Source organism: Saccopteryx bilineata, chromosome 3, assembly GCF_036850765.1.
Source record: "Saccopteryx bilineata isolate mSacBil1 chromosome 3, mSacBil1_pri_phased_curated, whole genome shotgun sequence".
NCBI lineage: Eukaryota > Metazoa > Chordata > Mammalia > Chiroptera > Emballonuridae > Saccopteryx > Saccopteryx bilineata.
Window position 1 is genome coordinate 7,658,389 of NC_089492.1, and position 288,358 is coordinate 7,946,746.

At 46.5% G+C, this 288,358-nt stretch overlaps 3 protein-coding genes across 4 annotated transcripts; 2 read left to right on the top strand and 1 right to left on the bottom strand.

Annotated features, from left to right (window-relative positions):
- Nucleotides 1-494: 494 nt before the first annotated feature.
- On the top strand, nt 495-23,501 carry HHLA1 (HHLA1 neighbor of OC90). Its single transcript, XM_066265106.1, has 16 exons — nt 495-573; nt 2,112-2,171; nt 5,475-5,531; nt 6,624-6,704; nt 7,217-7,300; nt 7,394-7,477; nt 8,433-8,516; nt 10,098-10,154; nt 10,259-10,345; nt 11,270-11,515; nt 13,305-13,553; nt 16,154-16,222; nt 16,561-16,635; nt 18,652-18,808; nt 21,602-21,684; nt 23,458-23,501. The coding sequence occupies exons 1-16, from the start codon at nt 495-497 to the stop codon at nt 23,499-23,501; spliced, it is 1,596 nt and encodes a 531-aa protein (XP_066121203.1).
- An 11,173-nt stretch (nt 23,502-34,674) lies between these two features.
- Nucleotides 34,675-59,196, top strand: OC90 (otoconin 90). The gene is made up of 14 exons (XM_066266385.1): nt 34,675-34,726; nt 37,744-37,809; nt 39,454-39,510; nt 41,770-41,944; nt 45,569-45,681; nt 46,342-46,470; nt 48,049-48,090; nt 49,000-49,050; nt 51,088-51,135; nt 52,703-52,756; nt 54,315-54,431; nt 55,401-55,572; nt 56,349-56,455; nt 58,898-59,196. Exons 1-14 carry the CDS (start codon nt 34,681-34,683, stop codon nt 59,194-59,196), a joined length of 1,476 nt encoding a protein of 491 aa, XP_066122482.1. The 5' UTR covers nt 34,675-34,680.
- A 2,884-nt stretch (nt 59,197-62,080) lies between these two features.
- EFR3A (EFR3 homolog A) lies at nt 62,081-141,604 on the bottom strand. Of its 2 annotated transcripts, none has more exons than XM_066265644.1 (23): nt 141,395-141,604; nt 111,738-111,814; nt 109,203-109,330; nt 107,843-107,993; nt 106,420-106,541; nt 102,422-102,571; nt 101,715-101,852; nt 99,771-99,849; nt 97,884-98,019; nt 96,236-96,403; nt 90,210-90,324; nt 89,215-89,266; nt 86,950-87,122; nt 86,413-86,488; nt 85,524-85,685; nt 84,775-84,906; nt 82,737-82,804; nt 81,557-81,684; nt 76,575-76,666; nt 71,615-71,663; nt 70,414-70,517; nt 69,871-69,920; nt 62,081-64,727 (listed from the first exon to the last, which is right to left on the bottom strand). In XM_066265644.1, exons 1-23 carry the CDS (start codon nt 141,402-141,404, stop codon nt 64,622-64,624), a joined length of 2,466 nt encoding a protein of 821 aa, XP_066121741.1. In that variant the 5' UTR covers nt 141,405-141,604; the 3' UTR covers nt 62,081-64,621. The 2 variants fall into 2 exon arrangements, with proteins under 2 accessions (XP_066121741.1, XP_066121742.1); XM_066265645.1 differs by lacking the exon at nt 62,081-64,727 and adding an exon at nt 68,408-68,681.
- Between the last annotated feature and the right edge of the window lie 146,754 nt (nt 141,605-288,358).

Here is a 288,358-nt window from a genome sequence, read left to right on the forward strand (position 1 = left end):
GATCTCCTGCCCTGATGCAGGGCCGCACGAGTGATTCCGGCACGGGCTGCAAATAAAAGTGAGTGTGTCGTTTCTTGACCGAACATGAAGAGTTGGTGCTTAGTCCTCCAGCTCTCTCCCTTCCACTGCACAATAAGTCGACGACTAAGGAGGCCACAAGGACCAGACGGAGAACTACTAAACAGTGGAGCCTCCATTAGCCAAAAGCCCTGAGTGACTATGTGGAGCAGAATTTCCGGCCCGTGTGCAGTGACTACAAACGACAGACAAGAATTCAGCTTTTCTTGTTGGGTTAAGCCAATGAGATTGTTTTTAATTTGTCACCTCCACATAACCTAACCTATCCCAACTATACAGAGCCTTTTCAGAACGTATTTCTCATGACTGCCCATACAGTGGTCTCGAGGATATTCCGAATCAATGTGGAGAGTAGTCCAACCTGTTTCCTCCACCTGCTTGCCTGCTTGTTTCCAGGTGGGCCGGACTTCACCGCCATGCCAGGCTTCCTGGCACACGGTGCTCCGGTGAGGCTGTGCGTGGCCCTGGCCTGTGTCCTGTCCCTGTGGAACGCCGGTAGGTCTGGTAGGCGGTCGACTAGCGTCTGTTCCGTATACTGAGTTTGGTTATACACGGTGCTTTGGAGACTGGTGGCAGCCAGCATTTCAGGCCGGAATGCAAAATGAGTTTGACCAAAGTGGCAACAATAAAGTCCCCACTTCTGCTTTGGTCCCTCGACTTTTTGCAATTGAATGCCACTTATGCAACAGAATTAGCTTTGCCTCCACTGTTACCACCTTGGTCCAAGCATCATCTCCTCTTTCCTGGACCTCTGACTCCGCCCCCTGCTTCTCCTCTGGTCCCATGGCCCATTCTCCACTCACCAGCCTGACCCATCTTTTCCTAAATCTCACTATGTCGCCTTTCAGGTTCTCATTTCTACACCCCCCCCCCCCACTATCTAATGACTTTCTCCTTCTTGGATAGTTTCCCAAGTCCTTTATATGATCAACACAACCCTGCCCACCTCACCAGGGCCACCGTCCACGTTCTCCTCCTCATTCTCTGTGTTTAATCCCTGTTGGTCTCTTTCACTTCTTTAAAGTCATGCTCATGCCCACCACAGACCCTGGGCACATGCTGGCTATACGCTGAGTCACCCCTCTGCCAGTTAACCTGCGTGGATACTAGTCAGCCTTCAGATCTCAGCGAGAGTCACCTGCCGGAGAAGGCTCTCAGGTCACCAGGGTTAGAGCAGGCTCCCGATGATACACCCTCAAAGTGCCCTTCAACATCTCTGACACTCTTCTTTTTTTTTTTATTTTTTATTTTTTTATTTTTTTTTTCTTTCTTTCATTTTTCTGAAGCTGGAAACAGGGAGAGACAGTCAGACAGACTCCCGCATGCGCCCGACCGGGATCCACCCGGCACGCCCACCAGGGGTGACGCTCTGCCCACCAGGGGGCGATGCTCTGCCCACCCTGGGCGTCGCCATGTTGCGACCAGAGCCACTCTAGCGCCTGAGGCAGAGGCCACAGAGCCATCCCCAGCGCCCGGGCCATCTTTGCTCCAATGGAGCCTTGGCTGCGGGAGGGGAAGAGAGAGACAGAGAGGAAAGCGCGGCGGAGGGGTGGAGAAGCAAATGGGCGCTTCTCCTGTGTGCCCTGGCCGGGAATCGAACCCGGGTCCTCCGCACGCTAGGCCGACGCTCTACCGCTGAGCCAACCGGCCAGGGCTCTGACACTCTTCTTAATAGTGTCCTAAGTCCTCATTTTTTGATGCCTGCCTTTCCAGCTAGAATACATGCTCCAGAAGAATGGAGTCTGTATCCATTTATTACAATACTAGCTTGGCAGCTAACACACACCAGGCCTGCTCACGTTCAGGTGCTGAATAACATTATCAATCATTAGTATGGTTACAGTTGGTCAATAAATGTTTGATGACTAAACCACAGAGTGAATGAACTCACTATGTGTGGGATTTTAAGCAAGTTGCTTCACCATTCCAGATCATAATTGTCTCATTTTTAACATGAGTATTTGGGATAATTCTCTCTGAGGTCATGTCTGGGTTATCATTTTTCTGATGAAAGCTTTTTTTTTTTTTTTTAGTGTCTGCTATTAAAGGAGAAGCCAAAGAGGAAAAGAACATGATCTTCCCACCTACAACAGGTCAACGGGCAGGTGCTCCACCCTGGCTCACTCTGCTTTGGGCAAATCTCTTGGCTTCCCTGAGCCTCACTTTCTCTATCTGTAAAATGGGGATAGTGGCTGGATCTCACGCTCTAACGGTCCTAGCGACGGTCTCTTTTCTGAGTTGCTCATTGCTCCATGGTTCACAGAACTCCTGGAATCTCATGAGCTTATTAAATCCACAAAGATTGTGACATTCTATTAGCAATAGAAGGTTTCATAATGGGAGCTATTGTTACATGCTGTCATCACCTTTGTAATAATTTCACCGTCTCTGCCTTTCTTTTCTTCCCCTTTCTCGCTGGTCTGGAATTGGCTGGGCAGCAGGATGGTGAACGCATTCCAACACAAAGGACACTCAGGAGTCAGAGGCTGGGTTTCTGTTCCTAGCGTTTTACTAAACACACAAGATAAAGTTTTTTGTATGCTTTTGCATCTAGGAAGGGAGGTGAGGGTTATTCTTTATTTTAAAATTTTCATTGACCTTTAATTAGTACATCCCTGTGGTTCAAAATACAAATGGTACAAAATGTATAAAGTTAAAAGGTCCCACCAGCCTACTACTTCTCTGTCCCTGAGGACGCCCGTTACACCGTTTCTGGTGTTTAAGCAGAGTAATTTTCTTTCTTTTTTTTTTTTTGTATTTTTCTGAAGCTGGAAACGGGGAGAGACAGTCAGACAGACTCTCGCATGCGCCCGACCGGGATCCACCCGGCACGCCCACCAGGGGCGACGCTCTGCCCACCAGGGGGCGATGCTCTGCCCTTCCCGGGTGTCGCTCTGCCGTGACCAGAGCCACTCTAGCGCCTGGGGCAGAGGCCAAGGAGCCATCCCCAGCGCCCGGGCCATCTTTGCTCCAATGGAGCCTTGGCTGCGGGAGGGGAAGAGAGAGACAGAGAGGAAAGGGGGGGGTGGAGAAGCAAATGGATGCTTCTCCTATGTGCCCTGGCCGGGAATCGAACCCAGGTCCCCCGCACGCCAGGCCGATGCTCTACCGCTGAGCCACCCGGCCAGGGCTAAGCAGAGTAATTTTCAATAAATATTTCCCCTCTTCGAGCCTCCAATTTTCTCTTCTTCAAATGAGAACAACAATTCTGCTCTGTAACCAAAGGAGAAAAGATGATAAAAATACTAAGCACGAGGCGTAAGTGTGGAAATAACGTCTATTTTAACGTTACTACAATGGTGGCCTTTTTTTTTTTTAATCTAAAAAGGGGACAATAGTTTCATATAATCTGTCTGAAAATTTACTCAAAAAAATGTTCTGCATAGCATCCTCTTGAGAAATGCCTGCTTTAGTGGTATTTAATTTATACTTGAAATACTTACTGTTATCAAAATCCACCCACGGGTTTATAATTATCCAAAGGACATGGTAGATTTTTTTCTTTTTCAGAAAAGGAGTATATTTAAGAAAAGTTCTCATTTAGGAAGATGGTACCAGGCCCATCATTCTGGCCTGAGTGGGGAAGTGACCCTGCAAGGCCAGCGGCCTGTAGCACCCCTGGAGCCTGGGGACCCCGAACCAGATCACCCTAGCCTCTCGCCTGTGTGGAGGGCTCTGCTTCCCAGCCAGGCCGCAAGCAAGGGTGGCCGGTCCCTCCCGAAGCTCGCGGTGCGGCTGCTCAGGCAGAGCGTCGCTCAGAGCACAGGTGCTTTGACAGCTCTCAGCTGGCTTGATAATGAATGAGAGTCTCAGACTTGCTTTTGTTGTAGCATAACCAGCATTCCCTGCCCCTTCCGTAGCCATATCGTGGGGACGAGAATGCATTGCCCGCCCCCTCCATGTCTAACCCCAAAGCTTCACTGTTTGACCCAAAAGCCTGATAATTGGTGAAAGGCCAAATTGACTGCACCTGATTTTGAACAGGGTACTTGAATTTTAAATGAACCATCTCCGTGTCCATTCACAGATGGGTGGATAAAGAAAGTGTGGTATTTACATACCACAGAATATTATTCAGCCCTTAAAAAGAGGACAATCCTGTTGTATGCAACAACAAGGGTGGACCTGGGGGACATTACACTGAGTGACACGAGCACAAAAGGACACATACTGCAAGAGAGCACTTCTCTGAGCAATCTAAAATAGTCAAGCTCACAGACACAGAAGGGAGATAGGTGACTGCCAGGGGCTGGGGGAGGGGGACAGGGCCACTGGCCAGATGTGGGCATTGGGCACATCCCTTCCCTTTTCTGGGCCTCTGCTCCCTCACCCTTCAAAGAGAGTGTCAGACAAGGTGACTTGTACGGATGTTATAAATTGTGTGAGCCTGTGCTTCCACGATACTGTTTCATCCACGGAAACTTGTATTTCAGTGTCTGGACATAAAGAAGTTAAGAAGGTAAAAGCTGAGGCTTTCCTTGGTGCAACAGGTAAGTAAGCCATCCTCAAATCCTGGATGTAACCCTGTGACTTGGGATCACGTGGTTCAGCCTCTCTGGGCCTTGGTTTTCCCATCTATAGAATGGGCATAACGCACTTTCTCCACTGGAATGCAACATATGAAATAATTATTACAACTATAATTAGTGACAAATGCTGTATGATTAATTGACATCTTATCCAAAACATTCCACATCCCCCCAGACCAGGTTGGGTGCCCTGATAGAGGTGCCGACAGCTCCCCCATTGCTCCCTGCTTGACGCTCCTCGCATGCCTTGCGCGTGACTCTCTCTCCTCCCACCCGAGCCACAGACAGTCAGCAGCGCGGAGGTGGAGACCTGGTCATTTCCCCTGGCCTGCTTACGCCCAACGCCTGGCACACCGCCGGGCCCGCAGCGAGTATTTGTCGAATGAGTAAGGAATGACTGAATGCCTTTGGCATTGCAGCCTTTCCTCTGACATTTTCTTCTCTGATACCACAAACTTTGCCGAGTGGGCTGGTGGCCCGGTGTTTTGGAAGGGCCACTGCTCTGCAGCTCCAGGAAGCGGGTTCTGTCCCCTTTGCTTCCAGGCTTCCGTTGTGCAAACCTAAGCAGGGTTCTTTCCCTCGCCGAGCCTCGGTTTCCTGACTGGGTGAAGGGCGGGATAGGTCTGTCCCTCTGCCTTGGAACCGCCTTGCCTATTCATTACAGTGTGCATGTCAAGGCTACACACAGCCCAAGGAGACTAGAATCTCAGGCAGGGACTTGGAATCTGCCTTTTCACATTGTCCCCAGTGATTGTCATGGTCACACTCCTGAGGACCGGGGCCGTAGAAGCCACCCAGGCTTCCCCAGTGACGTGGGCTGGGGTTGCAGTCTCTCAGTTCTCCCCTGGAAGCCTTTTCCCTTCCCAGTGTCTGGCTTTAGAGGTGAAGAGAGGAAGGAAGGGGGGGACTTTCTGGACACTTCGGGTGAGTCCTCTCCCCACCCCCTAGGGCTCCATGGGTACCCCGTGCTGCTAAGAAAATACCCCCACTTCTCCAGACCCCACTCCACCCCCACAGGGAGATAAGGACATCTGTCCAATCCTCACATTGCTTTAGCCACAGAGTTACCAGAACATTAAGCATAAGCCGTTGTAGCCAAATCTTCAGGGAAGAACTGGAGAAGGCAGGTTTCAACCCTCCACCCGGCTACACACTACCAATATCCAGGTGGTGATTGATTGCTATTGATCAATTGATTTTGGTCCTCATTCCTGGGCCACATCCCAGACCTATTAAATCTGAGTCTCTGAGGATGGAGCCCAAGCATTGGAATGGTGGTAAGAAAGTAATACATATCTCTCCACTGACTCCAATGCCTAGCAAGTCTGAGCTCCTCTGTGAAACACGGTGTTTATTTCCAAATCCAGTGCGTTGAGAACGCGGGCCATTTACTTGGGAATCTTAGTATAATACATAAGCAGTTCCTACCAATGTCTACTCCCCAATGCAGAGATCAAGTGTTCCCCCAAATACTCATCTTTCCCCATGTGTAAGACACACAATTTTTGGAAAAATTTCTGGTCTGAAAACTCGGTGCGTCTTAGACAGTGGTTGTAGTTTTTTACTTGCATTTCCCACATTTTCCACACTTGTTTTTACACTTATTGTTGAAGGCAGTGACTCGTCATCAGACACAGATGAGGACAAGCTAATGGATGGGAGTTTTGACAGTGATGAGGAGTTGTATGAATTTTATGATAAATAAAACTTGAGCTTAATAACGTTATGTAATACCTTTTTTCTTGCAAATTTCGGGCCCCCAAATTAAGGTGCGTCTTACACAGGGGAGCGTCTTATACATGCGGAAGTACAGTGTTCTTGTGCTATTCTCAGACTTCACCTCTGTACTCAAACTTGTCACGGTGTTTGCTGTTGGCTGTCCCCTGCTGGGGACATCAACTGCCTTTGATCTTCACAATCCTTGTGCCCAGCATGGGAGGGGGGGGTGTCTGTAAAGGTCCAAAGAGGAGGCACGTGTGCCCGGATGTTGGAAACAAGGACGTGTTTTTCCTCCAGAGATGCCCGTGAGCTCGGTCGATCTGTCGGCGCTCAACCTGACAGAGGTGGTGAACGGGATGCTGAGCAGAGCTTTGAAAGGTAACCTTCTCTGACAAGCACTGTCCAGGCCCATCCTGGGCTGGGACCCCCTTCGCTCTGGCTGCCCTGGGACGTGGGCGGGACAGGTCACGCCTCCGTGTCCCAGCTTCTCTGCGTTCAGAGTGGAGAAGGAGGTGTCCCTCCTAGATCACGTGGAGAGTGGAAACTCCCCATGAGGTAGGTTTGCCAGCCCCTTGAGAGCAAGCTGTGCCCCCAGTACGCACGGGCGCAGGCATGCCTGATCATAACTATCTGGAGAGGGGGCTGCCGCAGCTCCGGGATGGGTCAGAAAACACGGCCAAGTGACTCGCACGGTCGCATTTTTTTTTGTTTGCTTCAATTTGCTTGTATTGTTTTTGATATTTATTATTATGATGTTTATTTTGTTAGTGTTTTTAGTACGTGTTCGTTGTATCATTGGTTCCTATCACCTGCTTACGTACCTGCTGTCATTTACTTGGTATTGTTGGTCAGCACGTGTGTCTGTTTCTTTATGTCGATGTCGCTGGCAGACAGCAAGAAATTCTTCTCCCTGCTGAGCATCACTTCCTACAGTTCCTTCGCCTTCCACAAGTTCTCGGTGGCCATTTACAACAGTAAGTGCCTGTGGGTGGCGACCACGGTGAGCGGTGGGCCGGCAGGGACCGGCTGAGTGTCAGGACTGCTGTGCGGACTCTTTCTCTTCACAGTTTCTAACCTGAAGACGGTGGACGCCGCCAAGTTCCCCACGCGGTACTGCTACTGTTTAAACAATCGGACCAATGACCTCTCAGGTGGGCGGGGCCTACCCCTGGAGCTGGCCACTCTCGTGATTTTGCTTGTGCTCTTATAGACAAGTTTAAATTAATGTCGTATTCTTAGAGCAAGACAGGCACATGCAGTGATGTCTATTACACATAAATATGTGCATATTTTTTGTCCCAGAAAATTCCTTCCTTGGTTTTTCCCCTAGAGAAATAGTTATAGCTGCATAGAGGAGCAAGAACAAGACGTTCAGGCAGCATTATTTTAATAACAAAACCTGAGAATGAGCCGGATGTCCATCTTTTGGAAAACGGTTCAATAGTCGACAGTACAAACAAATCTCATAGACAATACAAATGAGTGGGCATGGCCAGAATTGGACTGCATATGTAATTAAAAAATGAATGTTGCAAACTAATATGCAGAATACAATGTCATTGATTTTAAAAATGCATACATATATGGACACCAGATGGGTGGTTACCTCTGAGAAGAAGGTGGGAATGTGTGTTCTGGAGTAGAAAAGTATTATTTATTTAAGGGGATTTTCAATAACAATAAGGGAACAGGTAAGCCAGGGCAGAGAGTTTTGATAAATGAGCTCAGAATTGTGGGGGAAAACAGAAGGGGTATTGCAGATCATGTAGAAGTTTATAAAATAACAAGGGGAAAACAAATCAGAAAAACCATTATTCAACGACATAACCTGGCATAGCTCTTTGGGGTTGATCAGGAAGGATTTGAGGGGAGAGGGCAATGGAGGAGAAAAGGAATTATAATGGTGCGTCCAAAAGTTTTCTACTTTTTAAAACTGATTAGTGGTCTTTCTCTATATAATTGTTAATATTCCTCAAATCACTGAGCTGAATCAAACTTGTAAAATCTACTTGGAAATACCCAAACGCGATATATTTTGCCCCTCAACTCTCTGAACTTTAAACCAAGTCTCAGAAATTTAAGCCGCCTCCTCCATCGGTCTTGCAGATTTCACTGCCCTGCTGGTGGACATCATTGGAAATTCTAGCAGCTACCTCACAGAGATTTTTAAGTCAACCTCCATCCTCTCAGGTGTGTACTTATCTTGAAAATGCTTGGCAAATTTGAGATTTGGCATCCATTATGGAGTATGATCAAACCTAGTGGAACACCCAATCCCTGCCATAGTCCAGGCTGCCAGCAATATTAGTGTAAGTTTTATTTAGACAATCAGCATGTCCAATTTCAACTGCCAGTATCCACAGTTTCCATCTTCCCATCATAACTATTCCTGGTGTAGCGGGAAGAATCTGAGGCTCAGAGTTGGGGGAAATCTGGGCAGACTCAAGAAAACAGCTTCTGTTGGACAGCTATGCTCCCATTTTAAAGATGAGAAAATGAAGGTTCAGAGAGGTGGAATATTCTGCCCAAGGTTGTTGTTCAGAATTCAGATTCATGGAGCCTAAGCCCATGTCTGAGGTGCAGCTGAGAAAGAATGCCTCCTGTATGGAGTGACTTCATATAACCTCCAGGCAGTCCACTTTGCAAAGCACAGATCTGTGTAACAGCCCACCGCTTGCTCTCATCAGAAGGATGGTTTGCTCCACTATGGAGAAACTCCTGTAGGGATCTAGGGAGAAAAAAAGATAATGGTAGATGTAATTAGATACCAGGGAGTCTTCTAAGGGCTTACTGTGTATTTCCTCATTAGAGCTTTGCTACACCTTTCCTGGTAGCTATTATCTTTATCCCCAAATTATCCCCACTTTACTAGTGGGAAAACTGTGGCTCAGAGAGGTCGAAGAACCTGCCCAAGATCATTCTGTAGAGACAGAATTCTAACCCAGGCCACCTGAGTCTGAAGTTCATGCTCTTGATCACTATGCTAATTCATATAATAATAGTAGCACATTAGCAACAACAATAATCATTATAAGGACTCTTTACTGAGCTTTTCTACCTGCCAGGCACCGTACTTAGAGCTTCACGCACATCTCACTGGATCATCATAGCCTTCCTACCGGGGACATGTGACCACACCTCCAACAGTCCCTCAAGGGACAAGTATACTTTGGAATTCAAAAATGTTCAGGATTTTGAAGGTCTAATCGGGTGTCTACACCATTTATGATATGATCATCCACGACCTCCGGCAGCTTCTAGGGCAGCCTGCTGTCATCAACGATCCTCAGAGTCATTTAGCAGAAGGCTGACCCTTTGCACTATGTGACATAGATATAGGCTACAATACAGCCTTGTAATCTGTCAAGTCAGGTTTTGGATCAAAAGAGTTTTAGTACCGAAACAACACAAAACCTTCTATCTCACAGAGATTTGGGAATTTAGAAATTGCAAATGAGGGACTTGGGGTTAGAATTGTTGCCATTTTAAAGGTGGGTAAACTGAGTCCTAGAGAGGTCAAGCAGTTCACTCTTGTTCACGTAACTAGTAAGTGGCAGAGCTGATGTTGTACCCGGGGAAGATGACCCCAGAGGCTGTGCCCTTAGCTATCACATTATACTCCACCCCTCACCCCAAAACCCCCAGAAAATTAAGGCTGCCTTAGAAGTGAAGAGTTAGCCTTATTTTCCTACATCACCCTGAGCTAGGGATTTCGTTTTGACTGAAGACTTCGTAGCCCCAGGCCAAGTCTCGTGTGCCATTGTCTTACAGTGAGCCAGACGAATGAATCCAACTGCATCTTCATCTGTGTGATGACGGGAAAGTCAGGTGAGCCCCCAGCCAGTCTTTGACAAGCTCTTGGAGCTGAGAAGTAAACACGGCCACCGGCAGATGAGCCCAAGGTTGAACCCAGTTTGGTGGGATTTTTGCAGAGAGGAACCTTTCTGACTTCTGGGAGATGGCGGAGAAGTCCCCGGTTGTCAATTACACATTTACCAGCAGCCTGTCTGGTGTTTGGGGTGAGTGGAGACCTCCCGAACTCCTGCTCTGCAGGCTCCAGACCAGGGTCCCTCCTAGCGAGCTGAGGACTGAGTGCTGCCCGCAGCTATTTTACTCAGCTGCACTGGGCTAAAATAGGAGGGCTTTGCTGTTAAAATGTTATTCTATTTATTTATTTTTTTGCAAAAGATTTGGCAACCTTGAATCCTCCCCCCTCACCCGTAGCCACAAGCAACTTGCGTTGAACAGCTGCTGCCCTCATCCTCCTGCAGTTAGGAGGGACTCCTTTCCCCTGTTTTCCATAGTCCGCTCTGCTCCCTATTGCCTTACACTTTTTTCCTGACAGCTCTGCATTTTGTTCCCTGTGCTTCTTCACATGGTTTTTTCAGAGGTTGATATTTTATCTTATTATTTTGCTTTATTTTATTTTATTTTATTTTATTTTATTTTATTTTAGTGAGAGAGACAGAGAGGTACAGATAGGGACAGACAGACAGACAGGAAAGGAGAGAGATGAGAAGCATCAATTCTTCATTACTGTTCCTTAGTTGTTTATTGATTGTTTTCTCATATGTGCCTTGACCGGGGGGCTACAACAGACTGAATGACCCCTTGCTCAAGCCAGCAACCTTGGGCTCAAGCCAGCAACCATGAGGTCATATCTATGATCCCACACTCAAGGCAGCGATCCCTGTGCTCAAGCTGCTGAGCCAGCGCTCAAGTTGGCTACCTCAGGATTTCAAACCTGAGTCCTCTGCATCCCAGCCCAACACTCTATCCACTGCACCACCGCCTGGTCAGGCTGATATTTTAGATTAATCTGTCATTCAGTGAGAAACCCGCTTTTTGGTGACATATGGTACAGCTCAGAGTAAGGTCTGAATCCCTGCACTCTAAATATTTGCTGTGGGATGCATGACCTGCCACTGACCATCTCCCTGCATGTGCAGCCACCAGGGGCACGGCTGTGACATCGACGTTCACCCCCACAAGCCAGCCCACGCTCCCGCGGAAGAGCCCTCCACGCACAGCCCAGAGCACGCGTGGGTCCGCTCTGAGAAGCCCTCCCTGCACCGAGACCACTTGTCCTTCAGAGGGAGAGCAGAGTGTGAACACAGACAGGCGCCCTGAACGTCTCACCAAGGCCACGGCCACGCCAGGCAACCTCTCTCCCACCTTCCCGGGCGTGGGTAAGATGCTTCCTCACCCTGTCCTCTCCTGCCCCGTGTCGCCCTCCTGTTCCCTCTCTGCTGACATGAATAAGTGACGTCCTTCCCTTTTTCCTCTCCTCACCAACCCTTTCCTTCTCCCTCAGCCTCCCTCTGTAAGACATCAATGTGAGCCAGTCCGGGCTCCATATGGACAAGCCTAGGCGAGTGGCATGGACATAGGTTCGAACATTTGTTTATGGAATTCTTCAGTTTTGAAATCGTTTCAGACTCCGTTCCCTCATACCCATCCCCCGGCATCCTCTAATGAGACTATCTTACAAACTTGAAATATATTGTAGCAAAAAGGTACTTTTATTTCAGTAAAGCATTTAGCAACAGTCTCTCCTGAAATTCACACTAAACGGTGAAACGCTCTGGACATTGTGTGACAGGGTTGGGTTCAACTGTAGCTGGCTGGACGATGATGCCACCACTGATGGGACACCAGGAGGTCCCTCCTTCCCCATCACCTTTGTGGACGTGATCAGTGATATTGTCACAGAAGATGCAGAAGGCGGGCTTGTCCTGTTTGGAAATAAGATACAACTGAGATAACTCTTTCCATAAAGAGTCAGTCCTGTCTCAGTGAGTTCCAGCAATGGACCAGTCATCGGAATGCATTCATTCATTCATTCATTCATTCATTGTAGTTAATATCAGATGCCATGCTCACTGTTCACAACACAGCTCTGTCAATGTTCCCTGTCCTTCCTGAACTCACAGACCAGGGAAAGAAACACAGGCAAGTAAACTGATAGTTATGACCCAGGCGACAAAGAGTTATTGTCCTGGGGAGCCCAGGAAGGGGGCTTCCTGCAGCGATAAGAGTTGATAAGAGTCAGGCAGCAGGGAAACAAGGGTGGGGATGGAACCAACCTCATGAACTAGGAATGTCCTTAGTACAATAGCGGCATCGTGACACACACAATATTAGAGAGCTTCCCAGTGCAATGAGCTGGGATTGCTAGTGGAGAGAGAAATGATAAAACACCTAGCTAGAGTCTTAACAGAGGTGCTGGTTTTATGTAAAACAAAACAAAACAAAACAAACTACAGAACTTAAATGAAAGCAATAGAAGCTTATTTAAATAAATGAAGCAATATACCATGTTCTGGGTAAGAATCTAAAGATCTTCAAGATGGCAATGGTTCTCAGCGTAACTTAGAGGTTTAAAATCCTCCAAGGGGATTTGTTTTGTAAAACTTGAAAAAAAAAGAATTTTAATTGCTATCATGGGAGTGAACAAGTGAGACTCTCGAGCGGTTCTTTATAAGACCAACGGGGGAAGATTTGTCTTAATAACAACCTCATGCTACTGTGGGGTATTATTATAGCTAGTGTCTTCTTTCAATGGTAAAATGAGAGTTCAGTAACTTGCCCCAGAGTGTGCAGAACAGAGGCAGGAGGAGCAGGAGGACCCTCCAGGTCCCCTCACCTCAAACCCCGAAACCATTCCTTTACACCAGCCACATGATTAGAAAGACTGTCGAGAGAGCCCACTGTCCCCAAAACACACACACACCCAGCTGATTGCTTGGGTGCCTCAAGGATTTGGAGATTTTTTTAAATTGGTAGTTAGGAAAATAATGTTTAGTTTGGTTTATTTATTCTCATTCTTGGTAGTATTCAAGTCTCTAGACTATCTGTATTATATATGCACATATCTAAATATGTTTACCTTGTAATTATATTTCAGTGTCTTATCAATTTTATATCTGAATCAAAGTGGTCAGGCATATAACCGCCCTGTCACTGTCACTTGTGCAGCTACCAGAAGACTGGCTGGAACTCCACGTGTGACGGCCGACAGGCAGGCCTGGGCTTCCATACTGCCCGTGCCCCAGGCTCAGACCACTGGGGAGTACACAGCTGCAGAACCCCCCTGGGAGACACTTCCCTCCACAGCAGCATCAACATCCCCCGAGGAGGAGGCCCAGAAGACAGGAGCCGCAGGGAGCCCTTCGGAGCCTCCTGCGAGGACACCTGGGGGCCCGTCCCAGACCAGCCCGACCTCAGGTAAGACAGGGCATTCTCTCCTGGTGGCCCATCCCAGACCAGCCCGACCGGTAAGACAGGGCATTCTCTCCCAAGCCCCCTCTTTTAAAGTAAATTCACTATTGTCTATTTTTAAAACCTTTTCTGAAATTTTGATATATAATACACATGCAGCAAAGTAATAAATGGTTAGCAACACAATTAACAATCACAAAGCAAACTCTTCTTTTCTTTAGCCCTTTTCTTCCCACCTTTGCATGAATGAATGAATGAATGAATGAATGAATGAATGAATATAAACTCCCTCCTCACAGGAACCCCTCACCTCCTCTCCCCTTTACGGACCCTCTAGCCAATTTTTTCTCCTTTCCCCCTTTTCGCTGCCCTTTAAACACATGACCACAAGAAGCCGACGTTGTGCACTCCAGACAATTCAACTGCCTTTTTGGCATAGTATTGATATATGTTAATATTATTATATTAATTACATGTGCATCATGTATACATGGTCTACTATAGCACATACATGAACCACAGATGTAAGTATACCGAAGAGTATTGATATGTCAGCATGTAGCACGCGGAAGGCCAGAGCTCCCAAAGGCACTTGAAAAACTGTCAAGTGTGATTCCAACTCCAGAATGTGTATGTGTGTGTGTGTGTGCACGTGTATGTGTGTGTGTGTGTATGTGATATAAATACATAGAAAATAGAAAACAGAACAAAATAAGACAGAAGAAATTCACAACGTGCTAACCTTGACTATATCTGGGAAGTAGATGAGATTTTTTTTCTTCACTCCGATGTTGTGAATTTTCCACGTTTTCTAATCCTATGATTAGAACCCCCCAAAAAGTTTATTTCTTTTAAAGATCACTTCCTCTGATACCTGGGGCCAGAGGCCCTCTTTCCATGATCGCCAGCCAATGGATGGTAACAGTTAGCATTGCTGGGCTGTTAGTGTCCGTGAACTTGACCTTCCTCTCCTGTGGACCATGTGCTCAAGGGCCTGTGTCTTCATCTTCAGTCCCCCTAGAACACAGTAGGCTTTCCTTAAATGTTTGTTGAACTACCTGAATTTCTGAAGAAACTGAGGGGAAGGAGTGGATGAATTTTGATGGGCATGAACACAAATTGACTTTAGGCTCATGATGGCAATTATGCAAACAGACCTGGAAAAGCAATTTTAATAGCCTTAGTTGGTGAATGATGTAATCGATGGGTGGGAGAATACTGTAAAAGCTAACATGCTTTGTTGAGCCGCTAGACAATGGTAGTCAGCCCAGCCCTGAGGCTATGAGCTCCGGGCCGTATGTCAGACGCTCAGGGTTGACATTCTGCCTCTACCTACCGCGTCAGAGCGGCTGTGAGGATTAAATTAGGCGATGTCTGTAAGGTGCTCAGCTCAGCATGTAGGCAGCATCACAGAAGTACTCAGAGGCAGCTACCAATCTGTCCCCCTGCACCCTGGACAGGGGCGCTGCAGCCTGCTTCAGGTGACACACCTTGGAAAGGATGGAGACGAGCAGGACTCCTGCCAAAGCAGAGCGTGTGTCTGCCTCCGCCCTGGGTCCCTTTCAGCTCTGCTCCTCCGCGATTCTATAGTCACTTAGTGAAACTGTAAATAACCACCTCAGACAAGGAAGCTCCGTGTTTGGGGCGTTGTGAAGGCTGCTCAGTTTCTAGAAACACACCCAGACAGCAAGCAGCTAGTGACCCCCTCTGTGCTCAGGGGCTTGTAGTCTGTGCCTGAAAGGGACCAAAAGAGATGCTTCACCCCACACTCTGGGACCCTGCTTGCCTCTCCCCTCCTCCTACCCCCCATGTTACCCCCTAGATCTCAGCCATGGCCAGCTGTCCCCCACTCACCTCCCTGGGTCTTTGCTCACGCTCTTTCTTCTGCCTGGAACGCCTGGGCTCCTCACTGATCCATGTGTTTCTCCTGTCTCAGAGATGACGTCACCTGCCCGCAGCCCCCGCCCCAGCTGAATTGGGTGCCCACCTCCCTTGCTCACCTTACACGTCAGCCTCACGGCCCCCCCACACAATGAAATGGCCTGTTTAGTCATTCTCTCCCTTATTCCCTATAAGGAGGCTGCTTCGCTGGTTTGGCCAAAGGCCAGAGTCTTGACAGCAAGGATCATGCCCCAAAGTGGTCCTTACACCAGGACCTGATGGTCAAAAGAACTGTTGAGACAAGGCCAGGCTCTATCATGACAAGGACAGGCCTTGGTACAGACAGGAGTGACTGTCTGTACCAAGACTCAGATGAATGAAAAGCATATCGTTTCCTCTTTGCCAGGAGCACCCATGCTCGGACACTGCCTGAGCAACCCCCTCGCACCCCCAGGCAGTGACCAGTGTGAGTGGGTTTCCAGTGTCACCTACACATTGTGTCACGGTGACCGCTGGGACTTGCCGTTTCTTCCTTGCACTGGGAGCGCCTCCACTGTGGGTCCCACTCCATTCCCATTTCTGCACCCTCACTGTCCTGTCCTGCCTGGGACCTGGCTTGATAACCCACAGTTGGACGTGTTGGGCAGGACTGCTGGCCCGGGGCCGCCGCTCCCAACCAGGCATCCTGAGAATTGCAGGCTCCCCTGTGTCTCACCCCATCCCAGGAACGGCCACCCCGGGCACGCAGACCTCAAGTCCAACCAAGGCACCGGCCCCCAGATATCCACAGACAGGTAAGGACATGCGCTGGAAAGAGAACCCCAACACCACAGGCGAGACACACAGCTCAGCGACAGGGGCGCAGGGTGGAAGAGGGTGCCAGGAGGCAGGCTAAGCCGGTTTCCGCACTTGATAGATTCTAGCAGGAAAAAGACAGGAGAACGAAGCCTTGCTGTGCTGCTCAGCTGCCCCGCGATCTTGGATAAGTCACTTCCTCTCTCTTGGCCACGATTTTGCTGCAGATTTTAAGAATGCTTTATCTTTAAGGGGCCATGATTCGCTGGTTGTGGATATAACTCCAGACCGTTTCATTTGGATTTTTTTTTTTTGAGGCCATGCTTGCTCCTTGCAGGTGACCTTCTGTGGCCGTTCACCCCTGGAGAAGAGCCGGCCCTGGCCCCCAGGCCCCACCAAGTTCAAGTTTCAAGTAAGTACCAGCTCCCTGTCACTCCTGGTGCTTTTGTTTGTTTTGAATGAGGTTGTGCAGCGTAATTAAACGGGGTTTGTTGGATCAATTTGGAGTCAGACTGCTGGGACTCAAATCCTAGGTCCGCCATTTGCCACCGAGGTGGGCCCCAGCACTCGGCTTCCAGAATTCAGCATTTCTGGCGGAAGAGCGAGTATAATAACAATCATTATGGGCAGTAAGCACGTCCTTTTCCCCACAGTGTTCTGTATGAAGCGAGCTAATGAGTGTGGAAGTGATTTGGAGCTGGAGAGCTCCGTATAATTTAATTCAGTCAGCTTGTATTGAGTGAGTGCCTACGGAGAGCGTGCTGAGCGGGCTTTGCAGACGGAACTTGCTCTTCTAAGGAGCGTGGTGTTAGCGGCAGGAGGAGGGGGAGGACTGAGCGCCTCTAAAGCTCCGCCCCCATTGTCCGGGTGCAGTCCACTTGTTGTCTGGTTTAAAGGACACCCTGCCACTCCGGCCCCCGCGCACTTAATTCTTATGATGTTCTTGAGGACATCCTCCCCCTAGGCACAGCTCTGGGTTGGCCGCGGCTCCGGGCTTCCAGGTGCCGCGGTGGTTCGTGCCGCGGTGGTTCGTGCCGCGGTGGTTCGAGCCGCAGGTCCCCCGCTTCTGCAGGTCTCACTGTCCTCTTTTCTGTTGAGCCGGTTTCCAGAAGGGAGACATTGATAGGAGCAGGCCCCTCCCCTCCCCAGATGCCTTTCTATCCTGGTTTCTTGAATGTCCCCAGAGCATCCAGTCGTGTGTCAACAGGGCATTATTAAATTGCTGGAGCCTGCACAGGCTCCTTCTTCACGGCGCCCCCGACGGGCCTCCGCCGCCTCTCCGCCGGCAGTGAATGGTGAATGGGCCTTTCAGACCCAGGGCAGGCTCCTGCTCCTGTAGGAGAGCACAGCCCTTTCTGCCCCCCGGGGACTCAAAGGCAACCCGCTGCCAGCAGCTGTGTGGAGGCGGGCGGTTGTCAGACTGACTCTGAGAAAACAAGTCGGCTGTATCTGTGCCTCTGTGGTTATGTGACACTGAGTGGGCTCTGGCTCTGGCTCCTGTGAACGAGTGAGGTCGCCATGCCTGTCCTCACAGCCCGCCCAGCTCCCGTCGATGCGGCCGGTGGCCTCGTCCATGGAGTCGGTCCAGCTCGTACTTGGTCTTCCTCTTCTCCTGCTGCCTTTGATCTTTCCCAGCATTAATGTCTTTTCCAAGGAACCCTGGCTCCTCTATTGTCCCGATTCTGTCAGTCGCTATCTTTGTTTGAATCTATACTCATGTTTACTTATCTATCTATCTATCTATCTATCTATCTATCATTATCTATCTCTACCTATCATCTATTATCTATTATATATCTCTCATCTACCCACCCGTCCAATGAGAAATGTAAGTACAAAATAGCAGGGTTCTGGCATCTTCCAGTAAACGATCCTCCCTATTCACAAACAAAATATGCCACACAGTTTTTGACACTCATCATTCCACTCAGTAAATTACACTGCTCACAAAAATTAGGGGATATTTTGTCGCTTCATATTCATTTTGAAATATCCCCTAATTTTTGTGAGCAGTACATATGTATTGAGTTCCAACTATGCACCAGGCACTGTGTTATGCCTGTTTTTTACTTTTTTTCTGCCATGGGTTCTGCAGGGTGGGTCATATTATCTTCATGAACCAATTTTGGTGAGTCCTACATAGTCAACAGTGACTCAGCATTTAGCACAAATCTATCTAACTCCAGAGCCTGTTTACTGTATAATATAACCATTGCCGACTCCCGCCAGGACCTGGGTCCCACCTTTCCTCCCACCTGTCTCTCACACCTGTCACTGCAGCTTTCTGGGGCGATGGCCATGTTCACTGTCTGTCTCAGAGCCACCTGAGGTCAGGGGCAGGACATGATCACCGAGCACAGTGTCTAACAAAGGGAGGCTATTTGTTAAATTTTTATGGATTTGAACAGTCCCGGGTTATATCTTCCAGGGTGTCCTCAGTGGCTCCTGAGAGATGGGGCCATGACAGCAGCTCCCCTCCCCCTGGCCGTCCAGAAGGTCAACCCTTGCCTGATGGAGCTGTGCCAGTTTTTCCAGCAATGCCTCTGCATGAGCCGGAGAAGAGACCCCAGGACAGAGGCCAGGGGGTAAGCTGGGCCCGAGGCTGCTTTCCTGGAGTTTCCTATTCTGCGCGGCTGCTCGGTGGGCCGCGGGAGGCCAGGCATTCACTAGCCCACAGACAGGTGACAGGGGGACCTCAAGGAATGGACTCTCCAATGAACTCTTTACTAGACTGTGACCTTCTTGAGAGCCAGGATTGACCCTCACTGGTGCTGAGTCCCAGAACCAAGCACAGAGCCTGACATAACGAGTGCGGTGGAGTCGAGTTGAGTCAAGTCAAACAGACTCGAGTCCAGTTGCACGGAACTGTGTCGTGTCTGGTGGAATGGTCACAGAGGACTTAGAGGGGCCCTCAAACCCAAATGTCCTCAGCCCTGTGGCACTTGCTAGAACTAGACAATAACCAGAGGATGTGTCCACCTAAATTACAGTTCCTTCATAAACCCCCAGCAGTCATTAGCAGGCCAAATGAGAAGGTATAAAGAAAATTAGAAGGCAGACCTCACCTTCCTTACATTAAGAAGGTCTGGGCGTGGACGCTTTCCTGCCCTGGAATGTTGACATTCTATTCCAGGGGTCCCCAAACTTTTTACACAGGGGGCCAGTTCACTGTCCCTCAGACCGTTGGAGGGCCGGACTATAAAAAAAACTATGAACAAAATCCTATGCACACTGCACATATCTTATTTTAAAGTAAAAAAACAAAACGGGAACAAATATAATATTTAAAATAAAGAACAAGTAAATTTAAATCAACAAACTGACCAATATTTCAATGGGAACTATGCTCCTCTCACTGACCACCAATGAAAGAGGTGCCCTTCCAGAAGTGTGGAGGGGGCCGGATAAATGGCCACAGGGGGCCGCATGTGGCCTGCGGGCCGTAGTTTGGGGACTCCTGTTCTATTCTGTCTTCTGGAATGTATCCATGGCTGTAAACCCGGAACCAAACAACATAGGTAAATAGTTCTGTTCCACGGTCCGAGGCCAGTCTCTCAGATTTCCCATGTTATTTTCAAAGTCAGTCACTGTATCCTTCAGCTTTTCCCGTCTCCATCACGCACTGGCTGCGAGCCTCAAGTTCACGTTTTCAGCCTTTTTCCATCACCCCTTTCTAGCCCTGGTCTCAGATCCCTTAATGAGTGCGGCTGTTTGCTCCACCCAAAGAGGGCAATGAACGAGATCCACAGACCCGAGGGTGTTAGCAAGCAAGGTGGAGGCATTGCACCCATGCAGAAGGGTGGCAGCATTCTTGCCGGTATAGCCAGATTATCACGAGAATGTGTGGAAATGAAGTGATGTTTTTGCTGCTCCTGCACAGTGCCTGGGAAGTTGACCCCAGTGGCTGCCAATTGGTGAAGAAGATACACTCCGGGTGGTCACTGCCTTGCTCCCTTTTCCACTGTCATAGCCAAGTCTGAACCCCACCTCTAGCATCCTTGATATGTTGTAGCGGTAGCAACCGAATTCTAGTAGCCATGTCAGCTCTTGACCAAGCTTGGCATGTCAAGGTTGTTGACCAAGATTTTGAGATGTCACCTTGAGAGTATGAGGTCACGCGCCCACAGCAAGAGTAGCCCTGGTGGTCTTCGCCATCCCACTCGCCTCCCAGAGCCCTATGCATGCCCGTCATCTGCCCTGCAGTGTGGTGGGGTGGGGGGAACTGACTGAGACATCTCCCATTTCCCAGAATGCCTTGCCAGCCTGCCTCCTGTAAGTTCATTGGGAAGATCCTGGGAGGAGATCGGAAGACAGGAGAGGGGAGAAGTCAAGAATTTTCTCCTTGTTTATTTCTACTTTAAACAACATTTCCCTGTTGGTTTTTGCTAACCACTTAATAAATTAGAGTTCTTCTAATCCCTTTATAACTAATTTTCAGTATTAAATTCCCTCTCCGGGACCATCTGGGCTCTGTTTTATTCCTGGCTGGGTCCTAACTCATATATCAGTCTTACCGCCTCGAAGAATGGCAGTGTGTTCCGGCTTGGAGTGGGCTCCCTGGGTTCAAATCCAACCCTAACACATGAAAGCTGTGTGTCCTTGGGCAAACCTGCTTATCTCTGGGCCTGTTCCTCAGTTTTCAGTTGAGGGTGATAGGACCTGGGAAGTCCTTACAGCTAACTTTCTTGAGTAGCTAGCTGCTCTCCAGAGTGTGCTAGAATCACAGAGTGCTGGAGATGGAAGGGAGATGAGAGAAGGTTGAGCCCACTCTCCACAGACATCAGGTGAGGATCGAAAGGGAAGTGAATTCCCAGAGTCGCACAGTGAGCGGGTCACACAGCCTGCCCTGAGCACCCTTCTTCCCAAGCGTGTGATCAGCGCTCTCTTCCCGCGGCCCTCTGAAGCAATCGTGCAGACGCCAGCCGAGAGCAGGGTATTATTCTGCAAAGTATTTGTTGCATTGTTAACTCTAATAGCACTGTTGTCTCACTCCATCTCACACACACAGAATAAATACATGGACGTCATCATTAACTGAGAACCCAGTACAAGCCTGGCACTGTTCAGGAGCTTTGCACGTGTTAGCTCATTTAATCCTCACAGTTGTAGGTTCTTTACTGCCTTTTGTTTATAGATGAGTAAGGCCCAGGGAATTAAGTAATCAGCTTGATGCTAGGACTTAAAAAATAAATCTTTCTGACTCCAAGGTCTAAGTTTTTTCTTAGTGTTTCTGTACCTCTGCTCCCACCCCCTATAAAGATAGAGAGGGGGTTCCTTGCTGTGAAGCATTGTTCATTATAACTTTTTTAAAAATTCTGGTTGTCTTCGAACAGCCACGAAAGACAGCGATTGCTCTCAACTCTGATTTGACTTTGCAGGTACTGTCTTGAATACTATTCCTGGTTTCTGAAGCATGCGACGTACGTCTGTCAGAAAGTGAAAAGGGTGTCCCACTCACACAGTAAGTGTGCAGCTTGGCTGTGTTGTCACCTGGCAGTGACTGCCTCTGTGAAAGGGCTCTAGGACTCTGAGCGGTTGTCCTGCCTTAGCAGGGGCCCAGTAACTCATCTAGTCACCCCTAATTCCAGACAACAAGAGTCACCACGAATTCTAGACTGATTCCCCTTCACTTAACAGTTTGGTGTTTGCAGTAAGGTATTAAAAAAGCAAGAGGCAGCCAGACTAAGCACTGTTGCTTTCTGTTGATTGATTGATTAATTTTAGAGAGAGGAAGGAAGAGAGAGAGAAGCATTCATTTGTTGTTCCACTTGATTGTGCATTCATTGGTCGCTCCTCGTATGCGCCCTGACTGGGGATTGAACCTACAGCCTTGGTGTTTTGGGACAACGCTCTAACCAACAGTGCCACACCATTACTTTCTGTGTGTGAGTTTATCCTTCCTCAGTCCCGTGTAAGGTAAAAATACAAATAAAGTGAAACCACACAGAAGACAAGCCTGGCAGAAACACTCAAATTTCCGACCGAAGCCGATGTACACAAATAATTCAGGCAAAAGGAGGCTCGTGAGTTGCCGGATGTGAGGGGCAGGGCGCCTCTCTCCTCCTCCTGGGGGCATCAGAGCCACGTTCACTCTCAGAAATGCTGGACAGCAGTCTTCCCCGCTCCTTGGACAGATGCAGCTGATCTAGTCCACCTGGCCTTAGAACCAACGTCCGGCCATTTCTTTGTGCCATATACCTGGGCTCCCTGGTCAGGGGACTTTGGTTTTCTAAAGCTCATGGGACGACGTTGAAGTCTGTGGAAAATACCTTCTTAATGTAGCCCAAACAGAAGCCAGTGCCCACGTGGCGCGATCTTGGCAATGTCTTACATTAAAACAAAGAAAACACAAGTGTAGGCGCCCAGACCTTCCTCGTGGCTCCTAAGGAACATAAATGAATGCCATGACGACACTTCCTAGAAACTCTTCTTATCCCCCCTCCTCCTCTCACTTCCTACAAGCTGCCCTCCCAGAGCCTTTATCTGAGCTTTCTTTACAAACTCACCTCTCTGTAACTCTCCTCACATCAGGGTTTCTGGGTTCTCTCTTTGCTAACAGATGCCTCCTCCCTGCACACTCCCCCCCCCACCCCCGTTCCTTTGCCTCATACATTCTTCCTTCTGAAGGCCATTCCCTTATTTTTCCTGCAGCTCCGTCTCCCCACCCCTCCTGTCTGCTCTTTCCATCAGCACCTTTCCCTCATCGGCACAACAGCCGAGTCCGGGAGTCGGGCGGGGCTCTCAGGAGCCAGAGAACCCTCTCTGCCTGGTGCCGGCAGAAAGACCGGGAAATCTTGCCAATGACTTATTATTGGATAGCTCTGCTTTTGTTCTTGTCACATTAAAATTCATTAAAAACCTCACATGAGCAACACATTATGTTTGCAGAACAACAGAATAGTGAGTTTCGATGTGTCGTTTAGACTAGAGTAGTTAGTTTAGATTAGTGTCATGCAAACGGGGTGATGAGGTGGGTATGGCCAGGTGTTAGAAGAACATCCCGGAACAGGGAGTGGAAACACGGGGCTGCTTTCGGCTTGACTCTGCTGCTAACCAGCAAGGGGGTCTTGCACAAGTTCTTTCTAATTGTGCGGATGGGAGGCGCCGAGTCTGGGTGGCCCCGCCCAGAGCACGGCCGCACACTGGCCCTCTGGAGGGGCCTGGGGCTGTCAGGGTTCCGGTCTGTGGCGTTTCCCTCTCAGTACTTGAGTTCTCTCTTCCTCATTTCTTTCAGCCTTAAAACAAAGATGCCTTGAGAATATTTGCAAGTCTGTGTGAGGCCTTGAAAAATCAACGGGGACCTCACAACCAATTGGATGACATCTCTTTGCCCCGGCCCTTGGCCCAAGTTGGCTGCATTTGCAGAATTCACCCAGGCTTCCCCTAGACGATCATCGGTTCATTGGAAGCGGCTCTGTTTGGAAGTGTCATTTCTTTCTCTCCTGAGTCGGTGGAAGCTATTGAGGGCGGAGAGCCACATGTTAGAAACCCCACAGCTGCCGCGGTCATGCCCACTCTCCTGCCTGCCCCAAGTCACGAAACCTGGCATCTGTGCTCAAGCAACTCCCGCCATGGTCACGGCCATTCTGAGACGGGAGACACGGCCGAAGGGGGCAGGCTCACATAAACGAGCCAGTCTGGCCCTGGATTGACACAACACCTGAAGGGACTTGAACTTGAGACTTTAGGAAGACAAGAGAAGGCTAAGTGAGGAGAACGGAGCCTGTCCTCTGGAGAGAGTCCGTGTGACTTCTCTGCACAGTTAATTCAACTGGGTTTGGTACAACTAACCAGACCTGCAGGGCTATGGGGTCCAGATAATCGTCCCGGCCCTAGAGTTGGAGGTGCTGAAAACCTTCCCGTTGGACAGAAAGCTGCTTTTGTGGGTATCTCGTCTGGATTCCTTGTCTGTGTTTGGGGGGTCCCCCGAAGCATCCTCAGCTTCAATGATGCACTGATGGGGCTCACAGAACTCAAGAAACGTTGCTATATTCGCATGTACCATTGATTCCGGCAAAGGACACAGATTAAGCTCCACTAAGGTGAAAGGCACAGAGGGCAGGCTAGCCTCGCCCCCAGGCACCAGCTTCTGGTTTTCCTCTCCACGTGGAGTCCCACGGACAGCACTTGCTCTTCCAGCAGTGCTGTGACCACATGGACGGAGTATCCTCAACCAGAAGACTTATCTGAGTCATAGTGTCCAGGGTTTTTATTGGGGGCCAGCCATGTAGGCATGATGGGGCCCCACGGCTGACCTTGGTTATTCAACCTCCAGCTGCTACAGAGGTTAGACAGACACCGCATGGCCCAAGCCCCTACTACCAACCCCACTGTCACTGTCAGCTGAGCCGATCTGGCCCGGCCCAAAGCCCCAGGGATCCAGACACTCTTGTCAGGTGGGTAGCCTAAGGGTTAGAGGTTATCTCCCAGGAGTGGCTCAGGGCCAGAACTCTCTGTGGAAGATGCAGGGCTTGGGTGCCTGACAGCCGTCCCCAGCCCATGAAGGAGACGGTGCAGTTACACGTGTAACATCATTAAACAGGATTCTTCTTGGAGATGGAGGCCACAGGTGCACTGCTGTCCATTCCATTCATGCCACAAAGACAGACTCAGTTGGCAGGAGAAAGAGGGCGGTGGGGGGGACGGGGAAGACGGAGGGTGGAGATGGAGGGGGAGAAAGGGGAAGGGGAGGGAGACGAGGGTAGGGGGGAAGACAGAGGGTGGAGATGGAGGGGGAGAAGGGGGAAGGGGAGGGAGACGAGGGTAGGGGGGAAGACAGAGGGTGGAGATGGAGGGGGAGAAGGGGGAAGGGGAGGGAGACGAGGGTAGGGGGGGAAGACGGAGGGTGGAGATGGAGGGGGAGAAGGGGGAAGGGGAGGGAGACGAGGGTAGGGGGGAAGACGGAGGGTGGAGATGGAGAGGGAGAAGGGGAAGGGGAGGGAGACGAGGGTAGGGGGGAAGACGGAGGGTGGATGGAGGGGGAGAAGGGGAAGGGGAGGGAGACGAGGGTAGGGGGGGAAGACGGAGGGTGGAGATGGAGGGGGAGAAGGGGGAAGGGGAGGGAGACGAGGGTAGGGGGGAAGACAGAGGGTGGAGATGGAGGGGGAGAAGGGGAAAGGGGAGGGAGACGAGGGTAGGGGGGAAGACGGAGGGTGGAGATGGAGAGGGAGAAGGGGAAGGGGAGGGAGGCGAGGGTAGGGGGGAAGACGGAGGGTGGAGATGGAGAGGGAGAAGGGGAAGGGGAGGGAGACGAGGGTAGGGGGGAAGACGGAGGGTGGATGGAGGGGGAGAAGGGGAAGGGGAGGGAGAGGAGGGTAGGGGGGGAAGACGGAGGGTGGAGATGGAGAGGGAGAAGGGGAAGGGGAGGGAGACGAGGGTAGGGGGGAAGACGGAGGGTGGAGATGGAGGGGAAGAAAGGGGAAGGGGAGGGAGACGAGGGTAGGGGGGAAGACGGAGGGTGGAGATGGAGGGGAGAAAGGGGAAGGGGAGGGAGACGAGGGTAGGGGGGAAGACGGAGGGTGGATGGAGGGGGAGAAGGGGAAGGAGAGGGAGACGAAGGTAGGGAGGGAAGACGGAGGGTGGAGATGGAGGGGGAGAAGGGGAAGGGGAGGGAGACGAGGGTAGGGGGGGAAGACGGAGGGTGGAGATGGAGGGGGAGAAGGGGGAAGGGGAGGGAGACGAGGGTAGGGGGGAAGACGGAGGGTGGATGGAGGGGGAGAAGGGGAAGGGGAGGGAGACGAGGGTAGGGGGGGAAGACGGAGGGTGGAGATGGAGGGGGAGAAGGGGGAAGGGGAGGGAGACGAGGGTAGGGGGGAAGACAGAGGGTGGAGATGGAGGGGGAGAAGGGGGAAGGGGAGGGAGACGAGGGTAGGGGGGAAGACGGAGGGTGGAGATGGAGGGGGAGAAGGGGGAAGGGGAGGGAGACGAGGGTAGGGGGGAAGACGGAGGGTGGAGATGGAGAGGGAGAAGGGGAAGGGGAGGGAGACGAGGGTAGGGGGGAAGACGGAGGGTGGATGGAGGGGGAGAAGGGGAAGGGGAGGGAGAGGAGGGTAGGGGGGGAAGACGGAGGGTGGAGATGGAGAGGGAGAAGGGGAAGGGGAGGGAGACGAGGGTAGGGGGGAAGACGGAGGGTGGAGATGGAGGGGAAGAAAGGGGAAGGGGAGGGAGACGAGGGTAGGGGGGAAGACGGAGGGTGGAGATGGAGGGGAAGAAAGGGGAAGGGGAGGGAGACGAGGGTAGGGGGGAAGACGGAGGGTGGAGATGGAGGGGAGAAAGGGGAAGGGGATGGAGACGAGGGTAGGGGGGAAGACGGAGGGTGGATGGAGGGGGAGAAGGGGAAGGAGAGGGAGACGAAGGTAGGGAGGGAAGACGGAGGGTGGAGATGGAGGGGGAGAAGGGGAAGGGGAGGGAGACGAGGGTAGGGGGGAAAACGGAGGGTGGATGGAGGGGGAGAAGGGGAAGGGGAGGGAGACGAGGGTAGGGGGGAAGACGGAGGGTGGATGGAGGGGGAGAAGGGGAAGGGGAGGGAGACGAGGGTAGGGGGGAAGACGGAGGGTGGATGGAGGGGGAGAAGGGGAAGGAGAGGGAGACGAAGGTAGGGAGGGAAGACGGAGGGTGGAGATGGAGGGGGAGAAGGGGAAGGGGAGGGAGATGAGGGTAGGGGGGAAGACAGAGGGTGGATGGAGGGGGAGAAGGGGAAGGGGAGGGAGACGAGGGTAGGGGGGAAGACAGAGGGTGGAGATGGAGGGGGAGAAGGGGGAAGGGGAGGGAGACGAGGGTAGGGGGGAAGACAGAGGGTGGAGATGGAGGGGGAGAAGGGGGAAGGGGAGGGAGACGAGGGTAGGGGGGGAAGACGGAGGGTGGAGATGGAGAGGGAGAAGGGGAAGGGGAGGGAGACGAGGGTAGGTGGGAAGACAGAGGGTGGAGATGGAGGGGGAGAAGGGGGAAGGGGAGGGAGACGAGGGTAGGGGGGGAAGACGGAGGGTGGAGATGGAGAGGGAGAAGGGGAAGGGGAGGGAGACGAGGGTAGGGGGGAAGACAGAGGGTGGAGATGGAGGGGGAGAAGGGGGAAGGGGAGGGAGACGAGGGTAGGAGGGAAGACGGAGGGTGGAGATGGAGGGGGAGAAGGGGGAAGGGGAGGGAGACGAGGGTAGGAGGGAAGACGGAGGGTGGAGATGGAGGGGGAGAAGGGGGAAGGGGAGGGAGACGAGGGTAGGGGGGAAGACGGAGGGTGGAGATGGAGAGGGAGAAGGGGAAGGGGAGGGAGACGAGGGTAGGGGGGGAAGACGGAGGGTGGAGATGGAGGGGAAGAAAGGGGAAGGGGAGGGAGACGAGGGTAGGGGGGAAGACGGAGGGTGGAGATGGAGGGGAAGAAAGGGGAAGGGGAGGGAGACGAGGGTAGGGGGGAAGACGGAGGGTGGATGGAGGGGGAGAAGGGGAAGGGGAGGGAGACGAGGGTAGGGGGGAAGACAGAGGGTGGATGGAGGGGGAGAAGGGGAAGGGGAGGGAGACGAGGGTAGGGGGGGAAGACAGAGGGTGGATGGAGGGGGAGAAGGGGAAGGAGAGGGAGACGAAGGTAGGGAGGGAAGACGGAGGGTGGAGATGGAGGGGGAGAAAGGGGAAGGGGAGGGAGACGAGGGTAGGGGGGAAGACAGAGGGTGGATGGAGGGGGAGAAGGGGAAGGGGAGGGAGACGAGGGTAGGGGGGGAAGACGGAGGGTGGATGGAGGGGGAGAAGGGGAAGGAGAGGGAGACGAAGGTAGGGAGGGAAGACGGAGGGTGGAGATGGAGGGGGAGAAAGGGGAAGGGGAGGGAGATGAGGGTAGGGGTGGGAGCGGAGGAAGAGATAGTTTGTGTTTCTCAGTCCCTGTGTGAGGGCCTGTGTGTCTGTGTGGGCACATAGCTACGTCCACCTATTTCCGAATAGGCGCTCTTGTGTCGTGGGTTTGTGCGAGCAAGAATTCAGGTGCCATCATGACGCACTATGTCATTTTAACCTCTCCTGCAGCAACGGCCCCTGTTCTCTGTGTCTGAGTCCCTGGAACACCTTCCCTCCTGCCCCGTTCCCCAGCAGAGAAGAGAAAGGCCACAGCTCCTGGGGTCTTGGGGGCCAGTCATTCTCAATCAGGGGTTATCCGTGCCCCAGGGGATGTTTGGCATTTTCTAGCAACATTTTTGTTTGACACAACTTGGGGACAGAGGCTGCTGCCATTATCTAATGGGTAAAGGTCCAGGATGCCACCAAACATCCTACAGTGCACAGGACGCCCCCACGACAAAGATGTATTTGGCCCAATGTGTCTGCAGTGGTAAGGCTGAGATTCTCTGTGGTCCATTTCAGGGATAAAACAACCTCCACAAAGCCTGTGAAGTGTCCAGAACAACATAACTGTGCAGGGTGTTGTGATGCTTTAGCACTGAGCAGGAGGAATGCTTCGAAGATGCTGGAAGGATGAATTTCGGTCATGGGGCCATATATCTCGGTTGGCTTAATAGTTTTAGAGATGATGCGTCTTCTGAGCTCGCGAGGAATGACAGGGGCAGCGTAGCTTCATTCCCCAACACACACGGATACTGAACAACAATTCATGATCTATGAACGCAAGCTTCAATGCTCAAGGACAGCTGATTATTCAAAAAAGCCCTTTGGTGAACTCTGCGAAGACTCAGCTCTCTCCCGATTCCATCCCTGGATGAGACATGGTGCTCCAGGAGGTCGACAGGCCGAATGACTCACCGGGTTCGCAGCCAGGCTGACCCGGAAGCCAAGAATGGTCCCATCATGTGTGCACGGGGGACAGTGCCTCCACCTCAGTGACAACGCTTGTCCTGTCTGTGAAATGCAGCTCACGTTCCAGCCTGCCGCTGTGGGGATGGTGAGGACAGAGTCTGTGCAAGCATTTGTGGTGTGTGAGAGGCACTCCATACACGGTGCTTCTCCTTGTTAAAACCCGAAGGGACCCAATTCTCAAGAGGGCCGCAGAGAGGAGACGGGGAACTAAGATGTAATGCGCCCCTCTCCTGCCCCACACTGCACCTGGTTCATCTCATTCTCGCCGTCCTAGTGGGGTTGTCCCCATGCACCTGGCTCACCTCATTCTCCCCGTCCTAGTGGGATTGTCCCCATGCACCTGGCTCACCTCATTCTCACCATCCTAGTGGGGTTTTCCCCATGCACCTGGTTCACCTCATTCTCACCATCCTAGTGGGGTTGTCCCCATGCACCCGGCTCACCTCATTCTCACCGTCCTAGTGGGGTTGTCCACATGCACCCGGCTCACCTCATTCTCACCATCCTTGTGGGGTTGTCCCCATGCACCCGGCTCACCTCATTCTCACCATCCTAGTGGGGTTGTCCCCATGCAACTGGCTCACCTCATTCTCGCCATCCTAGTGGGGTTGTCCCCATGCACCTGGCTCACCTCATTCTCGCCATCCTAGTGGGGTTGTCCCCATGCACCTGGCTCGCCTCATTCTCGCCATCCTAGTGGGGTTGTCCCCATGCACCTGGCTCGCCTCATTCTCCCCATCCTAGTGGGGTTGTCCCCATGCACCTGGCTACCCTCATTCTCCCCGTCCTAGTGGGGTTGTCCCCATGCACCTGGCTCGCCTCATTCTCACCATCCTAGTGGGGTTGTCCCCATGCACCTGGCTCGCCTCATTCTCGCCATCCTAGTGGGGTTGTCCCCATGGCCTCATTCTCCCCATGCACCTGGCTACCCTCATTCTCCCCGTCCTAGTGGGGTTGTCCCCATGCACCTGGCTCGCCTCATTCTCCCCATCCTAGTGGGGTTGTCCCCATGCACCTGGCTCGCCTCATTCTCGCCATCCTAGTGGGGTTGTCCCCATGGCCTCATTCTCCCCATCCTAGTGGGGTTGTCCCCATGCACCTGGCTCGCCTCATTCTCACCGTCCTAGTGGGGTTGTCCCCATGCACCTGGCTCACCTCATTCTCACCGTCCTAGTGGGGTTGTCCCCATGCACCTGGCTCACCTCATTCTCACCGTCCTAGTGGGGTTGTCCCCATGCACCTGGCTCACCTCATTCTCGCCATCCTAGTGGGGTTGTCCCCATGGAATGGATTCGGGAGCCGAGACTGAGCAGTGGTGCTCAGCCCTCAGGTAATGAGCACCCAGGCCTGGCACCGGAACTAGGCTGCCCAGTGAGAAGGGCCCATCTCTCCCTACCCCACAGCGTGGGCCGAAAATCCCTGAAGGACAGGGGCATCGAATTCCAGGCCCGAGGCCAGGAGCCTATAAGAATTGTCCCAGAGATCTTCTTGCTGAACGAGTAACTGGACCAGACAAAGCCAGCCCCTCTTCCTTGCAGGACAACCCATGTGACTTTCATCCATCTTTCATCCCCCCGACCCCCACCCCCACCCCACCTCCGAGTTCCCCTGACGACCCTGAGACATAATCCCTGGCCTTTGAGGTACAGTCGGGGGTGTGAGACAGGGGAGCCTTTGTTCTCTAATTAGAGCTTGGGTCTCCCTGAGGCTCAGGATGGGGCCCCGCACTATGGAGGCTGCACCTGCTCGGAGCCTCAGCTCTATGAAGCCTCCTCCCCCTCCGAGGCAGCCCACCTGCCACAGGTTGTCCTCTGGGTGATGGGGGGGGGTCTTCCTCAGGGTATAAAGGACTCGGTCCCCATCTCATTCAGAGCACAGATCGTTCATCAGCTGCTCTCCAGTGGGACCTGCACGGTAGGCACCCCCTTCTCCTGATGGGGTGGGGAGCCAGGGGAGGAGGGAGGGAGGAGGGAGGGGGCTAGGATGGCGGAAGAAGGAGAGAATCGGCAGAGAAGGAAGGCGGGGAGAGGAACGGAAGGATGGAGCAATGGATAGAGAAAGATGGGGGCAGAGGGGGGATGCTCTCCAGGGGTGTCTGAGACTTGGCTGCCACTCCAGGATGTAGCTAGACACCCTGGGCCTTGTCCGAGGGGCTGCAGTGCCCGAGAAACAACACCTGGGGAAATTCCCTGAAGAAAAAATCCACCAGTGAGGATCTTGCACACCTGTGTGCACCAGTGACTCTCCCAGGGCACCTGGTTTGGAAATCTCACAATCATTCATTATGGCCGCCTCCCTGAGCACTTCCTGCCCACCAGGCACGGTGCCCATGTTTACAGGGGTGACCCACTGAGACCTCCATGTGCCCTGGTGAAGATCCACCATGTGGGCATGTTATTGCCCATGAAGCGAGTTCCAGGCACCTGCAGTGCCTGGCTCGGGGCACTCAAGCAAAAGGCAGAGCCTGAGTCCCCCACCCACCCAGGTCGGCCCAGCTGGAGAGGCCTTGCTCTCAGACAGTCCCTGCACTGCGTGGATCAATCGATCCTCAGCAGATAGCTTAGTGAACCAGGACCCCAGTGTACGCAGACCAAGATGAGGTCTGGGGACCTCTCAGTCCCACAAGACAGCGCTGTTCCGACCCCAGGGCCGCTGACAGCCCTGTGGCTTCCTTGGGCAGGTGAGGAAGAGGCAGTCCTTCCTCCAGAGGACACAGCCCCGCACCCACGGGCACTGGACCTGACCAACAGGAGGTGCTGGATGTCAGCAGCAGCCCTGGCCACCTCAACCCCAGACCCTAATGCGCATGTCCCCGATCAGGGCCTCCCGCCCCATTGCTCAGGGCTGCACCCTGATTCCCCTTTTCTGAGCTCAGATTATCAACTGCACCCCAGCAGGTGGCTGGCCACTCTGAGGGGCCTCCCACACAAGTCTCTCCAACCATGGTGATGGTCACCTGGTGAATAATGGCAGGGCTGCTATATTTTGGATGTGACGGTCACCATGGCAGTTTAGGGTAATATGCACGGACCGGCTGACCTCTGTGAGTCCTGCGTCTGGGGCATCGTGGTGCCCCCTGCAGTGGTGTCTCTTGGCGAAGGCGGCCCTGGCCAGTTTCTGCCCCATCTGAGCCTCTCAGTTCCCCACCTAGAAAGTGAGGCGTGTGATAGTCAGAGTTCTGGAGTCTTCTTCCACACCGGCGCATGGAGACTGCTTGGTGTAGCACCTGGCGGAGGACAACCCATCAATGAAAGGGAGTCTAAATAAATAAGGGTCTGAGCTTACTTTGTCTCTAATTGCGGTAAATACACAGAGCATAAAATTGGCCAGTTCAACCATCTTTCAGTGTGCAGGTCAGCAGATTAAGAGCACACACTGTTGTGCGACTGCCATGACCCATCTCCAGAACAGTGTCCTCTTCCAAAGCCGAAACACTGTCCCCACTAAACACTCACTCCCCACTCTCCCTTCCTGTGACTTATTTTTAAGAAAACAAATTAGAGCTGAGTCAAGGTTATGGCTGTAATAAGGTCACTTTTGCTCATTTGCATTCTAGTGCATAGGTGCTAGAAAATCCAATAAATGTATTTGCAATTCCAATGAACATCACCCCTGGCCTGTCTTCTCTGGGTAGCAGGACAACCCAGGAAATGTCCCCTCCAATGAGTGTCACATGAGAAAAAACCAGCATCCACTGCGCTATACTGACCACCCTCCTCATATCAAGAAACAGGGGCTTTGACTCAAACAGCGAATTGGGGTCTTTCTTGTAACAGTAATAGCTATTATGATTGAGCCTTTCCTGAGAGCCCGACCGTGGTTGTAATTCCTCATGTTTATGAGCCATTTCTCTCTCTGTGTTGTAAATGCCCTGCTTAGATGAACTCATCCAGTCCCCACAACACCCTAACAGATCAGAACCAGGATATCAGGGAATGCGTGAGCTGAGTGAGAATCCCAGAGAACTCACCCCTACCCTTTTGTAGTCATTCAACAAACACTTATCTTACAGCCGCCAGAGGCTATGCTAGGCCCTGGGGTAGGTTTATGGAGTCGTGATCCCATAGCCTACAAACGTCTTCTTCTCCGAAACACCTCCCTCAATACCAAGCCCTGTCCACGAGGCAGAGTAACCCCCCACAGCCCCGGGGCCACACTCAGGGCCACCAGGACATAGGGCAATACCGAGCCCTGTCCACGAGGCAGAGTGGCCCTCCACAGCCCCGGGTCCACATGCAGGGTCGCCAGGACATAGGGCAATACCGAGCCCTGTCCACGAGGCAGAGTGGCCCTCCACAGCCCCGGGTCCACATGAGGGCCACCAGGACATAGGGCAATACCAAGCCCTGTCCACGAGGCAGAGTGGCCCCCCACAGCCCCGGGTCCACACTCAGGGCCACCAGGACATAGGGCAATACCGAGCCCTGTCCACGAGGCAGAGTGGCCCCCCACAGCCCCGGGTTCACACTCAGGGCCGCCAGGACATAGGGCAATACCGAGCCCTGTCCACGAGGCAGAGTGGCCCCCCACAGCCCCGGGTCCACACGCAGGGCCACCAGGACATAGGGCAGCCTTTGTCTCCACGTTGCTGCAACCTGCAAAGGGCAAGCTTGGGAGTTGAGCACTGGTTGCATTTCAGCCCCTGCTTGCAGGCTTGGTGCAACCCTTTTGCGCAGTCCTGAGTGCGCCTCCGGGGTAACGTGATCACACTGTGTTATCATTCACACCTTGTCCTAAAACCATGCTCAAAGCAGCATAGTCACAGCCAACCATCCAGCTAACGTTCTGTAAGGAGTACCATTCCCAGGGAACTAAAACCATTTCAAAATCCTTCTGGTCTTCAAGATAGTTTTTCCTTCCCTGTGAAATACTTGATCGACCTGCTGGAGGGCAGGACATGCCCAGTGGAGTCAACTCTTCCCTGATCTCAGCTACGATTGGTTCTGTGGTCCCTGCTCACTGTGCCTCTTCCCCCTACCCTCGCCGTCCCCCTGAGGCACATCTCTCTAACTCCTGGGATGGGATGGCGTCAAAGTGTTCAGATTGCTCAAAAGCCAAGGAAAGGAAGCCAGATGGAGCATGATTTGCTAGCCGGCAGTGCCACCATGCCCTGGCCAAATTTATTCCCACAAATTTGGTACGATGATTCCAAGTCATCCTGCTGAGTCACTATTCGAAATGCTGCTGCTTCATCATACATGGTTATTTAAAATCCCATTAGCCAAAGTCAAAGAAGAGCACTTGCTGAACTGTCTTTCTTCCCCATTAGTCTGTGAACCAGTCACAGGGGAGGGGCGTGTTTTCCTCACCTTGCATTCCTGGGTCCCCGCAATGTGCCTGACACACAGAAAATGACCGTGGAACGAATAAATGAGCCGACGAACGAACGAATGAATAAAAAAGACACATCCACAGGGAGCACCCAGTTAAGTTTCCACTTTGCAGATGGATGGCCTGAGTCTCTTGGATGGTGTCATGTTAGGGGCAAAGCTGGGACCAGAAAGCCTTGCAGGCTTTCTCCGCTGACCTCACTGCCTCGTGCGAAAGGGCTCCGCCTGTGTGTTCTCATGTCGGGGGGTCTCTGAGAGAGTGCCCGTCACATTCCGCTGCCTTCTCTCCCAGGAGGCTGTTCCTGTTGATGCCCCGGTCGCATCCTCTGCCTTCCGCCATGGTCGCGCTTCTCCTCCTAGGTTTGCTGATGGCCCCAGCTGTGGGTGAGTATGGGCATCTTACACCCTATTTCTGGCTTAGGATGTAAGGACTTAACCGGAACACTGGCACGTGCTGTGAAATTTCATCTGATTTGCTCATGACTGTTTTACCCCCTTGCCGATCGAGGGATGGAATGCAAACGTAAATGATAGGCCGTAGGTTTAAGTCGACCGATATGTTTGAGCACGCTGTATAACGCATGAAGGGCGGAGTGGGGGGGGGGGGGGAGAACCAGGGAGACCGGAGGCCAGGTGGCCGGGGAGCACTCTTCTCTCCGCCTGGTAGCATCCTCCCCCCTCCTCATCGTGGCTCTCGGGTCGCTGTCCCTCAGTCTGCGTGTGTCCTTGGAGTGGCTCTCCTGACCCGCAGCGGCTCCTTTCCCCCCTTTGTGGGTGTAGCCCGTGTGAAGGGTGAACACCTGCACCCCCACATTCTAAACTTGGGTCCCACGCCACCAAAGCCTGGTCATGGAAGCAGACCGCCCGGCAGCCGGGGATGATAATCTCAAGCTCCCTCGGAGTCTCGGTTTCAGAGCCGGGTCCTTGCGCTGTGCGGCTTTCTTTCTCGTTTGCACGTTTGTGCCGCTCTCAAACGCCCCAGCTCACCTCTTTCCCACGGCAGTGGGCGGGGCACTGTTGTGGTCGCTGTCACTCTTCACCTAGGCATTGTTCTCTTTCCCTTCCCATATTCCGGTAAACACTGGACCAACCCACTGGTCCCCCCACCCCCCACCTCAAGGCTCCCTCCCAAACCCAATAGTGAGAGTGAGGAACAATGGATCCACAAATATTACTGATGATTTATCTTGACTATGACCCAAGTGAGTGGACAGGACAAGAGATTCATTTGTTGTCCAGAAGCCTGTAAGTCAGAATGACAGTATAACCTCTCTGCTTAGGACACCAAGTCTCCCACCAGGTCCTGACCCTTCCGAGTACCACCCCACACCTTCCTTCCAGGGCTGAGTGGAACAACTCCTTCTAGAAGTTGCTGGGCTTCTACTAATTAATTACCTCTTCCATAGATCTTTTTTTTTTTTTTCTTATTAAAAGATTTTTGTTAAGACTTGGGACCCCCATTGTGAGTGCAACGGGTTTTGTATGTCAGCCCCTCAGGCTTTACCAAGACTTCAACTCAACCTGGTCAAATTCCAGCTCTGTTCTTGACTTGCTTCATTTTTGGTGACAACACTGTGAAATAATTGACCGTCTTTCAGGGCCTTGCCATGGCCGCCCCAGCGCTTTGGGTGTGTGCGCCCGAGGAAGGGCCTCTCCGTGGGGCGTTCTCCGCCCTTGCAGCAGGGCGGGGTGCAGCCTTCGGGCTTGTCCCCTCCGCACAGCCGGGCAGGTGCTGGCCTCCCTCTCCTCTGCACCGGAAGTGGCCCCTGACTTTGAAGGCAGTGGTCGGCCGGTGGGATGGTCGTCGGGTCCGTGTTAGGAGAAGGAGCCAGCCCTGGGCCTTCCACCCACACCGCATGCTCCCCGTGTCCGGGAGCTGTGCCCGGGCGCTCACGTCACCAGCCCACATCCCACAGCGATGCTGGTTCTGACTTCCCGTCGTCCCCTGAGTGTCCGTCTCCTTCCAGAACCTCTGGGGAGGGGGCAGGTTGTGAGCGTTCCTGACTGACCTTCTGGGTACAATATTTAATACTGTGCCATCCCACTTCCAATCCCTAACAGACCTTAACTCCTGCTATCTAGAGATGGCATCCCCTAAGTTTGCTTCACATTTACTAGACTAAGATTCTGTGATTCTCGTGGGCTCCGCTCCTGGGCCCTCTGATGGCGTAGTTCAACCACTGCCTAGGCATCCGTTCACCAAACGGACAGCGACTGAACTTCACTGTGCGCCGTGCTTACCCTCAGTGAGCACCAAGTTTAGTGGGGGAAGCAGTTACAGACACAGGTCACTGCCACCCGAGGCGTCAGCACAGCGAGAGAAGGGAGCCTGGCACCGGCATCGGCGTCGGGAGCACGGGCAGGCGGTCCTCGTGCAGCCCTGGCCGGGGCCCCGGTGGAGCTCGTGAACTCTGAGTGGAGCTTCAATTGTCCGCGAGAGTCAGCAGCACAGGGGTGAGCAGACCACGGGTCTGCACCCCAGGCCTAGGGCACAGCCCGGCCAAGGCAGGGCGACAAGAGGCAGCTTTGGCGTCTAGAAAACAAACGTAAGCTTTTCAGCATGGCAGGAGGTACGGTTCAAGGTAGGAGAGGGTGGCGCCGGCTAGGCCGGGCCAGACCCAGGGAAGCCCGGGGGCGGGGCAGGAGATGCGGCGGCTTCATTGCCAGTCTGCGTTCCATTGTCTCTGAAACGCCGGTGACAACAATACGTGCCTCCCAGCGTCTGGTGGCAGGTGAGGTAAGGAGATGCAGCACAACGAAGCCAGAGGCTGTCACCTCCCGCTGCTAACGGCCGCTGACCGAGTCGGAGTCGGTTTTCTCCTGGTGAAGGCTCTCCTTGTGTGTCCTCTGACCTTCCATCTCCCCCACCCCCGCTGGGCTGTTGAGTGCACCAATCCAGTCCTCCGAGGCAAACCGTGTGAAGTCCAGGGGGGCTTTCTGGGTTGCTAATGAAACTGTGTGGGTGTCGACACCCTGAGAGTAGGGAGGTGTGGGGGGACCAGCACCCCTATTAGCACGTATCAGTGATAGGGTCGTCTCCTAGCTGCACAGGGAGCACCAGCGGCGGGATTAGCTAGGAGCAGGCAACTCTGTACAATGGCTTCTGCGGTATTCTTAGCTGTCGCTGGTACTCTGTTCGTGTCTGAGGCACCAAACATGCCCTCGCAACTGCGTGGGTTCCGGGGTGAGGTTTCAGACGGAGCTGAAGTCCCCAGTCTCCCCCTTGCCGGGAAAGACGGCACTATTTTCTCCAAGGGCCACCACAGGGACCTCGCACATAGCAGGTGCTAGAAAGACACGCAGAGGGCTGACTGTGCGAGCCTCCCAGCTGCCACCCCCCAGCCTCAGCCCACCAGCAGGTGTGGCCGTGTTTGCACCAACCCTGCTTTCTGCCTTATCAGGGAGCCACCCTCTGGACACCCCCCACCGTCCGCAGGAGCTGCCCCCAGGCCTCTCAAAGCATCTCAGTGAGTATTCTTTGAATTTTCCTTAGGAGGCCTAGCTGGGTAGAAAGTTGTGGGGATATTGGCAGAGAGCATGCCCCCTTCTGAGTATACCCTGGAGCCACTTACTGATGTGCCATTCGATAACCTCTCTCTCTACAGTCCGCCCCGATGTCTGAGCCCCCTTTGGTCACTCCTTTGAGACAAAGTGCTAAAAATTCTTGTCAAAAGAGAAACGTAAGCAGGACAGGGCAACCTGGAGGAGGAAGTGACTCGCCTGCCCCCGAGGGTTATAGGGTGACTGTATTTTGGCCAGATGGCACACCAAGCTTCCTAAGGCACAGCAACAATGGACGGAGGATGTGTTACAGTTAGGATCCCTAACACTCCCTGGGGACGGGGATGTGTTCCTGGTGGTGGATTATGACGATTTCTCAGGTAGGTTTTTATACAGATATAGCCAAGGAACGTAATGCACAGGGAACTAGCTGAATGTTAGGCCCAACTTAAAGTTCATTTTCAACCTTTCAGGGAGGTGAGCTGAGTCAACCCAATTCTCTGTGCATGAGCCCCTGCAATCAAAGTAATCAGTCCCACCCAGACCCAAATGGCAGGTGGCCTCTCCCCAAATGGCGTAATTCCCATGGGAAGTGCAATGCCCACCAGGTCTTGAGTAGACCTTGAAACTCACAGGCCACGCTTGGCCCGTGGAAGGATGTAGGCCAGGACACAGTGTGGCAGCAGGCCATGACAGCCACCCCACTTCAGTGACAGCAGCCCTGGCAACAACAACACAGAGACCAGGAGCCCCAGGTCACAGCTCAGGTGCTGGGAATGGGCTCAGGTGGAGCAGCTCTGGGACCCTCCCTAGCCCTGAAGTTTCCTTCTGCATAGAAATCATTATCTTTTTATTTCATTCATTCATTCATTCATTCATTTATTTTAATTTTTGTATTTTTCTGAAGTGAGAAGTGGGGAGGCAGAGAGACAGACTCCTGCATGCGCCTGACCGGGATCCACCCGGCATGCCCACCAGGGGGCGATGCTCTGCCCATCTGGAACGTTGTTCCGTTGCATCTGGAGCCATTCTAGCACCTGAGGCAGAAGCCATGGAGCCGTCCTCAGTACCCGGGCCAACTTTACTCCAATGGAGCCTTGGCTGCAGGAGGGGAAGAGAGATAGAAAGAAAGAAGAGGGGGAAGGGTAGAGAAGCAGATAGGCACTTCTCCTGTGTGTTCTGGCTGGGAATCAAACCCAGGACTTCCACATGGCGGGCTGACGCTCTACCTCTGAGCCAACCGGCCAGGGCAGAATCATTATCTTTAGTCACAACTTCATAGCTATCAGTTTTAGGATGCCCAGAAATGACACACCCAATTGCAAGTCCTCCCACCTGGTATTTATAGTTCATCTATAGTTCCTGCCCGTCCAGGCACCCCTTACCATCTAGGGGTGCTTTTCTATCATTGACTAACGTTGCCTAGTAACACAGATTCTGTTTCATCTCATTAGGTCTCCATGGCAACCTGCAGCTACTAGAAAGTTAGCCCAAAGTCAAGTCTATCCTTAGAGAAAGAGAAAGGGTTTTCCTTACTCTGCACCCAGAGGCTGGACCAGGAAGGGGAGGAACAACGGCTCTGTGACTTGTTTTCTCTTCCTTCCACTTAGACATCACATTCTTCAATGGGATGTTTAAAAATGCGGAAAGTGCGACCGACATTTTTGGTAAGTTGAATCTGAAATTGCTTTTATCTCCCTGGTGTCAGAGCATGACATGTGGGCAGGGGCAGAGAGGGGAGGAATGCAAGGAAATGACCTTGCTCTCTGCCCTCTGGGCTCTCACGGCCTCCCCAGCAAGCTCCAAACACTGAGATCCAGAACCAGGATGCTCTGGTCCAGGCTCTGACCGGAGAAGTGGCACCTTTTGTTGCAGGGTGCCTCACTGAGTCCCGGGGTGACTTTGAGACTTGTTAGGAGGTTCTCGTATACCCTTGACCGAAGAACGGTCCTCTCCTCTAGCGGGGAAGGTCGTCCTCTTCAACCGAGCGCGCAGTTTCGGGAGGGACGCACATGGAGCGGTGAGGGAGGAAGGGGACACCCGCCTAGCCAGCCAGATCAGCCCAACCAACCCTGGCGATCAATGGGGTGACAGATGTCACAGCCAGATTGCCCTCACATCCCCAGGGTGACTTTGTACGTCAGTCCTGACCACACCCTGGCCAGGAAGAAAATGGTGGCCCCATTTTATGGCTGAGGAAACTGAGTCTGAGGAAGTGAGTGCCTTTCCCAAAGCCACACAGCTAGAAAGGAGGAGCTCTTCTGGGAGTCCTGAGCTTAGTCCTCCTACACCGAAGCAATTTTATTTCCTCTCCCCAACTAGTAACTATACCAAAGGCCTAAGAAGCTCAAAGGGTGTCAAGTATTCCACCTACCCATAATGTATCTATCAAGCAAGGATCAATCACTATAATGGTTCTGATCACTGGTTACTAAAATTACTCAAAAATTAGGTTAGACTATGATGGACGTGAGCCGGCAGAGTCTAAACCGCTGTTGGGTTGGACAGTGCTGGGAAGGAGACTGCCCCTGATTGTATACATGACCGAGAGCAGGTGCCCTGTGAGTTTTTGAATGAAAATGCGTGTTCACACATGCGTGTAAACACACACATACACATAATCTTAGCGTGGCTTTTTCCAACAGCATAGAATCACTTCTTCCTGTTTCTGATTAGGACGTGTGGAAATAAAACATGGGGGGGGGCGTTTCAGTGTGGTAGGAAGGAGCTAGAACAGTCATGGGTGGGACTGGTCCACGCAGGCAGCTCCAGATCCGCTCCCAAGCCCCTCCTGGCGGCTCTGTGCCCTTCAATCAGTGTGGTGGGGCCACCCTACGTAGCCCTTCATGGCCCTCCGGTCAGAAAGACAGAGCGTGAAGAAGGGGCGGGTGTGATGTTTAGAGCCAAAACACTGGATTCTGTTTTCTTGCCAATTTTGTTTCCAAGAGTGTTTTTGTTTAGGGCCAGTCATCATCACTGGTGGATGCGTTGGGCACAGCTCTGACGTTCAGTTTCTTTACCTGTGAAATGGAGCTGACAGAATAGCACCTGCCTTGTGGGATTAACCTGAGGTGTATGGGCTAAGAGACCAAGTGACTGCTTTCTCAAGTGTGTTGCCCTACTGTGCCATTTCAGGCACAGTTTCCAGAACATCGTAGGTGGCCCCAACTTATTACTGTCCGTACCCCTTCTCTTCCTGCTCTGCCTTGTAGTCCTCTAGTGCCAGTATCCTATCATGTGGGAGCCATTCAGCAAACTCCCAGTGACTTCAGTAGGGGAGATACTGAGCTATCTCACAGACGCCATCCGACGGAACCAGTATCGGTGCGGCCGCTCCACGCAGGTCTCTGAGACCCAGCAGGCTCTGTCCGTCTCTCTTGCCCCATGGCTACGCTGGGCATGTTGATCTGTCAGCTTCAGGCTTGGGTCCTCATGGTTGCAAGGTGGCTGCTACAGTTCCAGCCAGCCTATCCTCACCCACATTCAAGATCTTCTTACATTCCTTTATTCTTTAAAAGAATTAGGGAAAAAAAAATTTTCCCCCAAAACCTCTAAAAGACTTTCCCTTAAGTTGTTTTGGCCAGACCTGGGTTCCATGCTCAGTTCTAGGCCCTCAGGGATGCATGGGATGACCATGACCCGTTGAGAGTGATCACGGGACATCCCCAGGGACTTAGGGAGGAGGCTCACCTCCCTTGAGTACTGTTTGGTTTTGTTGGTAAGGAAGAAGGGATCATGGCTGTTAGGTGGGCAACCAGCAGGGACCCCAGCTTATATACCCACTTCACTTTGGTGGTCTGGGGACTCAGTAGGTGCTCAGCAGGTTCATGAGGCATCATCAGCTCTGGCTGTAGAGGGTCCCGGGAACGGGGCTCCCTCCTGGATGTGGGGTCCTAGCGCCCGCCCTGCACCCCACCCTCCCGCAGACTGCCTGGGCTCCCACTTCACCTGGCTGCAGGCCGTCTTCACCAACTTCCCCGCGCTGCTCCAGTTCGTCAGCGGCCTGAGGTGTGTGGCTGGCCTCTGCCCCCGAGACCTGGAAGACTACGGCTGTGCCTGCAGGTTTGAGCTGGAAGGGCTGCCCGTGGACGAGGCAGACAGGTGAGCGGATGCCAGGGCAGCCTGTGGCCGTCTGGCTGGTCCCCAGCAGAGCACAGAACCAGAATCTTCCTGGCCTGGGGCCCCAGGCGGGGTCTCCGGTCTATGACTGCCCCTCGGAGTGACTCCTTCCCTCATCTTTAAATCATAGTTCATCTGGGACCTGCGAACGTCCTAAGAAGTTATCAGGATCCTATGTTAAGTTCGATATGCAAAACGTTATTTTACTTTCTCAAAGTGTGGGTCCACCTGGATGCTTATAAAGTGCAGATTCCAGAGACCTGCCCCAGAGCGGTTGACTCAGAGCTCCTCTAGGCAAACCGGGAGTCTGGGTTTTAAGTGAGCTCCCAGTAGACTCTAGAGCATTGGTGGTCAACCTGGTCCCTACCGCCCACTAGGGGGCGCTCCAGCTTTCATGATGGGCAGTAGCGGAGCAACCAAAGTATAAATAAAAAGATAGATTTAACTATAGTAAGTTGTTTTATAAAGATTTATTCTGCCAAACTTAGCGAAAATCCGACATAAAGTACTTGGTAAGTAATTATTATTATATGCTTTAACTTGCTGTAACTCTGCTTTATAAATTTTATAAAGTAAAGTTACTTTCCTACTTTATAAATCACCATTACTGTGGAACCAGTGGGCAGTTAGAAAATTTTACTACTAACAGAGATACAAAAGTGGGCGGTAGGTATAAAAAGGTTGACCACCCCTGCTCTAGAGCATGATAGAACTTGAGAATTATTTTAAATTCAGGGCAGTCCTGGACACCAGGGGTAAAGCAACTATGAAGGTTTCTGTCCAATTTTCAACAAAACAGGTACCAAAATCCAATAATATGTGAATACTGTGCTTAACATAAACAGACTGCTAGCCATGCCTCAGAGAGGTAAAGTGTCCAGAGGGGAATACCAAGGAAATACAAGTGCCCAAGAGAGATGTCCTCTCTCCCTCCATTCCCAGGAAGTGAAGTAAGACCAGACACCGACTCTTCCCCATCAGACTGGCAAACACAAAAGGCTTAGGAGCACCAAGAATTAGCAAGAATAGGCCAGACAGACACTGGTTGCCGGAGGGTGAATTAGGAAAATTGGGTGGACTTGCCCACGAGCCAGTGATTCCAGTCTTCTGTTCCCACGGGCTCCGTGACCTGAGGCCAGCCATTCAACTTCCTTGTGCCCCAATTTCTTCATCTATAAAATGGAGATAATAATAGTGCCTACCTTATAGAACTATTATTTAGGATTAAATGGCCAAATACAAGTTAAGGAGGTAGGGACTTTGCCTGGCTTATTAAGTATTTGAGAGTATTATTTTATTGATTAAGCAAGAGTAACAGTTGCAGTAGGGCTAGAGCCAGAGTAGGAATAGTAACTCATGACAGTAGTGTTAGTAGCAGCAGCAGCAGTGACAGTTACTGTAAGGCTGTAGTGGTGGTGATGATAGTGGTGGTGGTGATGATGGTGGTGATGGTGATGATGGTGGTGATGATGATGATGGTGGTGATGTTGTTGTTGTTGGTGGTGGTGATGGTGATGATGGTGATGATGGTGGTGATGGTGGTGATGGTGATGGTGGTGGTGATGGTTGTGGTGTGGTGGTGATGGTGATGGCGGTGGTGATGATGGTGGTGATGGTGGTGACAGTGATAGTGATGGTGGTGATGATGATGGTGGTAGTGGTGGTAATGGTGATGATGGTGGTAGTGATGATGGTGGTGATGGTGGTGATAATGGTGGTGGTGACAGTGATGGTGGTGATGAAGATGATGGTGGTGAAGGCAGTGATGATGATGGTGGTAGTGGTGGTAATGGTGATGATGGTGATAGTGTGATGGTGATGATGGTGGTGATGATGGTGGTGATGATGGTGGTGATGATGGTGATGGTGATGGTGGTGGTGATGGTTGTGGTGTGGTGGTGATGGTGATGGTGGTGGTGATGGTGGTGGTGGTGATGATGGTGGTGGTGATGATGGTGGTGGTGGTGATGGTGGTGGTGATGATGGTGGTGGTGGTGATGACAATGGTAACAGTGCTGCTAGTAACAGTGGTCATAGTATCTGAAGTAGTATTAATAGTAACAGTGGTGGTAATAGTAGTCATAGCACAACAGCACCAGTACTAGTAGCAGTAGTGGGAGTACTAGTAAAGCTGTAGTAGTAGCAACAGCCACTGTAACCATAGTAACAGCCACAGCAGCAGTAGAATGTAAACAAGACATTGAGCCTAGGTCTCAACTCTGCTCCAAGAACCATGTCCCACCCCACTGGGACCCACATCCAGTGTGAGGGCATGTGTACCCTCATCTACACAGACTCACAGAAGTGGAAAGGGCTCCCCTTTTGACCTCATGAGGCAGCCTGTTGTCTCCCCTGGCATTTCTCCTCTAGGACGCCCTCTGTGAATGCCTTCCCCCTAGCACCAGGGCAACCTCTGGGCTCCCTGGACAGCTGGGCTTACCTTCCTTGTGCCTACCCCATGGGAGACCACAAGAACACAGCCTGCTCCTCCCCCCACATCCTCTAAGGAGGACCCCAGCACAGACCACAGCCCCTGGCCCCTGGAGCTCAATAAATAACTGATTGACTAGGTGGTCAACTTTCAGTTGCTTTTCAGAGATGAAAAATAAATGAATTAATTGGAACATGATATGTCTTTGATTGGCAAGGATTTAGATGGCTTTGGAATTAAAACACAGATCTGTCTCATTTCCAAATCTCTAAGAGAAGGTATAAGTCACCTCGGGACCAAAGGGGCAGTTTTCCATTTCTGAGACTATGAGCAAAGCGACCCCTGGAGCTAGGAGCAGCTCGTTGACATGCAGAAAGGGAGAGGCGGTTCTGTACGGGGCGTGGTGCCAGGGCCACTTCTGGAAACATTTTCCTTTCAGGTCCTCCCTTACCACTTCCTTTAATTATTAAAACACTTTGTAAACCTAGAAGTCAAAGAAATTAAGCTGTAATTCATCACTGTCACCAATGATCAAAGCACTGATGGTGAGAAACGGGCAGAATTGGAGGTCACACTCAATTTCAATTATGTTACACAGTTCAGTTGGCAAGGATGGGGATTTCCAAACTCCTGGAGGACAGGTTATTGCCATCTTGAACTTGCACACCAGATTGCAAAAATAATTGCTATCATTTATTGAGCGCCTACTACATGGCAGGGTTTAAATGGGTGACCTTTTCAGCCCCCCAAATTCCTATGAGCTATGTTGTGTGAGAAACTTAGTAACATACCCAATCTCATCAGCTGCCTGTGTATTCTTTCTTCTTTCCATTGGTCCCCACTGACCTCCTGTGTGCCAGTGCCACCGGACCGTGTTTAGTGTCATCCATGCTCTGTGATCAACCTTAACCCACAGAGCCCCGTGTGTCTCAGTCCCACATATGTGAAGGTTCATAATAACAGCACCTGCTGCACAGGCAATATAAATTAAGTATTGTATGAGAGAGAGAGAGAGAGAGAGAGAGAGAGAGAGAGTGTGTGTGTGTCTGAGTGTACTGAGTCCTTGAAACAGACCACTGCCTGGAACCATCGGAGACACGGGGTGATGGCAGGCTACCTGCCTCCCTTCGTACTTGAACCCACACTCTCCCTCTGACCTTCCCTTCCCCCCACAGCTGCTGCTTCCAGCACCGCAGGTGCTACGAGGAGGCTGCTGAGATGGACTGTCTCCAGGATCCCACCAAGGTTAGCACAGATGTCAACTGCGTCAGCAAGAAGATCACATGTGGTAAGCATCTCTAGGTACCCCGGGGTACTGAGAGGAGAGCTGACTGGTCTACCCTAGTCTGGACTAGGCTGAGGGCTCCCAGTGCTCACGTTCATCATCATCACCACTGACATCTTCGTCGTCTATACGTAGAGCCCCATGCAGCTGGTTCTGTGGCATCTATACCTCGCCCAGTAGTTGTGCATAGAAGGGGGAGGCGCATGGAGCGTTGGCAGTGCCACTTTGGAGCCGCTCTTCATAAGCGCCTGCCGGGTGCCGCGCGCTTTCTACACAGCAACACTGAGCTTCTAAAGAACCCTGTTAGATGGGGAGGGGAGGGTCATCATTCTCAGTTTTCAGACAAGGAGAGGAAGGCTCAGAGAGAGTGAATAACTTGTTCAAAGCCACAGAGCTGCTAAGTGGCAGGGCCAGGGTTGGAATCCAGGTGAGAGAGACTCCTCGGGCCAGCTGACACGGACTGGCCCGGGCCAGGAGCCCCAGGAAGGCGTGAGGGAGGCCTGGGTGTAAACCGCCAGCAGAGACCCACAGTGAACACCCAGAGCACTCACGGGCAGCCTGGGTTTGGGCGGGGCAGGTCCCGAGTGCAGCTCTGGAGTGCGCGTTACCCCTCGGGATTCCAAGTGACAGCTTCAGGCGGCTCTGCCCTCACTCTGTGCACAGAGTCCAGGGACCCTTGCGAGCACCTGCTGTGTACCTGCGACAAGGCGGCCATAGAGTGCTTGGCGCAGTCCACGATCAACTCCTCCCTGAACCTGCTGGACACGGCCTTCTGCCTGGCTCAGCCTTCGGGTAGGACGAGCCTGGCCCTGCCCCCTCGGTGGGGTTGATGGTTGGGGGCCGGAGCTGGGGTGGGAGCCTGGTGTAAGACCCTGGTGCGGGTCCCTGGTGTAAGACCCTGGTGCAGGTCCCTGGTGTAAGACCCTGGTGCGGGTCCCTGGTGTAAGACCCTGTCCCTGGTGTAAGACCCTGTCCCTTGTGTAAGACCCTGGTGCGGGTCCCTGGTGTAAGACCCTGGTGCGGGTCCTTGGTGTAAGACCCTGGTGCGGGTCCCTGGTGTAAGACCCTGGTGCGGGTCCCTTGTATAAGACCCTGGTGCGGGTCCCTGGTGTAAGACCCTGGTGCGGGTCCCTGGTGTAAGACCCTGGTGCGGGTCCCTGGTGTAAGACCCTGTCCCTGGTGTAAGACCCTGTCCCTGGTGTAAGACCCTGGTGTAAGACCCTGGTGCGGGTCCCTGGTGTAAGACCCTGGTGCGGGTCCCTGGTGTAAGACCCTGGTGCGGGTCCCTGGTGTAAGACCCTGTCCCTGGTGTAAGACCCTGGTGCGGGTCCCTGGTGTAAGACCCTGGTGCGGGTCCCTGGTGTAAGACCCTGTCCCTGGTGTAAGACCCTGGTGCGGGTCCCTGGTGTAAGACCCTGTCCCTGGTGTAAGACCCTGGTGCGGGTCCCTGGTGTAAGACCCTGTCCCTGGTGTAAGACCCTGGTGCGGGTCCCTGGTGTAAGACCCTGTCCCTGGTGTAAGACCCTGGTGCGGGTCCCTGGTGTAAGACCCTGGTGCGGGTCCCTGGTGTAAGACCCTGGTGCGGGTCCCTGGTGTAAGACCCTGGTGCGGGTCCCTGGTGTAAGACCCTGGTGCGGGTCCCTGGTGTAAGACCCTGGTGCGGGTCCCTGGTGTAAGACCCTGGTGCGGGTCCCTGGTGTAAGACCCTGTCCCTGGTGTAAGACCCTGGTGTAAGACCCTGGTGCGGGTCCCTGGTGTAAGACCCTGGTGCGGGTCCCTGGTGTAAGACCCTGGTGCGGGTCCCTGGTGTAAGACCCTGTCCCTGGTGTAAGACCCTGGTGCGGGTCCCTGGTGTAAGACCCTGTCCCTGGTGTAAGACCCTGGTGCGGGTCCCTGGTGTAAGACCCTGTCCCTGGTGTAAGACCCTGGTGCGGGTCCCTGGTGTAAGACCCTGTCCCTGGTGTAAGACCCTGGTGCGGGTCCCTGGTGTAACACCCTGTCCCTGGTGTAAGACCCTGGTGCGGGTCCCTGGTGTAAGACCCTGTCCCTGGTGTAAGACCCTGGTGCGGGTCCCTGGTGTAAGACCCTGGTGCGGGTCCCTGGTGTAAGACCCTGGTGCGGGTCCCTGGTGTAAGACCCTGGTGCGGGTCCCTGGTGTAAGACCCTGGTGCGGGTCCCTGGTGTAAGACCCTGGTGCGGGTCCCTGGTGTAAGACCCTGGTGCGGGTCCCTGGTGTAAGACCCTGTCCCTGGTGTAAGACCCTGTCCCTGGTGTAAGACCCTGGTGCGGGTCCCTTGTTTCTGCAGATGCCATGTCCTGCACCTTCTCACATTCCACACCCCCACTGCTCTAAACGGGTTTTCTTTGCAGAGACGACCAGCAAGAGGGAGCTGACAACCCTTCCTCCCAGAGGTAAGGCCTGTGGGGAAGCTGCTCTGACTCAGACTGGAAGGGCCAGACCTCTGATGGGAGCTGGTGGAGACACATGCGATTCACACCTGTTACTCCTTGTTCCCCAGGGCGCCCACGACCTCTCAGTCCCACCAGCACACGCCCCTGGGAGTGGGAAGTTCCAGGTGCACATCCGCCCAGCATCCCTCATTTCCTGAGGGGGGGGGGTTCTTCCTCCGAAATAGTCCTGCAGTGTTTGGTCAAGAGGGAGCTGACGTGGGTGCGCGTGGTGGATTTCTGGGTGTGTGCGCGTGATATCAGTGTGCGCGTGTGCGTGTGGGTGTGATATCAGTGTGCGCGTGTGCGTGTGGGTGTGATATCAGTGTGCGCGTGTGCGTGTGGGTGTGATATCAGTGTGCGCGTGTGCGTGTGGGTGTGATATCAGTGTGCGCGTGTGCGTGTGGGTGTGATATCAGTGTGCGCATGTGCGTGTGGGTGTGCGTTGCATCTGCAGGTGTCCTCGGAGTCCAGCGTTCTTATTTCTCCGCCATCCGGCCCCCCCTTAGAACAGAGGTCTTCTCGAGTCAGGGAACCACACTCCACGGCCACAGTCCTCTGGGGTCTGCAGCCCCTTCCCGGGCACGGCCTGCGTCCGACAGTGTCACCTTCTCCACCGGAACCGGAGCCAGCTGGAGCCCCTTCCTGAGCTGGGGCCTGGCTGGGCAGCCCCGTGTTCCGGGGGGTGTACGGAAGCAGGGACTCCGACACCAGGAGGAACAATCCTTCCCCGACAGCTCCTCGCACACCCCCCCTCTTCCCTCCGTCCCGCAGTCCCCAAAACCTGGCCTTCTTGGTTGAGAAACCTTGGAACTTGGTGTGGACACTGTATCCGTCACTCACTGCTGTTGGGGGAACTTTTTCTCTTTCCAGTGGAACCAGTGGAGCCCACAGACCCCAGCCTGGTGGCCCTCTCAGGAGAAGGTGAGCTCAGAATCAGGCGTGTGCCCCAGATGCCCTCATTTTGATTGTAGCGTCGGACTCCATGCTGGAATTACCTCCCCTCCAGGGCCCCCTGTCCGGGCCTGCAAGGGGTCAGTTCAAGCACATTCCGGAACCACCCCTCGTTCCTCCTGGCCCCAACCTCTACTTGCTCATTTTTCTCCCACACACCGACTCCCACCTCAGTGGGAGTGTCAGGTAAAATGTGGAACGCCCACCCTCGACCATCTGAAGTTGAACTTAGGATGAACAAGAGATACTTTTGAGTATTAGTAGATCCCATTCAAATTCTGGGACATACTTATGCTAAGAAAGTACGTGTTATACATCTGAAATCCAAATTCAGCTGGGCGTCTTCTGTACTTCTCACAAAAGTTAGAAGATATTTTATCATTTCGTGTTCATTGCAAAATATCCCCTAAGTTTTGTGAGCAGTATATTTTTATTTGTTAAATCTGGCAACCCTACACCCCAAGGAGATCACCGGGCACAGCCATCTCCCTAGAGGGTTGTCTATTTCTCTCCACTGCTGCTGCTGCTGCTACAGGGAAGACAGAAGTGGCGGCTCGTGGCGTGGCTCGACCCCAGTCATGTCCATGTCCACGTCCAAGGGCATCTATCTCACCCTCCGTAGCTCCCGGGCTGCCTGTGCCGTGGGGTCCAGGCGTAGAGGAGAGAGTCAACAGCATTCACGCCACACCGAAGCAACACCCTGTGCCCTCCACTCCTGGAGACTCCATTCTAAATTAAGGATATGCCACGAACTTCATGGTCCCACCCGGCAATCCCAAAATAATCCCCAATTGGTAACATTTTTCCACTGTCTTCAGCCTGAACCATCATCGCCCTCTTGTCCATGAACTGAGGAGACGGGCAAAAAAAACCAGGTTCCTCAAGGAGGTTAGGGTCTAACTGGAGGAAGAGCGTGATACACACACCCTTGCCCCTGACACACACCCCCTCACACCTTGACACTGTGCACAAGTGCCTGAATGCAGCAGCAAAACTCAACCGCAGTTGCAGGTGGGACAGTGTGTGTTGCCACCGTCCTGTGACGCAGCGATCAGGTGTTGGAGTCGGGCATGTTGGGATACAGTCCTGGCTCTCCCACGTCCCTACTGTGTGACTTTGGGAGAGTGGTTTAAGCTCTCCAAGCTTCAGCGTCTTTATTTGCATAAAGCCGGAGTCTGCAAACTTTCTGTAAAGAGCCAGACAGTAAATATTTTAGACCTAGGATCATGGTCACAATGACGCAACTCTGCCGTGATAGCAGGGAAGCAGCTGGAGACAATCTGTAACTGGATGGTGATGGCTGTGTATCAATAAAACTTTATTTACAGACACCAAAGCCAAGGGCCAGACCATAGTTTGCCAACCCCTGGAAAGGGATGATTACACCTGCCTTTTAGGGTGACGGAGGACTAAATGAGAGTGATCCTGGGAAGGTTCTGGGCCAGCATCTTCTTCCAGAAATTCTGGTGCAACTGCAAAACACGGCACATCCCATCAAATCACACGCAGGACACCGGATGACTTGCTTAAAATATGCCATCTCATTTAGTGCTCACACAACCTTTTGAAGTCAGTGCAATAACCTTCATGTTGAGATGGGAACTTGAGATGGAGGAAGAAGTTGTCTGAGACACGGAGCTGAGTGGTAGAGCTGGGGTTTGAGGCCTCCGGTGGGCCCTTCCTTCTAGAATAATCTCCCTCTTAAGCTGCCTTCCCCCCAGGACCTGATCCAATCAGGGTAAATACTGGCTCTTTCTCTCATTTGCTGGCTTCTTGGCCTGAACCCAGCAGTGACCCAAATCGGGCCCCTCGTCCCCTGAATCGGAACTGAACCGAGCACTGATGTGCAGACATACATACTCCCTGACCAGACAACCACGGGCCTTCTCTCCTCAGTCCCTCAACTCCCGACCCCGTTTTGTTTACAGGGGATGCTGGCCTGGCTGAGGTGCTGGGCTGGACTGATAATTGATCATTTATTGATCACTGGGTGGCTTCTCTTCACAGTGTCTGCTGACACCGGAGCTGACCGACTGACCACTCTCTCCAGGACAAGTAAGCAAAGGGGACTCAGAGGACAGAGTGGAATCCAGCTGGGAAATGTCATCAAAGGAAATATTTGTTTAGTTTAGTGACCTCTTTTTGATGGGGCCCAGAGGAAATACTACGTTTTGCAGATAATGAAGGAAACTGAGGCTCTTGGGGACTGAAAGTTCCAGGTCATTTAGCAAGTGATTTGTTGGACTGGCTTCTACCCCAGACTTGGGGCCCTGAGTTTTGTTTTCCTTCCATTATACAAGAGCGACTCACAGAGGAGAGCCCCTTCCCTAGAAATGTGTAAGCCGAGGAGTCCTCAGAGGAAGTAACCTAACCATTTACTCTGCTTGAGGTGATTAATACCCACGGCAACTTCATTAATATGTATAATCACTGATAGTAACTTCTTACTCATTACTAAAAATGGCTCAAGGGCCGCGGCCGTGCCCCTGTGGAGGACCTCCCCGCGCCGGCATGTTTCCGGGCCCTCCACGCAGCCGCGACCATCTCTCGCTCTTTCCGAGCCCTCCACGCAGCCGTGACCATCTCTCGCTCTTTCCGAGCCCTCCACGCAGCCGTGACCATCTCTCGCTCTTTGGGTTTCCGCCAGCAGTGAGGCCGTGCCTAGCATCGTGCTTCACAGGGTCAGCAGGTGGCCTGGGTTTGCATTCTGCCACCTCCTAGCCCCTGTGACCTTGAACAAGTGACCTCACTTTTCCACATGTCACCTTCCCCTTCACGGAATGAGGGTGAGCATTTTATTAAGTCAGGTGTTGTTTCTGAGTTAATCTGAGCCAAGCCTTTAGTGTTGTGTCTGGCCTGTAGCAAGCCTCTGTCCATCCAGGTGGCTGTAACAAGCTCCACAGACCGGGTGGCTTGTAAACAGCAGAATGCATTTCTCGCAGTCACGGAGGCTGGAAGTCCGAGACCAAGGCACCAGCAGACACAGTCTCTGGTTGGAAGGACCCTCTTCCTGACTCACGGAGAGCTGTCTTCCTGCCATGTCCTCACACGGTGGAAGGGACCAGGGAGCTCTCCGGGACCCCTTTATAAGGGCACTCATCCCATTCATGAGGGCCCCACCCTCATGACCTAACCACCTCCCACCAGCACATTAGGGGCTGGGATTCCAGCACGTGGACCTGGAGGAGCACAACCTTCAGTGTGGAGCATAGTATGGGACTAATTACTGTTTAAAAAACAACACACTCATTTCACAGAGAAACGGGAGGCTCTGTAGCCTTCCTGGGCCACGTGGCAAGCAAAGGGACTCCCACAGTTCTTCTGCCACATTCTGTCTGTCCAAAAAGCACATAATGTCAACAGACTCACCTGCAGCTGAGTTTTCCAGCAACTGTGTGTACGTGTGTGTGCGTGTGTGTGTGCGTGTGTGTGCATGTGTATGTGTGTTGGTGCAGTGGGGAACCTGTGCCTTTTTGTTTTTTGGCTCAGTAGTGACCTCGTCATCACCAGCTCCCCCGGGGAGGCGACAGGGACAGACAGAGACCAGGTGGGAGCCACCTCTGGAGAAGTTGGTGGGGCAGGCAGGGCTGACACTCACCCTGTGTCTCTCTTTTGGGGGCAGAGCCTCTGCAAGACCAGGAAGGCACCAAAGCCGTGAGGACCACGACCCCTCCAGGTGAGCACACTCGGCTTCTCCCACCTGTGAATGTGTCGGTGCCCCCTCTACATTGATCAAACCAGGGTGTTCCAAAGACACTTTGGTGAAAAGACACCACACTCAGAATGGAAGAAATCTGGAAGCCCCCGAAGAACAGAGAAATGGAATTCAAGATTGAGCCACTCGTAGAAAGAAATGGAGGCTTTGTGACTAAGGAGATGCCTTGAAAAAAAATGCAGAAGGCTCTATTTTACTTTCTATGTACGTCACCTGCAATCTCACATTCTGAAGAGAGCCGCTTTTAATATTTGAAGATACTTTCTTCCAGTCTCCCCCGAGCATATCCGTGAAGACTCCCAAGCTTTCCCCAGCGCTCGGAGCCGATCTGGGAGTCATGCTTCCTCCGTGTGGACCAGACCGGGCTGGAGGTGTGGCCTGTGGGCTGGACACCTGGCAGCCTCCAGCTAAGAAGGCCGGTGGGGCCGATGACAGAGGAGAGCACAGGGCACCCAGACAGTGCCAGGGAGCCCGGGTGAGGGAGGCAGGGCCGGGCCCCAGCCACCCTGCTGGCCACGGTGGGGACCCTGAGGTCCATTCTCAGCGTGACGAGGGGCTGATGCAGTGTTTTGAACAGTTTTGCTTGCCCACATTGTTGTGGATCATGAGTTGGCTTAATTTCCCCATCAGCCCAGCCTCTTCACCTGTTAACACGATCACCTGGATTGTTGTGAAGCGTGTTAAAGCAGTGAGTGGCCCCGTCTGCTTTTCTCCATTCCCCCACCGTGGTTGAAGTACAGAGCACTGCAGACGACGGTGGGTGTGGTGGTCGTCAGGGCTAGCGGCAGGGGTGTGGTTGTGTTTATTATTTTTTTTGATGGGGAGGTAGTTTCATTTTTAATTTTATGGGCTCTCTCCCCCCTTTTTATGCTGATCCAATTGCATTGGTTAAAAACAGCTAACCAGTTCTTTACGAATAGGCTCTCTGGCCAAGTCTCTCTTTCTGCAGATGCTGTCAATGGACAAGCATGATGGTTTGAGCCAAAATGGAAACACAAAACAAACATCACAGCCCTCACGAATAACACGGTGACTTTAGTTATCCAGTGTAAACTCCTCCCTTCCAGAAAAAGCTTGTGACCATTCATTATGTACGGCTTGTTTGAAAACTTCTAGAAAACTTAGGTTTTAGTAAAATATTTTTTTGTTATTCTAAAATAAAAGAAAAACAGCCCACTCTGATGGGGCTTTCTCGGCAGGTGCATGACAGCAAACACACAGTGAACACGACACAGAGAGAGGCCTGAGCAGCGATGGTCCTCTTCCAGAAGATGCCTTGCAGAGGGTCTGGCCCAGGCTCCTGCCAGTTTCCAGGTTGTCATAGAAAGCTGGGCAGCCAGGTAGCACTCCTGGATGCCCGAGACTCTGCTCTGATGTCTGCAGACCCAGTCTGCGGACACTGTCCTCGTGCCTGGGGTTCTGAAAGACCCACCTGCCTTTGGCCTGGACCTTGTGCGCATCTGCAAATCTCTTCTCAGGCCACTTCCTGAATCTGGACTGTCAAGTTGTGTCTTTTCAGGGTCTGCAGAGATTGTGGCCACAGCTAGAGGCGTGACCGTTGTCCCCGTCGGCATCAAATCCCAGGGGTTGGCTGTGTCGGCCATCAAAAGTGGTCCTGAGGAGACCACTGGGAAAGGTGAGCTGAAACTGCCAGGTGGAGGGGAGTCTGCTCGCCCCCCAAGCCCTCCCGCTAGGGGACTCACACACCGCTGTATCTCACTGTGACTTTGCCACCTCGGTGTGCCTGGAAGGCGCCATCCCTTGCCCATGTTAGAGGGGAGGGACTTGCCTGCAGGCTCGGGGCTGCGGGGAGGCTGGGTCCTGGAAAGGAGCCTCCGCTCAGTGCCTGGAACGAAAGGGCCCGGCACTGTCCACACCTGATTTCTTGAAAAGAATGAAACGCGTGGGTCTTAGCCATCCTCCCCTCGGCTCTCCTCCCTCGGGGCGCCTTACCGAAGGGCCTGCGCGTGCGCGGAGCCACACGCAGAGGACTGCGGTGCTGTCTGGGCACTTCCACGGTGTGGTGTGCGGAGCAGAGCTGTGGACGCAGCTGCACCCGAGGGAGGCGGGGCCAGAGATTCACCGCAAGAACTCCAGCTTCCTAGTTATTCCCCATGGGATCCACGAAGATGGGGTTTGCACAGGAGAGGTGGAGGGGAATAGGGTGGGAATGGAGAGAGAGTAAGAGAGTAAGAGAGAGAGAGGCATAGAGGCAGGCAGAGACAGAGGCAGAAAATCCAGGCTCTGAGGGACTAGCCCCACCAGGTGTGCTAACCTGAGGGAGCTGGACAGCCCAGAGGACAGCAGAGTCCCCAGGATGCTGGGTCCCACCAGTCAGTAATAAAATGTGGCCCGAAGACCGTCTTAGGTCCTGATGTGTCCCTGTGCCAAGGGGCAGGAGCCTGGGTGGAGCAGGAGCCCGTGAGAAAGGCTTCTCTCTGAAAGACCAGGCCCCCCAGACAGGCCACAAGTCCCCCAGAGGAATGGTGACAGGAGGCAAGGACACAGGTTCCCGGTGCGATCTACGGCCGTGGGCCACCCTGCCCTTCCCCTGTGGACGCCGTCCTGAGACTCCTGGCTCTCCTGAGTCCCCGTCTCTCATCAGCTTGTGACAGGCTCACCTTCCTGCACCTGGGGAGTGGGGACGCCACCCAGGCGATGCCGCAGCTGGGAGAGATGCTCTTCTGTCTGACCTCCCGGTGCCCGGCAGAGTTTGAATCTTACGGCTGTTACTGTGGACAAGAAGGACGAGGCGAACCGAGGGACGCCCTGGACAGGTAGGGACTCCGCCGCCCGCAGTGAGAGGTGGCAACGCCCCTCGACCGTGGCCACCCCGAGACTGCAGCGAGAGCGCCCACTAGCAGCACCGCACACGGGAGGCTCCGAGCCATCCCAGGCCCATCGTCGGGGTGAGCCCCAGGCTCAGGCTGGTCGGAGGTCACGCACTGAGCGGCGGAACCACACAGACCCCGGTCGTTTGTTTGGGAGTCTAGAGTTCGACCCCAAATACTTCCAGCCGCCCCGGAAGCCCTGAGCAAGCACACGCGGTGTGTGTGTGTGAGAGCCAGCCTTACACACACGGAGGGAAGGCACTGGCTTCTCACCACGAGCGCTAGAGGGCGCACCTGGGGCAGCGGGGAGCGCGGGCACGGAGGGCTTGTCCGAGGGCGCACCTGGGCAGCAGGGAGCGCGGACACCGAGGGCTTGTCCGAGGGCGCACCTGGGGCGGCGGGGAGCGCGGGCACCGAGGGCTTGTCCGAGGGCGCACCTGGGGCGGCGGGGAGCGCGGGCACGGAGGGCTTGTCCGAGGGCGCACCTGGGCAGCAGGGAGCGCGGACACCGAGGGCTTGTCCGAGGGCGCACCTGGGGCGGCGGGGAGCGCGGGCACCGAGGGCTTGTCCGAGGGCGCACCTGGGCAGCGGGGAGCGCGGGCACGGAGGGCTTGTCCGAGGGCGCACCTGGGCAGCAGGGAGTGCGGACACCGAGGGCTTCTCCGAGGGCGCACCTGGGGCGGCGGGGAGCGCGGGCACGGAGGGCTTCTCCTTGGTCGCAGGTGCTGCTTGTCTCATCACTGCTGCCTGCGGCAGGTGAGGCGGCTGGGCTGCCCGCTCGAGAAGCTGCCGCGGTCCCCGGTGCTGTGCGCGGACGGGGCGCCCAAGTGTAAGTACTGAGGCCCTGCAGGGGGGGGTCTAAAGCCGGTGTGGACTGAGTGCGCACAGGCGCGGTTCTGAGCCCTTGCTGTGTGTTAGAGGAGTTCAACCTCACAGCCCTCAAGGACACTGCACGAGGGGTCTCCCCAGGTTACAGGGGTGGGGGCTGAGGTCCAAGGTCACACAGGTGGAAGTCAGCGCTGGAGCTGGGATAGGGACCTTGAGACCACACTGCCAGGCAAGGCAGCTCTTTTCCTGAGGAGAACCCTGTTCCCCAGTGAGGTCTTCCGAGGGTCCCCAGGAAGGAGGGCAGTGGCTCTGGCTGACGGGACAGGTGGGCCTGCAGCTCTGTTCTTTATCCTGGAAGCTGGAGGCTCTTCTGTGGCCATTCAGGGCCTCAGGCGGGGACGCTGGAAACTGCCACACCACTCCAAGCATCATCACTCTTTTTTTTGCAAGAGAGATAGAGACAGAGAGAGGGACAGATAGGGACAGACCGAAGTGAGAGAGATGAGAAGCATCAATTCTTCGTTGCAGCACCTTAGTTGTTCATTGATTGATTTCTCATAAGTGCCTTGACGGGGGGGGGGGTGGGGGTGGGGTGGCTACAGCAGACCGAGTGACCCCTTGCTCAAGCCAGCGACCTTTGGGCTCAAGCTGGTGAGCACAGCACATGGAGGCTTGCTTTAGTAGTAGCACTGGCTTCATCTACACTCTCTGGCTTCACTTCCCCTTCCGGGGATGCTTTCCCAGCTGCTTTGCAGTTTAAAGGAAATGCTCTTCGTAGCATTTCTCAGGAGTCTGGCGAGGGTGGGTCCTCATCTGCGGCCCTCAGTCCCCCCCCTCATCCTTCCTCTGCCACTGCATGCGCCTCCATGCCGCTCTGCCTTGTGGGGTCACGTGGGCTTCATTTCCCGAAGCTCGTGCTTACCTGTCACTGATCATTCCGTCACTCACGCATTCCCTCAATTTTCACTTATCCAACAAACTTCCCTCAGAACTAGGAAAACAGTGAGCATGCCTGATCCCTGCCTCAAAGCCCTCAGAGCCTGGAGGGAGGAGACAAGCCAGTGACTTTTCTAGTCTCATGTCCTAAGTGCCCACAGGCGGGACAGGTGTCTGGGAATGTGGGTGAGGGGGTTTGAGTCTGCAGACTATGGCGTGAGGATGGGGGAATTGGGGAGAAGTCAGATGAGGAAGTGAGGTGAGATCTGAACAGGTTTCCAATAAACCAGAAAAGGGAAAACTAGAAAAATCATAGCATTTGGGGGCGTAGGGTCAGCATACGGTTCTGCATTGCTAGCAGGCAATGCGAGGCTGGGGGGACTGTGGAAGTGCAAACTGAGGCGGGGGGGGGGGGGAGGTACCAGGTCATGAGCCCAAGACTGCCACACTGACATTCAGTTGGTCGGTGTGATGATGATTGATCTGGTGGATGAATACTTCATGGCAGGATCAGATGCACAAAATGCAGCAGACCAGATACATCTTTGAAAACTACAGATGACAAGGATAATATATGCAGGATGCACATCTACATCTAAGCACCTTGGAACCCATTACTCTATGAGTCACACAGATGCGTGCCCACACCCACTGCATGCAGCTAAAACTTTGAAGGAATATTGGGAAGCTTTCTTCTATTAATGCAGATCCATCCCTACACCCACTGCATGCAGCTAAAACTTTGAAGGACTATTGCAGCATGGCCACATCTAGCAAATCAAAATACAAATAGCAAAAGACCCTGGCCAGTTGGCTCAATGGCAGAGTGTCAGCCTGGCATATGGATGTCCTGGGTTTGAGTCCCAGTCAGGGCACACAGCACCCATCTGCTTCTCCCTCCCCTTCCCCTCTCACTTCTCTCTCTTTCTCCTCCCCTCCTGCAGCCATAGCTCAATTAGAGTGAATTGGCCCCAGGTGCTGAGGATGGCGACATGGCCTCTGCCTCAGGTGCTAGAATGGCTCTGGTTGCAACAGAGCAAGGGCCCCAGATGGGCAGAGCATTGCCCCCTGGTGGGCATGCTGGGTGGATCCTGGTCCGGGGCATGCAGGAGTCTGATTCTGCCTCCCCTCCTCTCACTAAAAAAAAAAAAGAAAAAAAAAAAAAGAAAAAAAAAAGAAAAAAATTCTGTGATAGAAACGTCAGGTGGGATAAGTCAGGTGGGATAAGCATGCAGGAAGGGTGCTCCATTTACCCCGGGGCTCGGGGGAGCTCTCTGGAGCAGGAGCAGGGGGTGCCCAGGGGACTCATGACCAGGTCGGAGTTCGCCAGGAGAAGGCTGAGAATATTTCCAGGAGCAGAATGTGGGTATGCTGGACGCCGAGAGGTTCACGATGTGGGGGGTGGGGAGGCTAGGGGTGAAGGGGCTGTCAGGCCCCCATGGAGGGCTTCAGTTGCCATGGTGCCACGTCTCATGGCTGCTCCCCTGTTGTCACCCTCCACCCGAAGGTATGGGGCAGAGCCTGTGCGCAAAGCTGCTGTGTGCCTGTGACCAGACCGCAGCCGAGTGCGTGGCCTCGGCCTCCTTTAACCAGAGCCTCAAGGCGTCAAGCAGACAAGAGTGCCCGGGCAGCCAGCCGCCCTGCGAGGACGGCCTGCAGGGGGCGCCCTCAGCCTCCTCCCTCAGCTCCAGCTCCGAGGAGAGCAGCGAGGAGGCCGGGCCCGACACTGCACACCAGAGGAGAGCCAGATCTCCCGGGAAGTCACTTGGTCCCGCGGGGGCCAGGCCACAACGTGGCCCCGGATAGAGCCCCGGAGAAAACGACGAGCACACCATTGTTCCGTTTCTCCCATTACCCTTAACGTCTTTGGGTCTCAGTCTCCTTGTTGGTCCTCTTTTGAGCGGAGGCTGAAAGGGATAGAGGCCCGAGGCCCTTGCACACAGGTGCTGTGACATCTGTCAGCTGCACGTGCATGTGCATTTGGAGAAGGCAGACCAGGTGTGGTTCTTCCCGTAGTGCACGATGAGGCCCAATAAATATTCCAGTCGGTTTGTCTTTTTTAGTTTTATGTGTTTTTGAGAAATGTGGTAGATGCTGGCGCATGAATAGATAGCTAAGGTGAGATTAGATAGAGACAATGAAGTTAAAAAAGTCTTTACTCCCTCATCACGGGAAGCTTTCTTCTATTAAAAAAAATACACACACACACACAAACACACACACACACACACACACATACACACACACACACACACACATGGCCCTGGCCAGTTGGCTCAGCAGTAGAGCGTTGGCTGGGCGTGTAGAAGTACTGGGTTTGATTCCCGGCCAGGACACACAGGAGAAGCGCCCATCTGCTTCTCCACCCTTCCCCTTCTCCTTTCTCTCTCTCTCTCTCTCTTTCTTCCCCTCCTGCAGCCAAGGCTCCATTGGAGCAAAGCTGGCCTGGGTGCTGAGGATGGTTCCATGGCCTGTACCTCAGGTGCTAGAATGACTCCAGTTGCAACAGAACAATGACCCGGATGGACAGAGCATCACCCCCTGGTGGGCATGCCGGGTGGATCCCGGTCGGGCGCATGCGGGAGTTTCTCTGTCTCCCTGCTTCTCACTTCAGAAAAAATAGAAAAAAATAAAATGAGGGAGTTTAAGTAGTTGGTCTTTGGAGATCACCTATAAGTCACCAATAACCCACCAAAGATGATGCCAAGGACTGAGACAAGAACTTTTTCCAGATGTGCCCTAAATATGCACTTGCCATTCTAGTTATTAGGAGAGGGACCACAGTCACCTTGGAGATCTGCTGCTCATCCTGTCTTGGGTCCCGGAATTGTTTTAAAATTAGGATTTATCCCAGTGCCTGGAAAGTCAGGAAATGCAAATGCCCACTCTGACACCTGTAAATTAATACTATGGTAATTGTAAAAAACTGAAGCCAAATCCACCCACCCTCTACTTGAGATCTGTGTACCAGGCAAAAGGTGTCGTGTCACCAGAGGTCCTAAAATCTCCCATCTTTAAAAATCCCTGTCTTGACTCAGTGAGCAAGATGGGGGAAATCTGAAATGATAAAAATCTGATGCTTCTAGATTTAGTCTGTCCTCACTGCAGATTCACTGGTGCCAGGCTGGGCAGCTCTGCCTGCTCCATGACGTCTAGTCCCCGCCTCTTAGTCTAGGCACAGCTGACGCCCAGCGCCCCACAGGCTTGGGTCCACCACCCTCGTGGGGGCGGGGCCTGCACTTCCCCACTTCTGGCCCCTGACACGGGGTGTCTTTGAGAATGAGGCCGGGGCCCTGGGACACCACTCCGTACTCCCACACACACTCCAGAAACACTGGCAGTTCATGCCAATAGGGTCTTGACCATGAATAGAAGCCGAAGGACACATGCTTCCCTGACTTCTGTCACTCGAGTGGATGGCTCTGAGGTCACCTCAGGAGACGCCTTATACCAGAGAGTAGGCTGGATCTCGGGCCACCCAGTGATGGCCAATCATAAATGGATCCTCTTAAAGCACTTTTCCTCCTTCCACTTCGGTGGCTCCCTGAGGTCCCCACACCCCAGAGCAATCCCTGCCTGTGAGCCCTGGGCTCGGCTCTGCTTTAGGAGAACCGGGACCCAGACAGTGGCGCCCGCACAGGCTGCCTCCCAGTGGCAGGGAAGGGCACACAGGGCAGAGCTAAGACCCAGGGTTTGGTGCTCCAGCTTTTTCGTGCATTTGAACTTGGTACTTGAGATCCATAATTTATCAAATGAGACTAGGTAACAGGACCCAACAAGTTGAATTGGAAAGAAGGCAGGTGGGATAGCAACCTCTGCAGACTGCTCATATTACACCTAAAGAAACAGGTTCAGAAACGTGGAGTGACAGGTCCCAGTCTGTCAATGTGAGGACTGGGAAGAAACACATTTATGTGGGCGTGGCCCAGTGACCCTCACCTAAGTGATTCACAGATAACCTGAGGGCGGAAGTTTCCTCATCATGTCACTGGTGAGGACTTCAGAGCTCAGTGTAGTCACTGCCTGAGGCCATTTGGACAGGCACTGCCCTGCTGCTCACTGCTTTGCTGTGCTGCCTCCAGGAGTCCCAGAGGCCAGCAGGCTACAGTGGTACAAACTCACAGGGCGGCAGAGGGTCCAGAGTAGCCATTATTTTAGAGGGCGGGGTTCACCCAGAGGTCATCAGGCTACAGAGTGGTACAAACTCACAGGGCGGCAGAGGGTCCAGAGTAGCCATTACTTTAGAGGGGGTGGGGTTCACCCAGAGGCCAGCAGGCTACAGTGGTACAAACTCACAGGGCGGCAGAGGGTCCAGAGTAGCCATTATTTTAGAGGGGGTGGGGTTCACCCAGAGGCCATCAGGCTACAGTGGTACAAACTCACAGGGCGGCAGAGGGTCCAGAGTAGCCATTACTTTAGGGGGTGGGGTTCAAACAGGCACAGGACAGGAAGACAGATGCAGAGCTGTGGCTGGGCTTCCACACTGCACACGGGCACCTCCCCGAGCCACGCAGCCTGTGACCAGCAGTCCGGGGTCCGACACTGCCAGGGGATGTGAGAAGGAATCCAGGAATCCATCCGACAACCTGCTTTTCACTAAAAAGTTTCGTTTTTAACTACAGCAAAATAGTGAATATATTTATCTAATAACTGTAATAACAGCTATTATAAAAATATACTTATGCACAAGTGTTTTGATTTTGTTTTATTGTTTACATATGAATTGCACAGTGAATTTTTACATTTCAAAAAAAAACCTTACTTCATTACATTTATTACATATATTGCCATGAATGAGACAAATGAGATCCATTTTCAGACTGGAAGAAGAGAAATATTTTGAGGAGAGAAAGTTAATTGCTGGTAAAGTGTTGTGTTATTCTAGAAAATGTTAAATTCAGAGTATTAAGGAAGTGTGTGTGTGTGTGTGTGTGTGTGTGTGTGTTTTCAGGCTAATTCTAATGACAACCAAACTCTGAGCAAAGACAACACAAGTATAACAGGTACACGGAAACATTAACATCCGATATCAAGGAAAAAAAAAAGAAAGAATGTTATAAGCAACTGTATACAGCAAAAAGAAAGTGATTAACAGTTTATTAAAATTTTCAAATATCTACAAAAATATAGCAATACAGTGAACTTCAACTCCACCACTTTCTGTCTTAAACCTGGCTGCGTTGCAGGGTCTCAGGGAGGGATCCCAAGGACGACCGCTTCTTGGGGATCACTGTTAACAAGACCAATACCCCAGGGCATCCAGAGGTCTCCCGTGATTTATAATCAGCGGTGTGCAGAGAGAGATGATGCCAGGAGCTGCAACGCTGTCCTTCCCACGCGGCGCGTGCGCTGCCAATCAGAGGGCAGAGGTGTGCCCTCCTCGCACGCTCCGACACATTTCTTCACACGAAAGCACACAGTGTTCGTCTATAAAGTGACGTCCACGTGGATGATGATTGCTTTGCATGTCCCCTGCTTTGATTTTATAAGTATGTCAAATTAATCATCTTTAAAAATACAGGAAAAAAAGGAAAATTAAGAAAACAAACATGAAATTTGGCCTTTAAGTGGTGAAACATTTCCGCTGACCAAGAGGCAGATACAGTAGCAGCTGCACCGGGGCCCCAGGGCCCGCAGTGGCGCCCGCAGCGTCACTCGTCACTCGGGCCACAGGTCGTCCTCGCCGGCACTGACCGAGCGTCCACAGCGTTTGAGTGCCATTTTATGGGTTTAAAAGACTAGAATCTTTTGCAAGATGTTTTGAGACGCTGTACTTTGGTTTAAATATTCCAAAAATTTTGAGTATGCTTCTTCCTGTTCTCTGTTTCTACTACAGGTGCCCCGATGACCAGCAACGCAGGTGCGGCAGGCCCTTTTCCCCTGCAGTTTGCCAAACAGAACAAACGCCAGGAACTGAACTGCTCTTTGAGCTACAATTTCTGATATGTGTATTTTTTTTAAGTAAAAAGAAATAAAATCTGAAAAGAGAGAACTATAAGACTATTTTATAAGAATGTTCTAAGAGAATGTTTTAAAACTGGCGAAGAAAATTGTTCATTTTGCTGTGTGTATTGGAACTCACAAAAACGTACACGAGTCTTAAGGAAAGGTACAGTCTTCAGAAGACACTATGGGTCTGTTAGCGCATGCGAACAGTCAGCGCATGTACTCTGGCGCTTCAATCAACAGAGGCTACACTGACAACCCTTAGCACACTTGACTGCTAAAACCATAAGCACCCTTTTCAAATGTAATATAACAAACCCTACACAGAAATGCATAAAGCCACAGTTCAAATCCTATCAATTAAGTCCATTTCGATAATTTTCTGACTATGAGGATTTAAAACAATGCACAATATAAAAATGTAAATGGATGCGTTCTTAGTAAAAATCAAAGTGTACTCTTCACAGGTGAACTAGCGTCTGTTTTAAATGTCTTTTTTTATACTAAATATATAGCTCATTTAATTGATGGAGCAAAAGCAAAATACTAACTACTATAATTTCAAAGCACAGCCTGTAAACTAATACATCTTATGATGTAAAAATATTGCACAGTTTGGTATCCTGAGAGTAAGCTCTAAGCCTCTCAAGCAGAATGATCAAACTCTCGGCAGAAAATACAGTATCACAAGAACCACACTTCAAATATGGCGATTTTAGGGTCCCATTCTAGGAATACTATTCAGTAACTGTCACTACCATAAACAAGGTGAGGAGTGCCTACCACACACTGTCATGGTATGTGGATCAAGGGATGCCTGTCACAGCAGCTACAACACAGCGACAAAGAGCCCTGGGACACTCGGCGGCATCAGGATGAGAACCGATTTCTATGCTTTTGCTTTTGCATACAACCAAGAACAAAGGACCCACCATTCATCTTCCAACCCTCGGAAGGCTTGTTTCTTTTAAAATTATCTGTTTGTGAAAAGTTTGAAATATACTGTTTAACAATGAAATAATGTTGGGACCAATACATGTTCAACTTTAAAAGCCAACAGGGACCTCAAAAAAAAAAGTTAACATGGCATAAATCTATCTTCAAAAATACTCTAAATCAGATAGTTTCAACATTTCTAATACAGTGTGCCAAGTATTTGGTCAAAGGTAAGTTCCGTTGGTATTTCCAAGAATTATGTTATGTGCATTAAGTAAACCCTGAACACAAACAGCCTGGCGTTAACTTTTAGGCTTTAAAATCCTACACTGAGGTCTTCCTGAGCCACTCAGTACACACACAGATCTGGAAACTTCATCTCATAGACTGGGACAGACTGGTACTGGGCATGCCCAGAAGTAATGGTCAGTGTTCCCGACGGACTGGGAGGAGGGCTGGAAAAGAAGAAGGGGCATGGTCAGCGGGGGAACTCAGAAGCACTTCGTTGCACAACCATCCCAACCCCTGGGCCTCCACTGTGGGACCGCTGAGACACAGCTGCCGGCCAGCTGTGAGGCCTCGGAGAACGGGCCGGGTGGGACCGGGCTGTTCCCGAGTCAGACCCGGACACTTCCCTTTGACTACATACGCATAACTTCTATAATGGGGTCAAATATACGCATTCTTGTAAACTTGCTGTTTCACTAGCAAGTATCTTTCAAATACATATGTACTCTTTTTTGATGATAGCGTAGTATTTCATTATATGGATATGTATATTCATAATTGATTTAATCCAGTGGATAAATGCAGGCTAACCTCCATTGTTCATTGTTATAAATACTGCACACAGGTCTCTTCTTTTTTTTTTTTTTTTTCATTTTTCTGAAGCTGGAAACGGGGAGAGACAGTCAGACAGACTCCCGCATGCGCCCGACCGGGATCCACCCGGCACGCCCACCATGGGGCGACGCTCTGCCTACCAGGGGGCGATGCTCTGCCCATCCTGGGCGTCGCCATATTGCGACCAGAGCCACTCTAGCGCCTGAGGCAGAGGCCACAGAGCCATCCCCAGCGCCCGGGCCATCTCTGCTCCAATGGAGCCTTAGCTGCGGGAGGGGAAGAGAGAGACAGAGAGGAAAGCGCAGCAGAGGGGTGGAGAAGCAAATGGGCGCTTCTCCTGTGTGCCCTGGCCGGGAATCGAACCCGGGTCCTCCGCACGCTAGGCCGACGCTCTACCGCTGAGCCAACCGGCCAGGGCCAGGTCTCTTCTTATACATACATTTATCCTGACTGACTGCCTCCTTGGTTTATAGTCACACAAAGAGAATTTCTGGATCAAAGTGTATTCACAACTTCAACTTTGGTCATACTGCCAGAATACCAGTAACTCACACTTACAACATTTGAGTGTAATTAGTCTTTTATACCATTATAAACCTTGGGTATAATCAATCATTTTGTCTTTAAATCTTTGCCAATCTGAAAAGCAGAAAGGAATTCACTCCTATTTTTATTTTTTATTTTGGGCTACCACTAATGCCACATATCCCTGTAGATTTAGTATCCATTTTATGTTCCTTTTAAAATGAATGAGCTATTTGAGTCTACAGCCTCTATTTCTACTCAGCTGTTTTTTCCTTACCAATGTGGGAAACAAATTTTGTCATATGATACAAATGCCTTTCCACAATCCATTATTTAATCTCAAGCTTTTTTTTTTTTTTTTTGGCCAAATGCTTCAAAACCTGACAAAAATTCAGTATCTTTCTTATGATTTCTAGTTGTGTGTATTATGCAATGAAAAACTTTCTCCAGACCAAGATTACAAAACTAATTCCTGTCAATATTCCAGTATTTCATGTATTTTCTAAACAGAGTTAAAATAAAATGTTCTATTCTGGTGAAAGAAGTGGAGAATCCCCCCCCCTCTCCTTTGCTGGCCAGTAGTGACCAGCAGTTATCCAAAGAGTCAATGGACACCTGTTCTTCCCCCCCAGATCTGCCGTCTCCTCTGCTCCGCTCACCTGTACAGAGTCCACCCTGCTGCAGAGCCAGACGTCCATCACCATCCCTCCCAGGCACGGCAGAGGCGCCCACCCTCCCCTGCGCAGCAGTCTCCTGACTGCTCTGTCCTGAATGCTTCCACACTGCCCTCAGCGTCAGCTGTTCAGATAGACAGAGACAGAGACTGCAACTCTACCGTACTCTGTGGAGAACCGGTGCCTTTAAGGTGCTAACTCCCTGCCCAGTAATGAGGGAGGACTTTCCGTTTGTGTAAGTGTTCTCATGCCTACTGCTCAGTTTCATCGCTATTTCTTGTCTTGAACTCTTGTCAGTTCTTAGAGTCTGTTAGTATTTTACAGGTACGAATGTAATTCATTGTAATGAATTATATACAGTAATGAATTGTCACCATGTCCAAGTAGTAACTTCATATAATTATCTAACTGTAAACTGTTCTCAATTAAGTTATTCAGTTGGTTTCTTATATTTCCCTAACATATTATCCTACTTTTGGCAAAAACTGTTCAGTATTTATAATGTCTCTTTATGTTTTGTTTTGTTTTTTAGAGACAGAGAGTGAGTCAGAGAGAGGGATAGACAGGGACAGACAGGAACGGAGAGAGATGAGAAGCATCAATCATTAGTTTTTCATTGCACGTTGCAATACCTTAGTTGTTCATTGATTGCTCTTATATGTGCCTTGACCATGGGGTTACAGCAGACCGAGTGACCCCCTGTTCAAGCCAGCAACCTTGGGTTCAAGCTGGTGAGCTTTTGCTCAAACCAGACGAGCCCGTGCTCAAGCTGTCGACCTCGGGGTCTCGAACCTGGGTCCTCGGCTTCCCAGTCCGACGCTCTATCCACTGCGCCACCGCCTGGTCAGGCTTTATGTTTTTATTGAGAGATAATTTTCAGAGTGAAATGAAGATGTTATTAAGTATACTGTTAGACAACTCTCTAAGCCCATGGGGACCACCCTAATAAAGAGACTGAACATTCTCCTTGTGTCTCTCCTCCTCCGTGCCCACGCCCACATCCAGCAGACTGAACATTCTCCTTGTGTCTCTCCTCCTCCGTGCCCACGCCCACATCCAGCAGGTAGATTCTGGCCTCTGTCCTGGAAATGAGTGTGACTTGTTTCCGAATCCATTCGAACGGTCTATACAGCCCACAGGACTGGTCCACACAAGCTGTACTCTTTTATGCCTGATTTCTTTTGCTCAATGTTTTCTTTTCTAGATTTATGCAAAAAAATGTATTTCTTTTTATTGCTGAGTATTTCACTGAGTAAAACTACCACTCCTGTTTATTGTCTTTCTGTTCTCCTGCTGATGAACATTTAGTAATTACGGAAAACTGTGAAGACATGTCTTTTTTAAATAAAAGTTTCGATTTCTGTGGGTGGATACTGAGCAGGGGACTAGAGGATCAAGAGCAGGTGCACAGTGCACCCTCTCAGGACATGCTGCGTCCGCGAGTGTCCGCACCTCCCACGCCCACCAGCAAGGCGGGCAGTTCTTCTGTAGCATCCACTACACTTGAGGTCTGTGCGGTGAGCTCTTCTCTTTCAGATACTACCTCATCCAGTTCCTGACGAGAACTTGGTTCTTTCTCACAGTCTCTACTTCTCTCCTAAAGTATGTGCTTCTCTTCCTTTACATTCTCTGGGGCGTGCGTGTGTATGCACCGAGCACGTGTGGAGGTCCCGGTCTACCCACCCCGGGTCCTATGTGGGGCTGCGTGCTCCTGTGGCATCTTCCTGCTGCCTGCCTTTCTTACCACCTGGTACTGCACGCAGGCCACGGCCAAGGAAAGAACAGTGGAGGCTGCAGTATCAGATGGTTCTGTGTCTTCTCTCGAGAACACAAACTCTCCCCTCTGGGTGTGAGCAAGGCACAGCGACAAGAGCAAGTCCAGCACCAGGAGCCCTGGAGGCACGCTGCGAGCTCTGTTTCCTTCCCCATAACAAGTCAGCCACCAGGACTGCTGCTTCCTCACCAGGGGACCTCGGACAAGCCACCTAGCTTCTACGTGCCTCTGTTTTTACACTTGTGAGGGAAAAATAACACGACCTATTTTTAGGTCTGCTGTAAATATTAAATGAAATAATGCACTTAGCAGAGTGCCCAGAACACCATAAATGTTTTAATAAATGTTAACAATCAGTAAGTATTCAATAGATACTATTGGTAGTTTCAGTACCAACAACACAGAATTGGTCGCAACAAGCACTCTGGGATACAGAGCTTCCGCAGTTCTGACAGTGCCGTTAGCGGTAGCACGGTGGCCTCCAGCAATGAGCATTTTACGAACATGGCTGCGAATCTGAACTTTGGTTTCCCACTCACTAGCTGGATGAACTCCAGTGAGTTACTTTACTTCTCTAGCCTCAGTGTCTTTTCCTGGAAAATGAGAAAAACAGCATCTGCCTCACTGTGCAGGCTGCGGGGGGGCTAGCAGGAAGGAGGACGCACGGCGTGCGCACAGGTGAGGTGCACGGCACTCTCACGGACAGAGCACGCCTGGCAGACTCTCACGGACAGAGCACGCCTGGCAGACTCTCACGGACAGAGCACGCACGGCACTCTCACGGACAGAGCACGCACGGCACTCTCACGGACAGAGCACGCACGGCACTCTCACTGACAGAGCAGGCAGCACAGGAAGGGCCACGCCAGCAATCTCCTCTGAACAAAAGCCTCTCGCACACTGCACGGTGCAGGCCATTCTCTGCTCTGTAATTCTGTAAATGAGTGCCTCTTAACTGACGGGGTTGGCCGGAATGGCGGGAAAGGCCCAGAATAAGGTGGGATACTGAGGAGAACACACCCTACGCACAGAGGAGGAAGAAAGGCTGAGATGAAAAGTAGACTAGAACATGCACCTGCCTGTCCCACGGGGACCTGGGGCTGAAGCGGAGCAGGCTCTGGGCATCGAGTAAAGGTTACAGGATGGTGCTGCGCTGGGGAGACAGGAGGTGCAGGCGCGGCTCCCCCGGGCTCCTCTACAGCCCCGCAGCCCACAGAGGCGCCCCACGGGCAGGGCGCAGGGGACCGGGCGGAAGCGCTTCCCCCTCAGCGGGCCACGTGCGCCGGGACTTCACCAGCACCACACTCAGAGCCGAGTTGCTCGCTCCTGTACGCTCCAGAGCACAGAGCAACTCAGAGGGGGCTCCCGTGGGTCTGATTCAGAAAAGCTTGCTGAAAGTTTAATTTTCATGGAGTGAAATGTATATATTATGTGTACTGTTTACCCTGGGAGAACTAGAGGTTGAACCATAAAACTGTACTGTTTGCAGGTCAAAATGGTTAAATAGGAGGAATGACCTGGCTCAACATACCATCCGCATGCGAGTCTTCCAAAGTCCCCAGAGACCCTCACAGGGGCGTTCTAACGGGCGGCAGGGAAAGAAATGGCAGTAGACTGTCCAGTGGAGAGAACGGCTACTAAGACAAAGGACCTATAGGGTCTCAGGTTTACCCTAAATGAAACACATAATCACTTAAACAGCATCAGCCACACACTTAGAGGGGCAACAGTTTGTATGTGGTGTCCCATTGCTACTGTAGTAACAAGTAACAAAACCCTTACCGTATGGTGAGTTCCAGGATCTGGGCAAGTCTATCATGAAGCAAATTTGCCTATAAAAGTGAAAGAAATGTTAATGAACCTACTATTTTCCAAACAGTCACAGGGAACACTGTAAGTGCAATTCGGGAGACGAAGCAGAACCGTGGCCATTGAGCTGGCCGAGCAGGATGCGCTGATGTTTGGTTCAGTGTGTCTCATCTACTACAGAGTTTCTCTTTCATCCCTTTCCTGGTCTCGCTGGCAAAAACCAAGCAACAGACACTCAAAATAAAATATGCAGAACAACATCACTAAGAGCCATTGCAAAAAAAAAAAAGGTACCACTGCAATGCCTCTCATCCACACGTAGTTTGGGATCTCTCCTTACGTTACACAAGGAAATTACTCAGGCTCCAGCGCCACCCTGCCTTCAAGTTTTCCGGCCTATCCGATACACTATGTTGTGTTCTGCTCATCTACCTGAGCACGGAATCTACCAACCAATTACCAGGGAAGTTTCCCCCCAAACCACCCCACCCCTGCCCTTCAGCATTACCCACTCACTTTGGATTCACACTGCGCTGCTATTTCTTCAAAAGGAGCTTTCTGGAACTTCTCTATCACCAGGCGCCTCTTCTCCTTCTCCTGTTCCTCCATTCCGTTGGTGTCTGTGGACGTGTTTGTAAAGACCCATTAAAAAAAATACAGAATTTCATAGAAGCTTGCTAGCGACCTAAGAGTAAATGGTCTCAAAACCAAACAAAAAGCATAATTTATCAGACTACTTTTATTTGAAAAAAAGCAAAGGTACAACATTTTTTTTAATCTAAGGGTTAAAACTACACAAGACCTCTTTTTCATTGTCTACTTCTGTCTCTCTACCAAAAAAGTGGAGCCGGCTAGCTTCCCGAAGGTCAAGACACTTCCTGAAGAGGGCCCTCTCTTTCGTCATCACCACGCACTCACACAGATAAGGCGCTTCATTGAAAGTCCGCGCAACTTAATGTCAAATGGCATACAGGTGGGGTCATTTTGAACCATACTATTTTATATTTTAGCTTTTTCCATTTACCATAATCTGAAAAGTGACTTTTTTTTTTTAAGATGGTATGTGCTCTGGCCAAAGTCTGTGATACAATAAAATAATAATAATTGTCACAAATAATTCTCCTTTTATAAACAGACTTTTCTAGAGTTATGCAAGCATATCACAATGTATTTTAATGCCGCCTGTACTTGGTGGCCGGTATGCAGGCTGCACGAATTTACGGGAAACAAAGTATTTCCTTCCATAGAAGGTGTGGGATGAAAACTGAGACACTCGGGAAGAACAGACTGAGTGAGTGTGAACAGGACACAGGAGTATAATGAGAAGCTGGTTTGTAACGGGCGGCAAGAGAGAGGAGCTGGTAGGGTGTCTGTGGTCATGACAATGTCACCTTGATCCTTGCTACTTTATCAATGAAAACACCGAGGCAGAGAAATTAACCAATTCTTCTGACATCACACAGCTAGAAATGCTGGAGCCAAATTTCATATCCAGGTTAGCAGTCTTCACTTACTTTGTATAAAATATTACTCTGATTTGTTAAACTGTAAAAGCCTAAAATGTAGCCAAATAAATCAATTATTTATATAGACATCAACTAAATAAATATATATATTTTGCCACGCTGCTTCTGTTTATTCTGGTGTATAAACATGCACTAAGGTAAAGATAAGCTATCAAAATATTAGGAAAGTTAATAAATACAAAAAATCTCACCAATTGCTTTCTTTAATGCTTCAAAGGTGATTTCTTCAGTATTACTAACCTAGAGGAAAGTGATTTTCAGTAAAATAGTTAAGAAAGGTCAATATAAATAATACTTCCACCTAGTTACAAGTCATAGAAGAACGTTTATAAATTTTTTTCTTCTTTACATTGGCTCGATTTGTGATTATACTCCACAATGTCATATAATCTGTATTTTTTCACTGGATGTGACAATAGCCTGCTAGAGTGGTGGTCCCTAAACATGTTGCAGACTAATGCTGGGCCAGCAGAGGGTGCCTCCTCTCGCAGCCCACCAGGGCTGAATCTGGGCTGAGTCCACACCCATCTCCCGGAGTGTGCTGTGCAGCGGACTGGAGCCCCGCGGGCGGGCTGCTTCCAAAGGGAGCAGGGCTTGCAGATACTCAAGGCGGAGATTGTGCATAAATACAGTTTCAGCCACGTAACAGAGGAAAACTAAGCACTCGATAGCCTCTGTAATTTTGGCACCACATAGTTTACAAGTCAAAATGAAATAATCTAAAATTTGAAATGGTTTTAAAAAAAAGAATGAGTGTCATCCACAGCTTCAAGTATACATTCTAGCTGTTCACAGGTGAACCACCAGGTCTATTTATTCTCCAGAAATATCCTCTAGCTTGGGGTTTTCAAATCTGTTGCTTTGAGATATGTAACAGGTATGAAATCCACTGCTTTGTGATTTTAAAAAGTCCATAATATTTTGTGGTGCCAGCATTTTCAGGAGGAATGACATATCCAGCTACTACATTGTCTCTGAGTAAAAGTTAAGAATGGTAGAGAGTACTTGCCTGGGGCTCTGGTCCTCCCTAATCTTAGCTCATGAGCGTCTCTGCTAAGTCTAAGCGGCCGGGCTAGCGGAGGAAAGGGCTGCCGCTCTGCACCTTAGCTCCTCGGTGACAGAGGCTTTGGCTGGAAATCAAGCCGCAACAACAGTTCCACTGCCTCAGCTTTTCTACCGAGGGGTCACATTTCTAGTTGCAGTCAGATTACACTGGGGAATCTTCAGTTGCTTTGTTCTAGATGTTCGGAGCAGATATATAAGATTAGGCTCTGTCTGGTTAATCTCCTGTACTTAGAAGCAAACTAGTACTCAATGAAAGAACAAAAACTGTAGTTCATACAGCTGTTTAGGAGCGTACACAGCTTTTATAAACAGTTGTTTATAAACAACACAGCACAGGAGAGAGAACGCTGGAGATTTTCCCTCATCACCTGCTCAGCTGTGTAAGTGGAAAGCTACCGTATTTGACCGAGTAGCACTTCTTCCCTATTTGTTCTCATTCTCCTTAATTCAGGTAACTATGATTCAGTCTCAGCATCAAAACCAGGGCATTCTGTCCCTGTCCTTTTTTTTAGCCTCCATTCTATAAATTGCTCTAAGTCATTTGGTCCTACCCACTCTGTCTTCAAAATAAGGTACTCCTGCCCGTCCCTCTTCCCCGTCCCCAGCCTGGCTGCGCTGGGTCCTCATGTCCACAAGGACAGGCCCCTACAAGGCTCTCCGAGCTGGCCTTGTTCCCTCCGGGCTCTTCTCATATTCGTTCTATGGAAACACAGCTCTGAAAAGACACTAGTGGAACCAGTGCCGCCCACTTCCTCCCAAGCTACACACACAGCCCTACGGCTGGCAAGACAGCGTCTATAATACGTCTTCAATCTTGTTTCCTATGATTCCCTTTTGTGAGTCCTATTTTTTTAAAAAACAACAGCTTTATAATAGTATTTAATGATTCATACTTTTCGTACAATATAGCTGTTATACACAGGCCACCTACTTCATTTGTTGCTCAGCTAAGCTAGAATCTGCTCCCACGCTATAGCTGGCTGTGTTGGAGTTACGGGAAACGGTGGAAAGGCCCCATCCCAGAGGGGTTCCAACATCCCTCTCCTCTTCTGCCTTGTCTGTGATTCTAACTCTAACCAAGACTGGACCGCATCCTTGGGCGTGCAGAAAACCTGCTCTTCGTCCTCATCCAGTCAGACCACTGCCAGCTGCGGCCACCTTACAGCGCCTAGCAACACGTTCTGCCTCACATCGACTTGACATTAGAATTGTTGTTTGTTAGCACCCATGCAGGTATCTTCTGTTATATTAGGGGAAAAGGCAAGAGTATATATGTATAAAAAGACCTGTTATTTGCTCTAGAATATACACAATCCTTTTAGCCAACCATTGCTTAATTTCGTACAAAGAAAAATGAATATATATAACCTCCCATCCATTCTCCCAAATAATGAAGTGCTGAGCGTTACACCCTCTAGAGAGAAGAACTGAGTGCTGATTTCAAATGTCAGTCATCTCCATTACGCAGAGCATTCGTGCCCACAATGCCCAGCACAAGGGACTGCAGGCCATGCCTGCAGAGCTTGGTTCTGTTACTGAAGGAGGTGATTTTGCTCAATAGGTAGAGATGCCGCTATTATATTTTGGCCATTTATCTTCTTGAATTAAATAAATATATATTATATATAAAAAGATTTTTAGAATCACTAACTGATTCACGGTAAGCTAAAGTTTGAATCACAAATGTCGAAACTGATGCCTCAGTGGACCAGGTAGGTCAACAGACTATAGCAACAATTTGAGTCATATTGTCATATCAACAGAAAACACAAGTTTGCCATGATTTCCATCTAAACAATCTTCTGACTTTGTTTTTAAGTTATAAACTCTAAAAGCAGATCTCAGATATATCTGAAGACTAACTAGGATTATGTATAAAATATTTCAAATAATTTTGATCAAATATAAGAATAATGTTTTTAAAATGAGCAATTTTCTTACCTACCTCACTGTTAGCTAATGTACCCATTCTGGTAAATACCTAACTGATGCAAATTTCTGCTGTCCACACCATGAAATTAATTAGTTCTATCCTAGAAGGTAATTTCTTTTGTCTTCAGGTGTTTGAAAGATCACTCCTAATGTGCAAAATCAGACCCATCATGGTAGCTGCGTTTGCAATTGCACTGTGTACACGGAAATCTCAGTGCCTGTTCACTTTTCAAATGTGCAGCGTGAGGCATGTTTGACTTTGGACTTAAAGCAAAGCGGAAGGATCTTTAAACAAGTCAACAAATGTATTAATGGGCTTTTAATGTGAAGTTCATGTTCAAGAATCTTTCTCCTACATTGTCTTTATGCAAATGTCTTTTCAGTTCATTGTACCATGGACTGTTTGCAACAGTTTGAAGTGCTCTATGTGCAAAGTTAGAAGAAATAAAAATGCCTAGCCAGTCAAAATATATTGTACTCTTAACAAAATAAAGTGCATAAACTAGTGAGATGGATTTCTTCCCTCAAAATGTAACAGCACCAACCAAAATCAAAATTGTTCAAAGACAGAGCCAGCGAGACATCCCCCTTACCAGCAAGGGGCGTGGAAATTAACACGGCTTAGCAAAAGTAAGTTTGGGGAGATCATTTCTCTCGAGCCTTAAATTGGCAAGAAACTTCCAACCAATCTCAGTGCCCTAAGTTCCAAAATAAATACTAACTGCCTCTCGATGCTCTGATCATTTCTTAGTAAAACTGATTAATTCTCCATAATGGGAAGTGAACAGCACAGAAGGGAATGTCAGTCGCCTGCCCCGACCACCACATCATTTTAATTCCAGAAGACACTAACTGGCCGGGTCGGGAGGGGAAGGAGAGAGGAGGCTGAGAAAGCAGGAATTCAGACAACTTCCTTCTCCTTTTCTTAGGCGGATACTCTTTTAATTATTTATATTGTAACAAACGAGAAAGAATGAAATACCTAGGAAGGCAAAAAATGAATAAAGCACAAGGCGGAGGCTGACGTGACATGCTGGGTTCCGGCCTCTTACTCGCCTAGCACACAGCTCTCTGGTGGTCTGTGGGAGCACGTCCCAGAGAGTGCTGGCCCGCCGCCTTCCCGAGCTCGGGAGGGGGCACTCGTGTGCGCCACTGAAACAGAGCAGAGCAGGAAACCTTTGGGGTCTCAAACAGGTCGCCATCCTTACTTATAGAGTACACAGGTCACTGACACAGCTTTAACTACGTTACGTGCACTGTGTTTACTATGTAAAATGATAAAAGATTTCCCTCACAGATGAAGTTTTGAAACTTTCTAAAAGTCGTGAACATCTGCCTTCACGTGAAGTATCTAATTCCATTTATTCTCGTAATTTATGTTCCATAAACCTTTAAAAATAAGATCTAGCCCTGGCCAGTTGGCTCAGCGGTAAAGCATCGGCCCAGTGTGTGGAAGTCCTGGGTTCGTTTTCCAGCCAGAGCACACAGGAAAAGTGCCCATCTGCTTCTCCACCCTTCCCCCTCTTCTTCCTCTCTGTCTCTCTCTTCCCCTCCCGCAGCCAAAGCTCCTATTAGAGCAAAGTTGGCCCTGGGCGCTAAGGATGGCTCCATGGCCTCCGCCTCAGGCGCTAGAATGGCTCCGGTAGCAACAGAGCAATGTCCCAGATGGGCAGAGCATCACCCCCTGGTGGGCATGCCGGGTGGATCCTGGTCGGGTGCATGCAGGAGTCTGTCTGACTGCCTCCCCGCTTCTAATTTTGGAAAAATACAAAAAAAAAAAAAAAAAAGGATCTAGATCTAGATCTAGAAGCCTCCTAATTCAATAGCAGGCCTTATGTGACATTTCTTACTTAACAAGAAAAGTCTTCTTGGTTCAGTTTTACAGTTCCTTTTCTTATATTAAATTCAAGTGTGAAAGCTAATGATATCATAACACGTTATGCTTATGTATCTGTAGGTACCCAAATGAGTCTAGTAGAATAAATCAAAAGCAAGTTCAAGGCTAAACAGGATAGTTTCTACTAACAATAGGAACTGTTAACTTGGGACTAATTTAGAGTCGCGCTGGCCTCTGTCAAGTCACGGAGGGCAAGTCATCCTGTCATACGAATGCCTGTTTCAGACACGCCACACCATGAGCTCGCAGTGACTCACCACGTCGTCTGAAGGCGCACTGCTGGGTAAGATGTCCACTTGAATGGACACGGTGTCCACAATACTTTTTCTTCTAGAAAGACGATCTTCATCTAAAATAAAAAATTTCCCCCATTAGAGCCAGTTAGAAATCGTATGTCATTTATAAACTACATATTTCAGGTTTCAAAAATTTCAGGAAATTAAGACAGCCTGTCTTTTCTGCTCGTTCTAAGCACACAGAGCCCCGAGTTCTTGGGCACACACTGCGTGACACAGGCACTTCACTAGCTGCCAGCACAGTCTCTCTGACCCCCTTTGTGCACACAGGGGCTCCATTCCACTGAAGGGCTACAGACGAGGAACCAGGGAAGGTGAGGGTCAAGAAACCGGTTTCCCGGACTGACTGCTCCTCTCCTCCGAGGCAGTAATTAACACGATCAATCACATCTGTAGTTCACCTGTTTCTGGGCATGCAGGGCACTGCGGTTCATGGCTAGAAGGGACATGTGGCTAGTTCTCGCTAGCAGAGTCTGAACACCGTTTCCGAGCGTGGCTGCTCCATCAGCCCGGACCCCAGGTCTGAACGACATCACGATCTGCTCAGATAGTTTGAGCACCAAGTACTCTTCATGGTTCTAAACCACCAAGAACCTGCGACTGATCATTGTCACAGCATAACTTAGGTGCTTTCTTACCCATGGCACTCTGACACTTAAGGCCAGGTAACTGCTGTAGGGGGCTGTCTGTGTATTGCAGTGTGGTTAACGCATCCCTTAGCTTCTACCCATTAGATGCTGGTAGGCTGTCCCAGTGGTGCTAACCAAAAATGTCCCTACAATTGGTAAGTGTCTCCTGGAATGGGCAAAAACACCCTTGGCTGAGAACCACCAGCCCAGTCCATTCCGACCAGTGACAGACCTTCTGACAGCTTTCCCTGTGCACCACCATCATGTTATAAGCTTCTTAAAGCGCTGACCCTATCACTCCGCCAAGCAATTCTACCCACTGCTTGACGAATTCAAAAGGCATTCTGGGCTCTTTGGTCAGATCTTTCCTACAGTAACTTCCACTGCTAATTTGTCTAGTGTTCAAGGCAAATGTCTTTTTACCCCTCTCTGAGCATGCTTTAGGGTCTGTATCCGCCTTCCACACTTCCAGAAACCCCTACTGGAAACATATCACCTGCCCCACTATAAAGATTGTATCTTTCGCCTGACCAGGCGGTGGCGCAGTGGATAGAGTATTGGACTGGGATGCAGAAGGATCCAGGTTCGAGACCCCAGGATAGCCAGCTTGAGCATGGGCTCATCTGGCTTGAGCAGAGAAGCTCACTATCATGGACCCAAGGTCACTGGCTCGAGCGAGGGGTTACTCAGTCTGCTGAAGGCCCGCGGTCATGGCACATATGGGAAAGCAATCAATGAACAACTACGGTGTCGCGGCGGGGAACTGATGATTGATGCTTCTCATCTCTCTCCGTTCCTGTCTGTCTGCCCCTATCTATCCCTCTATCTGACTCTCTCTCTGTCCCTGTAAAAAAAAATAAATAAAAAAAAAATAAATTAAAAAAAAAGAAGATTGTATCTTTCAAGGCCTAACTTCTTAAGAATCTGAAATATAATTATTTCTACTTATCCTTCTTTCTTCTAGAGACAAAATGTACTATCAGTTATGGCTGATCTTCCCTCCAGTCATGGCCACCTTTAATCACCGGCTGGGCATTGTCCCATAGACATGGAAGTTCATATCCCATCATCCCAAACATCCCAGAAATTCAGTGCCAGCTGCACTCTGCGTCTGTCACAGAGGAGTCCCCGGTGCGGATCTAGGAGGGTCGGGGGCCCGAGACTGACACACCCTCCACTGACCAACCACTGCTACAGACTGCCTCCCTCCAGTGCCCAGGCCACTGTGCACTGCGCTCCGTTTCCCCCACGACCACGCTTTCAGAGAGATCACACAGGAAGGCGTTAAGGGGAACGCTACAGAGCAGTACGTGGTCATCGCTGCGGACGCGATTTTCCCTCCAAGCAGGCCACCTCCCGAGGTCTGACCAGAACTCAAAATGAGTAGCAAATGGCCTGCTCCACGAAGGACACCACAGAAGAATGTCAGGGTTCATACCCCAGGCTGACAGGCGGCAGAAGAGAGTCAAACTGAAGCCGAAGAGGAAGAAGAGGAGGGACAGGGCAGGAAAGGGAGCAGAGCGGCCCAATCACTAAGGACAGAAGGGAAGTACAGAGGGAGACGTGGAAAGAGTCAAGGTTTTAAAAGGGAAGAAAATGAACTTGAGCGGGAAATCCTAACACCATATTCTCAGCATTCTCAGCACGTTTCTTCTTCTGACCTACGGAATCACCTGCTCACGGGCAGCTGCAGATAAGCCATAGTCCAGCCAGAACCAGGATCCTGCAGGTCTACACAATGTAAGGTTCCCCAGCTCGGGCTGATGGCAGGATGCCCGTCCTCTGCCTGTCTGCGTCTGTTCCCGAGCTGCGGTGCCACGCCTACTGAAACGTAGTTCTGGGAGCACCCTGTCACCACATACCCCCTGGGGAGACACTCTTCCCTTCTCGGGTGGGGCCAGGTGAGTCCCAGAAACCTCTTAGATGTCCCTTCCACTTTCCACCCGCCTCCCTCCTCCTTCCTACGGCTGTTGACATCAGTAATCCTCAGTTCTCCTGATGTTAACGGGACCCTGCATGTCGGAAGCAGTTCTTAGAGCTATGCCCAACGCCCTCAGTGACAGTCTGCTGCCCCCTGGCGTGTCTGTGAGTACTGCATATGACTGCACTCGATGGCTCAGGAGTAGAGAAAACAGTCTGAGTACAAATGTGCACAGAACCGTCAGTAACTCGCAACAGAATGTTCTACGGCTGTTTAGAAATAAGATATAGGAACTGACTTAACTGTACACACTAAAACACAAATGGAATTAGGGCTCCACAAAGGACACCATAGAAGAATATCAGGGTTAGATTAAATCATTCAGATTGGATTAAAAAGCTCACTGGAGTGAAATAAGAGTTTCACAAGTAACTTACCGACACAAAGTTCAAAATGTCCCAGTTCAATGCTGAGACTACTCAAACAGGTATACTTTTTTGTCTTATAGAGAAACACAAAGTTCCATCTAGAACTACTGCATATTTACAGAATAAAAGCAAACTAAAAATCATGGGATAAAAAGTAATAAGCAAATTATTTCATTCCAGCCTCACTATCCTCATTTGTAAACAGTGAGTGAACTATTTTCAAGGTGGAATGGGAAGATGAACACAGAAGGCACATCACAGTGCCTGGCACAGCTGGTGCAGAATGAATGGCAGCTGCTATCTTGATGGTGAAGTGCTGACATCTGGGCAGTCTCCCAGTCAACGGTCAAGAGGCAGTGAGACAGGGAATACATTTTTTCCAGGGATGGAAGGAAACGGAAACGAGCAAATCACGTGTTAGCAAGGCCCCAGGCCTGCAGCTGTCGGCTGCTCTCTGTCTGAGTCTGCCTCTCCTTTGCTGTTAGTTCCTTTTGTTCACTAGCTTCCATGTGTGAGTGAAATCATGTGGTACTTGCCTCAGGGCGGAGAACACACAACACAGTGTACAGATGACGTGTTGTGGAGCTCCGCACCTACCTGACACCTGTAAAATTTTGTTAGCAGTGTCACCCCAATAAATGCAACAGCAAGGGAAAAAAGCAGCACAATGTTCACTAAGAACAGTTAAGAGCAGGATCAGGGTGGAAGGAAGGAGCAGTGGAAGGAAGCTACAGCTACGGGAAGGGGCAGAGCGAGCGCGAGCTGACCCGTGCGCGTGTACCGCAGCACACAGGCGCTGGCTCCACTTTTTAGAAGGCACGTTTTACGGAGCTATTTCCTAGAGGATGGGGGAGGGGGGCACACTGATCTGGGATTTACCTTTGTGCTTGCGCCTGGGCTTATGAGATTTTTTACCTGAAGGAAAGAGAGCTAAATCCAAATGATAAGAAGGAAATATTTTAAGTCTTTTAAATTATAATGCTCTACTAATGTTTTATTCTTAACAGTTTCTTATTTCCCCCAGGAATTCATAAAGACTAGAATCTTTTATGGTATAGAATTTAAAATAAAATGCAAAATAATTCATTAACATCTCAGACTATTATGACAACCATCATTGTAATAAATGTATATACTTTGGGCCCACATTGTAAAAAAATAGGTCTACAAAGATTGTGCTGCTTTAGTGACTGTTCCATAAAACTGCCTAATTGAAGTCAAGTGGTTCTCTTACCAACAGAGGCATCAGCACGGGAGAACCAGCTCCACCGACTTTAACATTTATACAGCCGCCCAATGAAATGAGGGGGGGCAGAAATTGTTTGATTTTAGTTTCTAAATTCAAGACTGAATGCGAGACACCATGCAGTTCTGCCCCGAAACACAAGTGATTACTGCAGTCAAGGAAAAGAGCAGAAGGAAATACACACTGCAGAGGAAAAGACATTAACTAAAGAGTCGCAAGATTTCTTTGCAAAGCAAATAATCTGTACTCTTTCAAGTAGGAAAAGCTGCCTAATTCATTAAGCTCAATACACAAATAATTAAACAACTTTCACCCATTTCCGTAAGTTAAAGACTATTGGTTAATGAGGAAAGATCTCACTTTCTTTCTTTGTTCTAAGTATATTATTATTATTATTATTATTTAGTATAACAATAATAATCGAGGACTCAATTTATTCATAAAAATTACATACAGGAGTAGGCAAAAGTAGGTTAATAGTAATAAATAGTACAATTAATAAATAAATAATACAAAATAAACTTTCGTGTACTCACAACTGTAAACCTGCTTTTGCCAACTCCTGTGTATTTATCTTTAGAGATTCACTAAGTTTCCAAGAGGAAAATATACAAATATGTAAGAGGAAAGCCCCGTAAGCATTTGGGAAAGCTGCGGCCTATCAAGCACACGAGGAGTTCCCATTGCTCAGGGCATGGAGCGAGCCCTCCGTCCCTCACCTGTGACCTGCGGAACGTACGGCACTGCCAGTCTCTCCACGCTGTAGCCGCTGCCGCCCAGGGATTCCGCAATCTTGTTCGTCAAAAAGTACAAATTTTTGTCATGCTTCTCTAAAGATTTTGGAAGCCTGTCAGGTTGATTAAGCAGAAGTCATCCAGTGTTGTTTAAATTACTGAGCAAAACATAAATTAACATGCAAGCATTCTAGGTTCAAGCCTAAGTGTTAGAAATATAAACTGTAATTAGTAACAGCATATGATAGAGGACTAGTCTGAGTCCCTGTATGAGCCATCCTGGGTGATCCTAGCCCAGACAGGACACTCCCATGGTGAGAGCAGCATTCACACATCAACAAGGAGGAGGACCAAATTCAGCTCAGCTTTCATGCTACTGTATTTCTCCATGGATAAGATGCACTTTTCCCCCCGAAAAATTTGGGGTCTAAAAACTGGGTATGTCTTATACAGTGGTTGTAGATTTTTTTACTTGTATGTCCTGTTTTTCGCGCTTGTCTTTTTTTCAAATTTCAGGCCTCAAAATTAAGGTGCACCTTGTACATGGGAGCGTCTTATACATGGGGAAATACGGTAATTAAAAACCTCCTGGGACAAGAATAAAAAGGCAGCTTGCTGAGAGTTAGTGACAGAAAGCACCCACCCACCACAGCAAGTGCAGGTGGCTGTCAAACTGCTCGATCCCTTCTTATGCTGATGATTTCAATATTAAACCACTTCTGGTGTCCAAGAGGGTGAAGAATACATTGTTCATTTATTATTTTTTTGTTTAGATAGCAAGGAAGAATGCAGGGAATAAATTACTTTCCATAATACATTCTTTACCCCACAATATTATGAAGACTGTTATCTACTATATTACTGGAAGACTTGAACAGGATATTATACTCCCCTACAGGAGTGTCCATTTATATCAGAACATGCTATATTTAAAAGTTATATCTTCATATTAAAAAAATATTTTTAGTAAAGAGTGATCTATGTGTGCATGAATCTATATTTATCACGTGTAAGAACTTCTATAGTAAGAAAAAGAAGTTAAATTAATTAATTGACAGAAACACAAAATGATTACAAAACACCAGAAAATTATTCTAACAATAATCATCATTGATTGGTTTCTCAAGTCAGTGCCTCTTCCTTAAAACATAAAGAATTAACATACATGCACTTATCTCTGAAAATATGCTCTGGCAGAAAGTAAGGGGCTTCCATAGTTCGAATTTCAATAACCTGAAAGACCAACAAAACAAAACAAGTATCAGAAACCTCACTTCTCAGGACCTGCCTATGAAAATGTGGGGGGGAGGGGAAGAGCAAACACTAAACATTTATAAGAAATACTATCCCCTTATTTTGGAATTTAAAGTATTGATATATTTACAGCCCAAATGCAGAGTTCATTTTTTTAAAACATTATTTTCAAAATTCATCAAGTAACAAAATGACAAAGCAATACATGTAGCAAAAAACAATGACACATTATATCTGATTAAACCTACTACAGAGGCTAAGAACACTTATTTTCTCGGATGCTCCTGCTTTGGCAATCCCTCCACAAAGGACAGGCCCTTGCCTCGCCCCCCACCCCCCACCCCCATGCTGCCCTGGCAGCCCATGCGTGAGGTCTCAGTGCACGTGTGAAGTCTGCTCCTCCACTCAACTGTAAGCAACTAAAAGGGGACACTCTGCTTTCTTAACACTGCTGTCTGCAATGGCAGGCATCACATATTCATTCAAACACTTGTTTAGTGAATGAGTGAGTTTTATTTCTTAGAATGTACTGAAATCTGACGTTTTAGCAAGGACTGAGAAATGTGCTTCCAATTCCATAAAATGTTGTTAAATTATACAAGTAGGCCCTGGTACGGTAGCCAGTTGGCTACAGCATCATCCAATATGCCAGGTTATAGTAGGTTCAATCTCCCATCAGGGCACATATAAAAATCAACCAATAAATACATAAACCAATGGAATAATAAATAAATGTCTCTCTCTATCTCTTTCTCCCCTATCCTCTCTCTCTAAAATCAATCAACCAAAATATTTTTAAAAACCATGGAAGTGGCCCTGGCTGGTTGGCTCAGTGGTAAAGCGTCGGCCTGGTGTGCAGAAGTCCAGGGTTCGATTCCCGGCCAGGGCACACAGGAGAGGCACCCATCTGCTTCTCTACCCCTCCCCCTCTCCTTCCTATCTGTCTCTCTCTTCCCTTCCCGCAGCGAGGCTCCATTGGAGCAAAGATGGCCCGGGCACTGGGGATGGCTCCTTGGCCTCTGCCCCAGGCACTAGAGTGGCTCTGGTCGCAACAGAGTGACACCCCGGAGGGGCAGAGCATTGCCCCCTGGTGGGCAGAGCGTCACCCCCTGGTGGGCGTGCTGGGTGGATCCCGGTCGGGCGCATGCGGGAGTCTGTCTGACTGTCTATCCCCGTTTCCAGCTTCAGAAAAATACAAAAACCATGCAAGTGATTAATGAGTTACTGCTAAAAAAATCTAATATAGCTAAATGACACAGAACAATTCTCTGAGCAGCATATTCTTTATTCAACTTTTGAGATCTGGCTCAAGTAGATTGGTTTAAAACAATACCAGTAACAAAAACAACAAAAAAAAATAGTGTAATTTAAGACAATTTAGATCAGGGGTCCCCAAACTTTTTACACAGGGGGCCAGTTCACTGTCCCTCAGACCGTTGGAGGGCCAGACTATAAAAAAATCTATGAACAAATCCCTATGCACACTGCATATATCTTATTTTAAAGTAAAAAAACAAAATGGGAACAAATACAATATGTAAAATAAAGAACAAGTAAATTTAAATCAACAAACTGACCAGTATTTCAATGGGAACTATGAGCCTGCTTTTGGCTAATAAGATGGTCAATGAGCTCCTCTCACTGACCACCAGTGAAAGAGGTGCCCCTTTTGGAAGTGCGGTGGGGGCCAGATAAATGGCCTCAGGGGACCGCATGTGGCCCGCGGGCCGTAGTTTGGGGACCCCTGATTTAGATACTAAGGTTTAAAATTGTTTAAAGGAAAAAATTCCCTAAGAAACTGCACCAAGTATTCTAGAAGGAAACCAAGTAGCAACCACTCCATAGAAAATCCTAGTAAAACTACAGGCACCCAAGAAAAGATGCTCCCAGCTGTGGTTCAGTTTAGTCACCACACACTTTCGAGTGGGAGAACTCTGCTAAACACCTGCCTTGGTCACGTGCTGGCAGAAGGCGGGGACAGCGATCATCTGACTGACGAAGTTGAGGTACGCGGCGACCAGCGCCATGATGCCGCAGCGGTGGAACATGGGCAGGCTGTCCTCGTTGCAGACGGCGCTGTCCTGCAGCAAGACAAGCACAGGCCTTAGCCGGGCCGCGCTGAAAAGCGCGGGAGTTCCGAATGCTAACACAAATGTCACCTTAGGGGAAGTTATTTTTTAAAAATTCTGAAAGGAGAATAAATGCCCATTTTCAGGAGAGTGAAATCTCTCCACTTAAATAGGCTTTCCTAAGAAAAAAAAGTACATTTCTATAACTATTTATCTCTCTTTGATAGACATATATCACATATATCATATATACATATTCTCATTGCATACTGCTGTCTTATTACATAAGGCTTAAACCCCAAACAAATAACTATATATGGGTATTATGTAATCACTATTGTCCCCTCTAAACTCCAAGTATGAGCACAGAACTCATGCTGTCTTTCATCACAGTATTTTCCTGGGGCCCTGAACAATACTAAGCACACCATCAAATGCTCGTTTGACATTCACTAAAAAAATAAAATAAAAAAATAAAAAGACAATCGTCATTGTCTTGAGTATTTTAGATTTTAAACAAGACACCCCCTTTTTAAAATGTATGCCTTGGATAAAGGCAACTATGCTTTCAAGTTGGTGTCTATTTCATACAAAAACGTTTTCTTCGATGAAAGGCTATAAAAGCATACCTGCAAAGCAATGGCTAAGCGAATGAGATCAATAACCACTTCTTCATTGGCCAATTCAATGGTTATAAGAGCAAGAGAAGTATAAAGTAACTCATAGTTTTTCTGAACATTGTCTTCCTCTTTACAGCCCAGATATATGTGCCGATACAGTTGCTGCCCGTTCTGGAAAGGGTAATGACAGAGAAAAAAGGTAAGTTCGCTTAAAGTGCAGTAAAGGCATATTTCACATGCATATAACCTCCTACGGTAGCATCTTGTTGCATAATTTAGCACGAAAAAGAAGTTTCAACTGGTAACTGAACTGCTGAACTGTACTCCCAATATTAACATCAACAAATACACCAGCCAGCGAACACTACAGACTAACGCCAGAGGTGAAGAACAAGCCTAAAAGCAAAACAGCAAGAAACAATTCTAGTGTCAGTCATGAAAATGTTTTCAGTAAGAACATGAAAAGACAAAAGCAAATTGTAGACTGCTAGAGAAGAAATCTGAACGGATGGCAGAATTCTGGCAGCCCGGGCGACGATGGAGGACATCTCGTGGAGGGGAGTGTGGGGAATGGGCTCAGGCTTTCCGGCCTGGACAACAGCCTCCTGGGAGGTGGGCGGGACCTGGCAGGAAGAGCCTCTGCCAGCTCTGCCGTGCCAGCCTCTGGGGGCTCAGCTGCAGGCGGGCATGAAGTCCTGGGTGGGAAGTCTCCGTCCGACATGTAGTGGGGAGCTACAGAAACTCCCCAGGCACTGCACGGAGGCGTCCTCAAGCCAAGCCGATCCAGGGTATCAATGAAGTCGGCCTTCATGTCAAAGTCATACATCAGTATAAACCACCCAACAATTCAACTGGCTTCACCTTGTATCATGCACTGCTTTTCAGAAGACAAGATTACCTTTTTCATAAAACTTGTGTCTTGCCTACAAATTTTTTCTCTTTTGATCTTCAGGTCAGCTACATCAGGTATTATTCTAGAGATAAAACATCATTTTTAATGAATAGCACATTTAGTTATAATATCATGTCTGTGTTGCAAATCAATAATTATACTTAGGAGTTTGAACTATGTAACACTCATTTCAATGAGCATGTTAAATAAGCCTATATGTAGTAACACCACTGAATTAGCAAGTTTAAATTTAAAAAAATTCATAAAGGAAGCTTGACTTCTAATACCATTTTCAAGTTTAAAGCAAAATCTAATTAAAATTCATGTAACTAGTGACCACTAGTAGTTGAGATCTCTGAAAAGACCTCCAAACATTTGTCATTTTAAACTATATTAATTAAACTGTCTCGACACCAATTAAATAAATCTGGTTTAATAAAACCCAAAAATCCTGGATTAAAAAAAACACAACACTTAATTAAATTCATGAATGCAAAAATTTAAAAACCTCATCATCAAGCTTATTACAAGATGGCGTACTACCTGATTCCTCGAAGCTTCGCCCTGTTGTCATGGCGATCCATGAGATTGTGCATCACTTCCAAGACCAGCTGTCTCAATTCATAGTCTTCCATGAGGGACGGTGATAACAGAGGATCCAGAAAGGACCCGGGCAGCGCAGTAACAATCGTCTTCGCTTTGTATCCAGAGGTGACCTGATTATAGGGAAGAAAAGCAAAGACACAAAACCTCAGTATGAGTCCTTCCTTGGTCGAGTCTCAAACTTTTTATGAGACCCACAAACTAAAGGGAACAACAAGTATGGACGTTAAGTCTGTAGGAAAAAAAAGAACTTTGTAAGGTGGTGAGGATTTTACAGAACTTCCAGAAACATCACTGATGAGGAGAGTAAACATAACAGCTGCCATTCCGCACGCGCCAGGCACGATCTGAGACTACACGGGCCTGTCTACGTCCTCCCCACACTCGTGCCCTATGAGGCGAGTGGTGTGCAGCCCTCTTGGAAGAGAACACTGAGGGTCAGAGAGGTAAGAATATATGGGATAGGTAGTCAGTACCAAATGGATGTAAGGAGAGGAGGTAGCAGATGTAGCTGAAAAGGGTTAACTTAACTCTGTCAACTATTCTTTTACGTTAAATTAAGCAGCTCAGGTTAACGGGAATGCATTTTCAGTATGGAGTGCTATACTTTATTAAGTACTTGATTTAACATTTCTGAATGAGTCCGTTCTCTAAATTAAACGCTTTTAAAGAGCATGTACTTAAATGCTGTTGTTTACTTTAACCGTACCACAGACCTTCACTCAGTTGGCTATGTGGTACAACTAGGGTTAGGTCAAGATGACTTACTCAGAAAATCTGTTTAATAAAAACTTTAAGACCACATGAAATTGCAGGTGGTAGTTTCAATTTATATTTGTTTGCAAACATGTTTGGAACACATAATATTTACATTTGGGCATGGATTATAGCATGTGAGTGACCTTACAGGCAAGCAGAGAAAGGGGTGGGATAATTGCTACCTGGCTAAAAGTTTAAAATATATCCATCTCTCACCACACACAAAAATAATCTTCAGATCAAAGTTCTAGATGTAGAAAGCCAAATTTTAAAAACTTTTGTAAGAAAATATAAGCAAGTGTGTTTACATCATCAGAAGAGGCACAGAGCTCTTAAACAAGATACAAGTGAAAAGGAGCCACACACAGGAACAGACTGATAAATCTGGCAAAGTCAGAATCTAGCATTTCTTTATGACAAGCACCACCAACAGGATTAAATGTGAAATCACGTTAAGATAATTCTCCCCAGGTATGAAATATTTCTTTTAAAAACTGGAGTCATGTTCAAATTAAATTTTAAAAGTACTGACTTGGAAAGGGCACATTCCAAATAACAAGCTCCTGCTTTGTTTCGGCATTAGGCTACATGTAGCTGAATCAAAGAGAAATACAATTACTATAAAATTAACGCAGGCCTCACATTTCGGGTAGACTTTTCCTTGCCAGCTGTTTACAGCTGGATTGCTGTCCCAACAAGAAGCCCTTATTTGATCAGTATGTGAGAGAATAGCATCATATATAGGCAGAATATTGGAGTTCAAGCCCAGGTCTGTTCTGTAGCCCCGTGACCTCGTGAACCTCCTGCAGGCCTTCCCCAGAAAGTCTCTGAGCTCAGGCATCCTCACCTAGTAAAACAGCAAGACTTCCGGCCTTCCTACGACTCAGCACTACGAATGTCAAGTAAGATGGGAGGAGAAGTAAGGAATAAAAAATAAAGGTATAATAAAAGAAGATAAAATTAAAGCATAATATCTAGTTTTAAGAACCCCAGAAAAAAGTCCTGGCCAGTGGCTCAGTAGATAGAGTGTCAGCCGGCATATGGACATCCCAGGTTCGATTCCCCGTCAGGGCACACAGGATAAGTGACCATCTGCTTCTCCCCTGCCCCTTCTCTCCCTCTTCCCCTCTAGCAGCCAGTGGTGTGGCCCCAGGCACTGAGGTAGCTCAGTGTATCCGAGTGCATCAGCCTCAGATGCTGAAGATAGCTCGGTACTCAAGCATCGGCCCCAGAAGGGGTTGTCGGGTGGATCCAATCAGAGCCCATGCAGAAGTCTGTCTCACTATCTCCCCTCTTCTCACCTAAAAGAAAAAAAGAACCACAGAAAAACCTAACCAAAAATACTACCTGACTATATAAGAAAAAGCTCGTAACATGAACCTGTTTTTTTAACTTCTTCAATAATCTCAAGATAAGTGTGTTTTGCCCATGTCTTAAATGTCTTACCATAAGTAAAGACCTCAGCAACATTATCTGAATCCGCCTGGTTCCCAAATCCCTAAAATATAAAACATACTGGCATTAACTTATTAATAGTAATTAATATTTATATTACTTCACTTATTATTTACTGATTTTTAAAACTCTCTATATTGGCTAAATAGATTTTATTTTAATAATAACTAAATCATAGCTCACTTTATTAAAGACATGTAAAAAAATCAAATTCGAACAAAAATATTCAATATTAAACTGTTCTTGGCTCTCAAAGGAAACAGACTATACATGTAATGACATGAGAACTAAATCAGATGAATACACAACAAAGCGACACAAACAAGATACTGCGTGTTGGAGAATATATGTACTGTAAATACAGAGTGACAAGTGTATCTATTTAACAGGTAAAACCAGATGATTCCAACAACAAGTGGGAAAAGAGTGATCTAGTTAAAGGTCAAAGAAATAGAAATCAAATAAGATATTATTTCCATACAAAAGTAGCAAAAAGCACAAAAACATTCACAAAGTAAAGCTTTAGCGCACTGTAAAATCAAGTCAAATCTACAAAATGAGGAGACCAAACCATGTGATCTTTAAAATTACTTTCAGTTCTAGAATTCTAAAAATAAGTTAACATTCCTGCTACACCGACATTAATTATTAAAATTTTACCAAAAACTTGAAGCTTCAGCCTAAATACCTACTATGTACATAGACAATGCCCTGTGTAAACACAACTTCCACCTGGTCAATATAAGACAGAGAAAATTAGAGAATTTGTATATAGTATACTGAAAACTCATTCTAAAAGCACACAATACTGATTCAATTGCTTAGCAATCTTGTACCCCCCACCAAAAATACACAACTTTCCATAGGACTTCTATTACTAGTGATTAAAAAACCAATAAATTTTCTAGGTTTCTTTAAAAGAAAATTAAACCCACACTAAGCTGAAATGCACAGTCTGAGAACACAGGAAAACCCCATGTGCATACCCCAGCTGACTGACATCCAAAGTGTGGGTGGAGGTTCCAAAAACAGGCACTTTCCCCATAATGAACATCATGATCTCCGACCTCTGATAATCTGGTAGGTTACTTCCAAAAAACCCTGTAAAAATATTAAGATAAGTTTTACAAACTGAAAAGTTTATTTTCCCAAATAATAAGAAAATATATTTTCAACCAAAGCTCTATGTGATAAAACAATGTCTTTAAACTCTAACTATATTATAATTTCATTTAACCAAAATCATTTAATCATATACAATGTAAGATTTATGTAAAGGACTGAGGTAAAATAATAAGTGTCTGAAAGTCTTCTGCATATAGTTAACGTGGCAAACCATCACCAATTTGAGTTGAAGGTTTAGCGAAAAAGGGGGAAAAGGTTTTGGCAGTATTTCTGATAAAACTCTTGTTCACATACTGTGAGCCTAAATTCTTACTCTGGTAAGGAAATCAGTAATTAGGACATACTTTGGTAAAAAAGTCAATAAATAGGTCACTACTATGGCTTCCCAGGATTATTTAATGTTTTAAAATGTCATTATAATGGGCCAAGATTACAATTTAACCCTGGGAGTTAATTCAACATATATAATTCTGCTAATGTGAAGAAATGACTTCTTCATCATTTTTCTCATGCACTCTTGGGTTCTGTGGATATTTTAAATTTAGCTGCTATAGTTTTATGACTTACTAGTCATAAAAGATTACAACATTTAATTAATACAAACTTCAAACTTTTCTGTTTTGAAAGATCAGAGAGATATTAAATCGTGGCTTTTTTTTTTAATATCTTAAAATGTAACAATCATTATAGAAACCTGACTTGTAATATTTCCCTAAGAATAAATTAACTTTCAGCTTCTATTATTGGAATTGATAATAATCTACTTATTCAAACTCAAATTGTTTAACTCATAATTTTGATTGGATGTGAGCTTCAAAATCATTTCCCATTATCACAGACTTTAGCAATAAAAAAATTTCATTATTTTAATATTAGTGAATCTGCATAAAATACATACATAGATACTATTCTAGCTAACACTTGAGCACATATTTCTGAGGTAATAAATTATATTTGGAACTCACAACAACCTTATGAGAGTAGGTAAGAGTATCAACCTCTGTTTCCTCTTGTGGAAGGAAGGATAAGAAAGGTTAAGAACTCATACAAGAAATTACACAGCTAATATTAAGACCTGATAGAAGGGCTACTACTCATTTCCAAAGCCTATGCCATTATTACTCTCTACTTCCTCCATAAAGAACCCACTTAGAAATGTTTCTAATCACCATACAAAACTGGACAGTGATGTTCTGTCCCAAGCAAGTCTGCCATTACCACAAGGACTCCAACATGGCCGACTACCAGGAGGGTCCTGAAAGTAACTCCTTTATACCCACTGCTTGTATTGGAACTGCTGAATAAAAATGCTAACGACCCCCCTAATAAAACACAGCAGATAGCTATATTCTTGGTTATTCTAAAAGAAAGAACTTGGACAACAGCTTCCTAACTTAAAGGAATAACCACCCACCTGATAACTACCAGGACACTTAAGTTCTAAAAGCAAATTTTGAGAAAATCAGAAGTGTGATTTAAATAAAAATCTTATTCTGCACTACACTGCATTTCTTTTCTGTCACGTTTTAATTTTCACATGTTATTTCTGAATGTGTTATGTCACAGAAATATTGCTTGAGTTTGTTTTATATACGTTTTATAATAAAATACTGGAGAAACAATAAATTAAACATTCTAAAGTGAAACAGTAACACTGAATGAATTAGAAGTTGCAAAGGCAATTTATATTAACTCTGTGAAAATAAAATGAGCTGATTTAATATGCCATCTTACAATATCACTAAAAACTCATAAATAATGCAAATAAATTTAAGAGTAACCTTAAGAGCTAGGTGTACCATCTACCACATGCCGACTGCTTTAAGCCAGCACTAGAACGCCTTGCACTAGAAGCACTGAGACTCCGTGGCAACACTGAACTCTCATGTTTTCCACTGAACTCTCATGTTTTCCCTTCTCCGTCACTCACTCCAGAAACCTGAAGCACCTACTGTGTGTGTTGAATAAGAGACAGGGGGTCTCTGCTGACAAGAGGACAATTCCTATGGGATGAGACTGTCACCAGGTAAAGCAGAGGCACGGGATCAAACAGACCAACCAAAGGCCTCCACACGTGAGTGCCCCGTGCATCATGAAGCCCTCACACAGGGCCAGGTGTGCACACGAACAACAAACGAGGTGTTGAATGCAGACACACAATGCGTGTGTGCCTATCCATGAAACTTTAGAAATAAGATGATAAAGAGAAACTTTGTGTTAAATATTGCAAAGGACTATCATAAACAAGCAGCTCACAGGCAGGAAAATGACCGAGATAAGAGACATAAGCTGAGCTCTGGAGTAAACGGATATATGACTCTATCATTACAGAAACCATTAGTGACCATTAGAAATTAGGTACTAAACCAGGAAGACAACTTAACTTTGAAATTATCCTAGCAATCATGTGTGACATTAGAGCATGACCTGGATATTCTAAAGAAAGATTGGGAGCAGGGTATTAAAGTAGAAAAGGGGTTTGTGCCTGACCAGGTGGTGGCGCAGTGGATAGAGCGTTGGACTGGGATACAGAGGACCCAGGTTCAAGACTCCAAGGTCGCCAGCTTGAGTGCGGGCTCATCTGGCTTGAGCAAAAAGCTCACCAGCTTGGACCCAGGGTCACTGGCTTGAGCAAGGGGTTACTCGGTCTGCTGAAGGTCCATGGTCAAGGCACATATGAGAAAGCAATCAATGAACAACCAAGGTGTCGCAACGAAAAACTAATGATTGATGCTTCTGATCTCTCTCCATTCCGGTCTGTCTGTCCCTGTCTATCCCTCTCTCTGACTCTCTCTCTCTCTCTCTCTCTCTCTCTGTCTCTCTGTAAAAAAATAAATAAAAATTTGCTTTAATTCGTCACATCAATTCATTCCCCCAAAATTCTCATGGGTTTTTTTTTTAAGGAAACTCTTTGCCTTTTTACCCTTTGTACTTTGATCACTGTGTTTTTTTAAAAAAAGCCTCTGATATTAAAGCCCAAGGGATCAGTCGGTTGCCAGCTCTTGGTCACCAACAGCACTCCCACTGAAGGAGGAGGAGGCACAGCCCTGGAGAAAGGACCACCCGCTCGCCGGCAGCGGCAGGGGGTGTAGAGTGAGACTGACGAGCAAGGGTCCGCTCACAAGGAAGGGGTGGGGGGGTTCCCAAAGATGTAGAAGGTAGCTTGCCGGGGCCCTCCTGCCAACTCTGGGACAATCTGAGTACTGAAAGAATCAGAAATAATAAGCACAGACTGAATTATGAAGCATGAATGTACTCCACGAGCCCCAACCACAGTAACTAGAGGAACGCAGGCACTCCTGCACACACGGGGGAGTACACTGATGCTCTGACAGAGGAGGGAGCGTGGAGCAGGACACCCATCGTGGCACCGCCACGGTGCAGATTGGTGTGGGTAAGAACTGTGAATGGCTGCTAAATCTGGGGGAGGTCTGGATGAACAGCAGACTATCTCCTGGTCTAACAGTGCCTTCTCAGAGACTGTTTGTTACTTACAAGGGGAAGAACCGACTCCATCCGGCTGACAAACAGAATACCACTCTGAGTGATCAAGATGAATGCCACTCTGAGTGATCAAGATGAATGTCCCCGGCCTGACCTGTGGTGGCACAGTGGCTAAAGCGTCGACCTGGAAATGCTGAGGTTGCCGGTTCGAAACCCTGGGCTTGCCTGGTCAAGGCACATATGGGAGTTGATGCTTCCAGCTCCTCCCCCCTTCTCTCTCTCTCTCTCCTCTCTAAAAAATGAATAAATAAAATAAAATAAAATTAAAAAAAAAAAAAAAAAAAGATGAATGTCCCCAATGAGAAGCAACTGCACCCTGTGCAGCTCTCTGGGTGATACCCAGAGAGCACCATCACGTGTGTGGGAGCCAGCCAGGGATGCAGAACCTGGATTTAATCATCAGGAAACACCAGACGAACCCAAATGAGGAGATAATGGGGTGGGAGATTTGTGCTCTTAAAATAATGCCCATGTGCCTGACCAGGCAGTGATGCAATGAATAGAGCGTCAGACTGGGACGTGGAGGACCCAGGTTTGAGACCCTGAGGTCGTGGGCTTGAGTATGGGCTCACCAGCTTGAACCAAAGGTTGCTGGCTTGAGCAAGGGGTTACTCAGTCTGCTGTAGCCCCCCGGTCAAGGTACATATGAGAAAGCAATCAATGAACTAAGGTGCTGGAACAAAGAATTGATGCTTCTCATCTCTCTCCCTTCCTGTCTGTCTGTCCCTATCTGTCCTTATCTCTGTCTCTGTCACACACACAAAAATAAATAAAATAATGTCCCTATCATAACAGAATGTCTCAGACTAAAGGAACTAAAGAACTATTACAGTTAAATGCAATATATGCTCTTAGACTGGACCTGGGACCTACTATTGTAAAACATGTTAAAAAAGTCATTACTAAATCAAATAAAAAACTGAAATATAAAAATTTGATTAAAGTACTGTATCAATGTTAAATTTACAGATGCTGATAACTATACTCTGGTTATATACGAAAATATCTTTCATCTTTTAGAAAAATACTCTGTGGTAAAGAGCCATGCTGTGTATGAACTCACTCTTCAGGAGGTGAGGGGAAAGCTGTCTGTGTGGACTACCTATCCATCTCTGTGCGTGTGCACACACACATATACACATCCATACACCCATCTCTATGCGTGTGCACACACACATATACATCCATACACCCATCTCTGTGCATGTGTACACACACATATACATCCATACACGCATCTCTGTGCGTGTGCACACACACATATACATCCATACACCCATCTCTGTGCGTGTGTACACACACATATACACATCCATACACCCATCTCTGTGCGTGTGCACACACACATATACATCCATACACCCATCTCTGTGTGTGTGTACACACACATATACACATCCATACACCCATCTCTGTGCGTGTGCACACACACATATACATCCATACACCCATCTCTGTGCGTGTGCACACACACATATACACATCCATACACCCATCTCTGTGCGTGTGCACACACACATATACATCCATACACCCATCTCTGTGCGTGTGCACACACACATATACACATCCATACATCCATCTCTGTGCGTGTGCACACACACATATACATCCATACACCCATCTCTGTGCGTGTGCACACACACATATACACATCCATACACCCATCTCTGTGCGTGTGCACACACACATATACATCCATACACCCATCTCTGTGCATGTGTACACACACATATACATCCATACACCCATCTCTGTGCGTGTGCACACACATATACACATCCATACACCCATCTCTGTGCGTGTGCACACACACATATACATCCATACACCCATCTCTGTGCATGTGTACACACACATATACATCCATACACGCATCTCTGTGCGTGTGCACACACACATATACATCCATACACCCATCTCTGTGCATGTGTACACACATATACACATCCATACACCCATCTCTGTGCATGTGCACACACACATATACATCCATACACCCATCTCTATGCGTGTGTACACACACATATACACATCCATACACCCATCTCTGTGCGTGTGCACACACACACATATACATCCATACACCCATCTCTGTGCATGTGTACACACACATATACATCCATACACGCACACATGCACACAGACACGGAGGGAGGGAAAGTCAGTGATCGCGTAAATGGCATAAAATATTAAGAGATGAATCTGGGTGAAGGGTATAGTGTTCTTTGTCCTGGTTGATGTTTGTTTTCCAAATATAAAGTTTTTCAAGAGTCGAAGCTGCCATTCGCCTCTGACAGATGGACTCCAGGAGTCAAGCACCTCCTGTGAGTGTGTTCACCCACCATTCTACACAGCAGTCTGGAAAAGCAGATGGACTCACCTATCGTCTGGATGATAGCATTCTGCACAATCTTCTCATCCGTGTCTTTGGAACTTGTGCTGAAGTTGGCACTGCCTACAGATGCCCCCTGCAGATCATCCGCTTCCAACTCCACACTGAGACGCAGGTGCTTCAACAGGGTGTTAAAGACTTCCAGCACCGTGGGCCCTGCACGTGATCACGGAGGAGAGCTGACACCCCTTCCCAGAATTACATACTCAAAGCCAGTTCTCACAGTCCTCAACCGAGATTTCTGGATTGGTTTGAAATAGCTGGAAATTCTAACTTATGAGCTAACCAGTTCATTAAAAACTCAATGAGATACGTAGTTAGAGTCTCTGAGTTAGTCCAACATTTACTGCATCTCTAAATAGCTCACTGTTTGAATCACTGCTAACCCACACATCATGTGTATATGCAAATAAAGGTCACCGAAACCTTTCCACCTATCGAATCCTGTGCACTCCAAATAATGTGCGTGGGACAGCATTTCACTTGACTGTTGGCTCAGAATCTGTAAAATTAGGATAACATAGCTTGTTACTGTATAGGAAACTTATTTTGCATCTTTTGAGGCTGAAGAAGGAAGAAGTTGCCTCAGTGAGTAGACAGCCACATTCAACACTTCTTGGAATGTGCAGAGCCCAGCACAGGCTCCACACACATACAGACATTAGTGTGATGATTCCATTCTCCTCTGTATTTCATTTTGTATTTCAAATTCAATACCTTTCCAATCTTCTTGAGAGAAGTTATAAGTAATGTAAAGTTCAAGTCTAAAATGCTTACTCTTATTTGACATTAAATGAATGTGAGAATATATCAGTAGAATATTTTTACTTTGATTCTGAAGCAAAATACAGATATATAATGAAATTTTCCTCATAATGTCAGTAATTTTGCTAAAGACCCTTCCATTCTTCTTATCACCTGTAGGTAAAGAGTCACCATCTCTCCCGTCGCTTTTCTTATCCTTATCGTAAGTCAGTTGTCCAATCCTGTTGACTTTACATTCCTATCATCGCCATCCAATGTCAAGTTCCTTCCCTCCTGCCTACCACAATGACAACCAGTTGTCATTTCTAATGCACCCTACATTTTGCAGCCAGACGAATTACCCTAAAACACATGTCTGGTAAAGATCATAGTAAATCTTTGAAGAGCATTAGTCAACTATAGAATTATATCCATGATCTGGCCACAACCTTAACCTTAAAGCCACTTCTCTGACTTCTTCTGTATGACCACCACATATTATAGCCAAACAGGCTACATAATATTTTGTTCTTGTTTTAATCTATCCCTCCCCCCCGCCACAGTCTCTGAACACTGATTTTCTAACATATGGTCAAATTCTGTCTTTTATTACAGTATTAGGTATAGTTGTTTAACTCCAAGTAAACTATAAGTTTTTTTAATCTATATCCTCCCTAATCTTTAGCATATATATATTATATATATAATTGGTATCCAAAAAGCTTTATTAGAAAAGAGGAAGAAGGGAAGGAGAGATTGATATGAAGGAAAATGCTTAATTATAAGGAAGTCTGAGAAAAATCGTGTGAACCCAAAATGTCAAGAAAACTTACAGCGTACATAAAACTGTTAGAAATAGTTTCCATGCGCTGCTGATTCTGCTGGGACTCACCTATGGAGCCTTTGGCAGCAATGGCGACAGCCTCCAACAGAACCTGGATGATACCTGCTCGAACCCGTGGGGGATCTTTCTTGCGAGCATCCAGGTGCCCTAGAATCTCCTGGATCACGTGGTGAGAATACTGAGCCTAAGGAAACACAGGGACACAGAGCTGCATGAACGGCCGAGCATCCCAGAACTCAAAGGAATGGAGGAGCCCGTGACACTGACCAGACGGTACCTCCGTTATAGAACATGGAGCCACCAGGTTCTTCCTCTCAAGAATAAACAGGGATACCGGAAAACATTTATGATACCCTGAGTGGAAAAAGTAAGTTGCAAAATACTATGTCTAATAAAATTCAATCTGGTTCTTTAAAAGTATAAAAGACTAGGATTATATATACCCAAATATTAAAGCTGGCCATCTCTTGGCCTGACCTGTGGTGGCGCAGTGGATAAATCGTCGACCTGGAAATGCTGAGGTCGCCGGTTCGAAGCCCTGGGCTTGCCTGGTCAAGGCACATATGGGAGTTGATGCTTCCAGCTCCTCCCCCCCTTCTCTCTCTCTCTCTCTCTCTCTGTCTCTCCCTCTCCTCTCTAAAATGAATAAATTTTTAAAAAAATTGAAAAAAAAAAAGTTGGCCATCTCTGGCAAGGGAAGTCATGAAAAATGTTTAATCTCTTTATGTTTTCCTATAATTTCATAAAGAACATTTTATACTCTTGCAATTTGATAACAGAACAAAATGTTGTTAAAAAATAAACAAATATGACATTTACAGTACTTCTCTCTTATCCAAACTACTGTAAATAAATAGTATTTCTTATTGGGAACAATTAACAATGCTAACCAGTCGAAATTTTCATCTAATCAAGAGGCATTACCAAAATGAAAATTTTAGCAACATGTACCAGATGAAATATTAATAAAGATAGGAGATTTGATCATATATAAGTAAATTTGGTCAATCATACTGAATAATACTGGGACCTAAGTCTAAAAAGGCAAGACTCTGGTAAACAGCACATCTGGAATGTACAGCTGGCGTGACCTGTAGTAAGAGTTGTGCTCCGCCTTACTACCGTATCTCCTTTCACGTAATGACATCTTGTATGGGACCGGAAATGTACACAGTATGTAAACAGACCTAAAACCACACTCGAGTAAGTGCTCCCTGGGTCTGTTCTGGTTTCAAGGAGCCCAAGGTGGCCTTCCACAACTGATAGTGTCTCGGCAGATGGCTCCAGAAAGACGAGAGGAGCTAACGCTAACGCGTGCAATACTGCAGAGTGATGACCCAGTGAAGGGAGTTGTTAATGTCAGCTAGATGCCACTGTAATAAACAGCAATTCCAACACCAGCTAGTCAGGGAAACAAATACACAGTCATTGTGTTACATAAATGCACAATGAAACCATCATAAAGTCATTTCATTCTTCTCATTCAGCATCTTTCCATCTTAGCAAATAAAAACAAGTAAGTAGTAAAGAAAAATAAATGAGACAACTAAATTAAGAGCATGTTTTATATCCTACAGCAGAGATTTCCAACCTCTCATCTCACAGTACACACAAACTGATTACTAAAATTCTGCAGCATACCAAAATATATATACATATTATATTTCTAATATAATAATATAAAATATAGTTTTTGCAAATTTGACAAAACATAGGTATAATTTTGATTCACTCACACCGAATGGCTATCAGTGTTTACTGTCATTTTTTTATTTGACAACCTAAGGGAAAAAAAGCGCTCAGAGCCCCTGACTAAAGAGTAAGGTATTGCAGGTTTTAAAAATTCTCGTGGAGTACCAATTGAAAATCGCTGTCCTACGGTGGTCTGTGTATCTCTGGTGATAAGCTTATAAATATACAACCAAAATCACTTACCTGAATAGAATACATTATAATTTTAAAGCAGTGAACTGCAAATTCATTGGGATCCCAAAGTTTGTGATGATCCAAATGCCTGTAATTAAGAGTATGAAAATTGCTTTAATAATTCCTTGTTTTTATTACATTTTTTCCTCTAGAACCATTGACAATATGCAAAGCTTTGTGATCAAAGGATTATTTAAAAGAAAGTCAATGCTCCAATTCCAGAAAAATGACATATATTTGCCCCAACTCTCAGATTCTTTCATAAACACTAACAATAAAAGGCTAGAATATATATAAATATAAGCCTTTAAATATTGAGGAGAGCTGGCAAGAAAGAAAAGTCACTCACTTCAAACTCCACACAAAGGTAAGAATCTAGAAAGTCAAGTACACATGGAAGCCAGCAGCTGTGCTAGGCATATCTTCAGATCTTTGGTGACCAATAGGTTTAAAGTGGTGTCAAAGGTTGTACACTCGGGAGCTAGAGGCAAAGCCAAGAGCCACCCAGGAAAGGCAGGCGATCAGATCAGAAATCCCTACGCCAATTCAGAACCCCCTAAAGCAGTGGTCCCCAACCTTTTTTGGGCCACGGACTGGTTTAATGTCAGAAAATATTTTCACGAACCAGCCTTTAGGGTGGGATGGATAAATGTATCATGTGACCGAGACAAGCGTCAAGAGTGAGTCTTAAATGGATGTAACAGAGGGAATCTGGTTTTTTTAAAAAATAAAATATCGTTCAGAATTAAATATAAATAAAACAGAAATAATGTAAGTTATTTATTCTTTCTCTGCGGACTGGTACCAAATGGCGCATGGACTGGTACCGGTCCGCAGCCCGGGGGTTGAGGACCACTGTCCTAAAGGATTACAGCCTCAGTGAATCCTGGTTGTTACATCTAGACTGCTTGATATATGCTATAAAGACATTTTTACAGCCACGAAGGGAAAGATAAGGTGAAGAAAGGCCAGCAAAAAATATGCAGAAATTATGCAGAATATTATTAGTAGCCCTTTCACCTCAGCCCTGGCTGGCTGGCTCAGTGGTAGAGCATCAGCCCAGCATGTGGAAATCCCAGGTTCGATTCCAGGACAGGGCACACAGGAGAAGTGGTCACCTGCTTATGCCCACCTCCCTTCTCTTTCTCTCTCTCTCTTTCTCTTCATCTCCCGCAGCCATGGCTCAAGTGATTTGAGCATGTCGGTCCCGGGCACTGAGGATGGCTCTGTGGAGCTTCCACTTTAGGCACTACAAATAGCTTGGTTATGAGCATGGCCTCAGATGGGCGGAGCATCGGCCCTAGATGGAGGCTTTTGAGGCACATGTGGGAGTCTATTTCTGTCTCTCCCCTCCTCTTGCTTAAAAAAAGAAAAGAAAACACACCTTGATAAGTCTTGAAAGATTGTGTCTATGTGGAGAGACTCCCAGCTCACAAATGTGTTTTGCAAGAGGGAGAATACAAGTACCAATGACATATTTGTAATTATTGCTCCTGCTCTGAGCCCGTCACTATGTGTAAGAAGAAGTTTTCTCAGAGAACTGGATGAGGTCTAAGGCAGTCCAGACACAGCAAGGAGAGCCAGGAAACACAGGCAGCCACAGAGAGTGACTGACCCCAGCAGGTGACCACACAAGATAGGTCACGCCTGGACACTGTCTGCTTTAATGTTCACTGTCCATATGCATTTTAAGGTCTGCAGCAGAAAGTCAAGAGAAGCGATGCACACAGCATCAAGCACATGACCGCATCTCATGTCTGCGGAAAAAAAGCTGGTGAGGCGGTTGACCAGCGCTCAAATGTGTGCTATCTGACAACCCCACAGTCCTCCCACCACACTGCCCTGGTCCACTGATGACTCCCTCACACAAGAAAAGATTGTCCTCTGGAAGTAAATTAACCCAGAACTAACACAGCAGAGTCACAAATAACCAGGAAAATACCAGCTACTCACGCAAACACTGGTCGGACAGCATTGTTCATATTCCCGAACGTGGCCCGGCCCAGCAGCTCCCGGAAGCAGTTTTCAGCCAGCACAGCAGGGTTCTCCTCCTTGTCAGCGGCCGAGGGGGAGGCGGGAGGGCCTATGCGGCTGGGAAGAGAAAGATCACAAACAGAATGCAAGATTCTATCGCAGTTCCCGGAGGTAAACAGAGCAGAGTGTATTTCTCAGAAATGGTAAATGACATTTCTTTTTATCCCAAAATATCTTAGAAGAATGAGCAAGAAATAAGCATGGTTTAATCCCTTTGCTAAAAAAATTACAAAGGAGCTACTATTATTATTTTGGTTATTTCTAACTCCATGAAAAAGCATGGTGGATCTCTAGAATAACAAGTTTGGCTACAATTTCCATTTCCTACACTTGTAACTTTAATAATATTAATTCAAATAGCAATTTGGATGCCTAATAAGTGGCAAGTAAAGTATGAATTATTCTAAAACAAAACTTTAAGTGTATGAGTAGAAATTTGTGGTTTATGCCTGATATGATCACAAAAGATGAATAATTTTTCAGAAATGGCACATATTAAAACTCACTCAAGTTTACAAGACCACCATTCACATAATACGAAAGACAAAACACTCGTGGCTAGCAGCGAGCAAGCACACAGCACTCGGCACAGGCAGGGCAGCCCCGACGCCCGCCCTCGCCCACACCTGTCCACGTCCTCTATCTTCTGCATGTTAAACAGCAGGGAGGGGACGATCTTATCCATGTGCTGGGGTTCCCAGATGGTAGCTCGCAGCTCATCGTTCACCGTTTTGCGAACCACGCCTTGAATACCCCGGATTCCAGCTATTCGGATCCTATAGAAAAGAAAAAATTGAGTCATGGGAAGAAGTTATTTAAACGAGTCTGCTTGTTCAGCTAAGACAATGAATCCCAAGTAAGTATTGCTATTTCAAGTCAATAAAATGAAAATAACACAACTCTTGGAGTTAAAATCTCAATCATCTAAGACAAAGAGATGAGGCAGCTTCAAACGAGGCTTACTTTCAACTCAGCATTTAAAGTCTAAACGGACTGTACAGTATAGTAATATCCAGTCTAGATAAAAATTTTAATAACAGAGAATTTAATCAAAAGTGCTAGGTTTTCCTAAGAAGATGATGATAATTCTAAGTAAAGAGCTGGGTTCTCTCCATTTCTTGCCTAAGAAGTCTTGGAAGCTGAGCCAAACCCAGACCTCACTGTCTGAACCCCGTCCACGCTTCCCCGGACTTCCTCCACGGTGTCCTCCGGGGCTCACGCCTCCCTCAGCCTGCCCAGAGGGAAGACAGGGAACTGAGCCGTGTACGTACATACACATGTGCCCGTGTGTGCTGACACATACAGTGTCATGTGTATCTGTGACTTAGTTACCCCACAGTGAGACAGTGCTGCCCCCCACTTCCGCACTCATATATACACACATATGTAAAAGCTATAGGCTCAAGAGTGGAAAGTGACAGGAAACATATAAAAGCAGTTAGCCTGGCAGCCCACCTGCCCTCTGGCCAAGTCCGACTATTCCTTCTCTCCTTCCTGCTACGGCGGGAGGGAGCACTGCCACTGAAGGCTCCCTCGGCTTACCCTGCACTGCCTTCCAACGCCTGTAAAGAGGCTGGGAGAGTGGCCGCCATGGGGCAGGGGCTGGTCCTACTGTCCGACCCACAGGGAATGACACGGCATTCGGGGCTCGCAGACGGAGAGGGGAAGCGGCAGTAAACAACAGGGACAGGGGAGAAGGTGAACTGAACTGAGATGCAAGGACAGAGTCTGCCTGTTTCGAAGCTGCGTGTCTTCATGCTGCTTTCTGACACGTGAAGGGTGAGAGACAGCAGCTATCCCCAGGGGGCACGCCCTAGTCACCGCAAAGCTGCTTTGTGTACCTGCTGCTGCTTCCTGGGAGGACAGGGCGGAGCAAACGGGATGGCCCGTGACGCAGCAGCCTCAATGGAGTACAGCAGAGGGCGCTGCCCCTGTCTGGGGCAGGGGGTCCACCTACGGCTCCTACAGCAACCGGGCTGGCGTCCAGTTCAGATCTAGCACGTAGCCTAACAATATAGTCTAGCCAGGACCTCAAAGAAATTTGTTTCCTCATCAGGAAACTGGACAGACAGTTTCACCTAAAGCATAGGCATGTTTGTAAGGCTGAAATGAGCTAATTCATGTGAAACGCTTAGCCATTCGGGTTCAACAAGCTGGCACACAGGAAGCCCTCCGCTCGTGCCCTAAGCACGGTGACGACGGGAAGGATTACTACCACACGGCTGAAGGCCGCTCAGGAAGTCAGAGCTGAGACAGTGCCGCAGGACGCAACTGTGGGCCTGCCTCTGCACCGCACGCGCTTTAGAAAATCTGCACAGTGATCAGACCCACTGCCACTTCCTATCACACATCCCGGGCTCTATCTGATTGGGTTCTGCTAAAACTAAAGCCATTGGTAATAAGTATCTAAACTAGAACTAAAAGGGGATGTAAACATGCCTGAAGAAAATCAAAAGTGCTTTTACTTAAGGCAAAGTAGGAAAAAAACCACGCCCTCTAAGTACGCTAACACATTTTCGTTTACTCATTTACTATACAGTGATTCAAATAAAATGTGGTCATTTTGAAATTTCAAATATCATATAATACCACAAAGATCTAGAATTAGGAAAAAGTACTACAAGGCCCTTCATTTAGGTATAGAAAATTTCAAGTTTCTTTTTGTAAACATTAATGAAAATTGTTACATGGAAATGTGTTCACTAGGGGGCGCTAAATACCTAAAAACAAGATAAACTTACATAATGCATTTTTGAATTTCTTATAGGCATCCTTTCATTAATATTATGGATAGCATCAACACTTCATACCAAAATTTGAGAACTGTCTATGTGTAGTTTATTGATCCTTATAATAGTAAACTGAAAAAAATACCACATTCTGGATACATTTTATATTTTAAAAGAAAGCAAAATAGTTATGAAAAAAATTGCCATTTTCTTTAGCTAATCTTTATACTCATTTGCCCATTAACATTTTAATGTCAGCTCTTGAGAAGAGGAAAGTTTTATAAAACATTTTTTAATATCCTTTAGGGAGAAAAAAAGAGGTTTTAGTGGCGACTAGGAGAAATGGAAAATGAATTATTTTAACATAGTTCTAGTTATCTTTAGCTTTCTAAACTTTCACCGTCTTAATAAAGGAAGAACATCAGGCGTCTAAATGGCCTTGAGGAAAAATTATATTAACAGTTTCTCAGACAGACACAAATCTTACATCTGAAAACAACTATTAAATTGCTGCTCACTTTTTCTCTGTATTAAAATAACTTTTACACTTGTTTTTGTTTGTGCAAACCAGTGGGTAGTCAACCTGGTCCCTACCGCCCACTAGTGAGTGTTCCAGCTTTCATGGTGGGCGGTAGTGGAGCAACCAGAGTATAAATAAAAAGATAGATTTAACTATAGTAAGTTGTTTTATAAAGACTTATTCTGCCAAACTTAGCGAAAATCTGACATAAAGTACTTGGTAAGTAATTATTATTATATGTTTTAACTTGCTGTAACTCTGCTTTATAAATTTTATAAAGTAAAGTTACTTCCCTACGTTATAAATCACCATTACTGTGGAACCGGTGGGTGGTTAGAAAATGTTACTACTAACAGAGACACAAAAGTGGGTGGTAGGTATAAAAAGGTTGACTACCCCTGGTGTAAACCAATACTGTAGCTTACACACTAAAAGCTTGTTCTATTTGTGCACATTTTGTTATTTTAAAAGAAAAGTAAAAATTACAAAGCATGCTAAATCTTGCTAAACTGCCCAAAATAACTTTGAACTTAGGTTAGTTTCTTTCTTCTTAGTGTACATGATAAAGCTCAAATTATTTCCTATATTTACCAGGATCATTCTGACTTTAATCCTTAACTTACAACCTATAGGTTGTGTTTGCAGATACATATTCGATTCCAGATTATTACGAGGTTCTTTCTAGAAGAAATGTTTAAAAATGCTCAAATCAATTGTTATGAGAGCCTGAGACTAACGACTCAGTAATATACATTCGCTTGACCTATGTATTCATTCAGAACGCACTGCTGAGAGCCTAGGACGTGCCCAGCACTGGTCAAAGTGTTAGGGACACGGCAGTCCTCAGAATAAAGCCTTGGCCCTCCTGGAGGTCACACTCCACCCACGAACAAGAGCAGATAGAGATATGAGCAGAAGATGAAGAGTGACTGGGATGGACCGGGAGGGAAAGGTGGCCAGATCCGACTTGCACAATAAGGTAACCGTCGCAGAAATCGGACACAGCGAGGTGTGCAGGGAGTTACTCTGTGCAGAGACCCCTAGGTCCACAGGCCCTGGGAGAGGGTGCCTGATTGTCCCGGGAACAGCAAGGAGACCCCTGTGGCTGGGCTGGTGACAGGCGCTGGCTGGGGGAGGGGAACATTAGGGGCACTCCAGGTGACAGTAAAGCGTTCCAATTTTACTCAATGAGCTGAGAAACCAGGCTAGATTCTGCTACTTCAGTGGGTTCCTTCAAACAGGACTAGGGTGATCCATTTCAGGACCAACGCACATATTTTCACATTTCCTTCGCTCATCATTATGTGATATATAAACACAGTGTTCATCAATAAAGTGCTCTGCAACTTTAAATCGTAAGGTTAGTAATACATACTCTGTGCGAATCTCTGGGTCACTGTGGCAGGAATGGCACATGGCACTGAAGCGAGACACAAAGAAGTCATAGCGTCGGTGGTAGGACGGTGTATCTTCTTCAATGTTCGCAAATTTCACAAACTAAAAAAACAAACATATTTTTATTATATATATATAAACAAGTCATCACCATTTTGAAAGTGTGGATCAAACACATTTACTTTCAATCATTACTGGTTACATTAACAAGAACTATCCAAATAAGAAGCAAATGAAATGTGTAAAATATTATAAATACCACATATACACAAAAAGAATATTTTGATACTGAACTTTAGAAAATCAAGGCTTAGCATTAGAAATGTTAAATACAACTTGCGAATCCAGTTCCTTCTGTGTGAGTGACTTGCACATAGTATATACTCAATAAAAAATAAGTCCTAATAGCTTCTCACTGAAAAATTAAGAATTGCATTGGAGAATTAGAGAATGCTTCAAAGGGCACAGTAAAAGGCAGCAGCAGTGAAGTTCTTTAGAGGTCACGTTCTCACACCAAAGGCTATTGAAATTTTGGACCCCGAAAAATTCTTTATTGTGGGGACTGTGCTGTGTACTATGCAGAGGACTGAGTTCAGCAGCCTCCTTGGTACCAACAATGCTCGCCTCCCGCGCTGAACCTCGGACGTCCAGGGAAGGGCGGGGTGGAGAGAACTGCCCTGGTTGAGAACCCCGCTTTAGTGAAGTGGATGGTTTCAATGCCTGGTCCCTGTGGACAACTGGCAACAGTATTTCCAGAGAAAGTTATGAATAGCCATGATGTTTGAAAGACGTCAGATAGATGAACTGAATACGTGGGGAAGAGAAGCTGGTAGAAAGACCTAGCACTGACTCCCTGTTACAGACAGCATCCCTTGGCTGTCTCTGGACCAGTGATTCAGCTTCCCTCCCTCCTGTGTGAGGTGCTGATAAGAACCCCATGGGAACAGGCAGATGGGTGGAGGCCGGGGCTCCCTCGGAGATGAGGCTGGACTGAAAGACTCAGCGTTATACAAAACACTAAGACAAGACAAGACAGGCTATCACTGCATCTTCCTTTCCTTTTCAGATGCGCCATGCTTCAGAAACTGGTTCAGGATGGATGGAAATGTATGCGGCATGCAGAAAGAGTTCAGAAGTCACGAAAGAAGGCATGGGGAAATACAGCCTTACCTTCACGGCCCATTGGTTTTCTGTTGCCTTACGATGCGTTAGTGTCACAGATTTCACAAGGAGCAACAGAAAGAGCTCAAGGAAAGGGACCTACTGTCTGCGTGGGCACTGCTGGTCCAAGTGCCCCCCGCCCCAGAGCACTCCCCTTTACTGGGTGAAGGCATTCTCAGAAGAGATTGATTCTGGATATGCGAATTAAACTTAACATTAGTTACATGGCTAGTTTCACTCACAGAATTTGTTCCAAGGACTTGAAGCTTGGGTTCCCCTGACTCCAGCAGCTTTGCTACCATATGAAGGAAGCTCTCGACAAACGGCTTGATGCTTTGAGAATGGCACGCCATAAGAAGCTGGTCCAACGCCTCCATGGCGATTAGAACGTACCTACGTGTGAGAGGGAGTCACGTCAGAGCGCTTCTAGCCGTCTTCACTCTAAATGCTTCTCACTGAAGAACTGAAATAAGGTTATACAAGTGCACAAAGCGCAAAGGCAAATCCAGCAGCATCTAAGCGAAATCGTCTGAAGGCACAGATGGGCCTCACATGGAGGGACCTGAAAACCAGACTGCACCCCCACTACCTGCTCTGGACCCAAACTCCGTCAGTTCTTTCGCATTACCTGTGTGTATTTTTTTCTTTGTAAACAATGACATTTTGTTTTCCAGACTTTTAACCATATTTCTTTGTATCTGATCTAAAATTATTATTATAAGCAATGTGCCTAAATTTCCAACATAATCTATTTGTTTTTGTAAACATGAATGTATAAAACAGTATCAGCAACAACAGATTATAAGGAAGTCTCTCATACATGTTACCTTACAATTCACTGAATTTTATAGCTTATACTTAAAAATAAAATTTAGATTTTAGTTAATTTTGCTATAACAATCAACTATAAAACTATTTGTATCAAGACTCAGAAGTGTTCTACGGTAACAATATGGAAGGAAAGCCAATAGAGCACGTGGAGAATCAAGTACTCCAAGACATTAAGGTCACAAATGACAACACGAGAAGGAGTTAGTCTAAGTTGTTACTGCCCGACCCTGAGAATGGGCCAGGTGGCAGACCTTTGCTTAGAGGGCATGTTACAGCAAGCACTGTTCTAATCAGCATGCTTAGGCCTTCTGAGCCTCAACAGCCACCCACAGTCCCCTCTTTATGTGTCTGAGATAAAGCTGAAGCAGCTCACAGTCAGATGGTTATCAGGATCTTTCTCTTTGTTTTCAATTTAGAGACTGGTTTTCAAATTACTGTATCAGACTTACAAAGGGAGTCAATTTCTACAATTTCCATTAGAGAAGTCTTAAAATTAATGGATGCTTAAGCAATTCCATTAACTACCATGAGTCTACTCTTAAAATCCGAGCACCAGGAAAGTAATAAAAGCTGCAATGGTGTTACCCATTGCCTTGTGTGATATTACAGTTTTTTTTCTTTTTAAGTGAGAGGAGGGGAGACAGAGAGACAGACTCCGCAGGTATTACAATGTTTTGTCCTCTACATATCACTTTTGCCTGACTAGACAGCAAAATCATTTAAAGAATGACTTAGCCTAGAGAATTTTCCAGACACAATGCCTGTCCTCACCCAGAACGATGTCTGACGACATCCCTGCTCAACCTTTCTGCCAGGTAAGAACCAATTCGATCCAGTTTCTCAGGGGCAGAGACTGCATAAAACGTCAACTTCTCCATATCAGCTTTAACAAGGCCATCCTAAGAAATAATAACAAATAGGTTATCTATATTTTCTTGCTTATTTCTTGTATTTCTAAGTGTTCTGGCTGGGTGATTAAGCCATACTTACGCTACCCAAGTATACAATTTGAAATGCAGTAACTGTATACATCTGCGGACCCCCCCAGCAACAAGATGCAGGATACTGCCATCAATTGGGAGAGACTGCTTGTGGACCCCCCTCCCCGCCAGTGACCACTGCCTGCTGTCCACTGCTGCAGCTCAGCATGCCTCAGTGCGGTCATCTTCATTCGGACTCCTCCCTCACTCCCTTCCTTGCTTGCCCCCTCCCCCTCCCCCCTACCCCTTCCCCTTCCCTGCTCACTGCCCTCCCCCCTCCTTCCCCTCCCTTTAGGCAGCTCTTTGCTAGTTCACCCGGACAACTCCTCAGCCTGCAGGTGTCAGCATCCACCACGGAAGCTTTCCCTGTTAACTTCCAACACCCTCCTGAGTGTGGGTGACATATTCTTCCTACGTGTTCTCTTAGCTCTTGCTACTTATCCCTGAACTTATCTCTACTTGCATGTTCTGTCAAACTGTTTTCTCAATCTTAAACAAATCAAATGCTAACCTATGATGGATACCAGGGAACCAACGTGAGCGAAGAGTTGTATTAATTCATTTAACCCTCATGAGATCCTTATGAAACAAGTACTATGTATAATTCCCATTTCACAATGAGAAACTGAGGGACTTGCCCAAGACCACATTGCCAGTACTCTTAAGAAATGGTTCGGTTCCTTGTCCCCTCACCAGATAGTTCTTTAAAGGCAGAGACTATGCTGGGAGGTCTCGACATTCTGGCCATCTACTGTCTGGTCCATTTTGGATATACAAGATTTGCATTTTGCTTAATAAATTAAAAATGAGAAATGTGGTCAAATGAACTATGCATGCAAGGTTAATGTATATTCCTTTTTCATCTTATTGTACAGATTGCTAAATAAATCTTATCTAAACAAATACTTGGTAAAAATAGCAATTCTGTGATCATTCTCTAATTTATCTGTCACCATTCCCATGATCAAGTTTTCAAAACTCCCTCAGCACCTGCACATGAAAGTAGATAAAGTAAACACCTTGACTGCCAATCACATTCCTCCATGGTCCGGCCTCCACCTTACCTTCCGTAACACTCTCACCCAAAGAACACTCTCCAATTTGAAGGTTCTGGATCTCAGCTGTCCCTGCCTTTGCTTTCATCTGGCCATCACTTGTGACAGAGACTAATCTCCATTTACACAGACGGTCTGAGTCCTTCAAAGCTCAGCAAATCTCATTTCTCTGAGAACGCTTCCCAGAGATGCCCAGCCCACAGTGAGACCTCCCTGCTTCAAAGGAAAACACTTTACCACCGCTCCACTTAACATTTCACTCACTGGGTAATGCACTGTGATTAGTACTTGGTGTGCATTTGCTTTAAGTCATTCAATGGATGGGAAGATCCTAAAAGGCAGGAACCCTGTCTTAGGATTTTTACATGCCACAAATTATGCAGGACATCTGGCAGCCAGGGGTATTTAATCCTCCTCTAACTAGCTGAATGTTTAAATCAGATATGATTAAACATGAGATATATAAATTAATGTTAAGACAACCAAAAGATTTCTATAGTTGGCTACATTTTAAAAGAAAACAAATTCTGGAAATCAAACCCATGTGAACAAGTTTTATTTCTCTCCATTAACACTGGACTGCAGGAGTCCTAGAAAACAGAGTGTCACACAAAACCTGCACTGCACCCCGCTGCTCGGAGCAGTCACCTCCACAGGAAAGTCACTTCCGGAAAACAGGTCTAAGACTTTAAGTAAAAAGAGAAGGAGCTTTTGCCTCTATGCCTGAAGGATTCTTACTTTACATCTCAATTCTCTTCTAAAAACCGGGGCCAACCCTGTTTATTCTTTGAATCTTTGCTTAGATCTCATTTCCTTCAGGCCTTGATTCTCCCAGCTCCAAATCCGGTGCCGTTCACCTGCCCGCTGTGCTCTGTTCCTACACACATCAGGACCGCAACCTCCTGTTTGCGGGTGGCAGAGCAGAGCCTTGTCTGTGACGACAGGTGCACTCCTAGCACTGCGTACAAAGAACCTGGCACTGGTTCATAAAATCTTGATGAGTATTACTTAAGTTTAGAAACTATACAGACAAAAGAACATCAGCTGTCCATCATTCCAAAGTTACGCCTAATCTATGACAAGGATCTGAAAATCAGACAAGCAAGCATGGGTCGTGTAAAAGCAAAAGTAAGAGAAATATAAAAACAGCAGCGTCCATGGAAAGACTCAGGGGCAGAAGCAGAGAAGTGAAAGGAGGAAAACCTTAGGGAGGTGAGCAAGGGGGAGGATGGGTCGGCAGAGAGGAGGGTCAGGAGTGTAGCTCAAATTACTTTAGGGTCTTCGGGGAAGATGTTGTCCACCAGGCGCTTGTAGCGAGGACGCAGGGCCGCACAGCAGCAGCAAACTCCTGTTCAGGAGAGAATAAAAGCACTCAGTACAGAGATCGGTCACACTGGAAATGGCCCCAGAAACTCAAGTTTCTCAAACTTGGTAAGGTATGTAAAATAAAGGGGGAAAGTTCAAACTGCCAAACAGAAAAGGTTAAAGTCTTTTTCTCCTCCCCAAAGATACCAGGTCAAAAGGAATATACTCATGAGTTATCCCAAAGTTCCCAACCAGATCGTTTGGGGGCATTGTATGAATGCACACACACACATACACCTGCCCACTCACCCTACAAAGCAATCACATATCGGGACCCTTCACCTCCTTTCTGATCTCCTCTCACACTACTCTGCATGCTCCCCACCCCCAGGTACCCCTCCCCACTCGCTCTGCCTGACCCACCACTCAGCTCCAGTCATAGTGGTCTTAAAAATGACAGTTCACTCCTAATGTGGCCGGGAAAACATTTATACCTATACCTATATAATGATCATATAAGGAACTACCATGGATGGCAAAAATAAGCCCAAAGGAAAGTCTAGGAATTTTTTTAAATGCTTAAAGGCTGCTCTGTATAGTGTCAGTTGCTGACGTCTTGGAAGGAGCAATGGATCTGGATCCATAAGACTGGGATTCATTCCAATTCTTCAAGTTCCTACGTGACCGTGGGCAAGGCACATCAGCTCTCTGGAAAGAACTATGTGAGAGGGAAGGGTCAGTTTTCTTAGCCTGCAAATGAATAACTTAATAGGAACATTGGTCTTGGGCCATTATAAAATTATTCTCATGATTCACAAAAGTGGGATATATGTGTAGCTGTATAAATGTGCGTTTGTATGTATTTAAAAAACAAAATCCGGATGAGAGAACACGTGAGCTAGCAGGTAAGAGATCTCAGATCTAAGCCGGTATCTGCTACATCTTTTCAAGTAACGTTATCCAAGAGACTCCTCCAGTCTCACTTTGCTCATGAGTACCCATCATTCATGCATGCAGTCCATAACAGATGTCAGAGGGCCCAGCACAGGCCAAAGCAAGTAGGACTGATCTGGATTCGCAGTAGAGTGCAGCCATTAAAGTAATGATACAATAAGACAGTTAAAACTTGTATAGCACCTTTAGTGATCATAAGACAACATACTTATAATGCATATGTTATTAACATCCCTGGTAAACTAAGCATGTATTGTAACTGCAGCAGAACTGGCCGTGCAACTTACTCAAACAGCAATGGCTGAGTGAGAATGCAGCGTCTAACTCTATAAACCCATGCTCCCTTCACAACACCAAGGATACCAGGGGTCAAACCAATCAACCTCCAAATATTCCACTTGCATTTACTATGCAGCATCAGACTAGATGCCACAGACACAGAAGACACAAGATCCTTACCCTGGAGGAGTTTATAAACTGTTATTAAAAATAGCAAATAACTCAGGAGTCTATACTGTACTTATGCTGATAATCTAAAATGCTATCCATCGTCCAGGGTTTTTTACTTGAATTTTTTTTTTAAATGCCAGAGTCCATTAGGGGATTTTTTCATATTAACTAACACCAAAATATATGAACTCTCAGTCTAAAATCGAAACATAGGGCTGATTATTAGAAAGAAAAACAAGAATAACAGCCAAATAAGCAAAAGTCAGATTTCTGTGTTCACTATCCATACACAAATACACTTCAGATAAATGTTAATACACTGAAATGGGTTAAAACCAAACATGTACTGATTGATGAACTTACACAGGGCACTAAGCTAGGTATTGCTACAATGAAAGAAGCTTATAACCTGATAAGATTAAAATGAATACTTTGCTAACACTTATACAAGGCTAAATAGTCAATTCAAAGTGTTATCATGGCAAAGAGGCTGGCAAGGGACTGAAACTCAGTGCTTCGAGTTTCCCATCAGGATGGTAAATGATGGTGTTTGCAATAGTTGAGGATTCGTAATAAGCTATTAGGTTTCGCTTACATTGACACTGTCAGATTTCAGTTTAAAGAGGTTTCAAAACATGTGAACTTGGAATACACATACTATCCAGTTCCTGTTTTTAGAAGGCTGAGGTTTACCAGGGTAGACAGCTGAATAAAGAGGCAGAGCATCATGCATGAGCCCTGGTGTCACACAGACCTGGGGTGAACACAGGTCTCTGACTATCCCGCTGGGGGAGCGGGTTACTTCCTCTTACTCCACCTGTGTTTCCTCAACAGCTAAGCAGGTATAATCATGTCTTCTTCAAATTGGAAAATGAAAAACAAGTATATCGAAGTTCTTATTAAGGGTGTAACATATAGTAAGCATTCAATAACATGGTAGCTATTTTTAGAGATGCAGTAAGAGAAGCACTACCATAGGGTAAGCGGGAGTTTGTAGCCCTTGGGACAGTAGGCCCCAAAACTGAACACCTTAGCTGCAAACTAACCATCTGAAACCACATCACGTTATAGACGGTGCACAGTAAGCTTTTGATGACAACACGGGGGGGGGGGGGGGAGACAGAGCTGCCACTTTCTGAACATGATGTATGCAGCGTTAGGCCCGTCCCTCACCGCACTCTTCCCTTACCCATCCCCCCCCCCATCAAACTACCCTGTTTGACAGACGAGGAACTGGCCTCAGGACACCCATCTGTCCCATCACAGGGCTGGGAAGGAGAGGAGTTGACGTTCCAACCCTCTTCGATGACTTCAAAGAGTACCCGCCACACTAAATTCAAGTTCCAAACAATATCTAAAGTACTTTAAACATTTTAGCATTCCACACACCGCACAATGAACACGGTTGTGGAACGAGTCTACCAGATGAGGAATGCACTTCTGTGGAGGAAAATAAATAATAATCACATCCAGTTTCTTTGCAAGGCCCCAAACAAAACAAAGCAACAAAGAAACACCTTATGACCCCTTACTGTAAATGAAAGTGTCAGGCCACCAACCACACAGAAGATACAGAAAACCAGGTTTAAAACATTCAATTTACTCAGGGTTCTATAAAGTGGGAAAATATTGAAGATAAAGTTAAAACAACTGCGGCAACAGTAATCACAAAAGTAATACCTAGTGACTACTTGAGAGAGAAAACTGAACTTAGAAGCATCACAAGAGGGTCTACAATGGACCCCCTGGACCTACTCAGGCACAGAAAGGAGGCTGACGCCCCTGCTGAAGTCAGTCCGTAAGGCCTGTCGAGCTCGGCGACAGGAACCTGGACGTAGCCGCTCATGCTGCCCAAGGATGCTGTCCCTGACCCTCCTGCTTCCAGACCCTGTCACCGACTAGTGGAGAAGCACCGGCTTCACTTTACTTGTAATGAATTAGCAGAGGGCACTCATTTAATGTAACTTATCCAACTTGTTGTTGTCATCAAACACAAAGCTATCGGGAACTTGATAATATCCATATCAAATTCCGCTGGCAGGGCCAAATAGCTTTAAAGGAATAACATTAAAGTGCCTGTAGTGCTAGTTGAATAAAAGCAGATTTTCATCAAGTTCAAATACGACAATAAACATACTTATGTTTTTCTTAAAGCATTCCTTTAACTCCTCCTCATCCTGCTTCTGACCCTTTCCAACAAACTTCCCACTTTCCAATCTCTTCCCGACTTTCTCCTTTGCAATGGGAGAGAAAGGGGCTCCACGTACCACCAAAAGCCGCACGCCCCGCCTGAGCTGTATGACTTCTAAACGCAGCGCCCACAGATCTAGAAGGTGAGCTCAGCCTCCTGCAGCAGGTGGAATCCAGACCCCTGCTAACGACACGCTTAGGAGGAGAAACACGAAGGCCCACGCAGGATAACTAAACTATGAGAAATGGAACTGGGGCAGACTTGGAGAGAAGAAAATTACAACCGCAATAAAGTGCCAGGTGCATGGGCAACCTGTTCAGCAAACAGTAAACCCTTCCACCTCTCAGGGTCTGCATCACTAAATTAACATAAAAACTGCTGGAATGTAGGAGTCATTTAAAAACCTGTGGCCTATTTTTAGATAATTTTGCATACTCCTAAATTAGCCATGTCTTTAGAGACACCCCAAGGCAAGTTCTTCTCCTAGCCACCCTGACACCATTCTCTCGTGGACTCACCAATCAATGTCCCCTCGTCTTCACCTCACATGGAAGTGAGATGCACCGAGATTTAGAATTAATTTCCCACCCCTCCTGACCTAGTCTCAGAAGGACTTGCAGAAAGGGCAGAAACTCTCATGATATGGATCAGGCGCATGGAAAAATTCTGCTTAATTCTAAGTGGCTGGTCCACCAGTGCGTACTTCTAGTTTGTGACGACATCTGCTTTTCTGTGAAGCTCTGTACGTTTGGGGATGTGGATAATTAATAAAGATTCCCTTTTAAAATAAGCTACCTATACTTTCAACTAACTATATTACTCAATAATAATTTAAATCTAACTGGAGGCTGACCAGGCGGTGGCGCAGTGGATAGAGCGTTGGACTGGGATGCGGAGGACCCAGGTTCGAGACCCCAAGGTCGCCAGTTTGAGCACGGGCTCATCTGGTTTGAGCAAAAGCTCACCAGCCTGGAACAAGGTCACTGGCTTGAGCAAGGGGTTACTCGGTCTGCTGTAGCCCCCTTGTCAAGGCACATGTGAGAAAGCAATCAATGAACTACTATGGTGTCTCAACGAAAAACTAATGATTGATGCTTCTCATCTCTCTCGTTCCTGTCTGTCTGTCCCTATCTATCCCTCTGTCTCTGTAAAATAACAATAATAAATAAATAAAATAAATCTAACTGGAAATATTAATGTCTCCATTATTAACTATTATTAATCTATCAATGTCCCTATTATTAAATACCAACATGGCACTGAGTACTTGGGATAAACTATCCTCTCAAACAAAAAAAAAACTTACTAACACTGTCACTGGAATTGAAGAATGCTTAAATCCTATTACAGGAATCAATTGTATGACTTTGGATTAGGCTAGTCAGTAAAGCAGAAAATATCATAGCAAGATCTATACCTTCTATATAGCAATTATATTACCTTAATTAATAGGGGTTTTTTTTTAGTGAGGGAGAGAGAGAGAGGGACAGACAGGGACAGGAAGGGAGAGATGAGAAGTATCAATACATAGTTGTGGCTCCTTAGTTGTTCATTGATCGCTTTCTCATATGTGCCTTGATTGGGGGGTTCCAGCCAAGCCAGTGACCCCTTGCTCAATCCAGCAACCTTGGGCTCACGCCAGCAACCTTAGGGTCATGTCTATGATCCCATGCTCAAGCCGGTGACCTATGCTCAAGCTAATGAGCCTGCGCTCAAGCCAGATGAGCCCATGCTCAAGCCAGCAATCTCGGGGTTTTGAACCTGGGTCATCAGTGTTCCTGGACAACACTCCATCCATTGTGCCAACACCTGGTCAGGCCTACTTCAATTAATTTCTAATCATAATGCAATAGGAATTCGCTGGCATATTTAGGGCTCACTTTTAAACATGAATGGCTACGGGTGTTAGTCCTTTATATATATTTCTATCATAGCAGCTGTAATAATTTACTGTACTTATTTATATACATGTCTGTCTTTACCAATAGAACACAGGTCACCCCAACATAAAGCCCGTATCTTATTCATTATTGTACATGTCTGAAATACAGCAGACACTTATTTAATACCTGCTCTAATTTGTGCTGTAAGAGTAAAAGCAATGACAATAAAAGTACACTATACACCAAATAAATGCCAGAACGTGATTTCTGACGCATAGATGACAATGTCAACTGAAGCACTTTAAACAATTAGTGGTTTATTTTTAGTAATCAAGGTGAAAAGAGACGGACTTTTTTCTATTAAATTTTTAAAATTCATCACTTCAGGACTCTAGCTCTGTGGTGTCCAAAACCCTTTAAGAGTCTGAGTTACGTATATTCCCTTCAAGGTTAAAATTAAAGTCAAGTTACTCATACAGTTGGTGCCAGAACAACACATTCGCTTCATACGACTAAAGACGTAGTGAGATTACAGTCCCACGCACACAAAGCCCGTCCAAATACTGGATATACACCTATGCAGACATGCCCCACACAAGTGTTATACTGTATATAAAGCCTGCACTGTGGGTTTACTCCTGTACTTTAACACATGCGCAGGGCACTGGGCTAAGAACTACATGGGATTGAAAAGAAAAAGACAAAGGTTTAAAAACAGAATTTTAAAATAATAGTTGGGCAACATTCAAAGACAAGAGATAGCCAAGGTCAAATGGACCACGTGGCGAGCCAGGAGGGCGCCAGCGGTTCAGAGAGGAGAGGGGGCACCCCAGCTCCCGGCAGGGGGGCGTGAGGAAGGACCAGAGGCTAGACTGAGGCTCCCCTGGAGAATGAGTGGCCGGAACCACAGGAGCTGGGGACAGTGAAGGACAATGCCAGCCCGGTGGCCAGTGCAGACATCTCTAAGGGACTGGGCACAGGAAGAGCCAGCGCGTCTGCCCACGCCCCGAGCAGAGAAAGGAAGGAATGCGGGGCTGGGGCAGAGCATCCCGAGGGTTTGGTAGCTAATTAGGGGCCAATGGAACAGGAACAAAACAGTGTCCTCTTCAGGACAGTGTTCCTTTTCAAAGGATTCTAATCCATTAGAGGAGTGTTTTATTACATGAGTCTTTCCACGTGTAACTCTACACTCCTCTCCTTTCCCTCTCGTCTCACCCCTTGATCTCTATTCCCAGGCACACAAACCTTGCGGGAAAGAGGACAACAGAGGCACTAAACGGGACGAAAGGCTCCAGCTGTTTTCCAGGGCGGTCTTCCCACTGCACTGCGATGCTGGCTCCACAGTGGGCCTAACCCCCAACACTGTTCCACTTGTCCGAACTATGGAGTACTGTCTGCCGGAAAAACAGCTTTATTCAGGGTCAACTTGTGTTTGCTCTATACTCAACGTCTGTATTTCCCCACCCGTACAATTTTTAATACAAAACTATGTCTTAGTCTTCTACTTACAAAGTCAATGTATAGAGTTTACACCTAGACTTAACTTTACTGTATACTATCGTACTTAACTGAAAAAATTAAGTATTACTCGGCAGAACTACCCAAGGACAAGAGCAATGAATTGTAGAATAATCTGGCCTTCAGAAAACATATTCCTGAAAGATTACATGTGAAAAATCTTCTGGAATCATCATATGAAAAAAATTACCACAACTATTAAATTCAGAAAATATAACTATTCATTTCAGCAGATGTTGGCTTAGTTTGCAGAACAAGAGAGAAACCATCCACAGACAGCACAGAAACCAGAGCCACTAGCAGGAGAGCACGCCCACGTCTGGCCGCACCACCCTTAGGACAGAGCATACGGTTCGTCCCAGTTCTAAGACCACACCCCAGGCCCTGCGTGCTGACTGCTTCAGACGTGCTCAGGTACAGGCGTAGAGGAGAAGGGAGCATTCCCGTGTCCCCATCTCCGGAGGTAAGTAATTAGATGAGGCAGAATTAAAAACTGCCAGGATGTTATTCTTTTTTTATTTAATATATAAAACATTAACTACATGTGCTTTATGATAATATCAGTAGCAGTAGTAAGAATTACAAAAGGAATCGCATTTTCTCCATGTAAATTGTGTTTTTTAAAAAGTATGTGAGCAACCCTGGCCAGTTGGCACAGCAGTAGAGCCCGGCATGTGGAAGTCCCAGCTTGGATTCCCGGCCAGAGCACACAAGAGAAGCGCCCATCTGCTTCTCCACCCCTCCCACTCTCCTTTCACTCTGTCTCTCTCTTCCTCTCCCATACACAGCAAAGGCTCCATTGGAGCAAAGCTGGCCCAGGCACTGAGGATGGCTCTGTGGCCTCTGCCTCAGGCGCTAGAATGGCTTTGGTTGCAGCAGAGCAATGGCCCAGATGGGCAGAGCATCGCCCCCTGGTGGGCGTGCCAGGTGGATCCAGGTCAGGAGCATGCAGGAGTCTCTCTCTGCCTCCCTGCTTCTAACTTCAGAAAAATACAAATAAATAAATAAATAAATAAATAAATAAAAAGTGCATGAGCAACAACTCTCCTCTTGAATGTAAACCATGGTATACTATATTGAGATTGACTTTGCATAATTAATGGTTTTGGGGAGAGAGGAATCATGTGGCAGTGGGAAATAAGTACTTAAGGATCAAGGTTAAGAGGAGAAAGACAGAGGAAGGGCAAAGGCAAATCAGACAACACAAAACTTCAGATGGAGCTGAGCAAGTAAGATACTAAATACTCATGAGTTTTAAAAGACCTACAATCTAACAAAATCTCTAGCTGATTAAAATAATAAACCCTGACCTTAAAAAGATTTTAAAAGGAATAGGCCAAGTCATTAAGCATTCTGAAAATTTCCATTTCTGGTGTATATTTCAACAAATCTATCTTTAGACTTTCTATAAAAAACTTATTTTTCCAATTCTCAGAGCAAATCTTGGTAAATATATAATCCAGTTAACTCATAAAGAATGTTAGTGGTGCCAACCAACCCCTCACCCCACTGCAGAAAGTATACATTTTTTTGACTCCTCTAAAACTTAGTAATACAAATAATAGCCTAATGTTGACCAGAGCCATAGCAATAATATAAACAGTCAATTAACACATATTTTGAACCTTACATGTACTATATACAAGGGCAGGCAAGAGTAGGCTTACAGTTGTGAGTACGTGAAACACAGAATTTACTCATATATATATATATTTATTAATGATTGCATTATTTATTTGAGCACTTACAAGACTGTACCTAAGAACACTGCCATTCTGACATTCTTTTGATTTAACAGAACTACTGTAATAATCATAACCTGCATGTCTTTGTCCATATGAAAAACTGTGAATCTACTTTTGTTCACCCTGTATTTAAATAAAGCATGCTAGAGAACAGAAAATGTTATTAAGAAAATCATATGGAAGAAAAACACATTTATAGTATTTATTGGAGAAAAATCTGTGTATAAGTAGACCCACAGTCGAAATCTGTGTTGTTCAAGGTTCACCTGTAAAACAAAGCCAGCCAAAATGTGGAGAATCTTATTTGAAGAAATGCTACTTATTAAAAGAAACCAAAACTTGGAGGTTTGGGAACCCGCACATCAGAAATAAAATACAGAAAGAGGCACCATATTAACCCAACAAAAGATGAGCTTGCAGAGCTCTTGACTGGCCTCTATGGACAAGAGAAGGCAAGAACTCAATTTGCGCATCAGTGATTTAGATGGCTCCAAGGTCCCAGAGCACCTACATAAGTTAGCATCTTGAATGACTGAGGGTGCTGTTGATAATTCTGCCAGGACCAGTAGCATAAATCTTGACCATCACAAGAACTCAGGACCTGGGATTATCCTACTTATTAGACTGAGTACTAGGATATGTCTAAAATCATCAAACAAAATAATCAAATTTTCAGTAATAGCTACAAAATGATTAAAGGTAGCAACATCCCAGCCCAGGCAGATTAAGAGAGAGGTGAGAGTGCGGGGAAGACTGATAAAAAAAAATATTAACTTAGAGTTTGCCTAAACTTCAATCTTTGTGGTATACAACAATTATAACCTTAAAACATCAAATAATGCAATAATTATTGGAGAATGCTCATTAACGGATAAATTGCCTAGACATTTGTCTTTAAACATTTTATAAAATGCCTACTACAGTCAAGGTACTATAAGATAGGCATTATGAAGTGTGTGAACAATTAACCAAACTGGTTTCTGACAGCATGATCCTTAAAATATAACACCATTGTAAGAAATCAACGTTACAGAAAACAAGATAACTATTCCTTTACTAAAAACAAGACAGGTGCAAACAAAATCATAATGTCAAGTGAGTGAATTTACCCTCAGTCTTATAATTAGGTATGATAAGCACAATTATATACACCTAATTGTGCCGATTTTCCCACCACACTCACTAACACATCTCTAGGCAACACTGACCACGATCCTCAGCTTCCCTAACCAAACAGCACGCAGGAGCCTTCTACTTTTCCTGTGGGAACGTGGTTCTTCTCTTATAGTAAGAGGTTACGTCTAGTAAGAAATCCGTCCTAAACAAACTTTGTTTTCATAGTACAATGATCTCTTAGGGTGGTCTATGAGCTGTCTGAAGAACAACCCCCTAAGAGTATTTTTTAAATTGAATACTCCCTAGCCCCAGCCAGCTTCTGAGTCCGTCTCTAGGAACAGGACACCAGAATTCCTATTTCTAAAGATCACCCCTCCTTCCTATTATGACCACCATGCACACCCAACTTTAGAAACCATTACTTTAGAGAGCCACACCCCTACATAACAATTTAAAGAACTAAGTACATGACATTTTCTATTGGGTACTTGGGCCACTGTTCTTATCTAAGTTATGCAAAGGATAAAAAGTTATAATATAGGCTGTACCTTACGATCACCTAATACATTACAAAAAATAAATCCTATAAAGCACAATATACGAGACCAACTAAGTGATGGAGATGAGAAGTGCTGGGGCATTCGGAAGCACGTTCAAAGACGCTGACGCGATGAAGACCCGTGTCTGCCGAGGGTGTGCTGGTATCTGTGGCTGCGACCTCCAGAACTTCCTCATTGCTTAGAAATGCTGCCGCCCTATCTTCCTGTGCACAGGGTTTCTAGGCGACTCGTATGAGTTGCTTCCTAAGGAAAGCGGAAGGTCCTGGTGGCCTGAGCATCAGCCCCCTCACAATGCACACTGGTGAAGAAGGCTGGGAGCAGACTGGATCTCAGTTAGCTAATGGAGGCTACCATTTTTCTTCATTTTCATGCTTTGATACTTCCCTTCCAAGTTAACTTCCCATGCAGAAACAAGAAACAAGAAAGTCTCCTTAAGTTCTGGTAAACAAAACACTGCATACTAAAACCAGATGAGTGTCCAAAATTCAAACTGAAACTCACATTCCTCCTTCCACCTCAGAAGTTGCTTGAATGTGGCATTTCCAATTTGTGAAAAGAAAAATATATGACATTTTCCAGAAGCCTTTAAAAAGGCTGTGAAGTTTCTATAAGGCCAAATGAACACAGAGACAATATAAGTTCCAAATATTGTAAGGACTCTCCCTTCCACAAATTAAGATGCTTGTATTGTGATTATGGTAATCGGATACTGGGTGATTTCAGATTTTCAACTTATCACTACTCCATAATTCAGAGATAAAAATATCATCTTCTTAATGATTAAGAGGTAAAAAAGAACGGGAACTTCAGACTCATACCACTCAGTACCTTTCATTTCAGCAAGTCGCCTAATTTTTATCGAAGTGAGTCCCGCTCAAGCAAAACCAGGAAGAAGGAAAGGCCAGAGTGGGGCCTCATATCCAGGACCATTACTCAGGCAATTCCCAGGGTTCTTGTTTTACATAAAATCAGGGGTTTCCATATACTTAAAACATGTAAATTTTACACTAGACAGATTACATCTCAATAAAGCCATTTTTAAAAATCAGGTTTTCCCACCCTGGCCACACAGCTCAGTTGGTAGAGCATCCTCCCGAAGCACAGAGCTTGCCAGCTCCATCCCCACCAGGGCGCACACAGGAACAGACTGATGGTCCTGTCTCTCTCTCCTTTCCTCTCTAAAGTGAGCTGTAAAGCCAGCAGCCACGGTCACCATCACAGCAGCCTGGCCCGTGCAGGTTTGCATTAGATTTGGACAGATGGTAATGAAACAACAGAGCCACGAACTGGTGAGCCATTATCTTTAATCCTAGCTTGCACCCGGCAGGCAAAAAATACACTCATTGGGCTTCAAAACCCACTCATTCAGTGCTCACAAAGCTACTGACTTATCCGAGTTTCCTAGAATCAAAGGTTTCTAGCTCACCAGCCTTATTCATCTCTGTTCCCCATCTCCTCTCTGCACAAACTCTGCATAAACTCTCTTCTCCTTCAGCACTCTGCCATCTTGGCTGCTTCTCCTCTCCTCCACGTGGCCTTTCTCTGCTCTCTTCTCTAATGCTAATCTCAGGAACTGAGAGAGCAAGCTCCTGGTCTGCCTCAGTTTATAGTATAGAAATCAAAACCTTTAAATCCAATGTACAAACAAGGAAGTCTCTGATACAAAGTCACTTATCTGAGGCATGATGGGATTCCTCATGAGAGTGCACCACCCCACATCAAAAAGGGTGGGAAAGGCTTAATCCTAAAACTAAGCCTTAGGCTATAAGAATTCTGCCTGCTTACAGCCTGTCCCCCCACACCCAATACAAACTATAAACGAGCAAACATATATATCATATTAAAAAACTTATTTGACCAACATCAACAAATAAAAATTTTTCCAAAGTCAGTTTTTCCTTCATTATATTTACTTGATCTTAATATGTAGTTGCAATGAAAAAAAGATAAGGGTGGTAGTTCCTGCAGTTTTTTAGCTAAAGCTCTTTAAAAAAAAAGACCATCAAAGACAATTTCTGTTTAAACAAAGGCACCACAGTCTAAGAAAATAAACCCTTAAATCAAAAGATATTAATTTGGCCCTGGCCGGTTGGCTCAGTGGTAGAGCATCGGCCTGGCGTGTAGAAGTCCCGGGTTCGATTCCAGGCCAGGGCACACAGGAGAAGCACCCATTTGCTTCTCTACCCCTCCCCCTCTCCTTCATCTCTGTCTCTCTCTTCCCCTCCCGCAGCCGAGGCTCCATTGGAGCAAAGATGGCCCGGGCGCTGGGGATGGCTCCTTGGCCTCCGCCCCAGGCGCTAGAGTGGCTCTGGTCGCAACAGGGCGACGCCCTGGAAGGGCAGAGCATCGCCCCCTGGTGGGCAGAGCGTGGCCCCCTGGTGGGCGTGCCAAGTGGATCCCGGTCGGGGGCATGCGGGAGTAAAAAAAAATAAAAAAGAAAACAAAACAAAACAAAAAAGATATTAATTTGTCACTGATATGAGCATAAGAATCAACCACGGGCATAACTGATTTTTCTCAGTTAACTATGATTTTATTACTCAAGTTTCTAGGTTGATTTGAATTACTTTAAAGTAAAAATCCTCTAAATAATTACAGAAGTAGTATATGAGTTATTTCGGGTATAATTCAAACATCTTTAAAATTCCCCAAATACTTAAAATTTAAAAAAAAAATTCTTTCCTCATTAGTCAGAGAGTAAGAAAAGTGTTAAATCTGGCCTTCCCTGTGGTGGCGCAGTGGATAAAACGTCGACCTGGAAATGCTGAGGTCGCCGGTTCGAAACCCTGGGCTTGCCTGGTCAAGGCACATATGGGAGTTGATGCTTCCTGCTCCTCCCCACCTTCTCTCTCTGTCTCTCTCTCCTCTCTCTCTCCCTCTCTGTCTCTCTCTCCCTTTCTCTCTCCTCTCTAATAAAAAAAAAAAAAAAAGAAAAGTGTTAAATCTGTGGAGGTGTTTATAACTTCCAAAATTATTTTTAGAACAAATAGATTTAATACCAACAGCATTGATTCTTTTATAGATTTCACAACACCCACGCTGTCTATGCCATATGTTAAAGATTTTCATTTGAATTGAGAGGATTAAGTTTTCTGAACAAACAGTAAAGGAAAAGATAGGTAGCACTCTATGCATCTAAACAGAATGTATATTTCTCCATCCAAAGTTTGAAGATAGCATATATTCTAGGACTTGTTGAATACACCTAAGTAAAAGGTTTAATTAAAAAAATATTAAACTACTAATTTAAACCTTCAAGATCCCATGCTGGATACAGTCTTCCTAAACTTCTAATTAAAGAACAGAAATTCCATAAACATTCTGTATTCATTCCATACATGAGACTTTGGTAACACAATGTCAAGAGCCTAAGACTCCTTCTTTATTTTATTTTATATACATATGGTCTACCGGAAAGTTCTGTCCGTTTTTGGAATAAAACAAAATACAAATTTTTCTTACCGTCAATAAACTTTATTAAATAATATAATTGCCATTATTATTAATGATTTCTTGCCAGCGTGAGGGCAATTTGTATATCCCATTTTTGGAAAATGTTTTATCTTCTGATGTGAAAAATTGAACCAGTGCTTGTTTGATATCTTCTTCATTTTTGAATTTTTTGCCCTTCAAAAAATTTTGTAAGGATAAAAACAAGTGATAGTCGGAGGGTGCTAAGTCCGGGGAATACGGTGGATGCAACAGAACTTCCCAGCCTAGTTCTGCAATTTTTTGACGAGTCCCCAAAGCAGCATGTGGCCTGGCATTATCATGATGCAGTATGATGTTCTTCCTATTGAACATCGCCGGCCTCTTTTCTTGGACTGCTGTCTTTAAATTATCCAGTTGCTGACAATACTTTTCCAAATTGAGCTTTTCGTTCAGTTTTAAAAGCTCATAATGTATTGGTCCTCGGATGTCCCACCATATACACAACATTCTCTTATTCAGCGTCAAATTTGGTTTAGAGGTGGAAGGGCTAGGTTTTCCGGGTTCACAATATGCCCTTTTCCTTACAATGTTTTCGTAGGTAATCCACTTTTCATCCCCAGTTATCATCCGGTTCAAGAGGGGCTCGATTTTGTTCGGAGCAAGCAGAGATGTGCATATGACGACTCGATCATCCAAATTCTTCTGATTTAATTCATGTGGCACCCATCTTGAATATTTCCACACCAATCCTATCTTCCAAATATGGTCCGAAATGGTTTGCTGAGCTGAATTAAGCCTTTCTGCGATCTCTGATGTTGTCAGAAAAGGATCTTGCTCCAACATGGTCTTAACAACATCATCATCGATCAAAGATGGTTGCCCAGAACTTGGCTTATCAGAAAGGTTGAAATCACCTGTTTTGAATTTTTCAAACCATCTTCTGCATGTCCTGTCAGAAACTGTACCTGCACCAAACACTTTCAATAAATTTCTACATGCTTCTGTAGCATTTCTTCCTTGTTGAAATTCGTAAAAATTACAGTGGTGTAAATGAACTTTATCAGTAGCCATGGGTACACTATCGCTTCACACATAAGACTAACGTGAATCAACTTTGTTTTAGTTAATTTGCTACGTCAGTATGTATACATTAAGTGATAAAAATAGAAAGGCACACATGCACCAAATAAACGTGCTTACGTGTTAAAACTTGTGATAGAAACGGACAGAACTTTCCGGTAGACCTGATGTGTGTGTGTGTGTGTGTGTGTGTGTGTGTGTATGTATATATATATATACATATATATATATATATATATATATATATATATATATATATATAGTGAGAGGGACAGGTAGGGACAGACAGATAGTGTTGTAAAGTACCGTACCTCACTTCGGCAGTTTACGTAGAGACACCAAGTCCAGATGAATTTTTAACGAGTTTTATTAAAGGAGATTTATTAAATATGCTGGTCGCATATGACTAACACGGGGCATTGCAGACCCAAATTGTGTGCGCCGAATACATCTCAGAGGCTGGTCATATACCTTTTGACCACATACAGGTTGGGGGGAGCATGACATCATGACATAATTATTAACAAGATTATAACATTGTTTAGGGGATCCATAAAAACATTAAAACTTTTAAGCTAATACAATCAAAGACATTTACAAATCTTTTAGTGTCTGTCTTTCCTCTTTTGCCTAGTATGGGATTCCAGGAAGGGAGGAAGAGCCAAATTCTCAGGATTCCAGGAAGGGAGGAAGAGCCAAAATCAATGTAGGGTGGTATATAAATTCTGTCTCCCATTGAAAGAGAAAAGAAGTTCCTCAGACAACCTTTATTCTGTAGTTAAAACTAAATGACCCATTGTCCTTGTAAGTCAGAAAGCTTCTACATTCTTCTCCCTCCCCTCCCCAAGGAAAGGATGGGATGGGACAGAAAGCCTGACCTTTCTTCCTAAAATATTAATATTAATTTTGCAACTTTTTGGTACCTTACCACAATAGGAAGGAAGAGAGATGGGAAGCATCAATTCTTTGTTGCAGCACCTTGTTGTTCACTCATTGCTTTCTCATCTGTGCCTTGACAGGGGGGCTGCAGCAGAGCCAGTAACCCCTTGATCAAGCCAGCAACCTTGGGCTCCAGCTGTTGAGCCCACACTCAAGCCTGCAATCTCAGGGTTTCAAACCTGGGTCCTCTGCATCCCAGGCCAACATTCTACCCACTGCACCACCGCCTGGACTTAATAAAATTTTCAAGTATTTCTTTAATATATGTCACACACACACACTAGTATACACAATTGACTTTTATGTTAATCATAAGTCTAGAAAGGCAATCTAATCTTTTCTAATCAATATTCTTAAATGAATCATAAACCAAAATGTGATGATGCTACCGTAAGACTTCTCCGTATTACTAAATTTTCCGAAAGCTCAATGTTGAAACAGTACTGCTCATGCGTGGAAGAAACAGGAGACACACAGCATCACACACACAGAGCCTGGCACGCTGCATACAGGTGTAGCATTCATTTTATTACTGTAACTATAAAAAGAAACTTACTTACTCTTGAAATTTTTAAAGGATTGATTAAAACAATATGTCACTTTTATGAAAATATTCAAACTGATAGCAGTGCAAAAACTCAACAGCCTAACCCCCTGGTTGACAAACTGCTGCTCGCGAGCCACAGGCGGCTCTTTGGCCCCTTGAGTGTGGCTCTTCCACAAAATACCACGTGCGGGCGCTACCTCGGTAAGGAATGTACCTACCTATATAGTTTAAGTTTAAAACATCTGGCTCTCAAAAGAAATTTCAATCTTGTACTGTTGATATTTGGCTCCGCTGACTAATTAATGAGCTTGCTGACCACTGGCCTAACCCAACTTAATCCTACTCACCCCTCCCTAATGTCCTTGGAACTGCTGGACAGAGTTTCAAAGTTGTTCAGCTCTTAACCAGCCTGTTGCTGGAACACAGCAGGAGGGCAACAAAAAGCACAGCTATACTTCTTTGTGGCTGAAAAGAGACTAGAGCCTGCTTACTGCCTTACCCTGAGTCAATAGACAGAAACCAATGGGGGGGGAGCTGTGTAAGGGGAGAAAGTCCCGCTGAAAACGCAGAGCTGACTGATGCTCTCAGGCGGCAGCTCAGGTCTTGGAATGCCCTTCCGTTCTCTGGTTAAAGTAAAGCAGCTCCTCAGCACATTACACAGCGGTGATTCTGCTGCCAGAGAATCATTCGGTTCTCGGGTGAGACTTTAAAAAGACGGCAATGAAATAAGTGACCAATAGTTCAGTGGACATGTTCCTCTAGACACTGTCCTATCCTCTTTACAAGCTACCCTTTAGTTCTTTACCTTCTGTTATTCCTAAAATTGTACCCAAATGCCCTTAAGGCCCTACACACTTATCACACCCTAAAAATGGACTTTCCTTCCATCCCAATTTCCCCAAAGTGCTCTTCCTCCAAAAGAACCTGTCATCCAACCAGAGCAGTTCACTCAGATGATCAAGCCTGAAACTCTGAAACTGGAGAGTGAGTCTGACTCCTTCTCCCACAGCCGCTCACCCAACCGACCCTATCAGCTAAACGTCCACAGTGCTCAGCCTCCACTGCAGCGCACCCCGCGCCCTGCGAGTCCAGAGCTGGCTGCTCAGTGCTCAGCCTCCACTGCAGCGCACCCCGCGCCCTGCGAGTCCACAGCTGGCTGCTCAGTGCTCAGCCTCCACTGCAGCGCACCCCGCGCCCTGCGAGTCCAGAGCTGGCTGCTCAGTGCTCAGCCTCCACTGCAGCGCACCCCGCGCCCTGCGAGTCCACAGCTGGCTGCTCCGGCTGCCTACTGCAGTAACTGCTCGTCCTCCAGCCTCTCAGGTGTTTGCAGAGCAACCGAGTCCCTCTGCAAATCCACACTCCTGAACCATGGACCAAGCACTGGGTCACAAGCTATGTATACAGACAGAGACAACAGCCACAGGTGATCACAGAGTGTCATTACAATGTCAGTGTCCTTACAAGCTCAGCATGTGTCTTCCCCACCAGACTAAGCTTCACAAGGGCAGGAACAATGTCCATGATTCTTATTATGTCCACTATAAGGACACTGCTGTGTCCTCGGTGTCTAGCATCACTGACACACAGTGTGCGATGAGTATGTGGTGACTGAAAGACAAATTCACTGTATACAAAAAGCCTTCACCTTCCCAGCACCAATGACTTACGTCCATTGGCGACTGGTTATTCCCACCAGCATGACTCACCTCCAACATTTCCCCCGCGCTTCTCCTACGATTGCTATTGCTATTTCCAATCAACTGATACCTCTGCAATCACTCCGGCCGCTGCTGCCATCTTCCACTCATCTCACCTTGCATTCTCCTCTGAGCTCCGCAACGTCCTTCTCAACGTGCCTGCCATTGCCAGCTGTCCGTGTCAGCCATCTACACAGGCTCCTGAGTGGACAAGCTTTCCAAAGCTAGGGACTGCTTTACTCACCTCTGCATTCCCCGTGCAGCAGTACCTTGCCCATGCAGGCACTAAAATATGTGCTGAACGAATCAATCCCTGAGAGAACTCCACCAGGAAAACAAGAAAAGCTGAAAGAGAACATTTGTGACTCAAGGCCTATCGACAGTGCCTGTGACGGAAAGGACACAGGGAGAGTATACACTCCACTGCTGGAGATCAGTAGGGCAAACCCGGTGAGACATCACCGGCTAAACGGCTTGAGGTTTGCATCTAGGTTCCCAAGCTTTTGATTCTAAAACATCTTCTGTTCTTGTCAGCGGATATATTCTAATGTCTAAGACTATAAATTTCAGACTTTTTGTAAGTAGCCAACACTATTTCCCAACTGCAACCGAATGCAGAATCACATCAATGGAACAGGTGTAAGCAGAGCTCCCAGGTGAAGCCAGGTTAGAGAGGTGGCCCTGCTCCGTCACTTCCGCATCCTCTCCACACAAAGTCCCGGCTACACTTCCATGGCAGACATTTAGAAAACTCTGGCTATAAAGCTAACTCAGGATTCATTTGTGTCATTCTCAAATGTGGATCGAGAACAACATGGAATCTTCAGGACCTAACAATGAGAAGCCTGTGTCAGGAAGCGGGCTCTTCTAACGGTGACATACATAGAACTGACCTGGGCAGACATGTATGTTCCTTCCATCACTCTTAGACCCGAACTGTCCCATTTCATGAAGCTGGTGCAGTCCAGACACACCTGGCACCACTTCCCAAAGGTGTTCCCATCCTTGGAAGACCAAGCAAAAACCAGATGGAACCAAGGGAAAAGTGGAACGGATAGACAAGTCACTTACGTCTCTTCCTAATCCGGGCTGGGAACTGCAGAGGAAACCGGACCTCTGACAGTCATTCACAAAGCACGGCCAGCTAACAGAATAGGAGGAATCTATAGGGACTTAGACCCCAAGCCCCAGCTGTTGTGCACTGACCTGGAGAGCCCTCCACTCTGCAGACACCCCATAGAACCAGGTGCAGCAGATGGCAACAATCCAAAAGGCAATGATGTTGTCCTGACAACAGGCTAATTCTAAAAACATGTTCATAACGGATTTCTAAATTCCCTAAAACATAACTGTGTAAATTCTATCGCATCTAAATTATTAGATATTATCACTTTTCATTTAGTGGACCAAATAGCTAATAAAATTACTCATAAAACTAGTTCATAAATCGGTTTAAGTTTGAGGTTGTCAGCGAGTCAGTTCTTCCGACTTCCAGCCCAGTCCTGTGGCTTGGCTAGCACCTTCTGCAGGCTCCTCGTGGTCACAGGAATTGACAATGGCAAACTTGAACACCTAATAGTTTCTCTGCCCGGCGGGAGCGAGATCTATTTAACGTTAAGTGCAACCACAGCACGGAGAACTCTGCAGCCAATTGCCAAGACAGTGGTGGAAAAAGCCAATTAAATAGCAGGGATGTGAAGAACACTTAGCATTATCCAGGAAAACTACTGCAGCAGAAATACCCTGGAGCTCAGGTAATGAAAAGAAAAGGGTAGAACTGAATAACTCAGCAACTAAAAATAACCACAAAAACCAATGGCATCTGGAAGGACAGAAGTCCTGTTGAGCACTACAGAGCAGAGGGTTTATTGCCTAATTTTAGAATACAGCAAACTCCTGATTCGGAGGTACAATAAAAAAGAAATGAGTATTGATCCCTTCTTTAATAAAAATTAGAATGCTGCTATCTAATAATAAAGTTAGAGAGCAGGAGGTACGGTAGCCTATGTGGGAAGAGGGAAGTAACAGCAGAGCTGGCTCGTTTCAAGAGCTGAATGAAACTGGCAAACACGAATGATAAAAATTTTGACACACTAATTATAGGAGGAACTGCTAACCTTCATTTTGTGATCATACTTCCTCAGAATTGTGTTCATTCTACAGCACAATCATTCCAAAAAGAAAAAGAAAAGAAACCTACAAACTCCCCATAAATTAAGCCCACACGTAATGATTCATCTCAACCTTTCGGGGTTTCATAACTCAAAACACCATTTAATAAATCAGAAATTATTTCTTCCTTCCCATGGCTGAGAAAGAAAGAAACCCTGCCATTTGCAATAGTATGGATGAACCCTGAGGGCTTGGGGCTAAGTGAAATAAATCAGACATAGACAAATATTGCATGATCTTAAAGAGAGAGAGAGAAACATTTTTTTCTCCTTTTGGAATAAAATACCAATGATAAGAGAAAAGCCCGATTATTTTATTTCCTCTTCAGGAACAGTATAATTCACCAGTCATTGCCCAAATCATTCACAGAATTCTACAATTCCTGGCTTGTGACAGAGACAAAGAGAGACAGAAAGAGGGACAGATAGGGACAGATAGGGACAGACAGACAGGAAGAGAGATGAGAAGCATCAATTCTTCGTTGCAGCACCTTAGTTGTTCATTGATTGCTTTCTCATATGTGCCCTGACCGGGGGACTACAGCAGACCAAGTGACCCCTTGCTCAAGCCAGTGACCTTGGGCTCAAGCTGGTGAGCCTTGCTCAAACCAGATGAGCCTGTGCTCAAGCCAACGACCTCGAAGTTTTGAACCTGGATCCTCCACGTCCCCGTCTGATGCTTTATCCACTGCGCCACCACCTGGTCACACAATGCACTTTTTTCCTAAACCATATGTACAATTAAAAACTGTTAGATCAGTTACTCCAAATTCTTTTCTGTTGGCTAAAGGAAGAGCCAGTTCAGGATAATAGTTAAATGTTTCATTTCAAGTTTTTAAAAGAATTAGAAAATATTTGAAAGAATTATGCTAAAGTCGTAAAAAATCTTAAATACCCAGCTGTAGAATATATGGTATTGCTAACTGTAGAAAATCTGAAAAACACAGATCATTGTAAAAGAAATAAAAATAACTCATAATCCCAGCATCTTCAGCAGAATAATGTTGAATGGTCACATGAAATTTTGTTGGGGATGTTCTACATTCACTGTGCACCACATCCCCATGAACGAATACTGAATTTTCTGGGTTTTCACTGTTATAAAGATTACTGTTAAACATCTCAGTACAGAAATCTTGGTGTAGGTTATGCTTTTAATTCTTTCTAAAAGATCCCCAAAGTGAAATTACTGGGTCAATGAGCAGAAGCATTACCAGCACACTGGATAAAATACAGTGATACCTTGAGATACAAACAGACCAACATACAAATTTTTTAAGATACGAGCTACGACTTGGTCTGTATTTTTGTTCGAGATCTGAGCTAAATTCCAAGATATGAGTTGTGATTCGGGAAGCTGCCACTAGTTGGCGTACAAATCCAGTATCGCATGGGTCCAGTATCGGCAGTTTGATATACAAGTTGACTGACTAACGAGCTCGGTTACAGAACGAATTAAATTCACATCTCAAGGTACCACTGTACTGCCAAATTACTTTCCCAAAAATTTGTACCAATTTAAACTTCTACCTTTTCTACTGCATCTCACTGCCTTTGCCTGTTATTGTTTAAAAAACATCTTCTGCCCTCACTGGTTGGCCCAGCAGTAGAGTGTTGGCCCGGTATATGGAAGTCCCAGGTTCAGTTCCTGGTCAGGGCACAAAGGAGAAGCAACCATCTGCTTCTCCATCCTCCCCTCTCCCTTCTCCCTTTTCTCTCTTATCTTTCTCTCTCTCTCTTCCCCTCTTACAGCCATAGCTCAGTTGGAGAGAGTTGGCCCCAGGCACTGAGGATGGCTCCATGGCCTTACCTCAGCACTAAAAAATAGCTTGGTTGCCGAGCAATGGTCCAAGATGGGCAGAGCATCATTCTATAGGGGCTTGCCAGGTGGATTCCAGTCGGGGCACATGCGGGAATCTGTCTCTCTGCCTCCCCACTTCTCACTTAAAAAATAAAATATTTAGGAGTCTGACAATAAAAACCATTTCAGCTTTTAATTAGCATTTATTAGTGAAACTAAAACATTTCCCTCTAAGTCTTTACCAAGCATTTGTTCTTAGACTTGTAAAAGTGTAGGTGGTACTTGGTCCACACAGGGATGGTGGTATGTGCTTTCTGATATGCAGAAATGCTACAAATATTTTTTATATTTGATATTTATTTTGAATCCTTCAAATCTGTAGCCACAGTTTTTTCTAATATTTCTACTCTATTCCTTTCTCTCCCCATAAAGGCAGTATGGAGTGTGCGGTTGTGAGAACAGCCACCTGCATGCTGCATGCAGTGCCCTGGGTTCTAGCACCGCACCGTTACCCAGCAGCCACCTGCATGCAGTGCCCTGGGTTCTGGCACTGCACCGTTACCCAGCAGCCACCTGCATGCAGTGCCCTGGGTTCTAGCACCGCACCGTTACCCAGCAGCCACCTGCATGCAGTGCCCTGGGTTCTAGCACTGCACTGTTACCCAGCAGCCACCTGCATGCAGTGCCCTGGGTTCTAGCACTGCACCGTTACCCAGCAGCCACCTGCATGCAGTGCCCTGGGTTCTAGCACCGCACCGTTACCCAGCAGCCACCTGCATGCAGTGCCCTGGGTTCTGGCACCGCACCGTTACCCAGCAGCCACCTGCATGCAGTGACCTGGGTTCTGGCACTGCACCGTTACCCAGCAGCCACCTGCATGCAGTGCCCTGGGTTCTAGCACCGCACCGTTACCCAGCAGCCACCTGCATGCAGTGCCCTGGGTTCTGGCACCGCACCGTTACCCAGCAGAATGGCACACGGAACCCACTGGCTTTCAGCTTCCTCTAAGTGATTTATATTAATGTATTAATTTTTTTTTTTAGCTAAAAAAAACGTAATTCAATTTCACTTTTTCCCTTAACTTCCTTCTCTGGTGACCCCAAGATTCTTAAATTAACTCTCTCCATAGATACTGATTTTAGAAAAGCTTACTGAATACTTATATATATTAAAATGCAAAGATTTCAGTGGGCAGAGACATGTAAGAATAAACAATGACAGGCACGTGAAAACTTAGGGGGAAAATTTAGAAGTAGCAGAACGATGTATTTAGAATGGCACTGTACATTGGCAAAGAATGATATTGTTCCTCAACCTGGGCCACCTTTGGTCAGAGAACAACTAACTGTAACTCCGGCGATCTCCAGTTTCCAGGGGGTACATTCCAGTGCGCCTTTGAATCTCTTGAAACTATGCAAAACTTCACGTCAAAACCAGCATTTTTCTGTGAAAGACTAATCACAGCTTGCATCTGATTCTCAACAAGGTTCAGTCTGCAAAAATATTTAGGAACCCCTAATCTAGACAAAGAGTTCATGTTTGCCTTCTATTCTCCCCTTCCCCCCTCAAAGCAGTGGAGGCCATATTGGGATGTTCTGAGTCCACCTCCTCATTTCTGAGAATGTCAAGAACAGGTTTCCTTCAATGACAGCAATAAAACCTTTCCACTTGCCCCACAGGATAAGGGGGTACCCACTTCTTACACAGGGGTTCATCTAGAGGAGAGGATTATTGACATATATAAATGGAGTCCATATGGAACTGGTGTTCATACAGAAACATGTAAAATTAGTAGTACAACAAAAATAGCTGAGTAGTGATTCCTTCTTTAATAAAAATCTAAATCCTGCTATCTAATACAGTGGTGCCTTGAGATACGAGCAGACCAACATAAGAATTTTTAAGATACGAGCTGAGACTCGGTCCGTATTTTTGTTCAAGATCCAAGTGAAATTCTGAGATACAAGTCGTGATTCGGGAAGCTGCTGCTAGTTGGCGCATGGGTTCAGTATTGGCAGTACAACACCAGCATCTCATTCTTTCTCACGTGTTACCTGCAAAATCAAGTCAAATCTCGTGCGTTGTACTCATTCTTGCATCATTTTTGCATTTTTTACTAACTTTTTTTGTGTGCTATCATGGGACTGAAGGAAGTGAGTGTAAAGGACAGTGGTGAGAAGAAGAGAATGATGTCGATGGAAGTAAAGCAAGAAATAATAGAAAAACATGAGCGTGGTGTACGAGTGATTGAACTGGCAAGGCTGTACGACTGCAATGCATCTACAATTTGTACCATCCTTAAACAAAAGGATGCCATCAAAAGCAAATCCAGCGAAAGGAACTACAATTCTGTCCCAATTAAGGACAAATATCCATGAAGAAATGGAGAAGCTTCTGCAGGTGTGGGTGAAAGAGAAAGAGCTGGCAGGAGATACAGTAATGGAGACTGTAATATGCGAAAAGGCACGTATTATTTACGGCAACTTGAAGAAAGAACCCATCAACCTCAAAAGAGGCAGCAGAAGATACATTTTAGGCAAGTCACGGCTGATTTAAAAATTTCAAGAGATCTGGCATCCACTCGGTGGTGAGGCATGGTGAAGCTGCAAGTGCTGACGTTAAGGCAGCTGAGGAGTACATCGCACGTTTTGCTGCGCTTATCAAAAAGGAAGGCTACATCCCCCAACAAGTGTTCAACTGTGACGAAACAGGATTGTTTTGGAAAAAAATGCCCCGGAGGACTTTCATCACTGCAGAGGAGAAGAAGCTGCCAGGCCATAAACCCATGAAGGACCGTCTGACCCTTGCATTGTGTGCAAATGCTAGCGGTGACTGTAAAGTAAACCCACTGCTAGTGTATCATTCCGAAAATCCTCGAGCCTTTAAGACTCACAAGATTCTTAAAGAAAAACTGCAGGTTATGTGGCGCGCCAATGCTAGGGCATGGGTTACACAGCAGTTTTTTATTGAATGGGTAAATCTCGTCTTTGGTCCTGCAGTGAAGAAATATCTTCAAGAAAATAAACTCCTGATGAAAGCATTACTAATCCTTGAAAATGCTCCAGCCCACTCACCTGGTCTTGAAAATGACATTCTCGATGAGTTCAAATTCGTGAAAGTCCTCTACCTCCCACCCAGCACTTCAATCTTACAACCTATGGACCAGCAGGTCCTTTCCAACTTTAAAAAGCTTTACACAAAGCACTTGTTCTGCCACTGCTTTGAGGTGACTGAGAATACAAATCTAACTGTTCAAGAGTTTTGGAAAGATCACTACGACATTGTGATATGTTTATGCATTATTGACTTGGCATGGCAAGAGGTTACAAGAAGAACCTTGATCTTGGCATGGAAAAAGTTATGGCCTGATGTCGTTGCAGACAGGGACTTCGAAGGATTCAAACCAGAGACCAGACTGAGGTAGAAGAATTGGAGGAGATTGTGTCCCTCGGAAAGTTGATGGCTCTGGAGGTAGATGAGGGTGACGTAAACGAGCTCATAGAGGAACATGAGGAGGAACTCTCAACTGAGGAGTTGAAGGAGCTACAGATGATGCAACATACAAAGCTTTTGCAAGAGATTAGTAGTGAGGAGGAGGTAGAGTCGGAGAAAGTGATTTCTACAAGTGAAATTAAAGACATGCTGGCAATGTAGGAGAAGCTTTCAAGTTTGATTGAAAAGAAACATCCAGGAAAAGTTTCAACTGGTCATGCTTTAGCACTTTTTAATGACACTTGTTTGTCACATTTCCGTAACATTTTAAAAGGCAGGCAAAAGCAAACTTCTTTGGATAGATTTTTATTCAAAAGTCCTGCAAGTGAAAGTGTCAAAAGTGCAGCCAAAAAGCAAAAACAGGTGATGATTAAATGAAAAATACATAATGTTAAGCTTAGGTTAAGAAAGTGCATTTTTTAACAATTAAGTTTTTGTGGTTTCATTTTAAGTAAAGAAAGTGCAGTTTTAGTTTTGTTTAAAGTAAAGAAAATGCAGTTTTAGTTTACATTTAGTGTTAAGAAAGTGCAGTTTTAGTTTACGTGTCTACAGTGCCTGCATCCCTTCCTCCCTCCCTCCTCCTCTGCCATTCACCTCCCATTAGCTGCACTCGTCTGTCTCCAAGGTAAGAGAACAGTACTAAATAATACTTTTATTTCATATATTTTGTTATACATTGGTAAAGTATACATGTGTGTTTCTTAATTAAAAACATGTCTTTTTTCATAATTTAGGATAGTTTGGGGATGTTTCACAGGGCTGGAATGGATGAAATCTGTTTCAGTTATTTTAAATAGGAGAAATTTGTTTAATATGAGTTGACTGACTTACAAGCTCGGTTACAGAACGAATTAAACTCGTATCTCAAGGTACCACTGTAATACCTAAAGGCAGAGAGTAGTAAAAATATAAGCAAATGGGGAGAATACGATAGACCAATATAGAACTGGATTCGCCTGCTGCAATCCAGCCTGCTACTACAGACACACTATAAATATAAATGACAACTTGGTCATGCAAACCAAAGTTGACCTAGGTAACGGGTAAAATGTGGCTTTCTCCGAAGAGTGAGTGCCTTCATTTGACTCAGTGAGGGACCTCTGTCTCCCCAAACACACAGCCTCTCTTTCCTTTTAGAGGGACGTGAGGGCTGGGGAGGAAGCAGAGGCAGGAGAAAATCAGCCTAGAACACCAGAGACAGATGTCTGTTTCTGATTCAGGTTTGCCCACTCCAAGTCACCCAAAGTGGGAGTCCAGGCAGACAGAGTTCTCCAGAGAGCCAGCCTCTACTCAGTCGTTTGGGGAAGTGCTTAGAACCATCTGGAACTCCTGAAGCGGAAGAGTGAGGTACGGGGTGAGGGGGACCTGCCCACTCTGGCTCTCTGGAAGAGTCTGCCAGGGTCAATCCCAGGCCTGGGGCAGGCACGACTCTGCTCTGACCCACCAGATCCCCGCTGACTGACGGAGGCCTGCAGGCTCCACGGACCTCCAGGTTAGAAGGCAAACCCTGGGGCCCCAGAGGAGGCGGCTGCCAGGCCCCTGAATGGGAGAGCAGGCCAGACTGTGGGCACAGCTTCATCTATAACAGCTACATGTTTAGATCAGTCGTTCTCAATGCAGGGACTATTCTGCACCCCAGGGAACATCTGGCAATGTCTGGAGACATTTCTGGTTGTCAGAACTTCAGGAGACAGAGAGGATCAACTACTAGCTTCCAATGAGTAGAGACCAGAGATACTGTTAAACATCCTACAATGCACATGACAGGCCTTCACCTGCCAGACAAAAAATTATCCGGTCCAAGACACCGAGAGTGCGAACTCTGAGAAACCCTGCTTTATATTATGATTTGCAGGCCTTGCAAATGTTACAGGCATACCCGCTAAGAACTTAGTCATATATTATAAAAATAACACGGTTTTTATGAGTAAAAAAGGTTGTTCCAGGTTATGGTATCCAAATAATGACTTCTTTGGCTCTAGTTAAGATCCAATCAATCATTCACTCAGCATTTCCCAAGCACCTGTTATGTAATTAGGCACAGTGCTAAGCAAAGTGACAGTGTTCAAAGAAACCAATAGAAACCAATTGTAGGAGTCGGCTGCTGCCTTGCTTCAAGCAGTGAGCATGAAAAAAGAAGTGAGACTTTGAAGACACACCCTTCTAGTTTCAGTTCCAGCTCATCACTGTCACTAGACCTGTGACTTCACTTCCCTGACCTTCCATCTCTCCATTTCTGTAGTGGGTCAAACAGGGCCTCTCTTCGACTGGGAGAGAATTTAAAGATAATTCAGGTAAAGCACAAAGTGTACTGCCTGGCACACAATCTGTACTCAATAACTCATTCAACAGCAACTTTTACATTTTCATAATGTAAAGAGTAAGATGGAAACTGCCTGTATGCCTATAAAAAACACAGTCAACGCAACTGAGATTTTGAGCACACGAACACAACCTGAGTCAGGTTAACTGCATGGCACATAAATTCTTTCAAATCCTGGCTCCTCTCTCCCTCCCTCTCCAGCTTTATCTCCCACCATCTACATCATTTTTAACGCAGCCCTAGATCCCCATAAGTGGGAACAGATTAAAAGATGGCATCTGATAGTAACCAAAACAGTGGCAGGCCAAAGGTCACTGTGAGAAAGAAAATTCTTCAGCTGTAACTGGCCCGGTGCTGGGTAGGAGAGGGGGAGGGGGAGAGAAGGAGGCAGGGGAGACAGAAAGAGCCAACACAAAAGGCTCAGCAGCCAGTAACCTGTGCTCCTCGTGGTTAGGGGTTACAGGGCCAGATTTGCATGTGACCTCAGTCAAGGTACTGAAACTTATCAAGGCTCTGTCTCCTGAAATACAAAATAAAATAAAATGAATGGATTAATAAGTTTTAACATTTCTTTGACTCTGATTCAGGCTTTGAAATCCAAGAATATGAGTTTAAGGGCACACCATACTGTATTGAGAAAAATAAAATCCACCTTATCCATACACGTATGAGGAGTTCAAAGTAATCTTTATATCAAGATTAAAGATAAAATTGCCACAGCATTACATAAACCTTTCTAGTATCAGCAAATAATTCCTCTCTTCCCACCTCTAGACAAAACATACATTTGAGGCTGACTTGGTAATGCAGAGTTCCACAGGTCCATCACAGTTGGAAGTTGTGAATTCTAGGAAATATGGGCTACTTACGAACTTACTGACAGGTGTTTAAAGATTCTCCGGTACAAAAACACTTACTCAAAAGATCCTACTTGCAAACGCTCTCAAATCAACTAGAATCATGTTCTCTCGCCATCCAAGATCAGAATGCATCCATACGGGCCACTGAGCTTAAACTCACACTGCGATTCTCCGGGTCGTTTTAAAATGGGTCGCGAGCAGTATTTATTCAAACTGCCTCCAACATTCAGCGCTTTCCAAACTTCAGCGTCCCTAAGTAACACGTAGGGCACTTAGCACGTGTGCCGATTCCGGGACCCAAAGTGTCCAGTGTGGAGCACCTAAGCCGGCGTTTTTGATGACCCGCCAGGTGAATCGGAAGCAGGTGGTCCAACAGTCACACTCACAAAGAACACCCACTTCAACCCGTGCGGACGCGTTCCGGACGGCGAGCCCTCGGGCTGCCACCGGGAAGGACCCTGGGCCAGGCCCAGAGCCCCCGGGCCCGCGCGTCCCCCGGGCGAAGTGACAAGGCGATGGGGTCGTGGTCATTTTCATCTTCCCATAAAGTGCCACCCTGCTCTGAAGAGGACTTTGAAGTTGCCGAGGTTTCGGTTACCACAGAGTTCTGACACTTAGCAGTCCTGCGTCCCTAACGCTCGGGCCTCAGTTTCCCCGTCTGTGCAACGGGCTCGCCTCCCGGGAAGGCTAATCCGAAGCGAAACTAACTCGGCGGGTCGCGAGCACTTCCTGGCTGTCCCCAGCCCCGCCTGGCTTCCCGTTCGCCCCGGAGGACGACCCCCACCCGCGGAGTGAGCGCCCAGCGGGCCGCAGCCGCTCAACGACCCCCGCCCGGCCCGACCCGACCCTCGCCCCGCCACTCACGGGTAGGCATGGCGACCCCGAGCCGCGGTCGCAGCCGCTCCGAGGCTCAGCGGGGCCGCGCCCACGGGACCATGACGCGCCGGTGCCGTCTCGCGGAGGCCGGGACGAGGCGAAGGGCGAAGGGCGGAGGGAATGGACGCGGACCGCACGGCTCACGCAACCGAAGCCGGCGACAGCTGCCAGGGCCGGCCCAGCTCCGCGCCGGACGACGCGTCGGGCGTCCGCACGCCCTGACGTCAGCACGTCGCCGACGCCCAGGTCCCGCCCCCACAGGTCGGCCGAGCTCCGCCGCGGAGTGGTCACCTCTTCGCTTGGGTTGGGGCAGACAGCGCCGCGGCGCACAGGGGCTGGGGTTGGGGCCCTGGGGGAGGATAGCGCATAGAACAAGTTCGGGCTTCGTTTTATTGTCAAACCGCAGTGATCTGAATCATACTCGTTTTCAGGAAACCTCATTCGAGGGGCTCGTGTGTTACAGCTGCCCCCCGTGAAGAGGTGGGGGTAAGCCCGATTGCTTTCAGTGCCTGAGAACCCGTAGGCTTGTGCCTGGATGAGCTGCTGAACTTGCCCTGCGCTCTGCAGCCTCTGATAGCAGGGTGTTTGTGTTTTCTTGTATTGTCTTTGAGACGAGCTGAGGTCACTTGGGGTGAGGGCTGCGCAGTTTTGGAGGGTATCGAAGATGTCATTTCCTCCTGTCATTTCTCTCCTGACTCTTGGAGAGATTTTACACCTCAGGAAGGAGTTCGTCTCCTCCAGAACGGGCAGTCTGTCCACTTGGCTGAGCCGTTTTTCTTTACTCTCCGAGTGTCATTAATAATTGTTTTATCTAACAGTCACCCCGCTAAGCGGCCATTGGAGCCAAGGGCATTCAGCAATGCCCATGCACTCTGCCAGGCACTGTGGGCTGTGGGCAGCCAGCGCCGACAAACAGAAGGAAGCCACAGAGGTCGGAAGCTGCTTCTCCAACTGCTTCAGGATCTTTTGTGCCCCAGTTACCTGGGAACCTGTTTTAAGCAGATTTTTTTTAGGTCCCGACCTAAACCAACTGAATCACACTTGGGGATGATTCAGATCCGTATTTATATTCGAAAGCCTTTGTCCTAGAAGGTAGTGCCCACGTTCTGGTTAAGAAATGATTCTGTGCAGCATTGAAAGAAGATAAAGAGCCAGGAAGGGCTCGGGGAAGTATATCTTGAGGTGGACTGGGAAGAAAGCAGGATTTGAGTTAGCAGAGGCCTGGGAAGTCCTTAAAGAGGCTGGGGGAAGGTGCAGGGCAAGGTAGAATGAGTCACAGAGCTGGTCCGAGGGGAGTGGCTTACTAATGGCAAAGGCCAAACTACTACAAGTACTTGGCCAACACTTACCCTCCAACCCACTTGCATATTTTTATTTTCTATGAACTCTTTACGCTCCCAGGTTTCTCCCCAAGACTTTCACAGTATCCTGATATGCCTGTTAGGGAACACTTCTGTTCTAAGTGTTTGTATTCCACCACTGGATTATATACTCTTCAGAAAATGGCAAAAAACTGTTTTCTGTTCATATTTATGTATTCCTCCCTGGCCCACAGTAAGGGGCTAGTGCATATTAATTTAAGAGCTAAATAAACAGAAGTACATATTTTCTCAATGAATAGGAGAACGAAACAGGTAAAATGGAAATAGTTAACGACTTGACATTCAAGCTTGGAATTTGTCCTTTAAGAAACCATTCTAGGTTCTTTATCTGGACAGTAGCATTAAATTAGCAGTAGCGGGGCTCTCCAGGGTGGACAGCGTGTAGGGAAGGCCTCCATACTGACACAGAGGGGGGTGTTAGGTGCCTAGTCTTGGTGGTGGCTGTAGAAAAAGAGAAGAGATGAATCTTACTGCAGAAAATGCTTGAGATTTGTTGGCTCGCCTAAGCAAGGCATCTGTTAGTTATGTAACTCCGAGTTTGGAATAAGGAAGCCCACGGGTGCAGGTGCTGGGAGAGCAGCAGACAAGTTGGAAGGATCCCTGTTTCAGGGAGGGAGTATGAAGAGAAGCTGTGAGTTTATCTTTGACATATTCAGCTTGAGGCGACATCCAAGGGAGACACCTGCGTGAATAGACCTGGGCATTACAGGTCGAAGGCAGGCAAAGGAATCTCAAGGTGGGAGATTCTGAAATCTTTGGCACAGGGACAGAAGCTGAGGCCAGGAGTCAGAGAAGCCGGCTGAGGGAGGGAGCGGAGCCAGTGAGACAGTCTGAGACAGAGGAGAGACAGAGGGCACAGTGCCCCGGAAGCCAACGGAGGATGTGACACTCATCACAAAGGACACAAATCCTGAAGACCATGGGATAGTCTGGCCCATAATGGGGTTCTTTCTTCTTTCTTCTTTTTCTCCTTCTCCTTCTCCTTCTTCTTCTTCTTTTTTTTTATCCCCTTGGTCTTTTGGTTTTGTGTTATGACCAGAAATGAAGTCAGCAGCAAAGATTGTGGGGAAGGACAGCTGAAAGGCAGGAAGACTGACATCATCATTGTTGTATCCTACATAGTACACCTGAGTGTCTTCCCAGTCTGGCCACGTAAGCTCTCGGTAACACTCTACCCTACAGACCACCTTGATCCAAATTCCCTGTATCAAGTTCTGCCTGTGAGTCCCCCCACCCCTCTACTGTCTCATAGGCGGGTTCAGCACCTTAGTTGGTACTTGACCTAGGAGTGTTTGCCTCCCCTGGGTCACTTCTGTCCACTCTTGCAAATGCATCCCCTCTGTGCCAAGAGAGCAGAGCTTGTAGGAACCGGACTCTATCCATCTCTGTCAGTCCTCATGCTGCCCAGCCGATGTTCCTGCATATTGTATGTGGCCACCCAGAGGCAGGCCACCAGATCCCCTTTCCAGAAAGGACGCCTGCCTGAAAACATCCATTAAAATGACATTAGATCATTGTCAGCATCCTATTAGAGCATCAGCTTTTAGCCCAAAGTGCCCGAAAAGGCTGCTTCAGTTTAGTCCAGTATTTGTTCCAATTTCTAAATCAGGAACTGAGATTATTAACTTTTAATTAGCACACATTTTACTGTTCAAAGGTAATTACCAGAAAAATTACGGCTGATAGGAAATAAGTATAAGAATAGTTACTTCTCCCAAAGGCATATTCCCAAAAAGTCATAAGGTTGCAATTTGATGCTGTCCTTGCTTAGTTTTCTTTCTCACTAAATATATTAGTAATAGGCCTTTTTGTTTCACTATATGCCCTTTTATTTCTGCCACTGCCTAACAGTGACACGGGGCTATCCAGTTCTTCTGAGGCATAGGAAGCAGACTTTGGGCTTAGAAATCTGAGTCTGAATCCCGCTTTTCCCCCTTCCTTGGCCTTTTGGCAATCTTTGACCTCTCTGAACTTAATTTCCCTCCATTTCAAACTCAAGAGACATTCCCTTGTGTTGCAATGTTCTCTGAGTCTGCTCAAGGCTGTACGTAGTTCTCAAACTGGACTGACCTTTGGAATCACCAGGGAAGCTTCTAAAAAGAATACCAGGACCCCACTCCCACGATTTGGATGTAATTTGGTCTGCGGCTTGGACCTAGTTTAAAAGCTCCTCAGGTGTTTCTGTGTGCAGCCGAGGTCCAGGTTCGTTGCTCCAGGAAAGAACTGAAGGAAGAGGAGGCTCTAGTTCCTAGACCTCATTAGGTCACTTCTGTTACCAGTTGAGCTTGTGTGTTTTGACATCACTAAACTCTGAATTAGAGCATAATTTATTTCACTCACAGGCTAGCCAAAGAAATTGGGAAAACTCATTAAAACAAATTAAAAGGATAAGCCTCTAATCCAAAAGGTCATTACCCAACCCTTTGTGTGCCAACTAGGACACTGTGTGAGGCACACATTCCTTATCTTCCCGGAGCCAAATGTCCCAGTCGCCCCTGCTTTATAAAGAAAGTTGCAAATGGATGGGGACCCAAATTCCTGAGCTAATAAGTTTAACCATTCTGCTGAAATCAGACTGCACAGCAGGAAACTCTTCTTTAGAAACACAATCATTTTAAACAATTAGAGGAAAATAGTATCTCTCGTTGTTATTGTTAAAATGCCAGCTAGCTTTAGCTCTCAACAGGGTGTAGGAAAGCTGCTAAAAGGAGTGGGGAAGCTTCAGTGGAATCAAATTGCTGTGTTATGTATCCTTATATAAGGAAAATGTACAAAGGGAGGGAGGGAGGGAGAGAGGGAGGAAGGGAGGGAGGGAGGGAGGGAGACATGGGGGGAGGAGAGGAAGGGGAGAGATAAACATAAACATAAAGGACATACAGACAGGAAGCAAAATAGGTAAATCAAAGTATTGGAAGAGGCACTCCGTGGTCAATTGGAAAACACAGCCTCAGTTCTTCCCCTGGCTGCTGACTGCACACACTTGTGGCTGAGTTTGTGACGCCTCTTAGAAAAAGATACAAGCCTTCTCCTCTCCTCAGTCGGGGCTGGCCTTGCAACTGGCTTTGGCCAATGAGACAGTGACAAATATCACACGCACAGAGGTAGAGGAAATATGACAAAGCCTGGAGAGTGGCCCCCATCCTCCCAATCATCGCACCATGAACCGGCCAGCCCCAGCTAACCCACCAGCTTTGCCAACATTCAAGAGTGATTCTAACCAAGACCAGCCTAGAACCCAGCTGAGACCAGCCCATGTTGTCAACACAGAGCAGTCTCTGTGTGGGCAGTTCAACACCTCTAGAAATGGACACTGGGGACACCGTATCCTAGATCAGTGTGTCTCTTCATCCAAAATTGGAGCTGGAAATACAAAGAAAGCCAAAAGTTGAAGCAGAAATTAACCACCCATGTGAGATATTATGGGAAGGGAAAAGAAGGGAAGGGAAGGGAAGCAAAAGGAAGGGAAGGGAAGGGAAGGGAAGGGAAAGGAAGGGAAAGGAAGGGAAGTGAAGGAAAAGGAAGGGAAGGAAAAGGAAGGGGAGGGAAAGGAAGGGAAGGGAAGGGAAGGGAAGGAAAAGGAAGGGAAGGGAAGGAAAAGGAAGGGGAGGGAAAGGAAGGGAAGGAAAAGGAAGGGAAAGATGGTATAGTGAAGATTAGAGCTGAGTAACATCCCCCCTTTTACTGTACCCTCAATTCTGCCAGCTTTGTGGTGGTTGTGACAAGAGTCATGAACAAGAATCTGCCTGCCGAAGAAAAAAGCGAACTTCAGGGCACAAAGGGTGGGGGGAGCTTCTAGGTCCAGGTTCCCTTTCCCTGTCAAGTTTTCCCCTCTAGTTGTCAACCTCAGAGGATTTGGGATGTGCTTTTTTTAAGGAAGAAGGCAATCTTACTAATTCACAGAAGTCTTCAGTGGGGAAAGGATGAGTCCTTGAGTTTTGTGATAAAGGATAACCAGGAACAGTAGAGACAGCATCTTTAACTGAGTACGTAGTTTATAAAGAAACGAAGGAGAAACAAACTGGGGAGAAAAGAAGGTTACAGGGATAGATATTTAACAGCAAAATGAAGAGGAATCTAGTCTCCCAAAGAAGGGGTGAGTTGGCCAAAGGAAACCCCAGTGATTCATGAAACATGGCAAACAGAATTCCCCATTTTGCTATTAAACTTAGTTGCAAACTCATTGTCCAAAAGCACAGGGAAGTGTGTACACTTTTAAATGGTACCAGAAAGGACAAGCTTGGTGGGCTGTAGAATTCTGAACATAAGGGAGCATCAGATGACTCAGATAAACAAACACAGCATGAAAGTAAGCCATGGGGGGAAGGAGAGAAGAAAACCTCATCGATTTCTGTTGCTATGACTGCTCCTTCACCATCAAGGTAAAGTCATTCGATTTTACCTAATTAGGCAGGTGCCAGAGTTCAGACATTCCATTAAATCAATTTTTAAGCTGCCTAATTTAATTGATAATCTTTAAAGAATAATTTTCACCCACTGTTATTTATTCTAACATTGAATAAAATTGTTCTTAACATAACCTGACCAGCTTTACTTATTTCATAACTGTGCTATCACCCAAATAAAGCACATCTTCCCAACCCTTTGAAGACAGGTTGTATTAATAAATTTGGTGTAATCCCACATAGATGAAATACAGTTTTCAAATGCTGGTGTACTGATGCAGAATAACAAAAAATATTTTTTATTGCATTAAGAAAAACGTATTTTCAGATTCCAGTGATTCCAGTTGGAGAATAAAATACAACTGTCTAATGCAAAAGATGTCTTTAAAAAACATACATGCCAGTTAGAGAAAACCTGGAAAATTCTGAAGAATAGCAGTTATGGTCAATTCACCTCACTCTTACTCAGAAATAACATTCTGCTACAAATAGCTGGAGAAAATCATGTTATGGATTTAAAGAACCATAAATGTGGAAAAGACAACAGAATCTGCATCAAATGTTTTTCATTATTATTTGATTAATATCTCCCATGTAGACTGGAAGCTCCCCATCGGCAGGAGCCAATCTGCATTTGCTCTCTATTGAACCCATGGTATCACATAGCCCTTATGTTTTATATACCTTATAAAACATAGCAGGACAGAGAAGAAAGCAGAAAATGCATTGATACATCTGTCAACATGCAAGACAACAAGGAAGAAAGTGCCAGTAGACACCGAGTACTAATTTGTATAATTGTTGGTGTTTATGGATTCATGACTTCTCACTACCCAGGACTTCAACCAGCTCCTCAGCTGTTCAAGACCCTCTACCTGGTGGAGTGGCCCACACTTCCATTCCTGAAGAGAAGAAGTCCTCTGTGGTCTACCTGCATGGGTTGCTGTTTTTTCCACAAGATTTGCCACTGGATGAGGCACTAAAACTAAAAAGTCACCACAGGAGCTCTCCTGGAATTTAGACATAGCATAGCCTTCCATGCCGCCTCTCCCCGTTTCCAGCTTCGGAAAAAAACACACACAAAAAAAACCATTAAAAATATAAAACATTCTCATGTATTAAAATCCATTCATTTCCTACTACTCCTGTTCATGGTTGCGGGTGGCTGGAGCCAATCACAGCTGTCCTCCGGGACAACACCAAATTTTTATTGGATAATGCATAACATACACAGGTCGTTGTATGCCTCTCATGGAATTACATTTTAAAATATGTGGCATTTATGGCTCTCTCAGCCAAAAAGGTTCCTGACTCCTGCTCTAGAAGGAGCATTCTGGAGTAGGAAGGGCCCTCCTGCTGCTGGGGAGAGCAGGAAAGCAAATTTCCAGTTTTCCTGGCTCCAGATAGGGAGGTGGATCCTGCCCCCTGTGAGTAGAGGTCAAATGCTAGATTGACAAAGACCAAAGCTTGTCTTCTATAGAACAAGAAATTTAAAACATGCAAAGCAACAGAGAAATGATGGGGGTTAGAACTGAAAGATGATACTCAGCCTGACCAGGCAGTGGCACAGTAGTAGAGCGTCAGACTGGGACGTGGAGGACCCAGGATTGAAACCCTGAGGTCGCCAGCTTGAGCATGGGCTCATCTGGTTTGAGCAAGGCTCATCAGCTGGAGCCCAAGGTCGCTGGCTTGAGCAAGGGGTCACTCAGTCTGCTGTAGCCCCTGGGTCAAGGCACATACCAGAAAGCAATCAATGAACAACTAAGGTGCTGCAACGAAGCATTGATACTTCTCATCCTCCCCCTTCCTGTTGATCTCTCTCTCTCTCTCTCTCTCTCTCTCTCTCTCTCTCACACACACACACACACACACACACACACACACACACACACACACACACACAGAAAGAAAGATGATGCCTGGAGACCTTCGGAAAGATTCCCCGGATCCCCTGAGCACCCAGAACAGCTGTATGGACTGCTTAATGGCTGGATCAGGGCGAGGAATAATTGTGGCCATTTTGCAAATAATCTACCACCCAGGTGTACCCATCTAGACGCAGCTGCAGTTGGCAACTTGCAACTCTCTGTTACTGAGCAGGTTCCTTTTGCCACATGACAGAAGCAGAGAAAAATATATGGTTTTTATAGGCAACCTAACAAAAGGATAGACAAAAGTGCATTCATAATTCTTTTTCCCAAACTCACTGAACTGGGCTCTTGCCTAGGGGAGAGCATGTGAAGCTGGGGGAAGCCAGTGGTGTTACTGTGATAGATGTCCTTCCCCTTGGAAGGAAACGAGAGGTGTAGAGCAGCAAGGTTCCCTGTGAACAATAATAAGAAGCCCATTTCTTCTCTTGTGAATGAATAGGCTAAAATACCAAGGATGATGTGCCATTTGTCTGGGGGGCTTTGTCCAGGCAGATCCCTTCCACACTTGAAAACATGACTCAAACCTACCTCAGCACGGGTTGGTGTAGTCTTTCTTTCTTAGCCAGAAATAACAACAGGGAAAAGAATACAGACGCACGGACATCATGGAGGAATTGGGAGCCTCTCAGGATCACTGCAGTGAAGAGAGAGAAGGCAGAGAGAAGGGAGAACTGAGGAAAAGGGAGGAGTTGTATCCAGTTGCCCAACAGCAGGGTTCACAAACCTGCAGGGCCAGGCAGGTCACTGCTGTGAGGAAAGGGGGCCGTTGGGGCCCTGGCCAACTGAAGGACAGACACTGGGCCCGGGAGGCAGCTGTTACTCAGTCCCAGCCAACGGTCGCCATATGGAACTGTGAGAGCAGAGTTGCTGCCAGATTCTCCTATTTTTACAAGAATCTGGAAATACAAATTTCCTGTAAAATTTTTCAATTTTTAAATATGGCTACCTCGTTTTTTGGGTTTGTTTTTTTTTTTAATCACTGACTCAATGTGTAGTGAGCTTAAATTTGTCCTCCACACAGGCCACCAGGCTGAATGCCTTGCTAAACCAAGGGACGTCCTTGTAGAGGACTGTCATAGTTCCTCTTCACAGCGCCCCTGGGAGGTCAGTACTATTATTATTCCCATTGGACAGAGGACCATCTGAGACTGAACAAGGGTTAAGTAATTTCCCCGGTAGCCTAGCCTTTCTACGTGATAGGTAGAAGCTTTTCTGGACAACAACTTCCTCCCCCTTTCCCCGTGAAAAACTCTTTACCTGACCCTGCTCTGTTCTACCACAGACCCCGTACATTCACTGTTACAACACTCTTTCAATTAGGTGTCACCTCTGCAATACTGTAAGTTCCAGGAGGGCAAGAATCACATTTGGATTCCCAGTGCTTAGTAGCTCACCAGGGAGAAGACAAGAGTTACATATGTCATTGTTGAAGGAACTGTTTTTTGTTTTTGTTTTTAACCATGATGCATTTCGGTTCTCATGCCCCTTGTGCTTTGCTGTCGCCAGGCCTGGTATCTGGTTTCCTGCAGAATTCCCACTGTGTTATGTCAAGGCCCTTCATCACCCTGAGTCTTCCTCTCTCTTCTCTGGCTCCTCCTTTTCCTTCCCTCTGCTTCTTTTTCCTCCTCCTTTTTCTCCTTCTCTTTTTGTAGTCCTACACCTGCAAGAATGGTGCCCCATACAGAATGTCCTGCTCCCTGGACAGGACAGTAATCAAAGGTGACATCTTTGCAAAGAGCCAGACACAATACCCGGGATTGCCTACATTCTTCAATTTTTACATTTTTAGGCTTCCCAGGTGGCCCGACAGGTGCACATCACCAAGTTGTCATCTTATAGCTGAAGGCGCTGAGCTTGCGAATGAATTCTCGCCGACCTCACCCTCTCACTGTACTCTTTCAAATTGCTCGAGTGCTTTTTAACTCACTGTCTCTAGGTCTTATCCCAGCATCTGTGGAAAACTGAGGGGAGACAGGGATTTCAGCACGCCAGGCCCAGGCGTGAAGCGTTTGCCTTCAACTGACTTTGCCTTCTGGTTTTCACTTGGGACGTTTCCTTTACGACAGTCCTTTCTCTTTCCTGTTTCTGGATGGGCTGCTGATCCCTGCCAGGTGTGGCTTTTAAACACGAATGGAGGAACGAACGGGAAATGGATGCCACCAGCCCAGGCTTCCTGAGGTTTTTTCTCTCGTGGGAAGGAACCCTGCCAGGAAAGATCCAGGTCAACTAAGGAAAGCAACTTTCAGTTTCCAAGTTCAATTTAAATTACAACTAAAAGACGTTTACTGGTCCTGGAAAAATCGAGAAGACAGTGTCTGGATTGCTTTCATCTTGAAACCCGTGAGTCAGTAATCTGTCGGGAGTACAAGGAAGTCCAGTCGCCAGAGATGGAGTGTATCTGCAGAAACACTCTCCAGCCATCGTCGCGCACGCAGGCTGCTGCTCCAGAGGAAGAAACAGCGGGTCCCCGCTGATGGCATTATTTGTGCCTAATCGTTTGGTTTTAGTCTTGACAGTCTTCTGTGGATGTTTGCAGAAGAGGTCCCTGAAGTCGACTAATAAAGAGCTTTTAATTAAGCCACTTAAAATGGAGAAGAAAAGTAGGCACAGAACCCAAAATGATGTCACTCGAAGCGATCATAGGAGCGAAACGTCATAGGTGAATGGAGGGTAGAGCTTAGAAATGGTTTTGGAATGGTGGCCCAGTTTGGGTGCTCCCTACATAATTTTGTGTGTACTGGTTTTAAACTGTAGGAAAATTTTCTGTGGAGTGTGCAAACAAACAGAAGCGAATGCTTTGTAGAAGCAGTTGTTAGATAAAAACATTCGTCTGATGTGTATTGCATCCAATTTATTGTTTTTATTTTCTTTAAACTCCAATCTGTCCAGAAAGCAGTTAAAGCTGGAAAATCTATTAGTAACTACGTTTGACAAAAAAAAAAAATAACACTAGTTTCAAAAGGGAGGTTTCAGAGATGGTACAGACCCCTATCTCCCAAGCCCTCACCGCATGGAAGGAGAGAAGAGGCTCCAGGTACCTGTCAGAGTTCTTAGCTACAAGAACAAAAGCCATTTGTTGTGGCTATCTCTGATGTATGACAGACTACCCCAAAACTTAGTGGTTTAGAACAATAATTCGTTAGTTGTCAGGAATCTGTGATTGCCTGGGCTCAGCCAAGAGGCTCTGGCTTGGAGTCTTCCATGTGGTGTGGCCAGATATTGGCCAGAGCTGCAGGCGAAGGAGGGCTTCCTGGGCCAGGGGTCCTGGGTGGCTCATTCCGTGGCTGGTGGTTGGTGCTGTCTGTCACCTAGGACATCAGCTGGGGCTGACAACCAGACTACCTACTCTTGGGAAATATAATTAAAAATGAAATCTTATCTCAACCCAGAAAACTGGCCCACAAAAATAGTAGAGACAGAAAACAGTTTTATCATTGCATGAACATTAAACCAGAGTGTAATGCTCACCAGAGTCAGGCTGCTCAGAGAGCACCTGGAGAGACATCGCACCCTTTCTGTAACCAAGCAGGTACAACCTGTTACATATATGTTCCCCAGATAAGCAATAACTGGTCCTCAGGCAAGAGGACTTGATGGCACCATTTCATCACATACAATTCAGTCTCACTTTACTTGGTAATTGGGTAATTGAGCCGACCATCTGTGTGAGCTAATTGGCTTTATCTAGAGGAATAACAAACTTCTGATATATTTACGACAGGAGATTGTTTTGCAATGTGGACCTAGACGTCCACTCAGGTTTGGAGGGTAGGTTCCCACCCTCTCAGAGAAACTCGTGTGTGTGTGTGTGTGTGTGTGTGTGTGTAGAGAGAGAGAGAGAGAGAGAGAGAGAGAGGCAGAGAAGTGTTATTTATCTTGATGTTTGCATTTCAAAGTAACAGCTCCCTGAGAAGGACATTCCTGGATCATAGAACAGATGAGAGATCTATCTATTTAGTTTTCAGAAGGGTTTGTATACATTTCAAAGAAAGGTACTTATAATCAAAAGTTTTCTAACTTCCTCTATACCATACGATATCTCTCATATGTGGGGTCTAAAACTGAAAGTAACAAACAAACAAGAACTCATAGACACAGATAGCAGCATGGAGGTTAGCAGAGGGAAAGGGGGGTGAAGGGTAGCAGGGGTCGCGTGCATGGTGACGGAAGAAGGCTGGCTTTGGGTGGCAGGCACACAATGCCAAGTCTCTTCTTTGTAATTGGATTTGTCCTTATACCACCCAGCTTCTTCCTGTGGCGTCAGCTTTTCCCAGGGTGGCGCTGGGCTCCAAACAGGAAGCGTCAGAGGAGCCAGCATTCCAAGAGGCACAGGTGGAGGCTGCAAGGACTCCTATGACTTAGCCTTGGACATCACACAGTATCAGTCCCTCACATTCTGTCGTGGGTGAGTCACAGAGCTAGCTCAGGTTCAAGTGGGGGACCATACCAGGAGGTGAGGCTCACAGGGAAGTCATCTTGGGAGACCACGTGCCATACCACTCCCGCAGGTTTGAAGAGGAAAGTGTGTTAAAAAAAACAGACGACATAGAGACTCCCTGGGAAAGCAAAAGAATTGGGCTTGGAAGTATGGACACAAAAAAGGGCCACATACTAAACCTGACAAGCTCAGGGGAGGCCTGCAAAGCGGGCCTTACAAACTCAGAGACCGAAAGTAACCACACAGGCCGGTCTGAAATTAGAAGTTCCTAACTGGATGGTCGTGGCAGGCAGTCACGTCCTAGGCCTGTAGCTTCCTTGACAAAGGTCAAGCTTTACCTTAAGTGAGCCTGATTATTGGCTTTCTGAGTCTAAGACAGCATGCCCTTGGAATGTCAGATCAACCTTCTTTCCCAGACCCCAGGGCACCACCCCCCCCAAAGCAGAGACCACAGACCCCTCATTCCTATCTTGTTCCCTGCACACCATCTCCTGTGCTGCGATGTCCATTATTAGCTACCCCTTATCAGCAACATAAAGAAGTACGTGTCTCGCCATTCTGCCTTTTTATCCAATCCCAGAGCTTTCCCCACTTTGCTCCGCCCCCAATCTAGCACTGATGGATTTCACGTAACCGCCCTTATGTCTCCTCCTTTGATTCTAATGTATAAAACCAGCTGCAAAACTGCTGTTCTCCAGAGCATTTTCTCAATCTGTTGGGATTCTGCTTTCTGGCAGTTGTCATCAGTTTGGCTCACATAAACCCATAAACATTCTCTGCAGGTTTAGATATTTCTTACATCGGCAGAAGCTGTATCTTCAGAACACTGCCAAACCACAATGCGAGCTGATATAGCCTGAGCATGGATGCAGGATGCTAGCCTCTGTATGCTTGAACTTCCTCCACTTCACTCCCAGATCTCTCTGGAAAAATAAAAATCATGTGCTGGCGGCCTCTGTCCACACCCACTTTTGAAATAGGTATCTTGGTCTGGTGCATCTGATTGGTGGAGCACAGGTCACATGACCGAGTCTAGCTGAAAAGGAGGCTGTGAAAAGGAGATTTTGCCTTCTTCCTTGGACTGATGAAGCTTTCAAGATGTTTGCCTAGTCAGATTCCTGGAAGTCTGCAACTTCTATCTTCCTCTGCTTCCACAGTCAACCTCAGGATCAGGTCGTATCCAGTCTATTGAAAATAACCATCCTTCTCATGCTAATTGTAAAAATGTTTATGCCTGTATGGATGAAACTAGCCTACTGAGTAGGGTGGTAGAATTTGATTTTTTAATTATCTTTTATAATTTGTTAATTTATTCTATTATTTTAACAATTAAAAATGAAAAGGGCTCCTTGCCATCTTGTAGGTCTATCCTGTTTATTGAACTTGGGAAAACTGTTCTTTGTTTCAATATCCCCATTGGTTGAAAGAAGGATGTCGTCGGCATGTCCTCTGAGATTCTTTCCAATTGCATCAGTGAGCAGATTTTTTTTTTTTGAAACACCAAAGACTGAAGAAAGTGAATAGTAATCTGTGTCTGAGTCCCAACTGACTGACTCGTCCTGAGCTTTCGAATGCAAAGATTTAGCCTATTAGTCAAGCATTAATAATCCCCTTTTCCTCGAGATTGGAACGCTCTAATATCACCACCTGAGGCCATGCCTTTCTTCTGCCTGCAGTAAATCAATGTTGTCAGAATTTCCGATTATCATAAGCTCTAAAAATAGAGGCTCTTTAGTCTCTTCTCAACAAAATTGAGTCTGATGAAAACTTTACCAGGAGTCTTTTACAATGTTTATCTCCTCTTGCCATTGACTGTGTTTTTCTTCTTAAAAATTTTTTTTTGGTACACAAAGGCAGCTGGCATGTGTTAGGAGAGATGGTTGGGATATTAAAAAGCTGTTGAAAATCCTTTATTGACTTAGAGTGCTTGCAGAAAGCTAAACAGCAAAATATCTTATAATGATTCACCAAGAGCTGTTGAGCTCAATGGGAACATCTTTGTAGATGTACAAAAGCCTAAGGACATCTTTGTTATCAATACCTTTCACCTTTGTGTGAATAAGAATAAAGAATAAAACCACTTTAGTGAGTACAGCCCCACAGTATTTTCACTCTGAGGGCTATGTCAAAAGTTGTTCCTTAAGACATCTCTCTGAACCATGTACAAAGATACTTTTAGACTGACTACATATTTGTAGATATAGCTACCATGTTATTATACCATAAGAAACAAAAATAAAATTTGACCATGGTTCAACAGTGGGTCTCTCCAAGAATTTAGTGCAAGAATAGAAAGGATTTGCTGAGTATGTTGGGATTCAGGGGTATTTTAAAAATGTTTCTATTCTCTAGAGCAGTGGTTCTCAACCTGTGGGTCGCGACCCCGGCCCGCGACCCACAGGTTGAGAACCGCTGCTCTAGAGGAAGACTTGGTGATGGGGTTAAAATTGATGGGGAGAAGATGTCACCATCAATTTAGTATATTCTTAGTAGTCAAATAATTTTCCAGAGAAGCATACATTCAAGATTTTAATAGATGTCAAATAATCTAGTAATTTTTCAGAAAAGCATATTACCTGGGTCTCATGGTGGATCGCTCTGATCCAGGCTAGTCAGATCTTTTCAGAAATGAATAGTCTCCTCCATTTCTCTTTTGACAAGTGTTTATTAAACACCAAGTATGTTCTAATCTAGACAATGTTGTAAGTACTAGAGATGCAGGAGTAAAAAAAACAGAAACCTGATCTCTGCCCTCAGGGAGACCATAGTCTACTCACTAGACTCTAGTGCATGAGAAAGGTACTAATTAAGCATGTACATGGTAAGACATTTTCAGATACTGCTGAGTGCTATAGTGGAAAGAGAAAGAGAGAACTAGAGAGAGAATGAGAGGAGAGAGAGAGAGAGAAAGAGAGAGAAGGAACCCCTCTATACCAATGTCACATTGTATCCTTATTTGTAAAATGAGAATTTCACTCTCCACTTCAGTGAGGTAATATATGTAAAGAACCTGAACATAGTACAAGAACGAACACACACACACACACACACACACACACACACACAGGCAAAGGGTGCACAAAACACCAAATTTGTGCTATTCAGTTTTTCTGGCAAGATACAATATCTGTAATTTATCGATATTCTGCTATAAAGGCATAAAAGGAAACACCAGAAATGGCCATTTAATCCTGGCCAGCCCCCGCTGAGGTAGGAAATATGAACCTCCTTACAGGTTTCTCAGAGATCGAAAGCCAGTAGACAATCGAAAGAGGAGTGACACGATCTGGCTGCAATTGGAATGGAATCACCCCTACTGAGAAATGGACGGACAATGGAGGACCAGAAGCAGGAACACCCATCGGGAGGCTTTCACAATGACCTGGGGGGGGAGGGGTGAAGAGGGTAGCAGAGAGTTGATAAACAGTGGTGGGACTGTTTTCCTTCTGCAGAATGTATCTCTCTGCTGTTTTAGTCACATAACAAATGATGGATTCTCCACGTCTGCCTAAGTTAGGTGTCATTTGTCTTCCCCATCATCGACTGTCCCAGAGCTCAGTTCTGAATCCTCAGGCGAGGCTGGGTAAGGTGTTCCCTCTTGGTGCACTCACCCTGGCAGGGGGTGGGCAGTGTGGGGGACACAGTACAAGCCATGCAGCTGAGAGGCCCCACCCCATCTGTGAATTAGGCAGCTCTTGGGTAACCCCCAGATATGGTCAACGACCCTAAAATATATCTATTAAACCCTTCAACCTGAACACTCCTTGCCTTTTTCTTTTTTGTCTTTACCTGGCTAGATGTCTAAAGATTCTACTCAGACTCTCCCAACCCTCTTCTTAGGCTCTTAGATGTCTTTAGTCTCCCTTCCTATATTCCTTATAACTTGACCCCTCTGTATTTTAATGGTCTGTTTTGAAGTTGGATTTTGAAGGCAAAAATTGTATCCTCCTCTGCACGGCAGTATCACCAGCACTTAGCAATGCTAGGCACATATTGTTGTTAGGCTCAATCATTACGTTCAGACTGAGTTCAGTTTAATTTTGATGTATTCTCAGATTTTTTTCCCCTTTGCTCAGATATGTCTTCCCGCCCCCCTCATTAGAAATAAAATATCTGTTTGGTTAAATGTGTCACTTTCACTTCTTTTGGCATATTCTAATGCCGGTACAAGGCTGATCTCTTTTTTCCTTAATTGGTGCAAGAGCATTGATTTTCAAAGACTCCTAAAGGGAAAGCATATCCTTATGTAGGACGTCACTTACTTCCAAACGGTAGGGGGCGCTGTGAGCAAGGCGTAAAGATGTGTGGGAACCTCCTGCCCTTAGCTGTGTGTGTAAAGGAAGAAGCCTTTTCATTTTCACAACGGATAACTATTTCCTCTCACCTGAAGTGTTGCTGTGATTGTTGATCAGGGTTTGGAAGAATCTGCAAATTCTAGCGTTATTGCTGAGAAACATTTAAATGTGTGTTGCTCCCCAGCCAGGAGAACAGGTGCTATTGAGAAGCGGTATCTTTGGTATGGAATAAACCTGCTCTCCTCGGGTAAGCATGCCTTCTGAATTCCATAGAGACAGAAAAGCAGCAGATCGCCCTCATAAAGTACAAGAATAACCTCACTTGCTGTCTGTGATAAATACCTCCCTGACCCGCAGTATCCCAGCCACAGCCTCAGGCACAGCCTCAGACCGGAGGCTCCGATCTCCGTCAGTCTGCAGAGTAGGGTGTTTGGGAATGGGGAGCTTATTATCTCCACCAGGGTGTGACCTGCACATTCTTTCGGATGCCTGGATGATCTGCCTGTGACAGCTGTCATCCACTGACCTCTTGCAATGAGTCATTTATCTGGCTCGTTGGAGGGATAGCTACCCCAGGTTCTCACTGCTCCATGCACATCAATCTTGAAAGCTATTCCTTCAGTAAAGGAGGATGCAAAGAAAATGGGGCTCTTACTTCTTTTTTTTTTTTTTTTTTACAGGGACAGAGAGTCAGAGAGAGGGATAGATTGGGACAGATAGACATGGGAACAGAGAGAGATGAGAAGCATCAATGATCAGTTTTTCGTTGCAACACTTTAGTTGTTCTTGACTGCTTTCTCATATGTGCCTTGACCACGGGCCTTCAGCAGACCGAGTAACCCCTTGCTCAGGCCAGCGACCTTGGGTCCAAGCTGGTGAACTTTTGCTCAAACTGGATGAGCCGGCGCTCAGGCTGACCACCTCGGGGTCTCGAACCTGGGTCCTTCCGCATCCCAGTCTGACGCACTATCCACTGCGCCACCGCCTGGTGAGACGGGGCTCTTACTTCTTAGGGCTCTAGCTCAACAGTCATTTTTCTGATGACCCTTCCTGGAGTCTCTTCTATGATATGATAACGACTTCAGTGAATATTTGTAGGTGGTAAGCCTTGTATTGGGCTCATTTATGTACTTTAAGTGATTTCATCCTTGTGATACGATGTGGTCATTATCACCATTTCCATTTTCACAGAGGAAACTGAGGCTCCGAGAGATTTAAGGTTGCTTGTCTTGGGACCCACGGAGAGGGAATGTTAGAGTTGGGATTAGAACCCTGGCTGGTTGGCATCTTATTCTAGTATACATGTCAAGCTCATTGCTCCCTTCTGTTTTCTCACTGACCTTGACATTTACTTCTATTTGGGGTTTGTTACATGGATCCCCTGGGCCCACTACACCTTAGGAAAAGTGACAGCGTAGCATGTACTTTCTGTTTATCCTTGCCCGAATGAATGACAGCTCTCTGCCAAATCAGAAGCCTCTGAGACCGGTCCTCTGTGCTGGCTGCCTCTCTATAGCGTCTCCAGGGGGCAGTACCCTGACCCATCAGAGAAACCTCAACACCCTCTTAGCTCTCTTTCTTTTCTTTCCCAATCCACCCTCCCTCTCTTGAAGCATAAAATGAATGACTGCATTATTTATGCTTGGCAGTGAATCAACTGTTTATACTTCAGCCCAAAATATGTTTGAGCTGAACAAGATTTCTCAGTTTCTTTCAGTGGTGAAAGATGCTAACAGCTGGACAGGTGCTGTTTCCAGAACACTGGGTGGCACTGTTTCTCTTCAACCGTGACATCAATAAATATGTTTAGGGTTCTTCTGCTTCAACATTGCTGAGTCCTGAGACCCACCTCCAGGGTCCGGCCTAGTTTGTTCGCTTTATCAGTGCAGATGTTTCTACTGGGATGCAAGACAATGATTGGCACATGGGCACCCCCTCTGGTGCCCTTGATGTAATAATGAACGATGGCCCCATGGCTGTCACATCCTTTCTATGGGGACCTAAAGTTCATGGAGCTTTCGGCTAGCCTCAATATATACCCTTCTTGCCCTAAACAATTCCACCAGTTGCATGCTGCTAATTTTCTGATTTCGTGAACATTGGGGCTGCACTTACTTACTACTTTTCTCTTCTTACCTCAGTTTCTATTTTCCTTTCTTCCTGTGAATTCTCTTAATTTTTGTCAAAAAGTCCTTATGCTCATTGGTGCATTTCTAGCCTTCTCCCCTCCCCAGGTGTGTCTCTTCTCAGTCTTTAAATTCTGTTCTTCCCCAAAGCATGTTGTTGGAGCTCAGATCATCTCTAATACCGGTACAAAGAAAGTACAGAGGGAAACAAGGGTGTCATCAGATGCTGTTTGGAGGAAAAAGGACAGGCTCACAGAGACGCTGGTGTGCAAGTGGGCATGTACATGTGAGTAAACTCTTTCTCTCATAACTTTTTAATTAAATGTTGTTGTTCTATTTATACAGGTGAGAAAATGGAGACCCAGAGAGGTTTTAGTCTTGACTTGAGAGTGTGAAGTTAGAGAGCAACGAAACTTCTGATTACACGTTTAGCGAGTTCTTCTACTATTTAGTCATCCGTTCATCCATCCATCTGTCCACCTACTCATCCATCCATCTGCCCACCTATCCATCTATCCATTTGTCCGTCCATCTGTCCATCTGTTCATTCATCCGTCCATCATTTCAGGTCTTCATTAGTTAACTCCCAACTTAAGATTGTGTAATTAACAAGTAACAATACTTCTGCTATTATAAGTTTAGTGAATCCAGTTATCCATCATTCATCAGCTGATTGATTCATTCATTTATGAAATATTTGTTGAGAACCTACCATGTGTTGCTACTAGACTATGCATTAGATATCTAATAATGGGCAAAAACTAAGACCCTTCTACTATTTATTCATCCGTTCATCCATCCATCTGTCCAACTATTCATCCATCCAGCTACCTACCCACCCATCTATCCATTCCTCCATCCTTGAGGGCTTAAATTTTAGTGGTGAATGGGGAGGGGGGAGACAGTAAGCAACAACAATCAACACATAGTACGTAAGGGGATTATAACGTCACGGTTGAAGAGAAACAGTGCCACCCAGTGTTCTGGAAACAGCACCTGTCCAGCTGTTAGCATCTTTCACCACTGAAAGAAACTGAGAAATCTTGTTCAGCTCAAACATATTTTGGGCTGAAGTATAAACAGTTGATTCACTGCCAAGCATAAATAATGCAGTCATTCATTTTATGCTTCGAGAGAGGGAGGGTGGATTGGGATTAATGAGTCTTAGCCCCCTTGGTCGGTGAACTGTGGCTTATGAGCCACAGGCGGCTCTTTGGCCCCTTGAGTGTGGCTCTTCCACAAAATACCACGTGCGGGCGCTACCTCGATAAGGAATGTACCTACCTATATAGTTTAAGTTTAAAACATTTGGCTCTCCAAAGAAATTTCAATTGTACTGTTGATATTTGGCTCTGCTGACTGATGAGCTTGCCGACCACTGGTTAACCCATCTCTCATGCCTGCCCACCATGCTATTCCAGTACTCACTGCGAGCCTACTGCAAAGACATGTCTATCGCCGAGTCCCGACTACAAAGGAGACATGGCGGGAAGAGACAGTGGGGAGCAGACCGTCCTGGGCACGTTCCTCCCTGACAGTTCTCCCGTCCTGTCTCTCCTGTAGTCGGGACTCAGCGACAGTTCTGCCTGCACAAGTCCCAGTGACAGAACGGCTGGAACCTTTTATGATTTAAAAGCAACTCTGTACCTGTTCTCTCATTTGATCCCTATATCAGCACTATAAGAAAATGACTTGTATTATCCTGTGTGTCAAAATAATAATATTAATGATTATAATTATGAAAGAGTAGAAGGAGGAAAGGAAAGGAAGGCATATTGGAACCCTGAATTCCTGCACAAAATGATGACTGCAAGATGAGTTTTAAAACCACTCCCAAACCAGCATTATAAAGGAATTTCTTGATATATAATGTCTTTCCCCAAACTATTCTATTGCTTTACATTCCTGTATAATAGCTAATGCTTCATTCTAAGATGTTTTGCCATTTTTTAATGAGTCTTAAAGAAAAGATTTCCTTTCTTTCCACAGGTAGGCGGTAAAATCGTAACCATAAAAAATGTAGAATTAGCTCAAAAGTCTGTGAAGCTTTGCAAGAATCTGATGCAATGAACCAAAACGTCCTTTTTTCATTTTCTCTCATTTCCCCCAAGATGTTGATGTTTTAGCTCTATGTGTAAATGTTATACGGGCTCTATCATTAGGTAGCTATTTGTTCCTGGATGATAAAGAGGTACATTTTTTTCTCCCCAAATTTAATTTGATTTTATTGCAACCTTGGCCAGTAAGGAATAGTCCTTGGCAATGGGTGTTGCCAAGTGTTCTTATAAACGTGACATCTTGTTACAAAGGGAAAAAATTGCCAACAGTCTGAAAAAAGTATCGACTCAGAGGGGAAATATTAAAGGCCATTTCTCAGACTCCAGGATTTGTTACTAAACTCACAGACTCTTAGAGCTTAAAAAATCCCCTACTTCATTCTCTAGCTTTCTCTAGGAGCTTGCCAGTTCTGTCTCCAACGTTCAGCTCACACACATTAATATCTAGGTGCAAAAAGCACAAACGTTTGTCACCTGCCATTCTCCATGCCTCGGACGGTATGTCCCTCCTGACTTTGTCACATGGAAGCGGCCTCCGTGTGCACACAGAAGTGTTCAGTACAAAGAAAGTATTTTCTCTTCACAAAAGGCAGTGCTCAACACCAGTTTTTCCTTCTTCCTTGCTGTATCTAAAACAATGCCTCAACTCTTTCATTTCTGTCTTGGGCACACAGAAAGTCTGCACTTCCAAGATTCCCCTGTAATTAGATGGAGGCCACGAAGCTGCATTTTGCACTGACAACGTGTGCAGAAGAACCGTATGCCAAATACCTCCTTGTCTATGGAATCTCCTACGCTCCCTTTCTTTCTCATGAACATTTTCAAGACGATAGTCCAAGGTGGTTGTGCCACAGGATGGCTGAAGCCTGGATACATCAATGACTGTGTGGAACAGAGCTCCCTGCCTACTGTGTTGGACCAGGAGGTGAGCAAACAAAAATAATTACTGTACTGATCCACTGACTTGCTTTTTGTTACAGCGTTTGGTCAACTCTAATACATTTAATGTTGCCACTCCTCTTTGTATTATTTAGAGCAACATTAGACTCCATATTTGGACTAACACATTAATAAGTGGCTGATAGCCTTCCAATTTTAAACATATGAAAAAGCTGACCGAACATGAAAGCTATTAGTCATTTGCATCAAAGATGGGAGGCTGGCATGTCACTCAGAGAGTGCTGGCCTCTGAGATCTTGGCGACATTCTGAGGCACAGGTGCTCAACCATCAAAGACCTTCAGAAAGAGCACATGAAGGACCTTGGAAGGTGAGCCGCTAATGACAGAAAAAAAGTACAGCAGAAACTGTCTTTACTAAATGCTTAGTTTTCTTTTAAGTGCTGTCCTGATGGAAAGAAACGTCTCTCCTTTTGTCTAAGTGACAGATGGTTAGGATTGTTATTTTTTCCTTCGGCAAACCCCGTAGAGAAGATGCAGATCCCTGTGGTCTGGAGCTGGGAGATTAAACGAAATATAAAGACACGGTTCTAACGCGGAGCAGTCGCTCCATCTCCGTAATCCTTCACCTGTGGTGCCATCATGCCCGATTTCTTGGTTTCCCCAAGAGCACTGCAGGCTGTGGGCCTGAATCTTGGTTCAGGGTGCTCTCCGCCTTCACGGGCCTCCCTCCTGACAGAGGTGGTACTTATTTGACCTTCAGCACTGAAGGGCATGGTGCCCTTTAGAAAGTCTCCTATGACCCCTACCTAGACTCTCCAAAGCGCTTTTCCTCTGTGTTATCATGGCACAGGACCTACCCCGTATCACACGAGTGACCAGTCTGCACGGTGCATCTTTATTTATGTCTTTCCCTGTATGCTAGGAAGCCCAGAGCATAGGGTTCCTTCTGGTTGATCTCTGCCCTCCTCAGGCTGGCAGATAAATGCATGGCACCTTGGAGGTGCTCAGTAAGTTGTGACTAATGTTAATTGAGCTGACCAGGCCACCAAAGCCCCAGAAACACAGCAATTTAAAATGTCATCTATAATCTACAGACAGGGCAACCTATAACCCCCTCAGCACGGGGCTGGTTCTCCTGGCAACCACCCCTATCCCCAGGTGCCTTCCAGAAGCACTCGTTAACATAACAAAAGATACTTTATGGATCTCATCACTTAGGAAATTCCAAGAGTTTTGGGATCTCTGGGTCAGAGACAAGACCACATCCAGACATTGATTATTATAAATCACAATTTGCTTGCAAAGATCCGAGACATCCCTAGCCACCCCCAGGAATACTGTGTGGGAAAAATTTGGACTCAGATAGGAGTCTCCTATTAGTTTGTGAAGCAGAAACATAGTATCTCCCAAGTGTTAGGTCAACCACTTTTTTTAAATTTTTTTAATTTTTATTTTTTACAGAGACAGGGAGAGAGTCAGAGAGAGGGATAGATAGGGACAGACAGACAGGAATGGAGAGAGATGAGAAGCATCAATCATCAGTTTTTCGTTGCAACACCTTAGTTGTTCATTAATTGCTGTCTCATATGTGCCTTGACCGTGGGCCTTCAGCGGACTGAGCAACCCCTTGCTCGAGCCAGCGACCTTGGGTCCAAGCTGGTGAGCTTTTTGCTCAAGCCAGATGAGCCCACGCTCAAACTGGCGACCTTGGGGTCTCGAACCAGGGTCCTTCCGCATTCCAGTCCGATGCTCTATTGACTGTGCCACCGCCTGGTCAGGCTCAACCATATTTTTAACCACAATGCTGATATGGCTTGGGGAAATCTTGGTTACCTTTCAGGTACGCAGGATGTATTTTAATCACAAGATAGAGTTTACCCAAAATCCAGCTGGGCATTACAATCACTAGCAAAGATGATAAATGACCCATTGAGATTGGGAGAGGTGGTCGGAGAGAATGAATGGAGTGATTCAAAGTCTCTTCTGGTGCAAGGAGAGAAAGGACAGTGTGGTGGGCACGGACCCATCACCATGTCACACCACAAAGGAAGCTGATCAAATATCCCACCAGAAATCCACTCCTCGGCAGTCCAGGGAGCCCAGGGTTTTAGGTGGAAAACAGGAGGGTTTGTGCAGAATCGATATCATCCCACTAGCCTGTTCTGTGAGTGATATAATAAAGAAACACACAGTGCATCCTGACTTTGCTAAGGCTTTTGATTTTTCTTGGTGAGAATTTCCCTCAATGAGCAGGATAAGTCAACAGATGTTTTTGGAATACCCAGTGCGTGTTCCAGGGAGCAGGTCCACCCTGATAACCATTCTCCACCCGTCAGAGACAGAGGCAGAAAGATGTGAGTGGCTTACTAAAATCAGGGTCAACAGGCTTTGAGCCAATGACGGGCAAAGTACTATGGTAGCACACATCTAGAGCTTCTAGAACTTTCTGGGGTGGTCTAGGAAGGCTCCTTCAAATAAGGAAAAGCTTGAGCAATGGTTGATTAGGGAGCAAGCTATAGAGACTTGAGAGTTAGGAGAACAGAACTTGTCACTACTACTTAGCACACTCACGTGAACAGGCAAAAACTACCTGGAGAGCGTAAGCAATGTTCTTCTCCAGGTCCTAATTATTTGGTCTTTGTGACTAGAGAAAGAGTCGCTGTTCTCAGTCCAAGAAACTGAAGTGGGATGGCTAGTGAAGGACAAAACAAAGAAACGCACACTAGGATGCAGTATCACCCTCGACCTTCCTGATAATTCGATTACCATTGTAATCTTATAAGCCCACCTAAGAAATCAATCAGCTCTCCTGGGGGTAGCTGCCAACAACACATCTTGCTCTTCTGTCTGATTGACAACCTCTTTCTCACTTGTTAGCAAATGAGAGGAAATGATGTCACATATTTAGGATGATCAAGGAATAACTGGCCAGGAGTCACCTTGGGTGATGGCCATCCAGACTTGTGGAAATGACATCAAAGATATAGATGAAGACATTGGTTGGGATGTTGGTGTCAGGGGACATGAGTATATAAGTATCATGCTGCCCAGGGCTCTGGACTCTGCATATTCTTCCACACAGTGTTTTGGGAGAACAGATAGCAAACAGTACCTCCTGTATTGCCATGGCTGGAACAGGTTGTGTGGGCAAGACTCCAGCAGTTCCTGACAAGTCGGGACATATCTTTGTGTGTGTTTGATATTTTTGTGGCTGTTGTTGTGACAATAGTCATGAACTAAAAGCAAACAGTTCCTTTAGTTGAAATGGTTTTAGGGGCTGGGATTTCTTTGTTTCTTGATTTACTCATAGGAGGAAAAGTAAAAACCACATGGTCTGAAAGGCAGAAAACAGGTAAAACCCAAAATTTGGACCTAATTCCTTAGCAGGCATATCCTGGATGGATTCAACATTATATAGAAAAGGGTCTGGAAAAGCAAGACCATTGAGAAATTTGCAGTCAACTTGCAGGGAATGCTGTAAAACTGCCCACTCAGGTCACCCTGAATAATTGTGGACAACTGGACACAGCTGATGGGAGAGACTGCAGACTGAGGCCAGAAAAGTGAGAAGCAGCCATTTATGGAAGTCTCATGTACGCTCTTCTGGGTCTCCTCGCCTCTGTTCAAACTTACTTGTACTGTGTTCCTTCAGTCATCCATCAATCCATTTATTCTTCTCTTAAACTTTTTTGCTGATATAAAACATACATATGGAACAGGGAAAATGGATGAATTTTTCCTGGATAACCAGGCCCCTATAAACAGCACCTAGATGAGGACATAGGACAGGAAAAACAGCCCAAATCTCCCTTTGGGACCCTCTTAGTTATTACTCCCCGCAAAGAAGGACACCATAGATTAACTTGACACACCTGTGAACTTCCTATAAATGGAACCACACAGTCTGTGCTCTTTCTGTCTGGTTTCCCTTGAAACCAGATTGTGAGATTTATCCATAGTGCTGGCTATAGTCTTAGCTCACAAATTCTCACTGCTGCGTCATATTCCATTATGTAAATATACTGCAGCTTATCCAGCGAAGTATAGATGGGAGCTGAATTCATGCATAGTTTGGAATGATTATAAATAGCGTTGCCTGAGCCTGTATTTTTCTATGTATACGCTGGCATTCCTGTTACATATACTGGAAGGAATGAACTTGCTGGGTAATTTGATACATGTACGCTCCGCGTCCGTAGAGACTGCTAAGCTGGTTCCCACAGTGGGTGTGTGGTTTGTAGTGCCGAGATCGGCGTACGGGAGAGCCCCTCGTTGTCCGGTTGCTTTGCTGCGCAGCCATTCGCAAGTCTCCATGGTGCGCGATGTTCATCTTGGGCCCCGAATGGGGTAGAGAGAAAAAGGAAATGAGGTGTCTGTCCCCCAGGAGCTCACAGCTAGAGACGCAGACACACAGGCAGTTAATAACGGGTCAGGTGGAGAGAGCGAACCGCTCGTGGAAGGGAGAGGCTCCGCAGGGAAGACGAAAGTAGCAGCCAGCCCCCACAGAGCGCATTGCTTTGCAGTCTACACAGCACCGTTCACACGTGCTATTCTGTCTGATATTTACAGTTCTCCATGCAGGCATCACTCTGGTTCCTTCTCCGTGAAAAACTGATTCAGAGAGGGAAAATGGTTACCCTGGCTGAGCTGGGGGGAAGGGGGGGTCTGTACTACCCCCAGGTCCGGTGAAGACAGCTCTGATACCCTTACCTCTATATACTCTGTTGTCTCAAGAAGGCACCTTTTGAGAATAATCCAGAACATTGAGGTAGAAGGAGCATAAACATCGGAATCATAAAAAGCTGGACTTCATACAATAGGCTTGTGATTTCCTAGCTCTCTGGTTCTTCAGAGTCTCTGCTTTCTCAGTCATGAAAAGGGAATGGTAGTAATGACCACTTGACTGAACAGGTCTGAAGAGTAAGGTCGTGGATCCTTGGTAGAGCACGTGGACACTGTCTGGTCATCAGGATGGCCAACAAGTGCATGCTCCGCGCCGTATGCGCACCTGGCCAAAGGCGGGGCAGGCGGCAGGAAGGAATCGGAGCGTCTTTGTGGACTTGGAGCCAACTGTGTGTTAGTGCTGAATGTAGTGTTTTGCTGGAACACAAGAAAACTGCTTTATAATCCTGGCTTTGGAAGAAATAGGAATGTTGGATGTAAGAGTTTTTTAAATGAGTCCCCCTTCACACCCATTTCTCGGCCATTCCCAAAGCAGGATATCAACATCACCACAATGTTTAGGACATCTTAGGTCCCATAGTCCGTTCAACACATGCAACATCCCTTGAGGGTGTCAAGAGCGAGTCAGGTACCATAGGATGCTGAGTGCATCAGTGGCCAAGACCCAAACCTGACAGCAAAGAAAACTGTGAAGAGAGCACAGTGCTAAGGGGCCAATGGAAACTGGGGTGAGACATTTCTCTCAGGCTTATTTAGGGGTAGCTCAAATGGATCTGCCACGCTAGCCATTGTCCTTGCAACCCCCATCACCTTCCTGTTCTATAAATAAAGATGGGGACAAGAGGAAGGAGTCCTAGGCTTTCCTGGGCACTGTCACCAGATCTGAGCTGCCCCGTCCTAGGATTTGCAGACACGAGCAGCATGAGACTCTGAGAGGCACTCCTGGTACTGAGAACTGAGAAGGTAAGTAGGGTCAGTGATGAGAGAAAAAGAAAACTCATTCATGTTTATTCTTAATCAAATCAAGACAGCTCGATACACTAATTCCATAGGATGACAACAGAAGCTTTGGGCGGAGTGAGGGCTGCCTACAATGTACACAGAGCTCCTCGGTCAGTGAAATGCTTTCAATGATAACAGTCACTTACTGATTAGATGTGTGCCCGTTACGCGGTGTAAATTTTCTCTGATTTTTACAACAGCCCTACATGGTATTTTACTCACTAATTTTCCAGATGAGGAAACTGAGCTGAGAAGTATTAAGAGCCTTTGACCATACCACCCAAATAACAAAAGAGAAATGCTGGGATTGAAATCTTGGTCAGGGCTGTCTGACTTCGAAGCCCATGGCCTTTCCTGTCAGCCCCTCCTTACCCATGGAAGGTAGGCAATATTTTCTCCCCATTTCTCTGACGAAGGAAGGGAGGCTAAGAAAATGATTCAACATGGGAACAACAAGGGCTAAGGCTGGAGGACCCACTAGGCTGAAGTCCCAGAAAGCCTTGTCTCTCCCGCCTGCTCAACTTATGCCAAGAGTAATTTTATTCTTTCCAATTAATTTCAAACTGGGAGCTAAAAAAAAAAAAAAAAGCTCTGTGCACATGGAATCAGTGACTCACCAACTGGCGACACTGTCAAGGGGGAAAGAAAATTCTTCTCTTTTCTGGAGGCTTATGGAACAGAGCAGACAAGGACTCTTCTGGTTTTAGTGTTTGCACTGGGAGATGACAAAGTGATCTCTCGTGTCCCGTCTCCAGCCCCCGGACTTGATGATTCAGACCCATTTCAGGGAAATATGATTTCATTTTAGCTGATTTCTTTAATTAGCCATTCTGCAAGCATTCTGTATATGCCTGCCCCCCACCCCCAAATTATGATTCTAGCTGGGGGAACTTTAGATTACAGAGCACTTTCAAAAACTTCATTGATTTTTTAAAAAATTGAATCTTGGTAGACTTTCTTGGTTCACGCACATAAAAACAAGCAAGGAAGTGCAATTTGTCTTCTGGTTTTAATCTTTACCAAGCATTGGAAAGGAAAGGAAAAAAATATTTTTTATGAAAGTCATAAGCTTTCCTGGGGCTTTCGCTAAGGGATTTATTTTTCTATTGTTCCAAAGAAAAATCACATTGCCCTTAATATAACTGTCCATTTGACTGCTTGTTCCAAAGCCAGATCTGTGGACCTTTATTGTACCTTCTGCAGGAACTTCCCAGAAACCTACACTATATTAATCTCTGTCTTCTGCCCGCTAGGGAGCCCTAACCCCAGGCCCAGAGGTAGTAGGCACTGCCATCTGCCATCTTCCATGCTGATAGAAACCACAGTGTGGTGCCTTGACTCAGAGTGACTGTGTCCATTTTGGGACCATAGGACCAACACTCCCTGCTGAATCCTGGGCCCCAACTCATACACAAGAGGTTTGCAGACACACTTTTGGAGCTTGTAGCGTGGGGCTGCCTAAGTCTGTTTTCTAACTCAGGGATAAGTAAGACTTTACTACCCACCCCGCTTGTTTGCTGCCAGACCTTGGGTCTCACCCTCTGTTTCCCACCGGGCTCGCGTAACAAATTACTGCAGACTGAGTGCCTTAAAATATATCCTGTCACAGTTCTGGAGGTGGAAGTCCGAAAGCAAGGTGTCAGTGGGTGCCCCCTCCTTTCCACATCTCCAAAGGGAAGTCCCTGCTTGCTTTCTGTGGTTTTGGGGAGGCTCCAGGCACCCTTGGGCTTATAACAGCATCACCCCATCTCCCTGATCCTCCAGAACTTTCTCCTCTTCCCCTGTCTTCTCTTCCGTCTCGTCTAAGGACACTTGCCACTGGATTTAGTGTGATCCCTGATGATCACATCTTGAGATCACTAACTTAATCACACCTTCAAAGACCCTTTTCCCAAATAAGGCCATAATAGTCACAGGTTCTGAGGCATGGCCATATCTTTTGGGAGGGCCACCATTCTACCCATTACCCATTTTTAGATGAGAAAAAAGGTCAATACGCTCAAGGTGCAGGTTGTATGAAGTCCCCAGGGAAACGGGTTCAGGACTGTGTCCCGGCCAGGGAAGAACCTTCCAGTCCCCTATTATCTGCTTCTGGACCCTCCCCTTGAAGATGACCCAGTCTTTGGAGTTCCAGCCTCAGGTGAGGATTTGTTAGGAAAACCTGGTCCGGTGGGGACCACCACTTCTGGTGCTTTTGTTTTTCTCTTTAGTGCCTTGAGGTTGTCACGGTCCTTAGCTGAGCCCCAAGGCTGGCCAGAGTGAATGAGGCTTGCAAAGGGTTCACATCAAGGCCATATAAGAAAGGACTTGCTAAGACTATGATTAACTGCTTAAAAATCCAGTATGGCAATTTAACAACCCATGCTCCTTTGTCTTCTTGGTGGCACTTTGTTGCTCGCCAGCTGTCCACCCCTTCGGGACCTGCCTCAGCCTTTGATCCGGGGCTGTCTTCTTCCCAGGGGGCCCCAGCCTAGGCCTCAGTATGGCGGGGGCACCAGGGCCTGCCCATCACTGCCCAACATGGGCGAGCTTTGTTCTGCAACTTCCAATGGCTTTGCTGAGATGATCGGATCTCCGTCACGAGTCTGAGCTTCTCCTTGCCCAATCTGCCCCCCACCTTTCATTTTTCCCAGGTGAGTTCTTAATAAACCTCCTGCCCTCCGAATTCTGGCTCAGCTCTGCGTCCTGGAGGACGCGGCCAACACATGCATACAGTTTTAATTTTTTGCATTGCTGGGTTAGACATTCAGTTTTAATTTTTTGCATTGCTGGGTTTGTGGCCATGGGCCTCAGAACATTTCTTGGCTCCTATACTCATGTTCTTCAGGTAAGTTAGGCCCAGTGTTTTTAATATAGCTTTAAATAAGCTGTAACTATTGTGCTGCTACTGATACTGTACTGCTGAGGAGCTGCCTGGAAGGTCCCTTCACCAGGAACAAGCCAAATCGGATGACACAGGCACATGGAGATGCCATTAGAGAAAGAGTTAATGGGACAATATTTGGGGCTGGAATTCCGAAGAGAAAACATAGATAAAAAAATAACTCAGAAGAGTTACATGACCCTAAGTATTTGACAAAATGATGGTGCTCGGGAGGAGCCATAATTCTGCGTGCTAACCGTTGTCTCGCTCAGGTCGTGCGAAGCCCGGTGAGGAGGGTGGCGTCTTACAGGGAGCAGGGGGCTTTCTGAGAAGTGTGACCTTCACCCAGCCCCGGGGGAGCCTGTGCAGGACGGCCACACACTCAGAAGGACAGTTCACACCGCTGGCCTTTTCTCCCAGCGCAGAAAGGTGTGGTGGGTTGGCTGAATACTGTAGGGACAGCAGCAGGCAAGAAGCCACCGGAGTCTGAGGACCGGAACTGCGGGCACAGAATAGAGAGGCTGAGTGGTTGCCAGCTGTGGGAAACTATGAGACTATATATGTCTAAGCATTGTTTGGATTAAACAAACAAATCAAATGAAAATGAGGAGCAGTGAGGTCAAGTGTTAAGACAAAGGTCACACAGGTAGGAAGAGGCAGAACACCACCTAAACTGAGGTGTAGTTGATGTGAATAATCCTTCCCGTTAGTGTCCCCTCCTCTCCATTGTCCCCTCCCCTCCTGATCCCCCTGCCCTAGGCATTCACTCATGTTGCCTCTTATTCTTCCCTAGTCTCCTCCCTTCTCTTTCACCACTTTCGCTTCCACCTTCTCCTGTATTCTGTTCCCTTGTCTGCAAGCGCACCTGAGTTCCTGACCTTTTGCGTGGCTCTCAGCACGCCCCCTCCCCCTGGGTGGGTTTGACGACCTCTCCTGCCATTGCAGGGTCTCTGCTGGGTCCCTGCCCCCCCCCTCACCCAGCCTCTGGTCCAGCCTGCGTTTGTCCCGTTTTCATACATAACCTGCCAATGACTCGCCTTCTGAAATTTAGGGTTGGCCTTTCTCACTTGTGAAGTCTGAACTCTGCAGGGTGTTAGTTTTAGAACCATCACTTCAGGAGAAGGCAAAAGCCCTGCTCCCCGTGGGCAGATTTCGTGACTCTCCGGGAGTATCCAGCCAAAAAATGCAGAAAGATAATGCTACTCTTGAGTGATTTTATAGCTTCTTGGCTCAGCAGGCACAAATAAGTTAGGAGAAAAAGTCTCCTTTTTTTTTTAATGATAACAAAAGTAATAATACTTTCTCCTAAAAACAGGAAATACAAAAAAAATAATAAACAAGAAAGAAAATGGAAACATGTAATACCACCTTCTGGAGATAATCAGGCTGAGCTCATTGTTGTTTACCCTGGTGCTATTTTTTATGCCATGTACACATTTGTTACTCTTTGACAAAATTGGAGGCATGCTGGATATATTATTTTATAACCCTTTGCATTAATATTTTATAAACCTTTCCTTTAATATAACTTTTAATTGTTACATAATATTTAGCAATATAGATTCCCTGCAATTTTGCATAAAATTTGGTACACACTTTAAAAAGGTTCCAAGACATCATTTTTGAAGAGCGGGCAACATTCCTAGCACTCTAAAAGATATTTTATACTTTCTCCCCACGGCCCTGTGGCAGAGAGGATAACTTATAAATTCTACAAATCCTGTTTCTTCTTCCTCCCAGTTAGACCTATGAAAACTGTATTTCTCAGTCTCCCTTGGGGTTTGATGAGACCATGGAGTCATTGTAGCCATAAATGTGACTGGAAGTGAAATGTGTGGCTTCTGTATGAGGCAGAAAATAGCATCTTTGAGATTTTCAGAACTTCCTTTTACCGCCATGGAGATCACGGAAGTCTTGATTTGGGATGCTCAAGCCACCACATGAAGCATCCTTGATCACTGAGCCACAGCATGGAGCACGGTTGCTCTGGAGAGACACCGACTTACGGATCACTCTGGAAGAGTGAGAAATAAACAAATAGTTGTTGAATGCCTGAGCTTTTGAATTGTATGTTTCTCAGGAGGATGAGCCTGTCCTGACTGGTACAGACCGTATATGAAAGGATCTAATACGATTCAGAATGTTTCTTCTTGGCTATTCTCAGTATACAGCAGTTACTGATGACCATTCAGCACCTGCTGTTGAGGATTGTATGTGTAGGCAGAATATTAACACAAAAAGAACACAAGGTGGAACGAGACCCAATCCTGGTTCCCAAAGTAGTCAAATGAGGATGACATATGTTATAAAAATTGAAACAACAAAAATGCTGTCCTGGAAGATGAACAACTTCTTATAGGATCATGGAAAAATGGGATCACTTTGGAGAAAGATCCCAAGAACTTCAAGCCCTGACTAGGAGATGACCATGAATGAGTACATGTGCTGGGGGAAGGTCATTTTAGGCCAAGGGTCCCCAAACTTTTTACACAGGGGTCCAGTTCACTGTCCCTCAGACTGTTGAAGGGCTGGACTATAAAAAAAACTATGAACAAATCCCTATGCACACTGCACATATCTTATTTTAAAGTAAAAAAACAAAATGGGAACAAATACAATATTTAAAATAAAGAACAAGTAAATTTAAACCACAAACTGACCAGTATTTCAGTGGAAACTATGCTCCTCTCACTGACCACCAATGAAAGAGGTGCCCCTTCCAGAAGTGCGGCGGGGGCCGGATAAATGGCCTCAGGGGGACGCATGTGGCCCGCGGGCCGTAGTTTGGGGACCCCTGTTTTAGGCAGAGGGAGAAGCAGCATATGCAAGTCAAAGAACTTGAAATGTCACAGTATAATTGGAAACCCAGGCAAGGTATAGAAGACAATGAAACTATATTGTTTCCAATAATAGGAAACTCATTACCTTTCTAGATTAACGGTCTCATTGTTATATGGATCTAATTAGTATAAAAATCTTTCTTGCGCAAAATGAAAATGTCCTGTCTTCTAATTTTCCTGGACTTGGCCTTCATTTTTCTCTCTGGAGATGTGGAGATGAAAGTTACATTCTTTTTTATGTGACAATTCTTCAAATATTAGAGGCACTTGTTATGTCCCTTTAAATCTTTTAAAGGTGGTGTGTAAGATCTTGCACAAAACTTGGCAGACAGTAATTATTCAATGTATGAGCGAGAGATTAATGTACAGATCAATTCAGAGGTAGTCAGGAGTCGTCTCTGCTCAGTAAAATATTACAAAGGACAATAATTTATTATACTGATTAGTTAACATTTATTGAACACCTAAATTTTTTCCAGACAATTTATTAAGTTTTCTACATGCATATTAGCTCACGTAATCCTCACAACAACTTCACGATGTAGATCCTGATATTATTTCTGTTTTAGAGATGAGGGTGATGAGGTTGACCTAGGTGAAGAACCTTGTTCAGTCACAAAGTGAATAAGTGCTAGCGTCAGGATTTGAACGCACACCTGTCGAACTTCAGAGCCTGTCTTTCAACAGGTTTCAAAATGTCTTCTGATCTCATCTTACTCTTCTTCTAACCCTGTCAAGCGGGCACTTCACCTCATTTGCCACGCGAGTGCAGTGAGCGTTGGAGAAGCTAAAACACTCGCTCGGGTCGCCCACCTTGCTCAGTTGGAAGCTAGGGTTTGTCTAATGTCAAAACCTGGAACTGCTTGAAGCTTTCATGCTCTGCTGCCGGGAGAATGTCCTAGGTAAAGAGCTCACCAGGATTTTTCTGAGGAAGAGGTAGAATGCCGATGCAGTCTCTCCTTTACCCCCTGTTCTTTCCTGTCACTTTCTCACGCAGATCAACTTCCCGTGAACAGATTTAAAAATCAGGAATGTAGCTGCTCAGTGTCATTTTAAAGTGTTCACGAGTATCTATAGTGATGTTTGGACTAAGGATCACCACTGGATTTACATACTGCTCCACCCCCCCCCCCCCACACACACACGGTTGAGCACAGGGGTCTCGTCCTGATGTTGGATGACAGGATGTGCAGGAGGAATCACCCCTGATTACCGGGTAGAAGACTTGAGATATTATCCTTGAATGGCCATCATCTGGCCTTCTGACCTTGGGGAAGTCCCATTCTCTCTTTGGGCTTTGGTTTCTTTATCTATATATAAAGTACAGCAATAGAAAATGAAGTATTGGGGCTATATAATTGTAATGACCACTTATTGCCTCCTTTATGTGTGTCACACACCACACAAGACTCTTTACATATAATCCTCATGATGACCTGATGAGATGGTTATTAACTCCATTTTATAAGTGAGGAAGAATGAAAGGCTCGGAGGAGCAAAATTGCTTTCCAATGCCATGCGGATAGTTACCAGGGTGGAATTCACCATCAACAGTGGTGCCATTGAGCTGAGGTTAAGAGCCGATGTGGGAGTTAACGTTAGAACTGCTGAGATTGAAACATGCCCTCTACACTCAGCCAAGTCCTTTATTCTCCTTATGCCTCAGCTCTCTCACCTAAAGGATGGGGCCAATAAAAGTGCCAATCTCACAGGGTTCTTTTTCCAATTAAAAAAGATAATATATGTATAACTTTTTAATCAAGTGAGAGGGAGGGAGGCAGAGAGACAGATTCCTGCATGCCTCCCTGACTGGGATCCACCCACCAACCCCACCTGGGGATGATGCTCTGCCCATCTGGAGCTGCTGTTCTGTTGCTCAGCAACAGATATTTCAGTGTCTGAGGTGAGGCCATTGAGCCGTTCTTGGTGCCCAGGGCCAACTTGCTCCAATCAAGCTATGGCTGGAGGAGGAAAAGAGAAAAGGAAAGAGAAAGGGAGGGTGGAGGATGGGTGGAGAAGCAGATGGTGGCTTCTGTGTGCCCTGACCAGGACTCCAATCTGGGACTTCTACATACTGGGCCGATGTTCTACCGCTAAGCCAATAGGCCAGGGCCATGTACAACTCTTAAGTACAGTACTTGCCAAGTATTAAGTACTCAAAAACATTAATTGTTACAATTAAAGCTTTCTAAAGCAGTGGTTAAGTGGTTACTAACCATTCGAGGGGTTTTGAATCTGATCACAGATGTCCATAGAAAAAAATAATCTTACATAAACTTTTGAGGCCAAGGGTTGATAAATCCAAGGTGAATATCTTCTGGGGAAGACAGAATCTCCCAGATGGGACATTTGAGAACTGATGGTTTTCTTAACGTCTCTTTCTTCCTTTTGGGCAATGGCTTAAAACAAAACCAAAAACACAAAACAAGAAACAAAAACCTCTGTAGTAACTGTTTCTTCCATCCACCGACAAGGCTGGTTTCATCCCCTGGAGGGCGGAAGCCTCCTCTGCGGCCTGGAGCCCAGGGGAGTTCTCAGATGTTGTGTACTTACAAGTTCCGCAGCCATTCCTGCCTTTTCTGCCTCAGCTCCTTCAGCTAATTATCTCCACATATTATTTCTGCCTATAAAAATGCACTCGGCCTGTCAGTGTTGAGAAAGCAGTGCTGTACTTTGCTGCTGGGGTTTGCTTTACAGATTTTATTTTCCCATTTGTGGAAAAAACTGAAAGTGGCATGAAATTTTACATTAACATACAAACCCTAGTCTTGGGGGAAGGATGGGGACACGATAAAGGCTGAGAATTCCAGCCCTATAGTTCCAGCACCAAGGACAGAGCCAGGGCAGAGCCGAGCTCAGTAAGTAACCCTTAAATGAGTGGATTTAGTTAAACAGGCAAAGGGAACTACCTTCCATTATTCTTTGACGACTCGTTGATTCAGCCACCATCTAGTAACACCTGTTATGTGCCATCACTATGCCATACATTGGAGGTTTAACTTTGAACAGTGCCTATGGGGTTGCAGCTGACGCGAAGCTTATATCTAGTGTATATATCAATTAAATATTACGGAGTCCACAGATCCAGTTTTTCTTAACACAGTAGAAGGCAGAAGCAAAATATTAGCATGATGGAGACTGTCTTTATCCGTTGCTCATCCATATATTTATTCGTTTGGACACAAGCATTTATTGAGAACCTACTCTGTGTTCTTTGGAACTGTGCTGGGCACAGGAGTTACTCTAATGGAGGATTTCGAACCCTGGCACAGCTGACCATAGTAGTGGTAGCTCTCTGTGATTGGGGCCCGTTCTTGGCATTGGAAGATGCTTAACGGCATCCCTGCTCTCTACTCACTGGATGCCAGAGCACCCTGAGTTGTGACTGCCAAACAGGTCCCCAGGAATTGCCAGATATCTCCTAAGAAGCATGCTGCCCCCAGTTAAGAGCCACTGACATCAATACTAAACAAAGATCACATTGCTACCAATAATGCAACAACCATAGTGTGTGAAGCACCTGATTTCTGTCAGGTTTTGTGCCAGGCACATCACTTTATTTGATATTCACAATGATCCTTTAATACAAGTAAGTATTTATATGTAAGATGTATAATGAGCAACCCGATTCACAGTGATTTCTACACGTGTTAATTAAAAGTTCTAAAAGCAAGAAGCAACATTTAAAGGCGAGAAGAATTATGGAACTTCCATTCTAAGAAATGGTAGAGGTTAAAAATGGAGAGTGTTTTCAAAGAAGTATTGATAGAGAATATATTCCAAAGCAAACAATTCTTCTTTTTCTTTATTGTTCCTTTTTTTCTATTTTTTATTTTTTGTTTGTTCTTTTTTACTTTTTTCTATTTGTTTTATTTTTCCTTGCTGTTTAGTTTTCTAAGTGAACAATTCTGACATGAGAATTGTATGTAGCTATTCTTTTCCTGTATGCCTTTAGTTGACATTGGAAAAACTCTTCACATTCCTCTTTGTGTCATTCTTATTAATTTTTTTTCAGAGCACACATTAATTTTTCACATTTATATTTTAATTGAGTAAAATCTTACACTTATACCCTTTATATCACTAAGAAAATGAGTGTAACAGGATGTTTTCTGGGCTTTAGAACAGTAATTAATAATCAAGTATCTGAGTAGAAAGTCACCTTAGTTGCATAAAATCCAAATCACCCAGTTTTATTGCAGAAGAATCCAAAGCTAAGTCCGGGGGACTGAGTTGTTCAAGTGCAAGGGTCCCCAGATTGCAGCCTGTGAACCCAACTCAGCCTGTCACTTGCTTTTGTAAATCCATTTTCACTGGGACACAGCCGAGCTTACTCATGTAGTCTATGGTTGCTTCCAAGCTGCCATAACAAAGTAGATTTGTTATGACAGAGACTATGTGTCTCCCATAGGTTACAGTATTTATTATCTGTCCCCTTAGAGAAAAAAAAAATCTGTCAATGCTTACTCCAGGTCACACCACACACTTGGGCTACAGAAGGACTTTGAATGGATGTATCCCTTCCTGGGCTGCAGTATGGTTGAGTGGGGAAACCCCCAGACATTAGAATCAGACCAGGATTTGAATCCTGTCTCAACCATTTACAAGTGGTGTGGCCTTCCATGTGGAATTTGGTCCCTTCGAACTTCGTTTTCCAATTGAGTAAAATTGGGATGAATACATGCTACCATTGTGTTATGTGGGTTATGAATATTTGATAAAGCCTCTGGTGCCTATTTGAAACAGATAATTATTAAAATACACTGCCCTTTCTAATTAATAACTGTGACTTCTACCCATTCATTCAATAAATATTTATATATTAAAAAAACCCCAATGTTTGCCAGGTACCATGGCTGGGACTGGGGGCACAAGAACAGTAATGGCAGACCAGGCCTCCAAACTCTGCAAACTTCAGCTAAGCAAGGAACACACAGGAGAAGCACCCAACCCAGACTCGAGCATGGTCTCCTGAAGGAGGGACGTTTCATCCAAGACCTTGAAGGAAGGTAGGGATTAAGAAGGCATACAAGTATGAGGACATTGGAAGGAAGGTTCTATCTAGGCAAAGGAAAAAGCAGGAATAAGGGATTTAAGATGACTAGCGTGTGATACACTGAGAGAGCTGAAAACCAGTCCAGTGATGTTCAAATGGGGAGTCAACCTTGGGAGGAAGTGGAGACAGATATGACTGCGAAATCAGCGAGATCCAGATTCTAAAATCCCATGTAGCAGATGCTGTCAGCTGCCTCCCTGTGAACAGAATCATGGTTTTGTGCAAGCTTCACATGCCCACTGAAGGGCCCGGCAGTTAGAGCAGTGATGGGTCCCTGGTGAGCTCGTGACTGGGATCCACCGATGACATAAACAGAAGAATTTTGAGGTCTCTAGGAAACAAAGGTTTTTCAACCCAAAAATAACACAGAGAAAGCCCTTTTCCTCCCTCTATTCTCTTTCTGCTTTAGAAGCAAGCCCGAGTATGACGCCTGGAGCTGCTGTCGCACTTTTGACTTGGTTGATAAAAGCCGACAGGCTGAAGACAGAGGAGAGAACTGCACTGGGATACAGTTCCAGGGGGTGTTGCTGGGTCCAGGTTGTCCTCTAGGCCTGCCCTGGGTCTGCACGTCTAGGAACTTCCAGGTACAGAAGGCAGGGCGAGATTAAAAAGGGCTTGCGTGCTGGGGTAAGGTGACATCTGAGGGGCAAAGCCAATGTGACAAGCCTTGGCTCCCACTATCCTCTCAGCTGCCAACAGTAAGGCTCCAGAAGGACTAGATGGCCCTTTGCGAGAAGTACCATATCTCGTCATGTACAAGACGCACCCTTTTTTGAAAATTTTGGGGTCTAAAAACGGGATGTGTCTTATACAGTGGTTATAGATTTTTTTTTTACTTGCATTTCCCACTTTTTGGTGTTTGTTTTTGTGCTCATTGTTGAAGACAGTGATTCGCCATCAGACACAGATGAGGACACGTTCATGGAGGGGAGTTTTGACAGTGATGAGGAGTTGTATGAATTTTATGATGAATAAAACTTGAACCCAACAACTTTATGTAATACATTTTTTTTTTCAAAATTCAGGCCCCAAAATGAAGGTGCATCTTATAGATGAGGAGATACAGTAGCTAGCCTCTGGTGCAAGCCTCCATCTCCTGACCCATGAAATGGAGGTGATAGGACCATAGAAAGGGTTGTTTTGAGGATTATATAGTATACAGATTTGGAGTCCAAACGTAGGGACTGGTATATGGTAAGTGCTAAAAATGTCGGTGAGGCTCTGGCTGGTTGGCTCAGTGGTAGAGCACCAGCCCAGCATATGGATGTCCCAGGTTTGATTCCAGGTTAGGGCACACAGGAAAAGTGACCATCTACTTTCTCCTCCTCCTTCTCCCCCTCTTCTCTCTCTTCTTCTCCCACAACTGGTGGCTCGATTGGTTCAAGCCTGAACCCTGGGTACTAAGGATAGCTCCTTGGTCTGAATATCAGCCTCAGGCACTAAAAATAGCTCAGTTGATTTGAGCATTAGCCCCAGACAAGGGTTACCAGGTGGATCCCAGTTGGGGTGCATGCAGACTCTGTCTCATTATTTCCTCCTCTCACTTAAAAAAATTGTTGGTGCATATCATTATTATTGTCTTACCATTATCTGTAAACTCAAGTTTCTTGAATGCCTTTGACATTCTTGAAGAGTACTATATGCTGGCACGAGTCAGAGTTTGCATGGGTGTGGCATAGAGGATCGAATAAGATATCCTCCAAGGCAGTTCTGTTTTTTCCCCAAACTACATGTTGTGATCCATCAGCATCTTGAAAAATTCATTTTTGGGGGGGGGGAAGTGGAAAAGAATAGAATGGGTAAGAATAGGGGATATTAGAATGCATCATGTGTAGTAAGGACAGTCATTATCTCATAAAAGTTTAGCTATAATTATTTATATACATGTGGGTTCAGTCGCAACTGTTGAATGCATTTGTGATTGTGGGAAAAAGAAACAAACATTGTTTTTTTCTTTGGAAAAGACTGCTCTGAAGTCCCGTGCAGCTGCACATCCTGTGACTGTTTTCAGATGCCCGGCTCCTTCGAGCATCGTGCCTTCACCTTACACAACACCGTCACCCTGCTGACTCACGGTCAGCAGCCAGTTCCCTGGTGACTGAGAGTTTCCTGTTCATCACTGGCCTCTGTTTTCTTTATCATCCCTGTTGTGTGCTTTAAAAGAGGCGAAGGAAGGTGAGCATCTTCTGCAGGAGGGACTCAGCGCCCATCAGACTGACATGGATGCTCAGCTGGTGTCTTTAGAGCCCTCAGGTGGGCGCTTCAGTCTGGTCCGTGGGAGAAGGGCATCCTTGTTTGGAAGGTACATGGGCCATGTCCTAGGGGCAGAGTGACTTTGCAGGGTGTGTAGTTTTAGGATGGATTTCTCTGCAGATAGATGAGCCCCTTGAATTCCCTCTTGTAATTGTAGTCTCTAGTGTTGACATCATGGACTAGAGCAGGGGTCTCAAACTCGCGGCCCACGGGCCGCATGCGGCCCGCCGAACAATTTTGTGCGGCCCGCAGACTAATCCACGAAGTTCAAAATATTTTGGATAAAATTAAGCAAGCCTAGGGGCCTACTTGTATTTTTCATTTCTCTAGCATCCTAGCTAGATATTAGCTTAGTTAACAGCAGTTGTGATGCGAACTACAGTTTCTGGTCGTTTTGTGACACTGAGTAAACTGCATGTACGATTGTGCTTGTTGTACTGATTTTTTTTTTTTTTGTTTTCAACTGCAGTGAGAAAAGTGTTGCATAACAGTTGCCTTTTGTAGACCTAGTGCGGCCCTCCGAACGGCTGTGATCTTGCTCTGCGGTCCACATGCTGAGTTTAGTTTGAGACCCCTGGACTAGAGATTTGGGTAGCAGAGTTTGGCTGGGAAAAGTATCAGATAACTTTTACTTAACCTTTGTCCCCCATGGACACTTAAGGAGAAAAGACAAAGAAAATATGTCAGATGCATGTATACCTATAAATATGGCAGTACCTGTACCTAAGTGCTATACTCAGCGTGGTTCAGACGGAGACGGGATTAAAATCAGAGACTTCAGAGTTTTGTGCACTGATTTTGTGACCTTGGCCAAGTCGCTGCCTTATTCTGATTATTATACTGATTATTCTTATATTGATTACTCGTGAGCATTGGTTGGCATTGGTTGGTAATGAAAGCTTCATTTCAGGGAGTACTTACCATGCATCAGGCCCGTTACAGATACTGCTTAGAAACCCGAGACCAGCTCTGAAAGGCATTGAATCCGTTGAGGACTCAGCTTAGGGTGGCAGTGCTGGTCAGAGCCAGGTTCCCGAGCTGAGTCTGCTGAGTCTGGCTGGCTCAAAAGCGCGCAGTCTTTCCAATATGTTTCTCTGTTTCCTTTTTAAAATGAAGCTAAAAATAAGAATGCTTACCAACTCCCAAGGTTGTGTTAAGGTTGAAATCAGCTAAAATAAACGTAAAAATTCTGAAAGCTGTTCGTTACTGATTCTGACCATTCTTTGTATGTTCATGGCCATTCCGATATTTAGGAGCCTGAAAAGACCTAACTGTGCTTATCGTTACCACAACCCTTCTTAACATGTGTACCGTGATTGGGCCCTGTTTTCTTGTTGGGCTCCTGTCCTAGATGCTGAGCGCCTTCAGAGAAGGGGTCTTGACCTGTTTGGTTGTGCATTGCTAATAATGGAACTGAGACAGCGCTTGGCACAGAATGGAGTGCTCAATTTTTGGTGTACTGCAGTGAAAAGATGTAGAATTTGCAGCCTGTCACTGTGTAGAATATTCCTATATTTAGAACCATGTCTGTGTGTCAAGAATGTGTATTTTAATTTGCAAAAGTTTTTTTAAAAAAAGGGTCTGAAAATGTAGGCATCAACATATTGACAGGAATTTGGGGTGAAAAATCTTTTTCTCTTTTTCCTTATATCCTCTCATTTTCTTTAATAAACATAGTTTATTTATTCTGTTAAGATTTTTGGCTGTTCTGTTTATTTTCACTGGAAGGGGGGACTTATTGATCCACAGCAAACCAGATACGTTCGCACCGTTAACTTCCCGTTAAGCTCGGATGTCCTGAGACCTGGAAGGTGTGCAATGGGAGTTGGACAAAGACCAAAGGTTTGGGGCTGGGTGCCTGGGGGAGGGGTAGAGGGGGTCTTTATGCATTTTAGGAGCCTGCATGGGGACCTCCATGAAGCACAGAATTTCAGATTTGTAAGGGGAAGCTGAAGTCTACTCTTCCATGGCATTACCTTACAGAAATTCTTTCCAGAGCCTCTGACAATGGCGGTACGTTCTCTGCTGCAGGATTGCCAAGGACAGGCACACAGGCTACTGTGGAGCAAATCCCATCCATCACTGGTCAGAACGGGTTGTGGCCAGGCATCCTAAGTAGAGTTCAACAGCTGCCTTTCCGATGTCTCGACCATTGGTCGCAGTTAGGTCCTCCATCACAACAGAGGGTGTGCAGGGCAGCGCTTCCCCTTCCCCGGGTCTTGGCTACGTCTGCTGAACACAGCCCGTCTGTTCACTGTTCTTCAGGGGTACCAACTCTCAGCGCTCTCACTGACTTGGTTCCTGATTTCTGGACAAAGACTTCATGAGATGATAAAGGACAAAGGTATTGGAAGTGCATGAATCTGAAGTTCTAATCTGGACTACATCTCTGATGAGCTGTGTAAAGACCAGCTAAAGCAATACTAAAAAATGCAATAATGATGGTGGGAATGACAAGAGCTCAAATGTGGGTACTTATTCTGCACCAGGCCCAGAGCAATGGGCTTTACTTGCAAGATCTCATATCATCCTCACACACTGAGACGAGGTACCTCAACTGTGCTATGAGGATAGAGAGAGTACTCCACGTGGAGTTGAGGCATGATTTAAATAACATCGTGCAGGCGAAGTGCTTAGAATAACATCATGCACACTTCATAAAGATATAATCATCATAACCACAGCATACACAAAGGACCACAAGACCTTAAATGAAGTCCCTTCTCTGCAGAATAGAGTGGGATAACAGCTCTTCTTTCTATCAACATGACGGTAGAAGAACATGGGAGTTCATTGGTGGGATGTGAGGTGCAGGGGCAAGAAAAGCATCAAGTTGTGATGCTAGATCAAGCTGATCTGTGCAGCCATCTTATCGGAAGCCAGGGATCTGGAACTGAGTGTTTTAATTTGTAGTTGTATTTTCACCTGGCTTCTTAAGAATAACCTTCTGGGTTCTGCTATGTGTGTTGGTAGGGTCCTCACAATCTCTCCTGCCAGTCTAGTGAAGGGATTAGGAGTACAAACTCTGGAGTCAAATGACTGAGCTCAAATTCTGTCATTAGAGCCTACCAGATGTTTTATTTGAGCAATTTTCTTAATCTCTCTGGGCCTTACTTTCCTCATCTACAAAATAGTGATAATAATCATGTGTACCTCCTTGCATTGTTTTGAAGATTTACTGAGTTACTAGGTATAAAATACCTAAGCTAAACTACAAAAAGTGTTGGCTACATTTTTCTTTTGGTAGACTAAAGGAAAGACAGGGTCAGAATTATACTCTCTGGACCAATTAGCTCTTTGAACAAAGAGCTTTAAATCAGCCTCAGTGCCCCCCCCTCCAGCCTCTGAGCTATAGAACAGCCAACTCTTTCAAAGATGTCATGCCCAAGCTATCCTTGGTCTTGCTGCATGGCATGGCCATTTGTTATGAAACTGCCTTTTGCTGCAGAAAATCAGGACGCGGCGATACAGAAATGCCTACAGGAGAAAGGATACAGAGTGGAGGTGAGAGGCGGAGCCCTCGGAAAATCCACAGGCTGATGCGTAATCAGAGTGCAGCCCTTTCATCATGTTAAGAGATGTTTCTATTACCATTCCATACACAGGCAAAGAGCCTAAATTAGATTAGTGGGAACGTTCATTTATCTCCCAGTAGTACAGTCCGATCATGGGTGTGTGTGTGTGTGTGTGTGTATGTGTGTTCACGATACATCTTTTCTTCCATGTATTTTTAAATATCCTCATGAGATTGTTCAAGATAATTGATGATGGAAGTACAACACAGTTCTCAGTGAAACCAACAAAGCCAAACTCAAATCATGCAAATTGCTTCATTCACGGGGATAAAACTAAATCCCTTGGCCAGGCAGGGAGGCGGAGAGAACAGAAAAGATCCAAAGAGAGCAGTGGAGGAATGATCAGCATGTTTTCCTTCTTATTTGTCCAAGTGGAACAAATATAATATTCCACACCCCATACCTATTTTATGTCCTTAGCTCTATGCGCAAGGCAATCAATGGCTTTATAAATAAGTTCTCGCTTTGATATGGGTATGAGACTGCTCAGGAAATGGAATAGAAAATCATTTTCCAGTCTAGCCTCAAAATCAATTTTTCTCCAAATTATTTTTCTTACAAAACTTTTTCTTGTCCTTTTTGTAATTTTCTCACATTTATCACCATCACTGTCTCTTTTTAAAGGCATTCCACTTTCTCTTTGGACACTTGTGTCAGAAAATCAAGCCCTTAATTATGTACTGTCATTCTTTTCCTCATCAAGACTGTCAGACCCCTGAAGGCAGCCCCTGTCTTACGCTTCCCCCTCCTCTGCGGAATGTAGCGCAGGGTCAGTGACGCAACAAGCCTACAGAAAAATAATGAGCCCCTCTTTATGCACATTGTGAAACACTGTCACTCAATAATAATATATTAAACTCCCATATGCCTCTGAGAATGAGCCAAATGCTTTCTGTCATTTGATCTGCACCCATAAGTGCTGTCTTGGTGACCAGTCTGTGGCTCCATAACCCTTCCTTCCCTAACACACTACCCTGGGCCATGGGTGATGAGTTTAGGGAAATAGACAAACCAGTGCGGAGCCAATCAGATGCCTCCTGTAGGGATGTGCAACATAGAGTGGAATACACATTTCATGGTATAAATTGTACAGTGCATGACTGCCTGATGTTGTGATTTCTTCACCAATTTCAGTGCACCCTGGACTACAGCAATGGATGACTTTTACGCATTTCTTCCCAAATGCATCTTCCTCATTCCCATAGCTGTGACTTTGTTAGACAGCGAGCCTGGGTATAATGTCCTCATCCCTTTTTTTTTGTAATATTTTTAAAATTAATTTTAATGGGGTGACATTGATAAATCAGGGTACATATGTTCAGAGAAAACATCTCTAGGTTATTTTGACATTTGATTATGCTGCATTCCTATCACCCAAATGTCCTCATCCCTTTTGTACCTGTCTTTAATCTGAAACTTGCTTTTGCACAATCATGTCCTGCTTCAAAATGTCCTGTAATTAGCTACACGTGTGAGTTGTGGCTTTTTAACAGCATAGAAAAGTGGCTTTCTTCATCTCCTTGTTGATTGATTTGTAACAAATCCTACGGCAGCCCAGGATGTGGTAAGAAGGGCACAGGATTCGTCATCTTCCTCCCTCTGCTGTTGCTCCTCTCCTCCTCAGGGGTGACATCACCAAGCCCTAAGGTGCCAGCTCAGAGTCTGCTGGTTGCCAAAGCAATAGCCAGGAATCATCCTGGAACCTCCTCTTCTTCCACGTGGATCCACATTTCATCAGTTACTAGGTCACCTCAATTGCATCACCTTCATATCTCTTTCGTCAGGGCCGTTACTTGAACTCGGGTTCAGCCTCGTTGCGGGCCGCATTGATACACCACCCTTCTCACCGGTTTCCCTCTGCTCAGCTTGCTCTCTCCAGTCCATTTTTCATGCCGTGGCCAAAGTGATTTTTTAAAAATAAGATGTAAATAGCATGCTCACTCTCTCCAATCATTTCTAGAGATCATTACCCTGGGATCATTGTCTATTAAGAAATTATTATCTTAAGGGGACGTCAGTGATGAAGACCATGGAAGGCAGGAGGAGAGAAGTAGGAAATTGTTGCCCAGGCTTCTAGGTGGAGTGAGACGAGGCAGAGGGGACCTACAGGTCACTTCTTGATGTTCAGCCCTGCTGGTCAGGTAGGAGGATGTCAGAGTCTGAGGACAGAAGTAGCTCTCAGACGCAGTTTCTGTAGTTGGCAGGAGCTTCTTGTATCCTCTCCTGGAAGAGTGCATGCAAGAGAAAGGGCATAAGAAGACCAGGACCACAGTGCAAACCATCACCTGGGCTGGTGTAACACCTTGCAGTCGCAATATCCTCTGACCGGGATGCCTTTTCCCCAACTCATCGCATTATTGCATCCTCGCTTCCTTATGAGTGAGACTGCTTTCCACAGGGTATGACAACCCTCTCCATGTGCCATCACGTGCTCCTTGTCCTGCTCCGTTTTCTTACTCTGCATGCATTCTATATAATTCCTTGTCATATCCCCTGTGAAGCCCCCCCAGCCCCAGAGCTGTTGAGACGCTCCTGCCATGGGTTTGTGAAACTATCTTGTACTGTGATCACTTGTTAATTTTCTGTCCCTCCCCAACACTCTAGGGCAGGGGTCCCCAAACTATGGCCCGCGGGCCACATGAGGCCCCCTGAGGCCATTTATCTGGCCCCCACCGCACTTCTGGAAGGGGTACCTCTTTCATTCGTGGTCAGTGAGAGGAGCATAGTTCCCATTGAAATACTGGTCAGTTTGTTAATTTAAATTTACTTGTTCTTTATTTTAAATATTGTATTTGTTCCCGTTTTATTTTTTTACTTTAAAATAAGATATGTGCAGTGTGCATAAGGATTTGTTCATAGTTTTTTTTATAGTCCGGCCCTCCAACGGTCTGGGGGACAGTGAACTGGCCCCCTGTGTAAAAAGTTTGGGGACCCCTGCTCTAGGGTATACATTCCCGAGACCAAAAGCTTTGCTTTGTTTCTGACTGTATCTCTGGTAGTAGATACCACAGACAAGAAAACTAAGGCAAGAGAAAACTAAAGAGGCTGGCCAAAAGCCAGGAATGGGTAAGTGCCGGAGATGTCATAAGAAAAGGTATTCTACTCACTCACAGATTGGTCGATGATTAATTAATTATTCTGCTCTTTCAATGCATAAGGATTGAAGGGTCCCTATGCTCTAGACCAGGGGTAGTCAACCTTTTTATACCTACCGCCCACTTTTGTATCTCTGTTAGTAGTAAAATTTTCTAACCGCCCACCAGTTCCACAGTAATGGTGATTTATAAAGTAGGGAAGTAACTTTACTTTATAAAATTTATAAAGCAGAGTTACAGCAAGTTAAAGCATATAATAATAATTATTTACCAAGTACTTTATGTCAGATTTTCGCTAAGTTTGGTAGAATAAATCTTTATAAAACAACTTACTATAGTTAAATCTATCTTTTAATTTATACTTTGGTTGCTCCGCTACTGCCCACCATGAAAGCTGAAATGCCCACTAGTGGGTGGTAGGGACCAGGTTGACTACCACTGCTCTAGACACATGAGTGATCAGAGATCACACTTCATTCAACTCATGCACACAGTTTAATGGAAGGGGTGGTTGCTTGCGGAAGTAGAGCAGTGCTACTAAACCAGCTTTTTGGGTGTGACATCTACTGTGATGTTCACAGTTTGTGAACCCCTCAAACTGATTGGGAGTGAGTGGATCGCTGAGAGAGGAGAGGAGGGGGCTCAGGAAGCATCAGGAACAAAGTTGTCCCAGGGCCTCCTGGGCACTACGAGGACATTGAGGCACTGTCAGCAAAGTGAAGGGGAGCCAATGAAGGCTGGAAGGATGAGCAGAATGTCAACACATAAAGACAGGAGAAGGGAGTTGGGGTGGGGTTCCTAGAAAAGAGAATTGACAGTGAGTTAGTTAACCGGGAGACAGGGCTGGAGACATAGCTCAGGCATCCATGACATGGCACCTGTTTTCCCCTCATCCTCCCCTTGCAGAAATGTATCTGGAAAAGGGGATTCGGTTGCAATAACTGAATTTGCAGAACATTTGTCAGCTTCACTTATGTTTTCGGGAGACAGAAGAGGTGGAGAGATCGAGAAATGACAGAGCATCTGCAGGTGACATGTGGCTTCACTTCTTCCCATCCACAACCCTACAACACCCCCCCCCCCACTTTACACCTCACTCATTAAAACCGGATAAGCCAGGCAGCATGGATAAAGGAGGATAAATGCTCAGAAATGGCCCTAGGAGGACGAAGAGACATGCCCCCCTGCCCCGTGCAGTAGGTGGCGCTGTTGCCTCTGTCTCAGTACTTTCTTGGTTGAAGAAACCATTTGGCAAATTCGTTCTTTACTTTGGAGATCTCAGCCTCAGAGGGGAGGTCTATTCAAGGAGGGGGCAAAGAAAAGGTGACTAACAGGTACGGAGATGCTTTCTTGAGTCAGGTCTGTGCTAGGCACATTGAAATACAGAGTTGTTTGCAGTCCGCACAACTTCTATGTCCCTTCTCCTTCTCCACCCCTGACCCTCCCCCTCTTTTCCCATCTCCCCCTCCACAGCCCTGTCCTTTCATCTTAATTTTTATCATCAGCATTGCCGCCATCTACTGAGGGCTTACGGTGAGCCAGGCACCAAGCCGGGGCCCTCCCATGCGTGATTTTATTTATCCTCACGCCAAACTTCTCTGCTAAGTTCCATTATTGTCCTCTTTTTGCAGATGAGGGAATTGAGCCGCGGTGAGATAAGTCATTTTTCAAGATCACACATGGCAGAGAGAAAAATGAAGCCCAGTTCAGCCTTTCTCAATAGCAAGGTTCCCTTTCGCTGTTCCATCATGTTATTTATTTGTTTCGTAAGGTTTGGATTCATAAACACAACCTCTCCCCCACCACCTATAGCCAGGAGCTCTAGACCTTTGTTTCCCACCACAGACATAGGACCAAATTATACTGACACGCAGGCTTCCGTGCGTCTTTGAAATAACTTGAGGAACGTCCAAATTACTATTCCCGTCCTTAACCTGTGGACCGTCTTTGAACACTGCCCTGCCCGACGACGGCCCGCTGGGACCAGCGATGGGTCCAGGACGGAGTGCAGAATGAATCTGGGTTATCTGAGGGTTCCGACGAGGAAGAATGGAAGGCTGAAAACCTTGTGAACATCTACCCAGAGGCAGATGCTTGTCTGGGCCTCCAGGTGAGGGGAAGCATTCCACCCTCTAGAGGGCAATGCTGAGCACAGGGGTCTAGGCAAGAGGGGCAGCCAGCCTGGAGACCACAACCTGCTTTGCCCCGCCCCTAACCTGAACCCTAAATTTAATTTTCTGGGAACAGGACAAAGAGTATCTCTTCGGGATTAGAAAACCTGTTTGAATCTTTGCTCTGTCAGTTCCTGGCTGAGTGATCTTAACCATCCATGAGCCTTGCGCCCCTCTCCTGGAAACGGAATGGTAGCAATTGCTTCCTCTTCATGAACATCAGTGGGAAGCAGAGTTAGAGGTCCATCACCCATCAGCACAGACAGTAATGCAATGATAAAGGGAGTGGTAAGTCTGCCTTTTCTTCTGCCTGACTTCCTTCTTCTCAAGATTTCTACATTTTCTCTACAAGAGTGGAAGGTGGATCATTTGATTAGGCAGAGTTCAGGTCACAGTAGCCTGTGGTTATACTGGGCTGAGTCACTCAGTGGGAAGGCCTTTCAACTCCACTTCCTGCCTCAGGTCAGGTCCAGCCATGGCTGCTTATTGTTCCATTCCATTTCCCAGAGGGCTGTGTGGGTACCATAACCCAGAATCTAATTGTACAGGGCAGGCCGTATCTCCACCCACTTTATCACTCATACCTTCCTCCCTTTCTCCCTCCCTCCCTCCACCTATCCATTTATCCAACCAGTCAACATAAACTGAATGTCTCTTCTCTGTCAGGCCATGGTCTAGATAGACTCTGACCTAAAGAAACCCATTACTTAGCAATTGGAGATTTTTCTCATTTTTTACCCTAACTAAGCCTCATTTTCCTCCATGCCAATTACATAACATTATCACAGCTAGTCTGAAGACCCAACAGGTCTTCCGTTGAACACTTAGGCTTGTGGAGAGGGTCAAATTAGATAAAGCCAGTGGAAATCCTTCATGACCAGAGGCCTTAAATAAGCTTAGAAGGTTGCTCTTTGTTGCTCAACTTTTAGACCTGAGAGGAGAGAGCGGGGGAGGCCCCTTATTAGTTTCTTATTGCTTCTGCAACAAATAACTCAAGTCCACTCCTGTATTTGTCTTTGGTCTTTTTGTTGGCACAACATTTATTCATCCATCAGTACATTTATTTATTCATGTATCTATCTATCTATCTATCTATCTATCTATCTATCTATCTATCTATCTGATTATCTATCTATCTATCTATCTATCTACCTACCTTCCTACCTATCTACCTACCTCCTATTTATTGAAGCCCAGATAACACAGAAATAAATAAAATGAAATCCTTCCCCTCAAGAAGCTCATACTCTAATAAAGGAGACAAATAAGTAAACAGTTATACAACATAGTGTGAGACATTATGCAATTAATGGAGAAAAGAAATTGGATGGGGCCTCACAGGCAGAGGCACTTAATTTTGAGGGGAGAGGCTAGAAGAGTCTTCACTGAGGAGCCGACGCCAGAGCTGAGTATACGAGGCTGAGTAGGAGTTTTCCAAATGCACAAGGAAGGCCATTGCTCCTGTCAACCGCCTGTCCAACCTGTAGCCTGGTTCCTTCTATCTCTCAGCTCTCCCCAGGGGTGGCTGCTGTAGACTGACCTGTGTCACCTTCATATTCAAATACTGAATCCCCAACCCCCAGTGTGGCTGTGTTTGGAGGTAGGGTCTTTAAGAGGTTAGAGGAGGTCATAGGGTGGGCTTCCAATCCAATGGGACTGGCGCCCTTCAAGAAGAGGAAGAGATCAGAGCTCCCACTCGGCAATGTGAGGACCAGGAAAAGAGCCCCTTGATTTTGACCTCCCAGCCTCTGGACCTGTGAGGGAGAAATTGATGCCACGCAAACCCATCTACGGAATTCTGTTACGACAGCCTGAGCTGACTAATGTGGTAGCTAAAGAAGAGTTGTCCTTTTGGTTACCAGCAGGCACACTGCCTGTGATGAACTAATACTTACTGAATGAGAGCAGGAGAAGGATTTTAAATGTCATTCCTTTACTCTTCATTGTGATACATTTTATAAAAAAAGGGATTGTTGTCCTCATTTGACATATAAAAAAAAAACCGAGGCTCAGACTGGGTCAGGGGCTTGCCTGAAGCTATCTGGTAGAGCGGGGTTTGAACTCAGGTCTGTCCAGTGCAAAGTCTGAATATCTGCTCTGCTGTTTAGATAAGGACTGTTTCTAAAAAGAAATAAAGCCCACTTGCCTGTCCCTTGGTCCCATTCAATCACACGGGCACTTACTTTGGGTCCGTCTGAGCTATTATACGGATATGGACACAGGGCCCTGAATTTCGGGAGGGAGCTCTATCAACTTCTGAGCTCTGACTGTCTCTCTCCCAGCCGCAGTCAGCCTCAGAACAGTTTAAAAGGGCTCTGTGCTTCCAATGTGTGCCTTTACGAGCACACCCCATAAATCTCAAGAAATGAAATATAGACCCAAGCAAATAACTCACCCTGGCCGAGCCTGCCGCTTAATAACCGCCTGGCCCACGTGATGAATGGCTGCAACATTGTGCCGCGGCAAGAATAACTATCAGGCACGGTCACTTTCTGAGATGATATAAACCAAACGTGTCCCTTCCCATCTCGGCCTGAAGGAAGTTGTTACGGCTGGCTTCAGCAGAGAGGTGTGCCGGATCTCATCACGGCGCACACGCATTGAGCACCCGCTGGATGCTGTGACAGGCTGTGGCGGTTTGGGGAGGAATAAGACACAATCCCTCCCACCCCCGTGAGTGAGCCTCTGTCTGAATCAACATGTGATCCTCTGTCTGTTCTTTTGCACAGCCGTGCGCCTCCGGGAAGACCCTGGACCTGGTGAAGACTCGGTATGCTGATCTGAAAATGGAATCAGAAGACCCATTTTTCGTTGTTACAAAACAGCATATGGGAACATGCTCAGGGCTGTGCTCGCAACACGGGAGGTGCCGGTGTGATTGTGCGTCCTGTTACGTGAGAGTGAGAGGCAGGGGCGATCAACATGGTGGGCGTTTGTCTTCAGAGGGACTGAAACCATAGCTCAGCTCCGAAGGGAGCAGTTAATAGGACATTTACAGCCCTTCACTTGACCCTTATCTGACAAGGTCGGTGGGACTGTTCCATGACCACCCTGGGTGCGGAATGAAATTAAATCACTTGGTGATCTCTTGGATAAATTCTGCCTTGCTGAGTTTATGGTTAAAAGTCACTCTGTGTATGTGTTCTATGGGAAGTGACCTTAGCCATTCCATGTACGATAACTGCCTTATTGTTTTGAAGTGTATAGGATTAGGTGACAGAAAAAGATGTGATTAAAAATATGACTCAGGTCTGGAGAGGTTTAATAATGCCCAAGAGCCAAAGGGCAGAGTTGGGTTTTTAAAAAACAAAACTCCAACTTGATTAAATTATGATTGCCATGTGAAAAGCGGGACATATTTAATGTATATAATGTGATGAACTTGGGGATACATATATACCCATGAAATCATCACTACATTAACATTCATCACCTCCCAAAGTTTCTTCCTACTCTTTTTTTTTTAAGAGAGAAAGAGAGAGAGAGAGAGAGAGAGAGAGAGAAAGAAAAACAAAGACAGACAGGAAGGGAGAGAGACGAGAAGCATCAACTCACAGTTGCTGCACCTTAGTTGTTCATTGATTGCTTTCTCACACATGCCTTGATGGGAGGGGAGGGCTCCAGCCGAGCCAGTGACCCCTTGCTCAAGCCAGTGACCGTGGGATCCCACGCTCAAGTTGGCAACTCCGTGCTCAAGCCGGCAACCTTGGGGTTTCAAACCTCAGAGTCCCAGCCCAACGCTCTATCCACTGTGCCACCGCCTGGTCGGCCCTCACTCTTCTTTATTATTATTATTATTATTATTATTATTAATTATTACTATTGTAGAAACACTTAACATAAGAGCTACCATCTTAGCAAATTTTAAGTATGCAATCGAGTACTGTTAGCTCTCGGTACAATCTGGCCAGTAGGTCTCAGAACCTATTAACCTTGCATTAATGCAACTCTGCACCCCTCAGTCCTTGTCTCCCCACTTCTCCTGTCTCCCAGCCCTGCCAGCACCCTCTACTCTGCTTCCCTGAGCTCGACTACTTTAGATTCGACATCCACACCACAAGTTGGGTTTTAAATTATGAAGGCATGCATCCAAAGCCCACAACCTCCATTATGACATTACCAGTGCGGCTGTGATTTATTTGTTGACTTTCCGTATCAGTATCTCCCTCTAGACGCGTCAGATGCATGAACGCTGATCTATTCATCCTGGTGCCTTTTGTACATAACAGCTCCAGGCAGAAAAGGTGATCAATCAGTATATTTTGAAAGAATGGATATGTGAGTTAGGATTCAAGAGAAACGACAGAATACAAAGAGATAAAGGGAAGGAGAAGGGCACCTGATTGTCTAATGCGTGTGGGGCTCGGAGGCATTTCGCTCACAGTGGCCAGGCTCCTCCTGGGAGGCCTCGCTGTCCTGCAGCGGCTCGAACGCTAAGAGCTTCTATCTCAGACATACCTGCAGCTAACATAGGATCGTCCACCTGAATGCACCTGAGTGAGACTCGGGCACTGGAGCAGGGCTCGCGAGTCCTCTCTTTCCTTCCAGCCTCGTTTTTCACTGTTCTTTTCTTTCTTGCTAAGTCTTTCCTTCAACCAGCCTGAATTTGTCTTTTTCCTGTCCTTCTACGTGTCTACCTCTCCCTTGATTCTTTGCTGGGAACTTGACTCTCCCTATTATTTTCTTCTTTGATACTTCCTACTACTCCTATATAACGCTGCTCACATGCCACTTCCTCCGGGCAGCCTTCTGTGGCTCTCACCGTCTGAGTTAGGTAGCTTGCTGTACTACCTAGGATTCGCAAGATGCTCCTGAATTCTGCTGCCAACCCGAATACCTTTGAAATAAAACCAAAACAGACCAAAATGTAAAACAACAGAATAAATGACACCCTGATCTTGGCCTTGTGAGACCCTGAGCAAAGAACCGAGCTGGGACTTCTGATCTGCATCATGGTGGGAACGTGCTTGGGTGTTGCTTTAAGACACTACATTTGTGCTAATTTGAGATAAGCCACGGAAAACAGATACCCTTGCTCCGTGTTCCCTTGGCACTCTGACATCCCCTACTGCCACCGCTGCATCGTGCTGGCTTATTCAGTGATGACTGCACCTAGACAGTGAGTTGTCTGAGGTCGGTGGCCCCTCAGTCTGCTCAGAGTTGCAGGCCCTGTGCTGAGCTCATGCCGGAAATACAGAAGGCACTAAGTGGATATCTGTTAAACGAGAAACTGGGTTTCCACAAAGAAGAGCTGAAATAAAGACCTACCAGGACTGAAGCGTTCAGCCTCAAGAACACCATTAGCGTGTTGTTTTGTGGAAGACTCCCTCAGTTTACCATCCTAAGAACTATGGCCGTCACAGTGACCTGGTAGCTGAATAATTGAGGCCAGAGGCTGCCCACCAATTCTGTGAGCACCTGGCACTCGGATGTTCGATTTTTCCTTGGTATCAAAGGTTTCTCTTTCCTGACACGACTCAACAATTCTCACTGGGTAACTGGAAGCTCAGTCTTTCTAACCCCAGGGTGGTGGGTTCAAGGTAACCTCTGCCTTTGGCCATGCACTCCAAATCCCAACTCAATCCCTTCCAGCTGTTTGTGGACTTCTCCCTGGACCTGTCAGTATTGTCTAATCTTGATCCATGTGTTAGCCAGGACTTTTAGTTGCAAGAAGGCTTGGGTAAAATGAGAATTGAGAGACTTCTGGACCTGTAGTGGCTAGGTGGGTTCAGGAATGGTTCGATCCAGGGGCTCAGATGGAATCCTCATGGATTTCCCATTGCATTGTGCTCAGCTCCATCCATGTGTTGGTTCCATTCTCCAGGTGGCTCTCGTCATATGGCAGGAAAGATGAGCCACTGAATATTTATTCTATGACTATGTGATTGTTATGGCTCATTAATCCTAAGGAAAAGTGAAGTGTTTGTTTTTAATTAATTAATTTAGTTAGTTTTTGCAATGATCTTAGGTAAGTCGCTACCTTAGTTTGGCTCATGGAGCCCATTTCTGTGCCAGTGTCTGGTCAGACCTGATCACCTGGCCACTCAGGTGTGGTGACGCCAGAGGGAATTACCAGATGGAGATGGAAGTGCTGCAGAAGGACACACACAGTGGACACCTGTCCAATCCACAGTCGGCTTTCTCCACCAGTCGTGGTCACTAATCATTCTCTTGTGTGCACTGAGTCATTCCCCCTGTCGTCTGCAGACATTGCCCGCTCCTGTCCTCCTTGCAGGGGACTTCAGTCGTTCTGACCCCCGTCTCCCCATGCAGCACAGGCCCTGTGCACATCCCTGCCTTGTCGTCTAACATTCTGGCTCCCTGGGAAGCCCCTCCGAGGCTGTCCTCACGTCCTGAGCCTGGCCCATGCAAACACAGACTTCTTTATCAACCAGGATTGCGAATCAAGCCAATTAATTAAGAAGAGTCAAGTAAAGGATGTACTGTCTAGAAGAGTAAATGTTACTAATTTACCTTGAGAAGAGAAAAATGATAAACTGTCCTGTTTCCACAACCCCAGGGAGGCTAACTGGCAATCGAAAGCTAATTTTCTATGTCTGTGTTCTTTCCTGGAGAAAAATAACTGAGTTGAGCAGGAGGCTGAGAAGGGTAGGTGTGTTCTCACAGAGGAGCTGGGCAGAGCGGGACGTGGGTTGCGGAGGTGTAAGGGAATGGGACTGGAGTTGGACGGAAGGTCTTCAGGTAGCTGAAGGGATGTTACCCACCCAGAGGAAGGAGCTGGCAGGCTCGGTGATGTTCAGGGTAAGAATTGCTCTCATACCAGGAAGCCATTTCCAGCTGCCTGAGCTCTGTGATGGGTTCAGAAGGTGACACATGAAACAGCAAACTGTTTTAGAGTTATTCAAGCAGGGGCTGTATATCACTAATCAGGGACGCTTGTAGAGGGAGAACTTACAGAAGTATTTCAAAAGTCCTTGAAAATATAAAATATGATATGTGACATTTAACCTGTCCCCTTCCAAAGTGGAAGGCATCAAAGCTCATGACCTATTCCTGGGCATGAGCTTAGAAGGTCAGAGAACAATTCCTCTCTGATCCTGTCTAAGAGCTTGCCACCTCAGGTATCAAGAACAATGTAAACTCTTCATTTTGCAACATGAGTTCAGAAGCTTTCAGAGGTTGCTTGCTGTTAAAACTCCCACCACTAAAAATCTCTTCCATTTAGCCCTGGCTGGTTGGCTCAGCGGTAGAGCGTTGGCCTAGCGTGAGGAGGACCCGGGTTCGATTCCCGGCCAGGGCACACAGGAGAAGCGCCCATTTGCTTCTGCACCCCTCCGCCGCGCCTTCCTCTCTGTCTCTCTCTTCCCCTCCCGCAGCCAAGGCTCCATTGGAGCAAAGATGGCCCGGGCACTGGGGATGGCTCTGTGGCCTCTGCCTCAGGCGCTAGAGTGGCTCTGGTTGCAACATGGCGACGCCCAGGATGGGCAGAGCATCGCCCCCCTGGTAGGCAGAGCATCGCCCCATGGTGGGCGTGCCGGGTGGATCCTGGTCAGGTGCATGCGGGAGTCTGTCTCTCCCCATTTCCAGCTTAAGAAAAATGCAAAAATAAATAAATAAATAAATAAATAAATCTCTTCCATTTAAGATGTGGGCCCATTATGCAGCTGGCCAGCCACACACAGGAGCCCTTAGCAAGGTAACTCTGAGTGCCATGAATTCGACTTCCTTATCTGCACATTAGAAAGATGAATGAATGTCCTTGGAGATCTGCTCCCGCTTTGAGAATTCATATAGTTCTTTTTTTTTTCTTGTATTTTTCTGAAGTTGAAAACGGGGAGAGACAGTCAGACAGACTCCCGCGTGCGCCCGACTGGGATCCACCTGGCACACCCACCAGGGGCAATGCTCTGCCCACCAGGGGGCGATGCTCTGCCCCTCTGGGGTGTCGCTCTGCCGTGACCAGAGTCACTCTAGCGCCTGGGGCAGAGGCCAAGGAGCCATCCCCAGCGCCCGGGCCATCTTTGTTCCAATGGAGCCTTGGCTGTGGGAGGGGAAGAGAGAGACAGAGAGGAAGGAGGGGGTGGGGTGGAGAAGCAAATGGGCGCTTCTCCTGTGTGCCCTGGCCGGGAACCGAACCCAGGTCCCTCGCACACCAGGCTGACGCTCTACCGCTGAGCCAACCAGCCAGGGCGAAAATTCATATAGTTCTATGATACCATAAATACACAGAAGATGTTTATATAAAAAGGAACTTGGCGTGGACACCTGCAGAAGCAGCAGGCCTGTGAAGAACCGAGATTGAGGGATCGTGCATAGATGGGGACAAGGGACAGGTAGAGCCGTCACAATGGGCTCCACACTGTTACTGTTGGGACCAGAGGTGCAGACGGGAGAATACGCAAATAAATGATAAACTCTACAAGGGGCCATCCATGTTATTTTATAGATTAATTATCTGCTTCGTAAGTTAAGTATCTAGTCCACAGTGGGCATGCAATGAATATATGTTGGCTTGAGTGCTATTAAATCTGCCCATTGCCTTAGCCAAAACCAAATGACTCAGGATGCCCAGAGTGTGGTATGATTTCTGGGTTTTCCTGTGATTCTGATTTGGTTTCTTGGCATGTTTTTGGCAACCAGAAGTCTTTACTACCAGCCTAAGCCGAAGGGGGATATTAGGCAGCTGTGACAGGCAAGGTCATGGATGTTAGAGGTAGGAAACAATGTGCCACTGGGCCACAGGGACTGGAAACTGGACAGTGTTCTGCATAGTTCCAGGGTCATAGGGTCCCACATTTCGGTTTCTTTCTATGATATTGCTCCATTCTCCTTCTGTCACTGTGCATCTTGCTCTGTTGGGTCACATACTGTAGGTAGGGACTTAGCATAATGCTCACAGGAATGTGGGACTCACAAGCGTCCCTTCAGACCTGCAGACCCTGTGGGTCGCTCTACTTCTCCAGGCACTTGTATTTTAATCTGCACAGTGAAGACGATACCGATGGTACAGTGTCATGAAGAAAAGCGATACTACGAGTTCAACGTTTGGTCTGTAGCTGGATGCTGGTTTCTTACGCCTCGGGGTGTCTATTGTAGGGGAACACACAGAAAAAGGACTGGAGGCGGAAAGAGCAAGAACTAGGTCCTGAAAACTACCTGGCACAGGGATGAGGCATTCAGATGACTTCAAGGTCAAGGAGATCTTTGAGGTCACAAAAGGAAATCTTGAAGTCCCGATACAATCCTTTCTTCCTCCACATGAGAGTTTTCCTGTTTGTCACGTAAATGAGAAAAGAACAGTACCTATCTCAGGACAACTCATAGGAGTTTTATTTCTAAACACCCTTTGCTGCAGCTGTGAGAGCTAGTCACATTTTTATTACTGCTGGGTTTTGTCCCATCACTGGGGCTGTCACATGAGTCAGCTGGTCCTGGGAGTGCCACCATCCAATGGATTGATGGAGGCAGAGAGACCAATTCTGCCTTGTTTTCATTTTCCTGATGAAGCCAGCATGTAGGGGCAGCTGGAATGCTGGTGGAAAATTCCATTTAGACAAAAAGCCAAGCTGAGCCAACTGGACCTTCTGAGTCTCTAACCGGAAGCCGCTGTGCTCCCTTTCAAGATGGCTGCCTGCAGACAGGCTTGGCGTGCCTCTATCAGCATGAGCCAGTGTTTACTGTGCACTGGATGGACCAGGCACTGTCCTAGGTGCTTCATTTAATCTTGACATTAACCTAGTGAATTAAGCACTAATAGTCCTACTTTATGTAACAAATAAATAACACCTCAGAGGTGTTAAGTGACATCACTGAGGTCACACTGCCAGTCAGTGGGGCAGCTGGGATAAAAACCAGATTTGTTTATCTTAAAAGTAGAAGCCTGCCCCTACAACGGGCTGTCCTTCTAAATGACTAATGAGTTGCTTTCCTATATAACTCTGATTAGACGTTTATAAAAGCAGTGAAACAAAAATATATATGTAAAATAAAAGTAAAATAGCAGATAGCTGGTATCGCTGACCTGTGGTGGCGCAGTGGATAAAGCATTGACTTGGAATGCTGAGGTCGCTGGTGCAGAGTCCTGGGCTTGCCCGGTCAAGACACAGGAGAAGCAACTGCTGTGAGCTGATAGTTGATGCTTCCCACTCCTTTCTCTCCCTTAAGAAAAGAAAAGAAGATGGCTGTTATCAAGGAAATTGAGCCTCAATGAAGTTCTTTAAATTATCCAGTCCCAAATTCATGGGCCCCTCATTTCTTCCTCTTATAGTTAACAAGTGCCCCATGTCGTTTTGCACCGGGCTCTGGGTTGCGATGGGCTGAGACATAGGTACTTGCGACATCAGCTTCAGGAGAGTACTAATACAGCAGAACCCAAAGCTTGCTCAGGGAGGCTGCTGACTCTGTTTTCTCCCCACAGTGCTTTTTGCCAGCAGTAAAGTAAAACGTACTTCAGCGCCGAGTTTTCCAAGTTACTCAAACACCCTGCCTGGTCCTGCACAGATTCCTGGAGCAGGTTAAGAGCAGGTCCGGAGAAAGTTATTCACTTTCACTGGGGAGAGAGCAGTAGACAGGTAGCCATTAACTGCAATGTTTTTGGGCATTAAGTCAGTTTCTCGGGGGATAGGGAATCTCGCTGAATTGGCTCCTACGAGTGTATCTGACGTCCACTTCTCTTTCACGGTTCTCAGTACAATTTTACCAGTAGAGATTGTTTCTCAGGGCAGAACCTGCTACTGCCAGAGAAACAAAACCCCTTTGGTTTTGAGGGGTGGGGAGTAGGAGAGAGAGAGGCCAGGAAGAACTTTTCTAGTGAGATTTTTAAAAAAATCAATTCAGAGCATGCTAGAGCTGGAAGGGACCTTAGATTCGGCTAAATCCAATCCCCTCATCTGACAAATGAGGAAACTGAGGCCCAGAGAAGGGAGGTGACCAATTCAAGGGGAAACCTTCTCCAGGGCAGAGCCGAGAATGTAACTCTAGTCTGTCCATCTGGAAAACAGAGACTCTCCTAAGTATTTCAAGTATAAAGTCATTTAATAAAGGAAATTATTACCATATGAAATAATGTAAAGAACTCAAGGAGAAAAGGTTAGGAAAAGCTATTGACACTTCGTTTTACTGCTAACTTTCAAAGAGGGGGAATACATATATATATCTTCTTTTTATAAGGCCACCAATAGCACTGGATTGGGATCCCATCCTTATGACCTCATTGAACCTTAGTCACCGCCTAAAAGCCCTATCTCAAAATACAGTCACATGTCACATTGGGGTTAGGGCTTCAACATATGAATCTTGGAGAAAACAGAATTCAGTTCATAGCGCCAATTTTATATTTTTCCACCACCCTGTTACTTACATTTTTTCTATGTCAAAGGAGACCAGGAGAAGCTAAGCAGCATGAGCAAAGTCACATAGCTAGTAAGTGACACAGACAGATTTAGAATCAATGACTGACTTCAAAGAACATACTTACCACTCTATTCACAATCTTCATTCATATTTATTTCAAAATAAGTTCTCCTTTGGCCAATGTGAATTCAACCAGTTTGGCATTTAAATTAAGAAAAGAAATGAGTGACAGCCATTCTCTTAATTCTTTGACCCCTTGACCCTTTGACACTACATCTGTGGTTGGGATCTGGGTCTAGAGTTAAGGTCTGGGGTCAAAGGCCAACAGTCAATGGTAAAAGGTCAAAGGTTAAGGGTCATAGGGCTCAAAGTTTGTCTTTAATAAATAGTGATTAGCACACTGCCATCCAAGTTTAGGGACCTGTGCTTAGTTGATAGTGAGAATTTTTAGGTGAATAGAATTAAAAGTGAGTGGCTCATACATGAAACTGACTGGCAGAGGTTTTTAAACCAATTTGGACCAGCTTTGCAGCTGTTAAGAAGGTTGAAGGGAGTCGTTGTGTTTGCCAGGATCATAAACTGGCGTCACACAATATATAATCTTCTTCCCAGAGACCCAGAGACTTTTATCGGGGGTTTTTGGTGTTGGAAACGAATCCGCTGACCACCATGTGGGCCCCAACAGCAGGGTTCTTCTGTCGCTAATTCATTGCCTGTGTCCCCAGTACCTGGAAAAGCAGCAGGCATGCAGGAATTTCTCCATACTCATTGTTGCATAAAAAAATGAGTAAATAGGCACTCGACAGTTTTCAGAAGGAACACACACACACACACACACACACACACAGCACTTTCCATTCACTCACTTACTCACAAACATTTACTCAGTGTCTATCATGTTCTTGGCTTTATAACATCACTGTTGAGGGGGCAGATATACAGTGGGTACAGGTCCTGCCATCAAGGAGCTTCTGGACCAAGAACGGAAACAAACACAGGAGAAATGACAAAGGACCAGAGAAGAGGTAGTTAGATGATGTCAGAGGAGTTTAATGGAGAGAGACATCACTTTTAGTCAGTGGGACCAGGCTGGTGGTGACATTTCTACAGACACTTGAAAGATACTATACTTGGTTACTCTATTTAGGAAAACAGCCAGCCACTCATGGTACAGGAGTTGGGATTAGAAAAAATAAAAATCATACAAGTAAATGGCCAACTGCATAGACCAACTGTCTAATAACTTAACTGAGTCACTGATTCAATCAAATAATCAATCTGGTCTGGCTACTAGTGCTTCCCTGGCAAATGAGAAAGTAGCCAACCAAGCCCAAGAAGATCTGCCTCCTCTCTCTGCCCTGAGACTTCTTCCTTCAACAATTCATTAAAACCCCACGTCTGTGCCAAGTTCTCCCCGGATTCCTCTCCTCCTCTCTCCTTCATTAAAACAGTGATTACGCAATCCTCTTCCTCTGCCCAGGGCTCATTCTAAAAATGTCCTCTGCAAATGCTGCCGCTTCTGCTGACTGCCACGAAGAGCCAGAGGAGCCAAACGGGAGCCGGCGGGAGACATTGGGAGACAGCGGGACCTCTTCTCCGGAGTCTGGGTTGGCAAAAGGCTTCGTCAGGGTCACTCCCAGCCTCACTTGCAGAGGCGAGCGGGAGTCAGAGGGGGAGGAGACAGGCAGGCAGTGAGGAGCAGACGAAGTGGCAGTGTAAGGACAACTGAATAAATAAAAATTAAAAAACAGTTTGCTGTTTAAAAACTATTCTTTTTCATCTTGCAAGAACTAGTTCGAAGTATGCACACTGAAATCCTAGACAGATGAAAATGCTGAGTTTGAGACTTTTTTGGGGGTGGGGAAGGGAGCACCCAAGAAGCTCTGCACCCTGTGGTCTGAGACGCTCGCGGTGCAGAGGAAGACACCCAGGGCCCGGGACAGGGGTCTGGCCTGCCTGGGGCACGCGGCTGGTGGGGAGAAGACTGCAGTGGGCTCCAGGCTTTCTCTTCCTTGTCCCCTGTGTCCCGTCTCCCTCAGGGAGCCGTGGGAGATGGGCAGGTGCCTGGGGGAGGCCCAGGGCCACTCTGTTCACAGGTGGGGCTGCTCTGCCTGCCCATCTGCCTCCTGGCGGATGGGCACTTCTAGGCACAGCGCCCAGAGCACAGGAGCAAATGCTGGAGGGGAGACGGGAGGGCTCTGGTTTGGGCCCCTGAGAAACCAGCTCTTCCCGCCTCACGTTCCCTGTGTCTCACGTTCCCTGTGCGGCTGCTCCCTCGGTGTCTCTGGGGCTTCAGAGGACCTGCCGGGCTCTCTCCCACCCAGCCTTGCTCCCCTCTGGCTCAGTGACAAGGTCATTTCTGGGGATACGCTTCCTTTCTTGGACACACACTTAGGGGAGGGTGAGTACAAGTGTCTGGAAGGGGACACGAGCCCCTCTGAGATCTTTCCGCACTACCCCCCCATCGTACTGTAACCGCCCCTCTCACTCTTGGGGCTAGCTCTCGATGGAGGAGGTGGGGCTCACTCCAGCTGTGGGCAAGGGCGGCACTAACTTCAGATGCCTTACATAACTCATCACAGGTTAGACAAAGGAAGTGCCAACAGGAGCCCGGAAGCTGGGCAGAGCGGATCCTGAGTGGCAGTGTTCTCACACGACGGTTTATTAGCCTCAGCTAAAGAATGGCAGGAAGCCGCAATTGCGGTGGTAGCTCACTGCATAGTAAAGCTGTCCTAGGAACAGAATACCACATATCTTTTTTTTTTTTTTTTTTTTTTTTTTTTTTTTTGGTATTTTTCTGAAGCTAGAAACGGGGAGAGACAGACAGACTCCCGCATGCGGCCAACAGGGATCCACCCGGCACGCCCACCAGGGGGCGATGCTCCGCCCCTCCCGGGCGTCGCTCTGCCACGACCAGAGCCACTTCAGCGCCCCGGGCAGAGGCCAAGGAGCCATCCCCAGCGCCCCGGGCCATATTTGCTCCAATGGATCCTCAGCTGCGGGAGGGGAAGAGAGAGAGAGGAAGGAGAGGGGGAGGGGTGGAGAAGCAGATGGGCGCTTCTCCTGTGTGCCCTGGCCGGGAATCGAACCCAGGACCTCTGCACGCCAGGCCAACGCTCTACCACTGAGCCAACCGGCCAGGTCCTGACCACATATCTTTTGAAAGAAGGCCTTAGTACTGGGTGTGGAGGGGAATTTGTACTAATAAAGTCCCTGCTATATGCAGGGGCCACGTCACATATCTTTGCAGATGGTCCCTCCTGGTTCTTTCTCAGAGTCCACTATTACCTTCCCCTCACACACGGTCCCTAGGAGGGTAGCTGGCTATTCCAAGTTCACACAACTGGGCAGTGGTAGAATTAGAATTCAAAGCCCATCCGGTCTGCCTGTCCCCTCCAGGAAGTTAAGGAAGAATATCTTTGTCCAGAGAAGAAAAAGCAAGTTGGTTTGGTAATGGAGAACCCTAGTGCTTTGCCATTTCAGAAACTCCCCTGATGTCCAGTCCTGAAGGTCTCCCATCATCTCCTTCAGTGACTAGGACTTGGGGAGGGACAGTGGGACACATTGTGGGTGGGAGAGCTTAGGAAATACTAACTAGCTTTTGCAGAAACCAACAACTGCTATGATCCTGGGCTATTTGCCCCAGTCATTGCGCTGAGTCCAGGCGTGTGAGAAGGCAGTTACAATTACAATTTGAAACAAGTAAAACTAGAGGAAACAGAAAGAAATTAAGTGGAGAAGCCCAGGCTCAAGACGATCTTTCATTCTTAGCCACTTTCTCTGACTCAGAATGAAATCAGTGTTTCCTCCTCACTTTCTGGGGCATGAATAAGGGCTTCTGGGAGGCTCTGCAGCTCCATCATTGTCAGGGCTGCCACCTCATGGCTCATGGAGAGGGAACAGGGTGTGAGTGGGGAGAAAGTCCAGGTCCCTAGCTCGTCTGTGCTTACCTCAGCTTTAACAATCTCTCTCCTTCAAGGCAGGCTCTGGTTCTGGTTGGCAAGATCTCAGTATATCTTCTCCTTGACTAGCAGGTCAATTGAGGGGCTGCTCAACTTCTGGCCTCTCCTCAGAACTATTAAAAACTGGATTCCTCAGTCCTCTGACTTCCCCTGGCTTTATTGATCCAAATGCCTCAAAGATTTAGTCCATAGATAATGGGATTTGTGAAAACAAAATTATAGAGGTCATAGCAGCTCACTTTATTTTTTGTCCATCTGTGCATCCATCCATTTATTTATCCGTCTATCTGTTCATCCATATGGCCATTCATCCATCCATCCATCCATCCATCCACCCATCCATCCACTTATCCATCACAACCCCCCTGAGTGTCTACCCTGTGTTAGCTAGAGCAACACAAGCTCACAGCGTGAAAGGCCTGAGTTTGAAATGATCTGGGCCCATTTGAAGAAGAGAAAGGAGACGTATTTGGAAGGAGGGAGCTAGGGAGGGTTATCAGAGAGGGAGGCAGGGTCCACCATGGTAAGGATTATGGATTTCAATCTAATGACACTTGAATGTCCTTGCAGAGGTCTAAGCAGAAGGCACTCTGAGCTGATTCTGTTTTAAGAAGGCCACTCTAGCTTCTGCTGGAAAGTAGATTACAGGGGCAAGCCTATCAACAGAGAGGCTAGTTAGGAGGGCACTGCCACAGCCCAGGCAAGACGGTGGCTTGACTCGAACGAGGGGGCAGCAATGGTGTTTGCAGTAAGTCCTTATATATGGGATCTAATCCGTAGGTAGAGCTAACAGGGCTCACTGATGGGCAAGGAAAGAAGAATGATATTAAATGTTTGGCCTGAGTCACTGAGCAAGTGCCAGAGCCATTGTCCAAGACTGGGCCAGCCAGAGCTTGGGTAAGGTTAGAGAATCTAAGGTCCTTCCAGCTCTGACTGTCCTTGACCCTCGGTAGAATCCAAAAGCAGGTGCAGCAATGGCTCCCCATTTAACCTGGACTTTATTTTAGGCTCGTCTTTGGCAAGCAGCTGCTGCCGTCACAGGAGCGGAGCTGGAGTGTGCATGAGGCCCTGCTGAGACAGAGAGGCGAGGACCCTGGCATCTGGACCAAGTGTCCACACCGACTCGCTGAGCCAGCACGGGAGGAGGCAGTGACGCTCTCGGGAGCCGCATCTCACATGGTGTCCTTTGCTGCCTAAGGGCACATGGGGATTCATTAGGAGATGTCAAGAGGCACCTTGAATGCCTTGGAAAAATCCTGGCAAGAGCGATCGTCACCACTGTAATCACTTCCGTTTATGCGGAGGTTCACTGTGTCTTTGCACATAGCATCATACCACTTGCTCCCCACTGTAACTTAGAATCAGAAGTCCCCAAGATGGAGAAACTCTTACTGACATTATATAACACGCCTAAGAATAGTCAGAGGGTTATGAAGAAGTAGGAAGATAAAGGGAAGGAGAGAAGAGAGAAGAGAGAAACATTATAAAAAAAAAGAGAGAAGTTGCATGTAGGGATGGAAGAGTGGGCTAATATTTGCTTTTAAAGTTTTAAGAGAGGCGATTATCAGCAGACGTATTTGGAACTAGACAGAAGGGAATAAAAATTCGTCACAATGCACTTGATAAATAGTTCAAATCTCCGAGCCTCTGCCTGTCCGTCTCTGAATGTCTTTTCCTTTGTTCGCTTTGCGAATGCCTGCTCCTCCTTTAAAACCTAGCTCTGATGTTATAAGCTGACAGGCTCCACGGTAATTTTCTCACTTCAAAGTCTCTTTCTTTCAGAAATTTTTCTTCCCAGGAAAAGGGACAGACTTAGGAAGACACGTTTTTATTGCTGCGACCTCCATAGCTTCAGCATAGACACCTGACTCGGGAAGAATCAATTGATCAACAAGCCAGTGAGAAATCTTTCTCTTTCCTGGTAGTTTGAACTAACGGGACCCAGAGGCTATGGGACCCTTTGGGTGGTGACTTGGGAGATGAGCAGTTACGTGGAGGTAGAGCCAGAGTCAGCACATAGTGAGTCAAAGGCCTATCTCAACAGATATTATTTATGGAGATCGAGAGTCATGAGCAAGCAGTCGAAGCCAGACTACATCCATCATTAACTTACAAGCATTGGCTGAGTGTCCGGATTCCACAGCCTGACTCATTTAACATCCACCCTACCTGCCTTCTAGCGTGTCTCCCTGTTCGAAAAGGACTGGGAACTACACACTGCATCTTCAGATTCCTTTGAAGGCCACATTATGCATTTGATCGAGGCTCTCTGTCAAGGCAAGATGAAGCAGGCAACAGACCAAGAGGAAGGTAGTGAGTGAGCCAGGTGAGGTGTCCCCAGAGGCAGGAGAGTGGATTTTTGGCACACATGGTGGCTGAACTAACTGACTCTCTACAATGTGAAGTCTTATCTTCTGGTCTCTAGTAGACATGCAGAGGGGTGGGCAGCTGAGCTATAGCAGGGTCTCCAATAGAAAAATTCTTTATTTCTGCTGGCTTAGTTGTTCCCGTTGGAATAGCATTGATGCTTGGGACTTCTCTAAGCGATTTCATGCTGTATAATGACTTCCTGATTGAACTAGATAAGGTGTATTCTGTGGTTTCAAGCCAAGCACCCTGACTCATACAAGAGTTAGTATTAGGTGTGGGGACAAGCGACAGACCCTCATAGGAAGGGGGCTCTGGGGTTGTGGGAATCTGGCCAGGTTGTATTGGAGACAGCGAAGACACGGTGGGCACTTGATGGAACTACGGACCGTGCTCCATGTCAGCAAAGGCAGTGAGATGACCGCGTGGGGTGTGCTCTCAAATGAAGGGCCTGTTCAGGGGAAAGCTTTGCTTGCCTTGCTGCCTGGTGCTGTGCAGTGTCCTGAGACCCAGCCGCTCAGAGTGCAGTCCATGGGAAGTCAGCCCCAGCATCGTCTGGGAGCGCGGGGGGAATGTGCGGTCCCAGGTCCCACCTTCGCCCGTCCGCCACAGCCTGCGTGTGAACAGGATCCCGGTGTTTCGTGGGAAAGAGCAGTGGGTAACGTACTCCACACTATGCTGTCAAACTTCATTAAAAATAACTCTGACAAGATCAAATGGGGACGGAGTCTAACGTTGACACCATTTAGGTGTGTCTTTTCTTTTTAAAGATATATAAGATTCTGAATGCAAAATGAGATATGCAAATACATGTCTATTTTGAGGGAGTATGCACAAGTGAGGAACTCTGAAGCTTAAGTTTCATTAGCATCCTAAAAACTGCCTCTGGCTCAAAGTTTTATATATATATAATGTATATACTATATATTATATATAGCTATATATATATATGGCTGTTAGTCACAGGGCCGAGGAAAGTGATCCGGTGGGCTCTTCTAGTCCAGCTGGGGTCGGAAGTCAGGATAGCACACTTCACGTCCTAGGATGCTCTGCTCTGCTCTGCCGCAGTCCTGTTCATTCAGTTCGACCTGCACATTAGAATCTCTTGGGGAACTTGTAAAAAGTACCAATGTCTAAGAGATTCTGAGTCAAACTGGTCTGGGGTGAGGCCAGGGCATTGGTGTTTAAAAGAGTAATCTCCCCAGATTTGAGAACACTAAAGTATAATCACATAAAAAGTGAACATAATCCTCACGCCGAAAGAAAACACTGCACATTTCAAACCCGTCCCTGGGGTCATGGCCGGTAGGTATGGAACATGGGTTACAACCTCTAGTTGACTGTCCTTGGTCTAAAGCAGGGGTCCCCAAACTACGGCCCGCAGGCCGCATGCGGCCCCCTGAGGCCATTTATCCAGCCCCCGCCGCACTTCCGGAAGGGGCACCTCTTTCATTGGTGGTCAGTGAAAGGAGCATAGTTCCCATTGAAATACTGGTCAGTTTGTTGATTTAAATTTACTAATTCTTTATTTTAAATATTGTATTTGTTCCCATTTTGTTTTTTTACTTTAAAATAAGATATATGCAGTGTGCATAGGGATTTGTTCATAGTTTTTTTATAGTCCGGCCCTCCAACGGTCTGAGGTACAGTGAACTGGCCCCCTGTGTAAAAAGTTTGGGGACCCCTGGTCTAAAGGAACAGATATTTCCAGAAAGACCTTTTGTCCTTTATCAGGAGGGACAAAGATGTATTGTCTGAAACCTGGGGTATGAGGCACTGGTTAAGTAAATGTATAAAGGCGGCCCTGGAGTATTGCTCACCTCTTCGTAGCATGTCAGGACCACTAAAACGTGCTAGTATCAAATTCAAATGCTGACCCATCCGATTGCTTTGCCTATAACCCACATAGGTGTATTTTTAGCCATTCAGAGCCTGCCTGGTTTGCCTACCTCATGAAGCCACACCCAATGCCTAGCTATAAATAGGATGAACTCCATGGCTATAGAAGACCCTACAAGGGCTGCGGGCCCTTGGAGCTCTCTGACTCAGAGACTCCTCACTTTGCGGTGCAACAACTTCCCCTCCACGCAGGTCCTTCCTCCACATCCGCTCTCCCTCAGGTGAGGGCTCTGGGTGGTGACTCTGTGTCAGTTATCCCTGCAGGGTCTCTCGCTTCGAGGCACTGGCCCTCTCAAGCAAACCGGACAGCTGCCCAATAAAGCCTGTTGTGTAATACTGTAATACTGCCATCTCGCGGTGCCATCTTTTCCTCGAGCATCCCCCAAATTCTCGAACTCGCTACAGGCGCACGTGTGGACTGGGTAGAATCAGCTGAATTTGGAGCTGTCATCGGTAATGTCCGCGTCGTAACCCCCCATGGGAGTGAGGGCTGTGCTGAGGCTGTGGCCATCCCCACTGCTACAGTTTGATTCACAGAAAAATTCAGATACTACTGTTGATAACACAGCCCCGAAAAGGAAGGAGACAGAATTTTGTGCTGACAGGGAGCCCTGTATCACTCGACTCTATAATACTACTGCTTTTTACAAAATTGGAAGCCATGTAAATGTCCAATAATATCAAAACAAAAGGGACAACAGCTTTTGCCCAAAAATTTGAGTCAAAAAGGTATATGTAACAGGAAAAATTTGGAAACAAGCAGTATCCAACAACAGGAAAACAGCTACATCTATTACAGTACACTTGATGTTTGTGAAAAGCATAGCAACCGGACAGTCTGATTGGGTTATACAGTTAAATGGTAAAAGCAGGCTACAGCAGCATATTTTCAGTGTGATCTTAATGACAGAGAAGACTTTAAAAACTCAAGATTTTTGTTTCTTCTCTGCTTCCCCCTCACGTTTTTTTAGGTGAGAGGAGGGGAGATAGTGAGGCAGACTCCTGCATGCATGCCAACCAGGATCCACCTGGCAACCCTGTCTGGAGCCAATGATCAAGTACCGAGCTATCTTTAGCGCCTGAGGCTGAGTGATGCTTGGACAAACAGAGCTATCCTCAGCTCCCAGGGCCATATTTGAACCAGTCTGTGGGAGGGGAAAAGAGGGAGAAGGGGGAGGGAGGGAGAGAAGCAGATGGTCACTTCTTCTCTGTGCCCTGATGGGGGATCGAACATGGGATGTCCATATGCTGGGCTGACACTCTATCCACTGAGCCACTGGCTACGGCCAACCAGTTTCTTGTTGTTGTTGTTCTTGTTGACAGATTTTGGAGGTCAAACACATTTTAATTATACAATAGAAAATAAGCCTTGATAACCTTAGTATGTATGGACTGAACATACCTGCTCTGATCTGCATTTTTCATTTTCTTGTTTGGGGAGGAACAAATCTGATGACATGTGAAGTTCCATAAAAACATGACAGAAACATCCATTGCATTGCTTAGTCTCCCTAGAGTTTTAACAGAAATATTAAAAAAAACAACATACTTGTCATGATTACATTTCTGTTTTTTGCTGGTTTCCTTATTTAGGGGTTTTTCTTGTGCTTGCTTAATATTTGTTTTTGTTATGAGAAAAGAAAGTAGAATTTTTAAAAAACCACTTCACTGAGGTATGATTGACATGCAAAAGGCTATACCTATTCAGTGTACACCATTCGATGAGTCTGGGGATAAGTATGTACCGAGAAACCATCTGACATAATTTTTCTCGAGTACAGTGATCATAAAATGGCCTGAGGCCCTGGCCGGTTGGCTCAGTGGTAGAGCGTCGGCCTGGCGTGTGGAAATCCCGGGTTCGATTCCCAGCCAGGGCACACAGGAGAGGCGCCCATCTGCTTCTCCACCCCTCCCCCTCTCCTTCCTCTCTGTCTCTCTCTTCCCCTCCCGCAGCGAGGCTCCATTGGAGCAAGGATGGCCCGGGCGCTGGGGATGGCTCCTTGGCCTCTGCCCAGGTGCTAGAGTGGCTCTGGTCGCGGCAGAGCGACGCCCCGGAGGGGCAGAGCATCGCCTTCTGGTGGGCAGAGCATCGCACCCTGGTGGGCAGAGCATCGCCCCCTGGTGGGCAGAGCATCGCCCCCTGGTGGGCAGAGCGTCGCCCCTGGTGGGCATGCCGGGTGGATCCCGGTCGGGCGCATGCGGAGTCTGTCTGTCTCTCCCCGTTTCCAGCTTCAGAAAAATACAAAAAGAAAAAAAAAAATGGCCTGAATACTTGCTTTATAATATATTTCTTTGTTGTTCCTTTTACCATTCTTTTTTCTTCTGCCTTGGCTTCTCTCTCTCCATTTTTATCATTAAAAATCTAGCCCTGGCTGGTTAATTCAGTTGGTTGGAGCACTGCCCCAATAAACTAAGGTTGCTGGTTTGAATAAATGAATGAATAAATATCAGTAAGTGGAATGACAAAATCGACGTTTCTCTCTCTCTCTCTCTCTCTCTCTCTCTCCGTCTCCCTCTCTCTCTAAAAAAATAATTAAAATTAAGTCAATCTAAACAACAATCTAAACGAAATTATTTGGCACTCTGTGCAGAAAACGTAAATGGTAAGTGACTAAGACACTGCCCTTGCCTTCTGGAACATTCAGCCAAGTGGGAGAGACATGGCATCGGAAAAGGGACCAACGGTCACCTTTGCCAGCTCTGTGCTAGGCCTGGGCTACGTACAATATCCATGCTTCACTAGGGCTTTCTCAGGCGTTATTATTGCCCTAATACAGATGAGAAGCTGAATGGTTTTGTTCAAGGTCACATCTCTGGAAAACAGAGGTGCTGGGATTCCAAATGTGCCATTGACGTATCACAGCGCCTCAGCTCCAATGAGCTGACATGGTTGAGAAGTCTAGCGCTGGCCAATGTGACAAAACAGGCTTTGTTGTCGGAGTCCAGAACGTAAGCGCCTTGGTCCAGTGGACCCCTGCATCCCAAACAGAGGGGCGTGCTTGGAGGGCTTAGGGGGGAGCTATTACCGAGGAACACGGTGAGCCTGTCTCTGCTCCTTGTGAGATATGAAATCCAGCTTCTCACGTACAGGTTCTTTTTTTTTATTTTTCCAAAGTGAGAACAGGGCTGGGGCGGAGGGAGGCAGAGAGACAGACTTCCGCATGCGCTGGACCAGGATCCACCCGGCATGCCTGGGGGGGGGGCAATGCTCTGTTCATCTGGGACGTTCCTCCATTGCAACTGGAGCCATCCTCAGTGCCAGGGCCAACTTTGCTCCAATGGAGCCTTGGCTGCAGGAGGGGAAGAGAGAGATAAAGAGAAGAGGGGGAAGGATGGAGAAGCAGATGGGTGCTTCTCCTGTGTGCCCTGGCCAGGAATCGAACCCAGGGCTTCCACATGCCGGGCCGATGCTCTACCACTGAGCCAACCAGCCAGGGCCTTCACGTACAGGTTCTTTATGTCTAAAGAAGTCACTTCGCTGTAAAATGGATAATTGAACTAATTAATGGTGCACCTAGTTTTCTTTAAATTTGTTAAATCAATATTTTATAGGTTTGGGGGAAGCTATAACAGTTTCTAGGTTGCCCCAAGATACAATTGCACATACTTTTCCAGAGGTCATACCACGGATGTCACTGGTTGCTTCAAGGCTTAAACATTTAAGGAATTTGGTGCCAATGGCTGGGGCTTGAATGTCCTCCTTCATGTGTGTAGCTGAGAGTCTTTGGGTTGCCAAGAAAATGCTTTTTCAGGCAGCCGTAAGAAGGAGAGAGGCCACTGGGAGGATTCCTACAGGTTGGGATTTTGCTGACCTGGGGTGCCGCCAGGAGCCGCCCGGATAGAGAGACCGCTACTTTCGGTGTTTCTCAGGGGTCTCTCTCTGGGCACCTCCATTTCTCCCCATTCATGCTCTCCTCATTAGTAGCTCCCAATCGCCTTTACCACAAATTCTACAGGGACTCATATAATGGCTTCACGAATCATTCCCTCCCTTGATCAGTCCTCTGCTCCAGGACCTAGGGGGACACTGACCAGTCCACTGAGGGCATCCCTCCGGTCATATTTCCTTCCTGGGTCAGTAGGAAGTGTTCCCACAACAAAGGCTGTGGCTGTGCTGGTTTCCTGAGCAGGGAACGGTGGGCATGTCAGTAGTTTGAGCCGGAAAAGAGGTGGATACCTACAGCGCTGCATTTAGTACCCTAATACGCAGCTAAGGCAGGGAGGAGGCTGGGGTCCTACCCCGCGGACCCGGAATCTGCGTAGCCCAGAGGAGGAACCTGTAGCCTCTGGCTCCTGTGTAACTACTTAGGAATTTTGTTTGTTTCTAGTCAGATTGGAGGAACACACGCTTCTTAAAAATTAAGCTTGCTCTTTGTTTTTTATTTCTTGCTTGGTTCCATCCAATGGAAAGTCACCATACATGCTTACGGAGAGGTAGCAGATACCCAAGTTACAGGGAAACAATGCGACAATTAAAGCAATTCTAGAATTAGTTGATGGAGTTCGTGCCTCTCCCTTTATAGAAGAGCACATGGTGGACCAGAAAGGAGACATGGCTTAGCCAAGGTCACAGTCAATTAGTGGCAAAGCTGTGAGTCAAACCCGAGTCTGCTGACTCCTTGGGGCCCCTTGAACCTCATGCTGTGGGCATATTTGGCGTGTTGGACATTGGTGAGGGAAAATCTTGGCTTAAGCTGGTGGCATTTGGCAGACTCTCCTCGTCTTCTCTGTTGACTCAGATCTGGGACAAGCTGCCTCCTGCTTTCCCTCCACAGTGGCTTGGGCCAGCTGTGGGTCCCCACTGTGAGGTAGCTATGTGGAGGAGGGGAGCCAGGCATTTTCATTTCATAGGCCATTAGCTCTGGGAACTGTAACTTTTTTTGTGTCCTTAGCCTCCCACATCTTATATCACCTGCGAGGTTGGTGGGGGAGGCTACGGTCTGAAAAGCTGGGTGCACGGAGCCAGTTAATGGAGCCAGATTTGGCTGGCTGAAAACTTTCCATCGGGTCTGGGTCAGTACTCACCCAGAGACACGCTGTCCTGGTTTTGACTTTCTTCCCCTCCCACAGTCCTTGTTCATACCCTCTTCTTGAAGGTGAGAAAGGCACAAGGAGACAGAGGTAGACTAGGGGACAGGTAGGGAGACAGAAAACATATGTATATAAGGAGCCAAAGAGACTCTGCAAGACAGAGACAGACAGAGGACCAGAAACGCAGGAGGAAAACACACTAATTCAAAGGGAAAAGAAAAAAGATAGAGATGCAAGAAATGTAGAAGAGGTGAGACCATAGAACAGAGTTTAAAACTCTCACCAAACCCTTTCATGGCGTCACTAAGGAGAACAATCCCCCTAGGTCACCCCGAACTAAGCCCCAGGGCCAGTACCCAACACTAGAACATCCAGTTCGCTCTGTGGGAAGCATTTAGTTCTTTGCAACCAAAGATGCTCAGTACGTCTGTATCGAGGAAATGAGTGAGAGCTGAGATGGTCAAGGGACTTGAGCTGTGTCCGGTGAGCCATGCTTAGACTTGGTAATAGAATGGAGAAGAGAAGCCTCCAGAGATCCTGATCAATAACTTCACATATTTCGAGGGCTATCATTTGGATTCATGATTGGATTTGATATATTTGCGCCTTGGGGATCAAAGCAGGACTAGTGGGTAAAAGCTCCAGGTAGCTAGATCTGGAATCAATAGAAACAGCCCACACAGTCAGAGAAGCACAGTCCTCCTCTCTGGAGGTTTGTAAGGAACCTCTGCGCGACCAGTGGGAAGGAATGTTAGAGCCGGAATGAAAGCATTAACGTGCAGCAAAAACAAATGGCTTTGGGGGGAAATTCTACCTAGCTCTGAAGACTCCCAATAATTAGTGGTCGTCTATGAATGGGTGGCAGGCCATCCAATGTCTGCTGGAACTGGGTAGGAAGGGTATGTGTGTGCGCGTGCGCGCGTGTGTGTCCGACTATCTGTGATCAGTGTAAGCTAACAGGACCTTTCTTCCTTGCACAGTGTTGGGTGGACATTGACCCATGAGAGGAACTTGAGCAAGGTTAGGCAGGCAGAAGAGGAAGGGGGGCCGTGCTTGCTGGAGGCTGTGATGGCCGGTTTGCTGGCTTTGCAGACCTCTGCACGAGCTCTTATTCCACAGCTGCGGCTAAAGGGCAGGTTCCTGAGCCTCACTCAATACTTACTAAATCACAATCTTAGAATTTGAGAATAATCTGGGAGGAAACGGTCAAGATCCAAAATAAAACTGTTCTTAAGAACTTCAGCACTTGGGCAGTGGGAGAAAAGGAAGAGATAATCACAGGTGACATGGGGAATACTGATACAAGTACGCTGGCTCTGAGTAAGAGTCAGTACTGACAATCACCCTCAGACACAGAGCTTTACTAGGAGGCTGGGGTTCAAATCCTGGATCCTCCATTTACTATCTGGTAAACCTGGGAAAGTTCCTTAACCTTTCTGATTCTTTCTTGTCTCCAGAGGGGACAGTAAGGTTACTCTCACAGGATTATTCTCTCTACCCATTTATTCACCTATTAAACATTTATTGGTGTGACAGGCCATTCAGTATTTTTCTTTGTTTGTTTTGTTGAAAGAAAGAAAGGCAGAAAGAGAGAAACAGAGAGACAGGAATTTTGAGCTGTTTCTGTATGTGCCTAGACTGGGGATTGAACTGGCAACCTTCACGCTTTGGGATGACGCTCCAACCAAGCAAGCTATCCTGCCGGGGCTGCTATTCAGTTTAAATTATAGGCCCATTGCCTTTTTTTTTTTTTTTAACCTGTCACAGGGTGGTGCTAAAGGTCAGATGAACAACATCTGTATTCCCAAACCCACTGCTGTTCAGAGTGGTAAGCATTGCATGCCAGCTAGCACCCTGAAACTCAGCAATGGACACCTGAGTCCACCTTGGCTGATCTTCGGGCCCTGTTCTCTCGGATATGCTGATTGGATTAGGGACAGGTGGGTGACCCAAGCAAAGCCAATCAAATCTATTCTCTGGGGTTGCCAGGCTGGGGAGAATAAACCTGAGCTGCCAGTGCCACATTTTAGCACCTGGAGAAAACTAAGCTGTAGAGCAGGGGTTCTTAAACATTTTACACAGGGAGCCAGTTCACTGTCCCTCAGATCATTGGAGGGCCGGACTATAAAAAAATACTATGAACAAATCCCTATGCACACTGCACATATCTTATTTTAAAGTAAAAAAACAAAATGGGAACAAATACAATATTTAAAATAAAGAACAAGTAAATTTAAATCAACAAACTGACCAGTATTTCAGTGGGAACTATGCTCCTCTCACTGACCACCAATGAAAGAGGTGCCCCTTCTGGAAGTGCGGCGGGGGCAGATAAATGGCCTCAGGGGGCCGCATGCGGCTCTCAGGGCAGTAGTTTGGGGACTCCTGCTGTAGAGTGTTGAAGGGGAAGATATTTTTCTCCTCCTCGCTATGCCGTGAGGAAGGAATTTTCCCTAAACACAGTCTTGGCTTTTTTCCACCCTTTACTCACTCCACCTCGGGCAGCTGGACTGAGTCATGTGACTGGCAGATGTGAGAAAACTGTCTGACAAAAGACACCCTACATCAGTGATGGGCAATCTTTTGAGCTTGGTGTGTCAAAATTCGCCAAAAAGCCGAGTATAACTCGGGTGGTGTGTCACTTTGAGAATAAAACCATAATTTTGTGATATTTATAGTTTAAATAACAAAAATGTATAATTGTAATATATAACTGTATTTAATAAACCAAAAACTAATTATTTAACTTACCTGCTTAGTGACTTCTTTGTTCATCTGTCAGTCGGTTTCTTTTGTTGGTCTTGATATTATTTAACTTGTATGGGGTGCCATAAACTAAGATAAGTGAAGGGGAGGGGGAATTCTTTAACTAACCTGCCTATTAGTGACTTTTTGTTGCTGAATTTTATTGGCTAAATCTTCAATTGAAGGTTGGCATTTTGTACACTTTAAGCCCAAGCAAGCGCTACTAACTTCATCTGTCAACCTGTTTCTTTTGTTGGTTCTGATATTATTTAACGCTGAGAATAAGGTCTCACAAAAGTATGTAGAGGGAAAGATTGTGAGTAAAGCCATTGCTATATTTTTCAGGGTGCTAAAAGTGTCTGGTAATCGGTTCCAGGCACTCCAAATTTCCTGTTCGTAGTGGCACTCCTCTTGATTCTCCAAGCAGCACCTTTCCAGATTCTCAAGCTTTGACCTCAAGTCGACAAACACCTGAGTTCAGATGCTGTCTTGAAATTCTGCAAATTGCATCTTATGTAAATTAAGATGGCTGCCCCTATTCTAATGGTGGGAAACGGCACCCATAGCACAGGCCCTCGCCTCTCCCAGCCTCCCCCTCACTTATCTCAGTAATTATGGTCAATTAGAAATCCACGAAACCCCAGAACAGTAGATTGGATGATGGTGGCTGTGGTTATGTGGTTGCTGGTAATGGTGATCACAGGGTCCCCAGAGATACATCCCCCGCAATATTCTGCTGCTCCCTGCTCCACCAGCCGGAAGTGAGGTCAAAGATCCCCTAACGGCCTAACCGGAAGTCCCAGAACTAGACGCTCTGTGCTGAGTTCTATTGTTTTGGCCTACAGACCTCCGGCACAGAGTATCTACACTACAGCAAATGTTTCATCCTCGGCTACTGCACCTGGCTGTGCAGGAGCCGAGGATGAAACGTCCTTCTCGGCATGCGGCTCCATACTTCTCTGGTATACTGCCGCATGTGGCCGCGTGTCATTGAAAATGGCTACACGTGTCAGTGCTGACATGCGTGTCATATGTTCGCCATCACGGCCCTACATTGAGGATCATTTTTAGCTCATGTTTTAAAAATAGTATTTGCAAATAGAAATTGTTATAAAACTTCTGAAGGGCCATTTAAATCTGGAAAAAATGTACATATTTTTGAAACTAAATCATTTTAAATCTCAAAGTTTGCATCCTAAAAACAAACTTAACATGTGTCCTAAGAACAAAATTAGCCTAAAAGAGTCTAAGAATTCCAAAATTAAATTTTGTACACCACTGGAGTTCTCATTTTATAGTTTGCTCAGGTTTTCTCTTGATTTATTGTATATAAATATCAACGTCTTTATGATGGCAAGCTGCATTTTCAATAATTGCTACTTCCTAACATCTTTACGTATGAAGGTTTTGGCACTTAATCTGTTAATAGGTTGGTTGACTGTTGCCAGTTTATTTTGAACAAAAATGCAACTAACATTTAAAGGTCTTTCAAGCAATATAATGCAAAACTGACGACAGAAACAAAGAAAGTTTCACTGAATAATTTTTTTTGTATATTCAATATTAGCTCATGGGCAGAAAAACTTTTATTTTGGTCACTCTTTCTGTGTTTATATCAATTTTTAAATAAAAAAAAATGCAGCCTTGAAAATAGTGCAGGGGTTTGTTGTTGTTGTTAAAATGTTTAAGAAGTGACACTGAGTTGAAAAATAAGGTGTTCTTTGAAAAAACTGATTGAAGTACATAACTCTATATGAAAATATTTAGGTTACCATATTTTTCACTGCATAAGATACCCTTTTCCTCCCCAAAAGTGGAGGGGAAAATGTCCGTGTATCTTATAGAGCAAAAAATACGGTATTTTATTAAATATTTTAACACACCATTTGGTTCAAAATATTTTTTTTCTTATTTTCCTCCTTAAAACCCTAGGTGTGTCTTATGGTCAAGTGCGTCTTATGGAGCAAAAAATACAGCAAATTTTCTATGTTTAGATCATAGGGAAGTTATTATAATGCACGTAAGTATCAATTGTTTTCATTTTCATAATATTACTCTTTGTAAATGAGTTTTCAGATAGCATAATTTTTTGTCTCATATCTTTCATCAAAAAAAAATATTTTGGCCCTGGCCAGTTGGCTCAGTGGTAGAGCATCAGCCCGGCGTGTGGAAGTTCCGGGTTTGATTCTCAGCCAGAACACACAGGAGAAGTGCCCAACTGCTTCTCCACCCCTCCCCATCTCCTTTCTCTCTGTTTCTCCCTTCCCCTCCTGAGCCAAGGCTCCACTGGAGCAAAGTTGGCCCGGGCACTGAGGATGGCTCCATGGCCTCTGCCTCAGCTGCTAGAATGGCTCCCGCTGCAGCGGAGCAACACTCCAGATGAACAGAGCATCGCTCCCTAGTGGTCATGTGGGGTGGGTCCTGGTCAAGCACATGTGGGAGTCTGTCTATCTGCCTCCCCACTTCTCACTTCAGAAAAGATAAATAAATAAATAAATAAAGATTTCAAAGCACTGAAATAGGTACCCGTTGAGCTCCGCTCCTCCAGGGCAGAGTGGGGAGGCCGCTCCCTCCTTTTTGGTCCCTTTTCCTCTTGGAAGGCAGCTGCACGCACAGACCAAAAGCCCTGCTGTCCCTTCTGACCCTGTCAAGCCTGGGTGAGTACATCTCCCTGTTTCCTATTCCCTAAGCTCAGTCTCATTTGCTCTTCATAGCGTGCAGCATCCTCTCTCCTAACCTTTCTCGGTAGTGAAGACAATCTTTAGGTCTCCCCTGACGTGTTTGTGGTTGTTTCCGTTCTTCATGTGTTCAGAACCCTCCAGAAGGAGGAAAATTGCTATTACATGGGAGTGCCCAGTGGAGACCCCTGCGGAGTGCAGATAGCAGCAGCAGCAGCAAATGGAAACGGGTGACGAAGGGAGGGAAGGGCGTGCCAGTCCCTGCAGCTCTTGTGCTGGAGGCTCCTGCTTGTATCTCACAAGCTACCTGGGTATTCCTTCCGGCTGTGTCAGCTTGTATATTTATTTTCCTTTCACTCATCCTAGTCCAAGGTGAGTTTTTCCTTCAATAAGAAACGAAATAGTTCGAAAACAGTGAGTTGCTTTTTCCTCTTGAAATACTGTTTGTGTAGCTCCAGACGGGGTGCCTGGGGTAAGTTTAGCCTCCTGAAGGAGAGCCCAGCGTGCCTGGCTTTGGGAAGCAGGAATGATGAGGAACTTGGCCAGCATCAGTAAAACTGGCAGGCTAACTCTTTCACCTGTAAATAGGGTACAGTCTCAGAGCCTTCACAGTACTGATGGTTGGTCTGCTATACTTACCAGAGAATAATAGAGAAGTGGAGAATTTTAATTAAATTCCCAGAAATGTACTTGTTATTAATAGCTATTTGAAATACCTCTTACCTCTATCCCCAAATCCTTTTCCCATAGTGATTATAATAAGAGTTGGTTCTGTGTTGAGCTAGAGACCATTAACTGATGGTCTGTGATGGACTGCGAAGGATGCTGTTCTTTCTCTCTTTGATCCCCCCGCAGGGCTTGGGTTTTTAATACCGAGTAGCTAATAGATGCCGCTAGACATTGTGCTAAAGGCTTTTATACACATGATACAACTTCATTGTCACAACAGTGCCGCAATAGAGATAATTACCCTTGACTTAGAGATTTGGGGAATTGCAGGAAGATGTCAAAGCTGAGGGAGGCCAGGTAACTCTTCCCAGCTGGTAAATGACAGAACTGAGCAGAGACCCGTCTGTTCCCAAAGCTCACGTGCTTTCCCGGCACTCCTGGCTTCCATAGGGAGCTGCCTGGGGCACTGGAGGTGACACATGGGGCTGAGGGTGGGACAAGGGGGGGAACCCAAGGGGGGGGGCTACCAGAGAAGCCCTGCTTTTTCTCTGTGATACCTTGAGATTCTGCTTCTGAAGACCAATTTGTAAACCATGCCTTCTGACCCTCTTACTGAGAGAGGGCACAGCTTCTAGAATAAAGCCTGTGACTCAGAGGTCTAGGCAGCTGATTTTGGAGCAAAGAAAAGAATAACCTTCATTCCTTCACTCGCTTCCCTAGTAAACATTATGAAGTCCCCCTGGTGTGCTGTGGAAGAACAACAACAACAAAAATAGAACAGAGGTTGCGAACTGGCAAGCCGCATGCTGTATTTGTCCTATAGACTTGTTTTTACTGGTCTAAGGAGTGTTTTATTGAAAAAATGCAAGGCAGTCTTTAAAAGCAGAATGATTTCACGTGAAAACTTCTTTTGGAGAGTTTTATTATGATTATCTTTAGGTGAGAGGAGGCGAGATGGCAATGCAGACTTCAGCTCGTGCCCCAACTGGGATCTACCTGGCAACCCCGTCTGGAGCCAATGCTTGAGTACCGAGCTATTTTTAGTGCCTAAGACTGAGACACTGGGACCAACTGAGCCATCCGCAGTGCTTGGGACCATGCTTGAACCAACTGAACCACTTGCTATGGGAGGAGAAGAGGAAGAGAAGGAGAAGAGGGAGAGAAAAGGAAGAGGGAGAGAAGGGGAAGAAGAAGGGGAGAGGAGCAGATGGCTGCTTTTCCTGTGTGCCCTGACCAGGAATCAAACCCAGGGCGTCCATACACCAGGCCGATGTTCCTCCACTGAGCCACCAGCCAGGGCCTGAAGAGTTGTGAATGCTGGTGGTGCTGGTCACACATTTATTTCCAAAGAGCAGCATTTGGCTTTTGGAGCACAGCTGCCCCATCCACTCGCCACCTGGCAGGGGTCGCCACCACAGTTTATGCTCCCCAGCACTTAGGTGAAGTGTGTCAGCTGTCATTTGTCATGACACACATGTGGTTGATTTCATCAAAGAAAACTGCTTCCATGTAGCCATGTCTCTAGGAAGATAGTAAGAGTTTCCCCATGGTTTTAGGAAATATATCCAATACATTCCAACATATTTAGGGTACGTGCCTGGCCCAGCATTCAAATTTCTGATGCATAAAAATAGAACCTATAATTCCTGCCCTCTAGAAACGGAATGAAGTGAAAGATGGAGTTCGACCCCATTTTTTATTATTAGTTGCCTCTTTCTCAAACAAAACCAACAGGATGAAAGCCACGCTCTTCAGCAGGAGGTCCGTCCTTTCCTACATCTGCCCACTGTCCTGGCCCTTGTTCCGCCCAGCTCCATCTCAGACTGCGCGCCTGGCACAACTGAACTGCCTGAGCCAGCCCGGCCCTCTGCGATGCTTCGGCCCTGACTGAAGGATGCTTCGCCCTCTGAGGCGAAACCGAGGTGCTACTGCCTGGAGGGAAATTCTCTCTTTCTCTCCGAACTCTTCCAGGTACGATTTAGGGGGTCTCTCCCCTCTACTCCCCTTGAAGTTATTTACCTGAGAGGAAATTTGTCACATGGGGAGGGAAAGGTGTGGAGGCTACTTGGTAGGGAAAAAAAAAAAAAGGCGGTTAAGCTAATCCATTCCGAAGAAGAATTAGCCACACCGAGGAGAGAGAGAAACAAAACCGGGGGGAAGGCAGAACTGCAGCATGCCGCTTGTTCTTTTACCCATCAGCGCGAGCGAGCACAGTCAGGGCTCGGTGGGGGGAGGACACACTGTACTTTTTGTATCATTATTTCACCCCCTGTTGCCCTGACTATAAGAAGTCCACCTTATGTAAAGATGCTATGTGAGAAAAGCCAACCAACCAGCCAACCAAACAACCAACTAGAACACCTGCTCACGAACTCAGTGGTAACTGGAGGAGGAGATGCCTGCGATCTGATTGGCACTGTGCTAGGGGGTCCCTGGGGGGTGGGGTGGAAAGGTTGCAGACTAAGATGGTCAGTTAAATATCGTGGTGCCCACATTTTACTTTGGGCTCTTTTTTCCTTCCAGCGGGCGAGCTTCTCCTTGCTGCTGACCCCTAAGTCCCTGTCTCCAGTTACAGCCATCCCCTGAGCGCCAGATGTGCGGCTACAATCGCTGACTTCACATCTCCAGATGCTAAGCCTGTGCGATTCTGAGCATCGTGACTATGCATGAAGATTCAGAAGGAGTCAAGTGGCCCAGAACTGAATTCCAGCTCCCCTCCCTTACGGCTTAACCGCAAGCAAGTGACCAACAGCATCAGGATGGAACCAGATGTTCTGAAGTCAAGTTGTCAAGGCTCAAATCTCAGACCTACCCATTCGTCTTGATGTACCAGGTTAAACACTTACCATGTTTTCAGAGAATTCCATAATGAATTGATTTCCTAATTACTTTGCTAGAAATGAAACTCTGTCGGGGCAGGGAGCATAATGTCTTGTTTACCATTATATTCCCAAGGTCAAGCATAGCACCTCTCACCCAGTAAGCATGCCGATGTGCCTGGGTGATGGAAAGATTGAATAAGTAAAAGAATTGGGCTGGCAATACTGGACGTAACGTGGAGGACTTAGATACTCCACCCTTTGCAGCCACATTGATATATAGTATTATCACCAGGCATTTGAATTGTTTTCAAGTTTCCACTAGCAAACCTTATGGAATAGGTTTATTATTATTCCCATTTTACTTATGAAGAAACTGAGGCAGAAAGAGGTTAAATAATATCCTCAGGGTTGCAGAGCTGGTAAGCACCCGAGGCAGGATTGGAACTCAGAGCCATTATGTCACCAGTGTCCCTGGGATCAGAGACTGCGCTGCCCGTGTTTATAGATTAGGAAACACATGCCCCACGTGGAAATGGCTTCTAGGACACTTTCGTCCAGAGCTTCTGTCTTGACACCATGTAGATTTTCTTGGATTATTTTCTCTAATTGTTCTGTTTTTACTCTTTAAGTTCCAAATAGGAGTCAACCACTAGGAAACTTCGAGATCGTTTTTCAATGCCTCACCTTTATTTCTGTTTTCAGGGAAGGAGAGTTAAAAAGAGGGACAGCGGTCTGGCAAATGAAACATTCTGCCTTTGCCTCTGAACGCATCCAGGCCAAGCTGTAACTCACATCACTCTTTGTACCACTTGGTCATAAATCCCTCCAAACTGAACTGGTGTTAAAATGAACGAGGGCAGGGTCTGGTCATAAACCACAGGGAAGCAAACAATCAGACCACTGCAAAAAGAAAAGAAAAGAAAAGAAAAGAAAAGAAAAGAAAAGAAAAGAAAAAAACTTCTCTCTTTTATTTATGACGCTGATTTAGGGGGGGTGATTTATTGCTAGGAAGAGCGTCCACACCTCACGCCCTCCGGCAGACTCCTTTGCTCGTACCTAACAGGTGCTTTGCCTCCTCGGTCATTGCATCCTCTTGATGCTGCAGGCCAAGCGGAAGTGGACGTCCTGCATGTGGTGGAGCCAGCCCAGGCTCGGGAGGCCGAAGGCCCAGGCTGTCCATAGCTCTGCTGCTCCCTGTCCCTGTCATTGAGGACTTTTACCACCTGCAGCCTTGCAGTCCTTAACCCAGAAAACCAGAATGATCATGCTGCAGCCACATTTCTGGGTGCTCCAGAGCATGACCTCAGATTCTTATTTGAACTTTTCCTAAGTCCCAGCTTCAGCCCTACAGTTTCCATAACTCATAGACTCAATGCTAACCCAGGCTCGGTCTCACCTCTGGACCACAACCTGTCCGGGCCTGATGGAGTGACTTGGCCAAAATCACTAAGTGATGTGGAGATGAGACTGGGATGAGGTATCAGCTCCCTAGAGCTGCTATAACAAATTACCACCAACTGGAGGACCTAACACCACAGAAATTTATCTCTCCCCATTCTGGAGGCTGGAAGCCCAGAATCTAGCTAGAGGGAGGGCTGTGTTCTCTCTGCACTTCCGAGGGGAGGATCCTTCTTCCTCTCTTCCTGGATCCTGCTGGTTGCCAGCAATCTTTGGTGTCCCTTGGCTTGGAGACGCATCACCCCAATCTTTGCCTCTGTTGGCACATGTGTTGTTCCTGTGTATCTTCCCTGGGTCTGAATTTCCCTCTTGTACAGGGACATCAGTCACAGAAATAGAGCTCATTCCTAATCCAGTAGAACTTCGTTTTAATATCTTATTTCCAATTAAGATCCCGTTCACAATCATCCGGGGTCGGACTTGAGCGTTTGTGCCTTTTGGGTGACACAATTCAAGCCACGGTATTAATAGATCTGGTAGGGTCGTATCGGCACTCCTGGCCCAATCTTGGCGTCAGGCCAGGAGGGTGGATGAGATGTTAGGAGGGTTTTTGTTGTTGCTGTTGTTTTGTTTTTAATGAAAAGCGATCACAATGAATAAGAAGCCTTCTGTTTACATGGTGCTTCTGATGAGTGCTTTTAGCCATTGATGTGACTTTTACAAAAATGAATGAGGGCAGGAAGGCAGGAACTACTAAATCTCTTTTACAGATGGAGAGGTTTGGATACACAGATTTACGACAGACACCTTCCAAGCATGTTGACATGTGGAGCTGCCATGGGGGTGGGGTGGGGGGAAGGGGGGTGGGGGGAGAGAGTGTGGATAAGAAGAAAGAAGACAGCTGAGGGAAATGAATAGACTAACTCAGAGTGTTCGTGCACGGGCTAATGATCAGAGCGTGCAAGCCCTGAGGAACCCGACCGCCTTGCTTCTCTGATTGCCAACACCCAACCTCCCAATCAGCCCCCCGCCCTTCTGAGACCCAGAGCGATTTAGCCAAAGCCAACAGACTAATAAGGAGTAAAACCAGACTTGGATCTAAAATTCCCATTTGCCCACACAAAATTCTCCATTTCAAACATTTTCTTTTCTGAAATGCAATGCTCAGGCCATTCGACTGGTTTGTGTTCGAGGACACGTCACCATGTAGCCGCCTCACTAAACCAGGCACCTGCTTGGGACGCAGTTGGACTCCTGCTGATGAGCGAGGCAGCTCCCCAGGCCTCGGCAATTTCCTACCAGCCCAGTGAGGTCGAGGGCAGAGCTGCGGCCACTGTACTTGGCTCGCAAAGAGCTTGTGAGGTTTCTGAACCGGGCCGTCTGTGTCGAGGGGGTGCGGGTCCCCAGCCACAGCCCTCGGTATCCCTCCTGGGCAGAGCCCGGTGCAGAAAGGTGAGATCGCCGGAGGAGAGAGACCTGCTGGCAAAGTTGAGCGGAGGTTGGCGTCTTGCAATGAGGCTGGTAAATAGTTCCTCACGGCCTGACCTGTGGTGGCGCAGTGGATAAAGTGTCGACCTGGAAACGCTGAGGTCGCCGGTTCAAAACCCTGGGCTTGCCTGGTCAAGGCATATATGGGAGTTGATGCTTCCTGCTCTTCCCTCCCCCTTCTCTCTCTCTCTCTCTCTCTCTCCTCTCTAAAAAAAAAAAAAAAATTAATAAAAAAAATAGTTCCTCACGTTGACGTTGAACTTTCCACAAATAATAAGAACAGCTGCTTGTGCCTCGATGGTCTGTACAAACAAGGTGGTTTCCGCTAGACCCCTGCCTTCCTCTGAGAGTCAGGAATTGGAATATGTGCTGGGCAGAGGGAGCCTACATGACTGGCCCCCCAGTAACCACCTCGGCTAATGAGCTTCTCGGAGGCCACAGTTCTCCTGTGTCGTCACGGCTTGTTCCTGGAGAAATTAAACATGTCCTGTGCAACCCCTGGGAGAGGACTCCCGGGAGCTCGCGTCTGATTTTCTCCAGGTTCCACCCTCTGCCCGTCTGCCTTTGGCCGATTTGCTTCGTATGCGCTCAGGGTAATAAATCTTAGTCAGGAGCACGGCTGTTTGCTGAGTGTCGAGTCCTTCTGGCCAATCGCTGAACTCGAGGGTGGCCTTGGAACCCGCGTGGCGGGCCCTCCCATCCCCAGCCCTCCCTCCCCAGTGCTCTGTCTTTCCGGACGTCTTTGAGGAAACCATGGTGTAGGCTGGGGTCCCATCACTACAGATGGCCTTTGACAATGGCTAGCTTGCTAATTCATCAGTGAGTGATGCAGCCAGGGCTTGGCTGTGTGTGTGTGTGTGTGTGTGTGTGTGTGCGCGCGCGCGCACGTGATTTAATACAGAGAATGTTTTCCTGAGGAAAGAGAACCTGCTCTTTGCCTCTGGCCATAGTTTGGATGAGAAGACAGATCTGAAAACCTTTGGTGAACAGAATTATTTGGGAGACAAACATAAATGTATGCACACACACATATATATATAATCTCCCCTCTCTTTGGGTGCCCACACCATGACTACATTTATGGCCATCACTTACACCAGGGGTCCCCAAACTACGGCCCGTGGGCCACATGTGGCCCCCTGAGGCCATTTATCTAGCCCACGCTGCACTTCCGGAAGGGGCACCTCTTTCATTGGTGGTCAGTGAGAGGAGCACATTGACCATCTCATTAGCAAAGCACACTCATAGTTCCCATTGAAATACTGGTCAGTTTGTTGATTTAAATTTACTTGTTCTTTATTTTAAATATTGTATTTGTTCCCATTTTGTTTTTTTACTTTAAAATAAGATATGTGCAGTGTGCATAGGGATTTGTTCATAGTTTTTTTTATAGTCTGGCCCTCCAACGGTCTGAGGGACAGTGAACTGGCCCCCTGTGTAAAAAGTTTGGGGACCCCTGACTTACACCAAACTATAGCTCCATCATCAGCTTTGACACCACAGTCACCATGCTCACACCCAGTCTCGCCCACACCTGTCACCACCTTCACCATCATCACAACTGATGCCGTGACCCTTGCCACAGTCACGACCAACTGCATCCCCACCTCAGGCCCCGCCCGCCGTCCCCACCCGTGCCAACACCTCCGCTCGACTCCGTCCCCTCCTCTACCCTCTGGCCGCCACCCCTGCTCGCCGCCAGGCTGGGTCAGCACCCATTCTAGAGCACAGTTCCTGCCTGCCTGCCTGACCCGGCCCCGTTCATCAATTAGGATTTAATCATCCAATCACCGCCACCGGCACCACCTTGACTAACAAAGTTACCACCATGCTAATCGTTAAAAAAAATAATCCAGAGAAATAATAACAGCCTTTTATTCTCAGGAAAAAAATAATTGTTGGAATGCTTAATGGAGATCTGAACTGAGCACGTTTTTCTCTATAATCATAGCGACAGGCCGGTGGCCGGTCACAGGTGGAGGGATGGAAGAGTCCCGGAGGACACAGGAGGAAGGCAGGCACAGCTGCCCTCGGAACAGAAGCCGGGCGCAGGAATCGGTGCGTGCCTCCAGGCCTGGGTGTCAAAGGCCTGGGTCAGGAGTGTGTTGAAAATCTCACAGCAGCTGGCAGAGAATGTACGTCAACCCCTCTTTTATTCCTCACACCCTATTTGGTTTTTATGGGAAAAGCTTTAGCACCCTTGCTATGAACAGATGGTTTAGCCAGCTGACTGGGAAGTAGAAGTCTCAGTGGGGATGGCGGGGTCAGACAATATCCGGCTAATACACATTAGCCAGGCAAATAAGAGGTTCTGGTTCTACCTGGACTCGGCTCATTTAAAATCGGTGGCCCCGGAGGACCCGGGTTCGATTCCCGGCCAGGGCACATAGGAGAAGCGCCCATTTGCTTCTCCACCCCTCCGCCACGCTTTCCTCTCTGTCTCTCTCTTCCCCTCCTGCAGCCGAGGCTCCATTGGAGCAGGGATGGCCCGGGTGCTGGGGATGGCTCTGTGGCCTCTGCCTCAGGCGCTAGAGTGGCTCTGGTCGCAATATGGCGACGCCCAGGATGGGCAGAGCATCGCCCCCTGGTGGGCAGAGCATCGCCCCTGGTGGGCGTGCCGGGTGGATCCCGGTAGGGCGCATGCGGGAGTCTGTCTGACTGTCTCTCCCCGTTTCCAGCTTCAGAAAAATGATAAGAAAAAAAATAAAAATAAAAAAAATAAAAAATAAAATAAAATCGGTGGCCCTAGGCTGCCCCGAGGTGGAGGAGAGCAGGTCTGGGGCGTGGAGTCCAGGAAGTGTTCGTTCTTTCTCAGTGTCCACGAGCATATGGGGCCCGGCCTTGCCTGCCTCCGAGAAGCAAGTGTTTATTCAGGGACTGGCTATCCTAAAAAGAAAAGGCAAAGTGAGAGGCAGCGATCGTTTATCTGAGAAAGAAAGAAAGGGAGGAAGAATGGAAGGAAGGAACAAAGGAAGGAAGGAAGGAAGGAAGGAAGGAAGGAAGGAAGGAAGGAAGGAAGGAAGGAAGGAAGGAAGGAAGGAAGGAAAGAAGGGAGGGAGGGAGGGAGGAAGGGAGGGAGGGAGGAAGGAAGAAAGGAAGGAAGGAAGGAAGGAAATAAAGAAAGAGAGAAAGGAAGGAAGGAAGGAGAGAGAGAGAGAGAGAGAGAGAGAGAGAAAGGACAAACAATAGCTATTTGGGAAACACTGATTCAGGCAGAAATTCCCCAAGTGTTCCGATTAGAGGATAAAGTCAAGGAGATTCATGAGAGAGGGAAGGGAAATAATTACATCAATAGAAGGAAGTCAGACGGGTGCAGATAAGTTAACACAGTGATGCTAATAGCCGCCAGTCTGATAGTCAAAATATCTACTTTTGTGTTATCTTTGCAATTAGTTCTTTGGGCTAAAATGTTGTTTTAGTTCCAAAGGTTATTTCGCCCCGTCTTAATATTCCAATGGTTTGAGCTGTAAGATGTGTCAGGCAGTTCTGGGGCGGCTGCTCTGACTCCATTTGAAGTGGCTCCACTTACATTGTTTTTTACTGTCTCCTGCAGGTGTGGCCCTTTTCCAAAGTGCACAATACACAGTTCAGTTTTCCCCCATCCTTCTGCGTGCCCCCTTCCCCCCAAAGCAGCTGTGATGTTTTGGGGAAAGATGAAAGGGGAGGAGATGGCCACAAATGTGACCAATGCTCCAATTTCAGAAATGCTGTTTTCCAGAGGATCCTGTCTGGATTTTTCCGGCTTCCCTAAACTATGGGACCCTTACCCCTAGCCTAGAACCTGGTGAGTTTCCATGGAGGCCCAGTTTCCAAAGACATCTGAAGGATCCTTCAGATGGTCCCTTCTCTTGTGTGCCCTGACTGGGAATTGAACCCGGGACTTCCACACGCCAGGCTGACACTCTACCGCTGAGCCAACTGGCCAGGGCCCATTCATCAAGCATTTATTGTTTCCATTCTGTGCTGGGCATTCTGCAAAGCATTGGGATAAAAAGAATCACAAAACACGGCCACTGCCCTCCTGCAGCACCCGGTCTATTGGGGGAGACTGAGACTGACTCATAAACACGTAATTGCTATAGTTTGAGAGTTATGTGCAGGGCACTGTGGGAGAGAGGATGGATTGAGGAAAGGCTTCCCAGTGATGTTTGGAGTATGCCCAAGAGTTAGCCAGGTGTGCCACGGACAAGAGCTGCATTCCAGGCAGTGGGAAGAGAATGGGCGAAGGCACGGGGCAGGAAAGAGTGTGGGTATGCGGGGGACTAGGAGCTGTGTGGTAATATCTGAGGGTGAAGAGTAGAGGAGGCAGAGGCTGGGGAGAGATAGGAGAGGCAAACAGCACTTTGGCTCTGGAGGACCTTGAACCCTTGGCTAAGGAACTGTGTCTTCACCTCGTGGGCAGAAGAGAGCGGAAGAAGGGATTTCAGCAGAAAACAACCTGGTGAGAGTCACTGCCCAGTGAAAGCCGTGTAGGATCATGTCACGGCTCATACTCTTCAGGGGCTCCCCGTCTCCTGCTGTGGCCCCAGCTACAGTCCCAGAGCGCTCATACCTCCTGCCTTTCATTCATTCCAGAGGCCACCACAGGTGTTCCTGGACACGCCATCTACCCTCTGTCCCCAGAGTTTGGCCATTGTCCTCTCCGGGCCTGTATCACTTCCTCGCGTCACTCTGGTCTCTGTTCAAATGTCAAGTCAGGAGAGGGGCTTTCTCCTGGAGTCCGCTGGCCCACTGGCTGTGCTCCTGTTCTCGGACAAGCTCACATCCTCTTAGATAGCTCTTGATTCTCTCTCTCTCCTGACTGTCTCCTTCTGTTCCGTCCCAGACCAGGATTATCTCCTATCTCACCCCAACTAGTTCTCAAATACTGTCTCCCATCACTTCTCCTTAACTCCGTCTTTGACGTGTTGCATTGGAAATACTAAAACTACAGCAGCCGGGTCCTCAAATGACTTGTTGACTGAAACGTGGAGGGCTGTGGTGGTCTTATTGCATCACCAGGAATTAATTAGCGAGTGTGACCATTTGCAGGTGGTGATATTCATGTCACACTGGCTCTCTGGTTCTCTGAGACAGTAAGATGACTTAGTTTGTGTGAGTGACTCCATGGGCCAGGAGCTCAGGCCTAAAGTTTTCTGATTTCTCTTTTCATTGTGATAAAACATCTGCATTTAAAAAGGCTCTGGAAGCCATCAGCTGTAGGTGCTGCGGATTTCTGGAGTAGAAAAGATTATATATATATATATAAAAGATTATATATATATATTTTGGCTGGCAGTCTTAGGGAAGACTTTTCTAGCAGGTTGAGTGAGCTGTTGCTACCTGAAAGGGGTTGGCTTGTGGTCATTTGCCCGTTAGGTTAAAGCTCCTGGACCCCCGACCTGTCCCACCTTTCTGCTCGTAATGTCACAAATCCCAGTTTGGCAAAGACAGACACATCACGGTGCTCTGAGTATGGTGGACATCGTGGGGGAGGTGGGAAACGGCTCTCTGGTTATTGTGATGACCGTCCCGAGGGAGAGCCGGAAAATATATTACTTCATATACTCTGGTCTGTGGGCAATTTTGGATGTCTTAACCCATCCCTAATATTTCGATCCAGATGACATTTTCAGTCAGAGCCGTTTGGCGCTCCCGATGGAGAGAGGGAGGAGGAGGACATGCTAGTATCTGCAAGACATTGCGTGCGGCCGGCCCTTCCCTGGGACTTCGGTGTCCTCAGAGATTCATCCCAGTCTCGTTGCTCACTGGCGGGGAGAGACCCCAAGCAAGTCCTGGGACCCCCAGCCTCTGACCCCGCACACCCGGAATCTGATCTTTATCTGTCTGTCTTTCGCTGGAATACTCTGCTATGATAGAGGTATATTTGTGAATTTGCTATGTTAGTAGTCAAAGAAGAGAACACCTGCTATTTGAATTATTGATGTCTAGAGGTATACCCCCAAAGCTCTGTTCAACACTGGAAGTTTAAGCAAACAAAAGTGTATTTGTTTAGGAAGCTTTCTAGCCACCTCCCTCCCCACCAAAGCCCCCTCAAAGCATCTTACTGATGTTTGTTCCTTTCCTGGGTTCTTAGGGGTATGGAGATTGTTTTTAGCTTTTCAGCCCTCTGAAGTCCCCAGGAGCCAGTTGTGCCCCATCTGGCAGGCGGTGATAGGGTTGTTCTCGATGAGAGAGGGCTGGGGCTCAGACAAGGAGAGCGGGAGGGTGGGCACGGAGGGCCATCGAGGAGGAGCCGGAGAGAAGGAAAGGAGTCTCTGAACAGGTTTAATTCCCCGCCTTTCCCTCGGCACCAGACCCTCTCCTCCTTTCACGGCGACACTCTTCCCAGCCCTTGGCTGTCCCCGGGGCCGAGTCCCCACACTCCCCTAGGATGGTTTATGCTCAACAGTACCCGCTTCTCTCATCCCACCTGGAGGACCTGAAGCCCAAAACACAGAGCGTCCTCCGCCTGGAGCTGGGCTGTCTCTCAGCCTCTGAGGACACAACTCAACAGATGGCGACAGCTGCATCTCACTTTTTGATGGGACACTGGTAAATGCATTAAATACCTGCTAGGCCATTGACCCACGACCTCAAATAATCTTTACAGCATTTCTCTCTGAGTTTGGCCTCATCACCTCTCATAGACGGGGTCACTGACACGCTAACTTAGCTCAGAGTCCCATAGCCATCACGTCGCAGGACTTGGCTTTGAGCTCAGTCCTGGCCTTTCCCAAAGCACAGGTCTCCTTGGGCTATGCTGTGGGGGGCAGACCTACCATCGCCACAGGACACATGGGGAGGGTGAGCGGAGCGCTTCCCTCCAGGGTCCTTACTTCTACTGAATGAGGGCAAAACTTCTCCTAACGCTTCTGCCTTTGCAGGGGAGGGCTAGCAGAGGGCACCGTGAGTCCCCTCAACCTTCGAATAGGGCATGGGACAGGGGTCTCAAACTCGCGGCCTGCGGGCCGCATGCGGCCCGCCCACCAATTTTATGCAGCCTGCAGACTGGCCCGCAGATTATTCTACGAAGTTTGATTAGTCTGCGGGCCGCGCAAAATTGGTGGGCGGGCCGCACGGCCACGAGTTCGAGACCCCTAGCATGGGACTCGCACAAAGGCCAAACCTTGAGGAGGTCAGGTCCCTAAAGTGTTTGGTTCAGGTTGGGGAGAATTAAACTGAAGGGGAAATGCCATTCGGTTTCATGGGACACTTATACATGGGCGTCCTGGCCAGGTGATGTTTTATCATGACAGGAAGTCTCCTGTGGGTTCCACCTGCAGGAACAGCATCGGGCAAGTTGAGAACCAGACGCTCTGGAGTGAATAAACCAGGAGGTTTCCCTTCGGTTGGGAGGGGACTGCGTACAGTTGGTAAAGCAACATTAATCTTAGCAGGTGCCTGTCATTTCCCAAGTAACTGGTCCTGTCTGTGTTTTAATTCCTTTATCTGTAAGATAGACACATTTATTCTTATCTTTACAATCCGCACCGGGCTTCGGCAGAGACAGATGGGAATATCTATGAGAACAAGTTGTATACCCTTAGGAAGGAAGGCGGCTTTCGGCTCCGAGGTATTTATATTATTAATTTTATTCAAAAATTAAAAGCGGATTAGCAAGGTCACAATGGCATTTTATTGCTCTAAGCTGTCAGAAGGCTCCAGCCCACTGGACTCACCCAAGGTTTTCTCCCAGTGAGCAGGATTAAGCTTTATTTTATTATTACTATTTTTTTTTATCAATCTGGATGGTTTCTTTTCTTGGCACAATTTTAAAAAATCTCATTATGATTCACTTCAACTCTCAAAACTTAGGCTGAGCGCATTTTAGCAGTGAGGCAGACTGGATTGGCATTTTGCTACAGATTATATAGGACGGTTTCTAAGGCATGCAGAGGACGGGGCAGCGGCTAATTTGGTTGGAATTGGATACCTACGGCAGGAAGGTCAAGGGTTTGCCTTCTTTGGCAAAAAAACAAAAACAAAAAAACTTCTATCTAGAAAATAAGGAAATTGTAAACAGGAGCTTTGCTCGTTCTAAACATATATACCATGACCTTGGGTATAATTTTCTTGTTCATTTTCAGTGTGGCTTATGGCACAGAGCATGGACAGTAAGTGAGCAGCATGCCAACTCTTAGTGCGGCAGTAAATTAAACAGATTGTTTCACTCTTCACTCTGCACTTCCGCATTTGTGAAATGGAGGTGTTAATACCATCCCCACTAGGTTTCATGGAGTGTAACACTCTTACGTGCCTTCCTGATATTTACTCTTTTTTTTTCTAGGTAAGGAACTTGCTTATTTCTGCAAAGCAGCAAGTGCCCAGCTAACAGTTACATAGTCACAGTTTCCTACATGGTAGGATTGGCAAATGGGAGCTAGGTGGAGTTCTGCTGTGGATCTCTGGAGCAGCTTTTGATTTCCAGAAGAAACTGGGGAGGGGTAGAAAGGTCTACTGCATCTTTCCCCACTGTTTCTCCTTTGAATGTGGAAGTGATGCCTGGAGCTGTGGCAGCTATTTTGCAATCATGAGAACCAAGCTAAGGATGGCAGAACAGAAAGATAGCACACTATGGGGTCCAAATGGTACCAATAAAGAGTAGAAGTAAAACTAGAAATCCTCCACCTATGAAATGGGAGAAAAATTCATGTTATTTGTGAAAACCACTTTTAGTTGGCTTAGACCTGAATGTATCCCTTAACAATAAAGAAAGTAAGCAGCACAATAGTGGTAATTGTATAGCATGATGCTTGACACGTTGTTATAATTCATTGTGTTACCTCTGACTCTTCGTGTTACCCAGTGAGTCTTCTGAACAAGGTAGGCTTGATTTATATTTCCTTTAAAAAGTTAGAATAATAAATATGAAACATTGGTGAAGCGCTAAACATCTGTGAAGCTCTGGAAATTCAAAATTAAATGAGACTGAGCCCTGACCCTTGAGGTATTCAGAATTTCAATGGGAAGAAAATGAATCACAATTTAAGATAATAAGCACTATTGTGGAAAAATGAATGCAACACTTTAGGAGCATGGATTAGAAAACCAACTGTCAATACAAGCAAAACACGAAAGAGAAAAAGACATCTTCCCTCTCAGGAGAGGGTGGCAACATCCAGCATGTGACCATTGGAAAGTCCACCAACAACTATGTGAGCTAAGAACTAGAATTACTTCCCACTTTACAGGTGAAGAAACTGAGATTCAGTGAGGTTAAGTGACTTGCCCGAAGCTACATAACGTGGTATAAAATATGCAGCTAGGACTGGAGTCCTGTAGATCCGACTCTATACCTTGTACACAGTGTCATACAGTCTGTCCCAGTAAAAATCTTGGCAGTGTCTATGGCATTGGGTCTTATTGCTCCCAGGATACACTTGTGATTCGACTTGAAATATTATGACTCATGGTGAAGGGCTGCTTTCCGGTCTGACATCAACAGCTCTGACCTGTCTGTGCACGTTACATTAAGGAGAAGCTAATAATTTATTTTTATTTCAACTTGTCCTATTCTTGCTTGTGTGTTTTTATGTCTCCACAATACTAGTCACTCCACAGAGACCTGGGATCCCGGGGAGGCCCGGGTTGGGCGCGCACTCAGAGGGGATGAGAAGGCTTCCAGGGTTTCGCTGCGGGGGTGGTTCGGGGGACAGTTTGACTCATAGAAGACTTCGGGAAAGAGGTGGCATTTGAGCTTCATTTAATTGAATTGATTCATATTAATATTGCTTTGGGCTAGGCATCGAATCTAGCATGGTGATTTAAGGTCTGGCTTTGAAAAGCTATTTCCAGTATCAGGGATTCATGCGGGCTAAGCGGGTTGAGTCTGAAGAATGAATCACACCGGAAATCTTTTATAAAACTAAGGAGTTGTTAAAGCAGGGGGTGGAGGGGTTGAAGATGCAATAGTCTTGGAGGACCATCAACTATTTGCAGTGTTTTCATCTTTATTAAACTCCATGGGTGCGCACAGCCCTTTATTATATGTAAAACACTATATACTCAATATTTATTTGAACTTAAGAAGTACATGGATTAGAGACTGTCATATTGATTGCATTGATTAGGAAACTGAGGCTCAATAAGGTAAAATAACCTGCCGATGGCCACCCAGCTAGGACATGGATGAGACAGAGGCTGTGAGCTTTGGGTCCAGTGTCCTTTCCGGGTGCCACGATGCCTTACTGACCAAAGCCCAGGAACCTGGACCGAACCATCTCTTGAACTCCCTTCACTCCTCACCCCCATTACATGCGGCAGCTGTGTGAAAGCGAGAGGGAGGAGGGTGAGGAACCAGGCTGGTCCACACAAGAGCCATAGAAGCCAGTGAGGATGGGTGTGGGGAGTGAGCGGGGAAGAGGGTCTGAAAGGGGACAGCACTGGCGAGGAAAGCCAGAGGGCACCGGCAGCCCTGACGGCGGATCCTGGTCCTCGAATTGCCGCAGAGACATTGACAGCAGGTCCAGTCAGCATCTTCTAACGGAATGCCAGGCGTCTGGTACGCACCAGGGATGACAACCTGAGCAGGACACGTGGCCTGACTTGTAGAAGCTTGCAGTCTAGTGGGACAGCGGACCGTTAAGTAGGTCCCTATGTTCCAACGTAAGAGGAAGCCATTTAGGATGCTAATGCTGGTTATGAGAGAGGACCTACTTAGAGTAGAAGGTTTAAAATCAGGGCAGGCTTCCTGAGGGAGGCGACACCTTCAGTAAGACCTGAGGACTAGTCGGGGCTAGCCAGAAGAGCAGATGGTGAGAGACGGAGGAAGAGGGACAACCACGTTCTCTCTCACAAGGACCTTTCACACACACCCCCCCCCCACTCCTGTCCCTGTCGTTTCCCACACCCGGCTCCCAGCATTTGCGCAGCCAGTGGAACTGTGCCCTCCTGGAGGGTCTCCACTCCTTTCAAGGCACAGCAGTTCATCTGAGCCTGCCGAGGAAGATTCAAAGAAGTTTTCCTTTCCTTTAGTTCCAAAACACTCTGTACACGCCGAGACAGACGCAGTTGACGTGTCAAGGTGATTGGTGTGGTAGAACTCCAATAATCTTGATTCCTTTTTTTTTTTTTTTTTTAAATTCTGATGTCTGAGGTTGGTCTCTGCTTCTAGAGGCAGAAGCAATGGAATGACTAGGGAATGGTTTTCCTGTGCTGGGGAAGAATCCTCGGAGGGGTGTCGCTCGGTTATGTCAATGGGGTACAGGTGTAAATTCTCCAGGGGTCTCTCCATGGCGATGGCATGGTCAGGCCCCCTTCTCAGTCCTGAAGAGCTTCATCTGAGGTTCAGGGGACGAGGTGGCACACCTGTGCTGGAGCTGAGTAACCTGCTAGAGAGAAAGGCACGGGTGATGGCTGGAGACCATCGTCACTGAGTCCTGCCGGGGGGACATCACCACGGGGAGAGGGAACTGCACCCAGGGACCTGGGCCGGCCCCGGGCCCAGCATGTCTGTCTCCCGAGGGGGCTGGTCACCCAGGGACCCGGGCCCAGCATGTCTGTCTCCCGGGGGAGCTGGTCACCCAGGGACCCGGGCCGGCCCCAGCCCAGCATGTCTGTCTCCTCAGGAGGGCTGGTCACCCAGGGACCCGGGCCGGCCCCGGGCCCAGCATGTCTGTCTCCTCAGGAGGGCTGGTCACCCAGGGACCCAGGCCGGCCCCAGCCCAGCATGTCTGTCTCCCGAGGGGGCTGGTCACCCAGGGACCCGGGCCCAGCATGTCTATCTCCCGGGGGAGCTGGTCACCCAGGGACCCGGGCCAGCCTCGGGCCCAGCATGTCTGTCTCCCGAGGGGGCCGGTCACCCAGGGACCCGGGCCGGCCCCGGGCCCAGCATGTCTGTCTCCTCAGGAGGGCTGGTCACCCAGGGACCCGGGCCGGCCCCGGGCCCAGCATGTCTGTCTCCTCAGGCGGGCTGGTCCTGGCGCAATGTGCAGCTGGGTTGCATATCAGAGCTGTGCTGGTAAGTGTTCAACAACTGTTTTTTGAAAAAATGACATGCCTATATAAACATGTTTCATTTTATTATAACACTTACTGACATAAAAGATGTACACCACACACTTTACCACTGACAATAAAATACGCAATCCTCTTCATTGTAAATTTTATCCAGCCAGCTGATTCTCAGAGGATGGTTTTGCTTGATTTCTGCCAAACTCCTGACTCTGGCCAACTGAGGTTGCAATTTAAAACAGAATGTAATCTCAAGATGACTAGTTAGCATGTATTTTCGTTTATGTTAGTGAGTAAGAAGAAACCGAAACAACTAAATCAATAAGGAAAGTAGCTCTTTAATGGGCTGGATTATGGTTTTTAAATATTCGAAGAATATTTTCTTCATTGTTTTTTCCCATAATGGCAATGAACATGACATACTTTTAAGTTTAATTTACATCATGACTTACTTCATTACCTAACTACGAGTAGGAAGGCCTAGAGTCCTTGGAATCTCTAAAAGAAAATATTCCTGGGCATGGAAACAAAATAGGAAATGGTGGAACAGAGAGATGCAGCCAGTGACAGAGTTTGGTGATGTCGCTTTGACCCCTGGATGCAGCCATGCCTGCAGACCTCCTAAGTCTACCTCCTAAGTCTCTTCCGTTACATGAGAAAAATAATCCTTTTTTTGTTTGTTTGTTTGTTTCCTTTAATCTAATTTGAGTTGTGCTTCTCTTACGTTTGACCCACGGAGACCTAACTAATACATTAGGCATCCTTTGCAAGGGAGAATCCCTGAGGGTTTGGTTAAGAAGCTCGGACTTTGTAGGGGCGCGGTGTTGAAAGCCACGCTGCTTATCATTGCATCTCCAACGGCAAAATCCATGATCTACCGTTGCTTGGGCCCTAATTATTTGGTATTTGACTACTCGGATGTCTTGCTCTTCCAAATTCAAGCCTTCCTTGTTTTTCACGTGCTCAAGTTCTTAAATCCAATCAATTTCATGGTCTCTTTCCCATCAGACTTTAAGTTGGCAGATTAAAAAAGATTTGAAAGGTCTTTCGGGATGCCCATCACGGTGCCAGGTCGAGCATGCCCAGTACGCATGGCCAAGGGTGACACACAGAATAGAGCTTCTTCCAATCTGTAGCAAATTAATTCATCAGTTACCAGGGCTCCCAGCTGCTTCCACCTGAGGTTTTCTTTCCCCTTCCCCCGGAGCCTTCTGGAACAGACAGGAATTATTTTGGGCTCAGGCCAATCTTGTCAAGCTCACTGGCATCTCCAGTTCACAGGCTGGCACACCAGGGGCAGCTATTGAGGCCTCCTGCCCAGTGTGGGCAGCTATTCTGGGATATTTGCGCTTGACATTCACGAGGGCTTCCTGGCTGACTCACTCCCCCCAAGTCAGGCCCCCATTGTGCTGAGCCAGGAGGGCTCAGTAGCCTGTTTTTATGCCCCTAATCAAAGAGCGACATCCTCAGATCCCGCAGTCAGCCGTGCAGACCGGGCTGGGGAGCAATTGCGGGCTGCTAAATTTAACCACAGCCACTTTCCGAAATGAGATGCTGAGAGGTTTTTGAGACTGGAAACTGGGGATCGTCTCTGCTTTTCCCTCTTCTTTTTCTTCTGATATTGGAGTCAATGGGCTGAGTGCAATCCTGGAGAAGTATTCTTTATGAAAGTCGTGACCTTGGGGAAGTTACTTTATTGCCACGAGCCTTAGCTGTCTTCTCCCTCCCGTCCAAGGTTAATATGATAATAAAATCCAAGTAGCAGGGTCATTTTAAGGATCAGAAATAAAGGATTTGTTTACAGTGTCTGATACAGTGCTGGGCCTCTTGTTGATATCTTTGTCATTCTTGCTTCCCCTTAAATCTTCAGTATCTGCCTGACCAGGCGGTGGCGCAATGGATAGAGTGTCGAACTGGGATGCGGAAGGACCCAGGTTCGAGACCCCGAGGTTGCCAGCTTGAGCGTGGGCTCATCTGGCTTGAGCCAAAGCTCACCAGCTTGAGCCCAAGGTCGCTGGCTCGAGCAAGGGGTCACTTGGTCTGCTGAATGCCTGCGGTCAAGGCACATATGAGAAAGCAATCAATGAACAACTAAGGTGTCTCAATAAAAAACTGATGATTGATGCTTCTCATCTCTCTCCATTCCTGTCTGTCTGTCCCTATCTGTCCCTCTCTCTGACTCTCTCTCTCTGTCTCTGAAAAAAAAATCTTCAGTATCTAGTATGGGTCTACCACCTACTACTAGGTGCTCAGAGAATTAAGTGCCAAGGGAATAAATAACATAAAGAATGAATGAATGATGACATTGCAGCCCGTGGACCCCCCCCCCCACTTTAACCCTTTAAATGGGCCAGATGGTCATATAAACGCATACTGAGGACATTGGATAACCCTCCATCCCTGCAGACACACATAATCCATCCCAATACCTCCTGTGTCACCTTGTAACTGCCCCAACTGCCTTCACTAGAATTCTGACCCCTCCTCTGCTCATGCCACTCGGCCTTGCCCAGACCCTCGTAACACTTGATTCTGATGGACTTTCTCTCTCGCACCCCATCTGCTTACAGACGACGTGCCTGCCACCCTGGGAGAGCCTCAGGGGCTCACCTCACCCTGTCCCCTTCAGGGGAGGGGGGCACTCGCTCTGAACCACAGGGTATTGCAGCCTTCGGTTCCGGTTCCGGATCCTCTGCAGTCACTCGATATATGCGCATTGAATTATTAACAGCTAGAAGGGAAATCTCAAGTACAGGGACAGTCTCTAACTTGGACTTAGCAAGAAGGAGGAGGAAAGGATGTGACTAAGCACCAACATTTGATGTCGAGGGATGTCGGGGAATAGGGAACTGGGCCATTTGTGGGTGGTGGCAGAGGGGGGAGCTATGAAAAATCAGGAAATTGCTTTCCCAAAGGGACACCCAGCTTTCGCTCTGTTCTGTGTTTAGCCAGTTGTGTAAATGGACCTGCCGTTGGCTTTTGCTGGTCCTGTTGGCTGGTTTTTGCTGAGAGAGAAGGACGAGAGAGGGAAAGTGAGTTAAATTTAGTGAACGAGTTGCCACAAGCCTCCGGGTGGAGACTGCAGACAGACCACCACTTACACAGTGCCCCCCCCCCCCCGGGACAGGAAGAATGTTTTCCTGAAAAGAGAGAAAAAGGGAAAGGGGGAAGCAATAGGCCAGCTTCCTCTTCCACTTCCTCCCTTCACTGAGACCTGCAGATAGCTTCTACTGACGACTGTTCTATAAGAGTTTATTGAGCACCGGCTCTGAGCCAAGTCCCACATTAGACCCTGAATGCAGAAATAGACGGTACACAGTGCCTGTCTGCATGAATCACCATTCAGTAGGGCAGACCTACACAGAAGCCGTCATCAGAATATACCATGAATGCGTCACGGTGGAGCTGGCTGGCGTGGCGACATCGACAAACATAAACAGCCCCATGGGGGCAGGGATGACGATGATGAGAGAGAGAGAGAGAGAGAGAGAGAGAGAGAGAGAGAGCCTCATCCAGAGGGAGGATCTGTTTCTGGAAGGCTCAGTGAGAGTCTCAGGATGGGAAGTGCTGGGCAAAGCATCAGCAGCAGAGGAATAGCATGTGCAAACCATAGACGGCTGGGAAAAGTCCCAGCAACCAGACTGAAGTTAGTCACCTCTCTGGGGATGTCAGCTTTCCAGTTCTCTGCGTCAAAAGCTGCGTGGGTGGAGTCCAGGTTTTCCTGCACTCCTGTGTTTGCGTTGCTTTTCTTTGTCTTCCTTTTTCTTTGCCCAGATCACCTGGTATCTGAGTGTTGTCGTTACAGCTCTCTGAAGTCCGGGCAGGTGGCTTCCGCGCTCACGGCTGTGTTCTGCGCCCAGCACATGCCACTGTTCGCCTCAGGTGACGCTCCTTGTGTGGAGTCAGAGACAGAATGGGACCCTCGAAGGGGGTCAAAGAGAGGAAAAGCTCAAGAGGGAAATAACTTCCAGGGGCTAAGAAATTCCCCGTCTCTCCGAGAGGAAACAGGAGCTTGTATGTCATTCAAGTCTCTCGCCGAACCCTCCCCCCTCCCCCCCCGACTTCATCCATCCAGGTCTGTCGTCCTAAAGGCCGTGTTTTTGACCCAGAATTACCCTCCTTGTCTCAGGTGGACGGGTTAGGGAAGAGGCCCGAGAACCACGTGGATGTTGGGGCTGTGTGACACAGCCTGTCTCATACTGTGTTAACCACACATGCCATTTTCTCAGTTCTTAGGTTTCCAAAAAACGAACTCCCTTCTCCTATGGAGGTCGTTTGAATTTGTGGCTATTACTCGGTACAAAGAAACAAGAGCATCTTTGACATCCCCCGGAGAACTGACAAATGGGATTTCAGAAACTGTGATGGCCGAGGAGGGAGCTCTCTCTCGCCCGGCAGGGCCACTGGCAGACTCCAGCGGACCTCCTCGGGCAGCCAGTCCGCTGGGCTTGTCCTGGAGAGGGTGGAGTTCATCGAGAGCCGCATGGATCTTAAGCCCCGCGGCTTCCTTCAATTTGTCCTTTTTGTCAGATAAGCTATATAATTATTGATAACAATGAGTGTCCAAATAATTTGTTTAAAGAGCAATTTAAGTTCTTTGATTAATATTCCTGAACTATTAAGTAGTTTTTTTACGCTAACTTTTTTTTCCGTTAGCGTAAAAAGTCTTACTGAAGATTTAAGACACTCTGAGTTTCTGACCTTGCTTTTATTTTATTTTATTTTATTTTTTTCTGATGTAATTAAATGATCAAAGGAATGTTTCCTAACACATTTGTTGCAGTTGGGTTACAGGGGACCGAGTTATTGACATCCTAGCTCCCTAGGTCGCTGGGCAGTGCCTGGGGCAACTAAATGTCCTCAGGCCATTGGCTCTGAGTACATCGCCCCAGTCTGGACTCCAGAATGCCCCAGGAATGACGTCACTGTAAAGTGCGCCATCGCTGAGTGAGGCAGAGAAGCACTCCCACGGACCTCATTCGTCCTCTTTCCAGAAGTCTCGGCGTTCTGCTGGTGGGACTCGTAGCGTTCTGTGAGGATATGTGAAGTGCTCAGAAGATGGAGGCAAGCATGCAGGTCCATACATGAACTCACAAGGGTATCCACACATACACATATTTGCCATGGTAAGCTTCTGCTAGGGCCGGGCCTTCTGAGGAGTTGGTCCCTGCAACCTTAGAAATTAGTCTGGTTCTCAGTCCCAGGAACTATCATGAAGGTACGAGACATTGCAGGAATGGATCTACACTGCAGTCCTGTATTATTCTCCTAAGCGCTTTGTGTCAGAGACTAGCTGACAAACCCATTTTCTCTCCCCCCTGGGCATACAGCCGGACTACATTTCCCAGTTTCCCCTGCAGCTGGGGAGGTGGTGATAGGACTAGTTGTGATCGATGGAATGGAAGGAAGTGATAGAAGTCACCCTCAGGTCTGGTCAAGAAATGCAGACAATTTTTTACATTCTTTCAGCCACTTGTAGGGCTGAGTCCCACAGGGTGATGCAGCTTGAGTCACAGAGCGACCGTGTAAAGGACAGACTCTCTCCTAACCCCTCACCCCTACTTCTGTGGACTATGAACTAAGCAAAAGTGCATTTTGTTTTGTATTAAGATGCAGAGTTTGTGTGTTACTCATGCAACTCTTTATTGGTTAGTCTGAGTTCCTGGCACCCCTCGCCTATTAGTGCAGTCAACCAATGACTCCAACCACAAAAGCCAGTGCAGCCTGTCCCTGAGGTCTGAAGTGGGGCTCAGGACAGTTGATTCACTAGCTCCTCCTTTTTCTTAGTCTGAGATGAAGAGCGTCTACTAACTTCAAGACAAAAATCACTCTCTTCCCCCCTCCAGTGGACAAATACTACATTCTTTATCTTGCATACACATCATCACGTCATTTCACACTTCTCAAAAATTAACAGACAGTGAAGGCCATATATGAAAAGACATAGCTTACATCATACTCAACAATGCAAACTGCCTGACCAGGTGGTAGCGCAGTGGATAGAGCATCAAACTGAGACGCAGAGGACTCAGGTTCGAAACTTCGAGATCGCCAGCTTGAGTGCGGGCTCATCTGGTTTGAGCAAGGCTCACCAGCTTGAGCCCAAGGTCACTGGCTTGAGCAAGGGGTCGCTCGCTCTGCTGTAGCCCCCCTGTCAAGGCACAGATGAGAAAGCAATCAATGAGAAACTAAGGTGCTGCAACAAAGAACTGATGCTTCTTATTTCTCTCCCTTCTGTTCTGTCTGTCCCTAGCTGTCCCTCTCTCTGTCTCTCTCTGTAACAAAATCAAAATAAAACAAAACAAAACAAAACAAAAAATGATAGTGTGAACCTGAAACCTTTTCCTCTAAGATCAGGAATAACATACGAAATGTACTCTCACCTCTTCTCTTAAAATAATTCTGGAAGTACTGGACACAAGCAATTAAGCAAGAAAAAAAAATCAGGTTGGAAAGGAAGAGGTAAAATTATCTGTCTTCACAGATGACATAATCTTATATCTCCATGAATTTTCTTAAAATTCCTAAAATTTCCATGAAAGAACTGTTAGGACTGATACACTAACTCAGCAAAGTTGCAGAACACAAAATCAACATGCAAAATCAGATCTGTTTCTATACATCCACACTGAACTACCTGAGAAGACAAGTAAAACAATTTCAGGCCCTGGCCGGTTGGCTCAGTGGTAGAGCGTCGGCCTGGCGTGCGGAAGTCCCGGGTTCGATTCCTGGCCAGGGCACACAGGAGAAGCGCCCATCTGCTTCTCCACCCCTCCCCCTCTCCTTCCTCTCTGTCTCTCTCTTCCCCTCCCGCAGCCGAGGCTCCATTGGTGCAAAGTTTGCCCGGGCGCTGAGGATGGCTCCATGGCCTCTGCCTCAGGCGCTAGAATGGCTCTGGTTGCGACAGAGCGATGTCCCAGATGGACAGAGCATCGCCCCCTGGTGGGCATGCTGGGTGGATCCCGGTCGGGCGCATGCGGGAGTCTATCTGACTGCCTCCCCGTTTCCAGCTTCAGAAAAATACAAAACAAAAAAAAAATTTTATTTACAACAGCATCAAAGCAGTAAAATACTTAGGAATAAACCTAACGGTGGTTTACATTGAAAACTACAAATCATTGTTGAAAGAAAGTAAAGAAGACAAATAAATGCAAAGACCACCCATGCTCATGGGTTAGAAGATTTAATGTTGTTAAAATGTCCATATTACTCCAAGTGATCTAAAAACTCAGTACAAACTCACAGATACAGAAAACAGACTGGCAGCCGCCAGGGGTAGGTGCGGGGTGCGTGAGTGGGTGAAGGCGCTCAGAGGTTCAAACTTCCAGTTATGAAATAAATTAAGTCATGGGAGTGTAGTGCACAGCATAGTGGCGCTGGTCCATACTACTGTGTTGCGTATTGGAGAGTTGCCAAGAGCCCAACAGAGAGGCATTGAAGGTGGAGTAGCGGAAGGTAGGGTCTTGAGCTTCTTCTGATAATAACAAGGTGCAAAAGGCATCCTGAATCCTGAATGCCCCTGAATTGTCCACCTTCCCGTCTCTTCACAATAAATCCCAATTTCTTGAGGTAACTTGTGTGAGTTTTGGTCCTTGAAATTGAGTCAAAACATGATAAAGCATTGCCTTTGTTAAGTTGTATGATGTTCAGCTCAAAAGTGAGGAAGATATACTCTTTTCTTGTTGTTATTGTTGACAGACAAGTCAGAAAGCTATAGATAGAAATATCTCCTTTGTTACAAGTTGGAGGTGACTGGGGTTGTGGAACAGCTGCCTTGGAGAGTCACCTGGACCCCAACTAGACTTCATATAGGAGATATAATTCAGCTCTCGTAAACCAGTGAGATTTGGGGGGTTGTCTACCGCTGTATATTTTAGCACATCCAGCTAATATTTAGGGCTTTTGGTTGCCGCAAGCAACAGACTCTGGTTATTAAAAGCAATATATATATACTATATTAAAAAATGACAGTATTATAACCAAAAGTAAATATGACCCAAATATGCATCAACAGATAAATAAAATGCGGAATATCCAGCGCACCTTCCGTGGCCCAGGTCTTATGCCAACTATAGAGGAAAAGGAAGTGCAAGGCTTAGCTAGTGTCCCTGCGCTCACACCCCGCTTTGTAAAAGGACATATGACACAGTTGTCCCACAGAGTGACTAGTGCAGCCATAGCGCTATCCATTCAGGACGTAGGAAGCACAGAGGGAGGCATCTTAACCAGCTCGGTGATTGGGCTCAGTTTCCCAGAGACCTGTAGAGCTGAGCTGAACCTTACAAGAGGAACAGACACCAGGCAGAAAAGGGCAGGAGGAAGGAAGAGGAAATGACAGTCAGCAGGGATGGTTGAGCCACGGTGTGCACTGACGTCGTGACTCCCACCATGAGAAGCTGTTGATACTCAGAATTAAACTCAATTGATGCCTTTTCTGACTTAGTCCCCTGAAAAAAACCTTTCCTCACTATCCTTCTGCCCAACTAACATGACTGTGGTGAGCAGACAGATTAAGTTAATATGTGTCAAAATAATGTGTATCATGTAGGGAAAATGAAAATTAAGCCTTTAACTTTTTGAGACAGCTAATGACAGGGGAGAGACACTGACTCTAGCATTAGTGAACGCAATTAGTTAAATCTGGTGGTGATTTAAGAGTTGAATTATCTTAGGGGAATATTAGCATTTCAGAGTCTTAGCTGTGAAGTAAGGATAGCTGAAGCATCTTCTTTGCTACAAAACATACGAGGATGTTCTTTCTAAATTGTTAAACATTATATAAATATTTGCTGACTTTGTCATCTCTCTGTTCCCTTATTTTTCTTCAAGTTCTAAAGTCTTAAAAAGATAAATGAAATCCACCCTCACATTTGGTGTAGAATCTGACTAATGTGTATTTGCTTTCAATGTTTCAATCTTATGTATATTTATGAAAAATAAAAGAGGAGAAAATTACTTCCTGTCCGATGTATTCCAGTGAGGATTGATAAGCAGAACAATCGTTTAATTGGTACATTTCTACTACTGTCAAGCTGAGACAAGAGGCTTCTCATGCCAGTGAAGAAAACTGGGGAGGCATATGCTGACTTCTGGATTACCCATGCCAAGTCAACACGTTTTTCTGACCTTGGGAACTCAGCCGAAAGAGAAAGGTCAAAGACCCAGCTCCAAAATGAGACAACATAAAAAAGAGTAGGGCCCGGATGATTTCATGATATTCTCACCTACTTATTACTGTTATATGTGAATATTGTTATATGTGCTGTGGACTGAATTGTGTCCCCCCCAAATTCACTCGTCGAAGCCCTGAGTTCCAATGTGACTGTCTTTGGAAATAGGGCTGTGTTTTAGGAGGTAATTAAGGTTAAATGAAGTCATAAGGGTGGAGTTCTAATCAGATCCGAATTATTGAGGATATTGAGAATAAGATTTTTTCAGGAGACAGAGTCAGGGAAGGCGTCGATTGAGTTTAATTCTGAGCACACAACGAGAAGGTAGCTGTCCTCAAATCAGGAAGAAAGCCAGTGCCCTCACCAGAATCTGACCACGCCGGCACTCTGATCTTGGACCCCCAGCTTCCAGAATTGTAGGAGAATAAATTTTTGTCGTTTAAGCCTCTGACTATGGTATTTTGTTACGTTCTCAGGTAATCATGTATTCAGCAAACATTCAGTTTTGTGGCTATAATCTATGTTAAATACTGTGCTGGTCCCTGAGTTAACCAAGGCTATTAGAACCTGGTTTTTGCTTTTCAGTGATTCAGTTCAGTGAAATGGACAAACGTAATTGAATCATTACGAGTCAGACTTATGACTGAAGTAAAAGAAAAAAACATGGATATACAAAGGAGAACATATTTTAGTGTTCCTGGGAGGGTCAGGGGGTTGCTTATTTTAAGACATTTGAGCTATGACCTGAAAGATGTCTAGTAGAGGTAATAGGATATCCCAGGCTGAAGCAATAGCATGTGCAAAAGATAGAAAGGGAAATGGCAACTTTGAAGACATTAAAAGTAGTTTTAGGTATAGATCATAAAATGGTAAGTGGAGTGGTCAGAGCGAAGATGGGAATGTCAGCAAGGAAGGAACGGCGTACACTGGCTACCGTTCTAGGCTCGGAGTTTGCATTTTATCCTCAGAGTAAATAGGGCCCTTTTAAGATTTATTTTCTTTCATGAATTTTGAGGTTCTCTTGTTAGATGAAGCTAGATTTATAATTGTTATGTATCATATTTCTAATAGATTGATACTTTTTTCATTAGAAGACATCCTTCTTCGTCTCTGGTAACGACTTCTGTCTTAAAGTGTATTTTGATTAATGTTATGAATATTTGAAGTCTCTTCTGGTTAGTTTTATGATACATCTTTCTTCATCCTTTTATATTTAACTGATTTGTTTTTGGATCTCAAGTATATCTTTTTTTGGACAGCAGACAGGTGTATATTTTTGTTTGCTTGTTTTCACTCTGCTGACCTCTGCCTTTTGCTTTGAGTGTTTAGTGAACTCATTTCATGTTATGTGATTACCAGTACGATAAGATTTATACCTGCTCCTTTGCTGTTTGTCTCCACATGCCTTATGTCTATTTCTCTATTCCTTCCTTACCACACTATTTTGTGTTGAATGGACTTTTGTTACTGCATCATTTTAATTTCTTTGTTATACAGTTTTTCTTTTTACTCTATTTGTTAAGCTGTTTTCTCAGTGGTTACGCTGGGGATTATAATTAACATCTTAATCTGAAACAATCTAGTTCAGATGGAAAACAACTTAATTTCAACAGTATACAAAACTTTGCTCCAATATAGTTGCATTTCCTCCCCCTTCCTTTTGCTAATTTCATACAAATGAAATCCTTACACGGGTTCAGCCCATCAACGTGTTTATAATGATTACTTTATGCAGTTGAACTTTAAATTAGATGGAAGGAAAAGGGTTACAAGTAAAAATAAGTTTTGTACTAAATTCGTCCATAATTACCTATGCATTTCCCAGCACTCTTTATTTCTTCCTATTATTCAAGTCACTCTCTATTGTCTTTCATTTCCGCCTGAAGGATGCACTTCAGTGTTTCTCAAGGGACACATGTACAGAGGAGTTCTCCCAGTTTTTGTTTATTGGGGACCAACTTAATTTTCCATTATTTTTTGAAAGACAACTTTGCTGGAGGTAGAATTCTAAGTTGATATTCTTTTTTCTGTCAACAGAGTGAATATGTCATCCCACTGCTTTTTGACCCTCATGGTTCCTGATAAGGGCTTTGTGGAGGATCTTTGACATGTAACAAGGTGCTTCTGTCTTGGTGTTTCCAAGGTTCTCTCTGTCACTGTCTTTTGACAGTTTGACTATGATGTAGCTAGGTGTGGATCTCTTTGAGCTTCTCCTCTTACGATTTGAGTTTCTTGGATGTATAGATTAATATTTTCCAGCAGATTTGGGAGGTTTTCAGCCCTCATTTATTGAAATAGTCTTTCTCCCTCCTTCCCTCTCTTCTGTGGCTCACATTAAGCATTATGAATATGCAGATATGATGCTATCTCAAGTTCCTTAGTGTCTGTTAACAATTTTTCATATTTTCTTTCTTTTTCTTCTCACACTGGATAATTTCAACTAGCCCAACTTCAAACACACTGTTTTTTTTCTCCCCTCTCGCCAGTTGATAAATTCTGCTGAACCCTTGCAATAAATATTTTATTTCAGTGACTGAGTTTTTCAACTCTGTAAATTCTATTTGGTTATTTTTTTATGACTTCTATCTTTTCATTGATATTCTCCATTTGGTAAGGCACTGTTCTTACATTTTCCTTTAATTCTTTAGACATGGTTTTCTTTGATTCTTAAAACATAAAATAGATGACAAAGCATTTGCCTAGTAAGTGCTATTGTTTTTTTTTGTTTACTTAGAGAATTTTCTGGACTAATTCTATAAAGCCCTTTTTCTTTCAAACAAAACCTGAACAAAAGACTTTCCCCTACGGCATGAGAATATGACCTCCAGTGAGCAGTCCTGTTGTGTTTTCCTTCTAATAAGGGTAAAAACGTTAACCATGTTCCTGAGTACAGTGGTACCCAGTACTCTTGTAACTGAGCACATACCTGTGGTAATTCAGGAATCAGCTGATAGAATTGTTATAAGATACTGGTTTTCATGGGACATGACCTATTGAACTAAGGCCCTCATACCTGTTAAGTGTGGATCTTTTTTGGCATCTGAATCATCAGCTGGGGCTGGGGTGGGGTGGGAGGGGTCAAAGGGATAGCTCTCTTCTACAGACATTTCCGCAGAAGAGAAATGCCTGGTGTAGGGCTGGCAAGCACTGGTTCCTTTCCTGTATCTTTCTGAGTGCGATGCCCTGTATGGTTCAGGGGGGTATTGCAAGTCTTCATATTTAGTGATCCTGACAAGTGGACTTGGCAGAGACCCTTGTGACTTACCTTGGCATTTATGTGACGGGGAGAAGTCTGCAGTCTCACCTGCTGGTCTGGGACTTGTGCTGCCACACACCGTTTATTGTGGATATTTTTGCTTTTCATACTGACCTATCTCATTATTTGAATATATAATCAATACTAATATTCTTTGCATTCCAACCTATTTTGGAGGTCAGCCATAATTCAATCGCATATGTGTATGCTAGTAAAAACTTATTGGATTTTTTTTTAATTAAATTTTTTTTGTGTGTGACAGAGACAGAGAGGGACAGAAAGATAGGAAGGGAGAGAAATGAGAAGCATCAATTCTTCGTTGTGGCACCTTAGTTGTTCATTGATTGCTTTCTCATATGTGCCTTGACAGGGGGGCTATAGCAGACCGAGTGACCCCTTGCTCAAGCTGGTGAGCCTTGCTCAAACCAGATGAGTCTGCACTCAAGCTGGCAACCTCGGGGTTTCGAACCTGGGTCCTCTGTGTCCCAGTCCGACGCTCTATTCACTGCACCACCACCTGGTCAGGCAAAACTTATTGGATTTGATACTGCTTTCAAAGTGCTGTCACAGCTACGGCAGCATCTTTTTCTCAAACAATATTGACTTGACATCATCGTTCTTATTTTCTACTGAGAAATTTAGTCTCTAAGATGCTCAGTGGTGTGCCTAGTGTAAGGTTGGTGGATAATGAGGGATGGTCATGTGGGGAACCCAGGCCCCCGAACTTTGGCTAGGACCGCCCACAACCAAGTGCGCCAAAAGAAACTTCCTAGGAGTCCTTGGAGAAAAAGCGACTGTCAGCCAGTGAGATTTCGCTACGTTATATTAGCCCGACTTCCAGGACCCCTTTAAATGTACCCACACGGTCTCTCTATGCATGATTTTCCTGACCTCCATCTTCTAGGCCAGTGAATCTCATCTGAGAAACTCTCTGTACTGAATAAAGCCTTTACTATTCCACACTTGGTGGCTACACCCCTTCCTTCCTTCTCAGCGGGGAAAAATACCTTACATTTTGGTGCTGAAAACCCGGGAGGAGTCAGAAGTCTGCAAGGACCGCTCCTCTCCCCTTCCCTCCGAGAAAGAACCAGGATCTCTGACCTTCCCCCCACTCGGCGCACGGTGTGGTAAGTTCCCCACCTCCAGCCGCTCCCCCCCCCCCCCGTCTCAGTTCTCTCCTCTGAGAATCCCTGTCCGAAACCGCAGCTGCATCAGGGACTTCTTTTCTGACCGAGTGCATGAGCTTTCGAAGATGTCCGGAGCATATCCACTTTACCTTTTCCATCTGTGGCCAGACCTTGAGATTTAGGACGCTAAAACTCAAATCTGACCACTCTGAGAACTGAGGGTGACCATGGGGGCAAAGGGATCCAAATCTGACTCTATAACACCCCTGGGGTGCCTGATCTGGAACCTCTCAAACATTGATCATTCCCTAAAAAAGAAGAAACTAATCTTCTTCTGTAGCCTAGCCTGGCCGCAATACCCGCTGGATAACCAGACCAGGTGGCCTCAGGAAGGGACTTTCAATTTTAACATCCTTACTGATTTACGGAACTATTGCCAGGAGGCTGGAAAGTGGTCAGAGATTCCTTATATTCAGGGGTTTTGGCATCTGCGTTCTCATCCTAAACTCTGTGCTGGTTGCTCTACAATGCATGTCCTCTTGGCCAGAGAAACCTCAGCTAAACCCTCCACTCCAGATCTCTCCTCCTTTGCCGACTCCCCTGAGGAACTCTCTTTCCCTTCTGCAAGACTCCCTCGGATCCCTCGGTCCCATCGTTCTCCTCCCCCCTCTTCGCTAGATCCTGCTTCCCCACCTGCAAATGCTGCTCTCTCTCTCTTTCTCCTCTCCAGTCAGCGCTCACACCCGATCTCACTCCAGGCCACAAGAGGAAGCCAACCTCCTATGCCCTCTCCACAAGGTGGCCAGAGCAGAAGGCGTTGTTCGGGTTCATGTGCCTTTCTCCCTCTCTGATCTGTCTGCAATCGAAAAGAGCTTGGGCTCTTACTCTTCTAATCCTACCAACTATACCAAGGAATTCCAATATCTCACTCAGGCATATGACCTCTATATTATTATGTCTTCTACTCTTACCCCCGATGAATAGGACCAAATCCAGATGGTGGTGCGAGCTCATGCAGATAAGGTCCACGCCTCAAACCCTCAAATGCCAGTGGGCCCAGAGGTGGTCCCTGACACGGACCCCAACTGGAATTACCAGGCAGAACAAACAGGTAAGAGACGACGAGACCAAATGATTGAATGTCTTGTAGCTGGCATGCAGGATGCAGCACAAAAGGTAGTTAACTATGACAAGTTAAGGGAAATTACTCAAGGACCTGAAGAAAATCCAGCTCTCTTCTTAAATCGCCTCACTGACACTATGGTCCTCCACACTCGTTTAGACCCTACCTCCAATGCCGGGGCCACTATATTAGCCACTCACTTTATTTCCCAATCAGCCCCGGACATTCGGAGGAAACTTAAAAAGGCAGAAGAACCCTGGCCGGTTGGCTCAGTGGTAGAGCATCGGCCTGGCGTGCAGAAGTCCCGGGTTCGATTCCTGGCCAGGACACACAGGAGAAGCACCCATCTGCTTCTCCACCCCTCCCCCTCTCCTTCCTCTCTGTCTCTCTCTTCCCCTCCCGCAGCTGAGGCTCCATTGGAGCAAAGACAGCCCGGGCGCTGGGGATGCTTCCTTGGCCTCTGCCCCAGGTGCTAGAGTGGCTGTGGTCGCAACAGAGCGATGCCCCGGAGGGGCAGAACATCGCCCCCTGTGGGCAGAGCGTCGCCCCTGGTGGGTGTGCCGGATGGATCCTGGTCGGGCGCATGCGGGAGTCTGTCTGACTGTCTCTCCCCGTTTCCAGCTTCGGAAAAATACAAAAAAAAAAAAAAAAAAGGCAGAAGAGGGCCCCCAGACCCCTATCTGAGACCTGATAAACATGGCATTTAAGGTTTTTAACAGTCGAGAGGAAAAGGCCGAGGCTAAACGCTGGGCCCGCATGCAGCAGAAGGTATCACTCCAAACCCAGGCTCTGTGGCAGCCCTAAGGCCGCAGAGCAACAAGGACAAGGCACAGGGGTGCTCGACCTAAGTCCGGGCCGCCAAGAGGATCCCCACCAGGAGCTTGCTTTAAGTGTGGCAAGGAGGGTCATTGGTCCCGGCAGTGCCCCTGCCCGAGGCCGTCTACTAAGCCCTGCTCTAAGTGCAAGCAGCCCGGTCACTGGCGGAGCGATTGTCCCCTTTTGGCAGCAGGCTCATCCTCGATGTCTCCACGTGGAGGACAGGCCGCTCAGATGGGAGGCCAAGCCAGCCAGGCGGGGCCATCATTTGAATTCCTAGGCCTTGCAGACGACTGATGCGGCCCGGACTCGGAGACCCCCTTACTCTCTCTGAGCCACGGGTGATGCTACAGGTAGCGGTAAGTCCATCTCATTTCTTGTGGACACAGGGACTACCTTCTCTGTTTTGCCTTCACACTCTGGACTTCTAGTTCCCTCACAGGTCTCGGTTATGGGAGTGGAAGGGACCCCTACTTCTCCTCTTCGCACACGACCTCTGACATGCAGTTTGGACGGAATCCCCTTTTCACACTCGTTCTTAGTCATGCCATCGTGCCCTGTACCCCTTCTGGGTCGAGATATTTTACACAGTCTCGGAGCCACTATCCAGCTGACAGCTTCTTCCCACCTACTCCTACCACTCCTGACTGAAGGCTCTCCCACTACCACAGATCACCCTAACCCAATCACATCTCCTATTCCACCAGATGTTGTCAACCCTCAGGTCTGGGACACTTCTACCCCTGTGGTAGCAGCCCACCAACCACCTGTACACAACCACTTAAAGAATCCCTCCCAATTTCCATCCAGACCCCAATTCCCTATTTCAGCAAGTCACTGCCAGGGCCTTAAACCCATAATTACCCGCCTCTTAAACCAAGGCTTACTCATCCCCATGGACTCTCCCTGCAATACCCCCATCCTTCCTGTTTGAAAACCTTCAGGAGCCTATCGCCTCATACAAGACTTATGCCTAATCAATGAGGCGGTAGTTCCCCTCCATCCAGTAGTTCCTAATCCCTACACATTACTGTCACACATTCCCTCAGACACCACTCAATTCACGGTCCTAGATCTCAAGGATGCCTTCTTTACCATTCCTCTACACCCTGACTCTTACTTTCTGTTTGCCTTTACTTGGAATGACCCGGACACTAATGCAGCCCAGCAGCTTACATGGACTGTCTTACCCCAGGGGATCAGAGACAGCCCACACCTGTTTGGACAGGCGCTGGCTCGGGATCTAGCTGCATGCGATCTCGAGACTAGTACTCTCTTACAATATGTAGATGACCTACTTCTCTGCAGTCCCTCCCTGTCTGCCTCAAGAAGACACACAGCTACCCTTCTTAACTTTCTTGCCATGAAGGGATATTGTGCCTCCCCTGCTAAGGCTCAACTTCACTCTCAGTCTGTAGTCTATCTGGGCATCACCTTCACTCCCACCACCCGAGGTCTCACCCTAGATCGAACTCAGGCCATCCGCAGTCTCCAACCACCTACCACCGCTGATCAGATTCTTTCTTTCCTTGGTCTGATGGGCTTCTTTAGACACTGGATTCCCAATTTTGCTCTCTTAGCCAAACCCCTCTATGAAGCTGCAAAAGAGACTCCCACGGGACCTCTCACATCCCCCAACACCGTCAAAAGGGCTTTCTGTACCCTTCGAGACGCCCTCATCTCCTCTCCCCCTCTCGCTTTACCCGACTCCAGATGTCCCTTCCATCTTTTCACTGATGAAAAGCACGGTAATGCTGTTGACGTGTTAACTCAACCTGTGGGGCCTACATACCGCCCCGTGGCATACCTCTCTAAACAACTGGACACCACTGTCAAAGGCTGCAGCCCTGCCTCTGGGCACTGGGTGCAGCAGCTGAACTCACCAAGGAGGCTACTAAACTCACCCTTTCCCAACCCATCACTGTCTTCTCCTTCCACAGGCTCGCTGACCTCTGTTCACACAAATCTCTTTCTCTGTTAAGTCCTTCCCACCTACAAGAATTTCACCTCCTGTTCATCAAAAACCCTTCAGTCACTCTTTTACCCTCTCCCCGACTCAACCCAGCCACTCTACTGCCAGCTCCAGCGACACTTCCAGAACCCACCCACTTTTGTACTGAACTAATAGATTTCCTCAACAGACCTCGAGATGGATTATCAGATTCTCCTTTAAAAGATCCAGATCTAATACTCTTTGTAGATAGGAGCTCTGTACAGGGACCCGACGGACGATGACGGGCAGCCTACACCGTGGTCACCACCTCCTCCACCCTAGAAGCCCAACAGCTGCCAGAGGCACCACCTCCCAGAAAGCAGAGCTGATTGCCCTCACGTGGGCACTCACTCTGGCCCAGGGAAAACGTGTAACTATATATACTGACTCTAAATATGCTTTTCTTATCACCCACAGCCACTCTGCCCTCCGGAAGGAAAGGGGCTTCCTTACTACCAGGGGCTCCCCCATAATCAATGCTACCCTCATTTCTAAACTTTTGCAGGCATTACAGCTTCCTGCTGAGGTGGCCGTGGTACATTGTAGAGGCCATCAAACTTCTCAAGACCCGGTGGCCTTGGGAAATGCTCAGGCCGACGCGAAGGCTCGAAACCTCACCCTGGGGGCCTCCCCCTCTCCTCTCATGTTTCTCTCCACCTCCTTGAAACCTCCCTACACTCCTGAGGAAGAACAGACCCTCCTCAGAAAGGGTGGAGACGTGTGCAACCAGGGATGGATATTTCTCAGAGATAGAATTGCCTTACCACAAGGACAGGCTGAAACTCTCCTGTCTGATATTCACTGTTCCTTACACTTAGGGCCAAAAGCTCTCTATCAGTTCTTACAACCACTCTTTTTCTTCCCAAGCCTCCAGCAGACTATCGAAAAGGTACACGCAGCATGTGCTGTCTGTTCCAAAACCTCTACACAAGGGGGACTCCGCCCTCGCTTCCCTACTCATCAGCTGAGGGGGCACGTGCCAGGCCAGGATTGGCAGATTGACTTCACTCATATGCCCCCTCACAAAAAACTCCACTATCTCCTAACTTTTGTTGATACCTTTTCAGGGTGAGTAGAGGCTTTTTTCACCTCTCGAGAGATGGCAGACACCGTTGCCTCCATTCTCATTGAAAACATCATCCCGCGGTTTGGACTGCCGACTACCATCCAGTCAGACAGTGGCCCGGCCTTCACTGCCCATATAGTCCAGCAGGTTGCCACCTCTCTCAACATCACCTGGAAGCTCCACAGACCCTGTCACCCTCAATCGTTGGGTAAGGTGGAAAGGGCCCATGGCATCCTGAAGAGTCAGCTAACTAAACTTTCCATCGAGACCAGACTGTCCTGGCCAAACCTCCTCCCCCCGGCACTCACCAGAATCAGGGCAACCCCACGAAACCCCACTGGACTCAGCCCCTTTGAGCTGGTTTACAGTAGACCGTTCCTAATCAATCACAGCTTACCTGTCAACCCCCCTCCTCCTGCCACGTACCTCCCCTTTCTGTCTTTACTTCGCCATCTTCTCAGGGAACACGCGGACCGGACCCTTCCTCCCATAGGGGGTCCAGATGAAACACAGCCAGCGGTGCCCCTCCAACCAGGAGACAGCGTTCTTCTAAGGGAGCTCCAGCCTGGCTCCCTACAGCCCAGATGAACGGGACCCCATATGGTAATACTGACTACTCCTACTGCAGCTAAGCTCCTAGGGCAAACATCTTGGTACCATGTCTTTCGCCTCAAACTTGCTCCCATACAGGATTGCTGGGAGTCAGAACCACTGGGCCTTACTCGTCTGTGGCTCACCAAAAAATTGGGCCATGCAGACCCTCCTGTTGCTCCTGTCCCTCCCACTAGAAACCTGCCACCAGAGTGAGCTGAAGCAGGGAGCAATGCTGTTCAGTAAGACTGGCCTGATAAAAGAAGCTTCAATCTGAACTGTCTGCAAGAAAAATTAAGCAAAAATCTCACCTCTTACAACCTACTTAACTCCTAATAGCAGCCACCTATTCTTACCTGGGCTGCCCCTAGCCTACCTAAATCTTCTTCTAATTATCAGCGTATAACTCATATTTGCCTCTCTTTTTTAAAAAAAAAATTCTTACAAAACTGCACCAGTGAAGTTTCTCAACTCATGGCCAAATGGATGTTCCTCCTGACACTCCTCAAAACCACCACCTTCCGATCTCCCCCTCCCCACGACGCCCCTATTCAGCACGAAGTAGCCAGGCGAATAAGTGGCACCCCTCATTAACACAAAAAGATCGGAATGTAAGGTCGGTGGATAATGAGGGATGGTCACGTGGGGAACCCAGGCCCCTGAACTTTGGCTAGGACCGCCCACAACCAAGCGCATCAAAAGAAACTTCCTAGGAGTCCTTGGAAAAAAAGCGACTGACTGTCAGCCAGTGAGATTTCGCTATGTCATATTAGCCCGACTTCCAGGACCCCTTTAAATTTACCCACGCGGTCTCTCTGTGCACGATTTTCCTGACCTCCATCTTCTAGGCCAGTGAATTTTGTCGGAGAAATGCTCTGTACTGAATAAAGCCTTTACTATTCCACACTTGGTGGCTACGCCCCTTCCTTCCTTCTCGGTGGGGAAAAATACTTTACACCTAGTGAGACGGCTGGTTAACGGCAGACCCACAAACTGTGCTCTGGTTGGTCCCTCAGCCTTCAATTGAGTATTCTAATACAAGTCGTTCGCCGTGTTGCAGTGAGCCCCAGTATCAAGGGAAGCCGCCCGAACCGGATTTGGTTTGAGATGATTGTTAGAACGTGAGGCTCTCCCACAGAGCCGACGGGAAAGCTTCCCCCATCTTCTGAGGGCTCTTCACCTTTCTATTGAAAGAAGAAAACTCTATGTCCTCATCATTTAACATTCATGCCACAGTTTTGGCGATGGCCTTGTCACAATGGGCAAAATCCTTTTTCAGCTGAAAGCTACTCATGCATATTCAGAAATGCAAATTAGAATATGTGCCCTTAACCGGAAAGAGGTTAATAGCCTGCCAGGCGTCCCCAAACTACGGCCTGCGGGCCGCATGCGGCCCCCTGAGGCCATTTATCCGGCCCCTCTCCGCACTTCCAGAAGGGGCACCTCTCTCATTGGTGGTCAGTGAGAGGAGCACTGTGTGTGGCGGCCCTTTAACGGTCTGAGGGACAGTGAACTGGCCCCCTGTGTAAAAAGTTTGGGGACCCTGCCTGCTCCGGGGCACCCAGCGTTCTTCCGGTTTCATGAGCCAGTTTTGGCTTTTGATGTGTGTGCACTCATATAACCTGATGGCTTCTGTTTTTTTTTTAAATAATTTTATTTTTAATGGGGCGACATCAATAAATCATGATACATATATTCAAAGATAACAACTCCAGGTTATCTTGTCGTTCACTTATGTTGCATACCCATCACCCAAAGTCAGATTGTCCTCTGTCACCTTCTATCTAGTTTTCTTTGTGCCCCTCCTCCTCCCCCTTTCCCTCTCCCTCCATACTCTTATCAATGTCTCTTAGTTTCACTTTTATGTCCCACCTACGTATGGAATAATGCAGTTCCTGGTTTCTTCTGATTTACTTATTTCACTTCGGATACTGTTATCAAGATCCCACCATTTTGCTGTAAATGATCCAATGTCATCATTTCTTATGGCTGAGTAGTAGGCTTCTGTTTCTAAGAGAGGGATGCCTTCATCTTGGGCTCTTATTCTTCATCCAAAATTTCAAAGATTTAAAAAAATAAATGAACTTGAGTGATAGAGTCTTAGAATTGGAAGTCATGGTTAAACGTTCTCATTTTATGCGCAAAGGAAACCGAGCCCCAGAGAAGCAGAGCAGTGTTCCCAAGGTCCCACCGGCCGAACTGGGAATTCTGTAGCCACTGTTTGCTTCTCTTTCCTCCAGTACTCACTATCATCCCTCATTCAGCTGTTTTACATTGATCATATCAGCATGAAATTTCACTACCTAAAAAAAAATACGTCGAGAATGGAGCATTTCCTAGGTGAGCTCTTCAGAATGAGGAGATGTCGAGGCTCATAATTAGATAGGAGAAACACACAAAGGTTAACAAGTACAATACACCCTATATATCGTTAACAATATAGTTCCAACAAGGAGTATATCCATATGGTTAGTTGATGAACTAATTGTTTTCCATTTGCTGAACACATCTTATGAAAATACGATGTGACAAATGTTCTGGGAGTTAATAATATGAATGAGACATAACCCCTGCCTGCCAAACCCTACAATTTAAGAAAGCAACCAGCACATAAACAAATACGCTAACGGTTGACTTCATTACACACCCAGACCTACAAACAAATACACAGAGTCAAGACTATGGATGACCTAATCCTAAAGTATTTCTATATGTCCTATTATTCTTTTCATTATTTCAGCCATTTTTCTTTATCTCAACCATTCAGTCAGCTTATCCATCTCGAATCATTTTATACCTTGTGAGGCAGCCTAGCATATGTTTAGGCATGTGGGTGTTGAAGCCGCAGCACCCGGTTTGCATCTCAGATCTACGGCTTATTAATCGGTCGGGAAATTTAACCTTTCTGTTCCTCTCTTTCTTTATCTGTATTTCATGATGCTCTAAAGTGCACATAAAGATGATGATTAAGTCCTACAAAAATGATTTCCAACTTAATGAGTACCTAAATGCTTCTTGGAAGGCTTTGATGAGGAGCATATGAAAAGCGGGGCATGTGATAATATCCAAGGTCTCATTTCAGGTAGAAGTTTCTAAGAGCATCTATATAACCTACACTTTGTAGATAAGGAAATAGCGCCGAGCAGCAGTAAGTGACCCGAGTTGTTCCGTACCCGGCGGTCCTGTGGTCCTGTGGTGCTTTGCCCTAGCTCGTTTATGATACTGACCGGCTTTAGCCTGGGCATGCATTCAAGCCCCGCCCTAGTCACTCAACAGGTCTGGTTCTCTTGGCAACTTGACTTCCTGGAGCTTTCGTTTAACTAGCTGTAAAACAGTTATAATTGTTCTAAACATGAAATGAGATAATATAGGCAAAATTTCTGGCACATAAAACTTACCTAAGAAGTATTGATTTTCATCTCCTTCCGTGTTTATTCCTTTTCTCGTAGTATGGTTATTTAAAAAAATTTTTTTTTTTAATTTATTTATTCATTTTAGAGAGGAGAGAGAGAGAGAGAGAGAGAAAGGGAGGAGGAGCAGGAAGCATCAACTCCCATATGTGCCTTGACCAGACAAGTGCAGGTTTCAAACCGGCGACCTCAGTGTTCCAGGTCAACACTTTATCCACTGCGCCACCACAGGTCAGGCTCTTGTAGTATGGTTATTAATGAAGATCTTTATTTTCCTGCAAGAACGTTATTACCGCCTGTCCTGTGGTGGCTCAGTGGATAAAGCGTCAACCTGGAAACGCTGAGGTTGCCGGTTCAAAACCCTGGGCTTGCTTGGTCAAGGCACATATGGGAGTTGATGCTTTCTGCTCCTCCCCCCTTCTCTCTCTCTCTCTCTCTCCCCCCTCTCTATAATGAATAAAAAAAAAAAAAAAAGAACGTTATTACCTTGAACTGAAATTCCATAGCTCGTTGCCACTTGTAAAACCCTTTAACGCTTCTACCAATAACTAAGTGCTCCGTAAGTGTTCACTGTAGGAATGGGGAATGGAATCCTCTTCTGAAATTCAGATACTCTGGGGGATGAGGTGGAAGGAAACTTGGATGGCTTAATAATTTACTGTCATTGGTTATGTCTTGGCATAAGTTTCTTGCTGATATTGCTAATCTTCAGGGCATATTACCTAGAGATCTGAAGTAGAGCAGTGCAAGTGTTGGTGGTGAACAGAAACAAATCCTTTGGTCTTTTCATATGGTCAGTTATTCAATAAATACCTTTTGCATTCCTACTCCATAGGAATAGGGATATAAAAATGATTAAAATAAGATCGCTGCCCTCAGCTTCCCCACAGTGTTTCAGGGAAGATAGACGATGCACTACAGAGCGGACCGTGTCGTTAGTGGACACAGTGATATTATTAACTCCTCCAAGTGCTTAACATGTACTGAGCAGTCTTCTAAACACTATTCCTAAATGAACTCAACGTTCACAGCCATCTCTTTCAGTAGATAATGTTGACATTTCAATTTTACACATTTGGGAAATGGAAAAAGTTAAGTAACTAGCTAAAAATAACACAATTAGTAACTGACAGCACTGAGGATGGAATCCCAGCAGTCTGGCTCCAGAGCTGACACATTTCAGAAGAGGCCCTTTTCCGAAGTGGAGAGTCCCATTGACTGGAAGGTCAAGAAAGGCTTTGTGGATGAACAGCAGCTCAGCTGGTACGACAGTAGAGCTTAGCAATTAAAAGCAGTGTCTCCGGATTGCACAGGCTGGATTTGAATCCTGTCTCTGCTCTTGATTGACTATAGTCTTGGAGGCAAGTTATTTAATCTTTTCGTATGTCAGGTTCCCCGACTAGAAAACGGGGAACCGTTTATTAATAAATGATAAATCCTACAAGGATGGGTCTGTAAGCACATCTTCCTTGACCAGATGACATTCTAGGAAGGAGGACAATCATAACTTAGTGTTGGATGCAGACAGAAAAGAGTTGGGTCCTCCAGGGAGCAAAGCAAAGGAAGGTCCTCATTGGGTCTCCTGAGCATCTCCATGGAGAGGGTGAGGTGACTCCAAGGAATCTTTCCGGTTCCATAGGTGCCTTGTTGCTGGCCTGGTAGTGACTTTCTTTCTGAAACTGAGGTATTCCATCCCTGAAATGGGCATAACACTATTGGACTGTGATCAGATGTCAGGGAGATGCAACCTTGAGTAGAGAAAGAACCTGGCACACCTTAGATGCTCCAACTGTCTCGGTTGAATCTAAATTTGATCAAGGTCAAAGTACTTCAGAGGTCTAAGAATCAGTGACCACCTCATTTTCCAGACTCACATTTTCTGTTCTGCTGCTGTCACCAAGTCACTTTCAAGGGTCAGTGGTCAGCAGCATAGAAAGCCAAATCCATCTTCAAACTGGGGAATCACGTAGTTCCTTCCTGTGCTGCTCTCGGCACTGAAGGAGTGGCCGACCTGCCGGCCAGTTTCAGTGTCACTGTTCCCTGAGGCATTTACTCAATCTGGATCGAGAGGCATCTTTCGGAAGCATGAAGAGCAAACTTCTTTAGAAATTGGCGCACAGCAATTCAGAAAAGAACAGTATTTCCCTGCTTGACCTGCCGATCAATGTCAAGGTGTAGGAAGGTCTGTAGGACATCTGTTTCTAGCTTCCTGATTTATTATTATACAGAAAGCACAGTGGAGCCCATGCAACCTCACCTGATTCAGTTAAAGGCATTTTAATGCAACCCCACCTATTGAATTCTTACAATATATGATGTGGTGGGCTGGGTTGCATGGATGGGAAAGGTACTGCTGTTTCCAGTCTTTCCAGGAAATGTATCAGATTACTCTACAATGTAGAAGTGGCCTGATACCAGGGACACTTAATTCAGCATAAGGGAGGCTTTGGAAAGGTATCATTCTTGATTAATGAGCAAGAGTTCAAAGGAAGAAGAGGACATGGGTGCACTGGAATGTACGTCCTGAAATAATGACCAAAGGGGGCACTGAGCATTGGGGACAATTTCACGTAGTTCATTGGGGCTGTAAATTCAGATGTTGAAGGACAGAGAGGCAGGAAACGAAGCTGAGTGTTTGCAAATAGAAAATATGAGGTTTATGATTCTCAGTCTGAGATATAACCTTATTGGCTCACTTTTTAGAGTTAGGACTTAAAAGGGAACATAGAAAGCATGCATCCTACATTACCCAGAGCTGGTAGGAACAGCCACGTGCTGGGCAAAGGAACCAATACTTGGAATTTCTCAACAGACCAGGAAGATTTTTTAAACTCAGCTAGATGAGCTCTAACCAACATCCTGCTGAATTAGAATCTAAAGAATCAACTCCAGCCAAAAGGTAGTGGAATCCTGGTATGTCTGTGTCTGTACAAATAGGCACGTGCACACATGTTGAAGGATCCAACATTTATTTTATTTGTCCATAAAATCAAAAGAAGCCAAAAGTGCGACATGGTTGTGGACAAAAGCTAATACCACTTTAGTTTACACACATAGATGGTGGCCGAGTTCACAGAGGCAGTGTGGCGCAGAGGAAGTAACGAAGTCTTAGGGGTCCAAAGGACCTAACTCCACCACTTACATCTGTGTGGTCTTTAATCATCTATTAAATAAGCCTGGTTAATAACCACTGACCCACTCACTGGAAGATTAAATGTGAACATATGTATGTGGTTAATATGCTGCCTGACATTTGAGTGGCCAAGAGATGTTAATTCCCTTCTCTGCATTAACTCCATTCCTGAACTGATACTGGGCAAATTCAAACAGGACATCAGCAAACAAATGAGGAGTTACTCAGGGAAAAAAGGCATGAATGGTCAGGGTGGGGACTGGATTTGGCATGCTGTCCTTATTTTGTTAAAGAGAAAATAAACAGACAGCCTGACCAGGTGGTGGCACAGTAGATGGAGCATCCGACTGGGATGCAGAGGACTCAGGTTCAAAACCCCGAGGTCACTGGCTTGAGCATGGGCTCACCAGCTTGAGCGCAGGTCGCTGGCTTGAGCATGGGATCATAGACATGACTCCATGGTAGCTGGAGCTCAAAGGTTGCTGGTTTGAGCCCAAGGTTGCTGGCTTGAGCAAGGGGTCACTCACTCTGCTGTAGCCCCCTCATCAAGGCACATATAAAAAAGCAATCAATGAACAACTAAGGAGACTACAGAGCTGCAATGAAGAATTGATGCTTCTCACCTCTCTCCCTTCCTGTCTGTCCCTCTCTGTATCTCTCTGTCTCTGTCACAAAAAAAACAAATATGAATATAAAATGTATATATTATTCGAGGGCTGTCATGTGGAAGGGAGACTACATTTATTTAGAATAGCTTTGGAAGACAGAACAAAGCTACTTAACCCCTGCTTACCCTTCAGATCAAAAGTCAACTGTCATTTCTTTCCAGAAAGACTTTCTTTATTGCTATATGTTTAAAGAGCATTCCTATAACTGATTATTATATTTGTCTGATTATATTGACTAATATTCATCTCTCCACTCAATTCTAAGCTCCCTGAAGGCTGGGGCCGTGCGGATTTTCTGAATCATATGCCCTGGCATGGGAGCAGGTGCACGGAAGCCCCTCATGTATTTGTTGAACACAGTTCCTGCCCTCAAGCCTTCCAGTCCTGTGAGTGGGACCACAGAGGAAACCGTGATACTACTAGGAGCTGCAACCTCAGCACAGGTACAGAGAAGACAGCCCCAAGCAGACTTCAGCAGATAATTTACCCAAAGCCACTGATGCCTCCTCAGCCAATGGTACAACTCTCTATCTCAAATTCTCGCTACTTAATGGGGTCTTCATCTGAGCAGGTGGCCATGTTACTGAGGGTTAAAGGAGAGTGATGGCCTTCCCCAGGGGAGGACGTGTTCAGGGTTAATGAAGGAGGAAACAGCAGAGTGAGACCGGTCACGCCCGGGAAAGGCTTGCAGCAAAGGCAGCTACAGCAGGCAGGCGCAGAGGACAGGGGGTCTCATTTGACTGGGAGAGCAGTTTAGTCATGCAAATGAATGGAGAGGAAGCAAGAGGGGGTTACCGTGGTGATGAGCAAGGATGGCAAGGGACTGGAGACATATGGCAAAGGAGGAAATGCAAAGTTATGTCAGCTTGCAGTGATTCATAAAGAACAGCGAGAGGCCTGCAAAGGCAGATTGAAGGCATCCAGGCCGTTATGTAATCAAGCCCCAGCGAGGCATGAAGGCATTAAGCATTCTAATGTGCACGGTCTGACACGCCTGCTCTGTCGAAGAAGCCTCGGGTTCTGTGGCTCTGGCTGGAGACGCAGTTTGTTCAGCTTAAAAAAAATTTTTTTCTTTAAAAAATGATTTTTTTAATGCTTTGATCCAGCTCTGGTGAAATCTCTTACATACCTCTAGAAGCCATTTCCATTTCCACCCATGCTCACTCATTCATTCCTGCTCACTCATCCATCCATTCATTAATTTATTTATCCAACAAATTATTTAGCATGTAGTCTGTGCCAGCCTGAGGCCAGGTGGTGTGTGACTTCCCACTGCCACTACTCCTGTTCAGGTGACAATCACCTCTCCGTGAGATTATTGCGAGGGTCTTCACAGTGATGCCCCTGTCTCCAGCAGTAGTATCCATGCCTAATCCTCTCTCCTCCCTTCAGCCAGGATGGTCATTCTAAATGTGTTTCTCCCCTGCTGTAAACATACATTCTTCTATTTCTTTTTTTTTTTTTGTAAACAGCATCTACCCACCTGCTCCTCCTCTGCCTCACTGACATTTTTGACAATGTTCCAGATGAGTTACTATTTATAAATTGTCCTACCTGTCTGATTTAATTGACTGGTCAAAGGGTGGGCAGATGGCCTGTCTGGACCAATCAGAGAATCCTATTTTACCCTAGTTGTAGTGCTTGGCTCAGATTGAGGCATATGCCACAAGCTGAGCCAATCAAAGCAATTTTCTGAGGCTAACGAGCTAGGGCAAAGGCAGGATTCGAGAGGCAAAGGCTCTCCGTGTTAAATTTCTAGTGCTGTGTAAAAATTATCACAGTCTTAGTGGCTTAAACAATGATGAGTTATTAGCTCACACTGCCGGTGAGAAGGCTGCATGGCACGGCTGAGTTATCTGCTCAGCCTGAGGAAGCTGAAATCACAAGGCTGAAATCAAGGTGTTGGCTGGGCTGGGCTTTCCTCCGGGGCTCTGGGAAAAATTTCACTCTTGTTGTTGGCAGAACCCAGTCCTTACAGTTGTAGGACTGAGCTCCCAGACGCCCCGCTGGTCGTCAGCGAGGGCTTGCTTGCTCCGGGTTCTAGAGGCTTCCCGCATGCCCCATCACCTAGCGCTCCACATCTTCAAACCAAAAGGAGTGCGTCAGACCCTTCCTTCTCGTTCTTTGAATCTCTTACTTTCACGTCTGCCAACGTTTGGAGAAAAGTTTCTGCTTTTGAAAAGACATTTTACTGAATTTATTGGGGTGACATTGGTTAACACAACCATACCGGTTTCAAGTGTACAGTTCTCTAAGGCATCATCTGTATATTGTATGTGTGTTCACCGCCCCGAGTCAAGTGTTCTTCTGTCACCACTTAATCCCCCTTCGTCCTCTTCTGCCTCCCCCGCCTCCCGTTCCCTTTTATAGTCATCACACTGCTGTCTGTGTCTATGCGGGTTTTATTTTCTTTGTGGTCTAATCCCTTCAACATTTCCACCCAGCCCCCTAGAACCCTCCCCTCTGACAGCTGTCTGTCTGTTCTCTGTAACTGTGAGTCTGTTTCTTTTTTGCTTGTTTGTTTATTTATTTTGTTCGTTAGAGTCCACATATAAATGAAATCATATGGTAAAATGTTCTGCTATCAAAGAGCTCCTGTAACTGGAGCCGGCCCCCTTAAAGATCTCCTCGTCTCAGGGTCTTGTGCTGTGTGACATGACCTCATAAAGCGTGTGCATCCTGCCTGCTACCGTCCCCTCCTGCTTTCCATAGGTTTTCATCCCTGTGATGGGGAGCTTTAGTGGGCACGTCTCCACCCCTTGGAGGAACGTGGCTACGAGGCACAGAGAAAACCAGCAGGGCGCTGTGGCCTTGTGGGGATTCTCATTTCCGTCCGGCCCCTCTATCCAGCTGCCCTCCCAGCTCTGCGGGCCAATCGCTTCCACTGACCATTCTCATCTGGGTTTATCACACTTTGCAAAAGAAAAATACCCTTACAAATAAGCATGCTGAAAACCCACAGATTATTCATTATTCTTGGGATGAGGACCAAACATTGCCCGTGGGACCATTTGTCGTCTGGTCCCCGAACACCTCTCCACTCTTATCTCTCACTGTTCGCTCCCTGTATGCACACATACTCACACGCAGACACACACACACACCACCCACTCATACACACACATTCACAATCAGTGCACACCAGGCACGTCCGTGAGCGTGCCTGACTTTCTCTCGCATACGCTTGACCCTCTGCCTTGAAGAGCTCTTCCAAGCCCGTTTCATCAAACTGAGTCTCACTTGTCATTTTTCTTTCAACTAAAAGATTGGTTTCCCTAGAAGCTTTCCTTGACCATCCTAGAAAAGTTGTGATACCTTATCCCAGCTTCCCATAATGCCGTATGTCTTCTCTATAATATTACACAGCATTGTGGTTGCAAATGTCTTTGCTGTTTTTCCTAACAGACTGGATGTTCTGCAGGAAGGGCCCCGTCTCATTTCTAGTCATATCTCTTGAACTTAGCTCAGTGCCTAGCATATGGTGATCACCGAGTAAATGTTTGCCGGATAAAAGAATAATTTGGGCATCACACAGCCAGCATCTAAAGAAAAACTTAAATTTCTCCAATGTCTGATCATTCAGATTTTATCCTGAACTCTCTCCCTATATCCTACCTTGGACTCCTTTTCTTAAAATTATCTGCTGTTCTTGACCTCTTGCCTGAATTTATGAACACAAGCTTAAAAAATCTTTTGGATCTGAAAACTCATGCTCTTGTTCTTGCATTGGCCTTAGTACGTATCCCCTGTTTTTGCCATTTTGATGGGGACCAGCTCTGGCTTCTCCGGCAATACCTTGGTTCCAACAGAGTTGGTCTCGTTGGTTTGTGGGTTCAAATTTGGGATGATTCACATGGCGACTAGCCTGCCAGATTAGACTTGGCTTCAGGGAACCAGGCATCAGCTGTCAGACCATCATCTCCAGTCTTTTTGAACTGGAATCTATGGTTTTCTCCTTCCACATGGTTGGTTCCAATAATTTCTAGCTAATTCTCACCAGGACAGCAGTTACACCGTCAGCTTCTGTTCATTGATGGGCACAGTCTGGGATTTGTATAGCTGCTGAAAGCTTGGAATCGGATGAGACACATTCAAGTGCATGTGAAATTATAGCTTCCCATGACTGGGTTGTAACTAGACTCCTACAAAGGAATATAATGTCTAACTTTGTCAAAGTAACCATCACACCCTATTACTAACATCTGTGATTTTCACTTATGTATATTTTTTGCCAGATTGCATATGAATTTATTGCTGGTCCATTTTCATACTTCAGAGCATTTGGATCCAATCCTAGCCCTCATGGCTGTGCATTCTAGAGGAATCTTGCTGATAGCACAGATTTGTACAAATGCTCACATCCCAACTCCACTGGAAATTGACATCAACTGGTAGCTCTGTGGGTTCACATTATCTCTTTAGGTGCTACGTACCACACTGACAGGTAACCCTTAACTTCTGTCCTTTCTCTCCCTTGCCCTCAATGGACAATCTTACCAAAGGTTCATATATGTTAACTACCTTCCTGCCTGCATCAAATTTAATTTCACTCTTTTCCTAGTGGGAACAAGTTGAAGGCTCAGAATATCTCATATATGAACTCAAATAATGTGAAATGCTGATTATATTGTTACCACTAGTCAAGCAACTTTCTCTTAACTTTTATTTACCCATGAGTAATATTAACATATTTAAACCCAGGGCTGTCTCATGGCCTTACTGGCCTCTAATTCCTAAGTCCCAACTGAGTCCTGACCTTCAATTTTCTTAGGTTAGTTTTGTAACCCATTTCCTATATTCTTCAATAAACTGCCTTATTTCTAACCTTACTTACTATTACATGAATGGTACTAGGCATAGATGACTGAATACCACTGCCTCATCTCATAGGGTTCAGAATGTACTATACAAACTGTTTTATATTTCTAACAGTCTCTAGTTTTATATTTAATTTTCTTGTCAGTCAATGGCTTATTTGGAAGTTTCTTTGTGTGTGTATGTGTTTTACCTTTTTAAAATCACATTTAATAAAAACAATAGAAAAATCAATAAAACTAAAAGCCAACTCTTTGAAAAGATCAATAAAATTTATGAAATTCTAGCCAGACTAACCAAGAAAAAAAAGAGAAGAAACAAATGACTAATATCAGAAATGAAAGAGTGGCCATCCCAACTGATGTTACGGATGTTAAAAGAATTACAAAGGAACATTATAAACAACTCATGCTCACAAATTCAATAACACAAAGGGCATGAATCAATTTCTTGAAAGACACAACTCACACAAAGAAAAATAGATAATCTGAACAGACCTATTTCAATTAAATAAATTAGATCAATAGTTAATAACACTCAAAAACACAAGGTACTATGGTCTGAATGTTTGTGTCCCCCAAATTAATATGTTAAAGCCTTAACTCCCTCAAGGTCATGGTGTTATGAGGTGAAGCCTTTGGCGGGTGATTAGGTCATGAGTGTGGACCTCTCATGAGTGAGATTAGCATCCTTAATTTAGCAAATAAATCCAACAATATATAAAAAGAACTGTACATAACTACCAAGTGGGATTTACTCCAGGTATGCAAGGCTGGGCATTCAAAGGTTAATGTAATTGCCACACCAACAGGATAGAAAGAAGTAACATATGATTTATTAATTAATACAGAAAAAGCATTTAACAAAATACAACATGTCTTCAAAAAAGAAACACTCGGAAAACAAGAAATAGAATGACCTTCCTTGATAAAGAACATCTACATAAAACCTATAGCTAATGTCCTACATAATGGTGAGCAACTGCACACTTTCTCTCTAAGATTAATGCATGTCTTCTCTCATGACACTTTTTCAACATTTTACTAGAAGTCCTAGCTAGTGAAAAAAATAAACAAATAAGAAAAACAAAGATTAGGAAAGAAGAAATAAAAGATTTAATTTGCAGAAGACATGATTGCATATTGAGATAATTCTAAAGAATCAATGAAAAACCTGGAAGTGTTAAGCAATTATAGCTACAGAGCAAGGTACAAGGTTAATACACAGAAATCAATTGTTTTCCAGTATATCAGTAATGAACAGCTGGAATTTAATAGTGGGGGAAAAATACCATTCACAATAGTACCAAAAAATAAGAAATTATTAAAAATATAACAAAGTATGTACTGAATTTAGATACAGAAAACTAGAAAAAAAATCTGATGAAAGAGCTCAAAGAAGGACTAAATAAATGAAGAGATATTCCATGCTCCTGGGTTTTTAAGACTCAATATCATTTCAATGTCAATTCTTTCCAACTCACCCATAGATTCACTGCCATCCCAATCAAAATCCAGCAACCTATTTTTCTCATATTGGAAACAGATCCTGAGGTTTACATGGAAAGGTGAAATACCCAGAATAGCCAAGGCAGACCAAAAGAGAAGAAAGTCAGAGGACTCACATTACTCAACTTTCAAGCTGGCTCTATTGCTACAGTAATCAAGAGAGCACGAGGTTGGTGAAAGAATGGAAACAGAGGTCAATGGGACAGAAGGGAGAGCCCAGAAACAGACCCACACAAATATGGTCAACTGGACTTTGACACAAGAGAAGAGGTAGCACTATTGGAGCAGCCCCACTCCCCATCATATTTCTCTCGGGGTTTGACCCATATCTTGAAAATCCCACAGCACTAAGAACAGCTTAAGTACCCAAAAATGAGTCTAGAAGAAAGAAATGATTTTGTTGCTGAATTCGATCCGACATTCTGTGGCTGAATTGCGTGGAAACAGTGATTGAGTCCACCTGCCACTGTCCCTTGGATCTTGTTTGGCAGTACGTAGTACACACAAGGGGTGTTGCTGGTCACACGACACACACACTGCCCATCTTAAGGCTTGGAGTTCAAGTTTGTGAGTGGAGTACGCTGTCTCATTCTCCAACATTCTCCTGCTACTGGAAACTGTGTGCCTCCTCTCTTCTTACAGTCTCACTCTCGTTCTCCAAAGTTCTCTCCCGTGTGTACGAGGTGTTCACTAGATTGGTGAAGGCTGATAAACAACCAGTCAACGGCTGTCCCAACAGTAATGTCTTTCAAGGCTGAAAAACCTGGACTGATAGGACAAGAGACGCTACGAAGGCTTTGCTTCTGACTGCTATGGCATCTTCCCCTGCTTGGTTAAAGGCACGCTGATATTCATCTCAGAACTCACACTTAGAGCACTAATGGCTTAGATCTCCTGGAATAAACTCTACACACGTAACCTTGTCCCTACAATATTCTTAGAAGGAGGCTGCTTAGATTGCGCCACTGTTATACTCATCCTCCAGTTGGCCACCATGTCCCTAATGTGCAATTAAAACTGACCTTTACCAGAAGATACCTTCAGGTTGGTTTTCTCCAAGAATCCCCTCTTTAAATTTTCCAAAGACAAAGTAATACTTCCAAAGATTGTGTCTTAGCAACCTTTGCTTTAATCTCTGAAGAATGGCAGGAAACTTGGATTGAGGGCCATTGCTTCAAATTGATAACATCTCCTCTGAGGTGTAAGATGCTATCATATTATCCTCTTAGCCAGAGGTATTTTTAAACAACCAGCCTGGAAATTCTGCACTTTTTCATCCATAGAGAGGAATGATGTTGTTGTTTTATTCTCTGTTGAACCCTCAGCACCTGAAACAGCTCCTTGTATGCTCACTGGAGATTTGGCAGAGAATAAAATCTCTCACTCAGGACTTATAAACAGTTATCGAGTGGACTAATGGATGAACTGCTCTCTGAAAAGCTTAGGACACAGTGTATGATTTGGTGTCCACCTACCCAGAGCACGCTCATTATTCACACGTGTAATTTTTTTCTCATTTATTGTATTACCAGGAGATGGGGCCACAGGAACGATGGAACTGAGACTTTCTGCAAATAATCACTATTCAAATGCTCTTACAAGTTCTTGACCTTGAAAGGAGAAGCTTGTCTAGAACTTTCCCTTAAAGACCAGGGACCACACACTGCTACTGAATGTGGTTGCATTCCATTCACGGGGACAGAGAATATCACTCTTGCTTGGGACTTTTTTTTCCCACTCTTCTACTCTTCAGACATCAGCAAATCTTAAAAATTAAAATTCTCCAGATCTAATCTGGGAGATGAGTTTATGGGTTACAATCCTTAAGAAAAGTCAGGGACTTGTTAGTTCCCCTGAGCTTCTTTGTCCTCTTTGAGGGGCTTCTGCACACACATGGGAAGAAATGAATGTGACTGTCTGGGTCCTCTGAGCCTTGAGGCTGCTCATTGTGTTGGGCTGACAGTGGAGTTTCTTACAATACCTGCCACCATTCTCTATATATTTCCTGGTTCTGGAGGCTAGTCCATGACTGCTTTTTCATTGGTTCTCAGCAAATGTCCACTGAGGAGTTACAGCCAATAGCAACAAGCCTAAACCATGGTCAGACTTTGTTATTCAAGCTGCTCCAGTCTTTCCTGCCAACCCCTTGGACACACAGGTGAATGGGAGATGGTGAGAGGGCCTGCCAGAATCTCGCCTGGCAGGATGCAGGGGAGACCCGTTTCCAAGGCCCTTTTATCTACCTCTAATCCTTTGCTTAGAGCCCCTCAACCATTAGAGCAGCGGGCTCAGTTCCCATTCTTATCACTGCCCCTCCGCACCTGTTCTAGGCTACCTCTCAGGTAGCAGGTCAAAAGGAGGGCTTGTCTGTTTTGAAGGATGATGGAGCCACCTGGCCTTGGAAGCTTTGCAGGATTTGGGGAAGCCTGAAGAGGTATACACACATCTCGCTTCCTAATCTGTAAAACCAAAGCCCGGGATTTACACATCGGGGCCTCTGCTGCACCATGATTCTCGGGTGGTGGTGGTGGTGGTGTGTGGGCAGGGAGGATCTGTTTGTTTCCTGTCCTGAGTAGCTTCAACCACTGGAGGCATTAAGCCATCTGATTCAGCTGAGAAATAAAGACATGTTGCAAGCAGATTAGCATTCGATGATGCTTGCCCCAAGTGGTCCTGTGAAAATCTCTTCATCGTGAACACTCCAGCTCCAGGAAAACAGGCTCCTTTGCAGTACATGCTCTCCGAGGCTGTGGCTCCTCATTTCTTCAAGCACCTGTTGGCGAGAGCTCAGGTTGCCTGGATTGCTTCCAAGAATGGGCCTCCTGTGTCCCATCAGCCTCTTTTGGTTTCTCTGCCTCGGATAGAGGCACTTAAACAAACAGCATCCTGGCACGAGGGTAGAGCATCCTAAAAATAGCTTCACATTTTGATAACGCTATTTCCCTTCGGTAATAAGAGATTTCACTTTCCTGATAATGTTCCCTAATGCTGATGTTGTCTTTTGGAACTTGTTGGAGGAGGCTTGCTGATCCTGGGCCCGACTCCCTGCCTATGCTAACTACATCCATTAAATTTTTCCTTCAGAAATTAGAACCTTTCAACAATATGTTGTACGCGGGAAGGTGGGTGTGCAGACCAATTTCTGTTGCCAATTCAACCAATCACCCAACTGGTTCCTCAGGAGGGTTATTTGTATTAATAGTTCGTCATAGCTCGTAGAAAGCATGTCAGACTCATTATCTGGTTGATGTATGGGATTTGAAATTGACACGTACACCGTGTCATACCGTTGCCTGGTTCCTCAAAGCACTGATCGATTCCCTTAGCACTGACTCGGTGTTAGAAAGATTGCTCTCCATTCCCCGCAGCATTCTTCCAGCAGTTGCTTCCCACTTGAATGATTCAAGGAAAAACTAGGAACTACATGAATCATGTATTAGCAAGACACACATGTAAAAAAAGCATCCTGTAATGAGCTCACACAATTAACAAGGCTGTGGCTTTGGCACTGTCTGCCTTCTTTAAAACACAGAGAGGGTACTTTGCCCTCCCTACCATTCTGTTAAATTCACAACTACACAAAAGAATTGGAAATAGGTGTTCAATCAAAAATTCGTATACAGTTGTTCATAGAAGCACCATTCACAATAGCCAAAATGTGGAAACAACCTAAATGTCTATTAGCTGATGAATGGATAAATAAAATGTGATATATTCAGACAATGGAATGTCATTTAGTTATAAAAAATAAAGTACTGCCTGACCTGTGGTGGCTCAGTGGATAAAGCATTGACCTGAAATGCTGAGGTCGCTGGTTCAAAACCCTAGGCTTGCCTGGTCAAGGGACATATGGGAGTTGATGCTCCCTTCTCTTCCCCCCTTCTTTCTCTCTCTCTCCTTCTATTCTCTCTAAAATGTATAAATAAAAATCATTAAAAATAAATAAAAATGTAAAGTACTGCTATATGGTACAACATAAATAGAGCTTGAAAGCATTATACAAAGTAAAAGAAGCCAGACACAAGACAGTACCTACTCTATGATTACATTTGTATGAAATGCCCAGAATTGGCAAATCCACGGAGACAGATGCATATGAGTAGTTGCCAGAGGATGGGGGAACGAAGAGTGACTAGTACTCGGATACTGGGTTTCCCTTTGAAGTGATGAAAGTAGTCTGGACTTAAATGGCAGTGATTACAAAACATTGTGAATGTACTAAATGTCAGTGAGTTTGTACACTTTAAAATAATAAGTAGTCAATTTTATGTGTATTTTAAAAAATAAAAATATTGACAAAACTATGAAAATTATGAGACAAATTAATTAGAATACTTACTTACATATAATAGAATTGAAAAAGGCCTCTATCTACAAACTCCTAAAGACATACATACGTAAAGGATAAAGCGATACAGCTACTGAAAAACTGAAAACTTCTGCTTGGCATAAAATATCATATTAATAATGTTCATGATATATTTGAGATGTATTTGAGAACCAATGTTAAAGGCTTGGAAATATAAATATATCCTACAACTCAATGAAAAAACTAAAAAAAACATGGTAATGAATATAGAGGAAATTCACAAAATACAAATGTTTTTAAACATATGCATGCTTTGGTCCACAAACATTTTTAAAATAGGAATTGAAAGAAAAAAATTGGTTTTTACACATAGGAATTTAAGACATTAAAAACATCTGAGATAGATAAGAGAGTGTAGAAATGGGTATTCTCTTATGCTACTGGAAGTTTAAATTGCTATAGTAATTTTGTAATTTTTATCCAAATTTAAAATGTCCATATACTATGTCCTTCCAATTCTGCTTAGGTGATTTTACTTCCTCAATAGAAGTTTACTTTATATTACAGAAGAAATAGCATGAGAGTCTGAAGGTATTTTTTATTGCAGCCATATTTTGAATATCAAAAAGAGCAAGACAATCTAAAGGACTCTGAATGGGGTGGGGGTCATTTAAATTAAATAGGACAGCGAGGCGTCCTACAACCATGACAAGTAGTAAAGACATGCCAAACTGGAACGGCGTCCCCTGTCTACCACTGTAGGAGAAAGGAAGACGCGGAGGGAGGATGTTCAGAGTACGATCTCAAAACCGAGTGTGGGAAAGGGTCGAGGGGGAAATAATTTTACTTTTAAATTATTTTTATTCTATTTACATATTTAAATTTTTCCATTGATTTGAGAGACAGAGAGAAAGAGAGAGGAAGCAGGGTTAAGGGAGAGAAAGAGAAAGAAGCATCAACTCGTTGTTCCACTTAGTTGTTCCCTTTAGCTGTACCATGTAGTTGCGTGCTGATTGGTTGCTTTTCCTCCACGCCCTGACCGGAAATCAAACCCTCGAGAGGTTGACTCACTAGGACGACATTCTATCCACTGAGCGACCGGGCCAGGGCATTTTTTACTTTTGAACCTTAAATTATCATTTTATCAACATGATAAAATCTTTATTTATTTTTGCACTTTTACATCTATGAAAAGATAATTATATCTGTTTTTCACTTTATAAAAAGTGTCCTTTCTTCCTTTCCTCCCGGGCTGGTCATCACTCTTCCGGCTGTGTGCTTGTGGGACAGTGAAGGAGTATTTGTGTATCTGTGTATGTGTGCTGTCTAGATGCCCAGCTTATTTGCAGAGACTCGTGTGCTTTGTTCTTATTTTATTTTATTTTTTATTTTTTTTAGTAAGATAGATTGAGAAAAAGAGAGAGAGAGACAGACAGACAGGAAGGGAGAGAGATGAGAAGCATCAGTTCTTCGATGTGGCACCTTTGTTGTTCATTGATTGCTTTCTCTCATGTGCCTTGACTGGGAGGTTCCAGCTAAGCCAGTGATCCCTTGCTCAAGCCAGCAACCTTGAGCTGCAAGCCAGTGACCTTTGGGCTCAAGTCAGCGACCGCAGGGTCATGTCTATGATCCCACGCTTAAGCCAGCAACCCTGTACTCAAGCAGGTGAGCCCGTACTCAGGCCGGATGAACCCACGCTTAAGCTAGCAACCTCAGGGTTTTGAACCTGGGTCCTCAGCATCCCAGGCCAATGCTCTATTGACTGCCCCGCTGCCTGATTAGGCTCATGTGCTTTCCCGATCTCAGGAGGGATTTGCAGTCTCTTTCCTGCATCGTGGCTTCCAGTAGGCCTCTTGCTGTAGCTCCAGTTTCCCAGGGAGTCGCAACCTCTGTTTTCACACCAGCTGATGCGGAGACAAGCCTTGGGAGTGTATGAACTGTTCCCTCATTTGCACTGGCCCTCTAGGGCAGAGGTTTGCATTTATAATTTTCTAATTTGTAAATGTACTGCCAGAAATAGCAACAGAATATGTCTCCGGGGCATCCAGAGTCTGGTTTCAGGACCAGAAGTGTAAACACAGGAAGGCGAGTTAGCAGGTGGCACGCCGTCTGTTCACATCTCGCTGTGCCCATGGCCTTCTCAGTGGTCCATCTTCCTCTCTTCTTCCTCTGTTGCCCTGCTTTTTCTTCATCCTCATCTTCATACACACGGGGTTTTTGTGAATGTGGCAATTCATTAAGAAAAACGGCTTCCTGTTTGGACCAGAAACCAACAAGGCGCAATAGCCAGACAAGACTTAAACTTGGGGCGTGATGACAAGGACCTGTGAAGTCCATTATGTAGATTAATGGTACAGGGGCCAGAACTGTGGGCTTGTGGAAAGGATGAAAATGAGCAGCCATTCTATTCTGGTCCTGTCCTATTCGAGCTATCTGAGAGACGTTTGGGTGGGTCCACAGATCTGGGATAGAAGAGAGATCTGGGCTGCAGACAGTGGGTCAGGGGTCACCAGCACACCTAAGACCACCCAGCTTGTTAAGTGGCAGAGTTCAGGTGCACACCCAGGCTCGGCGTCTCCCAAATCCTAACTATATAGCTAACATGCAATATCGCTGAATTCTTAGTTGGCCCCAAGGTCTATTCCACGGCTGAGATGAGAAGATAGAGCGATTTCCCTTGTCTGCGGCCCCTGCCACGTCTCCCTCTCCAGAACTGCCTTCCGCCATCCCATGCTCTCGGGGTCTCAGAGCCCTCCCGCACTTTGCTATGCTGTTGCAGGCCGTGTGTGCAGAAATTGGCTCTCGGCTTCTGCGGCAGCTTCAATCCGACAGCCTTCTGTGAGTATTAAGCTCATGCTGGCAGATGTGAATAGTAACCACGCTCCAGGTAAATATGCTGGCTTTTCAACAACCTAGGAGTCTGGTAGACTGAATAACCAATCAGAGCACGCTTCTTTACAACCCATTCTTTTTTTTTTTTTTTTTTTTTTCATTTTTCTGAAGCTGGAAACAGGGAGAGACAGTCAGACAGACTCCCGCATGCGCCCGACCGGGATCCACCCGGCACGCCCACCAGGGGCGACGCTCTGCCCACCAGGGGGCGATGCTCTGCCCATCCTGGGCGTCGCCATGTTGCGACCAGAGCCACTCTAGCACCTGAGGCAGAGGCCACAGAGCCATGCCCAGCACCCGGGCCATCTTTGCTCCAATGGAGCCTTGGCTGCGGGAGGGGAAGAGAGAGACAGAGAGGAAAGCGCGGCGGAGGGGTGGAGAAGCAAATGGGCGCTTCTCCTATGTGCCCTGGCCGGGAATCGAACCCGGGTCCTCCGCACGCTAGGCCGACGCTCTACCGCTGAGCCAACCGGCCAGGGCTACAACCCATTCTTTACTGATGCACACAGTAAATGGGTAAGAAAAGAAAACTGCTCTAGGCGTTGGGCTTCCTCGGTTATTGGATGGATTAAGCAGTTGGATGCGTCTTTTCAAATGTGGAAGTTCTGAGTCTTGACAATCATTCATTGTGACCTCCCTCCGGGCACTGCCCGAAACCTGAGCTGTAGTTGGGAGCTGGATGGGTCTGTAGGACTCTATTCCCAAAGTGTCACTTCACAGATGAGGAAGAAACCGGTCCCAGGAATGTGACGTGATGTGTCCAAAGTCACCGGATCACTCCAGAATGTAGACTGATAGAACCTCAAAGGTCAGAGAAAATCACTGGTAATTCTAAGGTAATCTTGAAGTTAAAATAGTGCTACTCCATCTCTCTACCTCCTCGAAGGTACCTCTGGTAGCCTGAGCCTCACACTTGCAACCAGAGGATTCACTAGACTGACCACAGCAACCATTTTATAAAAGAACGAGCCTTGGGTAAAAGGCTGAGAATCAAACACTTCCTTCTTGCTTGCCTTGTTTTCCTCATTTAACAGAATAGGCAATCCTTCATGAAGGGCAGTACAAAACTTAGCCCATGATCAAGTGGTCTCATCCTCTGTGAGGAGAAGCACATCAACACTCCATGCTTATGAACAGCAGGTTATATAGCACAGTGACTTTGCAGTCGCACAGATTGGCTTAAGGTTCAGCAGCGCCAGTCATTAGTTGTGTGAGTTTGTGGAAATTACTTATCCCTCAGGACCTCAAGTCTCTAATTCATAAAGTGAGGATTAAAAATACCTAAGACTAAAAATAAATAAATAAATAAATAAATACCTAAGACTTGTAGGACTATTAAGGGGATATGTGAGTAGCTTTCAGCTCAGTGCCTGGTCCACAGAAAGAGTTCAATAAATGGTTTTCCGAAACTGTGGAGTCTGGAAGAACTTGCTGGGTTTCTGGGCTGTATGCAGAGCTAAGTGACAAAAAACAAAAAAAAAACAAAAAAAAAACACCACCTTTTTAAAAGAAATTTCCAAGAAATCACTAGACTTAAGATGTTGGTTGATAAAGCCAAGTGAGAATTTTGATATTTCATTAGAATATTTTCTCTTTCTCCCAAATCTTCTTCAAGGAATCTTCCTAAACTGAAAAGGATTATTTTTTCTGACATAGATTTGAAAAACCATCTTCCCTTTCTCATAAATGTTAATGACTTGAGTCAGTATTTACATTTATTCACTCATTTAAAATCAATTATTTAGCACCAATGTGCGTTAGACATCTGAGATGAAGACATAAACTGGAGTTATTTTACCCGCCTTCCAAGACCTCGGAAGTGTGACTCTTTCCTTCCTGTACCAATGTCAAGGGCACAAGGAAGTGAAATGGGTTTAGAAGTATAGAATCCAAGACTTGGAGCTGATCTTAGTGAGTATATACAGACAGCTCCCGCCTTAAGGTGGTTTGATTTATGATTTTTTGACTTTCCAATGGTGAAAAAGTAATACATATTCAGTGGAAACCATACTTTGATTTTTAAATTCTGATTCTTTCCAAGGCTAGCGATATGTGGTAAGGTACTCACCCGATGCTGGACAGCAACAGCCTTCTTCTGGGTTGGTTTCAACCTACATTTGATTTAACTTATATTTCAGAAACAGTTGCCAATAATTTCTTAGCATTGTATTTTAATATCCAACGGGAAAGAGAACCTTTCTTAGCATTGCATTTTAATATCCAACTTGTAATATTATCAAAGATTTACTGTCATTGGATGGCTTAGGTCACATATTCTTCCCCTGTTAATCTAGATGGTCAAAGAGGAAGGAATTGGCTACTAATTGACTTAGCTCAGTTGGCATAAGTCAACCCTAAGAGACAAAGAGACCTTTATAAGATTCCAAAGCTAACTATCAAGTGACACTTTAATTGTTTTTGACATACCACATACTGCAAGTGATCTGTAAATACAACACACTCTTTTATTTGTTCACCAATAAAGAAGTTGAACTATTTGCATCTATTCTGCACAGCCAGCTCTCTAATTGCACCCACGGTTTCCCATTGACCAGATCTGCGATCCTCAAGCAAGTCTTATAACCCATGCTGGCCTCAAAGTTTTCTCAGCTCTAAGGTAAGAAGGACAATATCTGTCTCGTGTTGGGTCAAAAGCATCAATGGCCACAGCACCAACATCACTGTCAAAGAGTTAAGCAAATATATAATGTTATTGTGATGATTAGTGGTGGTATTAGTTTTTACTGGCCGTTGGGAAGCTCTTCTCAATATGATGATGGGCACTGGTCATCACTGACCCCTTGAACGTAAGCTCTGTGAAGATAGGACCAGGTTTGTCCTGGGTAACAATTTCTGAGCAAAGAGCACAGTTCAGGACACACAGTATAGTGTTCAGGAATAATCTGTTGAAGAGATAATTCAATGCACATTCATTAGCCTGAAATTTAGAAAGCTGGAGCCTTTATTCCATATAACCTTAGGCCTCAGTGTGCCTCTCTGTTTTCCTCTAGAAACCTGGAATAATAGTAAGTTCTAAAGGCCAGATGTAAACATACATCCAAAGCTCCTAGAACAGTGGCCCATACACACTCGCAAAGTTGACTGTGCCGACTTATGACATGCCTCTCATTTTGCATGTTTAAAGCTATTCTAAGTCATAAAGGACAATGAAGTCCAGATTCACTGAGTGCTTGCTGTGTGGCTGGCCCAGCGCCGGCCATGGCATCTGCCTAGATAAAGACCCCCATTCCTTCTGAGAAGACCCTGACTGGTGGAGCCCCGGGACCCACACTGGGGGTACTCCTCTTTCCTGGGAGCGGAGATGGCAGATTCTATGGAGGATGGTGTTCTCTGTTTCAAAGGACAACTGGGTGTTCAGGTGTTGAGATGAGCTGAAACTCAAACATTTGGTAAGGGAACGGAGGGAGTCTTTATAAATAGAAAATAAGTAGGAAGAGATTTTATTGAGGGAATAAAAAATAAACAAATGAAAAAGCTCCTGGATAGCCTTCAAAATAGTGCAATTTCATGGAAATATCTCACTTTGAAATGGCTTGCTCAAAATGGCTTGCCCCTGATTCGGGAAGTTTCATCCGTTGTGGTGAACAGAATCTAAAGAAGACCCCCAGTGGCCTCTTTTTGCTTTTATTGGACCCCGGAGCTCGAAGAGTCTATTTTCTCTTATCCAGAGGCCAAGGGGAGCAGGCAGAGGATTTCACAGGCACATGGACAACCATGGGGTCATTTGGGGGCATTCTTTCAACCAGATTATTTTGGAAATAAAAATGTCTTGGGGGAAAATGTGCTAAAAACTTAAGTGTTTTGAAAATGATCCTAGAAGGAAAGAAATAGAGAGCTTACAGTTCATTTCAGTTCAGCTCTACAGCTAAGACAGTTTCTAGCATCTGGCTTAAATATATGAGATGTGAAGGGTTTTGTAAAGTACTGTATTTTTTGCTCCATAAGATGCACTTTTTTTCCCAGAAAGTGGAGGGGGAAATGCCTGTGCATCTTACGGAGCGAATGTTCTTTTTTTTTTTTTTTTTTAGCTGCTGCGGGTTCCCGGACAACTAGAAGTCACAATAACATTATATATTTGAACATTAAAGTCCCTTCTCATTTGTTAATAACAGTGCTAATGGTTATGAATACTACTGTTGAGTTTACATTGTTGAAATATTATTGTGGTATATTCTATTAAATATTTTAACACACCATTTGGTTCAGAATATTTTTTTTTCTTATTTTCCTCCTTAAAACCCTAGGTGCGTCTTATGGAGTGAAAACTACGGTCCCTATTTAGTTATTAGCTCCTGCGAAAGGGGAGCCGTGAGAGAACAGATTGGCTGTTTTCCCTGGGAAGCAATTCCAAACCTTTGCAGGTCCCAGCCTACCAAAGGACAGTCCCTGCCGACCTTCAAAAGGTACCGGTTTCCCTGCGATTATGAGCTGTATTGACTTGGTTAAAAAAAAGAAAATAAGGAAAAAAGCATCCTCAGGCTTTCCTGGGGAATACTGTTTTGCGGCTATGTATAAGGAACCCATTACACTAAAACCCACTGGCTAGATCAGCCTCATTTTTTTCTCAATCCTATAGCAAAGAACACCTGACATTTTTGCCTCATTTACTACAGATTATTACTGCGTCCAAGGTTCAAGGAGCCAGCTAAACCAACTATTGTCTAGTCCTTCCCAGAACATCATTCTTTTTTAAATTTTATTAATTTTAATGGAGTAACATTGGTAAATCAGGGTACATATGTTCAGAGAAAACATCTCCAGGTTATTTTGACATTGGATTATGTTGCATACCCATCGCCCAAAGTCAAATTGTCTTCCGACCTTCTATCTGGTTTTCTTTGTGCCCCTCCCCTCCCCCCACCACCTCCTGCTCCTCCCCCCACCCCCCGTAACACCACACTCTTGTCCGTGTCTCGAAGTCTCTTTTTTATGCCTTACCTAGGTATGAAATCATATAGTTCTTAGTTTTTTCTGATTTACTAAACATCATTCTTGAGCTACGGATGAATCTCCGAGTCGATGACTTCTGCAGCCCTGTCTCCCCAGCTGTCCCCATGGTACATACCAGGCATGTCCTACAGTTATTTTTATGCCGGGGCTATTTTCCCTGGATTACATTTCTCCACTTCGAGGGGGCTGAGACCCAACCTTCAGTATTGGCTTCGGAGGGGTAATGGGAAAACACTTTAAGGGAATAAAAAAAAAAGTCATCTTGTGAGACATCTGTTTGTTTTTTTATTAGTAAGGTGATCGCATATTTCCAGGCAAATGGAAGATGCTCTCCTCTGGCAAGACAGACTGGAGACCCTGTGGGTACCCTCAGCCACCCAGCCAATGCTATAGACGTGGCTCCTTCTAGCACTGGTTGTGGCCGCTGTACTAGCTGGATGGCAGCCATGGAAACAGAGCAAGCCACTGCTAGGGCCACTCCAGCCAGAGGGGCAGAAAGTGCCATGCTTTGAGGTGATGGATAAGTCCAAGCCAAGAGAAGCCAGTTAGTTGATATTAGGCCAAAGAAATTCTGGCCTCCTAGCATATGGATTCCTCGGTTACTGCTAGCCATCCCTAAGTCCAGGCGTGGAGGAACCTTTCACGTGAGCAAACTACTTAGACCAGTGAAGATATTGAACACCAAGTCTTGGGTATGTGTCCCCATGTAGTGAATTCTCCCCTAGCCGATGTCCTAGTCTGCTCATCCTGATCACCATCCTCAGGACCCACTCCCATATGTGTTCTACCTGCAAGGACACAGGAACCTGTGCTTCCTTGAATTGTTCCAGGTGAGGTAACCGTGTCAACAGTGCCCACATGCCAGAGTCAAAGGGTGTTAACATTACCAGTGTTACTTTACAAATTGTTACTGGACAAATAAAGAAAACTGTGCTGTAAGAGGCCAAATGACTTGCTCAGAAGGATGCAAATAATTAAGGGAATAATGAAATGACATCTAGGTTTCAAAGCTCCACATACATGCCCTTTCCTACAAACAATCCACTCCCCATCAGTCCAGTTCCAGAAAACCTGAGGGATTGTCCGCTGGAAACAGGAACGTCTACCACATCATATAAGCCAAAGTCAAGTTAAAATGGACTTTTATTCATTTACTGTCTCAGATTATGGGAGACAATGTATCCCTTTGAAGACAAAGGTGCTAATCATTTATTTTCTGAAGTGAGAAGTGGGGGGAGGCAGACAGACTCCCACATGCACCCGACTGGGATTCACCTGGCATGCCCACTAGGGGGCGATGCTCTGCCCATCTGGGGCGTTGCTCTGTTGCAACCAGAGCCATTCTAGCACCTGAGGTGGAGGCCATGGAGCCATCCTCAGTGCCCTGGCCAACTTTGCTCCAATGAAGCCTTGGTTGTGGGAGGGGAAGAGAGAGATAAAGAGGAAGGAGAGGGGGAAGGGTGGAGAAGCAGATGGGCGCTTCTTCTGTGTGCACTGGCTGGGAATCGAACCTGGGACTTCCACACGCCAGGCCAACGCTCTACCACTGAGCCAGTCAGCCAGGGTGCTGATGATTTAAAAAAAATTTTTTTTGATATCTCCATAGCCCTTGACTCACGACGTTCCTGGGAGTGAAGTACTTTTACTGCTCATCTGAAGACCACACAGTTCAAAGAGTCAGACAGCTTTGCTGGAGTCTTACTACTCTTAGTGGTGGAGTTCCCGTTCCAGCCCAGTCTCTTCTACTCCGAGCTCCTGCTCTGCTTACTAACCTTCTCTGAGGATTTTAACTTTACCCAACAACTTGCCACTCAGCCTTCTTCAGGTTTAACTATTACTGCTCACCATTCTCAGTTTCCTCGATTTCCAACTCACATCTTGCTCATAGCGGGTTACTATGGAGACGTGACATATTATTGTAGGATAGTGACCTGGCGTAGTTAAAAATGTTCTGAGTTTCTTAGCAACTCGACCACCATTCTCTATCTTTGCCTCCACGGTCGGCTCTCTCGCAGCAGCCCATGGAACCTGTAGCATGGGTGAGCTCCCGGGGACAGGGATGGAGGTTTTAGAGAGGAACTGAGCATCTCATGCATCAAACACAGACCCTATCCCATCAGCCACTGGAGCAGAGACAACTGCCCGGGGCAGCTGTAGGTGAGTAACTAGAAATGAGGCATCTTGTGTGATTGGTAGGGGAGCATCTTCTGTGATTGATAGGAAAGCATAATTGTTGGACATCTCTGCTTGGTCCAACATAGGAAATAGGGACAACAATTAGGAAAAGGGTCAGTTGTTTTTTTTGTTTGTTTGTTTGTTTGTTTTTGTATTTTTCTGAAGCTGGAAACGGGGAGAGACAGTCAGACAGACTCCCCCATGCGCCTGACCGGGATCCACCCAGCACGCCCACCAGGGGCGACACTCTGCCCACCAGGGGGCGATGCTCTGCCCCTCCGGGGTGTCGTTTTGCGGCGACCAGAGCCACTCTAGCGCCTGGGGCAGAGGCCAAGGAGCCATCCCCAGCACCCGGGCCATCTTTGCTCCAATGGAGCCTTGGCTGCAGGAGGGGAAGAGAGAGACAGAGAGGAAGGAGGGGGAGGGGGTGAAGAAGCAAATGGGCGCTTCTCCTATGTGCCCTGGCCGGGAATAGAACCCGGGTCCCCCACACACCAGGACGACGCTCTACCGCTGAGCCAACCGGCCAGGGCCAAGGGTCAGTTGTTAATCAAGCCCTGGCCATTTGGGGTCCATTATCACAGACATTATTGTTTAGCATCCTGGGCAGTCACCAGAGAGAGCAGTCTAGCTTCCTACAAGCCTGACTTACAGCAGGCTGGCTTCCTAGGTCCATCATTGTAGGGAGGAGGCTGTTCTCCTCGGCAGGCGGCTGCAGGATGTGGGACAGAGGACTGTTTTTATAAACGGACTGGCCATTGTCTGCTTGTAATGTCAGCCTCTCACCGTGTTTCTCTGCTTCAACTTCTTGAAACCAAAGAACAGGCGTTAGCTGTGTACGTCCAGCACCTAACAGGGTGTCAGGTAAATGTGGGTTGGTGGGAGGGGGTAGAAGGAAAGATAGAAAACAGGACAGGAAACAGAAGGGGCACAGGAGGGGAAGAGGGAAGCGTAAAAAGGGAGGTTTTCTGTCTCAGGGATGACGGGAGTGGCAGGACAGAAATGGGACTGAACACGTCACAGAGGGAACCAGGGAAGCAGTGACTAGTGTTGAACCCCTTTCTCTGATAATGACTCTAGATGGGCAGCACGCAGCAGAGGAAAGCCTGTCTTTAAGTGGTCAGCAGGGAAGACAGGGTCGGTCACACAGCCAGGGGCAAAGGTGACAGAGAAAATGATGGCTCCTTAAATACTTGAAGATGCAGTTATCGTTATAAAACAACCTGTTTTGAGATATGTGGTGACTTTATGGCACTTCAGGGAAGTCATCTAACACACTACAGTGCCTCTTCTGAGATGTTCATGGGGTTTCTGGAAACTTGTCATTTTATAAACCCGAACGGAATATTCCCTTGCTGGGTGGGACTTGGTGCCCAATTTCCTGAAGACAATGCTTCTTCTATGTGGACTCCTTTGCTGAACTTTTTTTTCCAAAATGTGTCCTGGGGGTGAGGGCAGGTTTATCAGCTAATTCATCATTACAGTCCTCAAACCTGTTGATTTCGGAGGGTCCCTGCCTCTCTCACCCCTCAGTCACGGAAGGCAGCGGTGCTGGCGCACCGAAGGCTCTGAATAAAAATCTCACCCTTGAGAAAACTGACTAACATTTACACAAGGCATTGTGTCCAAGTCTAACAAACCACCGAATTTTCTATAAAACACCCAGTTTTATGAAACCCACTTGAGCATTGTTGCTTTAAATTTTGATTTTCATGGGTGCCCAAATTCTGTGGGGAAAACAATAGCAAACTGGGTGTACACATCTACAAACTCCCTCACCCAGCGCCTTACTTCGCTTTCTGCTCCACAGTTTGAAAGATGCCTTTTTCTAACGTCTTGTCTTTGGATCCTCAACTTTCCAAGTGGGATAATCAGAGGAGAGACCATTAGTCCCCTTTTATAGCTGAGAAAACGGAGGCCTACCGTGGTTCATGTGATGATAAAACAAATGAATGGGTGAGGTTTGAATGTCAGTGAGCTGGGACATTGATTCTTACTTGGGAGATTGCTCCAGTTTTATGATGTCACTGGTGCTTACGCATACGTGTATGTATGTGTATATATGTTGATTTATGAGTACAGTCCTGGCCCTGTTGAAAAAAATCTGAAAGTCAGAATCTCTCAAAGGAAAAGGGGTTGAGAAGGTTCTCAGGGGGGAATTCAATGCCCACGGATTTTGCAAACTGTTGCTGTCAGATATGGAGGCTCACGGGAAGGTTTTATCTTAAGGAATGATACATTAGACAAGTTCCCGCACTTGCCATCGTACGATGTCGTGGTCTGTTGGAAATAACGAAATCCTAACCTACTTGCATTTCCACCAATGGTAGCGTTTTAATTTCAGTGCCCTACCCAGTAAGCAGAGCTGGACTGTGGAGAGGTACTCACAGTTGCATCGCTGGTCGATCAAAAGAGAGTATTTATCCGGAAAGTCACTTAAAGAAGTTGCGGTGCTGCGTATGTGTATTGGAGAATCCATCTGCTGATACCCCCTCCTTTGTATTAGAGAAACAGAGTAAACACAAATATTTATATATATCACTGGAGACCCA

Excerpts from the sequence above, each read along its gene's own strand:
- HHLA1 (XM_066265106.1), top strand. The coding sequence starts at position 495 with ATGCCAGGCTTCCTGGCACACGGTGCTCCGGTGAGGCTGTGCGTGGCC. Across the intron at positions 574-2,111 it reads CCTGTCCCTGTGGAACGCCG|TGTCTGCTATTAAAGGAGAA; the intron begins GTAGGTCTGGTA and ends TTTTTTTTTTAG. Across the intron at positions 16,636-18,651 it reads CCACCAAGTTCAAGTTTCAA|GGTGTCCTCAGTGGCTCCTG; the intron begins GTAAGTACCAGC and ends TATATCTTCCAG.
- OC90 (XM_066266385.1), top strand. The coding sequence starts at position 34,681 with ATGGTCGCGCTTCTCCTCCTAGGTTTGCTGATGGCCCCAGCTGTGG. Across the intron at positions 46,471-48,048 it reads CTGCCTGGCTCAGCCTTCGG|AGACGACCAGCAAGAGGGAG; the intron begins GTAGGACGAGCC and ends TTTTCTTTGCAG. Across the intron at positions 49,051-51,087 it reads GGTGGCCCTCTCAGGAGAAG|TGTCTGCTGACACCGGAGCT; the intron begins GTGAGCTCAGAA and ends TTCTCTTCACAG.
- EFR3A (XM_066265644.1), bottom strand. Across the intron at positions 86,489-86,949 it reads GCGAAGCTTCGAGGAATCAG|AATAATACCTGATGTAGCTG; the intron begins GTAGTACGCCAT and ends TTTTATCTCTAG. Across the intron at positions 69,921-70,413 it reads CAGCGCAGTGTGAATCCAAA|GCAAATTTGCTTCATGATAG; the intron begins GTGAGTGGGTAA and ends TCACTTTTATAG.